This window comes from Bos taurus, chromosome 16, assembly GCF_002263795.3.
Source record: "Bos taurus isolate L1 Dominette 01449 registration number 42190680 breed Hereford chromosome 16, ARS-UCD2.0, whole genome shotgun sequence".
NCBI lineage: Eukaryota > Metazoa > Chordata > Mammalia > Artiodactyla > Bovidae > Bos > Bos taurus.
The window spans coordinates 43,503,242-43,711,201 of NC_037343.1; the positions used below are offsets into that span (position 1 = coordinate 43,503,242).

At 45.8% G+C, this 207,960-nt stretch overlaps 5 protein-coding genes and 1 non-coding gene across 24 annotated transcripts; 4 read left to right on the forward strand and 2 right to left on the reverse strand.

Moving 5' to 3' along the window:
- Nucleotides 1–16,200: 16,200 nt before the first annotated feature.
- RBP7 (retinol binding protein 7) lies at nt 16,201–61,181 on the reverse strand. Of its 5 annotated transcripts, XM_059875718.1 has the most exons (5): nt 61,104–61,153; nt 60,705–60,794; nt 45,699–45,877; nt 45,152–45,253; nt 39,572–41,391 (listed from the first exon to the last, which is right to left on the reverse strand). In XM_059875718.1, the coding sequence occupies exons 2-5, from the start codon at nt 60,742–60,744 to the stop codon at nt 41,218–41,220; spliced, it is 495 nt and encodes a 164-aa protein (XP_059731701.1). In that variant the 5' UTR covers nt 60,745–60,794; nt 61,104–61,153; the 3' UTR covers nt 39,572–41,217. The 5 variants fall into 5 exon arrangements, with proteins under 5 accessions (XP_059731703.1, XP_005217056.1, XP_059731701.1 ...); XM_059875720.1 differs by lacking the exons at nt 39,572–41,391; nt 60,705–60,794; nt 61,104–61,153 and adding exons at nt 16,201–18,875; nt 60,037–60,348; XM_005216999.5 differs by lacking the exons at nt 39,572–41,391; nt 60,705–60,794; nt 61,104–61,153 and adding exons at nt 39,300–39,541; nt 60,037–60,339.
- Nucleotides 61,182–61,191: 10 nt separating this feature from the next.
- Nucleotides 61,192–91,320, forward strand: LOC112441838 (uncharacterized). 4 transcript variants are annotated; one of them, NM_001366419.1, is made up of 8 exons: nt 61,278–61,306; nt 61,589–61,709; nt 79,876–79,970; nt 84,736–84,798; nt 86,143–86,222; nt 88,470–88,600; nt 89,347–89,413; nt 90,173–90,478. In NM_001366419.1, exons 3-8 carry the CDS (start codon nt 79,897–79,899, stop codon nt 90,247–90,249), a joined length of 492 nt encoding a protein of 163 aa, NP_001353348.1. In that variant the 5' UTR covers nt 61,278–61,306; nt 61,589–61,709; nt 79,876–79,896; the 3' UTR covers nt 90,250–90,478. The 4 variants fall into 4 exon arrangements, with proteins under 4 accessions (XP_059731190.1, XP_059731191.1, NP_001353348.1 ...); XM_059875207.1 differs by lacking the exon at nt 79,876–79,970 and having other exon boundaries at nt 61,192–61,306; nt 90,319–91,320; XM_059875208.1 differs by lacking the exon at nt 79,876–79,970 and having other exon boundaries at nt 61,192–61,306; nt 90,173–91,317.
- NMNAT1 (nicotinamide nucleotide adenylyltransferase 1) lies at nt 67,728–125,059 on the reverse strand. 8 transcript variants are annotated; one of them, XM_059875403.1, is made up of 8 exons: nt 124,998–125,059; nt 97,311–97,479; nt 96,079–96,207; nt 87,390–87,508; nt 74,968–75,138; nt 73,183–73,366; nt 70,728–70,873; nt 67,728–69,954 (listed from the first exon to the last, which is right to left on the reverse strand). In XM_059875403.1, the coding sequence occupies exons 5-8, from the start codon at nt 75,080–75,082 to the stop codon at nt 69,554–69,556; spliced, it is 846 nt and encodes a 281-aa protein (XP_059731386.1). In that variant the 5' UTR covers nt 75,083–75,138; nt 87,390–87,508; nt 96,079–96,207; nt 97,311–97,479; nt 124,998–125,059; the 3' UTR covers nt 67,728–69,553.
- TRNAG-CCC (transfer RNA glycine (anticodon CCC)) lies at nt 71,140–71,212 on the forward strand. Its single transcript has one exon. It is a non-coding gene; the product is annotated as a tRNA-Gly (tRNA).
- On the forward strand, nt 97,021–123,241 carry LZIC (leucine zipper and CTNNBIP1 domain containing). Of its 2 annotated transcripts, none has more exons than XM_024976737.2 (8): nt 97,021–97,054; nt 97,672–97,830; nt 100,968–101,076; nt 102,616–102,751; nt 103,075–103,173; nt 104,461–104,556; nt 104,855–104,936; nt 114,063–123,241. In XM_024976737.2, the coding sequence occupies exons 3-8, from the start codon at nt 100,976–100,978 to the stop codon at nt 114,122–114,124; spliced, it is 576 nt and encodes a 191-aa protein (XP_024832505.1). In that variant the 5' UTR covers nt 97,021–97,054; nt 97,672–97,830; nt 100,968–100,975; the 3' UTR covers nt 114,125–123,241. The 2 variants fall into 2 exon arrangements, with proteins under 2 accessions (XP_024832505.1, XP_059731698.1); XM_059875715.1 differs by lacking the exon at nt 114,063–123,241 and adding an exon at nt 106,138–106,538.
- Nucleotides 124,996–172,180, forward strand: CTNNBIP1 (catenin beta interacting protein 1). 4 transcript variants are annotated; one of them, XM_059875502.1, is made up of 6 exons: nt 124,996–125,153; nt 143,951–144,244; nt 148,893–148,977; nt 154,176–154,294; nt 154,882–154,990; nt 171,559–172,180. In XM_059875502.1, the coding sequence occupies exons 4-6, from the start codon at nt 154,199–154,201 to the stop codon at nt 171,615–171,617; spliced, it is 264 nt and encodes an 87-aa protein (XP_059731485.1). In that variant the 5' UTR covers nt 124,996–125,153; nt 143,951–144,244; nt 148,893–148,977; nt 154,176–154,198; the 3' UTR covers nt 171,618–172,180.
- Nucleotides 172,181–207,960: the final 35,780 nt, after the last annotated feature.

Genomic DNA, 207,960 nt, shown 5'->3' on the forward strand with positions numbered 1-207,960 from the left:
GTGGTAAAGAACCTGCCTGCCTAGCAATGCATGAGGAGTGAGAGATGCGGATTCGATCCCTGGGTCAGGAAGATCCCTTGGAGAAGGAAATGGCAACTCACTCCAGTATTCTTGTCTGGGAAATCCCATGGACAAAGGAGCCTGATTCCTAAAATGTTGATGTTCACTCTTTCCATCTCCTGTTTGACCACTTCCAATTGACCTTGATTCATGGATCTAACATTCCAGGTTCCTCTGCAACACTGTTCTTTATAGCATCAGACTTTACTTTCATCACCAGTCACACCACAAGTAGGCATTGTTTTTGCTTTGGCTATGTCTCTTCATTCTTTCTGGAGTTATTTCTCCACTCTTCTCCAGTAGCATATTAGGCACTTACCGACCTGGTGAGTTCATCTTTCAGTGTCATATCTTTTTGCCTTTTCATACTGTTGATGAGGTTCTCAAAGCAAGAATACTGAAGTGGTTTTCCATTCTGTTCTCCCATGGACCATGTTTTGTCAGAACTCTGGAATGGGTAGCCATTCCCTTCTCCAGGCAATCTTCCTGACCCAGGGATTGAACCCTGATCTGTGGGCAGATTCCTTACCATCTGATCCACCAGGGAAGCCCTAATCCTAATAACCTCCTGAAGTATACCATTACGTTGGTGGGGTTTCAACATATGAACTTGAAGGGGAACACAAACATTCCACCATAATAATATTCAAATATCATAGGAAATATCCTTTTCATTTTGTTGCTGGAGAAAGTGAAACTGTTAAATGGGCTGCCCCAAATGAAATGGGGAAATGATCAGGAATCTTCCTTCTGAATTCTTTCCCTATCACCCAAATATCTCTGACTATGTATTACAAGGACACAATATCTAGCACAAAATGAGTATTCAAAAACCACAAGATAAATTACTATTTACTGAGTAGTGATACTGTGAAGATTATGCCACAGTATTTTGTTTACCAGGAACTCCATGTCCTATCCTGCTTTAACATTTTACAATTTATGACTTCTTAAAATAATTTTATTTATTTGCTTTCAGCTGTGCTGGGTCTTTGTGCTGCATGGCCTCTTCTCTCCAGTTGCTGTGAGTGGGGGCTACTCTCTGGTTGTGGTGCTCAGGCTTCTCCTTGTTGTGGCATGTAATGTTGTGGACCCCAGGCTCTAGGGCACGTGCACTTCAGTAGGTGCAGCACATGGGCTTGGTGGTTGTGGTTCCTGGGCCCTAGAGTGCTGGCTCAGTAGTTGTGGCGCACGGGCCTAGTTGCTCCATGGCATGTGGGATCTTCCCAGACCAGAGGTTGAACCCATGTCTCCTGCATTGGCAGGCAGATTCTTTACCACTGATCCACCAGGGAAGACTGATTTATGACATTTTGAATTTCTGACAGAGTTCACCTTTAAAGCTATCTCACCACTTTTTTTTTTAACTTTTTATTTTTAAATGTATTTATTTCCCAGGCAAAAATACTGGAGTGTATTGCCATTTCCTTCTTCAGGGGATCTTCCCAACCAGGGATCGAACCTGCATCTCCTGTGTCTCCTGCATTGCAGGCATGTTCTTTACTCACTGAACCATCGGGGAACACTACGAGCTGGTAGCTCAGATGGTAAAGAATCTGCCAGCAGCGTGGGAAACCTGGGTTCAATCCCTGCGTCGGGAAGATTCCCTAGAGAAGGAAATGGTAACCCACTCCAGTATTCTTGCCCAGAGAATACCATGGACAGAGGAACCTGGTGGGCTATAGTCCATGGGGTAGCAAAGAGTGGGACACAACTAAGCAACTAACACTTTTACTTTCATCAAGGGTCAACCCCTGCACTGAACTCTGGATTCCTCCCCCTCCCACCTTCTTAAGGACTTTGGTCCAAGATTTATCCTCTTTCTTCTGCACCATCATTTTCTGTCTCCCCACTGGACACATTTCTGCTCTAGGAACACTACCTTTAAAAACCCTACCTTGACCCTACATCTACTTTGGGCTATGCCTCTTTTCTTTGATTCCCTTGACAGCAAAACATCTCAAAAGGTATTTGGCATGTTATTTCCAGGCTTCCCAAATAACATGGTGGTAAGGAATCCACCTGCCAATGCAGGAGATGTATGAGATACGGGTTTGATCACTGGGCCTGGAAGATCCCCTGGAGAAGGTATTGGCAACCTACTCCAGTATTCTTGCCTCGAGAATCCCATGGACAGAGAGCCTGGCAGCTACAGTCCATAGGGTTGCAAAAGAGTGGAACATGACTGAGCACACATATATACGTATTATTTCCATTCCTCCCTTACTCTTCAGTCCAGTCTATCCTCTGTCTGTGCCATTCTGAGAAAATTCTCTTGTTGAGATCTCCTAAGACCAGTCTCACTTCCGTGTCCAATATTTATCAGCATCTCAGTCGCATTCGATTCAGATGAGCACTTCTGAAACATTTCCCCGTTATTGCCTTTCATGAGGTCACAGTTTCCTGGGTTTCCTCTTGCCTCACTGAAAGTTATTCTTTAGGTTCATTTGCTGCTTTCTTCCCCCAAGCTTTAAATATTGTAGAGCCGCAGGCTCAGTGCCAAGCCCTCTTCTGTCTGCCAACATAAGTGCTGGAGATTAAAATAAGTCCAAAAAGGGAAACAATGCTGGCGATCAGTGTTTCTGTTTTAAAGAGGATGGTCATAGAAATGAACCTTTTTACAAAACAGAAATTGAGTCACAGATGTGGAGAACTCACTTATGGTGACCAAAGAGGATAATGGGTTGGGGAATAAACTGGGAGATTGGGATTGACATGTACACGCTACTTATATAAAAAGTAACTAATAATAAGAACCTATTGTATAGCCCAGGGAACTCTATTCAGGGCTCTGTAATGACCTATATAGGAATGTACAGCAGAAACTAACACAACAATATAAATCAACTATACTCCAATTAAAAAATTAATTTAAAAAAAAAGATGGTCAGAGAAGATCTAACTCAGCAAGTAGCATTTGAAGAAAGACCTGAAGGGATGGAAGAAGTGAACCAAGTAGACATCCACGGGAGAGCATGAGTAGAGGGAATAGAAAGCCCTGAGTTAGGAATAGGCCTGGCAAGTGGCCAGTGTGGCCAAAGCAGAATGAGTGTTAGGGAAAGTAGAAGGGGATGTCTGTGGCTTTTTACTCTAAGATGGGACCTATTGGAATATTTTGAACAGAGGAGTGATCTGATCTCCCTGGTGTTTTAAAAGGATCACTCTCTCGATGCTATATTGAAAACAGAGTGTAGGGAACAAGAGAGAGAAGCACAGAGACCAGTCAGGTGGGAGATGCAATGGTACAGGTAAGAGATGCTGAGGGCTCAGCCCAAGGTGGCAGTGGTGAAGGCAGAGAGAAGTGGATTTTTTAAAAAAAAATTTGATTGGAGTATACTTGCTTTACAATGCCATGTCAACCTCTGCTGCACAGCAAAGTGAATCAGCCACTCTGGATATGTCTTGAAGAAACAGCCAACAGAATTTGGGAGTGAGCAGGAGAATGAGAAAAATGAGAGAAGTCAAGGATGATTCCAACTACTATTAGAAAGAGAAGTTGCCATTCATTATATGGGGAAGACTATGGGTGGAGTAGACTTTAAGGGGAGATTGGGAGTTCAGTTTGGGGCATATTAAGTCTAAGGTATCTAGTAGACTTTGAAGTAAAGGTGTAAAGTAGGTGGCTGGCCATACAGATCTGGAGACAAATCCAGACTAGAGACATCAGTTGAGCATCTCCAATGCATAGATGAAATCCAAAGTCATGAGGTGAGTTGAGTGACTATAGTAAGAAATTGAAACTGTTAGTCACTCAGTCATGTCTGACTCGTTTCAACCCCATGCACTATAAGGGCTCCCCTGTCCATGGAATTCTCTAGGCAAGAATACTGGGGTGGGTAGCCATTCTTTTCTCCAGGGGAGCTTCCTAACCCAGGGATCAAACCTGGGTCTACTGCATTACAGGCAGATTCTTTACTGTCTGAGCCACCAGGGAAGCCCAGTAAGAAAAGAGGTCTCCAGACTGAGCCCTGGGACATCCAACATGAAGAAACAAGGAGTGGAAAGAAATCAGCAAAGGAGACTGACAATGACTTGTCTGTAGTTGGTGGAAAACCAGAAGACTGTGGTATCTGCCAAGTGAACAAAGTGTTAAAAGACAGAGGTGATAACAGTTGTTTCAAACACTGCTGGTAAGTGACGCAAGACGAAGATGGAGATTGTCCATTGAATTTACCAATAAGCAGCTCTTTCATGACTTATGTAGCAGTTTTGGTGGATTCATGGGGCAGGAACCTGATCAGGGTGTGTGTAGGAAAGAAAGCAGGATAGACGACTCTCTCAAGAAGTTTTGTGACAGGGGACTTCCCTAGTGGTCCAGTGGTCAAGAACCCACCTTCCAATGCAGGGGATGGGGTTCAATCCCAGGTCAGGTCGGGGAACTAGGAACCAAGATGCAGCCCATGCACCACAACTAGAGAGCCCAAGCTCTGAAACTACTAAGCCCGTGCACTCCAGAGCACGTACGCCACAGCTAGAGGAGCCCCCTCACACTACAACTAAGTCCCAGCAGAGCCAAAATAAAATAAAAATGAAAAAAATGTTTTAGAGAAGTTTTGTGGCAAGAGAGCCAATAAATGGGATGGTAGCTAGAAGGAGCGGAGAAGGCAGTGGCACCCCACTCCAGTACTCTTGCCTGGAAAATCCCATGGACAGAGGAGCCTGGTAGGCTGCAGTCCATGGGGTCACTAAGAGTCGGACATGACTGAGTGACTTCACTTTCACTTTTCACTTTCATGCACTGGAGAAGGAAATGGCAACCCATTTCAGTATTCTTGCCTGGAGAATCCCAGGGACAGAGGAGCCTGGTGGGCTGCCGTCTATGGGGCTGCACAGAGTCGGACACGATTGAAGCGACTTAGCAGCAGCAGCAGGTAGAAGAAGTTTACAAAAGTGTTTTGCCTTTCATAGTGGAAGAAGTAACAGTCTGTCTTGTATTTTAATGGGAATTATTGGTAGAGAAGGAACTTTTTGAATATTTAGGGAAAAGTAGATTCTGTATATTGTTGATGTCTTCTTTGAATCCTTTACCTTCTTATCTTATGAATTGGAAAAGGCTTCCCAGGGAGCACTGGTGGTAAAGAATCTGCCTGCTAATGCAGGAGACGAAGATTCGATCCCTGGGTGAAGAAGATCCCCTGGAGGAGGGTGTGGCAACTCACTCCAGTATTCTTGCCTGGACAATTCCATGGACAGAGAAGCCTGGGGGGCTACAGTCCATGGGGACACAAAGAACCAGACATGACTGAAGTGACTAACACACACACACATTTCCTCTTGAAAGGAAAATAGTAGCAAGCTTTGTCTTATATAAAGCCTCTAAAGACTATATCTTGTTTGCTACTGCTGTGGATTTGATGTGAGCAATTTTCTAGATTTTTCACTGTCTTCTTGCCTAAAATGATACCACCATAGAATGTCTACTGTTTCATGAAGGCTTGTAGATCATTAGGTATCATTTCTGCCTATCATCACAGCTAATGCCTGTGATTCATGTAATATCTCTAAGAGTGAACTACTTGAAATTTGTCTATTCTGACTCTTACTTGGGCTTAAGATTCAGAATTTCTCTTGCTTGGAGTATGATTTTATTTTCATAAGATTACTTGGTTTTGCCTCGTGTCTGGGGTTGTTTGATATACTCAGCAGATGTGGTTAACCAAAGCCAAGAAGGAAAACCAGTGCTGCTGACTCAGTCTGTCATCTATTCATGACCTTAGTAACCACTTATCGAAACCCTAAGTTGAACAAAGCACTATGCAAGATACAAAGATGAACTGGTGAATAAGACATGCTAAGTGTTCTCCTGCCCATAAGAGACAGTCAAGGAGAGAAATCAAACACATACACAATTCTCCTGGGCATATATATATATATCCAGAGAAAACTATAATTCAAAAAGATACATGCATCCCAATGTTGACTGCAGCACTATTTATAATAGCCAAGACATGAAAACAACCTAATGTCCATCAACAGATGAATAGGAAAAGAAGATGTGATACATATATAAATGGAATACAACTTAGCCATATTAAAAAAAATGCCATTTATAGCAACATGGATGCAACTAGAGATTATCATACTAAGTGAAGTAAGCAAGACAAAGAAAGATAAATTATCATATGATATCACTTATATGTGGAATTGAAAAAAAAAGATACAAATGAATTTATTTACAAAACAGAAATAGACCCAAAGGCATGGAAAACAAACTTATGGTTACCAGAAAGGAAAGGGGAGGAAGGGAAAAACTAGGAGGTTGGGGTTATCAGATACACTGTGATGTGCTGTGCTTGGTCACTCAGTCCTGTCCTACTCTTTGTGACCTCATGGACTGTAGCCCGCCAGGCTCCTCTGTCCATGGGACTCTCCAGGCAAGAATACTGGCGTGGGTTGCCATGCCCTCCTCCATGGGATCTTTCCAACCCAGGGATTGAACCCAGGTCTCCCGCATTGCAAGTGGATTCTTTACCGTCTGAGCCACCAGGGAAGCCCCAGATATACACTACTATATATAAAATAGGATCTAAGTGTAGCACAATATTATACTCAATATTTTGTAATAACCTATAAGGGAAAATAATATGAAAAATAATATATGTATATACACATATATATTTATATACCTGAATCACTGTGCTGTATACCTGAAACTAACATGGCATTGTAAATCAAGTATACTTCAATAAAGTTAAAAAATGTAAAAGTTAAAAACAAACTCCAGAACACATACACAACTATAAGAAATGATACAAAGTGTTAGTGAAAGTTGCTCAGTCATGTCCAACTCTTTGCAACCCCATGGACTATACAGTGGGTAGCCTTTCCCTTCTCCAGGGGATCTTCCCAACCCAGGGATCCAACCCAGATCTCCTGCATTGCAAGCAGATTCTTTACCAGCTGAGCCACAAGGGAAGCCCAAGATAGGGAGTGGGTAGCCTAATCCTTATCCAGAGGATCTTCCCAACCCAGGAATCAAACTGGGGTCTCCTATCTTGCAGGCGAATTCTTTACCAACTGATCTATCAGGGAAGCCCACAAAGTGTTTAAGTGCCATAAAAGAAATTATAAGGAGGAATTCCCTGGCAGTCTGGTGGTTAGGACTCTGCACCTTCACTGCCAAAAGCCTAGGTTCAATCCCCAGAGAGCTAAGATCACACACACACACACACACACATACACACACAAGTTCCAGGAAAGCACTAGAGAAACCAACAGGATAAAGAGACTATTACTTCTGGTTTGGAGGGCATTGCTCTGACTCACTGAAGCAGGCAGGTATTCTGAAGATAATCTACTCAACAGCCTTCCTCCCAACAATCTCAACTAATGTCAGTATTTCCCCACATTTTAAAACATGATCTCCTGAAAAGCTGGAACATCTTGACCCCACATTTCATTTTATAGCCAAATGAGCTGACTCCATCTCTTTTCAATAAAAAAATTTCTATTCCTGTTATATGTACTTAAAATTTAATATTAAAAGTTTCACTTAATTTTTAAAACCTAATGAACAGTTGCATTTGAATAAAAACAAGATTTAACATGTTTGCAATCAGAGGAACTACTCTCAAACTCAATATCTACATTTCCTCATTAAGTGAAGGGTATTATCTGCATAAAACTCCTGTTGTCTATATTTTTGTCATGTCACCTACTTTCCTCTCTCTCTGCTCTTAGAAAAGAACTGATAAATGTGTCAGCAAGCATAAGAATGGAACATGATAGAAGAAACCACCTCACAGAGGAATAAGTAACTCACACCAGATTCAAGGGGTTTGGAAACAATATTTTTTTAATTAAAAAAGGGGGGGGGTTGGGGAGAAGAGTGAAGTACATCACAAACTAAAAAAAATACTAATTGTGTCCCATTCCCCTACTTGTCCTCTCTTAATATTTCCAGTAGCTTCAAATGTGACGTTGCTGACATCACAACAGACCCAACAGAGGCAAAAAAAAAAAAAATTTTATACACTGAATTTGGGAAAGCATTCAAAAAAGTATAATTTGTTTTGTTTTATAAGGCTATAAGTTCAATATGAGGGAAGGATTAAAGACAGCATATTCCTGCCTCTGGCAGCTTCCAGCAGTGTGTGTATTTAAGAACAATTGAGGTGATCCAATGGTTAAGAATCCCCTTGCAATGCAGGGACATAGGTTTGATCCCCGGTTAGGGAACTAAGATCCCACACGCCTCGGGACAACTAAGCCTTCGAGGCAACCATTACAAAGAAGGCAAATCAATGATGTAAACTGTAAAACATACACTCATTTCAATTTTTTGCAATCACATAAGAATCACATTTTCATCAACATTATGTTTTAAGAGATCAGAAAACGTGTATGAGGTTCCAGGATACAGTTTTAGTTTGCACAATTCTGAGAATCAGGTTTTTAAATGATGTTCTAGAACATTTCTTTGCAACTGGACTTAATCATGGAGATAGTGCCTTTGTTTCTGGAAAATTGTGACAACAATAAAAATAGCAGAGCAAACAGTGAAAGATCTTTATCTCTTATCCATTTCTCTAGGGGTATCTTTTTTTCTCTATTAAAAAAATGTTTTCTTGTGAAATGTAACACATATGCAGAAATATGCATAAAGATGATTATAAGGTAAACCTGTATATTCACCACCTTCCAAGGAATCCTGCATTAGTAGACCTTAGTCACCTCTCAGTCACAACCCTGTCCTTTATGTCTAGTGAGGTCACTGTCCTCATTTCCATGGTGATCATTTCCTTGCTTTTATTCAAAGATAAACACTCTTCAAAGTGATGAGGTAAATCTACAACTCCTCATAAAAAAAAAAATTCACCTAATTTTATGGCTACTGATTTTTACATTCACAGAAAACATTTTCATGGAGGGAGATAGGATTGGAAATGTACCTGTTAACCAACCTAAACCAAAGCTTGTTAATTGTTACTGGTTAGAAGACTGTTTTGCAAAGGGCCCAAAATATTGCACCCAGAAGATATAATTGAATACGAATGAGTACATCAGGTAAGTTTCAGAAACAACCTGTCATCTGTGGCAAACTGAAGAACTTTCAAAAGAAGGGAGGCCAGGAAAATTAGGGAAAATAATATCCTATAAAAGATCTCAGAAAATAAAGTAGAGCTTCTTGCCCTGGGAAGAAACAAGAGTGAATATAGAAAGCATTCATTTGGAATCCCCTGGCGGTCCAGAGGTTAGCACTTAATGCTTTTACTGCCTGCCCCAGTTCAATCCCTGGTCTGGAAAGAAGATCCTGCAAACTGCAGTGCAATCATAAATAGCATTCATTTTAAGTGTATCTACTGAGGTCAAGGTCTGAAACTCCAGAAGAAGAGGTTATAAAGTAACAATAGTGGGACTTCCATGGTGGCTCAGTGGCTAAGACTCAGCGTTCCCAATGCAGGGAGCCTGGGTTCAATCCTTGGTCAGGGAACTAGATTCCACATGCTGCAGCTTTGTTCACAGGTCATAAGTAAACGATTCTGCAACTAAGACCCGAGGCAGCTAAATAAATAAATAATTTTTTATATAAAGTAAAGTAGTAATAGTCAGCAAGCGGGATCAACTTTTTGAAGTGATGGACTTGCTCTGAAACTAGATGGTGAGGATGGTTGCACCACTTTAAATGGACTAAAAATGATTACACTGTATACTTTATAATAGGTGAATTGTATAGTATGTAAATTGCAATTCAATAAAGCTATTAAAATTAAGAAAAAAAAACACAAAGAAGAATCTTATTCTAAGTAATTGCATTTTTATTACAAGCCAAATTGAATTGCTTGTCCTCCTCCCCATCCTCTTCCTTCTTCTTTTTTCTTTAAGTGCATCCAAAGTATGTAGATAACAGAGGTATTCTTTTGCTAAGGATGAGCCTTTCTTGCTGGTTGTCTGAAGTGCCAACATCTGCTAGTGATTTCATGGAAAGATCTTTGATCAGTGCTCCTTTTAAATAAAAACTTGAGAGATGCAGTCAAAATCCATGAAGTTTCTTTATGAACAATAGAAACATTGAGCTTAAAATGTTTTCATTTCGGTTTTAGTGAGGTATAATTGACATATGATAGTGGTCTTAATCAAGTTTTTTATTTGACCCAGCTGGTTGGCAAGTCAAAACCAGAATCTGGCACATCTTGTCCTGGAGGCCATGCCTTACCCTGGGAGATGATGTGGAGCCTTGAGAAAAAAACATGTAACTCACAGAATCCGAAGATGGAGAGTTGTGTTTTCAACTCCCTTTTTGTCAAGTTCTTTCCTCACCTCACTACTATAGTTAGAAACCAACACATCTGAATTCAGGACCAGTGACCTGGACCTAGGGATAAAACTGCTGTTTGTATGGAGACTTGGAATATACAAAGTTTAACTTCATAGCATCTTAAGTGTCCCTGGGTTCCAAACAACCTGCATGTACAAGCACAAAGTGTTTATGGAAGGAATGAAGAAATGAGTAATTGAGAGTTTTCTCATAGATATAGTCTCCTGGTGTTCTGGTGGCCAAGATAGCAGACGTAACGGGAGAAGTGTGCATAAGGAACAAGGTGCAACATTTTATGAAGCAGCAAAGTTGACCCAGGATGAAATGATTCATTATGTGGGAAATATTAAAGGCTCTCCAGCAAAAGTTTACAATTACAAGTATAGACTCTGGAGCCCAGACTTTGAATTCTGACTTCTTTGGTGGACCAGTGATTAAGAATCTGCCTGCCAATGCAGGGGACATGGGTTCAATCCCTGGTCAGGTAACTAAGATCCAACATGTTTCAGTTCAGTTCAGTTCAGTTCAGTCACTCAGTTGTGTCCGACACTTGCGACCCCATAAATCACAGCACGCCAGGCCTCCGTGTCCAACACCAACTCCCGAAATTTACTCAAACTCATGTGCATCGAGACACTGATGTCATCCAGCCATCTCACGCTCTGTCGACCCCTTTTCCTCCTGCCCCCAGTCTCTCCCAGCATCAGGGTCTTTTCCAATGACTCAACTCTTCACATGAGGTGGCCAAAGTATTGGAGTTTCAGCTTCAGAATCATTCCCTCCAAAGGAATCCCAGGGCTGATCTCCTTCAGAATGGACTGGTTGGATCTCCTTGCAGTCCAAGGGACTCTCAAGAGTCTTCTCCAACACCACAGTTCAAAAGCATCAATTCTTTGGCGCTCAGCCTTCTTCACAGTCCAACTCTCACATCCATACATGACCACAGCAAAAACCATAGTCTTGACTAGACAGACTTTGTTGAGAAAGTAATGTCTCTGCTTTTGAATATGCTATCTAGGTTGGTCATAACTTTCCTTCCAAGGAGTAAGCGTCTTTTAATTTCATGGCTGCAGTCACCATCTGTAGTGATTTTGGAGCCCAGAAAAATAAAGTCTGACCCTGTTTCCACTGTTTCCCCATCTATTTCCCATGAAGTGGTGGGACCGGATGCCATGATCTTCGTTCTCTGAATGTTGAGCTTTAAGCCAACTTTTTCACTCTCCACTTTCACTTTCATCAAGAGGCTTTTTAGTTCCTCTTCACTTTCTGCCATAAGGGTGGTGTCATCTGCATATCTGAGGTTATTGATATTTCTCCTGGCAATCTTGATTCCAGCTTGTGCTTCTTCCAGCCCAGCGTTTCTCATGATGTACTCTGCATAGAAGTTAAATAAGCAGGGTGACAATATACAGCCTTGACGTACTCCTTTTCCTATTTGGAACCAGCCTGTTGTTCCATGTCCAGTTCTAACTGTTGCTTCCTGACCTGCATATAAGTTTCTCAAGAGGCAGGTCAGGTGGTCTGGTATTCCCATTTCTTTCAGAATTTTCCACAGTTTATTGTAATCTACACAATCAAAAGCTTTGACATAGTCAATAAAGCAGAAATAGATGTTTTTCTGGAACTCTCTTGCTTTTTCCATGATCCAGCGGATGTTGGCAATTTGATCTCTGGTTCCTCTGCCTTTTCTAAAACGAGCTTGAACATCTGGAAGTTCACGGTTCACGTATTGCTGAAGCCTGGCTTGGAGAATTTTGAGCTTTTTCTAGGATTTCATCAAGGCTGTATATTGTCACCCTGTTTATTTAACTTATATGCAGAGTACATCATGAGAAACGCTGGACTGGAAGAAACACAAGCTGGAATCAAGATTGCCGGGAGAAATATCAATAACCTCAGATATGCAGATGACACCACCCTTATGGCAGAAAGTGAAGAGGAACTAAAGAGCCTCTTGATGAAAGTGAAAGTGGAGAGTGAAAAAGTTGGCTTAAAGCTCAACATTCAGAGAACGAAGATCATGGCATCCGGTCCCACCACTTCATGGGAAATAGATGGGGAAACAGTGGAAACAGGGTCAGACTTTATTTTTCTGGGCTCCAAAATCACTACAGATGGTGACTGCAGCCATGAAATTAAAAGACGCTTACTCCTTGGAAGGAAAGTTATGACCAACCTAGATAGCATGTTCAAAAGCAGAGACATTACTTTGCCAACAAAGGTTCATCTAGTCAAGGCTATGGTTTTTGCTATGGTCATGTATGGATGTGAGAGTTGGACTATGAAGAAGGCTGAGCGCTGAAGAATTGATGCTTTTGAACTGTGGTGTTGGAGAAGACTCTTGAGAGTCCCTTGGACTGCAAGGAGATCCAACCAGTCCATCCTGAAGGAGATCAGCCCTGGCATTTCTTTGGAAGGACTGATGCTGAAGCTGAAACTCCAGTACTTTGGCCACCTCATGCGGTGAGTTGACTCCTTGGAAAAGACTCTGATGCTGGGAGGGATTGGGGGCAGGAGGAGAAGGAGACGACAGAGGATGAGATGGCTGGATGGCATCACTGACTCGATGGACGTGAGTCTGAGTGAACTCCGGGAGTTGGTGATGGACAGGGAGGCCTGGCATGCTGCGATTCATGGGGTCGCAAAGAGTCAGACACGACTGAGCGACTGATCTGATCTGAGTGTGTGAGATGAGTGCAATTGTGTGGTAGTTTGAGCATTCTTTGGCATTGCTTTTCTTTGGGATTGGAATGAAAACTGACCTTTTCCAGTCCTGTGGCCACTGCTGAGTTTTCCAAATTTGCTGGCATATTGAGTGCAGCACTTTCACAGCATCATCTTTCAGGATTTGAAATAGCTCAACTGGAATTCCATCACCTCCTCTAGCTTTGTTCATAGTAATGCTTTCTAAGGACCACTTAACTTCACATTCCAGGATGTCTGGCTCTAGATGAGTGATCACACCATTGTGATTATCTGGGTCATGAAGATCTTTTTTGTACTGTCTTCTGTGTATTCTTGCCACCTCTTCTTAATATCTTCTGCTTCTGTTAGATCCATACCATTTCTGTCCTTTATCGAGCCCATCTTTGCATGAAATGTCCCCTTGGTATCTCTAATTTTCTTGAAGAGATCTCTAGTCTTTCCCATTCTGTTGTTTTCCTCTCTTTCTTTGCATTGATCTCTGAGGAAGGCTTTCTTATCTCTCCTTGCTATTCTTTGGAACTCTGCATTCAAATGGGAATATTTTTCCTTTTCTCCTTTGCTATTTGCTTCTTTTCTTTTCACAGCTATTTGTAAGGCCTCCCCAGACAGCCATTTTGCTTTTTTGCATTTCTTTTCCATGGGGATGGTCTTGATCCCTGTCTCCTGTACAATGTCACGAACCTCTGTCCATAGTTCATCAGGCAGTCTGTATATCAGATCTAGTCCCTTAAATCTATTTTTCACTTCCACTGTATAATCATAAGGGATTTGATTTAGGTCATACCTGAATGGTTTAGTGGTTTTCCCTACTTTCTTTAATTTAAGTCTGAATTTGGCAATAAGGAGCTCATGATCTGAGCCACAGTCAGCTCCCGGTCTTGTTTTTGCTGACTGTATAGAGAGCAATGGCAACCCACTCCAGTACTCTTGCCTTGAAAATCCCATGGACAGAGGAGCCTGGTAGGCTGCAGTCCATGAGGTCACTAAGAGTTGGGCACGACTGGGCAACTTCACTTTTCACTTTTCACTTTCATGCATTGGAGAAGGCAATGGCAACCCACTCCAGTATTCTTGCCTGGAGAATCCCAGGGACAGAGAAGCCTAGTGGGCTGCCGTCTGTGGGGTCGCACAGAGTCAGTCACAACTGAAGCGACTTAGCAGCAGCAGCAGCAGCACAGAGCTTCTCCATCTTTGGCTGCAAAGAATATAATCAATCTGATTTCGGTGTTGACCATCTGGTGATGTCCATGTGTAGAGTCTTCTCTTGTGTTGTTGGAAGAGGGTGTTTACTATGACCAGTGCGTTCTCTTGGCAAAACTCTATTAGCCTTTGCCCTGCTTCATTCCGTACTCCAAGGAAAAATTTGCCTGTTACTCCAGGTGTTTCTTGACTTCCTACTTTTGCATTCCAGTCCCTTATAATGAAAAGGACATCTTTTTTGGATGTTAGTTCTAAAAGGTGTTGTAGGTCTTCATAGAACCATTCAGCTTCAGCTTCTTCAGCGTTACTGATTGGGGCATAGGCTTGGATTACTGTGATATTGAATGGTTTACCTTGGAAACAGAGATCATTCTGTTCTCTGTCCTTCGTGGCAGCTGCGACGGACCACGCAGAAGTGTGGCCGTGAGGAGCTACCCCACACCCAGGGTCAGGAGCGGCAGCCGAGACGAGCTACCCCACTCCCAAGGCCAGGGGCGGCAGCTGAGAGGAGCAACCCCACGTCCAAGGAGCGGTGGCTGCACGGGCACAGGAAGGCCGAGAGGAGTTACTCCATGTTCAAGGTCAGGAGGGACGGCCGTGAGGAGATACTCCTCATCCCAGGTAAGGAGCAGCGGCTGCACTTTCCTGGAGCAGACATGAAGAGATACCCCATGTCCAAGGTAAGAGAAACCCAAGTAAGACAGTAGGTGTTGCAAGAGGGCATCAGAGGACAGACACACTGAAACCATAATCACAGAAAACTAGCCAATCTGATCACGTGGACCACAGCCTTGTCTAACTCAATGAAACTAAGCCATGCCATGTGGGGCCACCCAAGAAGGACAGGTCATGGTGGAGAGGTCTGACAGAATGTGGTCCACTGGAGAAGGGAATGGCAAACCACTTCAGTATTCTTGCCTCGAGAACCCCATGAACCATATGAAAAGGCAAAATGAAAGGATATTGAAAGAGGAACTCCCCAGGTCGGTAGGTGCCCAATATGCTACTGGAGATCAGTGGAGAAATAAATAACTCCAGAAAGAATGAAGGGATGGAGCCAAAGCAAAGACAATACCCAGTTGTGGATGTGACTAGTGATAGAAGCAAGGTCCGATGCTTGAGCAATATTGCATAGGAACCTGGAATGTTAGGTCCATGAATCAAGGCAAGTTGGAAGTGGTCAAACAGGAGACGGCAAAAGTGAACGGCGACATTCTAGGAATCAGCGAACTAAAATGGACTGGAATTTAACTCAGATGACAGTTATATCTACTACTGTGGGCAGGAATCCCTTAGAAGAAATGGAGTAGCCATCATGGTCAACAAAAGAGTCCGAAATGCAGTACTAGGATGCAAAAACATGCCTCAGGGTGTCTAAAAAAGGAAAGAAAGAAAAAAATTTGAAGTTTAAAAACTGTCCTAAAATTTGCAGATGCGGCCCAGTGATAAAGAATCTGAATGTCAATGCAGAAGACACAAGAGATGAGGGTTGGAACCCTGAGTCAAGAAGATCCCCTGGAGAAGAAAATGGCAATCCATTCCAGTATTCTTACCTGGAAAATCCTATGGACAGAGGAGCCTGGCGGGCTAGAGTGCCTGTGGTCGGAAAAGAGTTGGACACAACTTAGCAAGTATATACGAACATTCTATCAATACTAACTCTGTGATCTTGGGCAAGTTACTTAATGTAGGTAAATAAGACAATTTATGTCTAAACTGTCTCATGTGTAAAACTGGATTAAGGGACTTCACTGGCAGTCCAGGGTTAGGACTCCTTGCTTCTACTGCAGGGGGCGTGGGTTTGATTCCTGGTTAGGGAACTAAGATCTCACATGCCAAATGGCCATAATAATAATTATGGGAATAAGAATGGTAGCTCTTGCAAATATTGTGAAAATAAATGAGTTGAGCTCTGTAAAGTACTGAACTTTGCTTGACCCATTGTAAACATATGTAAGTGTTTTATTATTGTCACCAATTTTTTCAACTTCTCTTTTAGCATTTTTCCATTCTTCCCTATATACCATACCCTTCCATACTGAGACTCATCCTTCACTACCAAAGATATCTGTCCTCAGCTTGATATCTTGTTCTCCGTCACTAACCAACTTTGTGACCTGCACTTACCCTTTCGGAAATTCAGTCTCGTCATCTGTAAAATGGGAATAAGAAAACATTGCCATGTTAACTTCAGCGGAGCCAAATGGAATCCCCCAAGCAAAATAAAAATCCCATCATCCACTTCATTAGTTAGAAAGCTAAATGACAGCTCCTCCTGAGAAATAAGTGACTAAGTAAATTGTGTTAAGTTGCTAATTTAGATGATATCAAGGATAGAGCTAGGTTTTGTAGTACCTAAAACAAACAATTTTGGAAGTTTTCTTTAAGAAAACAGAATATAAAATTAGCCTCAAATAATTTTAAAAATCAGAAAAATAACAAGTTTATTAACTGCCTCTAAATAACTGTTTTCTGCAACATACTCATCACCTCTTCATCAGTTTAGTTCAGTTCAGTTCAGTCTCTCAGTCATGTCCAACTCCTTGCGACCCCATGGACTGCAGCAAGCCAGGCCTACCTGTCCAGCACCAACTCCCAGAGTTTATTCAAACTCATGTCCATTGAGTCAGTGATGCCATCCAACTATCTCATCCTCTGTCGTCCCCTTCTCCTCCTGCCTTCAATCTGTCCCAGCGTCAAGGTCTTTTCAAATGAGTCAGCTCTTCACATTAGGTGGCCAAAGTATTGAAGTTTAGCCAGAAGTTTAAATCTTTTGACTCACTCCCTTTCTTTTTTTAAAGTTTATTTTATTCAAGTATAGCTGATTTACAATGTGGTGTTAATGTCTGCTGTACAGCAAAGCAATTCAGTTATACATATATATACATTCTTTTTCATATTTTTTCCATTATGGTTTATCACAGGATATTGAATAAAGTTCCCCTGCTATACCGTAGGATCTTGCTCTTTATCCACTCTATATATAGTAGTTTGCATCCTCTATTTCCAAACTCCCAATCCATCCTTTCCCCATGGCAACCACCAGTCTGTTCTCTATGTCTGGACTCCCTCCTTTTCTTAAGTGGGTTATCACATAATTTCAGGAACTATTCACACTTATTCAAAAATTATCCATATAATAAGCTGCTGCTTTGGGTATAACTTAAAAACAATTTTTGGGGGGTTACAATTCACTCCTTTTTTAAAATTTTATTTTTATTTTGGTTGTGCTCAGGCTTTCTCTAGTTATAGTAAGTGGGCGTTACTCTCTAGTTGTGGTGTGCGGGCTTCTCACTGAGGTGGCTTGTTTCCAAGCACAGACTCTAGAGCACGTGCGCTCAGTAGTTGCTGCGCAGGCTTAGTTGCCTCCTGGCATATGGAATCTTCCTGGACCAGGGGCTGAACCTGTATCCTCTGAACTGGCAAGAGGATTCTTAACCATTGGCGCACAGGGGTGTGCTATGCACTAAGTCACTTCAGTCATGTCGGACTCTGGGCGACACTATGGACCATAGCCCGCCAGCCTCCTCTGTCCATGGGTTTCTCCAGTCAAGAATACTGGAGTGGGTTGCCATGGCCTTCTCCAGGGGATCTTCCTGACTCAGAGATCGAACCCAGGTCTCCCACATTGCAGTGGATTCTTTACAGCTGAGCCACTAGGGAAGCCCAAGAATACTGGAGTGGGTTGCCATCCCCTTCCTCAGGGGATCTTCCTGACTAAGGGATCTAAGGAACCCAGGTCTCCTGCATTGCAGGCGGATTCTTTACCAGTTGAGCTACCAGGGAAGCCCTCTTAATGTTAGAGTCATTTATGTGGCTCTTTTTATGACTTCACTTTTTATGACTTTTGCTTCATATTCTCGGTACCTAGTTAGTAATACTTGATGAACATCTCCTCATGTCCACTGAATTGAATTAAATCTAAGCAATTGAGATAAAAAGGCATCTAACAGTTAACTATAGTAAATCTCCATGAAGATGGCCTCTTGCATTTTAAAATGACAGAGGGATCCTTGGCGTAATATCTCTTCTTGCTTGTTTTATGGAAGCATTCCAAAATGTCTTTCCAAATTGAAATTAAAGCAGTGAGGCCTAATTTAAAATATATTTTTGTCTTTGTCTTTGATTCCTAGCACAGAGGTCCAAAAACTCTTGGAGTTTACTGAGTGATAGTGTTGCAGGGAAGAGCCAACTCTGACTCCATGATAGACCTGGTTCTTTGACTTTAACCTTTGCTTTTAGTTGCTTTTGTTATTATAATCATACATAATGATCTGCCTCGGGGAACCCTGCCCCTCCCTGAGGTTGGCCATTCCAGGAAATATTTGCAAGATTCTTGTTGTTGTGCAGTCACTCAGTCCCGTCAGACACTTTTCGACCTCGTGGACTGCAGCATGCCAGGCTTCCCTGTCCATCACCAACTCCCAGAGCTTGCTCAAACTCATGTCCTTTGAGTCGGGGACGCCATCCAACCATCTCGTCCTCTGTCATCCCCTTCTCCTCCTGCCTTCGATCTTTTCCAGCATCAGGGTCTTTTCCAATGAGTCAATTCTTCACATCAGGTGGCCAAAATATTGGAGCTTCAGCTTCAGCATCAGTCCTTCCAATTGTTAGGTAGTTAGAATACGAAAAAGGAGTCCAAAATAGCAGGCTAAAAGACAAAGGAAAAAGCCTGTGAACATAGAATAAAGGAAGGTCCGAGGACCAGGACCAGAGTGAGAACCTCAGGTGAAACAAACAGCCCTCCTGGCTAGCCCAATTTACATAGGGCAGGCTCAGGGGGAGGAGGAAAAAACATATAAAAAGAGGAGCCAAAATTGAGCTTCTCTCTTCTCTTCCGCTTTGGGTCGGCCTGCCTACACGCCTTGAGGTTGTATTTTCCTTTGCTTGCCAAATAAAAGTGAGCTGTAAACGAGTTGTAACACTGGTCCACTGTTTCAAATTTTTGCTGCGGCAAGACAGAACCAAGGAAATTACACACTGCCCTGACACAATGAATATTCAGGACTGATCTCCTTCAGAGTGGACTGGTTGGATCTCCTTGCAGTCCAAGGGACTCTCAAGAGTCTTCTCCAACACCACAGTTCAAAAGCCTCAATTCTTCAGTGCTCAGCTCTCTTTATAGTCCAATTGAAACCGTTTACCACAGATTGTGACTCAAACCCACCTGGCTGGGACTCAAACCAGCCAAAACCCATGGTACCTGTTTTAGCACCTAATGAAGCTCAGGTTCTTCATGTCTCATCACAGAAAGAATTTAGTGAGAGACAAAATGATAAGAAGTGGATCTATTCAGATACAAAGAGAAGCACACTCCACAGACAGAGTGTGGGTCATTGCAAAGGGTGAATGTGGCGGCTGTGAAATGTGGCATGGTAAGTTTTTAAAGGCTGGGTAATTCCATATGCTAATGAGTGGGAGGACTATTCCAATTATTTTGGGGAAGGGGTGGAGATTTCCTGGATTTGGGTCACCGCCCCTTCCTTTGTCTTATAACAATGCCTTTGGAAAACTCAGCAGTGGCCACAGGACTGGAAAAGGTCAGTTTTCATTCCAGTCCCAAAGAAAGGCAATGCCAAAGAGTTTGAACTGCTGCACAGTTGCGCTTATCTCACATGCTATCTAGTTCAGTTCAGTTCAGTTCAGTTGCTCAGTCGTGTCCGACTCTTTGTGACCCCATGAATCGCAGCACGCCAGGCTTCCCTGTCCATCACCAACTTCCAGAGTTCACCCAAACTCATGTCCATTGAGTCGGTGATGCCATCCAGCCATCTCATCCTCTGTCATCCCCTTCTCCTCCTGTCCCCAATGCCTCCCAGCATCAGTATGTTTTCCAATGAGTCACCTCTTCACATGAGGTGGCCAAAGTATTGGAGTTTCAGTTTTAGCATCAGTCCTTAGGACTGATCTCCTTTAGGATGGACTGGTTGGATCTCCTTGCAGTCCAAGGGACTCTCAAGAGTCTTCTCCAACACCACAGTTCAAAGGCATCAATTCTTTGGCGCTCAGCTTTCTTCACAGTCCAACTCTCACATCCATACATGACCACTGGAAAAACCATAGCCTTGACTAGATAAATGAACTATTTTCCCCTTTTGATAGTAATGGCTGTTAAATTCTCTAAAATAAGAAAGAGACTGTGGTGGTAGTTTAGTCGCTAAGTTGTGTCCGACTCTTGCAATCCCATGGACTGTAGCCTGCCAGGCTCCTCTGTCAATGGGATTCTCCAGGCAAGAATACTGGAGTGGGTTGCCATTTCCTTCTCCAGAGGATCTTTCTGACCCAGAAATCAAACCCAGGTCAGAAAGAGATTCAGTTCAATTCAGTTCAGTTGCTCAGTCGTGTCTGACCCTTTGCGACCCCATGAATTGCAGCACGTCCGGGCCTCCCTGTCCATCACCAACTCGCAGAGTTCACTCAAACTCACGTCCATCGAGGTAGTGCTAAAAATCCTTTAAGCTAGGCTTCAACAGTACATGACCTGAGAATTTCCAGATGTAAAAATTGAATTTCTAAAAGGCAGAGGTAGCGGAGACCAAATTGCCAACATCCGTTGGATCATAGAAAAAGCAAAAGAGTTCCAGAAATACATCTACTTCTGCTTTATTGACTATGCCAAAGCTTTTGACTATGTGGATCATAAGAAATTGTGGAAAATTCTGAAAGAGATGGGAATACCAGACCACCTTACCTACCTCCTGAGAAACCTGTGTGCAGGTCAAGAAGCAACAGTTAGAACCGGACATGGAACAACAGACTGATTCCAAATCAGGAAAGGAGTACGTCAAGGCTGTATATTGTCACCTTGCTTATTTAACTTCTATGCAGAGTACATCATGTGAAATGCTGGACTGAATGAAGCACAAGCTAGAATCTAGATTGCTGGGAGAAATATCAATAATCTCAGATATGCAGATGACACCACCCTTATGGCAGAAAGTGAAGAGGAACTAACGAGCCTCTTGATAAAAGTGAAAGAGGAGAGTGAAAAAATTGGCTTAAAACTCAACATTCAAAACACTAAGATCATGGCATCTGATCCCATCACTTCATGGCAAATACATGGGGAAAAAATGAAAACAGTGAAAGACTATTTTGAGGGGGTTCCAGAATCACTGCATATGGTAATTGCAGCCATGAAATTAAAAGATACTTGCTCTTTGGAAGAAAAGTTATGACCAACCTAGACAGCATATTAAAAAGCAGAGACATTACTTTGCCAACCAAGGTCTGCTGTAGTCAAAGCTATGGTTTTTCCAGTAGTCATGTATGGATGTGAGAGTTGGACCATAAAGAAGGCTGAGGACCAAAGAATTGATGCTTTTGAACTGTGGTGTTGGAGAAGACTCCTGCGAGTCCCTTGGACTGCAAGGAGATCCAACCAATCCATCTTAAAGGAAAGCAGTCCTAAATATTCACTGGAAGGACTGATGCTTTAGCTGAAGCTCCAATCCTTTGGCTACCTGATGTGAAGAAATGACTCATTTGAAAAGCCCCTGATGCTGGGAAAGATTGAAGGCAGGAGGAGAAGGGGGTGAAAGAGGATGAGATGGTTAGACAGCATCACTGACTCAATGGACTTGAGTTTGAGTAAACTCCAGGAGTTGGTGATGGATAGGGAGGCCTGGCATGCTGCATTCAATGAGGTCACAAAGAGTCGGACACAACTGAGTGACTGAACTGAACTGGAACTGTTATGGCACCTCCAGGTGTCTATTTCACTTGCTCATTCAGGATCAAGGTCTAGTCTTGTCTGCCATCTTGGTCTCATTTGATTCTAATCAGTTTATGTTGTGTCCTTGGGCTTTGTCATTCTTTCAAAAGTTGTGCCTTGCCGCTTTCCCTCCTGTTACATCCATCCCTCTCACATCCATACATGACTACTGGAAAAACTACAACTTTGACTAGATGGACCTTTGTCAGCAAAGTAATGTCTCTGCTTTTTAATATGCTGTCTAGGTTGGTCATAACTTTTCTTCCAAAGAGCAAGTATCTTTTAATTTCATGGCTGCAATTACCATATGCAATGATTCTGGAACCCCCTCAAAATAGTCTTTCACTGTTTTCATTTTTTCCCCCATCTATTTGCCATGAAGTGATGGGATCAGATGCCAATGATCTTAGTGTTTTGAATGTTGAGATTTAAGCCAACTTTTTCACTCTCCTCTTTGACTTTCATCAAAAGGCTTGTTAGTTCCTCTTCACTTTCTGCCATAAGAGTGGTGTCATCTGTGTATCTGAGGTTATCGATATTTCTCCCAGCAATCTAGATTCTAGCTTGTACTTCATTCAGTCCAGCATTTCACATGATGTACTCTGCATAGAAGTTAAATAAGCAAGGTGACAATATACAGCCTTGACGTACTCCTTTCCCACTCTGTTGTTTCATGTCGGGTTCTAACTGTTGCTTCTTGGCCTGTTTACAGATTTCTCAGGAGGCAGGTAAGGTGGTCTGCTATTCCCATTTCTTTCAGAATTTCCCACAATTTGTTATGATCCACACAGTCAAAGGCTTTGGCATAGTCAATAAAGCAGAAGTAGGTGTTTTTCTGTAACTCTCTTGCTTTTTCCATGATCCAATGGATGTTGGCAGTTTTGTAACAGGAGAGAAAGGGGCAGGGCAAAACTTTTGAAAGAATGACATAGCCCAAGGAAACAACATAAACCAATTAGAATCAAATGGGACCAAGATGGCAGACAAGACTAGACCTTGATCCTCAAAGAGCAAGTAAATGACACACCCAGAGATGCCATGACAGTTCCAAGGCAATGTTAAAAGACCAAGGAGTGAGACCTGGGCCAAATCCTGGAAATCTCCACCCCTTTCCAAAAATAGTTGGAATAATCCTCCAACTCATTAAGCTATAAAATTACCTAGCCTATAAAAACTAACCAAGTCAAACTTCAGAGCCGCACTCGCCCTATGAGTTTTTGAGATTGCACTGCATTTCAGACTTTTGTTGACTATGAGGGCTACTCCATTTCTTCTAAGGGATTCTCGCCCATATTAGTAGATATAATGATTGTATGAATTGTACCAAGCCCATTAAAACTAACCATGTCACATTTCTCCTGAATATTCATTGGAAGGACTGATGCTAAAGCTGAAACTCCAGTACTCTGGCCACCTGATGTGAAGAACTGACTCATCTGAAAAGACCCTGATGCTGGGAAACATTGATGGTGGGAGGAGAAGGGGACGACAGAGGATGAGATGGTTGGATGGCATCACCGACTCAGTGGACGTAAGTTTGAGTAGACTCCAGGAGTTGGTGATGCACAGGGAGGCCTGGCGTGCTGCAGTCCATGGGATCGCATTGCATCTCACTGAATTCTTTCTGCGATGAGACATCAAGAACCTGAGTTTCATTAGGCCCTGAAACCAGATACTGTGCGTTTTGGCTGCGTTCAAGTCCCCACCATGTAGGTTTAAGTCCTAAGCATGGCTTTGACTGAGTTTGAGTCCCAGCCACATGGTTCAAGTCCCAATCTGTGGTAAAGGTTTCAATCTGATCTCTGGTTCCTCTGCCTTTTCTAAATCCAGCTAGAACATCTGGAAGTTCACGGTTCATGTACTGTTGAAGACTGGCTTGGAGAATTTTGAGCATTATTTTGCTACCATGTGAGATGAGTGCAATTGTGTGGTAGTTTGAACATTCTTTGGCATTGCCTTTATTTGGAATTGGAATGAAAACTGACTTCTTCCAATGCTTTGGCCACTGCTGAGTTTTCCAAATTTGCTGGTATATTGAGTGCAGCACTTTACCAGCATCATCTTTTAGGATTTTAAATAGCTCAACTGGAATTTCATCACCTCCACTAGCTTTGTTCATAGTGATGCTTCCTAAGGCCCACTTGACTTTGAACTCCAGGATGTCTGGGTCTAAGTGAGTGATCACACCATCGTGGTTATCTGGGTCATGAAGATCTTTTTTGTATAGTTTTTCTATGTATTCTTGCCAGGTCTTCTTAATATCTTCTGCTTCTTTCAGGTCCATACCATTTCTCTTTTTTCTATTGTGCCCATCTTTGCATGAAATGTTCCCTTGGTGTCTCCAATTTTCTAAGAGATCTCTAGTCTTTCCCATTCTACTGTTTTCCTCTATTTCTTTGCATTGATTACTGAGGCAGGCTTTCTTATCTCTCCTCACTATTCTTTGGAACTCTGGATTCAGATGGATATATCTTTCCTTTTCCCCTTTGCCTTTAGCTTCTCTTCTTTTCTCAGCCATTTGTAAGGCCTCCTCAGACAGCCAATTTGCCTTTTTGCATTTCTTTTTCTTGAGGATGGTCTTGATCACTGTCTCCTGTACAATGTCATGAACCTCTGTCCATAGTTCTCCAGGCAATCTGTGTATCAGATCTAATCCCTTGAATCTGTTTGTCACTTCCACTGTATAATTACAAGGGATTTGATTTAGGTTATACCTGAATGGTCTAGTGGTTTTCCCTACTTTCTTCAATTTAAGTCTGAATTTGGCAGTAAGGAGTTCATGATCTGAGCCATAGTCAGCTCCTGGTCTTGTTTCTGCTGACTGTATGGAGTTTCTCCATCTTCGGCTGCAAAGTATATAATCAATCTGATTTTGGTAATGAGTATCTGGTGATATCCATGTGTAGAGTCTTCTCTTAAGTTGCTGGAAGAGGGTGTTTCCTATGACCAGTGCGTTCTCCTGGCAAAACTCTGTTAGCCTTTGCCCTGCTTCAATTTGTCCTCCAAGGCCAAAGTTGCCTGTTTTCCAGGTATCTCTTGACTTCCTACTTTTGCATTCCAGTCCCCTATGATGAGAAGGACATATTTTTGGGTGTTAGTTCTAGAAGGTCTTGTAGGTCTTCATCAAACTGTTCAACTTCAGCTTCTTTGGCATTACTGGTTGGGGCATAGACTTGGATTATTGTGACATTGAATGGTTTTGCCTTGAAAGTGAACAGAGATCATTCTTTCAAATTTGAGATTGGACCCAAGTACTGCATTTTGGACTCTTTTGTTTACTATGAGGGCTAGTCCATTTCTTTTAGGGGGTTCTTGCCCCCATTAGTAGATGTAATGGTCATATGAATTGTACTGAGCCCATTAAAACTAACCATGTCACATTTCTCAGCCCTACTTGCGCTCTGGGATGTCCCACACTCTGTCTGTGGAGTGTGCTTCTCTCTGAATCTGAATAAATCCACTTCTTACCTACCACTTTGTCTCTCACTGAATTCTTTCTGTGATGAGACATCAAGAACCTGAACTTCATTAGGTCCTGAAACCAGGTACCATGAGTTTTGGCTGGGTTTGAGTCCCAGCCAGGTGGGTTCAAGTGCCAAGCAGGGTTTTGGCTGGGTGTAAGTCTTGTTTGCACTGGAGGTTCAGCAGTAGAATTCTTGCCTTCCACAAGGGAGATCCGGGTTCAAGTCCCGGCCAATGCATCATGCTCACATCAGGTTTGGGTTTCCCTTGTGGCTCAGATGGTAAAGAATCTGCCTGCAACGCTGGAGACCTTGGTTCAATCCCTGGGTTGGGAAGATCCCTTGGAGGAGGGCAAGGCAACCCACTGCAGTGTTCTTGCCTGGAAATTCCCCATGGACAGAGGAGGCTGGCAGGCTACAGCCCATGGGGTTGTAAAGAGTCAGACACGACTGAACAACTAAACACAGCACAAGTCCTGGTCATGTGGGTTCGAGTCCCAAAGTGAGTTTTGGCTGGGTTTGAGTCCCAGCACATGGGTTCAAGTCTGTGGTAAACAGTTTCAGCAGGCATGTCTTTGTCATTCATAACGCACAACTGTGGATCACACTTGAGTTTGTGCTAACAGGATAACTAAGGGCGCTGTTTGCTGTGCTAAGTCACTTTAGTCATGTCTGACTCTGCAACCCTATGCACTGTAGCCCACCAGGCTCCTCTGTCCATGGGATTCACCAAGCAAGAATACTGCAGTGGGTTGCCATGCCCTCCTCCAGGGGCTTTTCCTGACTCAGGGATTGAACCTGTGTCTCTTATATCTCCTGCACTGGCAGGTGGGTTCTTTACCACTAATGCCATTCCCCCACCCACCCCAGGTACCTCAGGATGAGAGCTGGTCACCAGAACCACCAAATACTTTATCAGAGTTTAGGAACCAGCCTCTGGGAGAAGGAGGACTAGAGATTGAGATCTATTGTAAAAAAAAGTCTGAGGTTCAGGAGAGCTTCCAAATTGGTGAAAACATGGATATTCCAGGAGGGAGATGGACTCGAGGAAGACATGGAAACTCCCTGTCTCCCTTCCCCTATGCATGTCTTCCCTTTGGCTGTCCCTGATTTATGTCCTTTGTTATAAACCAGTAATGAAACCAAGCAGGATCAAAGCCTTTCTGTGTCCCCCCCATTGTTACTTGTAGGGAATAGATTCCAGCCTCCATGACCTTCCCTGAGTCCCAAAGGATAGAATGGAACAGCTACTAATCAAAGAAGGGAGGAGATAAGGAGACAAAGAAGGAGTAGCCTTGAGGCAGGGTCTTGGTTCTGCTCCAAGGGATATAAGTAATAATACCTTCAAACTTTTCACAGAACTAAAAAACCCTCAGTAAGTGAAAGATATTCCTACTCTTTATTCCATCTTAAAGGAACCATTAAAGGAACCAAAGAAGCATCTTTCCAGATTATTAGGAGCCCACCTGAATCCAGATTAATGGAGAGGGCTTGCTGACAATATTAGAGTGTGTGCAGGGTTCATATACCCTAATCTTATCAGCAACCCCATTAGAATTGGTGCTATAAACCCCTCACCAAATCCTCCTGGGTTAGGACACACAGTGTTTGAGAGAAGGGGCCAGCTGTATCCCCCACCTTTGCTTGGCAAAGCAATAAAGCTGTTCTTTTCTACTTGGCCTAAAATTCAGTCTCCAAGATTCAGTTCTTGGAGATTCAGAGGATGAGATGGTTGGATGGCATCACTGACTCAATGGACGTGAGTTTGAGCAAGCTCCAGGAGTTGGTGATGGACAGGGAAGCCTGGTGTGCTGCAGTCCATGGGGTGGCAAAGAGTTGGACACGACTGAGCAACTGAACTGAACTGAAGATTCAGTTCAGCACAGAGGCCATGTTTTCAACATCAGTTACAGTAAGTAAAGTACTCTCTTGAGTTCTGTCAGTCATTCCATTTGAACCTGAAGGGACTGTTGTGGGAACACAAAACACTGCATATCATAGAATTCCATTTATATGAAAACTTCAGAAAAGGCCATTCCACAGAAGGTAGATTCATGAATTCTAGGGGTTGTGGGGAAGGAGTTGACTGATAATTGGTAAGGGGTTTCCATGTGAGGTAATAAGAAAGTTCTAGAATTAGACAGTGGTGATGACTGCACAGCATTGTGAGTGTACTTACTGCCATCAGTAAGTAAAATAGTCAAAAAGGGACTTCCTTGGTGGTCCAGTGATTAAGAGTCTGAGCTTCTGCTGCTGAAGAATTGGCTTAAGATCCCAGATGCTGTGCACTGCACACAAAAAAGTTAAAATGGTAAACTTTGTTATGTGTATTAATAAATTACTACAATTTTTAAAAATGCACCCGCTAGGATGGCTATTCAGAGAAGGCAATGGCAAAGTACCCCACTCCAGTGCTCTTGCCTGGAAAATCCCACGGACGGAGGAGCCTGGTAGGCTGCAGTCCATGGGGTCACTAAGAGTCGGACATGACTGAGCAACTTCACTTTCACTTTTCACTTTCATGCATTGGAGAAGGAAATGGCAACCCACTCCAGTGTTCTTGCCTGGAGAATCCCAGGGACAGGGGATCCTGGTGGGCTGCCGTCTATGGGGTCACACAGAGTCGGACACGACTGAAGTGACTTAGCAGCAGCAGCAGCAGCAGGATGGCTATTGTACCAAAAAAAGCAGAAAACACTTGTCAGTAAGAATGTGAAGAAACTGGAACCCTTGTGCACTGTTGGTGATAATGTAAACTGCATTGCTGCTATGGTACACAGTTGGCAGTTCCTCAAAAAGTTAAACGCAGAATTAAGAATCCACCTGCAATGCAGGAGAGGAGGGTTCAATCCCTGGATTGGGAAGATCCCCTGGAGCAGAAAATAGCAACCTATTCCAGTGTTCTTGCCTGGGAAATCTCATGGACAGAGGAGCCTGGTGGTCTACAGTCCATGGGGTCACAAAAGACTCAGACACAGCTTAGGGACTAAACAACAACAAAAAAATATACTCAAAATAATTGAAAGCAGGGACTCGAATGGGTATTTGTACACCTATGTTCACAGCAGCATTATTCACAACAGCCAAAAGGTTGAAACAGCCCAAATATCCAATGAGAGATGAATGGGTACACAAAATGTGGTATATTCATACAATACAGTGGAGCCTTTAAAGGGAAGGAAATTCTAACACCGGCTACAGCATGGATGAACCTTGAAGACATGCTGTGTAAAAGTTGCCAGATGCAAAAGAATAAACATATGATTCCACATGCAGAAAGTAGAATGGAGGTTGCCACAGGCTAGGAGGAGGAGGATTGGGAAGTTGTTTCATGGGGACAGAATTTCAATTTGGGAAAATGAAAAAGTTCTGGAGATGGCTAGTGGTGGTAGTTTAACAAGAATGTGAATGGGTTAATGCTACTGAACTGTACTCTTACAAATGGCTAAATTTGGGGTTATGTATAGTTTACCATAATTTTTAAAAATCACAGAAAAAAAGAGAAGAAAAAAGAAAAGAACATAAGAACATTAAGGGCCCTCCCTCCTCCAGTGCCAGGGGGAAGAGGATGCGAGGCTCGTCCAGAAGGGGGCGCCTTGAGGTCTCCCGGCTCCTCTGCAGCATCCGCAAGCTACCTAAGACAAGTCACTCCACCCCAGGCTGCCGTAAATGCAAATTCCCTGGCGGGGTTCCTCTTCTGGACTCTCCGGCCCCTCCCCCTGTTTGGGTGGCGCAAGACGCTGCCTGCTCTGCAGTGCGCATGGTTGCCCGAAAACTCCTGCCCTCCCGGAAGCCTTCCTTTGCTTCCCAAGTTGGCAGAGCTCGCGTCCGGAGGACTCCCCAATTTTACTCTATTTCATCTATTTCACTGCTGCTCTCCCAAAGTGCTAGCTCTTTGCAGAGGCCGGCACAGGATGGCCAGCGGTAACTTTGGGGAATAAACAGCCTCAGCGCCTCACCCTCCCACGTGGCGGGACGCGTAGCAGCTGCTCTCAGAGCCGCCCAGAAAAATCCCAGCAGCCCTCTCTCGGTGCATCTCTCCTGATTGAAACAAAAACGCCCTCGTGGTGGCTAGTTTCTGAGCCCTTCATCACTGGAGCCAAAATAAGACCCGTTGGAAGCTGTATACCAGATTTGTCCTTGGAACAGGAGAAGAGTTGAATTTCTAACGCTTAAAACTTTTAATAAAATGCCTGAAGAAACATACATCTGCAAGGGTAAAGGAATGAGGGTTTGTTCAAACTACAACTCCTACCTTGATTTGGTACGTGGGATAAGCTTGGATTTTTTTTTTTTTTAAAGAAATGTTTCCTAGTCATAACATGAGAGGAAAGAGAAAGAGAAAACAAGGACAAACTATTGCTGATTACTTGTTGCAGCTTTAATTCAAGACCTATGATAGAGGAATGGAGCAGAGCCAGCCATTCTAGAGTTGGTGGACCTGCAGATGGAGGTGGAAGGGAGCATGTTGTTGTTTAGTCAATAAGCCTCTTCCCACTCTTTGCGACCCCATGGACAGTAGCCCTCCAGGCTCCTCTGTTCATGGGATTTCCCAGGCAAGAATACTGGAGTGGGTTACCATTTCCTTCTGCAGGGGATCTTCCTGACCCAGGGATCAAACCAGCATCTCTTGCTTGGCAAGCAGATTCTTTACACTGAGCCACCTGGGAAGCTGGAAGGGAGCATACCTTTGCTAAAAGTGATTCTCTTTTCCTGTGACCTTTGAGCCCCATAACTTGGTGTCTTGAAGGGCTGAACAAAACAAAAAGCAAACAACAAAAACTGCTCTGTCTCATAAGCTGAAGTTCCAGGTGCTCCCAAGCAGCGGTCTAGCAGATAAGATTGCCCAAAGTCGCCTCGGTCTGCCAAAGGCCATCTCATCTCCTACTCTTTGTCTTTTGCTTCCTCTGCCTTTTGCTACATCCCACGAGCAGATATCCTTTCACTTCAGGCCCTTTGCACTTGTTCTCTTGTCCTCCATCTCTCTACAAAACTTGTTTCCTTGTCTAATGTGAAAGTGAAACTGTGAATGTGTTAGTCGTTCTGTCATATCCGACTCTTTGCTACCCTATGGACTGTAACCCGCTAGGCTCCTCTGTCCATGGAATTCTCCAGGCAAGAATACTGGAGTGAGTTTCCATGTCCTTCTCCAGGGGATCTTCCTGACCCAAGGATCTAACCTGGGTCTCCTGCATTGCAGGCAGATTCTTTACCATCTGAGCCACCAGGGAAGCACTTCCTTGCCTTATGCCCCTGCCTAAATGTCACGATTATGAGATTTTCTTAACCATCTTGCTTAAAAAGGCACCATCAACATTGTTTTATCTATCCCGATTTCTTTCTTTTTTTTATAGCACATATCACTGCATTTTTTTTTAACATATTTTTTTATCTGTCTCCTCCCTTTGGTCCATGAGGGGAAGAATTTTTCAGTGCTAAAAAAATTCCAAGAAATAGCACAGTCCTGGGGATAGCAGGTCCTTCAGAATTTTTGTTTATTTTTTTTTGTGGGGGTGGGTCTTTTTGGCTGTACTGCATGGCTTGCAGGATCTTAGTTCCCAGAGCAGGAATTGAACCAGGGGCCACCACAGTGGAAGTGAGGAATACTAACCACTGGACCACCAGGGAATTTCCATATTTGGATAAATTAATAAATGCTGATAAAACTTTGCTTTCCCACCAGAGCTTATTGTTTCAAACTGCCTCAAAGCAATGCTGTTACATTAGGAATTTTCTATAAATAAAAAAAATGGTGGTTTCATGGCCCACAGTCTCTGATTTGGGTTACTCACTATGTAATTTCTCAAATCTTATTAGATCTACAGCCTTACTTAATACACTTACTAAAACCATCCCAAAGAAAAAGAAATGCTAGAAGGCAAAATGGTTGTCTGAGGAGGTCTTACAAATAGCTGAAAAAAGAAGAGAAGTGAAAAGCAAAGGAGAAACAGAAAGATATACCCAACTGAATGCAGAGTTCCAAAGAACAGCAAGGAGAGATAAGAAAGCCTTCCTTGGTGATCTGTGCAAATAAATAGAGGAAAACAATAGAATGGGAAAGACTAGAGATCTCTTCAAGAAAATTAGAGATAACAAGGGAACATTTCATGCAAAGATGAGTACAATAAAGGAAAGAAATGGCAAGGACCTAACAGAAGCAGAAGATATTAAGAAAAGGTGGCAAGAATATACAGAAGAACTATACAAAAAAGATCTTAATGACCCAGATAACCACAATGGTGTGGTCACTCAACTAGAGCCAGACATCCTGGAGTGCGAAGTCAAGTGGGCCTTAGGAAGCATTACTATGAACAAAGTCAGTGGAGGTGATGGAATTCCATCCTAACTATTTCAAATCCTAAAAGATGATGGTGTGAAAGTGCTGCACTCAATATGCCAGCAAATTTGGAAAACTCAGCAGTGGCCACAGGACTGGAAAAGGTCAGTTTTCATTTCAATCCCAAAGAAAGGCAATGCCAAAGAATGTTCAAACTACCGCACAATTGCACTCATCTCATATGCTATCAAGGTAATGCTCAAAATCCTTCAAGCTAGGCTTCAACAGTACATGACCTGAGAATTTCCAGATATACAAATTGGATTTAGAAAAGGCAGAGGAACCAGAGATCAAATTGCCAACATCTATTGGATCATAGAAAAAGCAAGAGAATTCCAGAAAAACATCTACTTCTGCTTTATTGATTATTCTAAAGATTTTGGCTATGTGGATTACACCAAACTGTGGGAAGTTCTTTAAAGAGATGGGAATTCCAGATCACTTTACCTGCCTCCTGAGAAACTTGTATGCAGGTCAAGAAGCAACAGTTAGAACCGGACATGGAACAATGGACTGCTTCCAAATTGGGAAAGGCTGTATATTGTCACCCTACTTACTTAACTTACATACAGAGTACATCATGCGAAATTCCAGCCTGAATGAATCACAAGCTGGAATCAAGATTGCTGAGAGAAGTATCAACAACCTCAGATATGCAGATGACACCACCCTAATGGCAGAAAACAAAGAGGAATTAAAGAACCTGTTGATGAAGGTGAAAGAGGAGAGTGAAGAAGCTGGCTTAAAAGCCAACATTCAAAAAATTAAGATCATGGCATCCGGTCCCATCACTTCATGGCAAATAGATGGGAAAAAAGTGGAAACAATGGCAGATTTTATTGTCTTGGGGGCCAAAATCACTGCGGACAGTGACTGCAGTCACCAAATTAAAAGACGTTTGCTCCTTGGAAGAAAAGCTATGATCAAGCTAGACAGCGTATTAAAAAGCAGAGACATTACTTTGGAAACAAAGGTCCGTACAGTCAAAACTGTGATTTTCCCAGTAGTCAGGTACAGATTTGAGAGTTGGACAATAAAGTAGGCTGAGTGCCAAAGAATTGATATTTTTTAATTGTGGTGCTGGCAAAGACTCTTGAGAGTCCCTTGGCCAGCAAGGAGATTAAACCAGTCAATCCTAAACAAAATCAACCCTGAATATTCATTGGAAGAACTGATGTTGAAACTGAAGCTCCAATACTTTGGCCACCTGATGGGAAGAACTGACTCATTGGAAAGACCCTGATGCTCGGAAAGATTGAGGGCAGGAGGAGAAGGGGATAAGAGTGGATGAAATGGTTGGATCGCCTCACTGACTCAATGGACACGAGTTTGAACAAAGTACAGGTGATAGGGAAGGACAGGAAAGCCTGGTGTGTAATCCATGGGGTGGCAAAGAGTCCAATACAACCTAGCATGTGAACAATGAACCATAACATCCTGAAAAAAAACCTCATGTTCTTTCTCTATGGTGGGATCACGATATCTGATTGAATCTACAACTGTCTTCTGACTTCATTTGGCTGCAAGCTCACTGCTTCTAAAGTCAAACTCACAACTCGGTGTCTGTTATTCATGTAAACTGAAATGAACAACCTAAAAGTTGAGAATTATGTTTTATTTGGCCCACTTACCAAGGACTTAGCCTGGGACACCACCTCTCAGCTCTGAGAGACTTCTCTGAAGAAGTAAGGTGGGATCCAGGATGTATAGTAGTTTTTGCAAACCAGGTAGTCAGGACATCAAAAGATTATTGTTAATTTTTTTTTCTTTAATTAAGACATCTCATCTCTAAGCAGACATCTCAAGTTAATGAATTTAGCACTTTTCTATGTACGGGAAGATGCCAGAGTCTGGGCTCATTGAAATCATTCCTTTGATATGCAGTTTAACGCTGCTGGGCCAGTATCCTATTTTTCTCCATCCTGAGTCCCCTCAGGGTGCACAGTTGGGGGTGGCTGCAGTGGCTGCTGGCTGGATGGCTGGAATATCTTTGGTTTACTGAAATGGCAGGCCATATTTTTCATCCACATTTAAAACAAGAGTTGTATCTGATACTCAGACTTTAACTTCCTATAAATTTCTGTCATCACCGGCAGACTGTAAGCTCCTTAGGGGCACAGACCTTTCCTCTGCTGTTGTCCATGGAATCCCTAAAGCCCAGCTTACAGCCTAGCACATAGTGACTGCCAAGTCCTAACTGTAACTCCTTTCCTGACTTGCCTTATCTGGCAGGGGCTCTATGGTCCATCAGTTCTGCCCATCTTGTCAAGTTGCTCCCTGCTAAGATTCCCTGACACTACCACCAGCTTCCTTCTTTTTTCTTTTTTAACCATTATTATTACTTATTTATTTGTGACTGTGCTGGGTCTTCACTGCTGCAAGCAGGCTTTCTCTAGATGCAGCAAGTAGGGGCTACTATCTAGTTGCGATATGCAAGCTTCTCATTGCAGTGGCTTCTCTTGTTGCAGAGCACAGGCTCTAGAGTTGTTGTGGCTTAGTTGCCCTAGGGGATGTGGGATCTTGCTGGCCCAGGGACCGAACTCATGTCCTCTGCATTAACAGGTAGATTCTTAACCACCGGGCCACCAGGAAAGTCCTACTGCCACATTCCTTTGGCTTCTCACTGTCTGTACCCCTTCACCTCTTCTGGTTCCATAACCATTCATGTGCATCTTCAGGACCAACTTCACTGTTAAACTATCCTCACCCACATGGCAAAATCCTCTGTCTCACCTTATGGATACCTTGGTCATCTCAGCAAATGCTCAACACTCCTCAATCCTGAAATATTTCCTTCCTTCGCTTCCCTGATGCCATCTTATTTCTCCAGCCCCTCTGGTCCCAGGACTGTGGGATTTGTACCTCAGATTTCTCTCTTCTCTCTTTAAATACAATGTCCCAGACTTTGCATAGTTTATATGTATCATCCATATGCATAGTTTATGTGCTTCACAATGAGAGAGTCAATTCCTAGGCAGGTTGATAAGAAGTCCAGGGGTCCCTGAGGAGAGAGGGGTCTGGAGTTCTTTCTTAAGGAGAAGGAAAAGACAAACTTTTTTTTTTCTCTATATTCCTTAGTCTTAGTCACATAAAATGCTTTTTTCTTTAAGCCCAGAACTGCTTTAATGTCCGCGCATGAGTGTATGTTCCTCGGTTCTTTGTCTTGTCACAACAAAGATTTGGAGCAACGAACATTAAAGCCCTCAGCGCATCACAGCTCTCGAGTCTTGGACAAACCATGCTACAGCTCTTAGGCAAATCAGTGTTACAGCTCCATTTTATTTAGAAGATAGCAGGAGAATCCAAGACTCGAAGAGAGGGGAGGAGGGAGAGAGAGAGAGGGAGGGAGGGGGGAGAGAGAGAGAGAGAGAGAGCGCGCACACACACGGGGGCGGGGGGGAGAGAGAGAGAGTGAGAGAGAGAGAGTGAGAGAGAGAAAGAGCGCACGCACGCGGGGAGAGAGAGTTTGTGAGAAAGCGCTTTGGCTCCTCCTTTTATATGTTGTTCCTCCACCTGGGCCTGCCCTATGCAAATTGGGCTTAGCCAGGAGTGCTGTTTCTTCTGCCTGAAGTCTTCACTCTGGTCCTCGGACCTTCCTTTGACCTTCCTTGTCTTTTAGCCACCGCCATTTTGGACTCCTTTTCCCTATTCTACCTACCTAACAGGTTCAATAGTTGTGGTGCATGGGCTTAGTTGCTCGTGGCATATGGGATCTTCCTAGATCAGAGATCGAACCTTCTGCATTGTGTCAACTACAAATTGACACTTACCAAGAGCATTGCCAACGACTGAACAACAAAGGCATTTGCCATCTGCCTCTATGGAGATTGAACCCCATGCTGCTATAGCTGTTGACCTCCAACAACCCCAGAGGGAGTTCAGGGTGGAGCGAGGCACTCTGTGCTCCAGGGAATCTGGTGGACAGGTCTTTAGATAGTTGGATGTTTTTAGCAACAGAATTTATGATCTCAATCCTTCAGTTCAGTTCAGTTCAGTCGCTCAGTCATGTCCGACTCTTTGCAACTCCATAAATCGCAGCATGCCAGGCCTCCCTGTCCATCACCAACTCCTGGAGTTCACTCAAACTCACGTCCATCGAGTCGGTGATGCCATCCAGCCATCTCATCCTCTGTCATCCCCTTCTCCTCCTGCCCCCAATCCCTCCCAGCATCAGAGTCTTTTCCAATGAGTCAACTCTTCGCATGAGGTGGCCAAAGTATTGGAGTTTCAGCTTTAGCATCATTCTTTCAAAGAAATCCCAGGGCTGATCTCCTTCAGGATGGACTGGTTGGATCTCCTTGCAGTCCAAGGGACTCTCAAGAGTCTTCTCCAACACCACAGTTCAAAAGCATCAATTCTTTGGCGCTCAGCTTTCTTCACAGTCCAACTCTCACATCCATACATGACCACAGCAAAAACCATAGCCTTGACTAGACGGACCTTTGTTGACAAAGTAATGTCTCTGCTTTTCAATATGCTATCTAGGTTGGTCATAACTTTCCTTCCAAGGAGTAAGCATCTTTTAATTTCATTGCTCCAGTTACCATCTGTAGTGATTTTGGAGCCCAAAAAAATAAAGTCTGACACTGTTTCTACTGTTTCCCCATCCATTGCCCATGAAGTGATGGAACCATATGCCATGATCTTCATTTTCTGAATGTTGAGCTTTAAGCCAACTTTTTCACTCTCCACTTTCACTTTCATCAAGAGGCTTTTTAGTTCCTCTTCACTTTCTGCCATAAGGGTGGTGTCATCCGCATATCTGAGGTTATTGATATTTCTCCCGGCAATCTTGATTCCAGCTTGTGCTTCTTCCAGCCCAGCGTTTCTCATGATGTACTCTGCATAGAAGTTAAATAAACAGGGTGACAATATACAGCCTTGACGAACTCCTTTTCCTATTTGGAACCAGTCTGTTGTTCCATGTCCAGTTCTAACTGTTGCTTCCTGACCTGCATATAGGTTTCTCAAGAGGCAGGTCAGGTGGTCTGGTATTCCCATCTCTTTCAGAGTTTTCCACAGTTTATTGTGATCCACATAGTCAAAGGCTTTGGCATAGTCAATAAAGCAGAAGTAGATGTTTTTCTGGAACTCTCTTGCTTTTTTGATGATCCAGCAGATGTTGGCAATTTGACCTCTGGTTCCTCTGTCTTTTCTAAAACCAGCTTGAACATCAGGAAGTTCACGGTTCACGTATTGCTGAAGCCTGGCTTGGAGAATTTTGAGCATTACTTTACTAGTAAAGTAATGTGTGCAATTGTGTGGTAGTTTGAGCATTCTTTGGCATTGCCTTTCTTTGGGTTTGGAATTAAAACTGACCTTTTCCAGTCCTGTGGCCACTGCTGAGTTTTCCAAATTTGCTGGCATATTGAGTGCAGCACTTTCACAGCATCATCTTTCAGGATTTGAAATAGCTCGATTGGAATTCCATCACCTTCACTAGCTTTGTTTGTAGTGATGCTTTCTAAGGCCCACTTGACTTCACATTCCAGGATGTCTGGCTCTAGGTGAGTGATCACACCATTGTGATTATCTGGGTCGTGAAGATCTTTTTTGTATAGTTCTTCTGTGTATTCTTGCCACCTCTTCTTAATATCTTCTGCTTCTGTTAGGTCCATACCATTTCTGTCCTTTATTGAGCCCATCTTTGCATGAAATGTTCCATTGGTATCTCGAATTTTCTTGAAGAGATCTCTAGTCTTTCCCATTCTGTTGTTTTCCTCTCTTTCTTTGCATTGATCTCTGAGGAAAGCTTTCTTATCTCTTCTTGCTATTATTTGGAACTCTGCATTCAGATGCTTGTATCTTTCCTTTTCTCCTTTGCTTTTCGCTTCTCTTCTTTTCACAGCTATTTGTAAGGCCTCCCCGGACAGCCATTTTGCTTTTTTGCATTTCTTTTCCATGAGGATGGTCTTGATCCCTGTCTCCTGTACAATGTCATGAACCTCAGTCCATAGTTCATCAGGCAGTCTGTATATCAGATCTAGTCCCTTAAATCTATTTCTCACTTCCACTGTATAATCATAAGGGATTTGATATAGGTCATACCTGAATGGTCTAGTGGTTTTCCCTACTTTTTTCTATTTAAGTCTGAATTTGACAATAAGGAGCTCCTGATCTGAGCCATAGTCAGCTCCCAGTCTTGTTTTTGCTGACTGTATAGAGCTTCTCCATCTTTGGCTGCAAAGAATATAATCAGTCGGATATTGGTGTTGACCATCTGGTGATGTCCATGTGTAGAATCTTCTCTTGTGTTGTTGGAAGAGGGTGTTTGCTATGACCAGTGTCTCAATCCTTGCATCTCCTCATACATAGATAGAGAAGCACTAGATCCCTTCATGGTGACATCAGACCCTCATGACTAACAAAAACCTTTTGTAAATTGAGTGCTTCATGGTATTGAACTCCCCCTTCACCAAAACCTTGTATATTGACTTTCCCCCACTGCCGCTTTGGAGCAGTCTCTCAGAGATATCTGAGATGCTGCCTTCCAGGCTGCAGTCCTCATTTTGCCCCAAATAAAACTTAACTCACAGCTCTCAAGTTGTACCTCTTTTTTAAGTCGACAATTGGCAGGTAGATTCTTTACCACTGAGCCACCAGAGAAGTCCTGTTATTTTCTTTTAATGGGCCTCAACCTTGCTATAACTGCCTGATCCAAAACAGAGCACCTCCTTGATTCTTCCCCCAGCCAGCATCCCTCCATCACATCCATCTCATTGGATTATAGATTCTGCCTCGTAAATACCTTGTTACTTCCCTCCAAGGCCCAATAGTCTATTTCTCTATTTTTCAGACCTGGGGTCTGGGTGATCCTGAACAATGTCAGCTTACACTCTGATTTCTATCGGGTTTTCTAAACTGCCTCTTGAATTGCACCCCCCACCTACAATCCTTTCTTCCCTCAGCAGTTGGAATTACTTTATTATTATTTTTAAGGCATATATTTATTTATTTTTGGCTGCATCTGGTTTTAGTTGCAGTGCATGGGCTTCTCTTTGGTTGGGATACATGGGATTTTAGTTCCCTGACCAGGGATTGAACCTGCATCCTCTGCATTAGAAGGTGGGTTTTTAACCATGGGACCACCATAGAAGTCCCAGAGTTACTTTCTGTGAATGAACCTGGTTGTACATATCTGCTTAATACAGGTCGCCATCTTCCTATTACTTTAGGGACAAAAATCTCAGCTCTTTACGCTAGCATTCAAGATACTTCACAGTAGAGCCACTGACTGTCATGTCAGTTACCCCTGCCATTTCTCCCCACCCTATCCCACCCAACACACCCTAAGCTACAGCTAAAGTAATCTTTTCAGTTCTTTAAACATTCCTCCAACTTTTGACTAGGGTGCTTCCTGATACTTCCTGCTAACATTTGCTTCAGGTCCCAGCTTAAAGATCACTTCCAGAAATACCCCAGGCCCCTACCACCAGTTGCCCACCCCCTGGAAGGTGGGAATTACAACTTGTTCATCATTGGTGTGTCAGTGGTGTGCCTAGAAGCCTTCCAAATATTTCTGAAAATAAGGAGATACATTAAAATTAGAAGGAAAAAGTCAGAATCATTGGACAGGTTTATTGAAGCTGAGAATTTTTCTCACAATCCAAATGGCTTCTGGTATGGGCTGTGTGATGTCTCTTTGATCACAAGGCCCCATCCACCAAACCCCAACAGATCATTCCTGTCCTGTTCACTATGGAATATAATTCATCAAGCTCCCCCCACATGTGGACTCTGCTGTTGGATACAGATCAAGCTCTCTGAAACGTCTGCTTGCACACTTGGCCTTCACAGAACAGTTCCTAGGGATAGGGAAGAAGGGAGAACAGAGATGAGTTGGCATATAGTCTATTATTATTGGGGCTTTCCCGATGGCTCAGCAAATGAAGAATCCACCTGTAATGCAGGAGACATAGGACACTCGGGTTTGATCCCTGGGTCAGGAAGATCCCCTGGAGAAGGAAATAGCAACCCACTCCAGTATTCTTGCCTGGAGAATCCCATGGACAGAGGAGCCTGGTGGGCTTCAGTCCAAAGAGTAGCAAAGAGTCAGACATGACTGAGCAACTGAACAGCAGCAGCAGCTGTTATTATTATTAGTCATACTTTTGACACCAGGTACATGGTGTCTTTTCCAATCCCACATCTCCAACCCTGTTACAACAAATTGGACAGCCAACAATTTAATTTAGTTTGGACACTGAGGATCAGAGCTAGTGTAGACCCCACAGGTCAAGGGCTTAGTCTCATAAGATTGCTCCTACTTCAGAAATCAATCACGTCACCCATATATCTGACTGATCATCCCATATCAAGGATTCCCACAACTCCCTTCTCAGGTTCAATACTTTGCTAGAATGGCTCACAGAAACACTTTTTGCTTACACTTACAGGTTTATTATAAAGAATGTAACTCAGGAACAGCCAAATGGAAGAGAGGCATAGGAGAAGGTATTGTGGTGGGGGTGGGAGTGGGGCATACAGAGCTTCCATGACCAGTCTAGCCGAGCTCCCTTCCAGCACTTCTATGTCTTCGCCAACTAGAAAGTTCTCTGAACCCCTTTATTGTTGTTCAGTTGCTAAGTCACGTCCAACTCTTTGTGACTCCATGGACTGTAGCACACCTGGCTCCTCTGTCCTCCACTATCTCCCTAATTTTGCTCAAATTCATGTTCATTGAGTTAGTGATGCTATCTAACCATCTCATCCTCTGTTGTCCCCTTCTCCTTTTGTATTCAATCTTTCTCAGCATCAGGGGCTTTTCCAATGAGTCAGCTCTTCACATCAGGTGGCCAAAGGATTGGAGCTTCAGCTTCAGCAACGGTACTTCCAATGAATATTCAGAGTTGATTTCCTTTAGGGTCGACTGGTTTTACCTTCTTGCAGTCCAACGGACTCTCAAGAGTCTTCTCTAGCACAGCAATTCGAAAGCATCAATTTTTCAGTGTTCAGTCTTCTTTGTGGGCCCAACTCTCTCATCCACACATGACTATTGGAAAAATCATAGCTTTGACTATGCACACCTTTGTTGGCAAAGAGATGTCTCTGCTTTTTAGTACACTCTCCAGATTTGTCATGGGGCTTCTCAGGTGGCACAATGGTAAAGAATCCACCTGCCAATGCAGGAGATGCAGCAAATGTGGGTTTGAACACTGGGTCTGGAAGATCCCCTGGGGTAGGAAATGACAACCCACTCCAGTGTTCTTATCTGGAAAACTCCATGGTCAGAGGAGCCTGGGGTCCAGTGCATGGAGTCAGACATGACTGAGCAACTGAGCATGCACACACACACAGAGGTTTGTCATAGCTTTCCTTCCAAGGAGCAAACGTCTTTTAATTTCATGCCTCCAGTCAGCATCCACAGTGATTTTGGAGCCCAGGAAAATAAAATCTGTCGTTGCTTCCAGTTTTTCCCCTTCTATTTTCCATGAAGTGATGGGACCAGATGTCATGATGTTAGTTTTTTGAATATTGAGTTTCAAGCAAGCTTTTCACTCTCCTCTTTCACCCTCATCAAGAGGCCCTTTAGTTCCTCTTCACTTTCTGACATAAGGGTGGTGGCATCTGCATATCTGAGGTTGTTGATAATTTCTGCCAGCAATCTTGATTCCAGCTTGTGATTCATCCAGCCCAGCATTTCACATGATGTACTCTGCATAGAAGTTAAATAAGCAGGGTGACAATATAGCCTTGTCTTACTCCTTTCCCAGTTTTGAACTAGTCAGTTATTCCATGTAAGGTTCTAACTATTGCTGCTTGACCCACATACAGGTTTCTCAGGAGACAGGTAAGGTGGTCTGGTACTCCAGCCTCTTTAAGAATTTTCCACAGTTTATTGTGATCCACACAGTCAAAGTCTTTTGTGTAGTCAATGAACCAGAAGTAGATGTTTTCCTGGAACATCCTTGCTTTCTCCATGATCCATGAACTCATTTATGTAAAGGTTTTTATGGAGGTGTCATTACATAGGCATGATTGCTTAAGGTAATGGTCAATCTCTAATCCCTCGCCCCTCACCTGAGTTCAGGGGCTGGGCTGAATGTTCCAACCTTCTAATCCTACCTTGATCTTTCTTCAGACCAGCCCGCGTCCTGAAGCTCTCTAGGGTCCCCAGCCACCATTCATCTCATTAGCATACAGAAGATACTCTCGTTACTCTGGAGATTCCAGGGATTTTAAGAACCAGGTACAAAGGCCAAATATTCATTGGTTTTCATTATATCACAGCTTATAAAAATCATAAGCCTCACGATGAAGGTAAAAGATGAGAGTTGAAAAATCTAGCTTAAAACTCAACAGTCAAAAAACTAAGATCATGGCATCTGGTCCCATCACTTCATGGCAAATAGATGGGGAAACAATGAAAACAGTGACAGACTTTATTTTCATGGGCTCCAAAATGGTGCAGATGGTGACCGCAGCCATGAAATTAAAAGACACTTGCTCCTTGGAAGAAAAGCTATGACAAACCTAGACAGCATATTAAAAAGCAGAGATGTTACTTTGCTGATAACTGTCCATATAGTAAAAGCTATGGTTTTTCCAGTAGTCATGTACAGATGTCAGAGTTGGACCATAAAGAAGGCTGAGCACTGAAGAATTGATGCTTCTGAACTGTGGTGTTGGAGAAGACTCTTGAGAGTCCCTTGGACAGCAAGAAGATCAAACCAGTCAATCCTAAGGGAAATCAATTGTGAATATTCATTGGAAGGACTGATGCTGAAGCTAAAGCTCCAATACTTTGGCCACCCAATGGGAACTCACTGAAACTCACTGAAAAAGCCCCTGATGCCAGGAAAGATTGAAGGCAGGAGGAGAAAGGGACAACACAGGATGGGATGGTTGGATGGCATCACCGTCTCAATGGACATAAGTTTGAGCAAACTCCGGGAGATGGTGAAGGACAGGGGAGCCTGGTGTGCTGCAGTCCATGAGGTTGCAAAGAGTTGGACATGACTGAGCGACTGAACAACAGCAACGATAAGAATCATCCCACGAATGTCCTTAAACCAAGGGTCCTTCTGCCGCCTGCTTGGGCAGAGTTCTTGGACATGCCAAAAAAGGATGCAGCAATTTGAACATTACTTCTTACAGCCACATAATCTGAATTCTTAAACATATTTGTATTTCCTTTGTAGTTCCATACTACATTTTTGTGATGGTAAGTTTCTTAACTTTGTTTTTATTGCCAGAAGAGTGTGAGATTTGTCCATCTAAGAATCAGAGTATCTTCAATCCCTTCATAATCAAAGACCACCACCTCAAAGGCCACCCACACTTTAAGAGCTCTAGTTTTGTTTTCATGGATCTGACCTAGATTTCACATGTACATTGGGACCAAAAAGGCGTAGAGTTGAAAGCACACATTCTTGTCAGACCTAGATTTGAATCTTCACTCTGCATCTTGGGGAATTTCTAAACCTCAATCTCGTCATGTGTAAATGGGAAAAAAATAGTGTCCCTGTCACAGGATTGGTTTGAAGACTAAGTCAGAAAATGCACTCAAAGGATTTAACTAAGTAATTGCACACAAAGTCATCATTCGAAAATGTAAGCCATTGTAATACACATATATGGCAAGAAGGAATTCTCATTTTAAAAGCCATAATTAGCCTTTATGCACAATTTTATACTTTATAGATTATATTTAGAAATTATTGATTAGGTTGACTTATAACTTGTATGGTCTTGGAGTGCTGGTGGCTTAAGAAATTGATATATCCCTTTTGGAAGTGAATAAGGCAACAAAGTAGCAGGAAGCAATGATGTCTGGGACAACACTGATCCCCTCTGTAAGTTCTTCCTAAGGAAATAAATGCATGGCTGCAAAAAGCTCTATTTATGTGAATTTAAGAGACAGCAGAAAACACTCTGAAACAATATTTCTGGACATTGCAATTAAGAAAACATTTTACTAAAATGAAAGTTCATGAATCTGATGGAATAGTACACAGCTGGTTGACTACCTTATTATATGGTTTCAACTAACACAAAATGAATGCAACAGGACAATTGTTAGAAAGTTAGAATATGTTTTTCTATTAAATGAAAAGTCAGAATACTCTCACAGACCGGAAGGCAAGACATCAAATTGAAAACAGTTGTGTTGGGATGGTAGGATTGCTGGTCACGGTTTCCTAACCTCATTTTAAAAACAAGAACATTTAACAACAACAAAACAAACAACCCAACCTGAAAATCGGCAGAATGCCTAAATAGACATTTCTTCAACGAAGACATACAAATGGCCAGTAGGCACATGAAAACATGCTCAACATCGCTAATTATTAGAGAAATGCAAATCGAAACTACATGAAGTACCATCTCACAAAAGTCAAAATGGCCATCAATAAAGTCTACAAATAACAAACGCTGGAGAGGGTGTAGAGAAAAAGGAACCCTGCTACACTGTTGGTAGGAATGTAAATTGGTGCAGCCACTATGGAAAACAGTATGGAGGTTCCTTAGAAAACTAAAAATAGAATTACCATATGATCCAGCAATCCCACTGTTGGGAATATATCCAGACAGTACTATAATTCAAAGAGATACATGCACCCCTATGTTCATAGCAGCACTATTCACAATAGCCAAGACATGGAAACAATCTATATGTCCATTGAGAGATAGATGTACAGATAAAGAAGATGCAGTACATATATACAATGGAATACTACTCAGCCATGATAAGGAACAAAATAATGCCATTTGCAGCAACACGGATGCAACTAGAGATTATCCTACTGAATGAAGTTAAGTCAGAAAGAGAAAGACAAAAGCCATATGATGCCATTTGTATATGGAATCTAAAATATGACACAAATGAGCTTATCGATGAAGCACTCACAGACAGAAAACAGACTTGTGATTGCCAACAGGGTAGGGGTGGCGATGGAGGAGGGATGGACTGGTAGTTTGGTGTTAATAGATGCAAACTGTTATGTATAGAATGCATGGACAACAGTGTCCTACTGCATAGTACAGGGAACTACATTCAATGTCCTGGGATAAACCATAATGGAAAAAAACATAAAAAGAATGTGTGTATACATACACACACACACACACATATATATATATGTATATACATACACACAATATATATATGTATGTATGTATATACATACACACACACACACACACACACACATATATATATGTATGTATGTATGTCTGGAGGAGGGCTTGGCAACCCACTCCAATATTCTTGCCTGGAGAATCCCATGGACAGAGGAGCCTGGTGAGCTACAGTTTCTAGGGTCGTACAGAGTCAGACATGAATAAAGCAACTTAGCGCACATGCACGCATGAATGTATGTGTAACTGAGCCACATTATTGTACAGCAGAGATTCACACATTGTAAGTCAACTATTTCAATTAAAAAAATAGAGGAACAAAATAGGGCCAGTACCAGGTGGAGTTGGTCCCCTTCAATCCAATGGGTCCAGCCTCTGTTCTTCTTTTCCCCCTTCTGCACACAGGTGAGTCTGTCATTGTCCCAGGTGACCAAGCTCTGCATGAGGGATGGGAGAAAATACTGATTTGCTCTGGCAGCATACTCAGATATGACTAGAGAAGATGTCAAGGACCTTGCAAAACTAAAAGTCTATGTCATGACTTTGATTTTTGCCTTGCAGGCTTCCCTGTTGGCTCCGTGATAAAGACTCCACCTGCCAATGCAGGAGACACAGGTTCGATCTCTGGTCGGGGAAGATCCCACATGCCTCGGAGTAACTAAACCCATGCACCACAACTGTTGAGCCTGTGCTCTAGAGACTGAGCACCACAACTACTGAGCCCACGTGCCTTAGAACCTGCGCTCTGCAACAAGAGAAGCCACCACAATGAGAACGCTTTGCACTGCAACTAGAGAGTAGCCACGACCGCCACAACCAGAGAAAACAGCCCACATGGCAACAAAGACCCAGCACAGCCAAAACTAAATAAATAATTTTTACCTTGCATTTTCTGTTATCCACGCCTTTGTTATCCTCATCAAATTCTTCTCCAACTTTAAATTTCACAACATAGTTCCTGAAGGTGCTGTTCGTGTGGATGGTAAAAGAATCCCCATTCTGTTCAATCACTTTCTGTGGCTTCAGCATCTTGGCTATCTTACGAGTGGCAAAGTCAATATCTTAAAAATAATTTTTTATAAAGAAAAGACATTTAAACATTTACTTGAGACACAAAAGTTAAGGATTTGGCAGCTGTCCTCAAAATCATTGCATCTGATGGCTAGTGTTTCTCAGGGTTTTGGTATAGACAGTTCCCATTCAGTGGCTTTGAACGCATTATGAACTAGAGGTAAAGGCTGCTTATTTTGTTTATTTGCTTTAATATTTATTTATTTGGCTGCCTTGAGTCTTAGTTAGCAACGGGCGGGATCTTCAATCTTCGTTGTGGCATGTGGGATGTTTAATTGTGGCATGCAACTCTTAGTTGCAGCATGTGGACTCTAGTTTCCTGACCAGGGATTGAACCAGGGCTCCCTGCATTGACAGCACAGTCTTAGCCACTAGACCAGCAGGTTAGTCCCAAGGTTGCTATTTTAAATAGAGAAAAAGTAAAAGTCATTCAGTCGTGTCTGACTCTCTGTGACTGCATGGACTTATCAGTCCATGGAATTTCTAGGCCAGAATACTGGAGAGGGTTCCCTTCTCCAGGGGATCTTCCCAACCCCAGGATTGAACCCAGGTCTCCCACATTGCAGGCAGATTCTTTATCAGCTGAGCCACCAGGAGGCAAAGTGCAATTTTAGCCAGAGCTGAGGGAGGTGACAAAGTGAGTGATGAGCTGTGCAGATCTTGGGGGGAAAGAAGTGTAGGACTGGAGAAGGAAATGGCAACCCACTCCAGTATTCTTGCCTGGAGACCCTCATGGAGTCTGGTGTGCTACAGTCAGAGGGGTCACAGAGTCGGACACTACTTAGCAACTGACCAGCAACAGCAAGTGTACAATAGAGCTCACTAGAACTCTCAGGAAGTGCATGTCAGATGGTCTCAGGAACCTTCAGGAGCCTGAGGTGGCTGGAGAAGAATAGGGAGAATGAGGAGGAGGGGAGGACCTAAAGATGAGATTCAGGGTAGCATAAGGGACCATCGGGCTTTAATTCAGAGCATGATGGATTTGGATGGGAGCCACTGGAATATTTAGAGCAGGTGACATGATCTCATTGGCAGGCAGCCACAACTGCTGGCTTGTCATCCTGAACATTCCTATGAGTCACGGGACATGGTTCTCCTATTTAGGGAATGTCCTGTTCATGTAGAATGAAGTTTCAGGAATCATTTCAGAGATTTATGTACTTCATTGCAGATACCTTGGTCCCAGAATTGTCCCTGTTCTAACTTGTTTGCCTAATAGATTCATTTGTTTCTGACATGACTGGCCCTCAGAGCTGGGTGTGCTTTTCAGGGCTGGGTGCCTCACATCTCCATTTCCAGCCTAGAAAACGTGGCCAAGCCCTTCACAGGGCTCCATGAGCATCGCATTAGCCCCTGCCCATTTCTTTTTTTTTTTTTTTAATGTATTTTTTGGCTGCACCACACAGCTTGCAGGTTATTAGCTTCCCCAAACGTAGGCTTGAACCCCAGGCCCTCAGCAGTGAAAGTGCTGAGTCTTAACCAGTGGATCACCAGGGAGCTTCCAGTTCTACTCATTTCTAAGCTCGATGATAGTCTGAATGTCCTTGTCTTAAGAAAGCTGTTTATTTTTTTTGCTTCCCTGGTGGTCCAGTGGTCATGAATCTGCTTTACAATGCAGGGGACACCAGTCTGATTCCTGGTCCAGGAAGATCCCACATACCACAGGACAACTAAGCCCCCTGTGCCACTACTACTAGCCTGTATTCAGCAGTTAGTGAAGTTTGTGTGCCCTAGAGCCCGTGTTCCCCAACAAGAGAAGCCACTGCAATGAGAAGCCGGCACATTGCTGCTAGAGAGTAATCCCCACACACCCGCGTTCTCTGCAACTAGAGAAAGTCAATGTACGATAACAAAGACCCAGTGCAGCCATAAATATATAAATAATTTTTAAAAAGCTAGCTATCTGGAAAAAAAAAAGAAAGAAAGGCTTTCTTAGAATGAAATAATATCATTCATTCTATCAATTTGATAGAATGAAATAATATCAAAAAATAATAATTTTTGGTATATTGTCACCCTGCTTATTTAACTTATATGCAGAGTATATCATGTGAAATGCCAGGGTGGATGAATCACAAGCTGGAATCAAGATTGCCAGGAAAATATCAACAACCTCAGATATGCAGATGATATTAACCTAATGGCAGAAAGTGAAGAGGAACTAAAAGAACATCTTGATGAAGGTGAAAGAGCAGAGTGAAAAAGCTGGCTTGAAACTCAACATTCAAAAAACTAAGATCATGACATCTGGTCCCATCACTTCATGGTAAATAGATGGGGAAAAAATGGAAACAGTGGCAGATTTTATTTTCCTGGGCTCCAAAATCACTGAGGACAGTGACTGCAGTCATGAAATTAAAAATGCTTGTTCCTTGAAAGACAAACCTAGATAGCATCTTGAAAAGCAGAGACCTCACTTTGCTGAAAAAGGTCCATATAGTCAAAGCTATGCTTTTTCCAGTAGTCATGTATGAATGTGCTACGCTTAGTTACTCTTCGTGTCTGACTCTTTGTGACCCCATAGACTGTAGCTCACCAGGCTCCTCTGACCATGAGGATTCTTCAGGCAAGAATACTGGAGTGGGTTGCCATGCCCTTCTCCAGGGTATCTTTCCAACCCAGGTATCGAACCCAGGTCTCCTGCATTGGAGGCTGATTCTTTACCATCTGAGCCATCAAGAAAGGCAAGAATACTGCAGTGTGTAGTCTATCCCTTCTCCAGGTGATCATCCTGACCCAGGGATAGAACCACATTGCAGGTGGAGTCTTTACCAGCTGAGCTACCAGGGAAGCCCATGGATATGACAGCTGGACCATAAAGAATGTTGAGTGCTGAAGAATTGATGCTTTTGAACTGTGGTGCTGGAGAAGACTCTTGAGAGTCCCTTGGATTGCAAGGAGATCAAACCAGTCAATCCTAAAGTAAATCAACCCTTGGAAGGACTGATGCTGAAGCTGATGTTCCAATACTTTGGCCACCTGATGGGAAAAGCTGACTTATTGGAAAAGACCCTGATGCTTGGAAAGACAGGGCAGAAGGAGAAGGGGTCGACAGAGGATGAGATAGTTGGATGGCATTATTGACTCAATGGACATGAGTTTGAGCAGACCACGGGAGACAGTGAAGGTAGGAAAGCCTGGCATGCTGCAGTTCATGGGGTCACAGAGTCAGACACAACTTAGCAACTGAACAACAACATCATCATTTGCAACATATTGGATGGACCTAGAGATGATCATACTAAATGAAATAAGTCAGAAAGAGACACATACCATATGATATCACTTATTAATATATGTGGAATCTAAAATATGATATAAATGATCTTATCTATGAAACAGAAACAGACTAACAGACATAGAGAATACACTTGTGGTTGTGGAGAGGTGGGGAGTGGAGAAGGAAAAGATTGCCCATTTGAGATTAGCAGAAGAAGCTGTTATATATAGGATGGATAAACAGCAAAGTCCTACTGTATAGTATAGGGAACTATATTCAATATTTTGTGATAAACCATAATGGAAAAGAATATAAAAAAGAATATATACATATATTTAACTGAGTCACTGTTATACAGTGGAAATTAACAGAATATTGTAAATCAACTTTTTTCAATAAAATGAAAAAAAGCTTTTTAACCTAGAATTCTAGTTTTTAGCATGAAATGCAAATGATCCAGTCTTTACTTATTTTCAGGAATCTTTAAACATGGAGGCTAAACCCTTCAAATATTTATCTGATTATTAATATGATCAAGCCAAATTTAAAATAGTTATCACTGACTTTCCTTAAACCCTTTTCTTTATGTATAACAAAAAACAAATAAGAAACCAAACTTGAGATGATTATATCAATTATGCTTTTACAATCAGTGAGATGATTTGTTGCTAGTAAATTTAAAACTGGTACTACCACATTATAAGACTGTCACTTAACAGATTGATGGTTGCAGGCTGGCCTTTTTAAAGATCAAAATTTAAACTAGCTTAAGTTCTGGTCATTTTCTGCCAGGTCAACACTTACTATGACCTCAGTGACCAAATTGCTCATAAGGCTTTTGTCCAGGTCAAACCATGCTTTTCCACACCATTGATTTTTTAAGTAGGAAGTATGACATTCCAGCAGATGGAAGTGAAGTGGAAGTCACTCAGTCGTGTCCAACTCCGCGGCCCCACGGACTATATAGTCTATGGGATTCTCCAGGCCAGAATACTGGAGTGGGTAGCCTTTCCCTTCTCCAGGGAATCTTCCCAACCCAGGGATCAAACCCAGGTAACAATCTAAATGACGCACATACCATTATAAGTGTGTGAGCGTATACATTTTAGGGCAGGATCTCAAAGAGGCCAACACAAACACATACTTTTCTAAACTTCGTCTGTTCACATTAACCCTTCATTTCAAAGCCACTTCTTTTTAAAAATTTTTTTAATTTTTATTTATTTATATTATTTGGCTGTGCTGGGTCTTGTTGTGGCATGTGGGATCTTTGCTTGAAGCATACAGGATCTTTTATACATATATAACTGAAACTTTTCATTAAAAAAATTTTATAGTTTGTGAGTGACAAAATGAACAGTGTGTAATGTGGTGTGACCAAAACTATGTTTTAAAAGTTCATTCATACACAGAGTTTAAATCTCAGGTAAAAAAATAAAAAATAAAAAACAGCCACTTAATAGTGTCAAATTTTTATCCCATTACACGTGAATATTGTGTCAGATTTGATTAATTTGTCTTACAGCAAGATCTTTAGCTGTGGCATGTGAACATGCAGCATGTAAGATCTAGTTCCCTGATTAGGGATTAAACTCAGGCCCTCTGCCTTGGGAGCTCAGTCTTAGCCACTGCACCCCCAGGGAAGTCCCCCAAAGCCACTTCTAATTTTGAGGCAATGTGGGTCTTGGAGCCAAGAGAATATGGGCTTTAAATCCCAGCTTATTCAGTGACCTTCAACAAGTTGGTAACATCCTTGTGTTCTCATGTTCATGATGAGATTAAAGGGAAGTCCTGGTCAAGATGGTCAAGCTCTGTAGGCATTAGCTTCCTTCCTGCCTAGAGTGTCATACCCTGGGTCATCCTTGGCTATTGTGGGACCCACCAAGAACTCCCAAATCTGCAGCCAACTTCTCCAGACTATAGAACCCAAGCGAACTTTCTTCAGCGTCCAAAGGACAAGTTGCCTTTCTTTTCCCTTCGATTTGGCAGAAGCTAGGAAAGAGCAATATTGTTGGATCTGCAGGATCAGCTCTACTCAGAAAGGAGTTATTTCCCTCCTCAGAAGAGATGCTGGCTGGGACACATTGAAACAAACTCTGTGGGGCCCGCCTCATTGCAAATCTCTTCTGTGTCTTTCCTTTCTTTTTTGTAGAAAATAGACTTCATTCAGCTTCCCTGGTGGCTCAGACAGTAAAGAATTCACCTGCAGTGCGGGAGACCTAGGTTCAATCCCTGGTTGGGAAGATTCCTTGGAGGAGGGCCTGGCAACTCACTCCAGTATTCTTGCCTGGAGAATCCCGTGGATAGAGGAGCCTGGTGGGCTACAGTCCATGGGGTTGTAAAGAGTCAGACATGACTGAGCGACTGGAAATCATCAGTAAGTTCAGGGGTTTTGAGCATGAACGACCCATTCTCCTTGCTTGGCACTGCAATAAAGCTTTCTCTGCTCCAAACTCTGAAGTTTCCATTTATTTGGTCTCACCATCATAAAATAAAAGTCATAGTTTATGGCAAGACAAGGGAAATTTAAACAAAAATTCTTTGCCTTTTGGCCTTCCCCTCCACCTCCCTCCCCACCACACTGTGTATATGTGTGCATACTTCTGATTCAGTGAAACTTCTGATTCAATGAAACTATGAGCCATGCGGTGTAGGGCCACCCAAGATGGACGGGTCATAATGAAGAGTTCTGACAAAATGTGGTCCACTGGAGAAGGGCATGGCAAACCACTTCAGTATTCTTGCCTTGAGAACCTCATCAACAGTATGAAAAGGCAAAAAGATATGACACTGAAATATGAACTCCCCAGGTCGGTAAGTGCTCCATATGCTACTGGAGAAGAGTAGAAAAATAACTCCAAAAAGAATGAAGAGACGGAGCCAAGGTGAAAACAATGCCCAGTTGTGGATGTGACTGGTGATGGAAGTAAAGTCCAATGCTATAAAGAACAATATTGCAGAGGAATCTGAAATGGTAGGTCCATGAATCAAGGTCAATTGGAAGTGGTCAAACAGGAGATGGCAAGAGTGAACATCAACATTTTAGGAATCAGTGAACTAAAATGGACTGGAATGGGTGAATTTAATTCAGATGGCCATCATATCTACTTCTGTGAGCAAGAATCCCTTAGAAGATATGGAGTAGCTCTCATATTCAATAAAAGAGTCTGAAATGCAGTACTTGGGTGCAACCTCAAAAATGACAGGATGATCTCTGTTCGTTTCCAAGGCAAAACCATTCAATAACACAGTAATCCGAGTCTATGCCCCAACCACTAATGCCAAAGAAGCTGAAGTTGAACAGTTCTCTGAAGACCTATAAGATCTTCCAGACTAATGCCAAAAAAAGATGTCCTTTTCATCATAGGGGACTGGAATGCAAAAGTAGGAAGTCAAGAGATACACGGAATAACAGGCAAGTTTGACCTTAGAATACAAAATGAAGCAGGGAAAGTCTAACAGAGTTTTGTCAAGAGAATGCACTGGTCATAGCCAACAGCCTCTTCCAACAACACAAGAATTGACTCTACACATGGACATCACCAGATAGTCAATACTGAAATCAGATTGATTATATTCTTTGCAGCTAAAGATGGAGAAGCTCTATACAGTCAGCAAAAACAAGACCAGGAGCTGACTGTCGCTCAGATCATGAACTCCTTATTGACAAATTCAGACTGAAATTGAAGAAAGAAGGGAAAACCACTAGATGATTCGTGTATGACCTAAATCAAATCCCTTATAATTATACAGTGGAAGTGACAAATAGTTTCAAGGGATTAGATTTGATAGACAGACTGCCTGAAGAACTATGGATGGAGGTTTGTGACATTGTACAGGAGGCAGTGGTCAAGATCATCACCAAGAAAAAGAAATGCAAAAAGGCAAAGTGGTTGTCTGAGGAGGCCTTACAAATAGCTGAGAAGAGAAGAGAAGCGAAAGGCAAAGGAGAAAAGGAAAGATATATCCATCTGAATGCAGAGTTCCAAATAATAGCAAGTATCCATCTGAATGCAGAGTTCCAAATAATAGCAAGGAGAGATAGGAAAGCCTTCCTAAGTGAACAATGAAAAGAAATAGAGGAAGAAATAGAATGAGAAAGACTAGAGATCTCTTCAAGAAAATTTAGAGATATCAAGGGAACATTTTATGCAAAGATGGGCACATTAAAGGACAGAAATGGTATGGGCCTAACAGAAGCAGAATATATTAAGAAGAGGTGGCAAGAATACACAGAACTATACAAAAAAGATCTTAGCAACCCAGATAACCATGATGGTGTGATCCCTCACCTAGAGCCAGATATCCTGTAGTGTGAAGTCAAGTGGGCCTTAGGAAGCATCACTACAAGCAAAGCTAGTGGAGGTGATGAAGTTCCAGCAGAGCTATTTCAAATCCTAAAAGATGATGCTGTGAAAGTGATGCACTCAATATGCCAGCAAATTTGGAAAATTCAGCAGTAGCCACAGGACTGAAAAAGGTCAGTTTTCATTCCAATCCCAAGGAAAGGCAATGCCAAAGAATGTTCAAAGTACTGCGCAATTGCCCTCATCTCACATGTTAGCAAAGTAATGCTCAAAATTCTCCAAGCCAGGCTCAATAGTACGTGAACTGAGAACTTCCAGATGTTCAAGCTGGATTTAGAAAAAGCAGAGGAACAAGAGATCAAATTGCCAACATCTATTGGATCATTGATAAAGCAAGAGAGTTCCAGAAAAACATCTATTTCTGCTTCATTGACTACACTAAAGCCTTTGATTGTGTGGATCACAAAAAAACATGGAAAATTCTTAAAGAGATGGGAATACCAGACCACCTTACCTGCCTCTTGAGAAATCTGTATGCAAGTCAAGAAGCAACATGGATGCTTCATCAAGCATCAGACATGGAACAACAAACTGGTTCCAAATTGGGAAAGGAATTCGTAAAGGCTGTATATTGTCACCCTGTTTATTTAACTTATATACAGAGTACATCATTCAAAATGTCAGGCTGGATGAAGTACAAACTGGAATCAAGACTGCCAGGGGAAATATAAATAACTTCAGATATGCACATGACACCACCCTTATGGCAGAAAGCAAAGAGGAACTAAAGAGCCTTTTGATGAAAGTGAAAGAGAAGAATGAAAAAGCTGGCTTAAAACTCAACAGTCAAAAAACTAAGATCACGGCATCCAGTCCCATCACTTCATGGCAAATAGATGGGGAAACAATGGACACAGTGACAGACTTTATTTTCTTGGGCTCCAAAATCACTGCAGACGGTGACTGCAGCCATGAAATTAAAAGACGCTTGCTCCTTGAAAGAAAAGCTATGACCAACCTAGAGAGCATATTAAAAAGCAGAGACGTTACTTTGCCAAGCAAGGTCTGTCTAGTCAAAGCTATGGTTTTCCAGTAGTCATATATGGTTGTGAGAGTTGGACTATAAAGAAATCTGAGTGCCAAAGAATTTATGGTTTTGAACTGCGGTGTTGGAGAAGACTCTTGAGAGTCCCTTGGACTGAAAGGAGATCCAACCAGTCCACCCTAAAGAAAATCAGTCCTAAATATTCATTGGAAGGACTGATGCTGAAGCTGAAGCTCCAATACTTCGGCTACCTGATGGGAAAAACTGACTCACTGGAAAAGACCCTGATGCTGGGAAAGATCGAAGGCAGGAGGAGAAGGGGATGACAGAGGATGAGATGGTTGGATGGCATCACCGACTTGATGAACATGAGTTTGAGCAAGCTCTGGGAGTTGGTGATGGACAGGGAACACTGTTGCAGTCCATGGGGTTGCAAAGAGTGGGACACCACTGAGCGACTGAACTGAACTGAAGTGAAAGCTTGGACTCTGCCCCAATTCTCTCTGGAATCTCCTCTGCTCAAGTCCCTACATGAATAGCTTAAAAATTCCCCAATTTTGCCGTTCAAGGAGACACTGCTTTGAGAAAGATCTCCACTGTTGTCCTTATTTGCTTTAAGTAATTATAAATCCTTTCTTCTCCTGGTATTTGGCTTGGTTGTTTCTCTTGGCTGTATGCCCACAAAGAGGTGAATTCGGTTTTCAGGTGACACTACGAGATCTCTTGGGTTGTACTTTAGACACTCTTAGAATATCAAATCTCATCCTACCACCTCTAACAAATAGGGCATCTAACAGAATTCAGAGGCTGTATAGCTTTGATTCTATTACCAACAATCAATGGCTAGTTCTGGGTTTCCAGTTTGGTGCTCTGCTGTACTAACTAGCCTCTCTATTCCAGAAATCCCTAGCACACTTATCTTTCTTCTGGGAAACAGACTGCAAATAAGAATTAATGTGTTGTCTGGATCCAGTATCTTTCTGGAACCAGAACCAAACATTAAAAAAGGAGTCGTGGGACTTCCCTGGTGGTCCAGTGGTTAAGACTCCATGCTGCCATTGCAAGGAGCACAGGTTCAATCCCTGGTGGACAGCTAGGCTCACACAGGCCACACAGTACAGCCAAAATAAATAAACAAAATTAAAATTTTTAAAAATAGGAGCTGTGAGGCAGGATATAAATTCAATACTATTTGGTTTAATCCTCTGTGAAATGGGTTGGATGATAAGTGAATACAGCTAATGTAAATAAGGGCTTCCCAGGTGGTACAATGATAAAGATTCTGCCTTCCAGTGCAGGAAACACAGGTTTGATGGTTCAATCCCTGATTGGGAAGATTCCCTGGAAGAGGAAATGGCAACCCTCCAATATTCTTGCCTGGAGAATCCCATGGACAGAGGGGCCTGGCAGGCTACAGTCCCTAGGGTTACAAAGAGTTGGACACAACTGAAGTGACTTAGCATGAATGCACACAATATAAATAAATAGAGCCTCTGTTAGCCTCTAGGATCTCATACAATGGTAGATAATGGATAAATTTCTACAGAAATCATGAAAAAAGAAGTCTCAGACAAGGAGTCACAGCATAACGTACAGAAAAGTAAGACAGTATTGGAGACAGGTGAAGGATTTCACGAATACACATTTGAAAAACACTGATTACAACAGTCAGAAGGCGGCTTTGCAATACTCAACAGGCTTAACAAAAGATGTTTCCACACACTTGAAACAGTCACCCTGACTCCATTCCCTGTTTTCTTCTCTAAGAAATTTGCTCTAAAAGCCATCAGATCAGATCAGTCGCTCAGTCGTGTCCGACTTTTGGGACCCCATGAATCGCAGCACGCCAGTCCATCACCAACTCCCGGAGTTCACTAAGACTCACGTCCATTGAGTCAGTGATGCCATCCAGCCATCTCATCCTCTGTCATCCCCTTCTCCTCCTGCCCCCAATCCCTCCCAGCATCAGAGTCTTTTCCAATGAGTCAACTCTTCGCATGAGGTGGCCAAAGTATTGGAGTTTCAGCTTTAGCATCATTCCTTCCAAAGAAATCCCAGGGCTGATCTGCTTCAGAATGGACTGGTTGGATCTCCTTGCAGTCCAAGGGACTCTCAAGAGTCTTCTCCAACACCACAGTTCAAAAGCATCAATTCTTTGGCACTCAGCCTTCTTCACAGTCCAACTCTCACATCCATACATGACCACAGGAAAAACCATAGCCTTGACTAGATGAACCTTTGTTGGCAAAGTAATGTCTCTGCTTTTCAATATGCTGTCTAGGTTGGTCATAACTTTCCTTCCAAGGAGTAAGCGTCTTTTAATTTCATGGCTGCAGTCACCATCTGCAGTGATTTTGGAGCCCAGAAAAATAAAGTCTGACACTGTTTCCACTGTTTCCCCATCTATTTCCCATGAAGTGGTGGGACCGGATGCCATGGGAATAACTAAAAAGAAAGCACTGCAAGGCAAAATTCAAAGCCATGCCCTGATCTCTAACACTTTACCCTCCACAAAGATGTCCGATACTAGCCAGAGAAACCAGGGAAGAAAGCACTTATGAGGACTTCTCTGGCAGTCCAGTGATTAACAACCCATAAACTCCCAATATAGGGGCACAGGTTTAATCCTTGGATGGGGAACTAAGATCCCACATGCCATGGGTTGTGACCAAAAACAACCTCCCCACCAAAAAACCACAAACAATCAGAAAAATAAAGCGCTTATGATCACATGTCCCCACTAATTTGAGGGTGAGGTGATAAGTAAATTATCAGGGCTTACTACCTTTAGGAAAAACAATCATTAATTCCTTCTTATGAATTAGAAACAGAGAAGAAATGAGATTCAGATTACGGGTAGCAGAATATGCCACCCCAAGATATGCCACTTTTTCATATTGAATATTTTGAAATGAAGGTCATGGGAAAGCAGAAAAGCCCTGCCCTCCCCCAGAGCAGGACATAATTTTGTAAACATGTCCCTGCTCTCCCTGTACCAGGTTGGACAGAAATTAGGGACACAACTCTGAACTCCTATCAGTCTAGAGATGGCACCAGAAGAATTTACATAACAAACTTTACTAACTCGTTCTTATTTACCATTAGTTCCTGCATGTATTTATCTTCCCAAAATTTGTCACCCCTGGAATCACAAAGCCCTTTGTCTTATCACTTCTCTACAGAATTATTACTCTTTGCTCAGGTGCCATATAACTTCCTTTTTTTTTTCTTTCTTCTTCTTTTAAAAAAATTTTGGCCACACCTGGTGGCATGTGGGATCTTAGTTCCCCAACCAGGGATCAAATCCATGCCCCCTGCATTGGAAGTCGAATCTCAACCACTGGCCCACCAGGGAAGTTCCCTCAGCTCAGGTTCTAACCACTCTGAGACACTCATCGCTGAATGCTCCTGAGTGTATTCACCATGCATGTGTTAACAAGCTTCTGTTTGTTGTCTTGTTATGCTGTCTCTTGGTATAATTTACAGGGTCCCAACCAATGAAACTAAGAAAGGTAGAGAAATAATATTTTTTTCCTTGCCTATACGGTTTCTGTCAGTATGAATCTGATTTAGCTTGAGAAGTTCCAGGCATCCCTGCTTAGTGTGAGAAAGGGAGGATAAAATCCTACCATAGGTTGGGAGATCTTACAGACACACTGGAACCTTAGAATTGCTGTTCAGTCACTCAGTCATTTCTGACTCTTTGCAACCCCACAGGCTGTAAGCCTGCCAGGCTCCTCTGTCCATGGGGTTCTCCAGGCAATAACACTGGAGTGGGTTGCCATTTCCTTCTCCAGGGGATGTTCCCAACCGAGGGATCAAACCTGCATCTCCTGTGTTGGCAGGCTGATTCTTTACCACTGAGCCACCTGGGAAGCCCAGAATGGTACAGTCCAAAATGGCTAAAATACTTGATTTTATGTTATTATTATTATTATTAGGCATGGTTAAAAGGAAAAAAAAAAAAAAAAAAAAGGACCACCTGCTCTCAATTTGCAGATGGAGAAACCCAAGCCCAGGTCAGATAATGTGGAAGAGGAGCCAGAGCAGCCCCCAGTCCCCCAGACTTCCGGAAGCTCCGGCCCGATCAAAAGTGCCCCTGATCAGGGACTTCCCTGGTGAGCCAATGTCTAAGACTCCATGCCCCCAATACAGGGGGTCTGGGATCCATCCCTGATCAGGGAACACGTCCCACCTGCCCCAACTAAGACTTTGAATGCTGCAACTAAAGATCTCACATCTTGCAACTAAGCTTCAGAGCAGCCAAATTAAAAAATAAAGTTCAAAGAAGATGCCCTATCTCCTTTCACCATTCCGATAGCCTTCTCAAGTTCTGCTGGCTGGTAGGGTAGCCAACTTCCACTTGTGTCCGTAGAACATTAGAAACATGGCTAGTCCTGGCTTGAGGCTTAAAATGAACTCCTATTTAAGAACAGCAACACAAAAAGGTGCCTCTGATTGCTGTTATTTAGTCAGAAGCATGAGCAGGTGCTCAGAACCACCAACGCTGACGAATTAAATCACCAGCAGGAGGAACTGAGCATCAGTACCAAAGGGAAGCATTCTACCGTCACGGCAGGAAAGAAACTTAGCGGATCCCGCCGCCCCTCTACATCCCCTGAGGCCCCTCCCATACTTCCTCCCTGCCAGGCAGGGGAAAGTGGAAGCAAACCCTCCAAGCACCGACCCACAGTCCTCCTGGCTGGAATTGGGCCCCGGGGTTGGGGTGAAGAGGTAGCGGCCTCTAAAGGGTCTGGGTTTATTAACCCCCGCCTTTCGATGAGAAGAGGAAACCAGAAAACTAAAGATTTCAAACGTGTCTCCAGAACTCTAACCCGCACGAGAGCCGCCGGAGGTCGCGGGAGGGGCGGGGGGCGAGGGCGGGGCCGGAGGCCAGGCTCGGGACGGTACTCTGGGGCCCCGGAATCTGCGTCCCGGAGCATCTCCAGGGGGCGCTGATGCTGCGGGCCGGGACCTCCCCTGGACTCGGGGATTCCCTCAGCCCGTTGCCCAGAAATCCGCGTTAAAGCGGCCACGGGGCGAGGATCTACCGGGAGGGGCTTCGGGTCGGGGCGCCTCCCCGACACCCATGGGGAACCCCATCGTGTCCCCGACTCTCCCTGCGAGGTGGCCTACGCCACCGTCGCCCCCACCTGCTTGGGAGTCCGCGATGGGACAGGAGCCGTGCCGCGTGGACCGGGCACTGGCGGACAGAGGAGAGGACAGACAGACTGGCGAACTGGGAGAGGAAGGATGGGAGGGACCAGGAGACGGCCGGACGCGTGGAGAACAGGGGAATGCGGGAGACCAAAGGATGGGGGGACAGGCGGCTGGACTGAAGGACTGGCAGACGGACGGAGGTGGGAGACCGACGACAGTCAGACGGACGTTCAGGGGGACAGAGGATAGACGAAGGTGGGGAAGTGGGGGACCCGGAGAACCCGTAGTAAGACTCGGGGGACGCACGGATGCAGGTGAGGGGACGCAGGGAGTCGGACCAGCATGCCAGCCCGGCGGCCTCCGCCCCGAACTGGACGCGTGGCCGAGCGGAGGCTCCGCACGGCCCCTCCCGCCTACCTAGGGCCCGCATGTAGCCCTCGACGTTGTCGCTGCTGAGCAGGTTCCAGGTGCCGCTGAAGTTGGAAGGCATGGCGGGGCTGGGGACAGCACTGGCCGGGGGCAGTGGGGACTGGGAGACCTATCTCTGGCCGGGGAGGCGGGACCAGCAGGACCTCGAGGGGACAGAGCGGGGAGGGGCCATGCGGGGAGCGCTGGGCACAGGCCTCCTGGAAATCTGGTCCACTTCCAGCCTCCTTGTCCACACGCTCCTGTCCTCTTCTGCTTTAACTCCAAAGTGGACATACCCCACACCAAGATCAGAGCTACACTTTTTTCTCTGCCTTCATGTTAATATGCCTTTCCCAGGTGGCTCAGTGGTAAAGACTCCACCAGCAATGCAGGAGACACAGGAGACACGAGTTAAATCCCTGGGTTGGGAAGATCCCCTGGAGAAAGAAATGGCAACCCACTCTAGTATCCTCGCCTGGGAAAGCCATTGACAGAGGAGCTTGGCAGGCTCCAGTCCGTGGGGTTGCATAGTTGGATATGACTGAGCCCACGCACACACATTAATAACCAAGAGATCTCCTTCAAATACATGGCATGGATTGCTGGGTCAGCTGCAAATAATATACCAATAAATCCAGTGCTAGTGGTCTCAATAAATAGGCGGTTATCTTCCTTACCTATCAAGCTGTCCTGGGATAAGTGGCAACTCCATGACATAGAAGTGGCATCTCTGGACTTCCTTGGTGGTCCAGTGGTTAAAACTCCACCTGCCATAAAAGGGGACATGGGTTCCCTCCCTGGTCCGGGAAGATTCCATATGCCATGAACCATTAAGCAGGTGTGCCACAACTACTGGGCCCCAACCCTAAAGACCATGCTCTGCAACAAGAGAAGCCACCACAAGGAGAAGCCCACACCCCGCAACTAGAGAGTAGTCCCCCGTTCCGGAACTAGAGAAAAGCCTGAGCACAGCAATGAAGACCCAGCACAGCCAAAAAACTTATTAATTGAAAATGTTACATATAAAAAAAAGTGGCATCTCTGTATTCTCCTGGCCTTTCATCCCTGTTGGTTACCTCACTGTCATGAGTTGGCTGCTGGAACATCCACATTCAAGGTGGGAAAGAAGAGGCAGAGAACCACCTGCCATTGTCCCTTCACCAGATTCCGGTTTACACTCATTGGCCAAAACCATGTCATAGGCTACTTCTAATTGCAAGGGAACCTGGGAAATCTAGTATCTAGTCTTCAGTCTTGACAGTAGAGAAAGGCAAAAGAGGTGGGTGTTGGGGGTATGGGGTAACCTATAACGTTAGCCCTAAATACCATCTCTATAGGCTGGCTCCAAGACTTACCTGTTCTTTTTTTTTCTTTAAAGAAAAAATAATATTTATTTGCAGTATAAACAAAGTTCTGTTGCTGGCTCGGGAGATGTGTGTGTGTGTGTGTGTATAGGGTCACAAATTATCCTTCATAAAACCTAAAGCAAAACTGGCCACCCTGTTGGCATACTCTCATTTACACAAATCTGATATGTTTTTCTGGGTTTTTCTTTTTAAAGGTAAAAAAGAGAGAGAGAAAGAGAACCATGTACATAGTATGGAAGCTTTTTGTCAATTTCTCAACCGTGGCAAGAATTTCATCTGCTGCCTTGAAGAATCTCTGAAAACCAGCCCTGTGAGGTAAGATGCAGTTGGGCAGAGTTTCCGCGGCCTCCCTCACATGCTGAGTGCTAGCTCGCTCAGGGACCCTCCCCCAGCCTCACGCAGTCCCACCACCTGGGAAAACGGAGTTTGGAGAAGGAACAAAACTGGAGGAGGGTAATGGAATCTGTGGCTTCGTTCTGTGGACACGGGGCATTTCTTTTTTTTGTTTAATTTTTATTGCTGTAGAGTTGATTTACAGCGTTGTGTTAGTTTTAGGTGTACAGCTTATCTGTCAACTTCTGATCTCTCACATGAGCGCCAGACTCAAGTACATTAATAGCCAACACCTATTGAGTGATTACTATGTGTATTATCATTTATCACAAAATCCTACCTCTCCAATAGTTACTTTATTTATCTCCATTTGAAAAAGACAAAACCTGAGACAAAGAGAGGTTAAGTGACTTACCTAAGGTCATTCAGTTGGTGGAAGAGTCTGGTTTCAATCTCAGATAGCTCGACTACCAAGCTCATGTGTCACCTCTCATCACTTAAGGTGCCTCTTGGATATCCTAAAGGTACTCAAATGTAATATATCCAAAGCAGAAAGCATAACATAAAATTATTCCTTGGCTTTCCTCATCTCTATAAATTGTACCACTAGTCACCTGTTAAATCCAAAGCCCGGTAAACACTGGATTTTTCCCCTTTCTATTCACCCATATCCAATCCACCAGCAAATCCTGTTGGTTCTTCCAACCTAACCCAAGCCACCATCATGTCTTGCCTCCTCCCTGGGCTTGTTGCTTCTACTCTTATCCAACCAAACTATTTTCCATTCTGCAGCCAAGAAAGCTTTTCAGAAATATAATTCAGATTTCATTACTCCCAAGATTCAAATGCTTCAGTGTGTAAATATTTGAATCTCTTTAAAAATCTGAGTCACCTTTTCAGAGCAACCTTCTGGTATACAATTACTCTGCATCACAACTCTGCTTATATCCTTTGTAATTATCATAGTCCATAATTATCATTTTTTTTTGCTTTATTTACTGACTACTGTCCTCGCTTCAGCAGCACATATACTAAAATATTTACTGACTACCTTTTTCATTAAAATGTCAAGAGTAGAGACTGTGTTCATATTATTCACCTCTACAGTATCCCCAGTGCCTAGCATGCCTGGAAAGTGATTATTAAATGTTTGTTGAATGAATGGCTATGAACTTTCCAGAGGAAAGATGCTATTTTTATTGAGGAAACCAGGGGCATAAGGCAAGGAAGTGCTTCCCTGGTGGCTCAGACAGTAAAGAATCTGCCTGCAATGCAGGAGACCCAGGTTCGATCCTTGGGTCAGGAAGATCCCCTGGAGAAGGGAATGGCTACCCACTCCAGTATTCTTGCCTGGAGAACTCCATGGACAGAGGAGCCTGGCGGGCTACAGTCCATGGGGTCGCAAAGAGTCAGACATGACTGAGCACCTAACACTTTCACATAGTGACATTCAGTTCAGCCGCTCAGCCGTGTCCGACTCTTTGTGACCCCATGGACTGCAGCACGCCAGGCTTCCCTGTCCATCACCAACTCCTGGAGCTTGCTCAAACTCATGTCGATTGAGTCAGTGATGCCATCCAACCATCTCATCCTCTGTCGTCCCCTTCTCCTCCCGCCTTCAATCTTTCCCAGCATCAGAGTCTTTTCCAGTGAGTCAGTTCTTTGCATCAGGTGGCCAAAGTATTGGAGCTTCAGCTTTAGCATCAGTCCTTCCAATGAATATTCAGGACTGATTTCCTTTAGGATGGACTGGTTTGATTTCGTTGCTGTCCAAGGGACTCTTAAGATTCTTCTCCAACACCACAGTTCAAAAGCATCAATTCTCTGGCATTCAGCGTTCTTTATAGCCCAACTCTCACATTCATGCATGACTACTGGAAAAACCATAGCTTTGACTAGAGGGAATTTTGTTGGCAAAGTAACGTGTCTGCTTTTTAGTATGCTGTCTAGGTTGGTCATAGCTTTTCTTCCATGGAGCGTCTTTTAATTTCATGGCTGCAGTCACCATCCGCAGTGATTTTGGAGTCCAAGAAAATAAAGTCTGTCACTGTTTCCATTGTTTCCCCATCTATTTGCCATGAAGTGATGGGACCAGATGCCATGATCTTAGTTTTCTGAATGTTGAGTTTTAAGTCAACTTTTTCGCTCTCCTCTTTCATCAAGAGGCTCTTTAGTTCTTCCTCGATTTCTGCCATAAGGGTTGTGTCGTCTGCATATCTGAGGTTATTGATATTTCTCCCAGCAATCTTGATTCCAACTTGTGCTTCTTCCAGCCCAGTGTTTCTCATGATGTACTCTGCATAGAAGTTAAATAAGCAGGGTGACAATATACAGCCTTGACAAACTCCTTTTCCTATTTGGAACCAGTCTGTTGTTCCATGTCCAGTTCTAACTGTTGCTTCTTGACCTGCATACAGATTCCTCAGGAAGCAGGTGAGGTGGTCTGGTATTCCCATCTTTTTCAGAATTTTCCAGTCTGTTGTGATCCACACAGTCAAAGGCTTTGGTGTAGTCAATAAAGAAGATGTTTTGCTGGAACTCTTTTGCTTTTTCTATGATCCAGCGGATGTTGGCAATTTGATCTCTGGTTCCTCTGCCTTCTCTAAATCCAGCTTGAACATCTGGAAGTTCACGGTTCATATACTGTTGAAGCCTGACTTGCAGGGTTTTGAGCATTACTTTGCTAGCGTGTGAGATGAGTGCAATTGTGCGATAGTATCAACATTGTTTGGCATTGCCTTTCTTTGGGATTGGAATGAAGACTGACCTTTTTCAGTCCTGTGGCCACTGCTGAATTTTCCAAATTTGCTGGCACATTGAGTGCATCACTTCCATAGCATCATCTTTTAGGATTTGCAACTTGAATTCCATCACCTCCATTAGCTTTGTTTGTAGTGATGCTTCCTAAGGCCCATAGTGACACTGCATTACTCAGAATGAGGCTATTGATTCTCATGAGTACAAAACATTGATTCCTTTGGTGGAATATGATGGGATGATATCAAGTCCTGGGATTAGATAAACTTTACCACTTTAAGGGCATAGACCTATGAACTCTGACCAGATTTCTGGAGCATGAAACCTATTTAAATTCCAGATAACTAAGGGAACAGGACATGGAGAAATCATATTTCCTTCCTATCCTTAAAATCTTATTGTTCTAAATGTTGGCCTGAAAATGAAATTCACAGGAATAACTAATAATAGTATCAGCAATTGCGCTGGTTGGTATGGCTCTTGGCCAATTTGGACAAGGACCATCTATTATGGGTAGGGTTGAATGGATGTTGGAGTAGATTGGACATAGATTGGACTTGCCCATGGGAGGAGAAATCTTCTCCTCTACAATTCCAAGATCTTTCTTCCTGACTAGGACCAAAGCTATGTCTGGAAAGGAAAGACAAATGTTACTTGGCCAAATTTGTGCTTTCTTTCCTTCCATTTGATACTGGCAAAGTGAACCATAAAATTAAGAGCCAAGATGCAGTCCTACACTTGTGGACGAGCAGTGCTTTCTCCTAGACAGTGATGAGCGGGAATGATGAGGGGGCATTTGTAGTGGAGGCATTTTTCTGGCATTCGATGGAATCTGATACTGGTCCAGGAAAGAATGGTGCATACAGTAAAGACATAAAATAAACTTCCCCTCATCTCTACCTCTCCTCCTAACGCAAGGAGGCAGCACCATCAGGGAGCTTGGTCCCATTTGGGGGATAAGACTTAGATACACAGGGGATTTATTATACTTCTTTTTGGCTGTGCTGGGTCTTCGTTGCTGCATGGGCTTTGCTCTAGTTGCAGTGAGTGGGGCCCACTCTAGTTGTGGAGCACGGGCTTCTCACTGAGGTGGCTTCTCTTGTTGCAGAGCAGGGGCTCTAGGTGCATGGGCTTCAGTAGTTGGTGCACATGGGCTCAGTAGTTGTGGCACATGGGCTTAGCTGCTCCAAGGCATGTGGGATCTTCCCAGACTGGGGATCATACCCATGTTTCCTGCATTAGCAGGAGGGTTCTTTATCACCAGGGCTTCCCTGGTGGCTCAGAGCTTAAAGTGTCTGCCTGCAATGCAGGAGACCTGGGTTCGATCCCTGGGTCAGGAAGATCCCCTGGAGAAGGAAATGGCAACCCACTCCAGTATTCTTGCATGGAGAATCCCATGGAGGGAGGAGCCTGGTAGGCTACAATCCATGGGGTTGCAGAGTCAGACACAACTGAGCTACTTCACTTGGGAAGCCCCCATTATACTTTTATCACTAATTCTGTTTGAAAATTTCCCTAACACTTTTAAAACATGTCATTGTTGTCATGTTACCCACTGGTCTGGAAAAACTTGGGCACTTCACTTGATTTGGGAAACACTGTCTGCTGCATTATTGACTGATAAGGCACTTGAGGCAGACATGGATCTGAATCTCAGCACTGAAACCAAGGTGATTTCCTGAGTGGAGTGGGGGGCATTGTCCCAGAGGAGGAGTCCAACAGAGATAGGAATTCCCCACCATGTGCTGGTGCTACTGTAACAGGTCAAAAACTGTATGTGGACCCCACCAAGCTTCCCTCCTTATGAGCCCCACATCCCACCCCACACACTTGACTTCAGTCGGGTTGGCTCCATGAATGGGCTTCTCCATACCTCCTCTCAGGTTGTTCCTCCCATAAGGTTGCTGGAAGTGGCAAAAAATAAACTAGAAACAGGATTCGTCAAGTTTCAGATACATGACAAATAACTTGTAGTATTTATTAGGCTTTCCTGGTGGCTCAGTGGTAAAGCATTTGCCTGCAATGCAGGAGACCCAGGTTCAACACCCCCGGTTGGGAAGATCCCCTGGAGAAGGTCATGGCAACCCACTCCAGTATTCTTGCCTGGAGAACCCCATCGACAGAGGAGCCTGGCGGGCTACAGTTCGTAGGGTTGAAAAGAGTTGGACAGGACTGAAGCAACTTAGCAGCAGCAGCAGAATATAAACAAAAAAACAACCACCCCTACCAGCATCAAACAATACACCAGTTCAGCACAATTCCTAAACTAAATTCACATTATAAGAGCCAAACATGAGACATGATAGAGAATAAACAATGGCATTTTCCCCTCTTCCTCAATGAAAGCGACAACAATTACTAATATTTATTTCCTTGTGAAATTCATTGTCCTAGTTTCATTATCCAAAGAGGAAGCTGTGTCCTTAAGGAGACCTCGAAACATGCTATTATGCTGTGGCATTAGCAGCATCCTGGTACAGGGACAAAAAGCCAAGCAGCTCCTTCTATGTACAAAGTTGCTGATCCATAAATACCACAACAATAGGACCATTTCACTGTTACCAGGTCTCCTGGGAGGGTCCCTATGAGCCTTACCCAGCCGGCCCTGAGGTCAATACGCTCAGCAGACTATGGGCACATCTAGGTGAAAAGGCTTCATAGTAGAAAAGAAGTTTCTAGCACTGGAATCTTCCTGCAGTTCAGACATACTTCAGATAAACTTGTGTAGTTTTCCAGAAGAAATCAAAATTAAATTTTGATAACTTCATTGACTTCTAGCAATAGTTCTATTGCTATTTTTCAGTATTGCTCCAACTTGTAAACTCCAAAAAGCTGAGGAGCAGGGGAACGGACCTCATTTCTATGATCTGAGGTTATGACCTTTCATTCATTCAGCAGGTTAAGAGACTGAAACCACTGAGTGCCAAGCTTTGTACTCTTCTCTGTCTTTGAGAAATAGATCCACTGACTTCCGTAAGAATAAGCCAGGAATGGGGACTTCCATGGTAGTCCAGTGGTTAAGAATCTGCCTTCCAATGCAGAGGACACAGGTTCAATCCCTGGTTGGGGAACTAAGATCCCACATGCTACAGGGCAACTAAGCAGGTGAGCTGTCACTACTGACCCTGGCGGGCTCAGCTAGAAAGAAGTCTGCATGCTACAATGAAAGATCCCATATGCTGCAACCAAGATCTGACACAGCCATAAATAAGTAAAAATTAAAAGAGGCCAAGAGCCACAGAATTTACATTTGCCAACTTTATTTCCTTTTTAAAACTGTGGCTTCAGATAAGACTATTCAACTGCACAGATGTGTTTTTTTTTCCTTCTGCAGAGATATAAATCCTTCATCCAGAGTAGTGTAGTATGAAATTGTTAGGTAGGTAGAATGGGGAAAAGGAGTCCAAAATGGCGGTGGCTAAAAGACAAGGAAGGTCAAAGGAAGTTCCGAGGACCAGAGTGAAGACTTCAGGCAGAACAAACAGCACTCCTGGCTAAGCCCAATTTGCATAGGGCAGGCCCAGGTGGAGGAAAAAAATATATAAAAGGAGGAACCAAAGCTCTTTCTCTCTCTCTCTCCCGTGTGCGTGCGCTCTTTAGGTATGTAAAGGTAAATTATTCTACTTTCTTTAGAAAGTTAACTTCAGTCCTGTTTCTATCACAGAATGATTTTCATGAACCATAAAACTACTCTAAAAAAAGCTATTTCTGGTGTTTGTGCTTTACTAATGGGTAAAACTGCCACAGAATTTTAATCAGTAGCAAATCATATAATAAGTTTGTCTTTTTAACATAATGTTATGACTTCAATTATTATTTGAGTTTTCTACTTTGGTTAAAGTTCATACAAAAGAACAAGAAACAAAGCATACAAAACAGACTCTTTTTCTGCTTAAACTCACAAGTGGTAGGTTCACAGGGACTGGAACAGAAACTGCCAGGGTCTTTCAAAACTCAAGAGTTTTAGATTGAGACTGTGGTGCTTTCTTGCACAAACCATTCATCAGGGCCTCAAAGCTCTGAGCTAAAGGAACTGCTGGGCTGACTCAGTGTGGTATTTCTCATGTCCCTTCATTGTTTGCTTATTAAGCTATGAGTAAAGGCTAAGAGGATTCACACTTCATAAAATCCTTGAATGAGAATCCGTGCATAACACATGGAGGGCAGAGGCTCCCTATCTGTCATGGGCATCAGTGTACCTTTCTAAACGCTCTAGGGCTTGGACCCCTCTTCCTACCTCCAAAAGTGATGCTGCAGGCAACATGCCTTAGCAAAGCTTCACTGGCCTTCTGAGACGTGTCAGAGAGAACGAACTACTGGTGTTAAGTGTCTTCCAGATCACTCACAGCTTGTATTCTGCACAGCTGGAGACAGCTGATGCCTTTTACAAGATCATTATTTTAAAAATTGTTTGGCCACCTTGGGTGAGGGGGCACCCAGAAATAGGCATGCATAAAATGTTCATTCCTTTCATAACTTAAGTCAGGATCTTAAGTGGACTCTTAATTTTCTTCTCTTTTTTTTTCACTACACAGCATGTGGGATGTTAGGTCCCAATCAGGGATTAAGGCCAGGCCCTTGGCAGTGAGAGTGCAGAGTCCTAACCACTAGACCACCAGGAAATTCCTAGACTTCACTTTTCGCACTTCACTTCTCTTTATGTGGTAAAGTCAGGATGCTCTTTTTGAATTGTTTTTGTACTTAGTTTGATGGAATGTTCCTCTGGTTTTAGTGCTGCTAATCTCTTGTTTTAAAGATAAAGGAATTTGTGGACTTCCCTGGTAGTCCACTGATTAAGACTCTGTGCTCCCACTGCATGGGTTCGATCCCTGTTTGGGGAACTGAGATCCCGCATGCTGCATGGCATAGCCAAACTAAAAACAACGTATTGAAAACATTCATCTTAGCAACTTCTAGTAAAAAGATAAACCTAACTTTAATTTACTACTGATTTTACCAAACTGTTAAACTTTATTAAAGAGGATAATCATTTCTTCCCCTAGTTACTAACACCCACATGGTTTCAAATTCCCAAAAAAGAAGTCTAAAATACCATGCTGCAGAATTTCTTATGCCTTAACTTCTGTAGTGTTTCTCTGCAAAGGAGCCAGGACCACTCCAACATTCCTCTCCTCACTCTCAGAGCTATACAGATTATGCTTTTCAATATATTCTTCGACAAGATCGGGTACCAAGTAGCGAATGCTCTGGCCCCGTCTGAGGGCTCGCCGGATCTTCGTGGAGGAGATGTCATTGGTGATCCATTCGTTCACCAGGTGAATGTTGTTCTGGTGTTTCCACAGCACGTCGGATTCGTAGATGAACTTCTGGGCGTCATTTCCAGCCCGAGTAATACATATGAGTCCATAGTCCCCCAGGATTTTGGTGATATCCTCACTCTTCCATAGATTGGGCACACCAAAGGACTCCAAAAAATCTGCTCCACACAGCAGCTTCACCTTTGGCACACCTGGGAAGAAGAGAAAATAGAGCCTCAGGGATTGTTTTTTTAATAGCTCCTGGCATCAGAATGAATGTGTAGGACTTTCCCCGGTGGCCCAGCAGTTAGGAATCCAGCTGCCAATGCAGGGGACATGGGTTCAACCCCTGGTCCAGGAAGATCCCACGTGTGGTGGGGCAGCTAAGCCCATGGGCCACAACTACTGAGCCTGAGCTCTAGGGCTGGTGCTCCACAACAAGAGAAGCCACCTCAATAAGAAGCCCATGCATGGCAACGAACAGTAGCCCCTGTTCACTGCCACTAGAGAGAGCCTTCGTGCAGCAACAAAGATCCAGTGCAGACAAAAAAAAATGTGTATGTCTGTTTTTCTGAGGAATCATAATTTTTATCAGATTCAGCTTTTCCAAAAAGAGATCCAGACCTGAACCTCAAATGTTCAGGTCTACCTACTGCAGGAGAAATAAGCTCAGGGAGCCTTTGACTCTCCTTTTCTCCTATCAAAAAACTAACATGGGGTGGGGAGTTCCCTGGTGGCCTAGTGGTTATCATTTCAGGCTTTCACTGCTGCAGCGTGAGTTCAGTCCCTGTTTGGGGAACTGAGATCCCACAAGTTGTGTGATGTAGCCAAAGGAAGAACAAAAAAAGAAAGAGAAAAGAAAACTAACAAGGGGCATTTTCCAGGCACCCACACATATTGAATATGAAAGCAAATACAAAGGGGGCTTGCCCAGCCCTAGAGTCTTAACAGCCCTCATTGCTAAGTCCTGGGAAAACATACAGACCTTTCGTTTTTGTTTGCTCTAGGGATTTCTTTTCACTAATATCTTGTTTTTGTTCAGCCCACTTTCTCTTCCGTCCAGGCTTTTCCAACACAGGTGAGTTCTGCTGGGGATCACAGATACTGGCCTCCAGCTTCTCTTGATGGTGTCTATAAAACAAAAAAGCAACAGAATATTTATTTCTCTTTCTCACAATGCTCAACTGAAATATCATCCCTGTGGAGAGGCCTAAGAGCCTCTGACACAATGTTAAAGGTTGGGAGCTGTTAAAAACGTGTAACCACAGGTACACACAATGCCCCATTACTCAGAATGGATACCTTCAAGTACACAGTACTGTCAGGTGAGGATGGATGCTGGCCAAGACACAGCAGCCCTGGGCTCTGGCTGTCAAGAATGGAAAGCAACAGGGACTTCCCTGGTGGTCCAGTGGCTAAGACTCCACACTCCCAATGCAGGGGACCCAGGTTCGATTCCTGGTCAGGGAACTAGATCCCACATGCCACAACTAAAGATCCCTCATGCTGCAACGAAGATCGAAGATGCCATGCAACTTAACTAAGACCTGGCATAGCCAAATAAATAAAAATAAATATTTTTTAAAAAGAGTATGGCCTAACCTAGTAATGAAGAATTCAATGCTGAGGATAAGGTCTGAGGGTGTGACAAGTGTCTGAAGCCTAAGCAGAAGGGCCCACAGGCAGGATCTGTATGCAGCTTCACTCTGGCTGGCAGGATGCCCACGGCTTTACAGTGGTACAGTTACCCAGGTAACAGGAGCAACATGTGTGAGAGACAACTGTGGGCCCCTGGTGCCCGTAACCCCCTTCCCTCGGGAATGGCTGAGTTGAATCCGGAATGAACAGGAAGGTTACTCTGGAGCCAAAGAGGGCTGGGTGAGGAGGAGGACACAGGAGCCTGGTTTCTGATGGGAGAACTTCTGGCCAACGAACAGAAGTCACCCTCTTCTTCCTGCTAAGCTTCTGGGTAAGTCACTGGGCTGGACATTGTTTGATGGCTGGGTTCAATCCCACCCCGAAATCACTCCCAGAGGTCCTCAGAGGCAGAGAGATTTGGGAGGCTCTGCACCTTGACAGGTTGGCATGGAAGCCAGACCCTATATTCCACTGTCCTGTCCCCCACACTAGGAAACTGGGACAGTTTAATAGCAGCGTTGGTGGCAGCAGAAGCAGGAACAGTTTCCTGAACTTCAGCTGCAGTTAAGGGGACATGATCTTGAAACAAACCACCACTTCCACTCCTCCAGCCCTTTCAACCTAGACCTAAAGTCCCTTTCTGTTTAAAATGCTCAGAGTGGTTCTATTTCCTATCCAAATCGTAATTAATATGGTTAGAACCGGAAGGTTCAAGGAATAGACATTTCTAATAGACATCTCTAAGAACAGACATGAGACAGAAAGGTTTTTCAGAAAGCCCTTGTGTTTTATACTCAAGAGAAGTTGCTTGCTTAGTAGCTCAGTCGTGTCTAACTCTTTGCAACCCCATGGACTGTAGCCCTCCAGGCTCCTCAGTCCATACGATTTCCCAGACAGGGATACTGGAGTGGGTTGCCATTTCCTCCTTCAGGGGTTCTTCCCAACCCAGGGATCAAACCCACACCTCCTGTGTCTCCTGCATTGCAGGCAGATTCCTTACTCACTGAGCCACCAGGGACATGCCACTCAAGAGAACATTAAGTAATAATTAGATGTTACTCACTCTGCGTTCTGAATCCTTAAACTGGAACGGTTTTAGACTCCTGAGCACAGTGATCTGTGACAACCCCCCATATGCTGTCATGGAAGTAGTGTCCAAACCAGGTCTCTGTGATCAAGAATAATGGCCTCTCTTCCTTAAATCACCTGTCTTCATCTTTCTGTACATATATAAAATTTTACTTATTTGTTTATGGCCGTGCTGGGTCTTCACTGCTGTTTGGGCTTTCCTTTAGCTGTGGCGAGCAGAGGCTACTCTCAAGCACAGGCTACTCTCTAGCTGCAGTGTGCAGTGGCTTCTCACTGCAGTGGCTTCTCTTGTTGCTGAGCATGAGCTTCACTAAATGTAGCACATGGCCTTAGTAGCTGTGGTGCTTGGGCTTAGTTGCTCCGTGGCACAGGGGAACTTCCCAGACCAGGGAATGAACCCGTGTCTCCTGCACTGGCAGGCAGATTCTTTACCCCTGAGCCACCAGGGAAGCCCAATTATCTGCCTTTGTCTTTTATACTTGAGAAGACTGACCACAGTGCCATCATCTTACAGCTTTACCTTTTTCACCAGGGGCACAGACAGACCAAGTATACTTCCTGTTCTTTTACAGGGATGTACACAGTTAACAAGCATGCAAACATCTCAAAACACAATGAAAGACACAAAGGCTGAATGGTACCCAGGCCTGTTCATGTGCTTCGCAGCCTTGTGATGACCCCACACGGGAACTGCAGGACTTCACCATGGTTACCTTAGCACCTTGGCTGTCTCTGTCCACTCTTTCTGAAGACTTTCCCATGTGTCAACTTCTACCCATTTTGAGTTCTTGGTGGCAAGTTCTGCCATGATAACTCGGTGATAGGCAGAGATGAGTCCTTTCTTCTTATATGCATCACCAACTGGAGAAATTATGCCTTTGATAACTTTATATTTTCCTGGGGTAAAGAATTAGACTTCACGTAAGGTATAACAGATTAGATTTTATGTACAGGAAATAGTATCATCAATATGGTTTCATAGTCACAGATCCCCTCCTCCTTTTTTTTAAACAATGATACAGGTTTATTTATTTTTAATTGTGGTAAAATAGACGTAACATAAAATTTACCATTTAAACCATTTTAAGTGTACAATATTGTGACATGTTATACAACCATCACTACAATCCATCTCCAGAACTCTTTCAACTTCCCCAACTGAAATTTCATACCCATCAAACAGACCACCCATTCATCAGCAGTTTATTAATAAATTTTGATTGATATTGCCAAACTGTCTTATGTGTATGTTAGTTGATCAGTCATGCCCAAAACTGCCTTGTAAAAAGCCTTAACCATTGAATATCCAAGAGCCCATTCCTTCCTAGCACCTGATATTCGACATTATCAGGTTTTAAAAATTCTTGTCAAGGTGATGGGAAAAATACCACTCTATTATTTTAGTTCCCTGATTATTAGTGAGTTGGCACACTCATCCATCTATCAACACATAGCATGATTATTTCCATAACAAAACAAAATGAATCTGTGTATATGCAGGAGAGAAAAAGTTTTCTTTGACCTTCTTAGGGTCCCTGGCTGGGTGTAAACTGACAAAGAATAGATTGACAGGAGAAAAGCATATGAATTAACTTAATGTAAGATTTATGTGACATGGGAACCTTAATAAGGAAATGAAGAGCCCAAGACACAGTTAAACCTAAGTATTCTTACGCTAGGTTTGATGAAGAGTGAACAGTCATGGGGAAATATGATAGAGCAAAGAGTGCAGGAGATCAAACCAGTCAATCCTAAAGGAAATTAATCCTTAATATTCACTGGAAGGACTGATGATGAAGCTGAAGCTCCAATATTTTGGCCACCTGATGCAAAGAGCTGACTCATTGTAAAAGACCCTGATGCTGGAAAAGATTGAAGGCAGGAGGAGAAGGGGACGACAGAGGACGATATGGTTGGATGGCATCACCAACCCAATGGACACTGAGTTTGAGCAAGCTCTAGTAGACAGTGAAGGCCAAGGAAGCCTGGCGTGCTGTAGTCCATGGGGACACAAAGAGTCAGACAAGACTGAGCGACTGAACAACAACAGAGAATAAAAGGTAAGTGTAGGAGCTTGGGGGAATCCAACAAGGCCTGTCTGCTTGGCATTCCTTTGTCTTCATAGATAAGGATGCTCCATTTCTCTGAGTTTAGGGAGGGCATCTGTCGTGTGAATGTTTTACGGTCTGCTTCATAGGCTTCCCTCGTGGCTCAGCTGGTAAAGAACCCGCTTACAATGCGGGATACTTGGGTTTGATCCCTGGGTTGGGAAGATCCCTTGGAGAAGGCAAAGGCTACCCACTCCAGTATCCTGGTCTGGAAAATTCCATGGACTTTCACTTTCAGGGAAGAGGGGTGGAGGGAGGAGGGCAGAGTGACCTTCTTGCTTCTGCTGTTTCATCAAAATCCTCCAGCTTAAAATGTCCAACAGGCCAAGGTGCCACATTTTATGGCAGTGTATCCTGAACCCCGTCGTTGCTGCTGGTTACTGTTCCTACCTGTTCCATTCATGTAGTCCTTGGCCAGCTCAAACAGCCGGAGGTGCATGTTGGTGATAGGATTAAAGGACCCACAAGCAAGGAGAACTACTTCTGTCTTCTCTGAGTTCTCCATGCTGAGAATTTGAAGTTGTTGATCTAAATGGAAAACTCTGACACTTCTCTTATTGCCTACAAAGGAAAAAGAAAGTAAGTTCAGTTCAAGTCTTTTGATGTCCTTCCACATACTCATTTCAAGCAAATGGAGGGACTTTCCTGGCGGTCCAGTGATAGACTCTGCACTTCAATGCAGCGTGCTCGGATTCAGTCTCTGGTTGGGGAGCCAAAATCCCACATGCTGCAGTCAAAAAGTAAGAAACAAACAAAAAACATCACTAACAAAAAATCCACAAACCAAACAGATGGAAAAAATGTTTGGCTTCAGTGACTACGCTGGGTGAATTGCAAAAATGGCTCCATTTCCCCACCCTTCCTTTAAAATGTGAATTTATAGCTCTTTTCATAAAGGAATGGAATCTTCCACCCTCTGTGACTCGCTTTGGCCCAAATAACGTGGCACATGGGAAAACATGCCCATTCTGATCCTAGGCCTCTGAGGCATTGTGCACACCCATTCTCTTTTGGACTCCTGCCCTTCCATGAAGACAAGCCCAGGCCAGCACGCTGGAGGATGACAGAACCTGCAGGACAGAGACAGTCCTCCCGCTGACAGCCAGCCAATCGCCAGCTGCCTGGCCGAGGCCATCCTAGATCAGTCAAGCCTCAACCTGCCCAGAAGCACAAGCAGTCAGGTGAGATCAGCTGAGCCTGGATCAGCTGGCCCACAAGGTGGGCCTAGACTTATGAGCAAAACTGAAAGCTTAATGGTGCTGTGACTGCACTATTGTGGCCATGGTTAGCAGATACAGTGACACTGTGCTGTGTGCCACTATGTCTAGTTGCTCAGTCGTGTCTGACTCTTTGAGACCCTCTGGACTGTGGCCCATCAGGCTCCTCTGTCCATGGAATTCTCCAGGCAAGAAGACTGGAGTGGGTTGCCATTTCCTCCTCCAGGGGATTTTCCCGACCCAGGGATCAAACCTGTGTCTCCTGCACTGTAGGTGGATTCTTTATCTGATAAGCCATTGGGGAAGCCCCACAATGACATTATTATCCACCAAATATAACTCCCCAACAACCCGTCCTTCAAAACTGTACTTTTCCTCTTAGTCAACAAGGTCGTAGTATCACTTTCAACTGAATAACAGTTTACAATTGACAAACTCTTCTTGATATTGATTATTCCATTTGATCCTTCCAAAACCCTACTGAATTAATGCATGCCAACTTATTTTAAAATTTAATTTTTTTTAATTAGGAGGAATTTACCCAAATATGTCTTAAAAATAAACTCACACTTTCTATTATTGCTTTTTTTTATTTTATACTGGAGCATAGTTAACAAAGTTGCATTAGTTTCAGGCGTACGGTCAAGTGATTCAGTTATACATATACAGGTATCTACTCTTTTACAAATTCTTTTCCCCTTTACGTTATTACAGAGTATTGAGCAGAGGGACTTGGTGAACCTTTCCAACTCATATCACTCATTTCTAATTACTTATTTCTTTTTAAAAAATATTTTTATTTCTTTTTGGCTGCACTTTGGTGCTATGCACAGGGTTTCTCTAGTTGCAGCAAGTGGGGGCTACTCCTAGTTGCAGCGTGAGGACTTCTCATTGTGGTGGCTTCTCTTGTTGCAGAGCATGGGCTCTAGAGCACCAACTGAGTTGCTCTGCAGCATGTGGGATCTTCCAAGAACAGGGACTGAACCTGGGTCCCCTGTATTGACAGGCAGATTCTTTACCACTGGACCACCAGGGAAGTACCAGTTCTAATTACTTCTTTAACAAACACTCTATTAATGATCAATAAATAAAATACCTTCACTACTGTGAAGTTTAAAATATTCTTACATATCAAATTATGTTTCAAAATAATAATTATGAGCACTTACAAAGATAATTCCAATGATGCCTAAATGCTCAAAGCGCTTTGGGAACTTTTGGGGAATCACCTGTAGAACCTGAAGTATTTTTACGATTAATGTAGAAATACAGTGAATGACCACAAACAAACCAACATTTATAGGATACTTCTCAACTTATAAACAAATTTCATGCACATTATCATTTAATTTTCACCAAAAAGAAAAAGAATGGCCAAGGACATTTACTTTATTCCAAATAATAACCTATTGCTACATATTTAGTTTTTTCAGTTAATCGTCTATCATTAGTCATTTAGGTTTATCTAATTCTCCACTATTACAAACATCTCAAAGAAGAAATAATGAGTTGAAAATGAATTGGAAATTAAGGCTATAAAACCCCTCACTGTGTGCTCCTAAGTCTTGCCAACACTCAAAGACCTGCATAAGGACCATTTATTTATAGCCCAATAGTGTTCAGACCAAATTGCTAGGTTGACCAACTTACTTTTGCTCTGATTTTTTGCTCTCATTGGACAGAGTTACTGAGTGGCGACCCAGGGCTAGAATTCAGGTATCCTGACTCCTAAGTTCTCCAGCACCAAAGAGAAAATTGGGAGGTAAACTGGGGCTGTGTAGATTGGAAATGAGCCCTCCTAACTGAGAAGCTGAGAAATGGCAACTTCAGTTCCATAGACAACAAGAAACTCTGAAGGTTTCTGAGCAATGGCATGACAACAGGGTTTTAGAAAAACAAGGTGATGGTGTAACATGGTTGTATGACAGATTTTATTTTCTTGGGCTTCAAAATCACTGCAGATAGTGATTGCAGCCATGAAATTAAAAGACGCTTGCTCTTTGGAAGGAAAGCTATGATAAACCTAAGCAGCGTATTAAAAAGCAGAAACATCACTTTGCCAATGAAGGTCTGTAGAGTCAAAGCTATGGTTTTTCCAGCAGCCATGTATGGATGTGAGAGTTGGACCATTAAGAAGGCTGAGCACAGAAGAACTGATATTTTTGAACTGTGGTGTTGGAGAAAACTCTTGACAGACCCTTGGACAGCAAGGAGATCAAACCAGTCAATCCTAAAGGACATCAGTCCTGAATATTCATTGGAAGAACTGATGCTGAAGCTGAGGCTCCAGTACTTTGGCCACCTGATGCAAAGAACTGACTCACTGGAAAAGACTCTGATGCTGGGAAAGATTGAAGGCAGGAGGAGAAAAGGGTGACAGAGGATGAGACGGTTGGATGGCATCGCCAATTCAAGGCACATGAATCTGTGCAAATTTTGGGAGACAGTGAAGGACAGGGCAGCCTGGAGTGCTGCAGTCCATGGGGTTGCAAACAGTCGGACACAACTTAGTGACTGAACAGCAGCAAATGGTTGTATGATCCTGACCTGACCATTTAACTTTGTGTCCTCATCTGTAAAATAGAGATAATGGCATGATGTGGCAAAACACTGATCATATTGCCTGGTACAGTGTCAAAATAAATGGTAGCTATTATTTGTGAGGAAGTGATAATACTGATGTCAGGGATGCTATCGGATTAACTGGAAGGGGCAAAGCAAGATAGGAAGTCCAGTTAAAAGTAATGAGAACTTCAGTTTAAGTACAGTCAGTGGGAATGGAAATTAGGAAACATGTATTCAATAAATACTTGAGGTCTGCTCCAAACAGTGGCCAGAATCACAGGGACAGTGCTAACTGTGAAGAGGAAATAAAGGGGAGAAGGGTCAATAATGTGCCACACAACATTAAAAAAGAGTTCATGGGTTAGAATGATTTAAATGTACCTTTCAATTATCATCCCGAGGATGACACCAGAATTCACTTGGGGCTTATTGCCCCTGCCCACCCGTTACCTGCCCCACCTCATACCCATGCAAACAAAGCACCTATGCTACTATTGGGTGGTCTGGGGAGAGTTGGACTGTGAAGAAGGCTGAGCGCCGAAGAATTGATGCTTTTGAACTGTGGTGTTGGAGAAGACTCTTGAGAGTCCCTTGGACTGCAAGGAGATCCAACCAGTCCATTCTGAAGGAGATCAGCCCTGGGATTTCTTTGGAAGGAATGATGCTAAAGTTAAACTCCAGTACTTTGGCCACCTCATGCGAAGAGTTGACTCATTGGAAAAGACTCTGATGCTGGGAGGGATTGGGGGCAAGAGGAGAAGGGGACGACAGAGGATGAGATGGCTGGATGGCATCACTGACTCGATGGACGTGAGTCTGAGTGAACTCTGGGAGTTGGTGATGGACAGGGAGGCCTGGCATGCTGCGATTCATGGGGTCGCAAAGAGTCGGACACGACCGAGCGACTGATCTGATCTGATCTGGGCCCACAGGGAAATTAGGGTGTCTGGCCAGCTACTGAGCATGCTCTCAAGGACCCTGGTGGAGGCTCTGGGTTCAGCTGGAGTCCAGCCTTGGTTCAAGTTTCAGGTACCACTCTCCAGGGAGACTGAGCAGGTCCCGGAGGGACGGAGTTGCTCGCTATTCAGAGAAGGAAGGATGAAAGAGCCTGAAGCACTCCCCCTGCCCTTGGGGATGGGCTCAGGTTTCCAGGTCCTCCCGAGGGGAAGGGCTGAGAAAGGAAAGCTGATCTCTCAGCCTAAAGGAAGCTTTCCCTCTTTTCACACTGGTGACCTGTCTCAAATATCCAGCTCAGTGTTACTAATTCACTGTTAACACAGCCAGCTTTAGACTTCAGACCCTTAAAGCCATAGAAGAATCAAGTTACAGGGAGCTCCTATCATAGCCTAGAGTGGCTTTAAAAGGACTAGGACCTGTCCCTCTCCCCTGGAGAGAACTTCCACCACATCCCCCAGTGTTCGCAGGGCTGGTGTGTATGGATGGAGGCCCTGGCAGGTGGAGAAGAGGTCTGGAAGCTCTAACAGGACTGTTCTGGATCCTCCGTGCCCTGCTCCAGGTGCTCAGGGACCCGGTCACCATGATTCACTTCTGTCTGGCTCACTCAGCCTATCGCTTGCACTGTTGGCTGCCAAGATCTCACCAGCTCAGGCTGTAAGTGTCCCTCCCCAGCCCACTGTGGCAAAAAGGTCATTTCTTCCTGGGGCTGTCTTGAGGCTTAAGGGCTTCCCTGGTGGCTCAAATGGTAAAAAATCTGCCTGCAATGCAGGAGACCCAGGTTCGATCCTTGGGTCAGGAAGATCCCCTGGAAGAGGGTGCGGCAACCCACTCCAGTATTCTTGCCTGGAGAATACCATGGACAGAGGAGCCTGGCGGGCTACAGTCCATGAGGTTGCAAAGAGTCGGATACCACTGAGCGACTAACATGCTTGGAGGTTTAAGGAAAATTACTTTCAATTTTAAAATTATTACTAAGTTTCAAAAACACTGATGTGTAAACGTTAATGAAACATTTTGGAAACATTAAGTCAGCTTTTAAAACATAAACTTAAAAAAAAACTGGGTTTTCTTGTCACACTTCAGAATGCTCAGTACAATTAAATCTATGTTGCCCGACTGCTAAAGGGATTGACTTGGCAACCCTTCAGATTTACAGCTCTAAAGGTACACTAGTTAGTTAGCATGTTAGTTAGCTCAGTCAAGCCCGACCATGCCACCCCATGGACTGCAGCCTGCCAGGCTCCTCTGTCCATGGAATTCTCCAGGCAAGAATACTGGAGTGGGTTGCCATTTCCTTCTCCAGGAGATCTTCCCAACCCAGGGATTGAACCTGGGTCTCCTGCACTGCAGGCATATTCTTTACCAACCGAGCTACAAGGGAAGCCAAAGGGACACTAATGCTTTTATTAGTAACCTTAAACCCGAGACTCTATTTTAGCTCTGTGTGCCACTGCTTCAAATAGTTTGGAGGTGAGGGGGGCTTCCCTGGCATTCCAGGGGTTAAGACTACAAGCTTCAAATCTCACATGTCAAAAAATAAAACAAAATAATAAATAAATAGTCTGGGGGTATATTTTCAAATTGCTTATTGTTTTGAGTATCTTCACTGGGGATAAACCTTTGTCTTTGGAGGGGAGATCTGATTCCTACAAGTGCCCTAAAGTCATTCAGTGCTAAATCCAATTAATAAAATAAATAAGAAGGTGAATAACAGTTTACAGTGAAGAAAGAGGACTACTAGTTAAGGTGGAAGATTTTCCTATATGCATGGAAGCTATGTACATGTAATTTCAAAAGAATTTTTAAAATGTTTGAGCAGTAACCACAGACCTTATTTCGTTGTGTAAGTTGTGGTGGGCAGTTAACTCACTCAATGTGAGTTACCCAGTGTGAACCGCAGGGAGGGCTAACATAGCATAAAGGTGTGGTTGGGACTCTCAGTTCAGTTCAGTCACTCAGTTATGTCCAGCTCATTGCGACCCCATGGACTGCAGCACGCCAGGCTTCCCTGTCCATCACCAACTCCTGGAGCTTGCTCAAAATCATGTCTATCAAGTCAGTGATGCCATCCAACCATCTCATCCTCTGTCACCCTCTTCTCCTCCTGCCTTCAAACTTTCCCAGCATCAGGGTCTTTTCCAATAAGTCAGTTATTCGCATCACGTGGCCAAAGTACTGGAGCCTCAGCTTCAGCATCAGTTCTTCCAATGAATATTCAAGACTTACTTCCTTTAGGACTGACTGGTTTGATCTCCTTGCTGTCCAAGGGACTCTCAAAAGTGTTCTCCAACACCAGAGTTCAAAAGCATCAATTCTTTGGCGCTCAGCTTTCTTTATAAAGTCCAACTCTCACATCCATACATGACTACTGGAAAAACCATAGCTTTGACTAGATGGATCTTTGTTGGCAAAATAATGTCTCTGCTTTTTAATATGCTGTCTAGGTTGGTCATAGCTTTTCTCCCAAGGAACAAGTGTCTTTTAATTTCATGGCCGCAGTCACCATTTGCAGTGATTTTGGAGCCCCCCCAAAATAAAGTCGGTCACCGTTTCCATTGTTTTCCCATCTATTTGCCATGAAGTGATGGGACTGGATGCCACAATCTTAGTTTTTTGACTGTTGAGTTGTAAGCCAGCCTCTTCCTCTCCTCTTTCACTTTCAACAAGAGGCTCTTCAGTTTCTCTTCGCTTTCTGCCATAAGGGTGGTGTCATCTACATATCTGAGGTTATTGATATTTCTCCAGGCAATCTTGATTCCAGCTTATGCTTCATCCAGCCTGGCATTTTGCATGATGTACTCTACATACAAGTTAAATAAGCAGGGTGACAATATATAGCCTTGATGTACCCCTTTCCCAATTTGGAACCAGTTCATTGTTCCACGTCTGGTTCTAACTGTTGCTTCTTGACCTGCACACAGATTTCTCAGGAGGCAGGTAAGGTGGTCTGGTACTCCCATCTCCTGAAGAATTTTCCACAGTTTGTTGTGATCCATACAGTCAAAGGCTTTGATGTAATCAATAAAGCAGAAGCAGATGTTTTTCTGGAACTCTCTTGCTTTTTCTATGATCCAACAGATCTTGGCAATTTGATCTCCTGTTCCTCTGCCTTTTCTAAATCCAGCTTGAACATCTGGATGTTCTCTGTTCATGTACTGTTGAAGCCTTCCTTGGAGAATTTTGAGCATTACTTTGCTAGCATGTGAGAAGAGTGCAATCGTGTGGTCATTTGAAAATTCTTTGGCATTACCTTTCTTTGGGATTGGAATGAAAACTGACCTTTTCTGGTTCTGTGGCCACTGTTGAGTTTTCAAATTTGCTGGCATACTGAGTGCAGCACTTTCACAGCATCATCTTTTAGGATTTAAAACAGCTCTGCTGGAATTCCATCACCTCTACTAGCTTTGTTTGTAGTGATGCTTCCTAAGCCCTAGTTGACTTCACATTCCAGGATGTCTGGTTCTAGGTGAGTGATCACACCATCATGGTTATCTAGGTTATTGAGATCTTTTTTGTTTAGTTCTTCCATGTATTCTGGCCACCTCTTCTTAATATCTTCTGCTTCTTTCAGGTCCACACTCTTTCTGTTTTTTATTGTGCCCATCTTTGCATGAAATGTTCCCTTGATATCTCTAATTTTCTTAATACAGATCTCCAGTCTTTTTCTATTGTTTTCCTCTATTTCTTTGCACTGTTCACTTAGGAAGGCTTTCTTCTCTCTCCTTGTTATTCTTTGGAACTCTGATTCATATGGGTATATGTTTCCTTTTCTCTTCCGCCTTTTGCTTCTCTTCTTTTCTCAGCTATTCATAAAGCCTCCTCAGACAACCATTTTGCCTTTTTGCGTTTTTCTTGGGGATGGTCTTGATCACTGCCTTCTATACCATGTCATGAACCTCTGTCCATAGTTCTTCAGGCACTCTATTAGATCTAATCCTTTGAATCTATTTGTCCCTTCCACTGTATAATCGTAAGGGATTTGATTTAGTTTATACCTGAATGGTCCAGTGGTTTTCCCTACTGTCTTCAATTTATGTCTGAATTTTGCAATAAGGAGTTCATGATCTGAGCCACAGTCAGCTCCTGGTCTTGTTTTTGTTGACTGTATAGAGCTTCTCCATCTTTGGCTGCAAAGAATATAGTAAATCTGATTTTGGTATTGACCATATCGTGATGCCCATGTGTAGAATTGTCTCTTGTGTTGTTGGAAGAAGGTGTTTGCTATGACCAGTGCATTCTCTTGGCAAAACTCTGTTAGCCTTTGCCCTGCTTCATTCTGTACTCCAAGGCCAAACTTGCCTATTACTCCAGGTTATCTCGTGACTCTCAGACCTGGTTCAAACTGTAGCTTTACCGCTTACTTCAGTATTCTTGCCTGGAGAATTCCATGGACAGAGGAGCCTGGCGGGCTACAGTCCATAGGGTCCCAAAGAGTCAGACACAACTGATCAACTAACACTTACACTTTTACTTTACCACTTACTATATCAGGTGTTTGTCCTGAGATAAGACATTTAATTTTTCTGAGCCTCAGTTTCTTCATTTGTAAGATAGGAAACCACAGTCTCATCTCATAGGATTGTGTGCATTTTTAAAAATATATATTTACTTATTTGTCTGTGCTGGGTCTTAATTGGGGCAGATGAGATCTTTGTTGAGGTGCTTGGACCCTCTAATTGAGGCTCGAGTCAGTAGTTGTGGTGCCTCAGTATGTGGGATCTTAGTTCCCAGACCAGAGATCGAACCTGTGTTCCCTGCATTGCAAGGCAGATTCTTAACCAATGGACTACCAAGGAAGTCCTGAACTGTATGCATATTAAGCAAAAAAGTAAATTTAAAATGTGACACATTTCCCTACTAATTATGAACAGTAATAACTCCTTTTATTGCTTGTGGGTCGTCTTTCAGCATTTACAGCCACGGTAACTAAATCAAGGTTCTCAAGATTCCTTAGAGACCAGTGTCACAGTGCCTGCTACATAGTATGTGCCTCATCAGTCGTGTCCAACTCTTTGCAACCCCATGTACTGTGGCCCACCAGGTTCCTCTGCCCGTGGGATTTCTTAGGCAGGAATACTGGAGCACGTTGCCATTTCCTTCTCCAGGGGATTTTTCTGACCCACAGATCTAACCCTCATCTCCTGCATTGGCAGGAGGACTCTTTACCACTGTGCCACCTGGAAAGCCCGCCTGCTACATAGTAGGAACTCGATAAATGCTAACTATTGTCCTTACTGTAGTATCATTAGACAATTTTGTCCTAATGGGATGGATGTCAATTCATCTTTGCTCTGTTTAAAATTTTATTTCTGTGGTTTGACGTAACATTACCATGAAACAGAACCTGAATTTGGTTTCTTAAAGCCATTCATATCACTGAAACAATAATGTACAATGTAACTCACTGTGTTCCATGCAGCCAAGTGACAGTGTTCCTGTTTGCCATCACCATTCTGACCCTCCAGTTCTATGTTCTGCTAAGGTAAGTTCTTTCTCCAGCCACCTCCACACCTGGCAGCTCAGCATGCATGTCTTACCTGTGAGGTTGTTCGGGTGCCCGCTGCTGTTCCTGTTATGTGCTTAAATGCAGCCTGCCCCATTGTTTTGCCCCTATTATCAATGGCAGTCACCTGCTTCACCTCTTTGAAAAGTCAAAACTCTCAGTCCAGCGAGGAGAGTTGGGATTTGGGCAGACAGAGTTTAACTTTTAACCAGCAGTCATACAGGTTAAAAGTTCTACTTCCAGTAATAAGAAGTCCTTAAATGGCAGACAATTAGGGTGCGAATGTTTCACTTTATGGATGCCCAAGAGACCAGAGCCAACAGCCTAACATTAGCTGATGTCTCCAAGGCTGAGGGCAACACGGGCACACTCGACCAGATTATGACTTGACCTGTTATTTCTGATTCTATGTCAGAAATCCATCTTGGCCAAAAAAGTCAGTTAATACCTTTTTCAATGGTCAAATGAAACAAATGCAATTTTACACATTTAAAATAAATTGCAGTCCTAAAAATAAGAAAATTTTTTAAAAATCTGAAAACTGAGATTCCACTTAAGTGATAGGGAAGGACTGGAAACTATGACACCCCTTGTAATTTGCCTAATTCAAATTTGCCAGCTTCTACTAGGAGAGGTTTGTGTACTACTGTTAAGATGTAGGGTGTATTTCCTCACTCTAGAGGCCAGAATTTCCACAAAATGTTTTTTCACCAACATATCAAATTAACATGATTTTTTTAAATGGTAGGATTTCCCTGGTGGTGCAGTAGTTAAGAATGTGCCTGCCAGTACAGGGGACACAGGTTTGACCCCTGGTCTGGGTCACATGCCACGGGGCAACTTGGCCTGTGCACCACAACTACTGAGTCTACGCGCTGCAACTACTGAAGCCTGTGTGCCTAGAGCCTGTGCTCCACAAGAGAAACCACTGGAAGAGAAGCCCGTGCACTGAAACTAGAGAGTAGCCCCTTCTCACAGCTAAAGAAAGCCCGAGAGCCGCAGTGAGGATCCAGCGCAGTCAAAAATAAAATAGTTTTTTAAAGTAGGAAAAAAAAAAATGGTGAACACTGTCCACAAATTAAGAATATTAATAACTCTCAGCATTAAGAATATTCATAACTCAATATTATCATTGATGCTAGCACTAATTTGCAGTCATGGTAAAGAACAAAGGTTCTTAAGAGAAGTGAGTTGCCTGGAGCCAAATGAACTTCATGCCACAATTAGAATTCAAGGGTCAGCACCTTCTGGTTTTATGTTAACAGTGTGGATTTCTTCTAATAAGTAATCAATTAGTGTATGAGCTGGTATATTGATTTGTAGGCCCAGATCTTCTCGATACTGCAGTCAACCTCTCCTTACCAACCTGGTTAGCAATATCATCTTTACTTTCTTCACAGTTGGTAAGTGTGGAGTCATTCTTAATAAGTGTAGTCATATACTTATTGTCTATTTGCCAGATGCTGCTAGAATACAATGGCACCCCACTCCAGTACTCTTGCTTGGAAAATCCCATGGATGGTGGAGCCTGGTGGGTTGCAGTCCATGGGGTCGCTAAGAGTTGGACACGACTGAGCGACTTCCCTTTCACTTTTCACTTTCATGCATTGGAGAAGGAAATGGCAACCCACTCCAGTCTTCTTGCCTGGATAATCCCAGGGACGAGGGAGCCTGGCAGGCTGCCGTCTCTGGGGTCGCACAGAGTCGGACACGACTGAAGCGACTTAGCAGTAGCAGCAGCAGCAGCTAGAATAAAAATGGATAAGATAGGACTTGTTGTTCTGCAAGAGCTCACAGACTGAAACCTGAGAAAAAACTCACATTTAAAATTCATGTGAAGGGGGAGGGGGTTCATGATGTGGGGGACACATGTGCATCCATGGCTGATTCATGTCGATGCATGGCAAAAACCACCACAATATTGTAAAGTAATTACCTTCCAATTAAAATAAATTAACTCATTTTTTAAAAATGAAATGAAATTCAGATGAAGGAAAACTTTAAAATGCTCCTTAGTGTCTCTTTGAGTTGTCCTACAATTTGAATATGAAACCAATTTAATATTGGGTTGGCCAAAAAGTTTATTCAGGCTTTCTAAACGAACTTTTCAGCCAACTCAATATAAACATTTTGATATTATAAAATTCTTTATAGTTATAATATAAAAATATCAGATTTACCCACTTATTCAATAATTAGATACTGAGAAGACGACATGGGTAGAAACACAGGGACCTCGACTACTTGAAGTCAAAAAGTGATACAGAAGAGTTGGACTCTGAAATGTGTAGAAGTTTTAGGAATACTTTAGCTAATATATTTTAGTTATATTTTCTTTTGTATGAACTTCTAATAGTGATGTGCAATTTAAATAAAGACAATGTCTAAATTTTTATAAAATGAAAACAGTTGTTGGGGTGCCGTAGGCAGGGTTCTAGAGAGAGTCTCTACTAAACCCCAACTCCACAAGAGGCAGTGTGTGCAACAGACAAGAGCACCAGCTATGGAGACTGAGGGAGGCCAGTTCAAATGCCCCACATCCCAAACAGAAGAAGCTATTAATACTTTACCTCCCGGAGCTTTCCAGCCTTTTTTCTAAGGGAATTCCCTGGTGGTAGAGTTATTAGGACTCCATGCTGTCACTGTTGAGGCCTAGAATCCAGACCTGGAACTAAAATCCCACAAGATGCTTGGTGCAGCCAAAAGAAAAAAAAGAAGGAGATTAAAAAACCTGCTTCGCAGTTTTGCTATAAGATTTAAAGGAGATAATGGGGGAATTATTTTAAAAAAGAACTGTCACAGTTACTATCACCAGCATTGCCAATAGTAAGAACACGACCTCTATTGAGGAAAACCTTAGCCTGACCAACTTTTGAGCACTTTTGTTCCACAACAGATACACAAGGAAACACCGTGATTTAGCTTTGCATTCAAGAATATATTTCTGAATGAAATAATGGCATTTACAGCAACACAGATGGACCTAGAGATTATTATACTAAGTGAAGTTAGAAGTGAAAGTTGCTCAGTTGTGTCTGACTCTTTGTGACCCCAAGGACTATAGAGTCTATGAAATTCTCCGGGCCAGAATACCGGAGTAGATAGCCTTTCCCTTTTCTAGGGGATCTTCCCAACCCAGGGATCAAACCCAGGTCTCCCACATTGCAGGGGCATTCTTTACCAGCTGTGCCACAAGGGAAGCCACAAGTGAAGTCAGAAAGAGAAAGATAATACCACATAGTATCACTTGTATGTCGACTCTAAAGTACGCCATAAATGAACGTATCTATGAAACATATCTCCGAAACAGACTCACAGACACAGAGAATAACTGCGGTTGCCAAGGCAGGGGTGGGGTGGGGAGGGAAGGATCGGGAGTTTGGGATTAGCAGAGACAAACTATTACATACTGGACGGATAAACAACAAGGTCCTAAGGTACAGCCCAGAGAACTATATTCAACATCCTGTGAAACACCATAATGGAAAAGCATATAAAAAAGAATGTGTATAACTGAATCACTTGGCTGCACAGCAGAAATTAACACATTATAAATTAACTATATTTTAATAAAATCTTTAAAAAAAAGAATATAATATTTCTGAGGCAATTCAACCCAGTAAACTGATGCTGTTCTGCCATCTTTTTAGGTTTTACTGTGCTGCTTATTCGGATGGAACCGGTCCCACAGGCACTAAAGAGGATGTTTTCTGTATTTGGTGTGGGATCCTTCATTGAGGGAGTCTGCACCATAGTGTTAACATTTTTGGCAACCGACTGTGTACGTTTTTAAATACTGAATTTCTAAAGGCTCATCTTAATCTGAAAGCTTGGCTGTATACAATGCACCTTTAGTCTTCAACATTTATTTTCTACCTCAAACTAAAAAAATAGAGATGGAGGCTTCCCTGGTGGTCCAGTGGTTAAGAATCTGCCTTGCAATGCAGGGGACACCTGTGCGATCCCTGGTCTGGGAAGATCCCATATGCTGCAGAGCAACTAACTCCATGAGCTGCAACCACTGAGCCCATGCTCTGCAGCTACTGAAGCCTGTGTGCCTAGAGCCCATGTTCTGCAACAAGAGAAGCCAGTGCAATGAGAAGCTCGGGTACCACAATGAAGAGTAGCCCCTACCTGCCACAACTAGAGAAAACCTAAGTGCAGTAATTAAGACCCACCACAGCCAAAAAATTTTAAAAATAAACCTTTTAAAAGAATAAAGATGGAGAGAGAGACCTCCTAATTAGATACATGTCACAGTCAAAACATTTCACCAGGGAAATTTAAAAACTCCATGAGAGATATTTCTTTTTGGAGGGTGAATTCCACTTTACCAGAATTATACATACAAAAAAAGTTAAGACATTAATCGACAGTGGAACTGGGTTGGCACATTAAGCAGCAAGCCTTCCATCTCTTGCTAAATTGGTACCTTTTAAAAAATCCTTTCAGCAAAAACATTTAAAGTATGTGTTGCAATTATAAGACAAGTAATTCCTCACAGTGCTCTTTTCTTCCCCAATACAGGCAAAAACCACTCCTGAACTGTACTACTTGTCTGTGCTGCTCTCAGTGAGCAGCTTGGTTTCTACAGGTAATTACAAACTTCCAGAGTAACCTAGCCCTGTCAAAGGCGTGTCAGCCCTTCAAGGGAAGTAAATGCTCAGCTAGGATTGTTATAGGTTGGCCAAAAAGTTTGCTCAGGTTTTCCCACAAGTGGAAACTTACGGTCAACCCGCTAGGTTGCAAGGGGAAGCCCTAGTTCCTCTTAAAGCAGGTGCTCCAAGAAGCACATAAAAGTGGAGAGCGATTTCCCTGGCAGTCCAGTGGTTAAAACTCCGTGCTCCCACTGCAGGGAGCACAGGTTCAACTCCCGGTCAAGGACTAAGATCCTGCAGGCAGCATGGCCAAAAAAAAAAAAAAAAAGAGGAGAGGCTTAGAATGGGATATAAAAAGCCATCCTTCCCTGGGACGTCCTTGGTGATCCGGTGGTTAAGACTCCATGCTCCCACCGCAGTGGGCACAGGTTCAATTCCTGGTCAAGGACTAAGATTCCGAAGGCAGAATGGCCAAAAAAAATGGAGAGGGTTAGAATGGAGTATAAAAGCCATCCTTCTCTGGCAGTCCAGGGGTTAACCCTTTGCCTTCCAAAGCAGGGGCTGTGGGTTTGATCCCTGATCAGGAAACTAATATTCCATATGCCTTGGGGTCAAAAATCAAAACATAAACGGAAGCAATATTGTAACAAATTCAACAAAGACCTTAAAAATGGTCTACATTAAAAAAAATAAAAAGTCATCCTTCTCATGTTATTTCTGCTCCATTTAATTAGATCCCATTTTTTATCCTACAGTGCTTTTCTCAAGCCTGGGGCTGACTTGGCTGGCCAGTGTGATCCGTCCAAGGCCAGACACTAAATCAACAGTCTGAAGCTAGCATTTGAGCCCTGCTTGTCCCTTGCCTTACATACGTGTCTTCAGCAGGTTCAATCTTTTCCAGGAGCCTTGTCACCTGACAACTGCCAGCAAGCATATATGACCATCTCCACCCTGCTACTCCTAGATGAAGTGGTCAGTGGAACAGGAAGCACATCAAAACCAGTCATTAGGAAGAAAGCTGTCAGGTGACAGTTTTATGAGCACTGATGATGGATAAAGATGAACAGTTCAACCAAAATCACTGGGTCGACATCACAACCAAATTCAGCCTCAATAAGGATCTATTAGATATTCTTAAGATCATCACTTGGACTTTCTGAACCTCCTTTATTCTGTTTCAGTAAAGTTAGTAGCATCTACTGGATGACTGTGATAAAAATAAGTACAGAGAAGGAAAAATAAAAATAAAAATCTTAGTAATGAACAAGGGGTCTAATTTAAAAAAAAAAACAGTGATCCAGACTGTATATTTGAACAAGGTCAATCTATCGCTTCTTTAAAAGTGCAGTAGGAACTTTTAGAGTAAAAATCATCATGAACTCCTCCACCTGGTGACACCAATCTCTTGCATCATGACAGTAAACTGCTCTCTAGAGAAAACAGCCAACTGACCTGCCATGCTACCCTGTCTTCTGGCTTGTTTTGTATGTATTCACAGATTCTGAGGGGTTTTAAGAAGGAACTAGCCACTCACAGATGCTCTCAAGTCTTTGGGATGGGGAGAAAATGGTGTTTCTTGAGGAAAAAGAAGAGTATTTCTTGGCAGAAGAAATAAGTTCATTTAAAAAAATATTTATTTATTTGGCTGCACCAGGTCTTAGCTGTGGGTTTTTTTTTCTTTTTTTTTAGTTGCAGCATTTGAGATCTTTAGTTGAGGCATGTGGGATCTAAGTTCTTGTTCCTTCTGGGACTTCACTGGGAGTGTGGAATCTTAGCCACTGGACTGCCCAGGAAGTCCCAGAAGGAACAAGTTTAATACAAACATCTCCAAGCACATTGATGACAGACACAGACCTTCACAAACGGGAATGACTGCTTTCCATCTGCTTCTCTGTTCAGGTGGTACCTGCTGCAGGAGGTACCACCTGAACACACTATCCATTCTCCACACCAACACTTACTGAGCACGTTCCACGTTCCAAACATTGCACTAAAACTTAGGAATTAGAAACTCGAGTAACTCGTATGTTGACAGTGAAATCCCCTTAAGTAATTCTCTTACTATGATTAACAGAAACTATTTAAAAATAACATGGGCTTCCCTGGTGACTCAGATGGTAAAGAATCTGCCTGCAATAAGGAGACCCAGGTTCAGTCCCTGGGTCAGGAAGATCCCCTGGAGGAGGGAATGCCTGCTTACACCAGTATTCTTGCCTGGGAAATCCCATAGACGGAGGAGCCTGGCGGGATACTGTCCATGGGATCACAAAGAGTCGGACACGACTGAGCAACTAACACTTTCACTTTTAACAGCCTTTTTACATTCTTTAGATCTTATTAACATGTCAAATAAATGTCAAATGTCAATTTACCTCAAGATTTTTATCAGAAGTTTCTTTTTTTTTTCTGAACTATCTTGCCACCGGGCTTCCCTGATAGCTCAGTTAGTAAAGAATCCACCTCCAATGTGGGAGACCTGGGTTCTATCCCTGGGTTGGGAAGATCCCCTGGGGAAGGGAACCCACTCCCAGTCCACGGGGTCGCAGAGAGTTGGACATGACTGAGAAACTTTCACTTTCACTTTTCCGACCCCCAAATCTGATCTACTTGAAGATCTGAGCTGATGACAACTCCAGCCCTTCCAGTTGCTAAAGTCAAGTACCTCAAATCATCCTAAATGCACTGCTTTTCTTCTCCTCATACCCCATTAGGAAATCTCAATGACTCCATCTTCAAAGTACATTCAGAATCCAGCCATTTTTCTCTAGCTGAAAATATTTAACTGACTCTTTCTAAATATAAGAGACTGTTTCTTAAGACCAAGGCTGCTTAATACTTTTGTGTCTTAAAATTATGCAACTTTCTGAACCTAACTCCAGAAAATGAAGTTCTATTTCTTAATTGATAAGCATTAAAGCAGCACTTTAATCCACAACCTACAAAACTGAATCTTCACTTGCTTTTCTCTTTAGTTCCTTTTATTATTATAATTATATTTTAAAATCTATCTACATGAAAAGTGGAAGTGTTACTCGCTCAGTCGTGTCCGACTCTTTGCGACCCCATGGACTATAGCCCGTCAGGCTTCTCTGTTCGTGGAATTCTCCAGACAAGAATACTGGGGTGGGTTGCTTTTCCCTTCTCCAGGGGATGGATCTTCCTGACCCAGGGATCGAACCTACGTCTCCTGCATTGCAGGCAGATTCTTTAGGGCTTCCCTGACAGCTCAGACGGTAAAAGAATCTACATGAATATATATACATTTTTTAATTGGAGTGTAATGGCTTTACAATGTTGTGTTAGTTTCTGCTGTACAACAAAGTGAATCAGCTACACGTATACATTTTCTGCTTCCTCTTGAGCGTCCCTCCCACCTCCAGCAACTCACCCTTCTAGGTCGCCACAGAGACCTCGGCTGAGCTCCCTGTGCTCTACAGCTGCTTTCTGCTGGGCTCTATTTTACACACGGCAGTGTATATAGGTCAGTGCAACTCTCCCAACTCATCCCACCCTCCCCTTCCTCACCTCACATCCAATGTCTGTTCTCTGCGTCTGCATCTCTATTCCTGCCCTGTAAATAGGTTCATCTATACCATTTTTCTAGATTACGTATCTATGCATTAACATATATTTGTTTTTCTCTTTTTGACTTACTTCACTCTGTATGACAGACTCTAAGTCCATCCACAGCTCTACAAATGACCGAATTCATTCCTTTTTGAATTTTTATTTGCTTTTATGGTTTTATCATTTCCTCCAAAACCAAATCTCATTTTACCAGACTTAAATTCATTAAACAACATTTATTTGATGTTACTCATATCTTATGAAATATAAATTATGCTCTTCCCAATGCAGGCGAAAATCACACAGTTTTAAAACTGCCTTTTTTTTTGAGCCCCTCATACTTTAAACAGCCACTAGCAGCAGTACTCTCTCACAATTTATTTTAACAGTTCTTCATTTGGGACCTGGGCTTCTCAGGTAGCACACTGGTAAAGAATCCATCTGCCAATGTGGGGGATGCAGAAGACACTGATTCAATCCCTGGGTCAGGAAGATCCCCTATTGGAGGAAATGGGGAGTATTCTTGTCTGGAGAACGCCATGGACAGAGGAGCCTGTTGGGCCACAGACCATGGGGTCACAAAGAGTCGGACATGCACATCGCACATGTGGGACCTGGGATTCAGGGGTATAATGTCTCTGAAGCAAAATGTTGGGTATGTGCACCTAGAAGCAACTTTCTGGGAGAATGTTAGAGGAAGTTTCAGAAAATAAAACATTAAGCATCACACTCATTAAATTTACTATAGGAAAAAAAAAAATTTGATGTTTGATACCTACTACACTCCATTTAAAATTTAAAGAAACTGAAATTTAAAGTTAGTCTTCCCACTACTTTTTTCACAGTTGTTAAGCCCTGACAGTGAAAACTTTCTAAATACTAATTGAATTGAATGGAATACTGAATTTCTAAATGCTCAGCTAATCTGAAACCTTGGCTATATTTAATGTACCATTAGTCTTTATATTCTACTTACTGTAAAATAAAGATATGTAAAAATGGGATTCCTAATTACATATGTCATAGTTAAAACATTTCATGGGGGAAAACATCAAAAAATTCCATGAAGAATTCTCTTCCTTTTTCTACTTTCCTATAATTTTTAAAAGTTAATATGGAACTATTGGGGACTTTCCTGGTTGTCCAGTGGTTAAGAATCCACTTGCCAAAGCAGGAGACACGGGTTTGAGAAGTCTGACACGGTCTGCTCTGGGAAGATTCCACATTCCTCAGGGCAGCTAAGCCTGTGTACCACAGCTACTGAAGCCAATTGCCCCAAAGCCCATGCTCTGCAGCAAAAGAAGCCACTGCAATGAGAAGCCTGCACATTACAATGACAAGTAGCCCGTGCTAGCCACACTAGAGAAAGTCCACATGCAGCAATGCAGACCCATTGCAGACAAATGTATCTATATATTTATCTCCAATTATGCTTATGTAATGATGGTGATAAATATATCAGTAACATCCATTGAGTTCTTCCTGTGTACCAAGCAAGATACTAAGCAGAGACATCACTTTGATGACAAAGGTCCATATAGTCAAAGCTATGATTTTTTCAGTAGTCCTGTATGGATGTGAGAGTTGGACCATAAAGAAGTCTGAGCACTGTAGAAATGACACTTTCAAACTGGTGTTGGAGAAGATTCTTGAGAGTCCCTTGGACAAGGAGATCAAATCGGTCAATCCTAAAGGAAATCAACCCTGAATATTCATTGGAAGGACTGATGCTGAAGCTGAAGCTCCAATACTTTGGCCTCCTGATGTAAAGAGCCGATTCATTGGAAAAGACCCTGATGCTGGGAAATATCGAGGGCAAGAGGAGAAGAGGGTGACAGAGGATGAGATGGTTGGATGGCATCACTGCCTCTATGGACATGAGTTTGAACAAACTCAGGGAGATAGGGATGGACAGAGAAGCCTGTTATGCTGCAGTTCAAGGGATCGCAATGAGTCGGACTGAGTTAGTGACTGAACAACAACAACAATAATGTGATACTTATAACATTCCAATGAAGGAGGTACTATTATTATCCCCTCTTTTTGGGGGTGGGGGAGAGGAGGCATGTGGGATCTTAGTTCCATGACCAGGGATCAAACACATGCCCCCTGCAGTACAAGTGTAGTCTTAACCACTGGACCACCAGGGAAGTCCCCTATCATCTCTTTTTTAGCAGATGAGGAAACTGAAGCTGAAAGAGGCTGATCAACTTGCTCAAGATCTCACAGTTTGTGTAACAACCTTGACTCTGAAAGTTCATACTCGTAACCACTACACAGACTTACAATGGTACATTATCTACTGGCAGACATTTAAAAGAGGCCCATGTGTTCAGAGTGCCTTTGGCTCATGGTACTTCTTGTTAGTCACTTAAGTTTCATCTGACCCTGCATTTTCCTTACCTAGCTGGAGAGCTCTCTGGACTCTCATCCCAAGTCCAGGTTGAAGTGTCCTAAACTCCTCCAGCTGCCAGGTAGTATTTATCTGGTTTTCCAGTTATGACTCCCAGTTCTGAGGTTACATTCCCTAATGCTCTCTCCTGTGACGACCTACTTAACGTTCATTCCTTTTTCCAATTTCTTCTCCTCTCTCCCCAACCTCCCTCCAGGCTTGGATTCTATTTTTGTTTGAGAAGTGGATCCTAAACCAATTTCTCTTGCCTATGCACTAGAAATACTTTTTCATTACCCACTAACTCGAAACAAGAACCCAAAGTACGTAAGAAAACTCTCAACACAGAGCCTCTAAATCAGATTAAGTCACCATGAAAAAGCAGGCAAATATTAATACAATGCACATATGGAGAGGCCTTTCCTTCACTGCTTCTAAAATTACACACACTAAAACCAACACAAATGCCTAAATAGAACACCTCATTATCATCATCAAAATTAGGGTACAAACACAGGGAGATGTTTATTCAGCAACATCTTCAAATGGTAAAAGGCGTATATTTCCCAATTTTGTTTTCTGTGGCACTGACCCTAATTATTTGCCACTGGGAGATCCATATTACCCCAAAACGTTGACACTTCCACCCATATTCACATATCAAAAATTAGAGCTAATTTTATGAATATAACACACACTTACTTTTACAACGGAAGTTCTGTGAATCCAAACCGTTTCGCAAAGTAGGCTATTGGAACCATTCCAATTTGTGTGTCAACAGTCTTTTCTAAGTTGAACTTGGAACAGTGGTTTCACATACAAACTGTAACCCTGGAAAGACAACTTACTGTGATAAGTAAGAAATTCTATGATCGGACAGATAATTCATTTTGGTGGAGTTCTATGATAATCTTGGAAGTTTATCCTGAGTGATAGAAACAGAATTATTTTTAAAGACAAAATAGGAGAAACAATTTCTCCGTAAACCTTGATGTTGTCCTGTGGACTAATAACTTCAAGGATATGGGCTGCGAACATCTGAAGACGGTTTTCACTTAATTTCTGAGTAACTTTTAAGAATGGTGCCAACAGCTAGTAGTCTTCTCAAATAGAATATCAAACCGCCACCAGGAAGGTGGATCTAGTCCTTTACAGATTTGGAAGGCAGTTCAGAAAAAAGAGAAGCGCCCCCCGCCTCGCTTCCACCAAGCCCAAGAAGCTTCTAGAAAAGAATTTTGTTTTTTTCAGAGTTAAGTCACCTTTTCCAAAAGCCAAAGGGAAATTTACCGAGGGTTTTGGTTCCACGGAGAGAAGCTGAAAAAATGAAGGGGTAAGACTCCTTGTCCCAAACTTGAATGTGACCTCGCTTCAGGGACAGTTGTATTTGACCCTCAAAGAGCCTAACATCTTGGACTCGTCTGTGCTATCGGCTTTAAAAAGGAATCCTGGGCTGCCTCGGCCAGAGACGGATTCTCAGGGGCTCCATGTACGGACTTACCACGGCCTCACCACGTCCTCAGGGCAGAGCGGCCCGAATCCTCCAGGAGACGCTCCGCAGCCCGAACGCCAATGAGGGTAACACCCGCGGCCGCACCCACATTGGCTCCGGGAAGCCGGAAGTACGTGCGTCTGACTGAAGTGCTCCTCCTGCAAGCGTCCGCCGAGCTGGGCCCCTCAGGTAGGCGGGGCCCCTGGCTCCTAACTCTGGAACCTTCGGGTAGGCGGAGGTGGAGAGGGGGCCTCGAGGGCCTTAAGGAGGTAGTTTAATTTCTGGTCTGGGAAGAGCGGAAGAGTTTTGGGGACAGCGGATTCCCGGCGACCTCTGGTGGCAAACGGGCCTAGTCGAGCCCGCCGCCGCAGGACCCAAATGTGGGAGCTTTAAGTTCCCCGGTGGGAAGTGGGATTTGGGGCTGTGACCGGAGCTGCTCCCTTACCGCGTCCGAATGCTTGAGGTCCGGACGCTGCTCATTTCCAGGCGGGAAAACTTGTGCGACCACCTTTACTGTTTCCGTGCTTCTGGGTTTGACATCTTCCATCTAGGCAGGTCCGGGTGCGGGGTTCTCCACTATCACCCACGTCGATTTCAGAAAAGCCTGAGAACGACTGCCGGAGACACAGTCGAAAGAAAATGGGTTTCTCCCCCTTCTCCAACCCCCTACCGCCCATTTGAAGTCTTCCTCGAAAGAGAGATAGTGTTATATTCTCTGGCTGCCTAAGAGGAGTTTTCGGGACTGCTTTAGGCCACGTTTATATATAGTAAATAAAACCACTCGTTAATCGTTTCCTTTTTCCTAGACAACTCCACCCCTAGGTGGTTTGAACTTTGAGCCTGTTTAGTCCTGATGAGAAGTTTCGCTTTCCTCAAGTTTAAGACACTTGGAACTTCAAGAATTGGAGGTTTATGCCATTTGAGACCGGTCAGCACTGAGCAGAGTTAAGAGTACTAAGAGACAGGTGAGCGTGAATGAATACCTTCCTCTCCAGATTAATTTTTGAGAGTAATTTTGCAGTTTTGGTAAAAGGTGCACCACCTTTATTGAATACTAGGTGGTGCCCGCGAGTTAATCTTTCTGAGCTAAATCTCAAATAATGTAGCATCAGGGTAGGGTTTTTAAAGAGTTTGTATCTTCCCTGAAATTGTTTTAAAATACCCTTACCTCCTTAAAATATGTCGTGCCTTTATACAGTTCATTCAGTTATTGACTATCTAGTCTGTATTAAGTGCTAAAGAGTCTAAGAAAGGAATCAGATTCAATTTTCTGCTCTCAGTTTACAGTCTGGAGAGGAAAACAGACAAACCACAAACTATAACGAAATCACATATAATTCAAATCAGATATAGTGCTTAATAGAGACTAAGATGTAGAATGCAGTGGATAAAGCAGTCAATTCTCATTATTCGTTTATTTATCCAGTACTTTCTGTCTGCCCAGCATTGTGCTAGGTGGTGGTGTGTAAAGAAAATGTAAACCCCTATTCTCAAATAACTCACAATCTAAAGACTGGGAGGGAACCAAGGAAGGCAGTATGGAGAAGGTGAAATTTGACCTTGAAGAATGAATGACTTGGCCTTGATAAGTAGGGGAAAAAAAATACAAGCTCAAAAGAGAAAGATGAAAGTGGATGATATGCTTTGAATCAGCAAGTAGTCCAGTGTGGTTAAACTGTAGGAAATTAAGCCTGAAAAGACACTTTGTTTTACATTAGGTTTCCCTTGACTTACACTGAAAAATTCAACAGATTTAAAATAAAATTTCAATGTGTATTTCCAGGAGAAATTATACATGAAACATAGTTATAGTAAATTACTTTTTGGCTAACCTATTATACATGAACTAAGCTATAATAAATTATAATAAATAATTTCTGGCTATAAATAAATTCTGGCTATAATGTAGCTCATTTATGTTTATTATTCATGATTGTAGATGATTTAAGCCAATTTTTTTTAAATACAGTAAAAAAAATATAAAAGATGCAGTAGTAAGTTGAGATTTTCACTGATTGCATCCTATTTTGAATATCATATAAGGAATCTCCTTCATTAAAGTTCCGCATGTGGAATCACTTGGAAATGATTATGTGTAGGAAAATTTTAAATGCTTTCAAAAGTTACCCTGAAAGAAAGAAAGTGAAAGTTGCTCAGTCATGTCCAACTCCTTTCGACCCCATGGACTATACAGTCCATGGAATCCTCCTGGCCAGAATACTGGAGTGGGTAGCTGTTCCCTTCTCCAGTGGATCTTCCCAAGGATTGATTCTTTACCAGCTGAGTCACCAGGGAAGCAAAAAATTTACCCTAGGATTTAAGTTTTGATGAATATGCCTAATATTAATGTTTCCTAAAAGGAATGTGAGAGTAATTTCTGTAAATGGAAAAACTCAAACACTATAAATGTTAAAGTAAATGCATACAATATCAATACACCAAATCAGGAGCTTTTCTGTTCCTTAGCAATAATCAGAAATTGTAATAACAGGGACTTCCTTGGTGGTCCAGTGGCTAAGACTCTGCACTCACAATGCAGAGGCCCTGAGTTCAATCCCTGCTTAGGGAACTAGATCTCACAGGCTGCAACTAAGATCTCACATGCTGCAACAAAGACCTGGCACAGCCAAATAAATAAATATTTAGAAAAGAGAAATTGTAATAACAAAACCACTATTTCCAATATTAACAAAAATACAAAATATCTAAGCACAGCCAGTGTTCAAAGCCTTTGTGAGTAACACTTTTTTTTTTTTTTTTAAACTAAAGACCATGAAAGAAAGCCTAGGTAATTGGAGAGAGATATTGCATAATTGAAAGATTCAAATTTCAAGGATTCAGGTTTTATCCATATTAATTTTAATGTAACTCTTGTCAAAATTTCAATTGAATTTTGGGAACTAGTTGTCAAGCTGATTCTTAAATTTATTTAGAAGAGAAAATGTACAAGAACAGCCAAGAATTTGGAGGAAAAAACCCAAAATAATAAAAGTAACTCCTTATCAGTCATCTGTGTACACCAACTTTAAAGTTGTAATAAATAAAATAGCAAAGTAATGCCTTAGGACCAGAATATTGTCAACGAAACAGTCTGTTTCTATTGAGTCTCAAAGGTAGCATAAATAAATACCAGTAAAACAGTTTTGGGGCAGTTAGTTATCCATTTGAAAGAAAATTAAAGATCCCTATTTCACAGCACTAACAAAAAAAAAAAACTGGGTGCTTAAAGAACTCAATGTAAAAAAAAATCTATAAAAGTCTTAGAATACAAAATAGTATATTTTTTGGAATTCCTGGTGGCCCAGTACTTAGGACTCAGTGCTTTCACTGCCAGGGCTCAGGTTCAATCCCGGGTTGAAGAACTAAGATCTTGCAAGCTCTGTGGCACAGAACCCTCTGCCCCTCCCCCCAAAAAACAAAATAGTATATATTTGAAAATCTTGTATGGTTAGAGCCTGCTTTCATGGGACACAAAACTAAGAAGACATAGAGAAGATAGGTTTGGCCATTAAAAATAATAATTTACCATAACAAAAAATACCATAAGTAAAATTTAGAATCAGGAGATAAGAGATATTTGCAACATAAAAACAGACTTTATATCCATATTATATGAATCAATAAGAGAAAGATAATCCCATAGAAAAATGGGCACATTTCCAGAGAAGAAATTCATATCAAAAGTTGTTCATGCCTACAAGTCATTAGGTAAATGTACACAAAGGTCAACAAGATAACACTAGGAGAATTCTGAGTCCTGGAGTGTACTTACTGAGAATGAAAAAGGATGTTAAAATGAATCTTGTGGAGCAGAGTCATACCTGATCTGTTTCCTTATGAAGCTGTATTTTCATCTATCAAATTTGTTTAGTAAGATAGATCAATAGTTAAAACTTCTAATTAATTTGTGAAGTCAATTAAGACTGCCAGACATTTTTGTGGGGGTGTTACTACTGTATGAATTTAAACTTTTATGTTTCTTTGCACAGCTATCTTCCCCACACCTGTAGCTCAGAAAGAGTATAATCTAGTTTAAATTGCACTGCTATATTGAATCATTTCAAATAACCAGTACTGCATGTGGGTTTATTGTTCTCCTTAGAGATTAAAATGGCTTCCAGAGGAAAGACAGAGACAAGCAAATTAAAGCAGAATTTAGAAGAACAGTTGGATAGACTAATGCAGCAATTACAAGACCTGGAGGAATGCAGGTAATAGTATAATTGTATACTGCTATGCTGTAAAATGGCATTTTTTTTACAGTTAGATTATAAGCTCTGTGTGTGCAGTCCTATGTGTGATTCTGGTTTCCCCTGTAATGTTCTTCACAGTGCTTTGTCTGCTGGACAACTAAACTCAGTATAGGTTTTAGAGTTAAAGAGCCTGGGATATTAAAGTCTTTAGCTTAATTACAAAGTGAGTGCGAACTTGGGCAAAATGCTTAACCACCTTGAGTTTCCATTTCCCCAAGTGTGAAATGGAAATAACAGCACCCATCTTGTCTTCAGTATTTAAAATAGCCCTGCCTTGTATCAAACTGAAAAAGTATTACTTGAACTTTCTGGTGTGTGTTTTCACCATTAACTGCTCAAAGGTCTAAGACTGCTCATTGCCTTTTTAACAACCTTGAAGATTGTTGTAAACATCACAGATGAAGAGACTGACTTAATGCTTGGCCCAAAGCAGGCACTTGATATATAGGAGCTCTTTTTCTAGTAAATGTTTATTAAATGGCTTGTTTGGACTACCCAGATGGCAAGTACTGCATTGTTGTTGTATTTCAAAGTACATAAAATTTTACCCACCATTAATGTTTTGATGGCTATGAAGGGGCAGGTGGGCTAGAGAACAGTTGTGCTGGTGGTGGTGATGGTGGGTGAGTTTCCTCACCCAGAAAAATCTTCAGCTAGCCTTTTCCCTGATAGGGGATCACAGAGTAGGTAATGAAACTCCCTCAGAACCTGTATGGAAATGACGTTCTCTGGCTCTCCGACAGCAGGAGATCAAACCAGTCAATCCTAAGGGAGATCAACCCTGAATATTTACTGGAAGGACTGATGCTGTAGCTGAAGCTCTAATACTTTGGTCACCTGATGGGAAGAGCTGACTCATTGGAAGAGACCCTGATGTTGAGAAAGATTAAGAGTGGGAGGAGAAGGAGGAAGCAGAGGGTGAGATGGTTGGATGGTATCACCAACTCAATAGCTATGAGTTTGAGCAAACTCTGGGAGATGGTGAAGTACAGGGAAGCCTGGCGTGCTGCAGTCCATGGGGTTGCAAAGAGTTGGACATGAGTTAGCGACTGAACAATGATAATGATAACTATTTATTAAATACCTATTTTATACCAAGAACTTTTCATATTTCATTTCATACAAGGAAGATACTATCATCTGCAGCTTATAAATAAAATGAGACTTGGCTATTTAAATATCTTGCCTAAGGTTATACCATTGATTCAGAGACTGCCTAAAAGGAAGTTCTGTAGTTTGTTAAGCATGCCTCACTTTGGTAAAAAAAAAAAACAAAAAAAACAAGGTTATCAGTGTTGCGGGATAATGCCCAAAGTAGTATCTGAACACATCCATTAGATGTATTTTTGATATATTTCCTTTCAGCCTTTTTTCCACCAACATATTTTTTGTATATATATATATATGTATTTGAAACCTTGGTGTATAAATACTGATATTTTTTTTCTCTTCTCTTGAAACTCTATATTTTTTGGTCTTATGTCCACTATACTTCAGAGAGGAACTTGATACAGATGAATATGAAGAAACCAAAAAAGAAACTCTGGAGCAACTAAGTGAATTTAATGATTCACTGAAGAAAATTATGTCTGGAAATATGACTTTGGTCGACGAACTAAGTGGAATGCAACTGGTAAGCATAATTTACTTACATTGGTGACACAATTTGTTGTGGTTTTTTTCTCAGTAAGTATATTTAAAATATTAATAGAAAATATACCCTGTTGAGGGCTTAACTTCTGGAGGAATGTCTACTGATGGATAAAACAGCATTTGCTTCCGGATCTTCATCTAGTTATTTATTTTACTCTGGTGACTTGCATGGAAATAGCAAATGGAAATTAAAGTTGTAACAGTATTTGATGAACAAAGAAGACTTATTAGAAGACCTATCAATCAAATATTGTAATACTTGATTTGTTGAACTTTTTTTTTTTAACCTTCTTGTATTTCTAGGCTATCCAGGCAGCTATCAGCCAGGCCTTTAAAACCCCAGAGGTCATCAGGTTATTTGCAAAGAAACAACCAGGTCAGCTTCGGACAAGGTTAGCAGAGGTAAAGTTTCTTTCAGTTGATCTAATCACTTTGTGTATTTCTTTTCTCAGCCCAAGAATTTGCTCAGTGTGATATTCTGAAGTTTAAAACTTGGTCAGTTGAAAATGTATAATAGCAAGAGTGAACCCTAATGTAAAGTATAGACTGTGGGTGATTATGACGTGTCAGTGTTTGTTCATCAGTTGGAACAAATATACACTCTGGTAGGGGATGTTTATAATGGGGCGACCGTGCATGAGTGGGGGAGGCAAGGATGTATGAGGAATCTCTGTACCTTTTTGCTCAATTAACTGTGAACCTAAAACCGCTCTAAAAAGTAGTCTTATTTTTAAAAATTGGTCAGTTGATTTTAGAGCCACACCCACAGTTTCCTGACAAAATCAATCCTTTATTGATAACAAATATAGAGGTTTAAACAGCATATGGCAGTTGAAATTGCTACTGACTGCTTCTACTAAGACGCCACATTTAAAGTTTTACTATTTAGTTCTGGAACTCTGAATTGAAATCCCATCTAGCATTCATTAGTAGCACCAGTGCTTATGTGTGTGTGGCCTTCCCTATCTAAGAAATTCAAACATCTTTATAAACCTGATACTTGAGGAAGTCTGTTTATAGACATGAATATAATTAAGACGTTAATAAGTTATATGCAACCATTGGTAATTTAATAGCATAGTGATTAAGAGCATGGACTTGGGACAGATCAGCTGAATTTGTACCCCTGCTCTACTATGGACATACGTGATGTTGGCGGAGTTGTTTTCTTCGGTCTCTTTTGTTGTTTCCCCATTTGTAAAAAGGCAGTAATGATACCTCTTCTGGTTGTTATGAGGTTTAAATGGAGTAATGTGTGTATGTGCACTATTACTAATACAGTGTGTCTATGTACATAGAATAGTACCAAGGCATAGTACATGCTGTCCATGTCTCTGGTGGTAGAGGTGATATTTAATCAAAGCTCCAGGGGATCTGTAACCACTTGTCTCTTTCAGGCCTGTAGACCACACTTGGTCTTAGAGGATAGCTCCTCTTTAAAGGAAGCTGTTGACCTACTAATTCCTTAGTAGAGTTTGTAACTAAGACCATGGTGATGATTAGTACCAATATATATTAGAACTGTGTGAGAACATTCCTATCATGTTTACCTTGAATTGTTTCTATAGTTTTTTATAATATTAATCAGTAAAGGATCTTTTCTTAAAGAAGTAGATCTGAAAAGCTTGATTTTATGCAAAGAATGTTTTTTAACTTAAATACCATATGCTTCACATTCATCTGTTACAGATGGATAGAGATCTCATGGTAGGAAAGCTGGCAAGAGACCTGTATACTCAACAGAAAGTGGAGATACTTACAGCTCTCAGGAAACTTGGAGAGAAGGTATCTGTATTTAATTGAATATATTAGGTATAAGGAAAAAGTGGGAAGTGTTTGGTATAGAACCCCCACCCCCGCTGGTTTCTTGGCTTGGGGGATCTTAGTTCCTGGGGCTAGAACCTGTGCCCCCTGCAGTGGAAGCATGGAGTCTTTAACCACTGGACCGCCAGGGAAGTCCCTAGTATATAGCTTCTTGATCTGTAATTTAGTTTGTGGTCCTATGACATTCTTAACAGTGGTTCCTAGAACCACTTGTTAACATCTGAACTCAGTCCTTTGGGCTTTGTTTTTTTTTGTTTAGCTGACTGCAGATGATGAGAACTTCTTGTCAGCAAACGCAGGTGCTATTCTCAGCCAATTTGAGAAAGTCTCTACAGACCTTGGTGAGTACTCTTGTATTTCTTTTCTTTTTTTTTTTTTTTTTATTTTATTTTTAAACTTTACATAATTGTATTAGTTTTGCCAAATATCAAAATGAATCCGCCACAGGTATACATGTGTTCCCCATCCTGAGCCCTCGTCCCTCCTCCCTCCCTATACCATCCCTCTGGGTCGTCCCAGTGCACTAGCCCCAAGCATCCAGTATCGTGCATCGAACCTGGACTGGCATCTCGTTTCATACATGATATTTTACATGTTTCAATGCCATTCTCCCAAATCTTCCCACCCTCTCCCTCTCCCACAGAGTCCATAAGACTGTTCTATACATCAGTGTCTCTTTTGCTGTCTCGTACACAGGGTTGTTGTCACCATCTTTCTAAATTCCATATATATGCGTTAGTATACTGTATTTATGTTTTTCCTTCTGGCTTACTTCACTCTGTATAATAGGCTCCAGTTTCATCCACCTCATTAGAACTGATTCAAATGTATTCTTTTTAATGGCTGAGTAATACTCCATTGTGTATATGTAGCATAGCTTTCTTATCCATTCATTGGCTGATGGACATCTAGGTTGCTTCCATGTCCTAGCTATTATAAACAGTGCTGCAATGAACATTGGGGTACACGTGTCTCTTTCCCTTCTGGTTTCCTCAGTGTGTATGCCCAGCAGTGGGATTGCTGGATCATAAGGCAGTTCTATTTCCAGTTTTTTAAGGAATCTCCACACTGTTCTCCATACTCTTGTATTTCTGGAAGCTGGACGTGAATTATTGCTTCAGATTGACAGATGGTGTGGGTGAGATAAAATGATGGTCTTTTCTTGAGTTAGCAGCGAAACCAGAATTATTTTCTCTATAAACCTCTTTTAATGGGTTTATTTCCCAATACTTTAAAAATAATCATGTTAGTATAGCCTAATGTTTTAAAAACCTTTGTCAGCTAAATGTAAATATAAAAGTAAATTAAGATTTTACATGTTCTATTTCATACCTGAATTAAAGATTGCCTGTGTAGCTGAGTTGTTTGTGCAAGGGAAGGGAATTGGGATGGCAGTAGGAAGGTTTAGGGATAATGCACCAATAATAGAAGCTCATTTTATTTCCTATTTTAGTATCAATGTGATAGGTTTTCCTTTCTTTACCTGGAACTGTAAATGCATCTGAAATGACATCTTTGTTTATTATGTGTCTTTCTCCTTAGGCTCTGGCGACAAAGTTCTTGCTCTGGCAAGTTTTGAGGTTGAAAAAACGAAAAAATGATATGGTGTGAAAGCTTGGGACATTGATCACATTCTTATTGTAAATGGTATTTTTCTTCTGGGGAGTTAGAGTTATGGCAGAGAAGTCAAGAGATTCATGAAATGTATTCATAACCTAAGAAAAGGTGACAGAAAAACGTACTCACTGCTTTTGTTTATGCCCTTCGTCATTGTGCTTTGTGTAGGGATACGTGCTTCAGTCATTCTGGCCTTGTTGGGATGGAAGGCCTCATGGACCTTGTTCATTACAGTTTGTCTGTTTAAGAGAAAACAGTGTCTCTGCCTGTTTTATTAAACCTCCCTGTTCTTAAGTGCTAATAGTAAATGAAAAGATGTGAAGTGACAGTTCTTTCCTGCTCATAATTTATCCCCACTTGTTGGAGTAAATAATGTAGCAACATCAATAGACCTCATATATGTTCATAGCATTTTAGAGTTCTATGTGATCTTAGAAATCATTTTCATTTTACATACAAGGAAAATGAGGCTCAGAAAGAGCAAGTGACTTGTTCGAAGTCTTACTGACAGAGCTGGGGATAAGACTTGGGTGTCCTGTCAGTGTAATGTCCATTGAGTTTTATTTGTTTATTTTGTGCTGCTTTTAAAAAATAATTAAGACATATTTGTACAAGTCTATGTTTATGAAAATTCAGTGTCCCAATAAGTTGTCACTGAGGGACCATTCTCCAGCCTGTAAGCTCTCGGTATGAATGGTGCCCATTGTGTCTCTGAGTTTTGAGCTCGGAACAATGGGAGCCCTGTTGCGAGTCTCCTGAGGTGACTTAACCTCCTGCGTTGTTTCACTAGGGAAGCAATTGGAAATGGCAGCTCAAGGCCCTCCCTGTGTGTGACCTCTTTGCTGAAACCCAGAGGGTGGTGACCGTAAACTACTATTTACTCTTCAGTTTTTGGAGAAACACAGAATAAGTTCCAAGGAGTAGCCAGTTTCCCTGAGTGTTTAGTCTCTCTGCACACTCAAATATGTAGATTTTCACATATGTATGTATGTCAGCTTGTTTCCCAGGCTCTGGCCACTTTATATTCTTACATGTTTTTCTCAGTATTCTTTTTCTTTTAAAAATTAAAAACATTCTTAAAACGTTTAAAGCTTCTTGTATACTGTAAAATCTCCTAGGTGCTCTGCCAACTGGACAAATTAGGGGAACTCAGCTATATTAATGCCTTATTTGGAAATTGTAATGAGTAATTTTTTATGTATTGGTTTATGATGATCCAAAACTCATTAAATTGTGACAAACTAAGGAAAAGCAGATTACCTGCTATTTGTTTAGGGCTTTGTGGTCAGTCATCATTATTTCATTATTCTGTGTGTTCTTTTTAACCGAATTGAAATTTACATGACATAAAATTCACCATTTTAAAGTGTACAATTCAGTACACTCACAGTGCTGTGTGGTGATCACCATTATCTAGTCAAAAACATTTTCATCACCCCCAAGGGAGCCCCCATCCTTACTAAGCAGTCACTCGCTCCTCTAGCAATCACTCATCCACTTTCTATCTCTGAATTTACCTATTCTGGACATTTGGTATAAATGGTGGTATATAGTATGGGACCTTTTGTGTCTGGCCTCTTTCACTGAGCATACTATTTTTGAGGTTAATCCACATTGTAGCATGTATCAGTGCTTCATTCATTTTTAATGGCTGAAAATACTCCCTTGCATGGGTACCACATTGTGTTTATCCATTTATCTCTTGATGGACATTTGGTTTTTTTCTACTTTTTGGCTATTGTGAATAGTGCTGCTGCTAGCTCAGGTGGTAAAGAATCTGCCTGCAGTACAGGAGACCTGGGTTCGATTCCTGGGTCAGGAAAATCCCCTGGAGAAGGAAATGGCAACCCACTCCAATATTCTTGCCTGGAGAATCCCATGGACAGAGGAGCCTGGCAGGTTACAGTCTGTGAGGCTGCAAGAGTTGGACACAACTTAGCAACTAAACTACCACTACTCTGAACTTTAATGCATAAGTATTTGTTTAAATACCTACTTTCACTTCTTTTGGGTATGTACCTAGGAACAGAATTGCTCTTTTGGGTGTTTTGGGTTTTTTTTTTTAATTCATAGTAATATTTTCCCTTCCCTTTCAGTAGTAGTAGGACAAGGAAAATTGGAAGTATTTTATATTTGAAAGGGGCCTCAATGAATCTGGAGTCCTTAAACTTTGGGTTTCCCTTAAACTTTCTGTAAGACTAACCTAAGTGAAACATTTTGCCATTTATCACAATAATGTATTCATTTTGTAAGTAATGACTACTACTCAATTTAAAATTAATCTTCCTTTCAGAGTGGCCAGGTTTGCAGTGCCTAGCAAGACACTGTCAGTCAGGGCCATGTGACCTTTGGTAGGTTACTTAATCTTTTTGAGCCTAATTTTTCTCTTCAGTTGAGTGGGAGCTACCCACTATATAGGATTACTGTGCATTGCCCTCTCTTTGTTAATATAGAAAGATGTTTTACATTGGAGCTAATCTACCACTTAACAGTTTTTTCAAGAGCCATATGATATATTTTGTTTCACAAATTTGGTATCAGTTTAGAGTAATTTGAAAAGTGAATACTTTGAAAAGTCTCTATAACTGTAGTTATTAAATGACTTGTAAACTATGTTTATATTCATATTTTGCTGTATTTAATCTTCTGGTTTTTTAGACCTCTTGGGAGGTCTTAGACTGCAATAACTAATGCTAGGGTGGCTGTTTGACATCTTTGGGTCAAACTAATACTTTAATGAAAAGAATACCTGCATTTGTCAAAAAACTGGGGTTGCCACTAAATTCCAGAGATCAAGTGTCCAACCTGGCTGTTTAAGGAAATATAATTTGAAACAATTTCTGTTTCAATGTTTTGCTTTTTTTTAAACCTGGTGAGTGGTAAGTTAGGTATTCTAGGTGGGTGGTAGAAGAAGAAATCAAGCAGTAGAATGAGTTGTCCCCAGGAACGAGTTGGAGTTGGAACAGATGGGTTTTTAACTTTGGTTGTTAGGCCTTTTATTGAAGACACTCAGCCAAAGAACGATCATCTTAGGCAAAATAAAAGACTGAGCAAATCTACCATTAGAAGAGTGTCTTATTACAGTGAATGGTAGATAGTTTGAAAGTATTACAGCAAAAATAAACCTGGACCATTTTGCCTGGAGCTTTTCAACCACTTTCCCGTCCATTTTTTTCTTATTCTAGTCATTACCAAGACCAAAAAACACTCTTTCCTTCTCAAAATGTTTTTCAGACATTAATATGTAAATTTAAACTGTCAGCATTCCCACAGACCCCCATGAACAAGCTGTAATTGCTTCCAGTCTGTGTGGCCTTAGAATTAAACTAGGGAAACTAGTATTTAGTATTTTCATTAAGTTGGAAAAAGGAGATTAGAAATACAGCTCTACTAGGTATGGCCTTTTGACACCCTCACTCTCTTTTTGAAAGCCCCTCTCCCTGTTCACACTAACAGCAAAGCGGAGAGACTGAGCTGCTGAAGGGACCTGAAATACAAGGGGTTAGTGGCGTTCTTGAGAGTTCACAGTGGAAATTCCATGCTGTTCCAGGCAGAGGGACCACTGGAGAGGTTTGAGGCTATCAGTTTGTAGCTTCCTAATGCTTGGTTGTTTTCCTCTGAGAACATCAGATTCCTTGCAGCCTTAGACAATGGACTACAATTAAAAATAAACAAATAAAAATATTTTCTATAAAGGAGGTCAAGGAGAGCCACTGGTTTTCTTTTGGATTAAAAAAGAAGAAGATAATGCTAGTAAGAGTTCTTATTAAGATTATGCATCAGTCACAGGTCCTCTGCCCCAAATGCTGGCAACTGTGACCATGAACTTCTGAAGCCTTCCCAGAAGAACCTCTGATTGTGTGTTTCTGTCATAATTTCATTACATGGTTTAAAAGTTTGTAATCTTAATTGTCTGTTTACTCTAAAATGTCTTAGTAGTTCAAGTACTGTTTTTTTTTTTGTTACTGCTAAATTGTCATATATATACATGGGACTTTTCTTTCTTATAAGAAAGAGTTCAATGATTCCCCCTCCCCCCCCCACCCCATTTTTGGCTTGTGTGGAAACTAGATTCTTTAGGCCTGGCCTTATTCCCACAGTATTCATAAACCAGGCCAGGTTGAAAACTGAGGCAGTGACCCTTGATGATAATCAAAGAGATAAGTGGTTTAGGTAAAAGCAGATATTTGGCCTGGATTAGACTATATGTGATTGCCTTAATCCCATGGTTGACCATGTTTTTAGAAAATGTGGTGGGGGTTTTTTTTTTTTTTCATCTTTTAAAAAGATTTTTTTTTTTTCTGGCTGCCCCACTCAGCATGCAGGCTCTTAGTTCCCCAAACAGTGGTCGAACCCATGCCCCCTGCAGTAGATATGCAGAGTCCTAACCACTGGAGTGCCCAGGAATTCCCTTAATTTTTTTTTTAAACTTTGTTAACACCTCAAATTTTACAACAAGTTTATTCTAGGTCTTGGTAAATTATACCTTAGATTTGATTTATAAAGCTCTGAGCTTATAAATCAATTATACTTCAGTAAAAATAAATAAATTTTTAAAAGATAGAAGAACTGTAAGAAGCAGTAAGTCTGGCATCCTGTGTCAGTGCTTGGAAGAGAGCCACCCACCAATCAGGAGAGTTCACTTTAAACTCATGGAAGCAAGAAATAAACTTCCATTGTGTTTGAACCACCAAAACAAACAAAGGCCTCTGAGCTTTTTCTCATTGATTTAAATATTTTTGTTTCATAGTTACCCAGGAGATGAGCATTTGTAATTTTGGAGCAAACAGACAGAATCTCAGTCCCTTAACCTCAGCTTTGTGGCATTTCTTTTCATTCTGCCTTCCAGAAGTGTGCATTGTTTATTCCTCTGCAAGAAAATATGAGCAAGTAAGAGTACATGGCAGATAGAACCTAAATCTGCTTTCCACTCTCAGGAAAGAAAACGTAGACTCTTGTCTCTAACCTGTGCGCTTGGGGTGGAGATGAGGGATGTGAGTGTATACTCGTGTGTGCCTGCCTCCAGGGAGCCTGACTGCTCCCACAGTGCTGGCTCAGATGACCCGCCCATGGTGCTGCTCTTGCCAGAGAGGGTGGTTGATTATGCGAGGCTAATTTTGTTACAAAGTACTGGACAGATTGTGGATACTAGGCCCTTTTGGTCTGAAAAACCCAAAATGTACTTTTTCCTGGTGAGGATTAGGTCTTGAAAGTGAAGAGAATGTGTTCTAGAGAAATCTTAACAATAATCCCTATGTGGAAGCCAGGATAGATTCTTCTGTCTGCTCCCTCTTCTGATTGTGATGTCGTCTATTCTTCATCAGACATTTATTGAGTGCTGATACATGACAGGCATTACCTAACTCTTTTTTGTTAAATTTTCTAAAATGCATATTGGATAGAGTCTTTAAAAAACAATAAGACTCTTAAGTGTTTATATGGTAACAGAGGTTTAGATGTCAGACTGTATCACCAAGAGATTGATTTTATAATGATAAAATCGTGTTTTAAATAGACCTAAACCTCCACCCAATCTGTTACTCTATCTTAGTTAGGTGGGTGCTTAGAATCATTATTTCAGATGTATATTCACATATTGTAAGGAGGATTACGCTTGGAAGTATTTCTAATCTGTACAATTTGAACTAAATGATCTCTTTCATCTATATTTACCTCATTTTAAAATCTATCTTGTAGGGAGTTCAGTGGTTTTCTAGTGACTTTAACTGCTGTGGGCCTGGGTTCAGTCCCTGGTGAGGGAATTAAGATCCTGCAAGCTGCTCAGAGGGGCAAAAAACTAAAATTATAAAATCAAATCATTAAAATTATATCGCATTAAAATACAGTTGACCCTTGAACAATGTGGGGGTTGGGAGTGCCCACCCTCTGCACAGTTGAAAATCCATGTATAACTTGACAGTCAGCCCTTGGTAACCATGGTTCCGCATCCATGCATTCAGCCAACCACAGATTGTGTAGTACTGTACTATGTACTTAGTAAAAGAAATCTGGGTATAAGTTGACCCACACAGTTCAAACCCATGTTGTTCAAAGGTTACGTTGTTTTGGAGAATATTGAATGGAGAGAAAGCGAGAATACTCCTATAGAAGAGGAAAAAATATGTTTCCTCTACTTTTTTGTGTTCTTGACTGGTACCCCTATAACAAAGGCAGATTAACAGGAGAAAAGCATACAGATTTATTTCCTGTAAGTGTTATGTGACATGGGAGCCTTCATAAGGAAATGGAAGACCTAGAGAAACCATTAAACCTGAGTGTTTTCATGCTAGATTTGATGACGAGTGAAAAGTCTTTGGAAAATGTGATAGAACAAAGGTGAGCTAAGTGTAATAAACTGAGAGAAACAGCCAGATCTGTTTGTTCCAGTTCTTCTGTGTCTCGTCTTCGAAGGTAAGGATGCTCCTTCCTTCAGGTGTTGGGTAGGGTACATCTCATATGAGGGTTTTGTGACCTGCTTCATGGGAAGGTCAAAAGTACTATTCATGCCATTTCTCAAGTTCCTTCAGCTTAAAATATTCAGTGTGCCAAGGTGCCATATCGTGGGATGGTGTGTCCTCTGAACCCTGTCACTGCATTTCTAGTCCTAATTGTGCCACTCTTTCATATTTAACTTTGGCCCCAGTTTGTTAAGTCACTTCTATATATTCATGTAGATATTTTGTGAAGGATGGTTATTAAATATTTAAATTGCTTTGAAGCTACAGTATAAGGAACTGTGTGAAATTAATGCCATTTTCATTAAAATTATATAAAATATTTAAATATACATTTTAAGAATACTAAGTAAAAAGAAGGTGTGTGTTTGCTTTGGGGCTTCCCTGGTGGCTTAGATGGTAAAGAATCTGCCTCTAATGCAGGTGACCAGGGTTTGATCCCTGGGTCGGGAAGATCCCCTGGAGAAGGGAATGGCTACCCACGCCAGTATTTTTGCCTGGAGAATCCCATAGACAGAGGAACCTGGTGGACTACAGTTCATGTGTGTTTGATTTGACTAAGGGAAGCTTGTATCCGTATCTAGATATTTGAAGTAGTAGGAAATTAAAATCATAAATTAACTAGGAGTAAATAATGTGGGCAAAGCTTACAATTCTGTTTCTCCTGTCTTCCTTTTCCTGGATGTGAGGCAAATCACCTTTTCTGTTAAATTTCCTTTAATGATATAATTTGTGCTAAAGAGATCTTGTAATAACCCAAGACATCCTAGTGAAAGGTTGTTACTGGATTTGTGGGAATTTGTGTGTTAATATGATAGTCTGTCTCAGTAGGGTGTCATTAGCAGCAGAAATGGAAGGCAAATTACAACCATCCCCTTTATCTTTTCCAGACACTGCAGCCCCTTCAGCATGCTGTTTCTATATATCTTCTTTGAAAAGAAATTAAGTGGAAATTGCCTGCTCAGAGTTGCTTTAAAAAGTCACGCATGTCACCTGTATGCTAGCTTGAGGATTCCTGCCTCCTCTTCCCTATGAGCATGTCTGCTCTATTCTAAGAAAGCTTTTTTCACTTATTAGTAAAAAATAAGCGTCCTTTTCTGTCCTGTCTGTAGTTAGCCACCAATTAGTAAAGATGAGCAGAAACACTCCCATGGTGAGCACTGTGCTAGGGGCATAGAAGAGGCTGACACCACTTCATGATGCGAGCCCTGTGAGCGCCTTTTTATCTCCCAGGAGGGAATCCTCAATAGGTTTGGGCTGCCCCCTGGAGCCTGTAGCTATTTCCGTCTAACTCCTCATTAAAGTCAATCCAAGATACTGCTAAAGCCTTTGGATTCTTTAAGTGAATTGCCTCCACTTGAATTCAGCTAAAAATGCTTCACTTTCACTCCCCAGGGCTGCTTCCAAGCTGCATGAACTCTCCTCTCCTCAGCCTCACACCCCACCAAAAATATTGATGTCCACACAGCAAGACTAGCTTCTTATTAGAGATCCAGGACTGTTGCTGTGAATGCGTGCCTAACTGTAAGAAGGGAAAAACAGAATGAATCCTAGTTAAATCTGAGCACAATAATGTGACATAAATCAGGACTTTGGGGGGAAACAGATTTGTTTTCTTCTCAAATAATTTTTTTTAAGAAAGATAAAATGCAAAAAAAAAAACAAAAAACCCACACCTCCTAAAATAAATTAGATCTGAAAAGTGATGAGAGTACATAGCACTGTGCCAGACTTTTCCATTGTAAACTGAGTTTCTACTATGCCTTTCTAAACTGATAATATATATAGTTTTATATTCTATCATTTTTGCCTTTTCATACTGTCCATGGGGTTCTCCAGGCAAGAATACTGGAGGGGTTGCCATTTCCTTTTCCAGTGGACCACGTTTTGTCAGAAATCTTCACTATGACCCGTCCATCTGGAGTGATCCTGCATGGCATGGCTTATAGCTTCATTGAGTTATGCAAGCCCCTTCACAAGGTTGTGATCCATGATCAAACCTGTCATTCCTAAAGGAAACCAACCCTGAATATTCATTGGAAGGACCAATGCTGGGAAAGATTGAGGGCAGGAGGAGAAAGGGGTGATAGAAGATGAGATGATTGGATGGCATCACCAACTCAATGGACATGAATTTGAGCAAACTCAAATTTGAGATGATAGAGGACAGAGGAGCCTGGCATGCTGCATCCGAGTTGGACACGACTTAGGGACAAAACAGGAATATATTCTATCCAGTAAAGGCTTTGGCAAAATGAAACCAATTATTTGGGGACTAAGGCATGGTGGATTAGGGTGGGGAAAGCAATAGATTCTACAATTTATTTTCCACATTTACTTCTTGGAAGGAAAGTTATGACCAACCTAGATAGCATATTGAAAAGCAGAGACATTACTTTGCCAACAAAGGTCCGTCTAGTCAAGGCTATGGTTTTTCCATTGGTCATGTATGGATGTGAGAGTTGGACTGTGAAGAAAGCTGAGCGCCGAAGAATTGATGCTTTTGAACTGTGGTGTTGGAGAAGACTCTTGAGAGTCCCTTGGACTACAAGGAGAGCCAACCAGTCCATTCTAAAGGAGGTCAGTCCTGGGTGTCCTTTGGGAGGAATAATGCTAAAGCTAAAACTCCAGTACTTTGGCCACCTCATGCAAAGAGTTGACTCATTGGAAAAGACTCTGATGCTGGGAGGGATTGGGGGCAGGAGGAGAAGGGGACGACAGAGGATGAGATGGCTGGATGGCATCACCGACTGGATGAACGTGAGTTTGAGTGAACTCCAGGAGTTGATGATGGACAGGGAGGCCTGGCATGCTGCGATTCATGAGTCGGACACGACTCAGCAACTGAACTGAAGAATGGAAAATACCTTGATCATAGCTGCTTTGATATATTGGAGTATCACTCGACAAGTATTTATTCAGACCTTTTTCCCTTGAGGTGGAATACACCGTCTTATCCTGCAGTTTTGGGCCTGGCCATTAGACTGAATTTGACAAATGGGGTGTTTATGGAGATGTCTTCAGCGTGCTTATACAGTTTGGGTTGGGGCCCCTGCTCTTCTACTGTTTATCATGAGAGGAAAGTGCCCTGTATAGCCTCTGGTTCAAGGAGAATAAGCCGATATAGAGCAGACTTAATCCCAGTCTGCCGCTAAACCCTGTTGATTTCAGCCTCACCCAGCAGAGTCACAGTCAACCCACAGCCTGAAGCACACCCACACCAGCCAATTTGCTGACCCCAGAACAAAAGCCACAAATGCTTGCTAAGCCACTGAGTTTCGAGGTGGGTTTTTATGCAGCAGTCACTCACTAATGTGCCATTCTTATTCCACTTTAGTCCATTCTCCTTGCAGAAACCATAGTCATCTATTTAAATACAAATCAAACCATGTCACATCGTTGTTTAAACCTTTGGGGAATGAATTCTAAATGTTTAGCATGACCTATAAATTCCTGCATGAGAGGGGCCTGACCTCATTCCCCATCACTCTGCACTCTAGCCACCAGCCTTCTCTCTCAGTAATTTAATCTCACCACCCTCTCGTTCTTCCTGATGACCTTGTTATGGGCTGGTTCCACTGTGTGCTATCCTTTTTCTCTACTCTTTGCTTAGTTAACTCCTACTTGTATCTCAAGTGTAAGCTTAAATGTTATTTTCCAAAGGACTTCCAAAGGAAGCTCTCCCTGACCCTAATACAAGGTTGTTGTGGTTTAGTTGCTAAGTCATATCCGACTCTTTGCAACCCCATGGACTGTAGCCCACCAGGCTCCTCTGTCCATGGGATTTCCCAGCAAGAATACTGGAGTGGGTTGCCATTTCCTTCTCCAGGGGATCTTCCTAACCAGGAATTGAGCCCACATCTCCTGAATTGGCAGGTGGATTTTTAACTCCCAAGGCACCAGTTCCCAATTATATGGCCTCAGAGCCCTTTGTATTTCAGCTTTTAGCACTTAACTATAATTGCAATGAATTATTGAAGTGTGTAATTCATTGTTGTATGTCTCACCCATCATGAGGGCAAGGACAACATGTGTCTGATTTACTGCATTATCCCCTGCTTAGAACAGTGACCTGTAATTGGCTAAAGACACTAGGCTTGAACAAAAGTCAGGGGATACATAATAGCTCACATGTGAAATGTTGATAAAGATCTGAATCAATTCAAATGAAACGTTCTGTAGGAACCTAGTGGAAGGTAATGTGAATACTGGAACAAGGTCAGAAAAAGACACCTGCAAGGAAAACAAAGTCTCTCCTTAGTCACAGAGCCAGGTTAGCTACAGTAATAATGAGCATTAGATCTCTAAATGTTACGGAATTAGAAATGAAAACTCTTGATTTTAAGAGGAAATGTCACTAGCTGCCAAGGAACTGATAATTTGCAAAGGCTGCACTGCAGAACTACCAGTGAGTTTCAAACAAATGGAGATCACCCAAGAATTTAAAAATAAGATCAAACTGTGCCTTTTAGGGCTCTTAACTTTTTAAAATAGTGTCACAGCTTATATAATAGGAAGAAACTGTTCTAGGTATCCTGATATATCCAAAGAAAAAGTAAAACCTACCAGAAATGACACAATATTTTTGGGAAAAAATTATTATTATTTTATTTTTTGGTTGCGCTTGGTGGCATGCAGGATCTTATTTCCCTGACCAGGGATCGAACCCATTACCCCTGCAGTGGAAGCACAGTGTCTTAACCATTGGACCACCAGGAAAGTCCCAACAATGTTTGAAATTTGAAGTGAATAGCTCATGAAGGTTTTAGTACAGAGAAAAGACGAATGGAGCTTCAGCTTAGATAGTCAGTGTCCTTAGTGTGTATGAACAAGAAAGACATATTTCGAGGGGAGACTTGGGACTCACAGCTTCAGGATTCACTAGAACCTGTGAAGACCTGGCTGAGTCTCCTCCTGTTACTTGCTGGCCTGTGATGCCATCAGAGAGGGCAGGCTGTGGCAGCCACTTCATATTCCAGTTTGTCAGCAATGTATACAAGTATAACCTAAGTTGTCTTTTCCTTTTTGTAAGGGAAAAAAGTGGTAGAGGATTTTTAAAGATTTCTTTAGCTATTAAGTATCTTGGTCTATCTCCCTTGGCTCTATAGCCTGTCCTAATTAAATGATTTCAGCAGAAGCTCCTAGAAGGCAGCTTCCTTCTTTTCCCTTTTGCCGCCTGTGTTGGCTCTCATGTTCTTTGCTTAAATAATTAATAATCATTAGTGTCTGTTATGCAGCGTGTGGGAGAAGAGTGGGTAATCTTGGATCCCAGGGCATTTGCACTCTGCCTTTCCCCTTTGCATAAGCTTTCATGTGAGGCTCTTCATTAGCTGGCACCACCGGGGTGTAGATTTGCTGCCCTCAGCCTTTTAGTGTTTATTAACTAAAAAGAAAAAAAGCCCCATCCAGTTCACCAGCTGGAGACAAATACTGCTGATGGGAAGTAATTTCCCAGAAGAACAGTTATGAAGAAAATAAGGGGAGCGGTGTGTGGAGAAAAGAAAACCACAAAGTTCATTTAGATTGAGCAACCTCTGCTGGACCCAAATGCAAAACTAAGTGTCTGTCACATCACTGCAAATTCTGACCTCAGTCTGACAAATAGCAAGTAGTTAAACATATGAGTGTGTAATAGGAGGGTTTATACTCTCAGGTAGGTTTGAAAATTTCTACTCTCAGAACAGTGAAGGGCAGGCACAGAGCTACAAATATTTGATAATAACAGGCCCCACTACTTGTTAGCAACAGTAAGCTGGTGGTCCAAAGGGTGTGGAAAGAACTGCTTGTCAGGGACAATCTTTTAAGTCATACCTAAATACTCTGATAACATTGCAGCATCTACAGCTATGAAATTCATTGATTTGTGCTGGGGGGAAAGATAGCTGTTTTGTCATATATTACCAGAGAGTAGAGACTGTTTAATTTTAGGGATGGTAATTTTTTATACTTAGTTGGACAGTAACCAGCAAGGGGAATAAAAGGTGATAAATGAACTGGGAGAAGAGTGGATATTCTTGGATCCCAGGATCCAAGGCTAATAGGCTGGATATTTGGATCCAAACTGAGGCCTTATGTTGTTTTGTCTTTACTAGATGATTAGAACCTTTGAGCCTACACAGATAAAATACTTTTACAAGACATGTTGGTCTGTCAAAACATTCAACCAAAGAAATGAATGATTATTTCTTTACATTGTTCCCAAGCACAGTACAAGCAAGGTCCCGTGACGTGGGAAACCTGTACTGTAGGTATCAGATGCTACAGGAACCAACACTCTGGGGATAGGTTGGCAGTGAGCCAGATGTTCACAGCTGCATATTCCCCACTCATGACACAAACTATGTATATCCACTGGTCTACAAAATGTTTTCATCATGGCCTTTAATAATTCCTTATTATCTCCAAAGTAAAATTAGATGACAAGTTACTTGCCAAGGCAAAAAGGAGAGTGATGCACAGCTGCAGCATGCTTTGTCTGAGCCGTGCGCTTAGCCTTGGTCACTCTCTGTCCACAGAGAAGTTAGAGTTGTGTTACATGTAAACAGGATGACAAACTTCTGTATTACTGGAAATTATTAGTGTTTAAAATTTGGTTTTCAAAACACAAAGAGTTGGTTCTTATTTTTCCTTTACTAAAAAATCTTTTTATTCAATACAAAGTCTCTTCCTTTATCTCAAATTCTTACCTTGTACCTGCTCAACCTGTAGGCAGGAGGCCCCCTTATGGGGCATAATTAGAGGGCCACTGTTGCCATAACTACTTCAAAACTGTTTTCTTTCCCTGTATCCTGTTGATGCTCCACTGTTGTTTCATACTTGGCCTGAAAATTTTACTGTTAGAGTTATCCCTTTGGTATAGAAGGGGCAACGCAAAGCTTTTGGGCTTCCCTGGTGGCTCAGATGGTAAAGAATCCACCTGCAATGCAGGAGACCTGGGTTCAATCCAAGGGTTGGGGGAAGATCCCCCGGAGGAGGAAATGGAAACCTGCTCCAGTATTCTTCCCTGGATAATTCCATGGACAGAGGAGCCTGGCAGGTTAAGGTCCATGGGGTCACAAAGAGTCAGACATGCCTGAGCAACTGACACTTTGACTTTCATAGAGGACAAAGACTTTTTCCTCCAGAAAGCAACTGTTTAAAGCTACACATAGGACTTCCCTGGTGGTCCAGTGGTTAAGAATCCATCTGCCAATGCAGGAGACACGGATTTGATCCCTGATCCAGAAATACTCCACATGCTGTGGGACAACTAAGCCCACGTGCCACAACTCCTGAGCCCAAGCTCTGAAGCCCATGTTCTGCAACAGGAGAAATCACATAAATGAGTCTGCACACCACAACTAGAGAGTAGCTCTTGCCCACTGCAACTAGAGAAAGCCCACAAACAGCAACGAAGACCCAGCGCAGCCAAAAACAAATAGATAAGTGAGAAATCTGTATTCAGGTCAGGAAGCAACAGTTAGAACTGGACATGGAACAACAGACTGGTTCCAAATAGGAAAAGGAGTACGTCAAGGCTGTATATTGTCACCCTGCTTATTTAACTTCTATGCAGAGTACATCATGAGAAATGCTGGACTGGAAGAAGCACAAACTGGAATCAAGATTGCCAGGAGAAATATCAATAACCTGAGATACGCAGATGACACCACCCTTATGGCAGAAAGTGAAGAGGAACTAAAAAGCCTCTTGATGAAGGTGAAAGTGGAGAGTGAAAAGTTGGCTTAAAGCTTAACATTCAGGAAACGAAGATCATGGCATCCGGTCCCACCACTTCATGGGAAATAGATGGGGAAACGGTAGAAACAGTGTCAGACTTTATTTTGGGGGGCTCCAAAATCACTGCGGATGGTGACTGCAGCCATGAAATTAAAAGACGCTTGCTCCTTGAAAGGAAAGTTATGACCAACCTAGGCAGCATATTCAAAAGCAGAGACATTACTTTGCCAACAAAGGTCCGTCTAGTCAAAGCTATGGTTTTTCCTGTGGTCACGTATGGATGTGAGAGTTGGACTGTGAAGAAAGCTGAGCGCCGAAGAATTGATGCTTTTGAACTGTGGTGTTGGAGAAGACTCTTGAGAGTCCCTTGGACTGCAAGGAGATCCAACCAGTCCATTCTGAAGGAGATCAGCCCTGGGATTTCTTTGGAAGGAATGATGCTGAAGCTGAAACTCCAGTACTTTGGCCACCTCATGCGAAGAGTTGACTCATTGGAAAAGACTCTGATGCTGGGAGGGATTGGGGGCAGGAGGAGAAGGGGATGACAGAGGATGAGATGGCTGGATGGCATCACTGACTCGATGGACGTGAGTCTGAGTGAACTCTGGGAGTTGGTGATGGATAGGGAGGCCTGGCCTGCTGCGATTCATGGGGTCACAAAGAGTCGGACATGACTGAGCGACTGAACTGAACTGAAAAAAGATACATCTATGTCAAGGAATGCAGAGAGACCTTCCCAAAAGCTGAAAAAATAAAAATATAGACTCATAAACTTACTGAGTGAAGAGTGAGAAGAGGGTTGGGAGCACTGGTGTCTCAGATGGAGATGGGGAAATAGGAGTGGCTGTCAGTGGAGGGAAAGTCCTGGGTGCAGTCTTTACATGTTTATTTACTCGTGCAATAATATTTGTTGGGCATCTACACATGCTGTGCTAGGTAAGAGTGATTCACAGTGACTTCCTTATCCTCCTGGAATTTATGGCCCTGTTGGGACTGGGGCTGACCTAGTATAGGTCAAGAAAAGTTTCCTTTAGTTTGGGATTAGCAGATACAAACTACTATATATACAATATATAAACAACAAGGTCCTACTCTCTAGCATGGGGAACTATATTCAATATCCTGCATTAAACCATAATGGAAAAGAACATTAAAAATACGTGTTGTTGTTCAATCACTAAGTTGTACCCGACTGTCTGCAACCCCATGGACAGCAGCATGCCAGGCTTCTCTGTCCTTCACTATCTTCCAGAGTTTCTTCAAATTCACGTCCATTGAGTCAGTGATACTATCTAACCATTTCATCCTCTGCTGCCCTCTACTCCTTTTGCCTTCACTCTTTCCCAGCTTCATTGTCTTCCAGCGAGTCAGCTCTTTGCATCAGGTGGCCAAAGTATATTCATATACATATTTTCCCTTTTTTTTCAGCAATAAAAAAAGCAAAAAGTATGTGTGTGAGTATATGTGTGTGTATATATATACATATATATATAACTGTATCACTGTGCTGTACACTTGAAACTAACACAGCATTGTAAATCAGGTATACCGCAATAGAAAAAGTCTCCTTGAGAATGACCAAAGAAAACCAAATATTTTGTCAGGTGAAGGGGAGAGAAGTGGGGGAAAGCCACCGATACAAAGGGAGCTGTACACTCAGATGTACCAAAGCAGAAGGAAGTACCCTGTGATCAAGCAATAGGGAGAAGGCCTGTGTGTGGCAGAAGCCCAGCTGGCAAAGGTGGAACAAGGTCAGGTTGGAGCCAGGTCATGCACGGCCTGGTAGCCATGCTAAAGATTCTGAACTTCATCAGGAAAACAAAAAGAACTCATTGAATAGTGGAGATGTGACAAGATCAGTGCATTTTAAGAAGATCCCTCTAGTTGCTTTGTGGGCAATGCATAGAGTATGGTAGGGGAAGACTGAACTAGCACTTGGAAGTTAGTGCTGGAGTTAGGTGAGAGCTGATGATGGGTTACACTGGAGCACAGAAATGGAGATGGTGGGAATTGGGGAGAGTCAAGATGTAATCTGGGGATGGAAACAATATGGACTGAATATGAGGGAAAAGGGAGACTGGTGTGGAGGATACGCTTAAGTTTCTGGTATAAGCAACTCCAGTGGAGTAGGGCCAGCTATTGATGAAGGAAAGACCTATTTGGGGACCTCTTAAGTGTGGGATGGTGTGTGCAGAATTGGTACAAGGTCTACTGAAACCATGGAACACACCATGATAGTTTCTCTCCTTTTCACTTTCCTTCCCTCCAAATCTTGGTCCCTTTGTCTGTCCAGTTACACTGCCTCATTCTTTCAGAATTTTCCACGAGATGAGCTGACGATGGTGGTAAACATTTTTGAGGTCACATCCTTGCAGCTCTTGATCCAATAGAAGAGAAAGAGCTTCCCTTCATTTCTAATATAAAAAGATTTAGGGACTTCCCTGGTGGTCCAGTGGTTAAGAGTCTGCACTTCCAGTGCAGGGGGCATGGGTTCCATCCTTGGTCAGGAAACTAAGATCCCACATGCTATGTGGCCAAAAAAAAAAAAACCCAAACAAACCAAAAACCCAAAGTTTCAGAGAAGGATTCCAATTGGCTCAGCTCAGGTCATATCCTCTTCTCAGCCAATGGTCCAGAGAACACAGCACGTGAACTGGTCCAGCTTGAGTTCATGTCTCCCTGTTTGTTTTTTTTGCAGAGGGAAAAGGCTGGGATACTATAAATGGTCATCTCGTCAGCACCTCTGGTGGGTAGAGGGTGGCGAGGAGTAGTTCCCCAAGGGGCAGAGACAGGGCTGGGCTGTCAGAGCTAGCAGATGTTTCCTGCCTCTGAAGCCTCCAGTGTTTCGTTCTAAGACTACAGATGGGGAGAGGCTGAGTTAATTCTGAAGTAATCCTACTATCTAGAGATGCAGAGTTTTCCAACTCTGAGCTGATGGGATGAAGGCCTGACTATGTTGATGAACTTACTGTAATTTTGAACAATAAACAATATATTTATGAAAATTTTGAAAAAGCTTCCATTATTTCACAGTGACACATTTTTTTAATACATTCGTTTTCCACATTTATCCTTAAGCATGTACGTTTTTCTGAAATAGAATTTATACATTGTCTTGAATAACCAAGCAAGTTGTTTACTTTTAATTCATTTGTTTAAACATCAATATTTACATGAAAATAATTTGAATGTGTAAATTTCTTATATTGGTAAGCTCTGTGAAACTTGAAGAATCAGCTAGTAACTGTATAAAGAAATATTGGTTTAGCTCTTGTTATGGGCATGGTAGTCTGGATGCTGAGGGAGATACAAACACTGTTGACCTATTTCTGGCCTTTAAAAGTTCATAATCTCATGATTTTGATAAAATATTCAATTGTAAGTAAAAAAAGTTATTAAATCGAAAGTAATACGGACATTAGAGAATATAACAGAAAAAAAAAGTATCTTGTATCCTTCTTGCATTGGGAAGGGGAAGAAAAATGAGGGAAGTGGAAGAGGATGGGACAGAAAAGGAGCAGGAAGGCTGGGGAAAGCGGCACAGTAAGGCCTCTAAAACTGTGGTTAGTGTCACACGACGCAATTGTTAAGTTAAATGTTGAAAGTGAGAGCACGCTTGAAGACACGCGTCCCTTTAAAAGGGAAGCTGGGTGTTCAGAGCAATTCGCATTTTGCCTAAAGGAGGCTGTTTATACTTTCTCCAGAGCAGATCGAGTCAGACTTTCTATAGCAACATTTTAACCAAGGGCAACCTTCTCTACTCGCCCCCTCCAATGCATTCACTATCAATACAGACGATATTCTAAGTTTAACGGACCCACAGAGGCCCATCCCTAGGCTCTCCGGGTTCGGTGGATCCAGGTTAGACAGGCCCCCAGTTCAAGAGTGGGCCCAACTGCTTCAAAGGTAGCAATATATCCAGTTCCAAGACCCAGGAAGACCACGCCTCTAAATGTTTTGCGACCTTGTCCATTTCAGATTTTTCAGGGGTCCTGAGTAAACGGGTCTTGCTAAGGATTCCGCCTCGTGTGGCCGCTCCCATTTTTAAACCCAGACGCATGTGTGGGAGAGGCCATTATTTTTACGGGATCACTGTGCTTCTGGAGCAGCTAGGGACAAGCAGAGCTGCTTTACCGCAACGCCGGCTCCATCCTTAGCCCGGGCTCCGCCCTTAGGCTGCCTCCCCCTCGAAGCCCCCGCCCCTCCTCCTTTGCCAACCCCCGACCAGCTCCACCCCTTTGCTCTGAGAGCCTCTAGGCCCTACCCGCAACCGGGTTCCACCCGCCCATCTCGTGGCTCCGCCCCGGGGCCACTTGCCCCGCCCACCCCCAAAGGGCCCAGTGAGCGTGCCTGAGCGCTCCGCAGTACCCACCTCTCAGCTGAGAGCTCCGCCCCCCTGGCCCACTTAACCAATGAGAGCCACTGAGAATTCCAGGCCGTGCCCATTACATCTTCAGACCGCCTCCCTACGCCGGCCCTCTGCCGCCCTCCACCCCCGGGCGTTGCCGTGACCGCGCCTCCGTGGCCCGCGCGGAGCCAGATGCCGCCCTCTCCGCCGGTCCCTCCCCTGGCGGCCTGGCGCCTCCTTCCCTCCCCGCCGCGGTGACTCACGGAGAGGGAGGCGGAGGCTGAGGCGGCCGCTCCCGCTGCTGCCGCTGCCGCTGCTGCCGTTGCGGCTGCTCGGGCTGTGCGCGTCCCGGAACAGGCCGCCGCGCGCCGCTCTCGGACCCGCAGCCCCCGCCCGCCTGGCCGGGTCGGGCGGCCCAGGTAAGCGCCGAGGCCGGCCCGCACCCGCAGCGCCCGGGCCCGCGCCGCTCCGGGGCTCGGGGAGCAGCCAGCCCTTTGTCTCCCGGGGAGGGGCCGCGGACTGCGCCCCCGACCCGACTGGGACCCACCGGCCGGACCACCGGCGCGGAGCCCTGGTCTGGGCCGGGTTTCCTGCCCCGCCTGGCCGCCGCTGCCTCCTGCCGCTCGCCGCCCCCGCCCCCGATCCCGCGGCAGACCACCATCCAGCCGTCCTCAACCTGTCCTCCCCCGGGGGTCGCCTCCACAGGTGTCCGAGCCATCCACTCTTGCTCAGCCCACCGCGTCGGCGTGGTTGTCCCCGCCTATCAGCCTCAGGTCCCGCGCCTTCTTGTCTCTTTCCTCACCTGCACCCCGCTCTAGCATCCTGACTGACCCTCTGTAAAGAGCCCCCCGTATTTCCCCAAACTCAATGCTGCCAAGGTCTTGCCCCTGGGTCGCTCTTCCTCTCTCTAGTCTGACTGAACTGTCGTGTCCCCCGTGAGTGTTCCTGGAAGGTGCACGTTGTAGGCACATGTCTCGCCTGTATGGCTGGCATGTATCTGTGAACCTGCAAGATTGACCACTGGGAGCCCCAAACTGCACTTCTTGCCTTCTCATCATCCCCACCCCAGTCACCTTCCTGTGCACCTGGTAACCAAGACACCTAGGTCTGGATACCCAGCCTCTTTTAGGCCCCACATGTCTGGCTCTCTGGTGTGTGGAACGTGTCTGAACAGTCCCTGTTGTCAGGTTAGCCCCTGGGAAGGCCCAGGAGGCCTGTGTTGGCTGCAAATCAAGACTTTTACAAATAACGCGATGTGAGGCTTGCGTCACCTCCTGTCCGAGGATCAAGTATGCTAATACTGTTAATTACTTTGTCTCCTGTCACTCACACAACTTAGGAAAGTGTGCCTGGCCGACTTCTGGGTAAATTGAGGCATGGGGGTGTGGCTAAGGGACCTGGAGCCAAGTCAAAGTTAGTCATTAAGTTCTGACTCTTAGCTCCCTGCTGCAACTACTGGGCTCTGGTTCCTGGCTTTAGACTCTAAGTGATACTGATCTCTTGGGCCATTAAAGTGTCCAGAGAGACCAAGTTCCCCCTGGTTTAAAGCAGGATTTTGAATTATAAATAAAGGTGCCAATGTGTCATTCATGGTTTCCTGGTGGAGTGAGTGGCCCTCATATATACAAGTCTCCTCCCTGGGATGGAGATTCATCCATTCAGTTATGAGCGCTTCCTATGTGGCTTTCCACTCACTGGATTCTGGAAACATAGCCCCTGCCCTCCTGTAGCTGACATTCTCCAGAGAAAGGGGTAAATAAATAAGTGGGCAAAGTAAGTTTAGTAGTGGTAAGTGCTGTGAAGGTGGGAAGATCCAGTTTGGTTTTTTTCCCCCCCAAGTGCAGTTAGAAATCATTGGAGGATTAAGCAGAGAGGTGATAAAATCTAAGTTTTGAAAGATCATGCTGGCCTCCATATGGAGGTTGGATTGTAAGGAGCAGGGATGATTGCCATCATCCCCACCCCAACCACCTTCCTTTTTCTTGCACCTGGTAACCAAGACACCTAAGTCTGGATACCCAGCCTCTTTTAGACCCCACATGTCTGCCTCTCTGGTGTGTCAAATGTGTCTGAGCAGTCCCTGCTGTCAGGTTAGCAGGGACTAACCTGGCAGGTAGAGGCAAGGATGCTAGTTGGGAGACTGACCATTGCAACTGCTGGGCAAAAGATGATGGTGGCTTGAACCAGGGTAGTGGTAGCAGAAGTAAAGAGATGAAACCAGTCTGATCCCCCTGGGAGAGACTGAGAGCGAAACTTCAGGGAACACCGACTGAGACTTAGACGTCTGGCAGAGAATTTCTAGACCTGGCTATGCTCCGGTTTAGCTCAGCAAACTGTACTTAACACCTGTTGTGAGCCAGACACTATGCTAGACTCTAGAGTTCCTGATGGGAACAGGGTGACTAGGTCTCCACGTTCTGACAAGATGCTCACAGATGGATCACCCCCTCCTGAAGGGAAGAGGGTTTGTGGGCTTAAAAACCATTTCAAGGAGGAGGAGGGCAGCACACACTGGAGTTCATTCCCACATCCGGCTGCATTATTTAAACGAGAGCATGATTGCCCTCCCACTCCTGTACCCAAAGAGGTTGGGACTGATCTCGCGGTGGGTGGGAGAACTACTCAGTGGCCATGAACTTAAACCGTTAACCGGAATAAAACTTGGATCTCTGTGTCGCTCCAAATCTGTGTTGCTCCAAATCTGAGCTAGAGGACCGTGGGGGTTATGTAGGCCAGGCCCCTCTTACGGTTGGGCACCCCTAGCCCCCAGAGATTGAGTTTGTTGTTGTTGTTTTTAATATTTATTGTTTAAAATTATTTGTTTAGCTGTGCCAGGTCTTCGTTGTGGCAGCTGGGATCTTGGATCTTCTTTGCTGCACATGGGATCTTCAGTTGCAGCATGCAGATTCTTAGTTGAGGCATGAGAACTCTTAGTTGCACCATGTGGGAACTAGTTCCCTGACCAGGGATTGAACCTGGGCCCCCTGCATTGGGAGCGTGGAGTTTTAGCCTCTGGACCTAGTCCCCTGAGTAACTCTTTTGCAATCCCATACCAGTCTATACATTCGCTAATGGCACCTGTCACTTTCTACCTCTCTTTCAGCTTCATGTGCAGGTGCATGACCCTAGGCTTTCTAAGGCCAGGGTCTCTATTGGACTCAGCTTTCCATCTCTCACAGTGTCTAGATCCCGCCCGCAAAGTACACTCATCAAGTACTGGTGGACCTGCCTGGGTGTTTCACAGCACCTGAAACCAGAGCCCAGGAATGCTGACCTTATCTGTGTTTGTTTTGTTTTATTTTAATTTAAAAAGAAAAATGTGTTTATTTACTTATGGCTGTGCTAAGTCTTCTTTGCTGCTCTGGCTTTTTCTCTAGTTGCAGTGAGTGGGGCTACTGTCTAGCTGTGGTGCTTGGGCTTCTATTCTGGTGGCTTTTCATGTTGCAGAGTACAGGTCTAGAGCACAGCCTCAATAATAGGGGCACATGGGCTTTGTTGCTCTGCAGCAGGTGGGAATCTTCCTGGATCAGGGATTGAACCTGTGTCTCCTGCATCGTCAGGTGGATTCTTTACCACTGAGTCACCGGGGAAGCCCTGTCCATGTCCTTTCATCAGTTTCCTCTTCATCCAGAGTCTAACACGGGGGTCAGCCCAGCAGTCTCCATGTCACCATGCTCACAGAGCAGGGCAGCCCTTCCTTGATGGGTCGGCTCTCACTCCCGCCCTGCCTACAGGGAACAGCTGCTAAGGGTGCTGAGCAACTAGTTATTCGACACCCAGCAAATATGAAGCAGAGCTCTTAATCAGAGCCCGAGGTCTAAACACAGGACTAGTCCAGACACAGGACTGATCTGGGTTTGGATCTTGGTTCTGCCATCATGAGCTTCATGACCTTCAGCAAGTAACTTAACTGCTCTATGCCTCAGTTTCCCCATTGATAAACTATTAATACTTCCTTCATGGAGTTGTTGGGAGGATTAAATTAAGTAATACCTATTAGAGTCTTAGAACTACACTGAGCCCCTTGGTAAGGGCTTGGTTGAAGCAGTAGCTGTTATTTCACCATTATTTATTTATCTACTTCTTATCTCCCATCAGAATTTAAGCTCTTTTAGGGCAGAGATTTTTGTCTTTTTTTGGTCTACTGTTAAAGTTTGTAGGCACTCCATAAACATTTCTTAAATTGAATGGCTTATCGAGCACCTACTATGTGCCAGGCACTGTTGTAGATGCTGGGAACTGAGCCAAGAACAAGATCACCAAGATGCATGAAATTCATGTTCTAGTGGGAGAGACAGATGGTAAGCAAGTACACATGTGAATAAAACAGGATGGTGAAAAGAGATGCAGGGAGAATAAAAGAGAGCAGTGAGATGGAGAATGCCTGGGTCATAACTGTAGTGAGCTCTGAGGAGGTAACTTTGGTGTTTTTTTTTAATGTATTTTTATTTATTTGGTTGCACCGCATCTTGGTCGCAGCATGCAGGATCTTTGGTTGTGGCATGCAAACTCTTAGTCGTGGCCTCAGCCGCCCTGCGTTGGAAGCACAGAGTCTTAGCCACTGGATCATCAGGCAAGTCCCCTAGGGAAGTAATTTTGAGTGGAGACCCAGCTGATGGGCAGAGGTGCAACAGAAGCAACAAGCCCAAGGAAGCTGGAGTGGGCTGAGTGAGGAGCTGGCAGAAGTTAGATCTGTGGTCACGGTGAGGAATTTGGATTTTCCTCTTTGATTCTGAATAGGGGGAAGTCACTGCATGGGAACTTTTCCTGGGGGTCCATCCCAGGAGAGACAGCCAGACACTACGAAGAGCAGTGAGCATGCTCTCCTTGCCCTGCTTTTGGAAGGCTTTCGGAAGCAGCAGCGTTGCGTCTATTCCCATCAAGTTTCTCACGTCTCTGGCCTAGATAGCTGGGAGGTGTGGGAGCCATCAGCTAGGTTAACAAAGGTCCAGGTGTGCATGTCTGTGTGTCCTGCAGATTCGCTCAAGCCGTCTTTTCCTTCTGAGTGTGTAGGTAATGGGTAAGCATTTCTTGAGTTGAGTGAATGAGCATCACCAGCTCTTAGCATCTTGTCCTGTACGCTGGCAAGTCCTGTGTTTTCTACTTCTCTCTGCATCAGGGAAAGATTCTTACGGTGGTCGTGACTCTGTGTAACCTTGGAGCTCTCCTGCTGCTCTTATGTGCATCAGGGACCCACACACATCTATTGGTCAGTCTTTTTTTTTTTTTTTGTGGCTGTGCCACTCAGCTTGTGGGATCTTAGTTCCCTGACCAGGGATTGAGCCCAGGCCCTCAGCAGTGAGAATGCAGTCCTAACCACTGAACCACCAGGAAATTCCATGTCACAGTGTCTCTGTTGGAAGTGTATCAAGATTGACTGGGCAGCTTTCCTCTCCCACACCATCCCCCACTTCTCTTCCAGTCTCTTGCTGAGTACCACCAGGCCACACTGTCACCTCTGAACGCCTCCTATTTGGTTATTTGATCTACAGTCCTGTACATCACTTGATCCAGGAGTATAGTGGTACCTAGAAAGCTGCCTTTAGCCTGGGCTGAGCAGAGTTGAGAAGCTCAGCAGAGCACTCAAATGGTGTTTTAAAGCCAGGAGTTCAGCTCACCAGGAATCCAGAGTTGGCCTCTGGAGACTGGGGGAAGTTGGCCAGCCTTTCAGATCCTTACTCAGGCATCCACTTGTTTGTCAGTGTCCAAGATACCATCTGCTCTGCTAACCTTGAGAGGCCAACATGAGTCAGAAGGAATCAAATAGGACTTCTGTGTTGCAAGTCCCTCTCAGGGACCTGGTATATTTCATTGTCAGACTGAGACTTGCTTGTCAGTCACATGTCATCTGTGGCCTTGTAGAAACTAAACTTGGAGTGGGTGCCACCTTTTTCTCATATAACTGGTTTTTTTTTTATTATTATTATGAGAGTGATATGTACTCATTTAGAAAATGAGAAAATGAATGATAATGACATTTTATATATGTTTTCTCATTTAGTCCTCACTGTTAATTTCTGAGATAAGTAGCATTATTACTGTTTTACACATTCAGAAGCTGAGGCCTGGAAAGGTTAGGTAAGTTGTCTAAGGTCACACTTTTCATTGTGGTGGTTTCTCTTGTTGCTGAGCTCAGGACAGCAACAACAGGACATACGGCTCTAGGATGAGCAGGCTCGGTAGTTGCGGCTCATAGGCTCCAGAGCGCGGGCTCAATAGTTGTGGTCAGAAAACAAGAGTCAAGACTCAAGCCCAATTGTTGGCACTCTCATGTGTGAGCTCTGGGCCTCCTATCAGATGCTGCGTTTCAGCAGAAACAACAGAGAAGAAAAAACATCTCCTTAAGCCCAGCGTGGGTGACATTGTGGGGAGGCCAGAGTTAGCACACTGGAGGCTGCTGCAGAGTTTGAATCCTACGCCTTTTCCCCCCATTTCATCTGACCTTAGGCAAGCTAATTAACCTCCGTTTGCCTTACTTTCCTCCGTGGTAAATGTAGATAATGATACTTGTGCCTTCATAGCTCCCAGGGCCATTATGATGTTTGAGCCAAAGTGCTTTTGAACTTCTTTTATGAAAGGGCATGGAGCCCTGACTGCTGTTATACTAGATTGTTAAAGACTGATTATGCCCTGATCCTCCACAAAGCCTTTTCAGGAGGAAGACAACAGTCCCTGGAGGGAAAGGTGTCCTTCCATGGTGGATGTCGCTGGACCGAACATCGTTTTCCTCCTTCTGAAGTTTCTTAAGGGCTGAAGGTCATGAATGTTTCTCCATTTCTTACTCTTATTTAAAAAAAATTATTTACTTATTTATTTTTGGCTGTGCTGCTGCTCGGGCTTTCTCTAGTTGTGGCAGCCGGGGGCTGTTCTTCGCTGTGGCACACGAGCTTTTCATTGCTGTAGTTTCTCTTGTTGCTGAGCTCAGGACAGCAACAACAGGACATACGGCTCTAGGATGAGCAGGCTCGGTAGTTGTGGCTCATAGGCTCCAGAGCGCGGGCTCAGTAGCTGTGGTACATGGGCTTTGTTGCTCTAAGGCAAGTGGGATATTCCCAGGCCAGGGATCAGACCTGTGTCTTCTGTAGGCAGATTCTTAACCACTGGGCCACCAGGGAAGTCTGTGTTTCTCCATTTCTCATGTCCATGTTGTACTGTAGATGCTTCTGTAAGCAGGTATGTAAACTGTGACTCGTAACAGGATGGAAGACTGCTGATGGTGGAGCAGAGAAGGGGTTTATAGGGTTTGATTTCTGATCCCTGCTGTGATGTCTTTGTAATGTCAACCAAGAGCACCGAGATAGCAAGACGTGATGACTGTCTTCCACTGGTCCTTCTTTTCCTCCTTCCTTCTAATGGCTCCTTTTTCAATTAATAAATATTTACTAAACTTTTATTACTATCCGGGCCCCATGGCAGGCACTGGGAGTACTGTGGAGAACAGGGTAAAAATAGTTCTTATCATACAGAGCTTCTAGTCTAGGGCCAAGAGGTTTATTATCTAGTTGCAGCTGTGTGAATAAAGCAAGAACATGTTGGTGAGAGTGTCTTGAACTCTCAGGGGCAGTGGTGGGGCACAGTCAGGACATAATTTGCAGATATCCCCATCGGCCCCAAGGGCACCTGCCCTGGGTGGATGTTAAGGTGGAGGTTGTGCTTGGCTTCCCAGAAGAGCATGGGAAGAGTTAGGAGATTAGAGCCCTTGTGTGTTGCACTTGACAAAAGCTGCACTCGTGTGGGCATCTGCAGAAACAATTAGCACCTTGGCAGTCATGGTTAGTAAGAACTAAGTTTCCTCTTAAAGCCTTAACCCTTTGTCACTTGGGTTCAAGTCAGGAGGAGTGATCATGGTGATGAGCTCTTTCCAGAGTTTTTGTTTTGGAGTGATACCATCAATCTGGTGCCTTTCTTTTCTTTTATTTTTTTATTTTTTTTTTTTTGCTGCACTGGGTCTTCACTGTTGCGTGCGGGCTTAGTTGCTCCAAGGCATATGGGATCTTAGTTCCCCAACGAGGGGTTGAACCCGCTTCCCCTACATTGCAAGGCAGAGTCTCAACCACTGGCCAACCAGGGAAGTCCTCAGTGCCTATTATTGTGAAAAGTCCATCAGACCTTGGCTGTCCAGAATCTCTCCCTGCCTTCCAGGCCTCCCTCTACCAACTTTGGAATGCAGGCTTATGGCGGCAGGCGGGCTGTGGGGCTGGCTGCATCAGCGCGCTGGGCATGAAGCCAGGGACACCTGTGTCTGTGAGCCCCACTGGGGGTCAGTATATGTAGAGTAGGGTAGAGGAGGGTCATTCTTCCCCAAGTCTGCCCAGCTCCAGGCCTCGCGTTCCCTCCAAAGAGCCCAGCCAGTCAAGGGAGGCCCAACAGGTCCTAGAAAAGCACCCAGTGTTCATCCACTCACCCTTGGGCAGGAGCTGGAGTAGAGAGGACTCAAGGCTGGCAGAGGCACCTGCCCACATTTAGAGAGCGAGGAAGGTCCCAGGATGGGGCCACGCTCCTGAGCGATGTTCGTTCCCCCATCCCCCTCAGTGTCACTGCCCTTCTGGTGCCAACCAGATGCCCCTTTGGTCCAGAGGGCCTCAGAGCCATCCAGCATCTGAGCAGGAGGAAATGGCCGGCCTGGCGAGGAGACCAGGCCACTCTGTGACCCCAGACTTGTTCACGTGTGGTCGGAGCCCACGGGGACGCCAGTTCAGCTGGGAGAATGTGACCCACTTCCATCTCCCCTCCCACATGGAGAGCTGGGTGGGAGGCTTTGGGAAACCAGTTCCAATTAAGGCTTTTTCAGGCCTGAGCATCTCCTGAGTATCCAGCCCACATGTTTCCTGCTGCTGGAATCCTGTGGTTCGTGTCCCTGAACTGAATAACAACTCCCAAACAATGAAGTTACCACCTTTGCGTTCTTCAGTTCTGGCTTCTGCAAGTTGGTGGGGGGCCGTGGCGGGGGTGGGGGGGTGCTTCCTTCAGGGGTCGGGTCCCTTTTGGATTCAGACAACCTTTCACAGTGTGGGCCCCACCCTTGTTCTTCCTGCTAAACCACCCGGCGAACTAGGGGCTCAGTTTCCAAGGAGATGGGTTATTCTTGACCTCCCTGCCCAGACCAAGGCCTCCCAGCCCCCCGCCCCAGGCAGCCCTGGCTTCTGACAGATCCATCCTGACCCTTGTCCTTGCAGAATGGTGTTCTGCACAGGAATGTGAACTAAAACGGGTTTTGGACCCTCTAGGTTTCTTCCATTCTCTCCAGGGAGAGGACATCTGAATGATTTTCCATTTAAAATTTTGTGTTTCTCATGCAGGAGGGAGTGGGGAATGGAGGAATGTGATTTAAATACACAGAACCATAGGTGCTGTCAACATGATCCAGAGATTTTAAAGACAAGGTGATAGTTCTGAGCCCCTGATCCAGTCTTACTAAGGAAGGAACAGAAGGTGATAGAGAAATCGCCATGCTCAGGCCCACTAGGCTATAATTTCAGACCTGTGGGAACACCGTTCCTCAGCATGTGCTCTATGGCCAGTCGCTGAAGTGGCCGGAAGATGGGGTGCTGGTAATTTGTAGGGGGAACAGAGTGGGACCTACAGGCTAGTAAGCTGGCTTGAGGTGGTGGTGGGGTTTCTCCAGGGCCCCGGCTCTACTTCCCTGAAGATTACAGTGGGACATGGTGGAGCAGAGTCCTTCATCCCTCCCTGGGGGAAGCTGCCCGCTGCCACCTGAGAAATGGTACATGCCCATCATTTAACCTCTGCTCTGAGTGCTGGCTGTCCACCCTGGCTTCCTGTCTCCAAGGAAGAGAAAGGGGTCTCACAGCCTGTGAGCAGTGGTGGTGGCAGAGCTTAAATGCTCAACATCAGCCATGGCACTGGGCCGCCTGGAGGGAGATCTTTCATTTATTCTCCTCTTCTGACCCCGTTTCACTTCCTTAAAAAGAACACCTTTTTTTTTTTTTTTGAGAAGGTAATATATACATAGTACAGAACTCAAAAGGCTAATTGGTGATAGAGATACCTTGAAAAAGATGTCTGTTAGTGGCTGTCTTGTTCATCTTAACAAGAGACTCCTACATGTACAAGTGCATAAGGTACACACTGGCCGCACACACGCCTGATTTGCACTGTTTTTTCCCCCACACTGTAATACTAACCTTATCTTTTTCATTTCACACTAAATATTGGAACCCAACATTCCATTCCACTGTCATCACCATTGCTGTTGTCTGGCTAATACCTCTTCACTTCCTGTGTGCTGGGTATTGTTAAAAGTGCTTTACTTACGTTGACACATTTATTTTTCACAACAACTTTATGAACTAAATACTGTTATTGTCCACAGTTTGCAGGTGAGTAAACTGAGGCACAGAGAGATTAAGTTCCTGTTTGAGGTCATTTATAACTATCTCACTTATTTTAATGGTTCCCTGTCATTCTTTTGATTGCTTATACTTGAATTTTTTTCAATGTCCCCTGATGCTGAGTATTTACATTTTCTGTCATTATTTATTCATTTTGGCTGAATATGGCTTATAGGATCTCAGTCGCAGGTACAATGGGCTACAGCAGTGAGCCTGCATAATCTTAACCCCTAGAGCACCACAAAACTCCCTATCTTTTATTGCTATTAAAAAGAAATACTCTTCTACATGTATCTTTGTGCTTTTGTTTAAGTGTATCTATAGGGTAAATTCCTACAGTCTGTTAGAGCAAAGGGTTGTGTAGTTGTTTAGTTGCTCAGTCATGTCTGACTCTTTTGGGACCCCATGGACTGTAGACCACCAGGCTCCTCTGTCCATGGGATTGTCCATGCAGAATGCTGGAGTGGGTAGCCATTCCTTTCTCCAGGGGATCTTCCCAACTCAGGGATGGAACCCATGTCTCCTGCATTGGCAGGCAGATTCTTACCACTGAGCCACCTGGAAGCCCCAGAGCAAAGGGGACATCTGTTTAAATTTTTAGTATTGCCAAGTTGGCCTCCATGGTAACATTTTATGTGCTTACCAAAATTATGCAGAAATAGCTCTTTTTCCCATGCCTTATTGCTAATCTGATAGGAAGGAAGTGGCAGATCATTATAATTTAAATCTAATTTCTTGATGAGGAAATGGAGTACCATTTCAGATCTTTAAGAGCAATCTATTATGTTGTTTACCCATTATTTCTTGTGTTGGCAGTCTTTTTCTTACTGATCTGTAGGCATTCTTTATATACTACAGCAGTTTGTCCTATGGCTGTGACACACGTCACATGTATTTCTACAGTCTGTCATTGTCCTTTTGATTATATTGTTTTTTCTATGCAGAGAGTTTTTATTTTTATGTAATCAGATTTTAAAGTCTTTAATCTTATAACTTCTAGGTTTCATTTTGTGTTGTTTCCTTCTACTGTTTTCTTTTAGTCTACTTAGTCTCTCTTGTACATTTAAAACTTTGCTCTGTAACAGAGTGATCCACAAATCTGGCATCACCAGACACAGGGCAGGCTGGCATTGTGTGCCTCCAGTGGGACATGGGCAACATCAGCCACTGTTGTTTCTCACCAAAATGTCTACCCTTACTCCAGTTCTAAGGAAAACTGGACAAAGAGACAGTGGTCCTTGATTTTTTAAAATTGTTAACATCATGATAGACAAAGAAAAGCTGGTGAACATTCTAGGCTAAGGGAGAGGAATGAGCGTGGGAACCAAGGGAAGGTGAGATCTTCGATTGGATTCTAGATTAAAAACCGGTCCAGGCCAAAGTGAGGGGTGTGGTTGGGAGAGGTGGATGTGGGCCATACATCAGAGAACAGCACTGGGTCAGTAGTAAATTGCTTGGGTGGGGGAAATGGTATTGGAACAGTGTCAGAGCATGACCCTAGGAGGCGAGTGGTGAGATGTCTAGCAGGGTATCTGATATCTGCAACTTGCTTGCTTTATTGTTTAACTTTATTTATTTAATTTATTTGGCCACACCAGGTCTCAGTGGTAGCACTTGGGGGCTTGGGTCTTCCTTGTGGCATGTGGGGTCTTTAGCTGCGGCATGTGAACTCTTAGTTGCAGCATGTGGGATCTAGTTCCCTGACCAGGGATCAAACCCAGGCCCCCTGCACTGGGAGTGTGGAGTCTTAGCCACTGGACCACCAGGGAAGTCCCTTTCCCCCTCTTTTATGGCATGCACAGTCCTTGATTTCATTTCTCGTAGGAACTTCTTTTTGGGGGTGAGTTATTCATTTTTGAACTTGGAAATCTTATGACTATCTTTCTGGCAGACTCGCATAACTTTTCTAGAAGCAGAACAAGTGTGCATTACTGCCTGTAGTTTTTGTTCTGTTTTTAACATTATGTCATATGCTCCAAGTAAACCTGTGAGGAACTTTAGTTTTCTGAGACTTGAAGTCTTAATCATCAGAAATACCATCAAACTAACTTGTAGTATAATGAACCTCTCTCTCCCCCTAACCTCCAGAGAAGCTTTTTCCTCTCAGTTGAGAGTTTTTGTAAGAGGTCAGATTCTGCTTGTGTTCTGTGGGCATGGGCTTGTGAAAGGCTCCCGGGTTTTGTTTCATGAAATTTGACAGTCTTGGGTGAGTAGCTGGCCTGTAAAACCAGGAGTCTTTTTGCCTGGGGAAACACTCACAGGCTAGTTTTGCTAGGAGCTTCTTCCCCTTCTCCTCGACTTGGTGACTAATGGTTTCATGGCTTTGGGAAATGAAGGATGTCTTTACAAATGGCAGATGGGGACTTGGCTTCTGAACTGGATTGTCTGGGCGTGCCGGGGAGCAGAATAAGCCAGCCCTACATATACCACTTTGGCGTATTGATTATTTGGAGTTAAAGTTGCTTGAGAAATAGCCGGTGCAAGAAAGACACTCTGACCCTTCTTTATTCCCCTGAAAGCAGGAAATAAATCTCTCACGTGAAACGTACCTTCCCCGTACAGGGGATGGAAGGCGTCCTCATCACCAGAGACAGGGAGTTCCAGGCTGAGAAGGCTGTTGTTAATTTTCTCACTCGTTTACTGCTCCAAGCCCAAACCTCTTGATCTTGTCAATTCTTCACAAACTTATTGTTCCTTTGTCTAAAAGATACAAAAGGTGCCTGCTCTGGTCACTTCTTCAAGCCTTATATCATTGAGGCCCTCGTACGTAAGAAATTAAATTTTTTTCCCTCAATGTCTTGCCTTCCTTCCTGTGTGTGCTCTGTCATGTCCCACTCTTTGCAACCCCATGGACTTTGTCCATGGCCCCTTTGTCCATGAATTTTCCAGGCAAGAATACTGAAGTGGGTTGCCATGCCCTTCTCCAGGGCATCTTCCTGACCCAGGGATCGAACTCACATCTCCTCCATCTCCTGCATTGCAGCAGATTCTTTTTTTTTTTTTTTTTCAGATTCTTTGCTGCTGAGCCATCAGGGAAGCCCCTTTAATGTCTTATGTCAATTTAATTTTAGGCCAGCCAAAAACTCTAGGAGGGAAGAAGGGAAAAGATTTCCTCCCCTCCGCTGGTCTCGGTGTTTGTGTCCACCCCACTGGGAATAGGGATAGTTCTTAGCTTTCACACAGACACCTAAAGCCTCCCTCCCACTTCTGTCCACTCTTCTGAGCTTTTCTGCAGTGCCCTTGGTCCTGAGCAGGTGACTGTGGGTGGATTCCTGCTGTTTGGGGTGCTGTGTTTTCCCCAGTTGTCTCCCTCTCCTCTCCAGCCTCCCTGCCTCCAGACTGGACAAGTCTTGCTACACATCAGAAGTCCTCATCTTCATGCTACTTCCCCAGTGACTTAATGGAATAAACGCATGTAGATTCTGGAAGTTGCATCTGTTTAAAATATATTTTATTTTGATCACCAGCTTGTTAAATATTTAGGGAGGAAGGAAACTGAGTCTTCAGCAGCCCCTTAGGGGGAGGTTTCCTCTTTGCTCAGATTATTTTTGTTCTGAAGTGGCTGGAGGGAAAGGAGAGGGAAGGTCACGGACTGTGAAATGGAGCAGAAGCAGTTATCCAAACAAACAGTGCACTTCTGTGACACGAGGGTGTGATGAAGGCTTGCAACGTATTGCGGTAGTGTGGATATGTTTTCCAGGTAGACAAACATAGCTTTATTTTAATGCAAATTAGCACATACCTGTATGCTGAAAGCCTATAGGAAAGAAGAGGCAGTAATCCTAAAACTTCCTATTCTAAGAGTCTGTAAGAAGTTTCACCCAGGAGGCCGGGCCTGGGGCCTCTCAGCTGGGTCCCGAGGACCCCCATTTCCAAAGCTGGACAGTGAGGAGGGGGCTGACTCTGGAGACTGTGACAGGGGGACTGAGCCCTCGCCCTGCAAACAGCCCAATTGGTTTAATGACCTAATTCTCACAACAGGAAGCTGGAGGCCTTCCTGGCCCCCTTCTGAGGGGATGCAGTGAGCCTGGCCTGGGAAGCCTATTTATTTGAACCAATTATCTGAGACTTCAGTGGAGGGAAGGGATGATGGGAGTGTAGGGGCCAAGGCAGAAGCAGCTAGCCTGCTGGCAGGCACTGGAAAAATTGGGCCACCTTGCCTGGGCTTGCCCCTGAGAACAAGGCTCGTTGCTTTCAGCAGGAGATTGTGTGAACGAATCCATGTGGCTGAGTGAAGGGAGTTTACACAGGTCCTGATAAACTGCACTGTGTCAGTTTTCCCCCTTCTTAAGAAGAACAAACAAGAAAGCAAAAATGTTCAGTTTCCCAATTTAATTAATGTTTTAAATGGTGACCCTGTGAGAGTTGGCATAGCTGTGGGCAGCAGAGTTGATGGAGCTTCGTGGGTTGAAATTTCCATTCTGGCTTCTTTCTCTGGAGGTGACCCAAGGTCTGTGAAACCTGGCCAGGCTCCTGCCCTGGGATTATTAGGCTTGGAGCTGGTCCTTCCAGCCCCAAGTTGACTTCAGCCCCATCAGTAAGAAGACTGACCAGCAATGCAAATTTACTTTTCCCTAGGGGGTGGGTAGCAGGTTGTTAGCATGCTAGGAGCACCTCAGATGTCGGCCACAGGGGAGAAGTGTCCTTCCACCGCCACAGCCTGCACGGGTGGGCTTTTGACACTGCCAGGTGCCCAGCCTGCAGTAAAGGTCATCCAGCCTGAGAGGTCCTGCCCAGGAGTGTGGGAGGGGGGCGTGCACCCACTTGTGAACTGAGGGTTCCTGCCCTTGCACCCATTCATAAATAGACAAGGGCTCTGCCGTCTGCCTTACCCACCCCCTGGGGACCTGTGAGAGGCCGAAGGTCAGACTGAATCAGGAAGACCTGGAGCCGGATTCTGTAGGTGCACTGGTTCCTGACTTAAGGTCTCAGGCTCTGGCCTGGCCAGGTTCCAGGGCTCCAGCTGTTCCCTGGGAAGGAAGAAAGGACCTCTTTTTAAATTAGGTCAGAAGACACCTCTCTTTCCTCCTGTCCTTGTCCCCCTACTGTGCAGGGATAAAGCCACCACCTGCATGTCCCTCAGTCAGAGCCTGAGGACTTTGCCCGGGATCGGAGTGTCCCAGTGCAGCCGCGGAAGTGTCCCCAGCTCTGAGATCCCTTCCTGTTTGCGTTGTGCTGGCTGAACTGCAGAGGCTGTCAGAGCAGTCCTGCCAGGTAGCCTTGCTTAGCAGTAAAAAGGACTTGAAGAGACAGTGTGAGCTGGGCACTTTTCTACCAATCAGGCCAACTTCTCAGGAGAAACATTTTTTTTAAACTAGAAGCTTTCAACAGATACCTTTTACCAATCCAGTCATAGCAACATTAAATAATCTATGCACATAGGTTCCTTCAGTTCCTTGATGTCTTGGACTCTCTGAGGTGAGGGTATTCTGGGGTAGGGGGCTTCCTTCCCACATAGTTCCCAAGTGAATCTGAAATCTGTTCATTCCCTTCATCGTACACGGAGCTCCAGGTGTGACCAGCAGCAGTGTTTCATCCACCAGATCCTACATCACAGAGTCTATGGTCTCCAGGCTTTTCGGGGGTCCACAAAAATACTGGAGACGTGAAAAAAAAAAAGGATCATCCCCTTCTAAGGAGTTAGATGAGAATTCTGTTCAGTGGGAGATGTGGGTCCGTTTTAATATGTCTGTGAGAATAGGGCTGCCTGGGATCCACGCAGGCCTGACCCCCCACCCTGTGGCTGGCCTCATGGAGCTTCCAAAGTGGAGGTGGAACCAGGTGCACAGACACCCGGGTGCAACCAGGGCTGTGCCATGAGTGGAAGAGATTCGGATCAGTGTGCAAACGCACAAAGACCTTTAGGAGGTAACGATACAACAGTGAGCAGTGAACAGGGAAGAATGTCCTATGCTGAGGGACCAGCAGATGTGAAGGCCAGAGGTATGGAAGGAGCCTGGGGCAAGTGGTAACCGAGGTGACTGCCCGGCAAGGCTCCTCGCCCTTGGTGCTGTAGACGTGGCGGCCATCCTGTGCATTCTAGGTGGTTCTACCCAGGAGCGTCCTCCCGACTGTGATCTTTCTCCTTTCTCCAGAGGAAAATCTCCTTTCTCCAGACGGCGCCAGATGCCCCCTACTGAGAGCCGGTGCTGGGTGGGGAGCGTGGTAGATGGCCGGGGTCTGTTCAAGGGCAGTGGGTGGAGTCCTTCCTGTCTAGCGAGTAAGGTCGTGCCTGTCCCGGTGTCCTCTGGTGTATGTGACGTGCCACGTGCAAGAGTGGCCTGCAGGCTCTCTGAGGGGAGTCAGGCCACAGAAGGAGGGTGCCCCCTGAAGCCCCCTTCCCAGCTTCAGTGTGGTTTTCAGTGTTGATGCCTTTGCTGGTGCTGTCTGGACAGCTGGGCAGGGCAGCCGCACTAATGCCATCATGATGATTTGATCCTGATGCTTCGAGAAGCTTCCCCGAAGGGCCGTTATCAGAGCAGCTCCCACCTGGAACAGAAGGTGCCCTGTTGTTGGGGAAAGGGCAGGTGGGAGCGCCGAGGTTCGAGGTGTCGGAAGTCCCAGCATCTCCAGTGCAGCATGCCTGAGCCTGTCTGGGGAGTAGGACCCCATCAGGGTCTGGGTTTCAGAGCTGCTCCCCCGACGTGAGGGGCCTCCAGAGCGACTGCAGCCTCTCCTGCTGTGAACCAACTTCCCAGGGACTTTCTAATGTTTCCTGACTTTTCATTTGGATTTCGAATCTGCAGAAAGTTCTGAATAATGCAGTGAACACCCCCATGCCCTTTACTTGGATTCACCAATGTTAACCTTTGCTCACACACTTTGTTCACATTCACACACATCCCACACATATACACATGCATATATATGCACGTTTACACACACACATATATACATTCTCATACATACACAGTGAAGTGAAGTGAAGGTCACTCAGTCGTGTCTGACTCTTTGCGACTCCATGGACTACACAGTCCGTGGAATTCTCCAGGCCAGAATACTGGAGTGGGTAGCCTTTCCCTTCTCCAGGGGATCTTCCCAACCCAGGGATCCAACCCAGGTCTCCCTCATTGCAGGCAGATTCTTTACCTATTGGGCTATCAGGGAAACCCAAGCTATGCGGTAAGCCCATACATGCACATTTACACAAATATACCCACTCACATACACACATACACACTCATACATTTACATATATAATACACATATATATACACATACACACCCACACATATACACATACACACACACATACATACATATATTCACACATGTACACACATACACAGTCACATATACACATACTCATACACTCACCTTTTCCCTGAAACTAGAGTAAGTTGCAAGCATTGAGACATTTCACCCTTATACACTTCAGCCTGTATCTCTTAAGAACCAGGATATTTTACAGTGTGACTACAATGTATTCATCGCATTCAACACATATAACGGTGAAACAATACTAATATCTAATAAATACTCCATATTAACTTTTCTCCAGGCTTGTCATGTATTAACTCCGTGGCCCTGAGCGGGTTCCTTGCCTTCTCTGAGCCTTGGTTGTCTCATCTATGAAAAGGGAATAATTCCTACCGTGCAGGCTTGTCCTGAGGACTCGGTGTGCTAAACAGGCCTGACACCACGCGGCCCCCAGGAAATCTCTAGCAACCACAGTAATTATCACTGTTGTTCTGCAAGCTTGCCTGGCCTGACACAGCAGGAAGGAGCTTGGGAGCAGGTTGGTATTGGGGTTGGTGACCTCAGGACTAATTCCTCATCCCGAGCTCATCTCCTAAGACTGCTGCTGTGTCCTGCAAACTCCTTGACCCGAGGAGCCATCCTCACACCTGTCTCGCGCCTGCCGGTGGAGTGCAGTTCCAGGATGCCAAGCTTGGCTCCAGGTTGAGGAGGCGGAGATGTGGAATTGATTAATTAAGGCAGCTGCTCACGAGGCCCTCGAGTCCAAGAGGCTGCAGTTTAATTACTGAGAGTGGAGCTCGCGGAAGTTCTCTCTGGTGCCCCAGTTTTAATGTCGCTGGGGGGCCAGAGATGCCGCCCTGACTGGGACTCACAGCCGAGGCTGAGGCCCAGGCCTGCCTCCCTCCGCTGGCTCTAAGCACACCTCTGTCCACCTGCTTGTGTGCTGGAAAGCAGTGTAGCAGAGGGATCGGGGCTTGGACGGTCTGGGTTCGAATCCTGCCCCACAATAGACTAAGGCCTACTAGCTGGGTGAGAAGAGACTTGGATCCTTATTTGTATAATAAAACCTCATAGGGATGTTTGACATGAAGGGTTTAGAACATGCCCGGCCAACAGTGAGTCAGAATGTGCGTCAGCTGTTCCTTTCAAGCAGTGTTCTCACCTGGGGGGCGTTGGCTACCCCTGGGAACACAGGGCAAAGTCTGGAGACACTCTGGGTTGTCACAGCCGAGGGGCAGGTGCTTTGGGTGGACAGAGCACAGGATGCTGCTAAATTCTCTGCCACGTGCAGGTCAGGCCCACAGTGAAGAATTATCTAGTCCGGTGTTGGCAGTGCTGAGTTGAGAAACCAAGGATTCTGAGCAGCATGTGGAGCACGGAAGGAGGTCTTATCTCCCCTATCCCCCCAATTTATCCTTCCTGTGATCAGTTCCCTCCCGCTCCTCCCCTGGCTCTCATCCCTCCTGGACCAAAGCCCCAGTCCAGCTTCGGTCCAGCTTCCCTGAGCTTCCCTTAGCTTACCCCCTCACCCAACTACCCCACACTCCTGTTCCCCTCCTCCAGCTCAGTTTCCTTACCATAGCACCCACCTTCTTCCTCTGTACTAGGTTATTTACACATTGATTCCTTTCTATTTTGTTTTGTCTGTTCTCCCCCGTCCCTAGATGTACATGGGGACTTGTGACTGTGTTTGCCCTGCTGTATGGTGGCTGAGACAGTAAAGAATCCGCCTGAGACAGTAAAGAATCGGCCTGAGACAGTAAAGAATGCGGGAGACCTGAGTTCAATCCCTGGGTTGGGAAGACTCCCTGGAGGAGGGCAGGGCAACCCACTCCAGTATTCTTGCCTGGAGAATCCCCACGGACAGAGGAGCCTGGTGGGCTACAGTCCATGGGATCACAAAGAGTCGGACATGACTGAGTGACTAAGCACAGCACAGCACAACATCCCAGGACCCAGTAAGTGCTCAGTATGTTTGTTGATTGTTTGAATGAATGAATGAAGGCCACTTGACTGGCCAGGATGTCAGTTCTTTGCGGTTACTCATGTCATTCCTTCTTCCCAGAGTGCCGCCCACCCCCTACCCCATCCAGTACAGTGTCTCCCAGCAGTGCCCTGGATGTTTCCCAGATCTGGTCAGTTCCCACATTCTGACTCTGTCTCCAGAACACCTTGGGGATGTGCACGGTGGTACCAACTTCCTCTGAAGGGTGAGTCTGCTGTGCTTCCAGAGCTTCTCCGTGAACCCTGGAGCCCAGCCCTGGCTGCTCAGCCTGTCCTCAGGACCGTCGACAGCAGACTGGAAGCTGGCACGTCAGGCCTCCCCACATCCCGTCTTGCAGCCGCCCCAGGCTCTGATGCTGCCACTGGCCCACAGTTCCACCTGCCAAAGTGTCCCGGGTCCTCCCATCCTCATGCCACAGCTTGAGGCCCAGCCCTCACCTGGCCTATCAGGGATTTCCACCCCCCCTCCCCCGAGCCCCATCCCGTCTTCCCTCTGCACCTCGGCCACAGGGGTCTCAGACTTACCTGACTCCCCTGCTTGAACCTCTCCTCCCCGCTCAGGTATGGTCCAGCACCCCCAAGCCCCTTCACTTGCCTCCCAGACCTCAGCCAAATCTTTTTCCTCAGTTTTCCCAAAGACCTAGCCCCTTCCTATTTCAAGACCTTTACTTGTGTGTGTCTGTGTGTCGGGGGGTGTGACTCATACATACACAAGACAACACATCTCACCCTCAGTAATAGCTCAGAAGTCACCCGCGAGGGGTGCCTGCCCCCAGGGCAAGGTCAGATATCCAGCTGCATGTCTTTGCACTCCCCACGCCACTCCCCCTTTATTTATCAAGAGTGTCTGCGAGCTGTGTTTACCTGGGTGTGACTTGATTCATGCCTGTCTACCCTGCTCACTAGACACCATCATCACAAACAATCACATGCTCACCTGTGTATCCTCAATGCCCAACCCAGGGAGCCTGGCATATAATAAACAGATGCTCAGTAATTGTTTGTTCAAAGAATGTCAGTTCCCCGTGCCTGCAGTGCCCTTCCCCATCTTCTCTACCAGCAAACCCCTATCCATCCTTCAAGACACAGCTTCAGGGTCTTCTGCTGGGAGCTGGTCCCTCCCCTTTGTGTTGTCACTGAGATTTGCACATCCCTTTACTCCGCCACTTACTACACTAGATTAAGGCCTGGGTTTTTTCCTCTCACCTCTGAGCTGCTCAGTGGGAGGTGCTGGGCATGGCACCTTACATGCAGCTGGCACTCTTCGAAGTGTTCTGTTTTAACCTGACCTATCTTTTTGGTTCATTGTTACCTATGATTTTTGTTGTTTTATTTGACTTGTGCAGAGTGGTTTCCTCAGCCATTCAGGTACCTTCTGGAAGGCAGGCTTAGTGTCCTCTCTATCTCCTGCTCCCTCACCTGACACGAGGCTGTGGACACCTAGAGAGGTTTTACTTTAGTAAATCCTTCTGGAGTCCACATCATGTCTACTTAAGGTTACGGGGCCCTCGGCAGTTTGAGAGCACTTGACATACTCTCCCTCATTGTGGACCAGCTAGATAGTTTGTGGGGCTTGGTGGAGGGCCCCTTGTTTAGAAAAATATTCAGGATTTCAAGACGTCGACAGGAGAGCATTAAACCAGGAATGGGGCCCTTGTGAGTGCCCAGCCCTTTCCTGGTGCCTGGCCTCTCACTAATGAAGCCAGTCCCAATCTCCTTGCCTCCACCAAGGGAAGACATGGCAGAGATCCTGATTTCCTCTTCAGTCATTTCAGTTCAGTTCAGTTGCTCAGTCATGTCCGACTCTTTGCAACCCCATGAATTGCAGCATGCCAGGCCTCCCTGTCCATCACCAACTCCCGGAGTTTTCACTCAGACTCACGTCCATCGAGTCGGTGATGCCATCCAGCCATCTCATCCTCTGTCGTCCCCTTCTCCTCCTGCCCCCAATCCCTCCCAGCATCAGTCTTTTCCAGTGAGTCAACTCTTCACATGAGGTGGCCAAAGTATTGGAGTTTCAGCTTTAGCATCAGTCCTTCCAAAGAAATCCCAGGGCTGATCTCCTTCAGAATGGACTGGTTGGATCTCCTTGCAGTCCAAGGGACTCTCAAGAGTCTTCTCCAACACCACAGTTCAAAAGCATCAATTCTTCGGCGCTCAGCTTTCTTCACAGTCCAACTCTCACATCCATACATGATTACTGGAAAAACCATAGCCTTGACTAGATGGACCTTTGTTGGCAAAGTAATGTCTCTGCTTCTTAATATGCTATTTAGGTTGGTCATAACTTTCCTTCCAAGGAGTAAGCGTCTTTTAATTTCATGGCTGCAATCACCATCTGCAGTGATTTTGGAGCCCCAAAAAAATAAAGTCTGACACTGTTTCCACTGTTTCCCCATCTATTTCCCATGAAGTGATGGGACCGGATGCCATGATCTTTGTTTTCTGAATGTTGAGCTTTAAGCCAACTTTTTCACTCTCTTCTTTCACTTTCATCAAGAGGCTTTTTAGTTCCTCTTCACTTTCTGCCATAAGGGTGGTGTCATCTGCATATCTGCGGTTATTGATATTTCTCCCAGCAATCTTGATTCCAGCTTGTGCTTCTTCCAGCCCAGTGTTTCTCATGATGTACTCTGCATAGAAGTTAAATAAGCAGGGTGACAGTATACAGCCTTGATGTACTCCTTTTCCTATTTGGAACCAGTCTGTTGTTCCATGTCCACTTTTAACTGTTGCTTCCTGACCTGCATATAGGTTTCTCAAGAGGTAGGTCAAGTGGTCTGGTATTCCCATCTCTTTCAGAATTTTCCACAGTTTATTGTGATCCACGCAGTCAAAGGCTTTGGCATAGCCAATAAAGCAGAAATAGATATTTTTCTGGAACTCTCTTGCTTTTTTGATAATCCAGCAGATGTTGGCAATTTGATCTCTGGTTCCTCTGCCTTTTCTAAAACCAGCTTGAATATCTAGAAGTTCACGGTTCACTTGACCAGTAGCAAAATGCAGGGCCCAGAAGGCAGTGACTGACCTCAGGTTGCATGGTTGACCAGGGACAGAACTTAACTGGAAACAGAGTCCAGCTCCATGGCATGCTCACTGTTTCTGCTGGCTCTGGGGTCCTGGGAGCTTTGAGCCTCGGTTTCCTCCTCTGTGAACTGGGGACGTTGACCTGATCATCAGGTGGCAAATGGGTCAGCCAATGTGGGTCCCTGCACAGTCCCACCAGGAGCCCCTGCATCCCTCAGACGCCCTCTTCTTCAAGTCACGAATCCTAGGTTCCTCTCTGCACATGGACAGTCTGACCCCGGTAGACAGTAGGGGGCTAATTGGCTGTTGTGATAGCTGGAGGAATTAAAGCCCCTCAGAAGTGGAAGAAAGTTGTCTCTTTTCATCTCCTTTTGAAAGAATGTGGGGACTTGGGTAGACATTTCTCCAGGGAGCCTTGGTATTTCAGAACTTTGATGTCTAGAGCAATAAAAGAGCAATTAATTCCTATAAATGTCTTTCCCAAACGGTTGGCTGAGGGTGGAAGAGGTGGCAGTGGCAGATGACTGCTCTTCCCTTCCCAGGGCCATCTGCACTGCTTGAAGGGCTCTGCAGACCAGAGACCCAGGGTCAAAGCAGCGCCTACCTATAGCAGAGGCTTCTGAAATCTCACTTTCTCTGGAAAACACGTATTCCTCAGCCTCTTGGGTAGGTGAGTAGCTTTCTTCGCAGGGATAGCTGAAGACAGATGGGTTGCAGAGCTCCCCCTAGCCCCTTAGAATAGGTTTCTCAATTATCCAGAGACATCTGTCCTTACTATGGGCTGAAAGCCTGAAGTCCAGGTGGAAGCCCACACATCTCAGTGAAGAGGGCACAGGCGGGCAAGACTTGGGTGCCCCTGCCGACTTCACCCTGTGCCTCTGCCCGCTGTCCGCAGCCTTGCTCCTGCCCGGTTAACCTGCAAAGGACCCAGACCATGAGGTTGTATGTGGGAGGCAGAAGAAGAAAAGAGAGTGTTCTCTGATTCCTGGAAAAGGTGTGTTTAGGGCCAGCAGACGTGAGGCCAGGCTAACAGGCTGTAAATTATCTGTAGCTGTAGAGTATGCGTGTGCATATCTGTTTCCCTGTGTGTGAGAGAAGGGGAGAGAGAACTTATTTTTCCATATACAACTGTAAGTATTCCCCAAGCACAGAAACCCCATGTATGTCTGAGCACAAAATGGGTGGGGCGCCAAGGTACCTGAGCCTGGCTGGTCGTGTTGTCGGATGGGTGGGACACCTTCTTGGGCAGGTACTTGCCCCTCAGCTGGCAGGAGTGATTCACTCAGGTCCTCGCCGTCTCCCAGCACGGCTCCCAGTCGGCCAGTGACTAACCCCAGGGGAGAAGGGTGTGTGGTGACCTGCTTTGGCCGGAAATGACAGGAGTGCATAGCTGCAGTCAGCACCTTGTCCCAGGGGTGCTGGTGCAAGTTCCTGGGCTGGCCAGACACACAGGTATTTCTGGACCGCCGCATAGGGCCCATTGCCATGAGCTTCCCGCCAGCCAGCCTGGATCCCTCAGCACGGGGTGTGGACTCCTTCAGCCCCTCCCATGACCCGTTTTCTGTGTTTCCACAGGGCGGCATCTTCCTATTTCTCCCCGGCCACAGCCCACCTGTCACAGTTGAGCATCTGGTTGCCTCAAGTTGATTTCCAGAAGCAGGTAAGAACTCCAGGGGCAGGACATCTGGTAACCTGGCCATAGATCAGTGCTGGGGAGGGTCCTGCCTTGGGTACCGGCTCCTGGGCTGATCGTGAAGTAGGCACATCTCGTGTCCTTTCTTCATCGTCCCTAATGATGCTCATGGCTTCAGCTGGGTGGGCTCTTAACGGTGTGCTTTGTGCTTTTGTTGATGTCTTTTAGGCTGTTAAGATATGTGTAATCTGAATTAATATTTTATATAAGCTCCATGAAGCACACCATTATATGGTGTTATATTTTCATGCAACGTAGATACTGTACAGTTGTTAAGAATAAATTTTGAAACATGAGCATGTAAAATATAGCAGAGTTTTTTTTAATGGACAAAACAAAAGGCAAGTGTCAGGATCCATGGGGCAGAGGTAGCTTGTGTATCTACAGGCCCCTACTGCTGTCTGGCCCAGCCTGCGGTTACTCAGAGTTTATAATACAAGCAGGTGCTAGACCACCCTGGGTATAAATGTATATTCCAGTTTATGTAAGTGTGGGTGTTAAACAGCATCAGCTTCAGGTTTATCAGTAAAAATCAGGGCAGGGGACTGTGTTTGTCATGGGGAAGCCAGCTTTCAGAGCCACTAATCAATTGGGTCTGACGGCCGCACATCCCCTTCCCTGGGTCTTTCCTGCACTGCCTCCTGAGTCTCCCACTCTGAGGGCAGCCACTTCCGAGCTGGGGCTCACGTGCACAGAGTGGGTCCTTCTAGTCTCTGGGCAGGAGCGTGGTATCTCACAGATGACCTCCATGGCTCTGAGAAGCAGCGCCTCCTCCCAGGCTGTGACCCACTTTTGTCACTTGGTTTGGTGGGGAGGGAGATGTAATTGCTTTACACTGTCATATTAGTTTCTGCTATACAATGAAGTGACTCCTTCCCAGTGGTTGGGAACCCCTTCCTCACTGTCTTTCACCCACCAGTCTTCCTTCAGCAGAGATGAGGGCTCAGAACCAACAGCAGTGTGTGTATGACATGTTTAGGGGGCTTGTGGACATGTCTGCATGTTTCAGTGAATCTACAGACCGCAGTTTCTCTGAATTGTGTGTGTTCCAAGCAGATACGATTTTCTGGAACCACGCCCACTTTCCCCATGACCCCTGACATCAATGGCATGTCATCCACTCAGCCACAACCTCTCCCCTCACCTCGCCTTTTGTTTGGGTACTTGACAGCTGCCCGTATCTATCTATTTTCTGTTTTTTGGCCTTTCTCTGGTGAGCCTCCAGAATATTCTGTCTTCAGAGAGGGAGCAGGTCTCCCTCTCTGGGCAGTTAACACGCAAGGATTTTCTTAGTATGTGGGACAGATGCACCCCCATCTCAAGTGGTGGGATGTTTCCGGCATCACCCAGAGAACACAATTGAGAAGCGGGTCTCTCAGCTGAGGGCTGAATAAATGATTAATGTGTCCAAATTCACTGTAGTTTGGGCTTATGTCATTTAAACATGCTTCAACGGAGACCAGTTCTTGATCCCTGCAGGGGAAAGTAAGAATTCTCTAGTGAAGTTAATCTGATGTCTGTCAAAATTGTAATGAAAACTTAATAGCATGTTCACTTGGATAGGTGCCAAACCCAAACACTCTTTAATGAACTCATAGCATAGCAGCAACTGAAAGGTCGGTGTTGTTTGGGTTAATTGTGATTTATTCTCTTCAGTTTTCTCCCGAACATTGGCGCCCTGGATGCAGATTCTGCTTAGGACGAGATTGTAAATCAGTCCTGATGTTCCCGTACATCAGGATTGGAGTGTGGAGGGCAGGAAGGTGTGCTTATGCAACCGTCTGCCCTGATCCAGCCCTGGGTGTTCCCTCTGTCAGGCAGCAGCACAGGGTCAGCTCTAGTTAGAGCTCAAAGAATCCCAGAGGACCACAGTTTTCAGGAATGGCAGGAGTCTTCCCCAAGGAAAGACAGTTTAAGAATCAGTCTCTGCCAGGGAAGCATCACGGGGGCATGACCCAGCCCCAAAGACCCATTCAGGTACCAAGGACACCCCAGGCCCAGGGCTGGGTGTGTAAGGCCCCCTGGTAATCACAGCGCGAGTGTGTGGCAGGGGATCCTTGAGGGTAGTGAGTGTGGGGGGTAATGAGTGTGGGGGTAGTGATTGTAAGAGGATTGGGCAGTGAGTACAGAACATCAGGGGTAGGGTTATTGGGAGGAGCAAGATTCTGTGAAATAGACCCAATATAAAATGGTTTCCCAGGTGGTTCAGCACTAAAGAATCTGCCTGCCAATGCAGGAGACTCTGGTTCCATTCCTTGGTTGGAGAAGATCCCCTGAAGAGGGGAATGGCAACCCACTTCAGTATTCTTGCCTGGAGAATTTCATGGACAGCAGAACCTGGCGAGCTACAGTCCATGGGATCTCAAGAGCTGGACAGGACTTAGCAACTAAACAGCAGCAATAACAAAATGATTTTGCACACGTTTACACACACACACTGTCCTGTTGGTTCCAAGCTCTCACACCTCTGCTGGAGGAAGCCTGGCTGGTCAGGAAAGGACAGTGAGGAAGGGACTCTCGACCTTTGTGAAGCCAGCATCCCAAGGTCCTGGGATGCTAAGCAAAACAGAGAAGTGTCCTTAGCTGGATGGAGCTTGCCCCTGAACAGGGGGACAGAGCTTGCTCTGGGGGGACTGAGGGTGGTCTGTGACAGCAGGAGGTCACAGGGTTCAAGCCATCGCTAGGGTGGTTTGAACCAGAAGGGCCTTTGGGGGCTTATGTTGGGGATTGGGAGCGGACAGCACTGCAGCTCTGGTTCTTTTGTGTGTGGCGACACCTAGTGGCCATTCCCTTGTCTTCCACAAGAAGACAGCCAACCGACCATCAGCCCTTGGACACAGAACAAAATCAGAAGGCTTTTATCCCCGGAAGCCCTCACTCCCAGTTCGGAGGCTTCATGGAGCATTTCAGTGTCCTTGGAGAACACGACAGCCCAAAGCAGACAAGTTACTCAGGAACGGGAGTCTTTGGGAAAGCTGAGTTTGGTTATGGAGACTGGATTAGAGATTTGTATTCGACCCTAGGAAGATTGAAGGCAAAAGGAGAAAGGGGCAACAGAGGATGAGATGGTTGAATGGTATCATCCACTTGATGGACGTGAATCTGAGCTAACTCCAGGAGATAGTGAAGGACAGGGGAGCCTGGTGTACTGCAATCCATGGGGTTGCAAAGAGTTGGACATGACTTAGCGACTGAACAACAACAAATTTGACTCTTAAGTGATGTGGATATTGTTGCATGGGGTGGAGGAGGGAGCCCAGAGACCAGACCTCACGGGCTGTCTGGACTGTCCCGTCAGCCACCCGGGCTCGGGCTGTGGGAGGAATGGGTGAGTGAAACACCTGGCCCCAGCCCCCCAGCGAGTGCAGAGACACGGTCATCGAGCACCCAGCAGGTGCCCTCAGGAAGCAGGATGACGGGGCAGCTGGACAGGAGGGCATGGGCAGGGGTGCACCACCTGCTTGGATCACAGTCAAGAAAGGCTCCCCCACAAGCCCTCTAAGCGAGGCCTGGAGAACCCAGGGCAGAGGCTGGTGGGGGAGGAGCCTCGAGGCAGGTCCTGGACACAGGCAGGGAGACAGGGAAGGGGAGGGCAGCAGGGGGAGGAGTGGGAACAAGGAGGCAGGGCCGGCCTGCGGGGTCCCAGCAAGGACATGAAATGTATCCTGAGGTAGGCTGAAGTGAGGAGAAATGTCATCTGTTCTGGTTTGTTAAAATGATCATTCTGGCTACTTGTGTGGGGTTAGGGAGTGGAAGGAGGTGCGAACGCGTCAGCAGGTGGAGGAGCAATCCCCCATAACCAAGCCGTCCCGCTCAGCTATGCTGGGAAGTTAGGACTGTCCCTGCACTGTGCACCTGGCCCGGGGGACGCCCCGGTGGATGGCCAGCTGCCTCTCATTCAGGGTCCTTCTGGAGGCAGCTCACCCCTCCTTCCCCATTACCAGTTGTGAATCGGGCCCTTTTCTGAGCCTGGAGGTGGCAGGGGGCCACACAATGGAAGAGGAACGTGGATTTTGGTGGTGGAAGGAAGGTCCCGTAAGGCACTGCATCGAGCGCAAGGCTGCCGCGAACACATTTTGCATTTTGCCCTGTTGTACGGGCTTCAGGGCAGGAGCCCCTGTTAGCTTTGACAGGCGCCTCCAGGGAGGCTACTGCCCAGGGCTCTGGTGCATTTCTGAGCCCGCCTTTCACCCGGGAGAACCAGCCTTTCCTGGGCTCGCTGGCCCCTGAGGGATGGACGGTGTGAGGAGTGTCCTTGGCCCCAACCCGGCTCCCTTGGTCCTGTGAGCGCAGCTCCTTGGCACCAGGGCCGCCGAGGCTCCACCCCCACCAGCTGCTGCGTTATTTCTGACTCATCCAGGAGTTACAAGTGTGTAACCCAAACCCCTCCACGCCCGGCTTCCTCCCCACTGGCTCCTCCTGGAGGGAGGAAACCCCAGGACTTCTCTCCCGGGACCTCGCCGCTGCAGGTCGGGTCTCCACCGCACCTGGACGTACTGCCACCCGCAGGAGCCACCCTGTGACAGGTGGGTGGGCTGGCGAGAGCAGCAGCTGCAAGCCCCGGGCGGGTGTCTGTGCCTGCAGCCCCAAGCTCGCCGTCCCTATCGAGGGATTCCTTGGAGCCCGGCCCGGGAGCCGGCCTCTCGAACGTCAGGGACTTGTGCAGAGGGAGCTGTCTTGGTGTCTGGGGGCTGGGTACTGATCCCACGGCTTCTCCAGCTTCAGGCCCCAGTCAGCTGCCTTGATCGCGTCACGTTGCTCCTCATGGAAGCTGCCTGCTTTGAGAGCCAGGGACACTTGGGGTTTTGTGCAGCACATCCCCTGGGCTCTTCGTAGCAGGAGCCTGGATGAGGGGGCAACTGGAAGGTGACGCTGGCCAGGAGTCTGGGTCAGCTTAGCCCCCGGGGGCCCAGCAGCTCCACACATAGAAGGGACTGGCCACCAGCGCCTGCTGCGAGGAGTGGTGGGGTTCGGCGGGGGGGTAGCTGCTTGGGCTGGCTGTTGGGCCAGCAGGTGTGAGGGAGGGACCGGCAACTCGCCTCCATGCCAGGCTCTCAGAAACGAGCCCCTGAGGCATCGTGGGCTGCCTGACACCTCCTGCCCGTGTGCGGGTCTGTGTCGTCCTGACACTGTCCCCCGCCCCCATGCTTCTCCTCACTCCGCAGCAGTCCCCAGAGCTGGCCAGGGGATGAACCGCGAGGGGGCCCCCGGGAAGAGTCCGGAGGAGATGTACATTCAGCAGAAGGTCCGAGTGCTGCTCATGCTGAGGAAGATGGGCTCCAACGTGAGTGCCTGCAGGATGTCAGGCAGCAGGGCCCCTGGGGAGGGTGCCTGACGCAGGCAGCCAGAAGGCCACAGCCACCCTCCGTAGCCATGGTCTGGGGAGGGGGTTGCGGGGGCTCTGGTTAGGCTGTGGCCAATTCAGGCTCCTGGGCACAAACACCAGCATGTCCAGTCCTGCCGGCCCTGCAGGGCAGTCTTCCTACCCACTGTGCCAAGCTTGGGCCAGGCGGGTGAGGTTTTCTAAAGGCCCTGACCTTCCTTTCCTCCCCTCTCCCAAGAGCCTTCTTTTCCAGGGGGGCAGGACATCGCCCGAGAGGGCAGGGGGGCTCTCTGAGCCTGGCCTGCCCTAACCTGGAATCCCTGTTCCAGATCTAATTCCAGTGGCAAGCCTTGTGGGCCCCATGGTCCAAGCTTCAGGGGTGGGAGCAGAGGGGTCAGAATCTCACCCTGGGATGGAAAGGTCACATCTCAAGAATAGAGGCCTGGGGAGTTGAGAAGGAGGCACCCCTTGGGGATGAAGCCAGTCTGAGCAGGTGCCTCCAGGGGCAGTTGTGAGCCCCCCCTCACCCAGCTCTCTCATCCTTGCAGCTGACGGCCAACGAGGAGGAGTTCCTTCGCACCTACGCGGGGGTGGTCAACAGCCAGCTCAGCCAGCTGCCCCAGCACTCCATCGACCAGGGTGAGTCCATCGACCAGGGTGAGTGAGGGCCTGCGTGCCCTTTCCAGGAGCAGCAAGCAGTGGTTCCTTTAGAACGCATAGCTCCAGCCCTTGCAGACAGGTGATCCCTGAGAGAGAGGGAGAGGTTCGGGGCAGACAAGGAGGGGCTGAAGCTCCCCCCCACCCACACAGCTAACCCCGGATGGTGGCAGCCTCTAAGCGTGGAGTCTGGGGCACCTCCTTGGCCTCCGAGCTGGTCCCTTCTTCCCCAGGTGGGAGCCAAGGACCCAATCAGGTAATGGGCGGGGGGAATCCCTTTTGGGCCTGGCAGAGGAAGAAGTGGAGGTGTCTGGGGGCCCTGTAACTGCAGAGGCTCTTGTGGTTGCATGTCTTTAGCCTTTGCCTGACCCCTGTCCAACCTGTCCAGGACAAGAAAACCACCCTTGTGTGCAGCGGCCTGGCCTGGTCACAAGCTTTAAGGTGGCCGCTGTGTTCCTGGCTATGGCCCGGGGGGTGGCCCCAGTGGCCCTGCAGGTCTCTATGTGCCTGAGGGAGGTACTCTGTCTTGAGCGCCCTCAGCTAGTGGTAATGACAGTAGTGGGTAACACTGAGTGATTGTTGTCTAGCAGGCTCAGGCTGAGTGCTTGATACACATCATTACATTTAACCTAAAGAGCTACCAGCTGTGTTACTTCTACTTAGCGGGCAAGGAGACTGTAGTTCAGAAGCAGTAAGCCACTGCAGCCAGTTCATGCTGCCAGTTACTGGGAGGGCCCAGAATGCAAACCTGCAGCTAGACTGCAGGGCTGGGTTCCACTCTGCCCTGGAGCCCAGGACCCTGCCCACCATCTTCATTCAGTCTTTTCCTTTTGTTCTTGTTATACTGGCTTGGAATTACTGGCTATTAAATCATGCAGCCAGGAGCCTGTCTGGTGTAAGCAGGCTCCCAGGAGCTGGGCCCTGGTGGGCGTGTTTGCTGACCCCCAAGGCCAGGGAGGAGAGCCATTCTGGCACACAGGCCAGCTTTTCTTGAGGCTGCCCTTGTTCTCCTGGATGTCACAGGCAGGGCTCTGCCCTGGCACAGGGCCCGGTTCCCGAGCTCTGACACTGGGTGTGACCTGGCCTGTGCACCCAGCTCAGCAGAAATGTACAGGGTGTTCCAGCGGCTCCAACAGCTCCCGGGTCGGCTGCTTGCCCCGGCCATACTCATGCCACAGCCTGTTCCACACCAGCTGCACTGTCAGCCACCGCTGGGAGAGGAGGAGATGAGGGGTGTGTCCCTGCCCCTGTCCTGGGATATCTCTTGTGGGAGAGGCCTTTTCTTTTCCAGGACTGATCTGGGTTTTAGCGTGGGTCCCTCTCCCCTTCTTCTGAAACCTTCCTGCTTTCTTAGTTCCTGGGGCATCACATTTTCTGCCAGCCTGGTCTTGGGCTAACCTGACTTTGAGCTCTGGTTCTAAGACCACCTCTAGAAGAATGCTCTTAATGGGAAAAATCAAAAGAAGCTGTAAAACTGTATGTCAGTGTAGAAAACACTACCACATGTACTCCCCTGCCCCCACCCATATCCACATACTCATGCATAGAACAGAAAAAGCAGAAAGAATATTTAGCAGGTTGTTTATAGAAAATTTTGATAGAGGGTGGGACCATATAAGGCACCTTGAGTTTCTAAGTCAAACGCTTTTTGCTAAAACTAATTTTTTAACATCGCACGTACCTTTTTTTTCTTTTGACATTAAGGGGAAGTTTTTTTTTTAGTCTCTGAACTTTTATTTTTGGTTTTCTAGTTTTCTTTCTTTTTCTTTTAAAAATTGAAGTATAGTTGATTTACAATGTTGCATTATTTTCTCCTGTATAGCAAAGTGATTCAATTATGCACATATATGCATTCTTTTTTTAATATACTTTTCCATTATGGTTTATCACAGGATACTGAATATAGCTCTCTGTGCTAAAGAGTAGGACCTTGTTGTTTAAAGGGGAAGTTTTAAAAAGTACTTTTTATCTTGCTTGGCTAAACCAACAATTGAAAACAAACCCTGTTGAGTGATTTAAGGCAGTCACGGTGACCTCACCTGGCCTGAAACTGCTGAGCAGTCAGGAGTGAGCTGTGGGCGTGTGGCTGTGAATTTGTGGTGCTGGAATCTGCACCCTCCTGGGTTTGGGGCGTCCACAGCCAGCCAGGCTGGCCTTGGGTACTTCTCTCTCCTGGGAACAGACTCCTGGGACTAAACCTGGAGCCGGGGAAGAATATCTGGGGAGACGGTTCTCTGCTGCTGGGGTGTCCTTCAGTCTGCCCCTCCTCCCACGGTCACCTCTGACCTGAACCACTGAGAAAACGGGCTGCAGAAGGGCCTGAAGGAGAATTCCCCGGGTGTGAGTTGGAAGGGGGGAGGGGTCAGCAGTGCCTGGAAGAGCTTCCGGAGCACACTGTATTTTCTTTGTCTCTTGCACTGTGGAGGTTCAAGCCTGAGAGCAAGACCCTACATTTCTGACCACGCCGTTGGGGACCTGGGGCTTGAATAACATTCTAGCCTGTCCACTTTCTTCATCGGCAGAGCCGCCCTCAGCTGATGCCACAGGGCCTGTTGCTCTCAGAGGCTCAGGCGCAGCCCAAGTGGCAAAAGCCCAAGATCATTGCTTCCATTGCTCAGGATGCCAGCACGAAAAGCCCAGAAAGGCCTAGGAGCATTTGGGCTGGTGGGCATGGTGGTCCCGGAGAAGCCTGGTGTGCGTGCCTCCTGCCACTAGATGGCACTGTCTCTCAGCAGATGCCCTTGTTCTGCTCCTGGGGTTCCTTGCAGCTCTTACCTCTGCTGTACCCGCTGCCCTCGGTAGGGGGCCTGGGCCGCCCCATCACCGGTCAGCGCATGGCAGTTGGTCCTAGGGTCCTACCCACCACCTTAGACCTGCCCGTGCGTCTCCTCTGGGGCTGGAGGGGTCTGGTATCAGGAGCACTGCTTGCCCTCCCCAGATCCAGGGAGGAGAGCAGGCTGGGCATTGCTTACCTGGGCATTGCTCCCCCGACCCCCACATCCCGTCCTTCCCTCAGTGAACATGTCTTCAGTACCTCCTGGGTGCAGACAGCTGCTGGAGACCTTAGTGCTTGGGCCTGCACCTTACGGCCTCATCGACTGGTTCCAGCAGAGGGTGCCAATTGCCCCCACTACCCTGTACTGAAGCGTGGATGGACCTGCCTGGCCTCTGCTAATCCGAGACCACCCTTGAAGACTCTCAGTGGCTTCCTGCTGCCTTGAGGATACAATCCAAACCCCTTAGCCATGATGTGTGGGACCCCCTGCCCCCGCTACCTCCCCTGCCCTCGCCCCCCCGACCTACCTCTCCTGCCCTCGCCCCCCTCCACCTACCTCCCTCACCTCCACCCCAGATACCAGGACCTCATACTCCATAAACAGCCACACTGAGTGGCTTTCTGCTCCCATCTCAAGCCTTGTGCATTCATGCCTTCCTGTCCCCGCATGTGCCTCTCGACGGCCAGGAGCCCAGCGCTGACGCGCCCCCTCCCCTGCTCCCCTCAGGCTGGGCCGGGCCCTCCTGTCGTCTCCACCGCACACGTGCACTCAGCTGTGCTGCTCCACACGCTGTTTCCTGGTCCATCTCTGGACCAACTCTGAGCTCCTGTGGCTTCCCTCTTCGCATTTGTGGGGCTTGGCCCCCTAGGCCCCCAGCATGTTCTTGGGTGAATGAATAGACTTGGCTCTGGGTCTGGAAGCTCAGAGTCCCCAGAAAGGCAGAAATGTGAAGCACTGTCTCCTGGTCCCCATGGTGGCCAAGCAGACCCAACAGCTGAGTTTGAACCAAAGGACTGAGTTTGAACCAAAGGCAACCAGTGCTTCTCTGGGAAGATCACTTTGCTGAGAAGGCCCAGCTGTAGGCTCGGGGACAGAGAACTGTAGCTTCCAAAAGCAGGCTCAAGAGAATGCTGAGTTCATTCCTTTCTTGTTGTTAGTGCTGTTCAATCTGTACCATATATTGATAATTTTTCCTGGCTATGAAAGAATGCATAATCATCATTGAAAGTGGTTTTGGGAAAGATAGAAACAGCACAAGCGCCTAAAGGATTGACTGCAAATAGCTGAACCCCATTACCTTGCGTTAGTTAACCAGCAGGCTTTTTTTTAAAATATGCATGAATTTCCATTACAAAGTTGTAATGGATTTCTATACAATGTAAACATTATAATATCCATTTTAGCTCCCATTTTTTACTTAGGATAATTTTGTTGTTTAGTCACTAAGTCATGTTTGACTCTTTTGCAACCCCCTGGACTGTAGCCTGCCAGGCTTCTCTGTCCATGAAATTCTCCAGGCAAGAATACTGGAGTGTGTGGCCATTTCCTTCTCCAGGGCATCTTCCTGACCCAGGGATCGAACCCATGATTCCTGATGGCAGGCAGATTGTTTACCATCAAGCCACCTGGGAAGCCCTACGAGAATTTTACCATGTCCTTGATTTTCAAGAAAGCAATTCAGCAATCACATGATATGCAGCCATGTGGCTGTGCCATCATTTTTTGACTGATCCTTTACTGTTGGACATGTGATTCTCATCTTTGCTATTAATTATAATTAATTTAATTTCTTGAGCTCCTACTGTGTGTCAGGTTCTGTGTCAAGTAGCACATACAGTTATCCCAGGGAATCCTACCAACAGGGCTGTGAGGCAGGGGTGATCACAGCTCCACTTTCCTGATGAAAAAACAGACCCTGAGATGTTAAGTGAGGTGCTCAAGGCCATAGAATCAGTTGTGTGGTTCCTGTCATGTGGTTCTAGATGTGGCTTACAGGCCGTGTGTGTTTCCAAGCATAACAGTGTTTTACCTGAGGGGCAGGTGTGATGGAGGTGGTTAGCATGGTATTTCAGGAGGGCATCAAAAAGTTGGAAGGGTTTCCTGCTGCTATTTTCTGGACTTTTCACCTCCGTGCCCCTTTAAACATGCTCGCTCTAAGCTCTGGGTCTCTCCCTGACCCAGAGCTGCTTCCAGGATGAACGCCTGGCCAGTGCCAGTTCCAGGCCCCCAGCTCACTTGGCAGAATCCTCCTTGTGGCCATTCACCTGCAAACCTGCCATCTTCCAGCCATGCTCCATGTGAACCCTCATCTGGCTGTCCCGGAGCTGGAGGGACCCCATCGAGACATGGCCCCTTGTGTTAAGGAAGCCCATATCCTTTCTCTTGCCCCTGGAGCTGTTCTTGCCCTCTTCTTGGCCTTGGCATGCTGGCTCCCCAAGCCTGTTCCAGCCTCTGTCTGATCACACTCTTTCTCAAAGAGACTTTCCAGGGAAGGTACTCAGCCTGAGCCAGCTGGGCGGTCCCGGGGCGCTGCTGGCTTTCCCCCGCGGAAGCCAAGGCTGCGGGCTCTGAGTCTGCTGCCAGAGAGCCTAAAATAGGTCATTTGGTCTCAGGGTTACACTGAGAGCCTTGTTAAAATAGCTGTGGTTGTGAGCAAGCCAGTGGGGAGCCAGGGCCTCAGGGGAGAAGAGGGGAGGGCAGGGCTCACCCCACCCAGTGCATAGCTCCTCCGGGGATCAAGCAGGATCACCCCTCTACACGTCACCCCTCTTGACCCTCTTCAGCAGCGCATGGGTAGGGGTGCCAGCTCCATCTCCCTTTCACAGCCAGCGTCCTTCCTGGAATCCTCTCCTACACCCTCTGGCCTCTGCTCTTGGGCTGCCTCTGCTGCCCTGTCTGCCCTTCCGGGGTTGGCCCCGAGTTCCTTCTCTGGCTCCTGAACTGCCCACGCGTCTTTGCTTCCACGGAGCCCTTGTCACATCTCATCGGGAGCCCGCGGTCCAGCTCTGGCCCAGAGCGGGCTCTCTCCCATCCCCATGTAGACAGAGGCTCCCTCTCCATGCAGACCAGCTGCCCAGGTGCCAGGACCTCCCTCTGCCCACATGTGGCTCCTAGGCTTCTCCCAGGGCCTCCAGGTAATAACCAAGTCTGGATGAAATTGCAGGCAGGCCCCAGGAGAATGCCAGTCAGTGGGGTGGGAAGCTAATCTTTTTAATCAACACTTTCATGAGAATTACTTGTAACCTAATAATGATAAACGTGAACTAAAAAAATCTCATATACATTGAATTCAACTGAAAAAGTAAACCAGGAAGACTTGGTAGGAGATAACTTGTATCACAGAAAAAGAAAAAGGCTTAAGAAAGGGTGAGGATCACACTGAGGAGCAGGCTGGTTGCTCTGTTCAGCATCTGGCTCTGGCTTGTGAAGGGCTGCCTTGACCCTCCCTCCTTCACTGGTGTGACGTCTGCTATTGTGTGGAGCTGAGAGCAGGGACCTCCAAGCCCTGTGCACCTCTTTACCTTCCTCCTGACACCTGCCTGGGAGAGGCAGACCTCTGTCCTGGAGAAGAGCATCAAGGGCCCCTGGGATCAGCAATGGCTCCTTCCTGCACACAGTCACCCACTGATCTGGATGCCAGGCAACGGCTCCCAGCTTCAAGCTGCCAGCACAGCCAGGTAGATGGAAATGGGAGTAAACACATAAAGACCTCTGGGCACAGATCCCAGGATGACTGACCCCACGGGCAGGGAGCCCACCTAGAAAGCCCCAGAGAAAAGGTGCTGTTTGCCTGGGTCTTGAAGGATTCACTGGTGGCTCAGATGGTGAAGAGTCTGCCTGCAATGCAGGAGACCCGGGTTTGATCCTTGAGTTGGAAAGATTCCCTTCCTGGAGAAGGAGATGGCTACCTACTGCAGTATTCTTGCCTGGAGAATTCCATGGACAGAGGAGTCTGGCAGGCTACAATCCATGGGGTCCCAAAGAGTTGGACACAACTGAGCAGCTAATGCTAAAGGATGTGCAGGAGTGCATGTGGACAGACAAGGAGAAGGATGGCACAGACCGAGGGAGTCCTAGAGCCTGCCCAGCCCCGGGCAAGTGTCCCCCAAGGGGTGAGTGTGGGTGGTAAGTGACTGGAAAGGCAAGTGAGCTCGTAACAAAGTAAATTCTGGAGATGAGGCCGCAGGGGTTTCCAGGACCTGAGGGGTGGGATGGCCAGGCCAGTGGCTGTCCATCTAGGGTGAGTGCTGGGGAGAGGTCATAGGTCAGATGCTGGGGCAGAGAGACACCCGGAAGGTCACAGCAGTGTTCTGTGAGCAAGTGGGGGTGGGGTCGGAGGCGAGGCTGTGTGGACGGGGCTCCTGGACTGAGCAGCTACAGTGAGGGGCAGGCAGGGGCCCCCCAAGTGGGCAGTGTGTGGGATCCTCCAGGAGCAGGCAGGGGTTAGGTCAGAACCCAGGTGTAAGGAGGGAGCAGATTTGGGGATTGGGTGTGGGTGAGGCCCCCAGGGAAAGCAGGCAGAGGGAGGGGAAGTGGAACCCTGTGAGCACAGCACCACGGCCAGCAGGGGGCGCGAGGGAGCGCAGAAAGGAGGAGAGGCGCAGCTGGCTCACCATCAGGGTCCCCAGGGTTCCTAATTAATGTCAGTGCTGCCTTTTCCCAAAACAGTGTCTGTGGATCCTGGCTGGAGGCAGTTTGCTGAGGGCCGGGAATACATGGTGTGAAGCCGTGGAAGCAGGACAGAAGGTTGGATGAGAAGAGACAGCAGCTCAGGGGTGGGGACCATTTGTAGCATTGAGTTCTAGGAATGTGAGCCACACAGACCACTGCACCTGAATCATGGAGGGCACTTGCTAAAAATGCAGATGCCTGGGCCCTACCCGAGCCCTGCTGGATTAGAGAGTCTGCCAGGTTGGCCTGGACATCTGCATTTGAAGCAAGACCCCAGGTGGTTGTGACGCCCTCCAGAATTTGAGAATGTGCTGGGACTCTGGGTGAAGACCTGGCCCTTCCTGACCCCTAGAGGGACCCCCCTGCCCCTTCCAGATTCTGTCCCTTCACACAACTCTCTGTAGTGTAGGAGAGCTTCCATTGCAGGAGCTAAGAGACTTGATAAGGGGCACCTCACCTTGGAAAAAAGACCCTGATGCTGGAAAGATTGAAGGCAGGAGGAGAAGGGGACAACAGAGGGCGAGATGGTTGGACAGCATCACCGACTCAATGGACATGAGTTTGAGCAAGCTCCGGGAGTTGGTGATGGACAGGCAAGCCTGGCGTGCTGCAGTCCATGGGGTCACAGAGTAGGACACAACTTAGCGACTGAACAACAATACCTTGGAAAACAACCCCCAGAAGCAGGATGTGTGTGTTGGGCTCAGTGGAGTGCAGGAAGGGTGGTGGCCTGGGGTTCCTGGGTCTAGAGCAGAGCAGGTGTAAAATGGCACCTCCAGGGTGTGACCTCACCAGGTGCTGTTTGGGATGTTTCATGCTGCAGATGTTATCCGAGTCAGTCCAGTGGGTGGACGGGATACATGTGTTTTGCAGATGAGGAAACTGAGGTGGACATGCAGGGACCAGGCAGGGTTCAGACTCTGGCCCAGGTACCCCTATCCACCTGAGGAGCCCAAGCCTAGGGAGGCCCGTGTTGGCCTGTCAGGAGGCCCAGTGCCTCTTCCAGGAGCCCCCTCGCACCTAAGCCCACGTGGCCCGCCTTCTGCAGCCAGGGCACCTGGTGATATGGTTGCCAGCCTGGAGCCCAGAAGGTGTCACCGAGCCTGGAGCATGCTTGGCTGCTGAGACTGTGGAGGATCTGGGGTGCTGTTCCCAAGGCAACCAGTGTCGTGCTATCTCTGGGGGAAAGCCATCCTCTGGGAACTTGGGCAGCAGAGCTGAGAGGCACAGAACCCTGGGCTCCAGGGCCACAGCTGCTCAGAGAAGCACATGACACCCAGGGGGTCTGGGTCTCTGTGGGGGGAGGCCTCGTCCAGGGTGGGGCCTGGCCTCAGCCCAGTGGACACCTTTGCCCTTTGAAGAGTGTCTTGGACCTTTTTTCCATGCGGGAGCCTTGCTACCTGGCTCATCTCTCCAGAGCAGGTAGCTGAGCCGTGCTGTTTGGGGTAGCCAGGTAGCCAAGTAGCAGATGCTGGTTGCCATGGATGGCAAGATAGTGACCTCAGGGGATCAAGAGGGAATGCCACAACCCAAGTGACGTGGTCAGAGAAGGGGCAAACAGTGGAAATGGGAATCACCCTGGACACTTTGGAGCCTGTGGCCGTGTGCATGGAGGGATGACCCAGACCTGGCAGTTGTGGTTCCGTGGATAGTTTTGAAGAACTTTTACCAGTTAACTCCCTCTGCAAAGTTAACTTTGCCCAAGTTAACCTCCAGCTGGACTTGGGAGACTGTGTGTGTGTGTGTGTGTGTGTGTGTGTGTGTATGTGTGTGTGTGTTAAGTGGCTTCAGTCGTGTCCGACTCTGCAGCCCCATGGACTGTAGCCCCTCAGGCTTCTCTGACAATGGCGATTCTCCAGGCAAGAATACTGGAGTGGGTTGCCATTTCCTCCTCCAGGGAGACTCGGAGGGTTGGGGTTTTATTTCTGAGTTTTCCAGGCCCCGGTCCTTTGCCCTCATTAGGAAGAAGTCAGGAGGTCACCAGATCTCCAGCTCAGAAAGAAGTCATCCTGGGAGGTTCCAGCCAGGGGTAGGTGTGAGGTTTCAGAGCAGCTGGGGCACAGACTTGGAGGCGCCCGTGACCCTGGATCAGGGGGTGTGGGTGTCCTCACCCATGGCAGATACTGGTGCTGAGCATCCCCCCTTTTCTCTGAGGACATCTGCACAGGGCTGTGTCCTGCACTGGGGGCCCTCGGGCTGGCAGCCTTGGAAGCTGGCCCAGGCTCTTGCACTTTGTGTCAGTTTCATGGGGAGGGATTACCCTCAGGGCTCCCCGCCTCCTGTGAGCACAGGCTCCTCCTCCGAGCTGGGCTTTAGGGGAGCTGCAGCTGGATGGAGGCTGGAACTGCACGGTCAGCACATCCCAGATATCAGGAGGCTCTGTCTATTCCTTCCGCCACCTGGTCTCTTTGTCTCCGCAGGGTTCCTCTTGGAGAGGGTCAGGGGTGGTATTTGGAGCTGTCCTCGTGGGCGCTGGGACTAGGCCTGCTCCACTGAAGGTCTGTGCCTCTCCTGGAAAGGGGAGAGTTCTCCACTAGGATGTCCCCTACTGGGTCTGAGAAACAGGCCTTCCATGCCCTTCCTCCATCCACTACTTCAGGGCTACAGTCATCCCTGTTCTTCTTTCCTGCTCTTTTTCACCCCTGGGCCTTTCTCCAGACCACGCTGCTCCTTGCTGGTCTGTCCCACACACTGCAGAGAGCTGCTCCCCAATCGCAGCACGCTGGTTCCCTTCAGAGAGCCGGGCCGGGCTGGGGCCATGGGTGGTGCTGGTGTGTGGAGCCTATACTGGGCTTTTGATTCTGTTGGTGTGAATTCACCCTGAGCTTGCAAACAGACCAGTGACCCCATTGTCTGTCTCCCGCCCCCAGCTGGGGGCCGGCTTCCCTTTTCTAAGCTCCTGAATGTTTGTCATTTTTCTCTCCCCAGTCACTTGACTGGACTCCATTAAAGAGGCAGAGCTGAAGTGGGACATGGGATGGAAAGGCCCACTGGGTGCTCGGCTCTGGTTCAGAGAGCTATGCCCTCCCCAGCGCCTCGGCCCCGCTCTCCGTAGCAGGCGAGCCATGGGACTAGGGGGGCATCTGGAAGAGCAGTGGGCCTGGGCAAGGGACAGGGTCTGGCCGGGCGCCTCCCAGGTGGGCTTTCTGGACTCCACGTTCAAATTCCTCTAGGGCAACCATCCCAGGCCTGCTTCTGTGTGCTTTGTGAATCCTGGGTCTTGCTTCCATTCTCATGGGGGCAGAAATATGGGTGCACACTCTGCCAGGAGCAGCCTTAGTGCTCAGGGTAACTGGGGCAGGACCAATTATTTCCTTCTCCTGATAGAAAACGACAAAGCATGTCATGCTGCATGCGTGGTCTTCCAAGTCTGTACCGGGTCTTCGCTCTGCCTCTGATTCACCAGGTTGTTTCATCTCTCTGAGTTCCTCACCTCCAACGATTCATCCTGTGTCACTGTTTTAGACACTGGTCAGGGAAAGCCTGGGGAGGTGACTGTGCACCGACTGGCATGAGGTGTGAGAGCTGTGAGATGGACTTGGGAAGAGCATTGAGGCCAGGGAAGGAGCAGGTGCAAAGGCCCTGAGGCCCAGGTTCCTGTGCCTGAAGGACAGGCAGGAGCCCCTGTGGCTGGAACGGGGTGAAGGTAGAGGAGGCGTATGGTAGGAGGAGAGGAGGCAGCCAGAGGCCCGATAGCATTGGGTCTTTCAGCCACAGGGTGGAGTTTGGAGTTTCCCTTGAGTGTGATGAGAAATCGTACAATAAGCCACCTTTAGAGAGTTTTGAACAGAGGAGTGGCAGGAGCTGACTCATGTTTTAAGAACCTCCTTCTGACTGCTGTGTGAATAGATTGTCAGGGGCTAGAGTGGAGAGATCCAGGGAAAGGGTGCAAGGGGCTAGCGAGAGGGGTAGTGGTGGCCTGGACCAGGGTGGCAGTCGAGGAATGGTAATGAGTTCAGGATGCATTTTAAAAGTAGAGTCAGCAGGACTGGCTGATGTGTTGTATGTGGAGTGTGTGTGAGAGAGAAGGAATCAGGAAGACCCTGGGGTTGGAGATGCCATCGCCTGAGGTGAAGGAGGCTGCAGGTGCAGCAGGCTTGACATTCCACCAGCAGTGTATGAGGGTTCCAGTTTCTCCCGAACGCGTGTTATTGTCTGTCTTTTGATTCCAGCTGTCCAAGGATATGAAGCGACGTCTCCTTGTGGTTTTGTTCTGCATTTCCATAACGAATAATGATGTTGAGCATCTTTTCATGCACATGTTGACCATTCACATATCTTTGTTGGAGAAATATCTATTTGAATTCTTTGCCCATTTTAAACATTGAGTCGTTTGACTTTTTATTATTATTGAATTGTGTTATTTATATATTCTTCATATGAATCCCTTACCAGATTTGCAAATATTTTCTCTCATTCTGTAGGTTGTCTTTACTTTTTTTAATAGTATTTTTTGAAGCATAAAAGGTTTTAACCTTGATAAAGCCCAACTTATATATATATTTTTTTTCTTTTGTTAATGGTGCCTTGAGTGTCTTATCTAAGAAACCATTTCCTAACCCAAGACTATGAAGATTTACTCCTGTTTTCTTCTAAGAGTTTTTATACATCAGCCCTTAGAATATTTAGGTCACTGCTCCATTTTAAGTTAATTTTTGTGTATGGCACAAGACAAGGGTTCAGCTTCATCTTTTACATGTAAGTATATCCAATTGTCCGGAGAAGGCAATGGCACCCCACTCCAGTACTCTTGCCTGGAAAATCCCATGGATGGAGGAGCCTGCTAGGCTGCAGTCCGTGGGGTCGCTAAGAGTCAGACACAACTGAGCTACTTCACTTTCACTTTTCACTTTCCTGCATTGGAGAAGGAAATGGCAACCCACTCCAGTGTTCTTGCCTAGAGAATCTCAGAAATGGGGGAGCCTGTTGGGCTGCCACCTATGGGGTCGCACAGAGTCGGACACGACTGAAGCGACTTAGCAGCAGCAGCATATCCAATTGTCTCAGCACCATTTGTTCAATTCTTTCAAATTGAACCCTTGGCACCTTTGTCAAAATTTAATTGACAAAATTTAATTAGTGGTTTATGGAAGGGTTTATTTCTGGATTCTCAATTCTGTTCCCTTGATCTGTTCCAGTTCTACCCAGACTTGTTTACTGTAGCTTTGTAGTAAGTTTTAAAATTCAAAAGTGTGGGTCCAACCTTGTTCTTTTTTCTCAAGATTATTTTGGCTATTCTGGATGCTTTGCATTCCCATATGAATTTTAGGAGTAGGTTGCCAGTTTCTGCAAGAAAGGCAGCTGGGGTTTGATAGAAATTGTGTTGAATTTCGTCCAGCAATGTTTTTTTTTTTTAATTTATTTTTGGTTGCACTGGGTCTTGGTTGCTGTGTGCAAGCTCTCTCTAGTTTTGATGAGCAGTGGCTTCTCTTGTTGGAGAGCACGGGCCCTGGGCATGCAGCCTTGAGTAGTTGCAGCACTTGGGCTCAGTAGTTGCACTTCTCAGGCTCTGGAGCTTGGTAGTAGAGGTGCACAGGCATAGTTGCTCCAAAGCATGTGGGATCTTCCCAGACCAGGGATCGAACCCATGTTCCCTGCATTGGCAGGCAGATTCTTATCCACTGTACCACCAGAGAAGTCCTTAGCAATGTTTTAGACATTGGTGTTTTGTTCTTTTTAGAGTTCAAATTTTGTACTCCATTTGTTAAATTTATTCCTAAGGATTTTATTATTTTTGCTGCTACTGTAAATGAAATTATTTTCTTAATTTCATTTTCAGATTATTCATCCCTAGTTTATAGAAATACAAATGATTTTTGGTATACTGACCTTATATCCTGCAACTTTAACTTATTTATTAGTTCTAGTAGTCTTTCAGTGGATTCCTTAGGATTTCCTATATGTGAGATCCATATCCTCTGCAAATACAGTTTTACTTCTTTCTTTGCAATTTGGATGCCTTTTATTTCTTTTTCTTGTCAAATTGCCCTGGATAGAATCTTAAACGTAGTATTGAATAGAAGTAGTAAGCATGGATTTTGTCTACTTGTTCCTAATCTTGAAAGGGGAGAGCTTTCAATCTTTCACCATTAAGTATGATAAGAGCTATGGGTTTTTAGTAGATGCCCTTTATCTGGTTGAAGAAGTTCCCTTTTATTCCTAGTGTGTTGGGTGTTTTTTTTATCATGAAACGGTGTTGAATTTTGTCAGATGTGTTTTCTGTGTCTATTCGAATGATTATATAGTTTTTGTTCTTTTTTCTATTGATAGGAGTTATTACATTAAGTGATATTGGGGTATTAAACCAACCTTGCATTCCTGGGATAAATGTCACTTGGTCAGAGTATATAATCCTTTTTATATGTTGCTTGCTAGTATTTTGTGAGTGTTCTTGCATACCATAGGTGTTATGAATATGTGTATTCATAAGAGATACTGGTCTGTAGTTCTCTTACCTTGGGATGTCTTCATCTGGTTTTGGCTTTATCTTTTAATGGGTCAGAGAGTATGGTGGAACAGGAGAGACCGATCAGCTTCTCCCCTCCTTTACACACTGCATCTGGTGGGAAAGGACAAATAGAAGCTCTGAGCCCACGTCCAGACAGGGTCAGCAAAAAGTACCAATGGGGTGTACCAGCCTCGTCTATAAAATGAGATGGTAAACCTAGCTGATGGCCCAGAGGCAGTGAGCTGGGCCTGCTGGCTTCTCTAGTATCTTCCTGTTGTGAGCCCTGCATTTCCAGGACAGACAGATCCTCTAAGGAAGGCCCCACATTCTGGCCTCAAAGGAGAAGGAGGGCTCATGAGGGTCAACTTTGGAGATCCCTCCTGGCTCTAAAGTTCTAAGAACTTGAATCATAAAAATGAACTAAGCAGCTCACTCTCCACTGGGTGATCGGCCCCAATTCCTTGGAGGAAGGGGAAGGGCCGTATCCTCGCCTCACAGCCCGCAGGGTCAGGCCCTTGTTGAGTGACAAATGCCAGGCCAACCAGTGTAAGAAAGGTCAGAGGAGGCTCTGGAAGAGCCTGTCTCGCTCTGGGTCCCCAAAGGAAAGTAGATCCCTGGTGGTGAGCCCTGGAAAACAGTGAGTCCTTTAGGAACAGAACAGAGCCGGGGTGGGCAGTGGCTCTGTGGGCCCTTCATGCACTGGCTCCAGCAGCAGAGTGGGAGGCCCTATAAACAGGAGCCGCAGGTCCCCAGCCCTCTCCGCCCCAGCCAGGGATGGGCTGACCAGCTGGCGGAGCAGCCCTGGCGCAGAGGTCTTGTTAGGGAGTTGCTGGAGTCCCTCAGTGACCTTGAGGAGGTGACTTCTTTCTCCACCTCTTAGAGTGCAGCCCAGGTACACTCATCCTGCAGCCCCTGCGTCTGGGCTCCTCCAAGGAACCGATGGCCATTCCCTCTGCAGACTCACTCTTCCCTACTAGGGTGGCCGGTGCTATTTTTGTGCCTGCAGCTCAGCACAGAGGCCCAAGGTCCCTGCAAGCAAGCCCACGGGACAGGCCAGGAAAGCAGTGAGTGGGCTGCCACTGTGCATTGCCTCTTTGCTGACAACTCCCCTTTCACGGTCTCCCTCCAGCCCCTCCTGCTTAGCGAGCTGGAGAGTCGGCACTCGGGAAAAGCCAGCATCTGTTAGGTAACCGGCTCAGCTGCCATGCAGGGTATGATGTAATCTTGGATCCTGTGGTTGCTAGGAAAATTCTGCCCGCAGTGATACTGCGTGGTCCGAGGAGCGAGGCGAGTACAGAATGTTCTCAAGAAGACAGGGGAAGGATTGCTAGGGCTTCCCAAGCATAGGAGCCCGGAGAAGTTGGATGACCCAAGCTTCTTTCTAGAAGCTTGTTCCCCTTGGCGGGAATAGAGGTTGTGCTGGTAGCAGCAGACCGTCAAGTCAGGTGGGGTTGTGCGGCAGGGTGACTCCCCTTGGCAGTGGCACCTTGGTGCTCTGGTGCCAAACTGCAGGCACTTGTCTGTCATGTGACATCCTTCTGGAGGGGCCCTCCTCCTGCAGCACCAGCGCTGGGCACCTCCTCTGCTCCTCCCGGCAGGACAGTTAGGAAGGAGGCACGAAGAAGCTGCCTTGGGAAGTGGCAACTCCCTGTGGCGTGGAAGGAGCTGGCCCACGCCATGCCCTGGGGGGCAGGCGGTGGTGGAGTCCTGCCCTCTCTCCGGTTTCCCATGCCAGCAGCTCCACCAGGCATCGCTCCCCCCACCCACCCCACTACCTCCCGCTCAGTGGCCCCACACCCACTGTGTTGCTGTTCCAACCCTTCCCTCCCAGGGAGAATTCCTCCAGCCGAACAAAACTGACTGCTCTTTAATGTTCAGGGCATGACCAAGAACCTAGGTTTAGAAAAAAGGGGTGAGACGTGGCAGGACCCAGGCAGGGGAGGCAGAGCGGGACCTGCAGGTGACCTCACCTGCCCCACAGGGCCTGTGCTCAGCCTTCTTCCCAGCAGCTCCGGGGGAGGCAGGTCTGCATTCCAGACTCCCCCTCCTCCCTCCTGCCTTTTCTGGCTACAAGTCAGAGCCTGTCTCAGGGAAAACAAGACAAAGGAAGTGGTTTCATGAGACCCTGGACCAGAATCCTCAAATCTACCATGAAAAATAGCAACAGAAAGATTATGGCCATTATCTGTCTCTGTAGGAGCCGGGCTGGAAGTGGGCCTGGCTGTGCTCCTCTGAGTAGGTGATGGGGTTTGGACAAAGAAATGACTGCTAGAAATCAGGAGGGAGATCCTCCAAAGGGATGGAGACGAGAGTCTTAAGAAGGAAGAGGGCGTTTCCCAAGGGCCCCTGGCTTTGGTGACCTTGGACCAAGGGTCACCGGCAGAGAGAGCCCTGCTCAGGACAGCAGCCTGGGTTCTTGTCCTGCTCCCGGCTCTTGGAGGTATAGCCTAGAGTGAGCCTCTGAGCTTCACCCTGGCAACCTGCCGCAAGAGGCCCTGCAGCTGGGTTGCTGGCGAATCCTGGCCAGGCTGTAGGGGAGGCTCAGGAGGGGTAGTGGGTTTCCCAAGAAGCACTTTGTTCTTAGAAAGCACCCCTCCTTCGAGGACTGACACCGCATGGGGGCCGCAGCCCAGTGCCAGATCCAGCAGCGGTTCTCTCCCTATGGTCTGCAGGTGCGGAGGACGTAGTGATGGCGTTTTCCAGGTCGGAGACGGAGGACCGGAGGCAGTAGCTTCAACCCCCGTGGAACACCCTGGAAGCTGGCCAAGGCCAGGGGATCTGTGTGGACCTCACCGCTGAGTGGCAGAGGGTCATCTCCCCTCCCCCTAGCCCCCCACCCCACCCCACTCTGCCCCGCCCCACGGCCACTCAGCATCCTCGGGGGAGACACCAGTGGTGCGGTCACGATTGGCTTAAAGGGACGGACTCAAGATTGGCTGCAGGAAGAAACCTTTTTATTTTTAAATCTTGACCAATGGAAACCTTTTTATTTTTATTTTCTGACTCTTATTTTAAAAAAAGAAAAAAAAATTTGCGCCTCGGGTGTATGGCTTCCCAGGAAGCTCTCCGAGCTCTGGTGCTTTATTTGGGTCACTCTTTAGGAACATGAGGAGGTCCGATTGGCGGCTTAAACTGGAAAAGGATTTGATTGGCTGGCTAATGGGAACCTTTTTTTTTCTTTGATTGGCTGCAGGTATTATGCTGATCACAACAGCTCCTCTTTTGAATGTCGAAAACAGGGTTTGGGACATTGGTTGTTATATTTGACTTGAAAAAAAGAAAGAAAGAAACCAAGTGCGCTTTGCAATATTTATTACACAAAGAGCCTGCTGCTGTTTTCACGTGTTTTGTGTTTGCCTTCCACTGGTTTAGACGTGTTTCGTTTTCCATTGGCTCACCCGTGACTTCTGTCACCATGGGCCACCCACCCGACTTGTGGTGGGTAGGCCCTCTCCAGTGGGGTGGTGGGGGAGGTCCACCTGGAGAGTGCATTTGCATTAATGAGCACACCTGGCTTCATCAGCAAGGGGACCTCCCCGCTCAGGACCCCAAGCAGGATCCACAGCTGGAAAACAGAGCCCCCAAGGTTGTCCTGAATGAGCAGCCCAGAGCCTAGAGGAGACCATTCACCAGGATCACTTCTGCAAGTTGGCAACCAGCCAGCCTCCCTCGGTGAGAATGGAATTGCTCACTTGCACCGTCCGGGCCTCTCCAGCCTGCCCTCTGGGCAGGGTGCCTCTTTCCCTTCTTCAGTCATCATTCCCTCTGTAGCCAACTTCCTGAGATCTCATCGGGCAGGAGCTGCTCTCAGCTCTAAGACTCAAAACGTAGCAGAGGTCTCTGCCCGGGAACCCAGAACCCACACCAAGGTCTCAGGTTGGCTTACAAGGCCCAGGAGGCCTTTGGCTCCAACCACTCCACCACCACCACCTTCGCCCCCAGGCTCCTCCCTCAGTGTGTGCTGCCAGTGGGTCCTGATCAGCCCCCAGAGGCCTCTCATCTGAGGCTGCACCCTTCACTTCAGAAGACTCTCCCACATGGCAGCTTGGAAGGGACAGGGGACAGTGTCATTGTTTATAAAGTGCTTGCTGGGACAGTCTGCTGGGCCTTCACTGAACAAGTCCCACCAGGCTGGCCCTCCACGCCGGCCCCCAGAAACACACTACAGAGCACTGAAAGGTCTTTGAAGGGCTGCAGGAACCCCAGGTCTTCCCAGCTGCCCTCCTCCTCCCCTGAAGGCGGCCGTCCTGCTTCCTGCATCTCTCACTGGAGGGGAATGTGGGTGAGGAATTGAGAAGGATGCGGGCCTGGGGAGGGGAAGTCTCCACCCATGCCCCCCACACCCCCACCCCTGGAGGGCATAGACAGCTGAGGCCTGCTTCTTGCCCCAAGAACCCAGAGCCAGGAGAAGACACTCAGAGCCAAATTTCCCCTTCTCAGGGTGGTCATGGAGCATGGGAACCGAACGCTTGCATGTCTAGGGCCCAAGCTGGGGAGCCCCATGGCTATTCATGCTGCACTCTGAGCTTCCTCTGAGCCTCGCCCCAGAGGAAGACTCAAGTGTCACGACCTAGACACCCACGTCCTCCTGCACACACAGGCCCCCGGCACTGGCCAGCTGATTAGCCTGGAAAGTCGATTGATCCCCAGGGGACAAGGACTGTGGGGACCCGGACCGGGGTCCAAGAACATCTTCTTTCAGGAGGGGCAGTGTGTGGACGCACATGTGTGTGAGTTTACACACACAGACTCACACACACACACTCTCTCTCACTCCCAGCTCTGTGGCCTGCAGCTCCAGCTGACCACCTGGGGAAAGGTGAGTTTTTGTTCAGTCACCCCACCACCACCCAGGGTTGTAACATCTGTCACCAGGCATCAGTTCTGATGCTGCTGACCACCCCCTCTCCTAGTACCTGTGGCTCCCATAAAGGTGTGTTCCTCTCCTTGTCAAGTTCACGAGCCTCCCTCTTGTAATGAGAGTGGCCCTGACCTATCTCATCTCCTGAAGAAGAGAAGTGAAAGTGTTGCTGTGGGTTCATATCTCTACAAATATTTCTGCTGGAGAAAACAATTAACAGTAAAGATTTTTAATAGTTGGACATGTGAGCTGATTTCCCCACGTCACATGGACTCTGCCGCTGGGGCCCATCCCCGCCAAGCGGGTGAAAGCACCATGTTTGCTGGTTGAATTGTCTGTGGTCTTGAGTAGAGCTCAGGGTTTGGAAGAATTTCCAGATCTCCCCAGCCCAGCTGACACGTCTGTAGGAGGGTGAGCGCCCTTTTTGACCTGGCGGTTCCAAGTTTTTTCCTGGTTGGGCTGAGGTCACAGCCATCTTCAGACGTGAGCTCCCCACTCAGCAGACACTGAGCACCCCCTCCATTCTAGACACCCAGCATCCCGTGTAATGGCAGTGTTCTTAGAAATATTCGTAACAGGGTTCTATCCTGGTCCTGGAAGATCCCACATACCTCCAAGCAGCTGAGCCCGGGCACCAACAACTACCGAGCCTGTGCTCTCGAGCCCCTGCCCTGCAAGAGGAGAAGCCGCTGCAATGAGAAGCCCGAGCACCGCAGCTAGCGAGTAGCCCCTGCTTACCACAACTAGAGAAAACCTGCACGCAGCAACAAAGACCCAGTGCACACCCAAAAATAAGAAAAAAAGAATGCTTGTAACGTAAGTCCAGTGCATCTGTCCCTTCCATCATCCAAGAAACAGAAGATTTGTTGGTATTCAGCTGTATATTCAGCTTTGGAAGCTGAAATCATTTCTGCTTGAGCAGTTTTTGCTTTGGAAGCATTTTCTAGGATTTTTCATTTCCACCCTTCATCGTCCCATTTTAGGTCTTTTTTTTTTTTTTTTCTACTTACATAGACTCACTGCTTCTATTTCCTTTTTCGAAGAGTTTCACTGGGTGCTGAATTCTATGAGGTTTACAGAATATGGGGTCTGATGGCACAGTCAACATCATTCAATCTTAGGGTTGGAAGAGATGGAGCTTGTCGAGCAGTCCATGTAGTAGACAGCTGTGGGGTTCCTCTGAAACATCTCTGGAAAGGGCTTGTCCGGCCTTTGCTTGAGTACCCTCTGTGAAAGTGCTAATTGCTCAGTGGTGTCCAACTCTGTGACCCCATGGACTGTCGCCCGCCATGCTCCTCTGTCCATGGACTTCTCCAGGCAAGAATACTGGAGTGGGTTGCCATTTCCTCCTCCAGAGGATCTTCCCAACGCAGGGATCAAACGCAGGGATCAAACCCAGGTCTCCGGCATTGCAGGCTTTCCCATCTGAGCTACCAGGGAAGCCCAGCCTAGGGCTGTGGAACTCACTGCCTCGTAAGATAGCTCTTTCTGCCTCCAGGTGATTTACGCTCAGCCTTGTATTGAGTTGGTCTGCGCTTCTCTGTAACTTCCGTTTCCAAGAAGGAAATTATAGTTACTGAGAGACCAAAAAAAGATAGCTGTGTTAGCTAAAAACTACATAGAGACACATCAGTTCAGTCACTCAGTTGTGTCCGACTCTGTGCGACCCCATGAATTGCAGCACGCCAGGCCTCCCTGTCCATCACCAACTCCTAGGTTCACTCAGACTCACGTCCATCGAGTCAGTGATGCCATCCAGCCATCTCATCCTCTGTCGTCCCCTTCTCCTCCTGCCCCCAATCCCTCCCAGCATCAGAGTCTTTTCCAAAGAGTCAGCTCTTCACATGAAGTGGCCAAAGTACTGGAGTTTCAGCTTCAGAATCATTCCCTCCAAAGGAATCCCAGGGCTGATCTCCTTCAGAATGGACTGGTTGGATCTCCTTGCAGTCCAAGGGACTCTCAAGAGTCTTCTCCAACACCACAGTTCAAAAGCATCAATTCTTCGGCGCTCAGCCCTCTTCACAGTCCAACTCTCACATCCATACATGACCACAGCAAAAACCATAGCCTTGACCAGACGGACCTTTGTTGGCAAAGTAATGTCTCTGCTTTTGAATATGCTATCTAGGTTGGTCATAACTTTCCTTCCAAGGAGTAAGCGTCTTTTAATTTCATGGCTGCAGTCACCATCTGCAGTGATTTTGAAGCCCAGAAAAATAAAGTCTGACCCTGTTTCCACTGTTTCCCCATCTATTTCCCATGAAATGATGGGACCGGATGCCATGATCTTCGTTTCCTGAATGTTAAGCTTTAAGCCAACTTTTTCTCTTTCTTCTTTCACTTTCATCAAGAGGCTTTTTAGTTCCTCTTCACTTTCTGCCATAAGGGTGGTGTCATCTGCATATCTCATGTTATTGATATTTCTCCTGGCAATCTTGATTCCAGCTTGTGTTTCTTCCAGTCCAGCGTTTCTCATGATGTACTCTGCATAGAAGTTAAATAAGCAGGGTGACAATATACAGCCTTGATGTACTCCCTTTCCTATCTGGAACCAGTCTGTTGTTCCATGTCCAGTTCTAACTGTTGCTTCCTGACCTGCATACAGATTTCTCAAGAGGCAGGTCAGGTGGTGTGGTATTCCCGTCTCTTTCAGAATTTTCCACAGTTTATTGTGATCCACACAGTCAAAGGCTTTGGCATAGTCAATAAAGCAGAAATACATGTTTTTCTGGAACTCTCTTGCTTTTTCCATGATCCAGCAGATGTTGGCAATTTGATCTCTGGTTCCTCTGCCTTTTCTAAAACCAGCTTGAACATCAGGAAGTTCACGGTTCACGTATTGCTGAAGCCTGGCTTGGAGAATTTTGAGCATTACTTTACTAGCATGTGAGATGAGTGCAATTGTGCGGTAGTTTGAGCATTCTTTGGCATTGCCTTTTTGGGATTGTAATGAAAACTGACCTTTTCCAGTCCTGTGGCCACTGCTGAGTTTTCCAAATTTGCTGGCATATTGAGTGCAGCACTTTCACAGCATCATCTTTCAGGATTTGAAATAGCTCAACTGGAATTCCATCACCTCCACTAGCTTTGTTCCTAGTGATGCTTTCTAAGGCCCACTTGACTTCACATTCCAGGATGTCTGGCTCTAGATGAGTGATCACACCATCGTGATTATCTGGGTCGTGAAGATCTTTTTTGTACAGGTCTTCTGTGTATTCTTGCCACCTCTTCTTAATATCTTCTGCTTCTGTTAGGTCCATACCATTTCTGTCCTTTATTGAGCCCATCTTTGCATGAAATGTCCCCTTGGTATCTCTAATTTTCTTGAAGAGATCTCTAGTCTTTCCCATTCTGTTGTTTTCCTCTATTTCTTTGCATTGATCGCTGAGGAAGGCTTTCTTATCTCTTCTTGCTATTCTTTGGAACTCTGCATTCAGATGTTTATATCTTTCCTTTTCTCCTTTGCTTTTCGCTTCAAGGGGCTTTTGTCAGGTTAAGTTATGTACAGAAGCTCCCCACCCCCAGCCTGCCTCCTGAGTGGCATTGTCAGTAATTAACCTTGGACTTAATCGGCTCTTTTAAGCTCGGCCCTTGTGCAGAGGGAGGGGTTGGCTGGCCCGGGTCCCACCTGCCTGGAGTCTGCTGCTGGAAGTGGGGAGGGAGGAGTCTCCCATAACTGCTTCAACAGGTGAAGGGGAAACACGGGCAGGATTGTCTCCCTTGGGGTCCCTCAGCCCCCATAGAAGGCAACCTTCTGGGTCCACCTTCCTAATTCCAGAGGACCCCAACAGCGGGATTAGGACTGCCGAGGCCAAGACAGCTTGGGGCCACCTGAGCCTGAGGGAGGCTGGGAGGGGGGTGGGTGGGGGCATGGGGTGAGGAGGGAGACAGGGCACCTTGCCTTTTGTTGACGTTTCCCAGGCCTGGGGAGAGGGTGGTGGAGAATCAATGAACCTTCCCCCTAGACCCACAGTGAACAGCACCTATGAGAATCCAGGCTGCTCCAGCTTTTGAACCGGCCCTTTGTGGCAGGGAAAACGATCCCTCTGTGGCACCTGGTTCAGTGGTGGTGGCTGCCAGAGCAGGGGAGATTTCTGGGCCCCAGGGGACCACCCATCCATCACCCACCTGCCCGCTCACATGGCCTCCCTCCCTCTCTGTCTCTTGCTTTCTCTCAGGCTCATGGCCACCCATTCCTTTCCTGGAGGATGAACTAGGCCTAGACTAACCTGAGGCCTTGTTTGTTTGTCGTTTTTGGCCATGCTGCACAGCATGTGGGATCTTAGTTCCCAGACCAGGAATGGAACCCGCCCTCACTTCTGCAATTGAATCTTAACCACTGGGGAAGTCTCTGAGGCCATGTTTAGAAAACACTTCTGGGAGTTCCCTGGTGGCTTAGTGGTTAGGATTCCAGGCTTTCACTGCAGTGGCCCTGGGTTAAATCCCTGGGCAGGGAATAAAACAAACAAAAAAACAAAAACACCTTTCCAGCCAATGAAGCAGCTTTCTCTTCTAGGGCAACAACTGGTATTTAGCAGACTTGGGGAACCATGACTACTGGTCCTGATTTAAAGAAAAATTAAAGTGTTCGTTGCTCAGTCATGTCCCATTTTTTGTGACCCTATGGACTATATAGCCCACCAGGCTCCTCTATCCATGGAATTCTCCAGGCAAGAATACTGAATTGGGTTGCCATTTCCTTCTCCAGGGAATCTGCCTGAGCCAGGGATTGAACCTGGGTCTCCCGGATTGCTGGCAGATTCTTTACCATCTGTGGTACCATATAGTGATTTAAAGAAAAGAAAAGTTCAGTTCAGTTCAGTCGCTCAGTCGTGTCCGACTCTTTGTGACCCCATGAATCGCAGCACGCCAGGCCTCCCTGTCCATCACCAACTCCTGGAGTTCACTCAGACTCACGTCCATCGAGTCAGTGATGCCATCCAGCCATCTCATACTCTGTCGTCCCCTTCTCCTCCTGCCCCCAATCCCTCCCAGCATCAGAGTCTTTTCCAAGGAGTCAAATCTTCGCATGAGGTGGCCAAAGTACTGAAGTTTCAGCTTCAGCATCATTCCTTCCAAAGAAATCCCAGGGCTGATCTCCTTCAGGATGGACTGGTTGGATCTCCTTGCAGTCCAAGGGAGTCTCAAGAGTCTTCTCCAACGCCACAGTTCAAAAGCATCAATTCTTTGGTGCTCAGCCTTCTTCACAGTCCAACTCTCACATCCATACATGACCACAGCAAAAACCATAGTCTTGACTAGACGGACCTTTGTTGGCAAAGTAATGTCTCTGCTTTTGAATATGCTATCTAGGTTGGTCATAACTTTCCTTCCAAGAAGTAAGCGTCTTTTAATTTCATGGCTGCAGTCTCCATCTGCAGTGATTTTGAAGCCCAGAAAAATAAAGTCTGACCCTGTTTCCACTGTTTCCCCATCTATTTCCCATGAAGTGATGGGACCAGATGCCATGATCTTTGTTTTCTGAATGTTGAGCTTTAAGCCAACTTTTCACTCTCCACTTTCACTTTCATCAAGAGGCTCTTTAGTTCCTCTTCACTTTCTGCCATAAGGGTGGTGTCATCTGCATATCTCAGGTTATTGATATTTCTCCTGGCAATCTTGATTCCAGTTTGTGTTTCTTCCAGTCCAGCGTTTCTCATGATGTACTCTGCATAGAAGTTAAATAAGCAGGGTGACAATATACAGCCTTGATGTACTCCCTTTCCTATCTGGAACCAGTCAGTTGTTCCATGTCCAGTTTTAACTGTTGCTTCCTGACCTGCATACAGATTTCTCAAGAGGCAGATCAGGTGGTCTGGTATTCCCATCTCTTTCAGAATTTTCCACAGCTTATTGTGATCCACACAGTCAAAGGCTTTGGCATAGTCAATAAAGCAGAAATACATGTTTTTCTGGAACTCTCTTGCTTTTTCCATGATCCAGCAGATGTTGGCAATTTGATCTCTGGTTCCTCTGCCTTTTCTAAAACCAGCTTGAACATCAGGAAGTTCACGGTTCACGTATTGCTGAAGCCTGGCTTGGAGAATTTTGAGCATTATTTTACTAGCATGTGAGATGAGTGCAATTGTGCTGTAGTTTGAGCATTCCTTGGCATTGCCTTTCTTTGGGATTGGAATGAAAACTGACCTTTTCCAGTCCTGTGGCCACTGCTGAGTTTTCCAAATTTGCTGGCATATTGAGTGCAGCACTTTCACAGCATCATCTTTCAGGACTTGAAATAGCCCAACTGGAATTCCATCACCTCCACTAGCTTTGTTCCTAGTGATGCTTTCTAAGGCCCACTTGACTCCACATTCCGGGATGTCTGGCTCTAGGTCAGTGGTCACACCATCATGATTATCTGGGTCGTGAAGATCTTTTTTGTACAGTTCTTTTGTGTATTCTTGCCACCTCTTCTTAATATCTTCTGCTGTGTTAGGTCCATACCATTTCTGTCCTTTATCGAGCCCATCTTTGCATGAAATGTCCCCTTGGTATCTCTAATTTTCTTGAAGAGATCTCTGGTCTTTCCCATTCTGTTGTTTTCCTCTATTTCTTTGCATTGATCGCTGAGGAAGTCTTTCTTATCTCTTCTTGCTATTCTTTGGAACTCTGCTTTCAGATGCTTGTATCTTTCCTCTTCTCCTTTGCTTTTCGCCTCTCTTCTTTTCACAGCTATTTGTAAGGCCTCCCCAGACAGCCATTTTGCTTTTTTGCATTTCTTTTCCATGGGGATGGTCTTGATCCCTGTCTCCTGTACAATGTCATGAACCTCATTCCATAGTTCATCAGGCACTCTATCAGATCTAGGCCCTTAAATCTATTTCTCACTTCCACTATATAATCATAAGGGATTTGCTTTAGGTCATACCTGAATGGTCTAGTGGTTTTCCCTACTTTCTTCAATTTAAGTCTGAATTTGGCAATAAGGAGTTCATGATCTGAGCCACAGTCAGCTCCTGGTCTTGTTTTTGTTGACTGTATAGAGTTTCTCCATCTTTGGCTGCAAAGAATATAATCAATCTGATTTCGGTGTTGACCATCTGGTGATGTCCATGTATAGAGTCTTCTCTTGTGTTGTTGGAAGAGGGTGTTTGTTATGACCAGTGCATTTTCTTGGCAAAACTCTATTAGTGTTTGCCCTGCTTCATTCCGTATTCCAAAGCCAAATTTGCCTCTTACTCCAGGTGTTTCTTGACTTCCTACTTTTGCATTCCAGTCCCCTATAATGAAAAGGACATCTTTTTTGGGTGTTAGTTCTAAAAGGTCGTGTAGGTCTTCATAGAACTGTTAAACTTCAGCTTCTTCAGCATTACTGGTTGGGGCATAGACTTGGATTACTGTGATATTGAATGGTTTGCCTTGGAAACGAACAGAGATCATTCTGTCGTTTTTGAGATTGCATCCAAGTACTGCATTTTGGACTCTTGTTGACCATTATGGCTACTCCATTTCTTCTGAGGGATTCCTGCCCGCATTAGTAGATATAATGGTCATCTGAGTTAAATTCACCCATTCCAGTCCATTTTAGTTCGCTGATTCCTAAAATGTCGACATTCACTCTTGCCATCTCTTGTTTGACCACTTCCAATTTGCCTTGATTCATGGACCTGACATTCCAGGTTCCTATGCAATATTGCCCTTTACAGCATCGGACCTTGCTTCTATCACCAGTCACATCCACAACTGGGTATTGTTTTTGCTTTGGCTCCATCCCTTCATTCTTTCTGGAGTTATTTCTCCACTGATCTCCAGTAGCATATTGGGCGCCCACTGACCTGGGGAGTTCCTCTTTCAGTATCCTATCATTTTGCCTTTTCATACTGTTCATGGGGTTCTCAAGGCAAGAATACTGAAGTGGTTTGCCATTCCCTTCTCCAGTGGACCACATTCTGTCAGATCTCTCCACCATGACCCACCTGTCTTGGGTTGCCCCACGGGCATGGCTTAGTTTCATTGAGTTGGACAAGGCTGTGGTCCTAGTGTGATTAGATTGACTAGTTTCCTGTGAGTATGGTTTCAGTGTGTCTGCCCTCTGATGCCCTCTTGCAGCTCCTACCGTCTTACTTGGGTTTCTCTTACCTTGGACATGGGGTATCTCTTCACGGCTGCTCCAGCAAAGCACAGCCTCTGCTCCTTACCTTGGATGAGGGGTATCTCCTCACCGCCGCCCTTCCTGACCTTCAACGTGAGATAGCTCCTCTAGGAAGTTAGTGAAAGTTAAGTCACTCAGTCATGTACGACTCTTTGCAACCCCGTGGACTGTAGCCCACTAGGCTCCTCCATCCATGGGATTCGCCAGGCAAGAATACTGTAGTGGGTTGCCATTTCCTTCTCCAGGGATGATCAAACCCAGGTCTCCTGCATTGCAGGCAGACGCTTTAACCTCTGAGCCACGAGGGATTTAAAGAAAGTCCTTCTCATAGGACAAGGGCAGAAAATACCCTTTGAATATCAGCCAGTGCCTTGCCTAAGCTTGGAACTGCCCCTTGAGTATGGCTTCCTAGGGGTGGGGCCACAAAGTTAGGAGCCCCACCCTGCTGGCCCTGCCTAGGCCTTCTGGACCCCTAGGGAAGGTGGAGAGTGAGCAACTTAACCCTCTTGGCACACCTGTGGGAGCCCCACCCACTTGCACAGTGCCTAAACCTCTGACGGTTTCCTCCTCCAGGCCTTGACCTTGGCTGTGGAAGGCAGTGAAAGTGAAAGTGTTAGTTGCTCAGCCATGTCTGACTCTTTGTGACCCCATGGACTGCAAGCTGCCAGGCTCCCCTGTCCATGGACTCCTCCAGGCAAGAATACTGGAGTGGGTTGCCATTCCTTCTCCAGGGGGGTCTTCCTGATCCAGGGACTGAACCCAGGTCTGCACTTGCAGGCAGATTATTTATCATCTGAGTCACTGGGGAAGCCCAGTGCTGGTTTTTTATGTGGGTATCTCCCATGTCTCAGTCTTTTTGACTTTTTTTTTTTTTTTTAACCTCTTGCCCTGCGGCATATGTGATCCTAGTTCCCTGACCAGGGATTGAACCCTCACCCCCTACACTGGCAGCATGAAGTCTTAACTACTAGACTGCCAGGGAAGTTCCCAGTTGTCCCAGTCTGAATAACACAGAGACTGTGTTGTGGGCAGGTGTTACATGTGTAAGGGTGTGTAGCACTTTACATACACCATCTTCAATCACATGTGAGTTAAGTATGTTATTATCCCCTTTTTCCTCAAACTACCACACAATTGCACTCATCTCACACGCTAGTAAAGTAATGCTCAAAATTCTCCAAGCCAGGCTTCAACAATATGTGAACTGTGAACTTCCTGATGTTCAAGCTGGTTTTAGAAAAGGCAGAGGAACCAGAGATCAAATTACCAACATCCGCTGGATCATGGAAAAAGCAAGAGAGTTCCAGAAAAACATGTATTTCTGCTTTATTGACTATGCCAAAGCCTTTGACTGTGTGGATCACAATAAACTGTGGACAATTCTGAAAGAGATGGGAATACCAGACCACCTGATCTGCCTCTTGAGAAATCTGTATGCAGGTCAGGAAGCAACAGTTAGAACTGGACATGGAACAACAGACTGGTTCCAGATAGGAAAGGGAGTACATCAAGGCTGTATATTGTCACCCTGCTTATTTAACTTCTATGCAGAGTACATCATGAGAAACGCTGGACTGGAAGAAGCACAAGCTGGAATCAAGATTGCCGGGAGAAATATCAATAACCTGAGATATGCAGATGACACCACCCTTATGGCAGAAAGTGAAGAGGAACTAAAAAGCCTCTTGATGAAAGTGAAAGTGGAGAGTGAAAAGTTGGCTTAAAGCTTAACATTCAGAAAATGAAGATCATGGCATCTGGTCCCATCACTTCATGGGAAATAGATGGGGAAACAGTGGAAACAGGGTCAGACTTTATTTTTCTGGGCTCCAAAATCACTGCAGATGGTGACTGCAGCCATGAAATTAAAAGACGCTTACTCCTTGGAAGGAAAGTTATGACCAACTTAGATAGCATATTCAGAAGCAGAGACATTTCTTTGCCAACAAAGGTCCATCTGGTCAAGGCTATGGTTTTTGCCGTGGTCATGTATGGATGTGAGAGTTGGACTGTGAAGAAGGCTGAGCACCAAAGAATTGATGCTTTTGAACTGTGGTGTTGGAGAAGACTCTTGAGAGTCCCTTGGACTGCAAGGAGATCCAACCAGTCCATTCTGAAGGAGATCAGCCCTGGGATTTCTTTGGAAGGAATGATGCTAAAGCTGAAACTCCAGTTCTTTGGCCACCTCATGCGAAGAGCTGACTCCTTGGAAAAGACTCTGATGCTGGGAGGGATTGGGGGCAGGAGGAGAAGGGGACGACAGAGGATGAGATGGCTGGATGGCATCACTGACTCGATGGACGTGAGTCTGATTGAACCCCAGGAGCTGGTGATGGACAGGGAGGCCTGGCGTGCTGCGATTCATGGGGTCGATCTGATCTGATCTGATCCCCTTTTTACAGATGAGGAAGTAGAGGGTTACTTAGTTTGCTAAAGGTCGGTGTGGTTCAGCCAGAACTTGGACCCAGGTTGTCTGACCCCAGAGTCCAGGCTTATGGTTACTACTTCTAACTTTGACAGGAGGGGGCAGGAGGTCATGGGGAGTAAACCTTGCAGCCTGGTACTTTCTCCCTGGGCTTCCCCGATGGCTCAGCAGGTAGAGAATCTGCCTGCAATGCAGGAGGTACAGGTTCGATCCCTGGGTCAGGGAGATCCCCCAGAGGAGAAAATGGCAACTCACTCCAGTATACTTGCCCGGAAAATCCCATGGACAGAGGAGCCCGGTGGGCTATAGTCCAGGAGGGTCACAAAGAGTTAGACATGACTGAGCAGCTGAGCGTGAGCACCTTCTCCCTGCCAGCCAGCTCTATGACCCCAGGGCCAGTCTGGTACTTGCCCTTGTTCTCCAAGCCCAGTTGTATGTGACTTTAGTAGGTTGTCAGGTGGGTTAACCCAACTGCTGAGTCCTCCATCCAGCCTTCCTCCCCAGGAAGAAGCTGCTGTTGCAGTCATCCATCCTGACTCTTGCTCCTCTCCTGTCGGGCACTCTGGGGCCTCCGCGTGCAGACCTGGCACTTCTCCAGGCTAAGCTGGTTTTTCTAGAATAAGTTCCTCTTCCACTTTGCCCTAACGCTTCCTGGTCACAGCCCCCTGCCAGCACCTGGCAATCCCACCTTGAAGCACACCTATGTCCAAGAGAGGGCAATGAGAGAGCCGTGGGTTTGGGGACAACAGGCCGGGTTTGTGAACTCTGTACATTTTGGCAGGTCTCAGTCTGATTTTTTCTCATCTATAAAATGGGAAAAATAATAGAAACAACTGAACCTTTGACAAATTCTACATGAAGGTGCTTTGAGGAGCTTACCTGGTGGTTCAGTGGTTAAGAATTCGCCTTGCAATGCAGGGGACGCGGGTTCAATCCCTTGTCAGGGAACGAAGATCCCACAGGCCTTGGAGCAACTAAGCCCATGTACAACCCCTGAACCCACATGCCGCACTAGAGAGTCCATGCGACACAGCGAAAGATCCTGCACGACGCAGTGAAGACCTGGAATGCCGCAACCAAGACCCCATGCAGCCAGATCAAGAAATATTTTATAAAAAAGAAAAAAAAAAAAGAAGAAGAAAGATTCTTTGAACCCAATAAATTCCTGGACAAACATTGTTCTCTCCAGACCTCGCTTTATGCTGTTTTCTCCCACAGTGTAAATCTTTATGTCTTTGGGGGCTGGGGAGACATTATGGTTCAGAGCAAGAACTCTGAAGGCCACCTGGTGGGACTGAAGTCTGGATCTACCACTCAGCAGCTATGTGACTTGGGGCAAATTAGCCACCATTGGAAAAATAGAGAAAACCGGAGCATCTATCCTATCAGGCTGTTGCTGAGAATTAACGAGATAATGCACAGGACAAGCTTAGCCTGGTGACCTGCCCACAGTGGGTGGTCAGCACATATGGGCATCATTAAGTCACCATGATGGTGTCCTCCACCCCCACCCCTAACCCCCAGCAAGGCCTCGTCCGCCTGCAGCTCCTGGAGATCCTGGGGGTGGGGTGGGGTGGGGTGGGGGAACAAGCCTCAGGTCCAATCAGGTGCTAGTTAAATGCTGTTTTGATGAGGATGAGAGAGCTGAAAGGCTCCCCTGTTGTGGCCAAGGCTGCCTCCTGTTCCCATCTCCCCAGACCCCCATCCTAGGGCCTCTCCCTCTGCTAAGCAGCTTTGCAAGGAGGAAGATCGGTAACTGGAATGGAAGCCCCCAGCCTTGCGGAGCCTAAAGAGCTGAGAGGGTCTCCCAGATGGACCCTGCCACGTCTGGACAGGCACGGAGGGGCCTCGAAGAGCCTGTGGGTGGGCGGCTCCACCAGGGCTCCAAGGACCCTCCTGCTCACTGGCTCGTGCTTCAACTCCAAATAGAATCAGAGCCAGCCAGGGAAGAGGATAAAATTAAATCCTTGATCATGATCAAGTGGTTAAAAAAAACCCATCACAGCCAGAGGCTCCTTCAAGCTGCAGCTCTGCCTGGGAGCAAACAGGAGGAGGAGGGGAATGGGGCCGCTGCCTCTGAATGCCCAGCACTCTCCCGCTCCATCACCCCCAGCCCCAGCCCCACCCCCACCTCCAGGCCTGGGCCTGAGGGTTCCCCAACCAGAGCTGTGGAGTGGAACAAAGCCCCTGTCAGTCTCTGGAGGTGGGGGCTGCTGGACTCGGGAGCCCGGGAGCCACACAGATCCAGGTTCAAACCCAGGCTCTGCCAGTTACCAGCTGTGTAACCCAGGAAGCCACTGAAGGTTTCCAAGCCTCTGTTTCCCCATCTGGACCACAGGATGATACCTGCACTGTGGGCTGCGGTCTGGAGCAGTGTGTGGACACCAGCAGCGGCAGGACCAGAGTGGGCTGCCCTTGGGAGCAGCCTGCCTGGGGGTCAGGCAGGGAGTTGGCTGGAGGGAATTTCAAACAGTAAAACCAGCTAAAGATCTGGCCTGCTTATTTTTTTTTGGTCTCCATCACCAGCAACGCAAACCCTGGGGCTATGGGGCCTGCCCCCAAGCCTTGACCTCTCCTTAGGTGGCTTCTTCTGAGCAGCTCGTGGGTCTGGGTGGGTTGTAAGTCCACCCAGAGGAGCGGGGGAGACTGCAGCCCCTCACTGAGGCGATGGTCCTGCACGCTGGGCTCTGGGGTCTTCTGTGGACTTCTCCAGCCTCAAGGCCACCACCTGCAGCTCAGGGACGGCCTCCTGTCCTCCGCCTGCAACCCAGCCTGCTGTGAGCTGGCCAAGGGAGAGGCGATGGCTGAGCCGCCAGCACCTGGCAGCCTTTGTGAGGAGGGAGGTGTGAGGTGTACCTTGGCCGGGAGCTGAGGGAGGAAACAATGAGGCGGTAAAAATAGCCCTTTGTTTACCCAAGGCTGCACATCCTCCTGTGTCCTCGTTCACAAGAGAAACTCGGACCACCCTAGGGAACCAGACCCAGTGCAGCCCAGGCCCAGGCATGGGGCGGGGAGGAGCCGGACTGTGAGTGGGAAAGCACCCAGATGAGGGGCAGGCCAGACAGGGCCCCGGTGGGGCCAGCCTCACCCTCTGCTGTTTCCACAGACCCACCTAACCCCACGCAGCACCCAAAGCCGCCCCCGCTGGGTCTCCCTGACCTGGCTTGGCCACTCCTGGCCAGGCCTACCATGCAGCCCCTGCGGTGCACAATCAGAGATGCTCTGCCCCCAGACTGCAGCCCACAGGAGGCCTGGGGCAGGTCCAGAGGTGAGGCCTGGCTGTCCCTGCCCACCCACCCCCTTCCCACAGGACCGTTCCTGCCCGCTTGCCCCCTTGGAGATTTCTCCTGGCTGTGGTCCAGTATCCCAGAGGAAGGTGATCTGTGGGTTTTCTCCCCGCCCCCATACCTCATCCGAAACTGCTGGGGCTGCAGAAGGCCATGCCCTGGGAGGGGCAGCCTGGACTCTGGCCCCTTGAGGTTTCCATCCAGAACCTTGCTTGGTGGCCTGCACGGGTCCTCCCGGCTCGGGTGGCTGGCTTCAGAGAGGGCACCCTGAGTCCTCTGGCTGGCCCCCAGGACCTCTCCAGATTCTGGCAGAGTTAACCCAGCCCAGCTGCCCCAGTTGGGCCACTGGAACGCTGACTGAGGACCTCCTGCATGGGAGCTGGAAGGTGGCATACAAGGACTCAGCCCGGCAGAGGCCACTGGGGCGACTGGTCTGGAAACAAACTATAGGGCAGTGTTCTGGGGAAAACAGAACCCTTGTTACAGAGAAGGCGGATCTGGAGCCAGCAGACTCAGGCCTGTCGCCCAGAGCCCAGGCAGCTAGGAGGGTCCCTGGGAGCCCCAGCACCTGCCCATGGGGCTGTCCTTCTCCTTGCCCATCCTGCGGCACATGGGGGGTCAGGGCAGGGCCGTTGCAGAAGTCTGTGAGTCCACCAGGGCCACTGGTCCCTGGCTCCTCCCCAGCACCCAGACCCAGGGAGGGTGGCCAGAGGAGCCCAGGAAATAGCTTCTGAAGGAGGAAACAGTGATGTGTGGGGTGATGCGTCAGGGCAGGCCCAGGAGTTCAGGCTGGATTCTGATGCTTTCAGAACAGCCATCTGTGCGGCCTGACCTGCCCGGCCCCGCAGATTCCTGCTGCTGGATGGGCAGCTGCCAGCACGAGCCCAGGCCTGCTCTGGCCACCCCCTCTCCAGGCTGTGTGATCTCTTCAGGGCCCAAACATTTGCCCCGGGAGAGAAGAAGGGTGAGAGGGGGTGTCCCAGGACCCTGTCCCTCCACTGAGAGGTTGGGAGGATGAACTCACGCTTATAAGTGGAGGGTGTGAGCAGCTTATGAGATAAAGCTCTTACAGGTCATTAGCATGAGCCTAGAGCCTATTGTACAGAGTGAAATAAGTCAGAAAGAAAAGCAAATATCGTATATTAATGCATATATATGAAATCTAGAAAGGTGGTGCTGATGAACCTATTTGCAGGGCAGCAATGGAGACGCAGACACAGAAAACAAACTTTTGACATGGGCTGGGGGAGGAAAAAGAGGACACGGGCTGAGGGATGCACGGAGAGAGTAACATGGAAACAGTTACACTACCATATGTAGAATAGATAACCCATGGAAATTTGCTATGTGACTTAGGGAACACAAACCAGGACTCTGTGACAACCTAGAGGGGTAGGGAGGGGTGGAAGGTAGGAGGAAGCGTCAAGAGGGAGGGGACATATGTATACCTGTGGCTGATTCATGTTGATGTATGGCAGAAACGAACACGATATTATAAAGCAATTATCCTTCAATTAAAAATAAATAAATTTACTTTCAAAAAGGTCATTAGGCAGAAGAGGAGGCTGGGCAGGGTGGGGAAGGGGTGGGGTAGCACAGAGAGAGCACTGGATCACCCCCAGGGTCTGGTTGCTTAGCCTCCTCCGCCACTGACCTTGGGTGATTCCATTCCTCGTGTCTAAGATTCAGTTTCCCACCCTAAAGCAGAGGGTTGTGGGAGTTATTGATGCTGTTCCCCAAACACTCCTGAGCTGTTTCCCATCCAGGCATATGGAAGGATTGGGTACCCCTCGTCCTCTCATTCTTTCCAGTTAAGCGTGGCCCTGACTTGCTTTGGCCAATGGAACATGGGCAGAAGTGCTGGGCCATCTCAGGTGGAGGCTTTTTTTTTCCCCTGTTTTTAAATATTTATTTATTTAGTTGCAGCATGTGGAATCTTTTAGTTCTGGCACACAGGCTTTAGTTCCCCACCTGGGCCCCCTGCATTGGGAGCACAGAGTCTTAGCCACTGGACTTCCAGGGAATCCCTCAGGTGGAGCCTTTGATAACTGCTTGGGGACTTGCCTTGTGGTAGAGTGGATAGGAATCTACCTGCCAATGCAAAGGACACAGATTTGATTCCTGGTCCAGAAGGATTCTGGGCTTCCCTTGTGGCTCAGCTGGTAAAGAATCTACCCTCAATGCAGGAGACCTGAGTTCAAACCCCGGGTTAGGAATAATCTCTTTCCCTGGAGAAGGGAAAGGCCAACCCACTCCAGTATTCTGGCCTGGAGAATTTCATGAACTGTATAGTCCATGGGGTCTCAAAGAGTTGGACTCGACTGACCAATTTTCACTTCACTTCACTTCCAGAAGGATTCCACATGCCTGGGTGTGACTAAGCCTGTGAGCCACAGTTACTGAGCTCTAGGGTTCATGAACTGCAACCACTGAGCCCATATGCTGCAATTACTGAAGCCAGGGTGTCTGGAGCCTGTGCTGCACAAAGAGAAGCCTCCACAATGAGAAGCCTGTGCATCACAACTAGAGAGTAGCCCCCGCTCTCCACAACTTGAGACAGCCCATGGGCAGCAATGAAGGCTGAGCACAACCAAAAATAATATTAAAAAAAGAAGAAGAACTGCTTGGTAATGTTCCAGAGGCATCTGGTCTACCAGCCTGGGTCCTGGCAGAGCCCTCACTAGTCCACCAGTGAGGAAGTGTGTTGTTTTGTGCCCTGAGGGTCTTGGGCCTGTTTGCTTCTGCAGCGTTACCCAACCTCTCTGGACCACTAGGTAGCACCAGAGATCCCAAGCCTTTGAGGGCGAGGGGCATTCTGACTCTTGTTGCGTCAGGGAAGTCTCTGCTCCACTCTGTTTCACTTACACTTGGGCTCCCCCGAAAGCTTATGTCTGGAGCCGTTTGCTTTTCTGGGACCGGAGGAAACTGCCGCCCATGTTCCCACCCGGGACCCTGCAAGGATGGCTGCCATTTGTATGCAGGATAAAATCTCTGCTCCCTGTCAGGGGCAGCCCAAGAACCTGGTGACCTGGCTCCTGCTAACCTCTGACCTCATCTCCTGCCCCTCTCCCCTGCCCTCCAAAACCAGCCCCTGGCTCCGTTCATCCCTCAGCCAGCCTGAGCCTGCCCCCAGCTCAGGGCTCTTCCTTCTGCCTACAATTCTCTTACACATGGCTGATCCTCAATTTTCAGATGTCAGCTCAAATGTCACCCCCCATCTTAGTCTGTTCAGGCTGCTATAACAAAATATCACATACTGGGTGACTTATAAACAGCAGCAATGTATTCCTCAAAGTTCTGGAGGCTGGCAGTCCAAGATCAGGGTGCTAGCCTGATCAGGTTCTGGTGACTTTTCCTGGGGTGCAGACTGCCAGCTTCTTACTGTACAGTGGAAGGAGCCAGGGAGCTCTATGGGATCTCTTTTATAAGAGCACTAATCCCAATCATAAGGGCTCTACCTTCATGATCTAATAACTTCCCTAAGGCCCCACCTCCTAACACCTTCATGTTGGTATATAGGATTGTACCATATGAATTTGGGAAGGGGGAGGCATAAACATTCAAACCATAACATGGGGTCTTCACTAACTACCTTAATTTGCTCTCTGACATGCTATATCCCAGGCCTTCCCTAATAGCTCAATTGGTAAAGAATCTGCCTGCAGTGCAGGAGACCCTGGTTCAATTCCTGGGTCAGGAAGATTCGCTGGAGAAGGGATAGGCTACCCACTCCAGTATTCTTGAGCTTTCTTTGTGACTCAGCTGGTAAAGAATCTGCCTGCAATGTGGGAGACCTGGGTTTGATCCCTGGGTTGGGAAGATCCCCTGGAGAAGGGAAAAGCTATCCACTCCAGTATTCTGGCCTGGAGAATTCCATGGACTGTTATAGCCCATGGGGCCACAAAGAGTCAGACAGGACTGAGTGACTTTCACTTCCACGTTCACATACTCAATCCCATTTATTTATTTGGCTGTGCCAGGTCTTAGTTATGGCACTCAAACTCTTAGTTGCAGCATGTGGGATCTAGTTCCCTGACCAGGGATGGAACCCGAGTCCCTTACATTGGGAACATGGAGTCTTAGCCACTGGACTACCAGGGAAGTCCCTCTATCCCATTTTTCTGTTTATTTTGCTTATTTGAAATAACCTTATTTATAATTTTCTTCCTTTGTTTATCTCTTACTCCTCCCACTAGAAGGTAAGCTTGTGGGAACAAGATCCTCATCTGGCTTCTGCACAGCTGTGCCCCTAGTACCTGACACATTGTGGGCTGTCAATATGGTTTGTTAAATGAATGAATAACCTTGATCTTGAAATGGCTCCTCTGCTGAGCCCTCTGTGACCCCCAGCTACAGTGACCCTATTTTCTGAACTAAAATAAGGAAATGTGGAACCTACAGACAGAAGGGCATTGTCTGTTTCTCTGGCTGAGGCCTCTGGGCACATTTCAGGGAGGCTGGGCCCTGGCACCTGTGCGGCACCCAAACTCACAGCCCTGTTGGGCCTGTCTGGGCTGGTAAAACAATTCCAGGCTCAGGCATGTGCAGCGGTCATGACCTTCCGACTTGCAGGCAGCAGAAACCCATCTCCAGCCAGATCTCATCGCTGGGGAATGTCTGGGGCAGCTTATAGGCTGAAGGTGATTGCTGTCAGAACCAGGGCCTCAGGGGCTAAAACTGGAGACTCAGTGCTTTTGAGGGGATTCTCCTCTTCTAGGTCCATCAGTTTTGGTTTCTTCTTGACCTTGCCTTTTGATCTCATCATCTCCTTTGAGACTGTCTCCTCTACAATATCCTTAGTGCTCCAAACAATCCCAGAGCAGTCTCTGATTGGCTCTGCTTGGGTCACATGACACCTTTGGACCAATCACAGTTACTAAAGCCTTAGCCACATTCCCTTCCTGTGACCAAGATAAGACAGGCTACTGAGGGCCAACAGAGTAACATGTAGGACAGCAGTGGTACCTAAAGGGAACGATGCTATACGATAGGGAACAAACCATCCACCCCTGGGGTCTGGTGCCGGCTGAACCCCAAGGGGTGAGAAATCCCATGGTGACATCAACCCTGGGTGCTCAGCCAACCTGCCATGGGGGAAGAAAAGGGACCTGCCCCTTGAGATCAGAGTTTTCTTCTTCCCTTTGGAGACCTGGTTTTGCCATCCTAGAGCAGCACTGTGGTATCACATAGCCCCTACCTAGAATAGCAGGTGTCCCACAAGAGCACAAGACTGGAAAATGTTGTGTGCTGTAGGTACTCTTTTGGAGAGTCGCAGCATGCTAAAGGTCCTGAGAAGTCCTGCAATAAAGACACCCATTTCATTGAGCTTTTCATTTAGATCTTCCCTCACCTATCTAAACACAGAACTTCTTTTATTTACATATACAATTTTATTTATTTGTGGCTCTGCTGGGTCTTCATTGCTGTGTGGCCTTTCCTCTAGTTGTGGGGAGCAGAGGCTACTCTCTAGCTGTGGTGCACGGGCTTCTCTTTGCAGTGGCTTCTTGTGGAGCATGGGCTCTAGGGCATGAGGGCTTCAGTAGTTGCAGTTCTTGGACTTAAGAGCACAGACTCAAAGTTGTGATTCAGGGGCTTAGTTGCTCTGCGGCATGTGGGATCTTCATGGACCAGGGATCAAACCCGTGTTTACTGCATTGGCAGGCAAATTCTTTACTACTGAGCCACCAGGAAAGTCCCTGAACACAGAACTCTAAAATTCTGAGCCCTGCTGCTTATGGGTTGTGTGTGACTTCTCCAAGCCTCAGTTTCCCCACCTGTGAAAGTAAAAGTGTGAAAGTGTTAGCTGACCAGTTGTGTCCGACTCTTTGCAACCTCATGGACTGAAACCAACCAGACTCCTCTGTCCATGGAATTCTCCAGGCAAGAGTATTGGAGTGGGTTGCCATTCCCTTCTCCAGGAGATCGTCCTGACCCAGGGATCAAACCCCAGTCTCCTGCACTGCAGGCAGATTCTTTACCATCTGACCCACCAGGGAAACCTATGAAATGAGTGATAATACCAAACCCCCATAGGGTGGCTGCAAACATGGAATGGAAGCGGGTCTTTGATAAGTATCTTGTGAGCCTGAAAGTACTGTGCAGATACCTGACCATTCCTTGGTTTAACCTGGGAAATAACATATACCGTTTACCTTACAAGGTAAGTAATCTTGTGTCATCAAGACTAGGGGATGGCAAATGGAGAGGAAGTGATGCATTCAGGACCTGCCAGACAGGTGACTAATTAAAGGTGGGTGCAGAGGAATTCCAACAGCAGTGCTGTGGAGACTAAGGGCTCAGGGGCCAGAACAACAGAAGCCACACTGATGGACAACTCTGGAAAGAGGTGCTGGGTGGGAGGGCAGCACTGATTCCTTCTCAAGACTTCAGAACAGACAGCATTATTGATATTCCCTCCTTGAGCCTTTCTTTTCTCCCATGGAGAACTCTGCCTGGGACAGAGATGGGTTTATGAGTTTGCTTGGGTTGCCTTAACAAACACTGTAAGTGACAATAGAAATTCATTTTCTCACAGTTCTGGAAGCTAGAAGTCCAGAATCAAGGTGCTGGGGGACTTCTCTGGTGGTCCAGTGGCTAAGATGCTGTACTCAAACGTAGAGGCCCCAGGTTCGATCCCTGGTCAGGGAACTAGATCCCACATGCTGCAAGTAAGAGTTCATATGGTACAACTAAAGATCCTGCATGCTGCAAAAAAGACCGAACACAGCCAAATAAATAAATATTAAAACACACACACATAAAACCAATAAAAATGAAATCAAGGTGTTGGCAGGGCTGCTCCTTCTGAGGGCTGCTCCAGGCCTCTCTCCTTGGCCGTCTTCTCCCAGGTGTCTTCGTATCTTCTTTATTCTGTGTGGCTAAATTTCCCCTTTTTATGAGGATAGCAGTCATATTGGATTAGTGCCCACCCCAATGACTTCATTTTAAGTTGGTTCCTTCTGTTGGGACCCCATCTTCACATATGATCACATTCCGAGGTACTGGGGGTTAAGACTTCAACATACGAATTTTGGGGAGACACATTCAACCCATAATGGTGGGCCTTCTCCCAAGCGGGAATCTCCCACCATCATACCAGCCCAACTCCTTGGCCCAAAAGCACGTGGATTGTGGCCTCCTGGAAGAGAGAGCGAGCCCATAATTGTGTTAATTGCCACAATACCACATCTGTAATTAATATGCCACGGGAACAAAGAGCAAATGCACTAATAACACATAATTGGACCTAAACTACACCCTCGGCAGAGCCGTGTGACTGAGCTCCGCTGTTTATGCTCCTTTTCAAATTAGCAAAGACGAGCAAATTAACATCCGTTTCCCCTTCACCCTGCTCTGAGGGGAGCTGTGGGGGAACCTTGCGGAGGGGGGATGCTTGGCGGGCACACTGGTTGGAGCCTGTCCAGAACCACGCTTGCCTTTGGAGTGTGGGCAAGATGAGGGCGCTGAAGGAGTGAGGAGTCCAGAGCTTTCCACAAGTCCTGACACGGGGGCGTTGGCAGACACCCCCCACCCCCCCCCACCTTCCTCCTCTGCCCCCCACCCTCCCCAACCAGGATGGCTGTTGACTGGAGCATGTGCACGACTCACGTGCAAGTGGCAAGTATGCTGGGCTCAGGGCAACACTGGTTCAGATTTAGAAACTGAGGCTCAGTGCTGGTGTTAGGGTCAGGCTGACTGAAACTGCCCACCCTGGCCTGGCACCACAGTAACCATTTGCATGAGTTATTTTGTATCAGGAGGTCCTGGTAAGGAATGCAGAACTAACAAGACACCACCAACTGGAAGAATTTGGGAAAGGTCCCATGGACGGATGGTGGGCTATACAGTCCATGGGATCGCGAAGAGTTGGACATGACTGAGCGACTTCACGTTCCCTTTTCACTTTCATGCATTGGAGAAGGAAATGGCAACCCACTCCAGTATTCTTGCCTGGAGAATCCCAGGGACGGCAGAGCCTGGTGGGCTGCCGTCTATGGGGTCGCACAGAGTCGGGCACGACTGACGAGACTTAGCAGCAGCAGCAGAAGGAGACAGGAGACTCCGGTCCACAGGTCCTCCCAGAATCCTCCTTGCTGGAATCCATCTTGGCTGAGCAATGCAGCACCACCCAGGAAGGACCCTGAGTCACAGTGATTAGCCAGAGACAACCTGGAAACTGATCCTTTCACCATAAAACCCTAGCCTGTGAGTCGCGTGGCAGAACAGTTCTCCGGGTTTCCCTTACCTTCCTGATCTCTGCCCTAGCATCCCTTCCCAGTAAATTCTCTTCCTTTGTCAGCAAGTGTGTCTCCTCAGACAATTTGTTTCCAAGTGTTGCACAAGAGCCTACTCTCAGGCCCTGAAAGGGGTCCCCCTTTCTTCAACACTGGGACCTCTTCTCTTCCATTCTTGAGACGGTGGTCAAGTCCAGGGAGAGATGGAAAACCCCTTCAGAAGAGCAGACTGAAGCCCCTCTGCCCTGTTGGCATTCAGGCCTGACTGCCTTGTGTCTCTGCCACCCCAGGGATAGCCATCTGGAGCCTGCTCTGTCTGCGCCTGCCCCCTTCAGCTGCAAAGCACCCTGCTCAGGCCTGGAGGCAGCTGGCCCAAGCTTCGGTGCTGACTCGTAGATCCCCAGACCAGCGAGCGTACAGCAGAGCCTCTCCTCCCACACCACCCACCTACCCTATGTCTGGGGCTCCTCATCCTCAGCTACCCCATCTGCCTCTTCCCTCTTCCTCCAGCTCCCAGGTCTTGCCCCAGGGCCCCAGGAACAGACTAAACCTGTGTCTTGCAGTTTGGGTGCTGCCCCTGCCACCCACACCCTCCCCCCCATCCCCCGTCCATCCTAGCTGGGCCTGTGCAGCCTGGGAGGGAGCAGGATTAACAGGCTCCTCAGCTGGCCCCTGCCCTCCTCTCCAGGCCACTAGGGTGCCCCTGTCTCCCAGAGCCTGGACAGAGGGCAAGGGAGGCCCTTCTCGCTCCAGTGCCTTCCTGAAATTTGCTTGCCAGCCTTTCCCAGGCTATGCTGGGCCTCCTGCCCGGCTCCTGCTAAGCCGGCCACAGCACGGTTCATGGAGAATTCTTGGGTCCTCTCTTTGGTCGGCCCATGGGTCAGTGGGGGCAGACTGTCTGCCTCTGACAGGTAGCCTCCTCGTTTGCATCCTCTAAGTCAATGCCTCAGATGATGGAAACCCAGCATGTCAACGTCAATGAAGCTGCAGCAGAGGAGAGGAGAAAGGCCTTCCTGCTGTCCCTTGCAGTTCAAAGGGGACTAGAAACCAGAAGCCCTTGGGAGGGCACAGAGGGACAGGGGGAGAAGTCCCTCAATAGGTAAGTGTTCTTACCTTGTCCTTCCTGCCTGCTGGACCAGGAACGGGCAGCACCAGGCCTGTGGGCACAAGGCTTGCTGTGATCTTCTGGGCCCTGAAGATGTCTAGGCTCCTGACCCAGGCCTAATCCTGACCATCCATCTGCCGTGCCAGGAGGTCCCAGAGCTGGCCAAGGTATTGGCTAGGCCAGAGACCAGCCAAGCAGTTCTCCCATTTGGGTGCCCTCCTGACTTTTTCCTGGCCTCGCAGTCACTTTCACCATCAGAGCAGTTTCTGGGAGCTAGTGATGTTGTGGGTAAGAGCTTCAGCTTTGGGGCCAGACAGATCTAGGTGTGAATCCTGGCTCTGTCACTGACTTTGGGCAAATGACTTTACCTTTCTCAGCCCCAGCATCCTCCTCTGAAAAACCAGGATAATCATGGTCTTCATTGCTGGTGACTGCTGCCAGCAATGAAATCAGATAATGCCCAGAATGCTCCGTGCACAGCAAACACTCTCTATGTGAGTTGAGCTTGTTATTTCTTGATCTCTGGGGGGTGATTAATCCCTGCTATACAGATGAGGAAGGAGGGAAAAAAGGTATCCCTGAGCAATTAAATGAGCTGGAGGCTTGAAAGAGCCAGGATTTCTGAAATCTGACTCATGATATTTTATTGGAGTTTATTGGTCCAGGGAGCTTCTGGGCCAAGGAAGAAACACAAAAAGGCCAGAGGAACTTTTGGCTCTGTTACTTTTGTGCTGCACGGTCTTGGCAAGTCACTCAACCCTCTGAACCCTGCTTCCCGTCAGTTAAATAAAAACCCCTATGAGGGAGATTGTTGTGAGTCCCATATGCATCAGATGCCCTTGAGAAAGGAAGTATACTAAACAGATGCAAAGTGTAAATGGCTGCAGAAAAGTCATTATTATAACCATCATCAACTCCTTAGACATGTCAAGTCCATCCACATACATCCTCATCATTACCATCACCAGCATTGTTATGTCGAGAGCAGTGACCACTAACTGAGCATCTGTGCAGATGACACCATCCTAATGGTAGAAAGCGAAAAGGAACTAAAGAGCCTTTTGATGAAGGTGAAAGAAGAGAGTGAAAAAGCTGGCTTAAAGCTCAACATTCAAAAAACTAAAATCAAGGCATCCAGTCCTATCGCTTAACGGCAAATAGATGGGGAAACAATGGAAACAGTCAAAGACTTTATTTTCTTGGGCTCCAAAATTAAATTAAATTTTGTGGGCAGCCACAAAATTAAAAGGTACTTGCTCCTTGGAAAAAAAGCACAAACCTAGACAGTGTATTCAAAAGCAGAAACATCACTTTGTCAACAAAGGTCTGTATAGTCAAAGCTATGGTTTTTCCAGTAGTCTTGTAGGGATGTGAGAGTTGGACCATGAAGACGGCTGAGTGCCAAACAATCAATGCTTTCAAACTGTGGTATTGGAGAAGACTCTTGAGAGTCTGTTGGACAGCAAGGAGATCAAACCAGTCAATCCTAAGGGAAATCAACCCTGAATATTCATTGGAAGGACTGATGCTGAAGCTGAAGTTCCAATATTTTGGCCACCTGATACGAAGAGCTGACTCATTAGAAAAGACCCTGATGCTGGGAAAAATTGAAGGCAGAAGGGGGAAACAGAGGCTGAGATGGTTGGACGGTATCACCGACTCAATGGACATGAGCTTGAGCAAACTCCGGGAGATGGTGAAGGACAGGGAAGTCGGCATACTGCAGCCCATGGAATCACAGAGTTGGACACGACTTTGTAACTGAACAGCAACAATAACTGTGTCTCAGACTGAGCTAAACCCTTCATATGTATCTTCTCACTTGATCGATGCAGTCATCTAAAGGAGATATGATGATGACAACGATTGTGATGATGATGGTGACAATGACCATTTTCTTTCTTTTTTTTATCCTTGCTATTTGGCATGCAGGATTTTAATTCCCCAACCAGGCATGTCCCTGCACTGGGAGCACAGAGTCTTAACCACTGGACTGCCAGAGAAGTCCAATGATGACCATTTTATAAATGAGGAACTGAAGCACACAGTATCTAGGTTGTCTGGTCTTTTCTGCTAGTAACTGGAAGCCAGCTATGTCTGAAGTAAGACCACGTGAGTAAGACAATCTTCCTATTTGTTTTTAACTACTTTATCCTACAATGTCCCCAGCCTACCCCTTAATTCTAGAAAATATGATGGCGCTACAGACAGGACCCAGGTTTGGGGCTGTTTCCACTGGGCCCAAACAGCAGCTGTGTTTCCTCTGGGCAGTTTCTCCTCTTACCTTTCCGTCCTCCCTGGAAACCCAGTCTAGTCCTTTCCATCAATGTGTTGTATGCAGACAGGGCACACCAGATTTGGCTTGTGTGCCCTCTGAGAGATCATGTTTGTCCATATGTTGTGTGTGTGTGTGCGTGCGTGTGTGTGTCTAGTGCATTGGGTGTATAGTTGATGCTCTAGAATCAATCAGCCACCCCTCCCTCCATGGTGTGCAGAAGTTGAGCAGCTCCAGCACATCCCCTGGAAGCTCAAAGAGAGGAAAAAGTTCTGTATGTTACCTTTGGGTGGGAAGATAAACAGGAAACCTCAACCCTTGTCCATTTTGGAGACACAAAACTGAGCTGCCTGCCTTCTGTGTCAAGGTGGGATTTTCTTTTCCTGGAAAATTTCACCAGCCAGAGGTACCTGGTGCTTCATACATGGGAATTCCTAGTTCCTTTGCAAATGGCGAGAGTCTGAAATAAGCCCACAGGCACCAGTCCAACTTGCTGGAGACCACGGGAATGACCTTTCCTAAGTTAGGGTTTCTGCCACTGCCAGAGAGGCTTAAAGCTCTATTGTTGTTGTTGGGTAGCTAAGTCATGTTTTACTCTGCGACCTCATGGACTGCAGCACGCCAGGCTTCCCTGTCCTTTACTATCTCCCGGAGTTTGCCCAGATTCATGTCAATTGCCTTGGTGATGCTATCTAACCATCTCATCCTCTGCTGCCTCCTTCTCCTTTTGCCTTCACTCTTTCCCAGCATCAGGGTCTTTTCTAATGAGTCAGCTCTTTGCATCAGGTTGCCGAAGTATTGGAGCTTCAGCTTTAGCCACAGTCCTTCCAATGAATTATTCAGGACTGATTTCCTTTAACATTGACTGGTTTGATCTCCTTGCTGTCCAAAGGGCTCTCAAGAGTCTTCTCCAACACCACAGTTCAAAAGCATCAATTCTTTGGTGCTCAGCCTTCTTTGTGGTCCAACTCGCACATTTGTACGTGACTACTAAAGCTCTGAGCTGCGGACAGAAATGAATAATAATAATAGCTGATGTCAGGCTTTGGTTCTTCTAACTCCTCAGTGAGGTGGGCATGGACGTATCTGTGTTTTACAGATGGAGATACATAGATTGAAGAGGTGGAAACCTTATCCAGAGCCACAGAGATGGCTAACCCTAACCCTAACCCTAAAGCAGCACAAGTGACAAAAAACACAAAAAGGCTTACTGCGGGAAGGAAAACTCCCTACTCACAACACTTCCGACACTACATGTGTGGGTTTTCCACACCAAACAACTCTCTGATTCTCTGTGGATATCAACTGCTGTCCTATGAATTAATCTCATACTAACTAACTGGAATTAGTATAGACTCCACAGGTTAGCACTCAGCCCCACACTGCCCCCACTTCTTTTGCAGATCCCAAGTAGTGGGTCCCCAGGTTACTCACACTTCTGTCTGACTTGGCTGTGACCCCCTTCTTCAGTTTCAATAATTTATTATAATGGCTCATAGAACTCAGGGAAACACCTGACTTACCTTTCCCAGTTTATTGACTGTAGCCCACCAGGCTCCTCCATCCACAGAATTCTCCAGGCAATAACACTGGAGTGGGTTGCCACGCTCTTCTTCAAGGGATCTTCCCAACTCAGGGATCAAACCTGGGTCTTCTGCATTGCAGGCAGACTCTTTACCGTCTGAGCCCCAGGGAAGCTCAGGATATTATGAAGGATCCAAATGATCAGCTAGAGAAAGGGGTGTCTATATCAAGGTCTGGAAGGGTCCCGAGTGCCGGAGCTTCTTTCTGTCCCCAGGCACTTGGGGCACTACCTTCTCAGCAAGTGGGTGTGGACACCAGCCCAGAAACTCACTGAATCTTACAGTTTAGGGATTTTTATAGAGCCTTCATTATGTAGGTATGATTGCCCCTTTCTCCTCCCTGAGGTTAGGGGCAAAGTGGGGCTGAAATTTCCAAGCTTCTGATAATAGCATGGTCTTTCTGGTGACTGGCCCTTATCCTGAAACTATCTGAAAGCCCACCAAGAGTCACCTCATTAGAATAAAAGATGCTCCTTTCACCCAGGAAATTTCAAGGGATTCCCAGGAATCCTAGGATTCAGGGACAAAGGCCAAGTATGGATTTCTGATTATATCACATTATGTGAGGGAATATTATGCAAATATTAAAAGGAAGGGAAACTCTGTTTGTATACTGAGATGGATCCATTTCCAGGATATTTTACCCAGAAAAAGAAATGCAGAGTATCTGGTACGATTTGCTGCTCTTTTTTTGGCTGCACCAGTGAGGCACTTGGGATCTTAGTTCCATGAGCAGGGATCCAACCCATGCCCCCTGCAGTGGAATCACAGAGGCTTAATCACTGGACCACCAGAAAAGTCCTGTGATAGGCTGTTTTTTTTTTTTTTTATCTAAGAGAGACATATATTTAAATACTCACTTGTAAAAAAAAATAATGGAAGGATAAGCCAAAAAAGATTAAATGGTCACCTTTAAGGGGAGGAGTGGGCAGGAATGAAGAGACAGGAATGGAACTAGACTTGTCTGAGCATCTTGCTTTCTAGTTTTGACTTTGTACCCATGCAAATATTTACTATAACCATACACGATTAAAAGGAAATTTTACAAAAGGGAAGGAAGTGGATAGATATAGGTTTTGCCCAGATCTGTCCCACCAGAGTCCCTGCTCTAAGTACAAGTCATCTTGTCCCTCATTAATTATCCCTTCTAACAGTGAAGGGGGCTTCCTCAGTGGCTCAGTGGTTAAGAATCTGCCTGCCAATGCAGGAGACAGGGGCTTGATCCATGAGTCGGGAGGATACCCTGGTGAAGGGAATGGCTACCCACTCCAGTATTCTTGCCTAGGAAATCCCATGGACAGAGGAGCCTGATAGGCTACAGTCCATGGGGTTGCAAAAGAGTCAGATACGACTTAGCAATTAAACAACAAAAGTAACAACAACAGTGATGGAGTGACCTGGCCAGGCCACCAAAAGTCAGAGATGGGGCCAGACCTCGAATCTTCTGAGGTCTCAGGGGACCCTGGTGATGGTGCTGGGGGCTGTGGTTTTAGTACTTTTGGGAATTTACAATCTGTAGCTCTCATCAAGAGTCTCACAACCTTCTCCTGAGCAACCCCAAAGTAGGTTTCCTCCTAAGCACATCATTAGGAGAGGAACCTCAATGACGACTTACCTGCTTCCAGCTGGGTTCCACAAACATTGGCCGAGCAGCACATGCTACGTTAACAGGAATGACATGATCACTGGAGAAAAGCTTGGCTTCCTGGCAAAGAGCATTCCCGCTTGAGACCTCGGTCCATCCATTTTATCTCTAGACCTGGTAATGAACAACCCAGTGAGGAACTCCCAGCCTGAATAAGGACTGTCTCCCAGGGCCTTACATACCTGGAGGGGCTGACATGGTGGAGTAGGCTGGCTCTGAGCTGTGAGATCCTATGCTGCTGCTGCTAAGTCGCTTCAGTCGTGTCCGACTCTGTGCGACCCCATAGACGGCAGCCCACCAGGCTCCCCCGTCTCTGGGATTCTCCAGGCAAGAACACTGGAGTGGGTTGCCATTTCCTTCTCCAGCGCATGAAAGTGAAAATTAAAAGTGAAGTCGCTCAGTCATGTCCAACTCTTAGCGACCCCATGGACTGCAGCCTCTCAGACTCCTCCATCCATGCAATTTTCCAGGCAAGAGTACTGGAGTGGGGTGCCATGGCCTTCTCCAGAGATCCTATGCAGGGCTTTATTTATTTGTATCTGGGGTGTAATTTCTTTTTAAAAATTTTATTTATTTTTGGCTGTGCTAGGTCTTCATTGATGAACACAGGTCTTCCGTGGTTGCGGCGAGCGGGGGCTACTCTCCAGTTGCGGTGTGCAGCTTTCTCAGTGCAGTGGCTTCACTTGTTGCGAGCACAGGTCTAGGATTCTCAGGCTCAGTAGTTTTGGCTCTCGGGCTCCAGAGCAGAGGCTCAGTAGTTGTGGCGCACGGGCTTAGTTGCTCTTTGGCACGTGGGATCTTCCCAGATCAAGGATCGAACCTGTGTTTCCTGCACTGGCAGGTGGATTCCTTACCACTGAGCCACCAGAGAAGCTGCCATCTGAGGTGTCATTTCAAGCAGCGGCGAAGGTACTGTGTGGGCTGAGACATGAAACTGAATCCCAGGTGTCCTTTCTAGCAGTTAGCTCTTGAGCACATTTTCCATTTTTCTCATCTAGAACCATAAAAGTACCTTCTGGAAAGGGTTGCTGGAGGCAGAAGTGATACAGCACTTTCAGGAAAAGAGTTCAGTACACAGGCTGCTGTTATTATTAATAGTAAAAGCCATTTCAAAGGATGCAGCCCCATGAACATTCTGTGCCCTCTCTACTTACTGCACAGACAGGCTGACTATACATTCAAAAGACAAAGGCACCAGCTCATCCTCCCAGTCTTCCCCTCAGGATGGGCCTGGGTGGTGCCTCATTTCTCCCTGCTCTAGGACTACTAGGGCTGCTGCTGGGTCAGCAGCTGGCTCAGCTCAGGCAAGGACCATCTCTGCTACCCACAGCCTAGATTTGCATCGATCCTCATCTCAGGGCCATTTTGAGGATTAACTAATCCATCACATGGAGACCTTTGAAAAGTGCCAATATGGCCGAGGCTATTGTCAGGCCAACCAGAGGCTGAGTTCACTGGTTTCTCTGGCTTCCAACACACTCAAGCTGAGTCCTGCAGCTGCAGGAACTCTCTTGTGGGCAAAATCTCAGCATGTGCAGGCTTCACTGAGCTCTGGGGCTGCCTGCCTGCCCACCTGCTGATGGACCTGCTTAGATCTATCGCTCTGTTTCTCTAAGGGACAGAGAGGGAGAGAAGATAAAGGGATCAGGATTGCAGACACCAAAGAGCTTTTGTTTGTGTTTCTTATAGAACTGAATACATTACATTTTCCCTCTTGGCATCAGCTTATTGACTTAAAACATAGTTCTGAGATTATACCTTTCTGATTTTATGTTTTGTAAGTCTCCAAGGTCCCTGGAAACCTACAGGGTATTTTTTTACTCTCTGAGATGTGATCTCCATAATAATAATGATTAAAAAAATTAACACAACAATTTATTTATTTCATCAAGGAGTGTTTATTGAGTACCTACTGTGCATTCAGCAGTACATTAGGAGCTCAGAAGCCTCTTGAAGGAAAAGAAGACACTACAATAGTTTTATTGTTGTTTAGTCGCTAAGTTGTGTCCAACTCTTTGTGACCCCATGGTCTGTAACCCACCAGGTTCTTCTGTCCATGGGGTTTCCCAGGCAAGAATACTGGAGTGGGTTGCCATCTCCTTCTCCAGGGGATCTTCCTGACCCAAGGATTGAACCTGTGTCTCCTGCATTGGCAGGCATATTCATTACCGCTGAGCCACCAGGGAATCCCCTATACCATAGTTTCAGACCTACTGTATATTAGGTATATATAAGAAGAGATGGCAAGAATACACAGAAGAACTGTACAAAAAAGATCTTCACGACCCAGATAATCATGATGGTGTGATCACTGACCTAGAGCCAGACATCCTGGAATGTGAAGTCAAGTGGGCCTTAGAAAGTATCACTACGAACAAAGCTAGTGGAGGTGATAGAATTCCAGTTGAGCTATTCCAAATCCTGAAAGATGATGCTGTGAAAGTGCTGCACTCAATATGCCAGCAAATGTGGAAAACTCAGCAGTGGCCACAGGACTGGAAAAGGTCAGTTTTCATTCCAATCCCAAAGAAAGGCAATGCCAAAGAATGCTCAAATTACTGCACAATTGCACTCATCTCACATGCTAGTAAAGTAATGCTCAAAATTCTCCAAGCCAGGCTTCAGCAATACGTGAACCGTGAACTTCCTGATGTTCAAGCTGGTTTTAGAAAAGGCAGAGGAACCAGAGATCAAATTGCCAACATCCGCTGGATCATGGAAAAAGCAAGAGAGTTCCAGAAAAACATCTATTTCTGCTTTATTGACTATGCCAAAGCCTTTGACTGTGTGGATCACAATAAACTGTGGACAATTCTGAAAGAGATGGGAATACCAGACCACCTGACCTGCCTCTTGAGAAATTTGTATGCAGGTCAGGAAGCAACAGTTAGAACTGGACATGGAACAACAGACTGGTTCCAAATAGGAAAGGGAGTATGTCAAGGCTGTATATTGTCACCCTGTTTATTTAACTTCTATGCAGAGTACATCATGAGAAACGCTGGGCTGGAAGAAACACAAACTGGAATCAAGATTGCCGGGAGAAATATCAATAACCTGAGATATGCAGATGACACCACCCTTATGGCAGAAAGTGAAGAGGAACTAAAAAGCCTCTTGATGAAGGTGAAAGAGGAGAGTGAAAAAGTTGGCTTAAAGCTCAACATTCGGAAAACGAAGATCATGGCATCCGGTCCCATCACTTCATGGGAAATAAATGGGGAAACAGTGGAAACAGTGTCAGACCTTATTTTTCTGGGCTTCAAAATCACTGCAGATGGTGACTGTAGCCATGAAATTAAGACACTTACTCCTTGGAAGGAAAGTTATGACCAACCTAGATAGCATATTGAAAAGCAGAGACATTACTTTTGCCAACAAAGGTCCGTCTAGTCAAGGCTATGGTTTTTCCTGTGGTCACATATGGATGTGAGAGTTGGACTGTGAAGACAGCTGAGCACCAAAGAATTGATGCTTTTGAACTGTGGTGTTGGAGAAGACTCTTGAGAGTCCCTTGGACTGCAAGGAGATCCAACCAGTCCATTCTGAAGGAGATCAGCCCTGGGTGTTCTTTGGAAGGAATGATGCTGAAGCTGAAACTCCAGTACTTTGGCCACCTCATGCGAAGAGTTGACTCATTGGAAAAGACTCTGATGCTGGGAGGGATTGGGGGCAAGAGGAGAAGGGGAGGACAGAGGATGAGATGGCTGGATGGCATCACTGACTCAATCGACATGAGTCTGAGTGAACTCCAGGAGTTGGTGATGGACAGGGAGGCCTGGTGTGCCGGGATTCATGGGGTGGCAAAGAGTTGGACACGACTGAGCGACTGATCTGATCTGATCTGATAGTATACATACATACATACATATATATATATATATATATATATATATACACACACACATATAGTCTCTGTGAGGCACTTTAATTGCCTCATCTCATTAATTAAAAAAATATATTTATTTATCTGGCTGCACCGGGTTTTAGTTGTGGCATGTGGGATCTTTAGTTGCAGCACATGAACTCTCAGTTGTGGCATGTGGGGTCTAGTTCCCCGACCGGGAATCGAACCCTGGCCCCCTGCATTGGGAGCTTGGAGTCTTAGCCACTGAACCACCAGGGAAGTCCAGTATCATCTTACTTAATTCTCACGACTCTAGGAAATAGGTATCATTATCCCATTTCACAAGTGAGCAGAGACTCAGAAGGTTTGTAACTTATCCAAGGTCATTTGAAGTAGCAGAAGCCAGAATTCTCAGCCAGTGCCGTCTGACTGAATCAGCACTGGTTCTTCCCACTAGAATAGCATGGAGGAGAAAAGGACACACAAGGCATAGTCAATCAACAGCAAAAAAAGCAGATTATTAAGCCTGGGTCATCCAGTTCAGAGAGTGTGGGTTTATGGAGGGAGGGCCTGAGAGTCTGGAGGACTTCCTGGAGGAGGCAGCTCAGAAGTATACTAATAGGACTGGAGGCTCAGGGCACAGGTTGTGGATGGTGTGCCATGTGATGCCAGCATGCCACGTTATGCTGGCTCTGGGAAGGAATGAACTTGAGCTCTGATAGTGGATCCTCTGATAGTGGATCCTGAACTCAGCTGGGTGGGTCCAGGCTTGAGGGATGGGAAGCCCAGCAGAGCTGTCTGGACCTGATGAGGTGGCAGCAGGGAGTATCTGGGAACCAGGGAGGGAACAGCCACACCCGGAGAGTATGACTCTGCAGTGCTGGCTGGAAGGAGGGGGTGGGTGTGGCTTAAAGACACAAGGGCCAGGCAGGTGTCTTGGGAAGGGTCCACCCATGGGAGTCTGGTCCTCTTGGGCTCAGGGGCTGGGTGGACAGGGGAGCAGAGGTGGAGTCTTTAGGCTTTGGAGGAAGATGACTTTGAGGCATAAAGACAAGGAGGAGCATATTCCATAACAGATGGCTTTGAAACTCCCTCCAAGGTCACATCACGCCTCTGTTCATTGCTGTTCAAGGCTTCCTGTGGCCTGTAGGATTCGGTCCAAATCCATCTTTCTGACATTTCAGGCACTTCCCTCTGGCCACAGTCTACCTTTTTTGGGCTCTTCGCCCACTACTCTCCTAAATAAGTCCTCTGCTCTACACAATCTGAGTGACTCATTCTCCTCCCAGTCTCCCTGGCTGCCCACCCTCCTTCACCCCACCCCCACCCCAAGCTGGTTCCCACAAAGCCCACCAGCCAGCCAGACCTTCTCAGCAAACATGGCCAATCACTGTGCCAATCACTGTGCTGTGAATTCCCTCTGATAGGTCTTCCAGCAGAGTCTTCAATAATTAACATTTTATTGCTGTTTGACTTTGGCTGTGGGTGTCTCCCTCATGCCAGCCTTGTCCCTGAGGGCTGATCTTTTTACAGCAGTTGTCTCAACCGGGAAAGTCATTTCGCCTTAGTTTGCCTCTCTGCAAAATGGAGCCAGTAAAGTCGGCCCATAGGGTACGGTGGCTCTATGACTCGCGGGAGACCATCCATGATTGTTCTGGGGTGGGGGCGGGAGGAGGTAGGGTCCCCAGGACAAGTGGAGAAGAGAAGGAATTGAGAG

Excerpts from the sequence above, each read along its gene's own strand:
- NMNAT1 (XM_059875403.1), bottom strand. The coding sequence starts at position 75,082 with ATGGAGAACTCAGAGAAGACAGAAGTAGTTCTCCTTGCTTGTGGGTCC. Across the intron at positions 73,367-74,967 it reads GGACTACATGAATGGAACAG|GAAAATATAAAGTTATCAAA; the intron begins GTAGGAACAGTA and ends TCTTTACCCCAG. Across the intron at positions 70,874-73,182 it reads GAGACAGCCAAGGTGCTAAG|ACACCATCAAGAGAAGCTGG; the intron begins GTAACCATGGTG and ends TTTGTTTTATAG.
- RBP7 (XM_059875716.1), bottom strand. The coding sequence starts at position 60,109 with ATGCCTTCCAACTTCAGCGGCACCTGGAACCTGCTCAGCAGCGACAAC. Across the intron at positions 45,878-60,036 it reads GGGCTACATGCGGGCCCTAG|ATATTGACTTTGCCACTCGT; the intron begins GTAGGCGGGAGG and ends ATTATTTTTAAG. Across the intron at positions 41,392-45,151 it reads AAGGGGACCAACTCCACCTG|AGTACATCATGTGAAATGCT; the intron begins GTACTGGCCCTA and ends ACTTCTATGCAG.
- LZIC (XM_024976737.2), top strand. The coding sequence starts at position 100,976 with ATGGCTTCCAGAGGAAAGACAGAGACAAGCAAATTAAAGCAGAATTTA. Across the intron at positions 102,752-103,074 it reads AACTAAGTGGAATGCAACTG|GCTATCCAGGCAGCTATCAG; the intron begins GTAAGCATAATT and ends TTGTATTTCTAG. Across the intron at positions 104,557-104,854 it reads TCAGGAAACTTGGAGAGAAG|CTGACTGCAGATGATGAGAA; the intron begins GTATCTGTATTT and ends TTTTTTGTTTAG.
- CTNNBIP1 (XM_059875502.1), top strand. The coding sequence starts at position 154,199 with ATGAACCGCGAGGGGGCCCCCGGGAAGAGTCCGGAGGAGATGTACATT. Across the intron at positions 154,295-154,881 it reads TGAGGAAGATGGGCTCCAAC|CTGACGGCCAACGAGGAGGA; the intron begins GTGAGTGCCTGC and ends TCATCCTTGCAG. Across the intron at positions 154,991-171,558 it reads GGGTGAGTCCATCGACCAGG|GTGCGGAGGACGTAGTGATG; the intron begins GTGAGTGAGGGC and ends TATGGTCTGCAG.
- LOC112441838 (XM_059875209.1), top strand. The coding sequence starts at position 79,795 with ATGGATGGAGGCCCTGGCAGGTGGAGAAGAGGTCTGGAAGCTCTAACA. Across the intron at positions 79,971-84,735 it reads AGATCTCACCAGCTCAGGCT|CCAAGTGACAGTGTTCCTGT; the intron begins GTAAGTGTCCCT and ends TGTTCCATGCAG. Across the intron at positions 88,601-89,346 it reads CATTTTTGGCAACCGACTGT|GCAAAAACCACTCCTGAACT; the intron begins GTACGTTTTTAA and ends TCCCCAATACAG.